The 237,594-nt window shown below is 35.8% G+C and overlaps 4 protein-coding genes, 1 long non-coding RNA gene and 1 pseudogene across 9 annotated transcripts; 3 read left to right on the top strand and 3 right to left on the bottom strand.

Moving 5' to 3' along the window:
- Positions 1-2,723: 2,723 nt before the first annotated feature.
- LOC123529655 (G2 and S phase-expressed protein 1-like) lies at positions 2,724-31,418 on the top strand. Of its 3 annotated transcripts, XR_008366717.1 has the most exons (14): positions 2,724-2,923; positions 10,358-10,409; positions 11,435-11,500; positions 11,808-11,945; positions 12,484-12,547; positions 14,454-15,171; positions 16,483-16,678; positions 17,769-17,927; positions 18,296-18,383; positions 19,021-19,131; positions 20,632-20,722; positions 26,085-26,109; positions 28,096-28,143; positions 28,881-28,968. XR_008366717.1 is itself a non-coding variant. In XM_053521458.1 (13 exons), exons 2-13 carry the CDS (start codon positions 10,403-10,405, stop codon positions 29,013-29,015), a joined length of 1,821 nt encoding a protein of 606 aa, XP_053377433.1. In that variant the 5' UTR covers positions 2,727-2,923; positions 10,358-10,402; the 3' UTR covers positions 29,016-31,418. The 3 variants fall into 3 exon arrangements, 2 of the variants coding, with proteins under 2 accessions (XP_053377433.1, XP_053377434.1); XM_053521458.1 differs by lacking the exon at positions 26,085-26,109 and having other exon boundaries at positions 2,727-2,923; positions 28,881-31,418; XM_053521459.1 differs by lacking the exon at positions 26,085-26,109 and having other exon boundaries at positions 2,738-2,923; positions 16,492-16,678; positions 28,881-31,418.
- A 6,563-nt stretch (positions 31,419-37,981) lies between these two features.
- LOC123528996 (leucine dehydrogenase-like) lies at positions 37,982-73,745 on the bottom strand. 2 transcript variants are annotated; one of them, XM_045309140.2, is made up of 11 exons: positions 73,152-73,745; positions 71,579-71,685; positions 70,398-70,516; positions 69,937-70,062; positions 66,156-66,248; positions 64,691-64,797; positions 61,638-61,733; positions 58,821-58,859; positions 52,766-52,909; positions 51,781-51,870; positions 37,982-43,814 (listed from the first exon to the last, which is right to left on the bottom strand). In XM_045309140.2, the coding sequence occupies exons 1-11, from the start codon at positions 73,641-73,643 to the stop codon at positions 43,593-43,595; spliced, it is 1,635 nt and encodes a 544-aa protein (XP_045165075.2). In that variant the 5' UTR covers positions 73,644-73,745; the 3' UTR covers positions 37,982-43,592. The 2 variants fall into 2 exon arrangements, with proteins under 2 accessions (XP_045165075.2, XP_045165077.2); XM_045309142.2 differs by lacking the exon at positions 58,821-58,859 and having other exon boundaries at positions 73,152-73,744.
- A 202-nt stretch (positions 73,746-73,947) lies between these two features.
- LOC123528997 (protein maelstrom homolog) lies at positions 73,948-127,280 on the top strand. 2 transcript variants are annotated; one of them, XM_045309144.2, is made up of 16 exons: positions 73,948-73,984; positions 78,087-78,297; positions 79,153-79,269; positions 82,036-82,120; positions 83,749-83,895; positions 88,898-88,939; positions 89,695-89,828; positions 97,778-97,986; positions 103,232-103,294; positions 115,542-115,725; positions 119,924-119,981; positions 120,202-120,351; positions 121,298-121,383; positions 124,088-124,355; positions 125,473-125,568; positions 126,690-127,280. In XM_045309144.2, the coding sequence occupies exons 2-16, from the start codon at positions 78,166-78,168 to the stop codon at positions 126,728-126,730; spliced, it is 1,812 nt and encodes a 603-aa protein (XP_045165079.2). In that variant the 5' UTR covers positions 73,948-73,984; positions 78,087-78,165; the 3' UTR covers positions 126,731-127,280. The 2 variants fall into 2 exon arrangements, with proteins under 2 accessions (XP_045165079.2, XP_045165078.2); XM_045309143.2 differs by lacking the exon at positions 73,948-73,984 and adding an exon at positions 74,047-74,236.
- On the top strand, positions 97,263-97,439 carry LOC123530620 (U2 spliceosomal RNA; annotated as a pseudogene).
- A 12,034-nt stretch (positions 127,281-139,314) lies between the features above and the next one.
- LOC123528999 (uncharacterized) lies at positions 139,315-140,821 on the bottom strand. Its single transcript, XR_006682064.2, has 2 exons — positions 139,927-140,821; positions 139,315-139,531 (listed from the first exon to the last, which is right to left on the bottom strand). It is a non-coding gene; the product is annotated as an uncharacterized LOC123528999 (long non-coding RNA).
- Positions 140,822-142,843: 2,022 nt separating this feature from the next.
- Positions 142,844-230,678, bottom strand: LOC123528998 (calcium/calmodulin-dependent protein kinase type 1-like). The gene is made up of 9 exons (XM_045309146.2): positions 230,483-230,678; positions 187,956-188,090; positions 167,226-167,300; positions 160,719-160,857; positions 153,282-153,405; positions 151,048-151,123; positions 150,428-150,540; positions 145,723-145,801; positions 142,844-144,340 (listed from the first exon to the last, which is right to left on the bottom strand). The coding sequence occupies exons 1-9, from the start codon at positions 230,578-230,580 to the stop codon at positions 144,163-144,165; spliced, it is 1,017 nt and encodes a 338-aa protein (XP_045165081.1). The 5' UTR covers positions 230,581-230,678; the 3' UTR covers positions 142,844-144,162.
- Positions 230,679-237,594: the final 6,916 nt, after the last annotated feature.

The following is a 237,594-nucleotide window of genomic DNA, read 5'->3' as shown; positions in this document are numbered from 1 at the left end:
TTTTTCTTATCACTAAAAACCTGCATGTTTCCTTGGCTACTACCTATTTTTACTTAAACCAATATCAGTATTTATATATCCTTTGCACTAAATGCCTGACAATAAGTTGATTTTATATGAAAGCAATCTTCAAGCCTTTCATAACGCTAAAAGAATTTTTAAAATCGAGCAATTATTGAAAAAGTTATGGCAGTTTGAAATTTAAGAAAATGGCTGATCATGGAGGCAGCCATTTTAGTGTGTATATGGCGTCATTTACACACTGCTGAATTTTTTATTAAGCAAATACCCAGCCAGCATTCTATATCGGCCCGATATCAAACCGACGTCGTTGTCTATAAACCCGATATCAGCTTCAGTATCAGCTGCAAATAAGAATGATGTCAGCCAAATGCCGGCAGACGATATCGGGCCAACATCATAATGACATCGGTCCGACATTGGTAAACGATATTTGGCCAACATCAAAATGATATCAGCCCGATATTGGCAGATCATATCGTTGTCGCAAAATAGTGTGACACGCAGTGCTTCATCAAAGTTTTCTTCAAATATACATTTTACAAATTCTCAGAGTAATTTACTTGAGAACAGATGTGTTTCGCATCATGTGTATGACGGTTATTTGATTTTATTGCTATAAGATTTTTCACAACTATATAGTACATGTTTTATACAGTCACATAAGTTTTCTGTATATTCTTAACACTACAAAAATTGTTCAATTAGAATTTTAAACATATTTATAGTTTCATTTTTTGTAAATATAAATATTTCTACGGCGGCATTCTACAAAAAAATAAAAATGAATCTTAATTATAACCTCCCTTTATCACATATAAAATTTTGATGAATATGTCTACAAATTTTGTTTGGAACCTAGTTTGATTAATTCTGGCATACATCATATTTGCTTAATAAAGAAGAATCCAAAAGAATACAATTAGAGAATCCAAAATCGGCCCGATGTCAATCCGACTTATGAAATAGTTACACCAATTGATGTCGATCTACCGATTTCAATATTTTTGCGGCAGTTCAACGGTCCAATCTCGAAGATATATGATCATTTTGTGTCGATTCGGTGTAAAACCTAATTCGCTCACTCACAACAGCCCGACAACGGCCCTACATCGGCACATTTTGCCGACATTCCGACATTATACCTATATCGGGCCGATATAGTCATGCTGGCTGGGTAACCTTTTATCTTCATTAATTTCATATGTTTCTTGATTGTAAGCTGTAAAACATGGTAATTTCTTTTAGTATGGTAGGAAAAAGTAGTGAAATTTTTTTACAGAAATAAGTGAATATATCTAGAAATCTGATAAATCCGCCATTTTGTTTTTTGTGCATTGTGCGGGGTGTGGGGTGGGGGGAAGGGGGGTGCAGTTGGGATCCATCAAAGCTGGAAAGTCGCCATATGACCTATAATTGTGTCGGTGTGACATTAAACCCAACACAATACATAAATAAATAAACAATGTATTTGTGTATATTTACTTATTCGTATGATATATATCATAATAAACAGCCTCTCATAGCGCTGGTGCATCGCTACAAGGGGAATCGTATATTTTTGTTTGGTTTATTTGAAGTATAAAGAAGACCAAAACGTCCTGTCTGGGTTACTTATCTCAGTAGCCCGACCTATACTAACACTGTGATGTCCAGTTCACTTTATCTCTGCAATTAAGGTTCAGTGTTAGGCTGAGTTCCACTTATAATGCCTGGGTCGTGAGGGATATTTCACATTAAATTAAACCTCATGAACAGACTTAGTCAAACAGACTCTGCTATTATTTTACTTTATTCTTTATTAGATATAAGCACTTACCATAATTTTTTGAAATGTATGTGCAGCATTTTATCTAAATCGGCATTTTCCTTTCACATGCTACCAAAATGATGGCACAAGAATTTTATGTCTCGAAAAAGGACATTAAAAAAAAGTGAAAAGAATTAAAATCAGAGGGTTGTATTTAATTAATTGTACTTTTCTTATATAAAAGTTAACACCCATTTTCTTTTACTATATTAGAGATATAGTTTTTTATGAGAATATATAAGTCTCTGAAAATCTGATATGCTAAAAAATGTCGAGAAAACATTATCTTATTTTATGCTAACTAATGAAATACTGTATTCTATCAGTTAAATATTTTCATATCTCATCGCTCACACTGTGAAAATATGAAATCTATATTTTCACACTGTGAGAGATATGAGCTCCGCCCCCCTCATACATTGTGTATGAATTTTAAATTATTTGCTTAAAGCAGGATGAAAATTATAGTCGCGTTTTGTTCTTTATAGTATATTTCTCGATTCAAATTATTTTACTTAAAGAGAATTTCATACCGTTATGCAGCAAAATATAAAACAAAATGGAACTTTGTTGCATGCGTCTTTATAACGTCACATCACGTCTGACGTCATGTCTGTTTACGTGCGTCTGTTTCCCGCGGTGAGATTAAAACAGTTGCAAAATGCATTTCTCAACGTAATTGAGCATAAAATAAAAAGAAAATTTGTTTTTCGTGAATATGGAATATATCTCACCTCGAAGTGAGAAAATTTTCACATTTTCACTCGCGCTACGCGCTCGTGAAAATATTTGAAATTTTCTCACTTCTCAGTGAGATATATTCCATATTCACTCAAAACAAACAAATATCCTCTATATATCAGGAAAGTCGATTTTATATGAAATATACAACAGCCAGATTTAGCGGTGTTTAGCCTTTATTACCGTAGGTCAATAGCAGTTTTAAACCGTAGTTTATTTTTAACACTACACAAAAATTATGTGCGCTAGACCTAACCAATCAAATTCAAGTATTTTTCGACTTCAAACGGAGAGGGAAATACAAACATAATATTTCAAAATCATATACAGGGGACCCATATACAGATCCTGGTAAATCAAGAAAGTTTATAGATCTACATTCACTCAATTTGCTTATTTTCTCAGAAACCTTATTACAAAATTCAGTTGTCATTTGCTTCAAATGCAAATATCACCTGTTTTCGCGGTCGTACCGGTCGGCCTGAAAATCCAGTTTTTCACGGAAAGTGTCCAGAGTCCAAATAGTTTATTGTTGGGCGTAGTATTAGAGGTATAAGTTAACCTAACCCTAACCTTAAGTCAGTATATTTAGGGTCACCTTAAAAATCCAAAGAGTATTTTTTTCAGGTCTTTCAATAATTTGAAAATCTTTACTGCATTAATCAAAAACGGCTTTGGATTTTTATGCTAACAGGTTGTATCAGCCGCTTGAGCGCTGTGCTTATCTGTCACCATTATAAACCTTACCTGTTTCAATTGGCTTAGTTTCATTATTCATTAATCAAATTACACTTGTTTAGTATTTTTCACTATGCAGTGGCTACGATTACGGCACCGTAATCCTAGCCTCTGGTTCTAGGATTACAGAAGTTCCATATTCCTAGACAACCCTACGAGGATAGGCTAGGATAATTTATGGAAATAAGTTAGGACATGCATAAACGATGTTGTAAACCAAAGAGCTATAAAAATAAATAGATTGGCAACTTGAAAGGCATATAGAGCAAATCTCGCCAACCTCCCGTGACAAAAAAACGAGATCTCGTTACCGGAGGTGGCGCTTTCTCCAAGCGCCATTTTGTATGCGAAAGCAATTATTCATCGGTAGAATAATTATCACCGTATGACCACGCTTCTTTCGATGGCAAAAAAAACCCTGTACTTCGTGTCTTAAGACCATTTCTCATTAAACTAATTTTGTTTTAGAAGCTAACATGTATTTTAAATGTAGTTTTAAAGGTACAAATTGTAACTCCATGCTCGCCGATGTTTGTTTTTAGTAAGATAACGCCGAATCACGCTCTGACACGAGCTCACGCGAGATTACAGCCAGTTGCCATTCTGTGTATTTTATACTTCTTTGTGTAAACCTACTTATTTCACTGAACTAGTAATTTTTTCATGCTTACCGTATTACATGTATTAAGCAGGGTTGTCAATAAGAACCGGCCGCCGGCCGAAATGGACGGTTCAAATGGCATTTGGGCCGGTTCAAATTCGCAAAAAAAAAAAAAATCGGGCCTAAAAACATTAACCCGTCGATTATAGTTTTTTTCTCTCACGATTCTGTCACGAAAATATAATTGGTATAAAGAACTCTCCATTCAGTCTAAAAATCGATATTACTCACGGTCGTTTCCGTTCATAATACACAGCGTGTCATCACGGGCGATGGTTTCATACACTGCCACGTGCCTGTCGATCTTTGACTTGAGTTAAAACACGCAATAAACCAATGACAGCTGTGGATGTAGAACGCGTGACGTTTTTTATCGGCAAAACTATTTAAGCTCCGCCTTTATAAATGATGATATACGTACGTCATAATTGACGAAATCAAAGCTAACGTCAAAGAGAAGAAAATCATGTTTCACGGACTGAATTATTATATTTTAACAGGCCTCGACCTTAACTTTTTTCAGCAGTTGCCAGCAGGTCCACCAACTGCTAAAATCTAGTAGACCTGCTCAGACTTTAGTGGACCTCCAATTCCATCACATAAATTGAGATGTTGTAGACGTCGTATCTTCATATGACTCAAAGAAACAGGACTTATTTCTAAAATAATTAAAAATGGAAGACAGTAGCAATCTGTTATCCCGAAAAATAATTATTTTGAAAAGTGTCCCAAAATATGGACACAATAATCATCATCCTCCCGACCCGTGTTGAAAGTGAAAAAAAAATCAACACTTATCGGTAATTATTCTGATGATAAACTAAGTAATTGGCCGTTTTCATCATCAGTTAACACCCCCTCAAAGAGCTTAAAGAAGTGTGTCGGTTATTGTGGCATCTGCAGTGGAGATCAAAGCGGTATAGTTTCCCCGAGATTGTCATGGCATTACGTCATGTTTTCGCGCCATGTGACACATCACTTTCTCGATTCCTTTAATTGTTGAGAAGAAATCAGTAAAATAGTTTTTTCTTTAATTTTTTAAAAGCGACTGTGCAATATCCCGAATAAACCGACATGTAAATGTGTCAGACCGTGAACGATGATAGTGGATGTCCTACCTCTGTGACCTATTTGCCCTCAAGAAATTTACATTATTGTTTGAGAAGAATATCTAACAACAACAAAGTGTTGTGTCAAAAAAAATATGTACAAAGAATCATTTAAAACTTATTAAAAACCGCAACGACATCATACTGCTTCATTTTAAAAGCACATTTCTATTTACGTTCATGAGGTCACGTAACTTATTCTGCCGCGCTAACAGAAATCTGTTTGCCAAAAATCGTTTTACTCCATGTACTTAAATTGCTGCCGCTTTTTCATTATTTAAGATTTTTTAATTGTGTTTTTTGTACTTTCTGGTCAAAAGTCTGAATTTTATTACCATAGTATGTACCGTTTATTTACTTTAAGAAGGAAATAAATGATCAAGATCGCGCTGTTTGAAATTTTACAAAACATAATATGAAAATTTGATCGTTTTTAAAGAATTTTGCCTACATTCCTGTAGATATCTCATTAAAATTGTTATAGAATTCAAACTGTATTAGTTCTCAAGCGGTGTTGAAAATTTGAAGCGATTATATTAAAAAATGAATGCACTACGCGCGTTTTTTGTGTCAAAAGTAACCGCGATGTAAATTAGATATTACGATAGGGCGCACGTGCTTGTGGAATGGAAAATTACCAGCATGACGTTTTGATATTTTTACGATTCGCGGGTAAATTCCAGTCAATCCAGGTAATTTTGCCGGATGTAATTTCTCAATTTGGTAAAGTTACCACGTAAAAACCACTCGCCCGATCGGTTGAGTAGTCCATTCGTGCTATCCTGACTTTAACTCGCCAATGCTTAAAACTGTAGAATGCCGTACTTAAGGCAAAATCAACTTTCGTTTTGTGAATTCGCCGATATGGGTACGATTTCCCCCCTATTTTTCACTTTTAAGGGTTTTATTTTATTTGCAGACCGTGACTGAAAATTGGTTGACCGTCGGTCTACCAAACTTTTGATAGTTAGTGGACCTGTCGATATTTTGGTTGCGTCGGTCCAACGGTCCACCGCTAAGGTCGAGGCCCGAAATTTAATATTAGTGATATACGTGAAAATATATTCATCAGTTATCGTAGTGTCAAAGTTATATTTTGTAGCAAAAATTTCGGAAGAAAGAGTGATGGGACATCCGCGATAATTTCCAAGAATTTTGAAATCATGAGTGTCGATGGTCCCGATTTAAAAGAAAAGACAACAAAAAACAAAACAAAGAAATTATCCACAAGCTCCTTTACATTTAATAATCCAAAATCGCTCATAACTAATCTGTAAACAACAATTTTCGGATATTTTCACACCTATTTACCCCTGTCGAGTGCTGTTTATTGCATTGTATAACAAAGCCAGGTGTTGATTATAATGTGTGACAACTGAGACAGATATTTAATTTCTATAAAAAAATTATTAATCACAATCAAATTTAGATCAGAAAATATATATTGGCTTTTACCTTTTTTCTATAAATTTTTGAAATCGAAAGTACAGTAGTTGTCGCGGTATCAGCCGGCCGATTTTTGATAAATATTTCTCTTAAATCATTTTAATAAGAGGAAATGTCATGGTAAATTTTTATATCAGATACTGTCAAATGCTGTTAAACTGTCTTTGCACCATCATAATTTGTCAAACACATCCTTTAAACTGGAGATTTGGTCCCGGACATATAATTTTGGATATCTGGATTTTGATCAATAAAAAATCGAGGCTAGGGGTTTTGGATAAGGACAGGTGGGATGAGAATCAAACAGTTAATTTTCTATGCCTAAACTTGTATTACTTCTAACTCTGTACATTTTGTTTTGATGGTTCTAACAGTGACATTTTTTGTCACGCCAAATTGTAAAAATTCATCTGGGGAATCTTCTTCCCCACAAAAGAAATATGAGTAGGCCTACAGGTTTAATTCTCAGCAGAGTTTTGAATTTAGATATACAGTAGTTCAATAACTATTTGATTTTGCAAAGAAGTACAACAAAGAGTTGGAGTGTGGTGACAAGTTAGATATTAGCATTTCAGGACTTGAAAATGCATTAATGAACGTGTAAACTCATTTTTATTATTATCTCCAAATTTACCAGGTGAGCTCATAAAAATGTGAAAATAAGGGTATATTGTATTTAAAAATGCAGTGGAAAAGATGTTCTTAAATGCTTCCAAAATGCCCCAAAATGCAGGAAATGAAGCGCTGAATTTCAAAATTTTTCGGGGGGGGGGGCATGCCCCCGGACCCCCCTAGCTGGCCGCCTACATTTCTATTTCAGCCTGTTCAACAAAAACTTATTGACAACCCTGATTAAGTGTTATCGATCCGCCATTTGAGGTTAGTATAATCTTAAATGATTTATTAATAGCGACGCGTGGAAATATGATAGAAATATGAGGGTTAAAGTTAGATTTTAAAAAATAGTCTATTCTTTAAATTCTATATGTTTAGTTTGCTTGTCACTCGAGTTTTCTGTGAAGAAATAGGCGAAATCAACACCCGTATACATACGTTTTTCTTTCCAAAACCATACTAAATATAATATTTTATACTCTAAATTTTATGATTTGATTTTGCCTGTCACTTTATAGATATTCACGCATATAGAATCGGGCGAAATCAACACCCTTATGTACAACAGGTATGAAAAATCGCTATTTGCAAGTAAAATAAGCATGTTTACAACATCATTCAGGGGTTCCATTTGACCCGGGACCCCGGGTCCGGACCCGGGAGTTTTTGAAAAGACGCCCAAAGGACCCGGCAGAATACTTGCCTGTGCGTCCTTCGGGACCCGGGGGCATTTTCCTTTGATAATCCTTTCCTTCGGTAAAACTATTTTCACGATAGACACGTGTATTCAAAATAAACACTCGCGGTCATGCTCTCCTGCCTTTCTGCCTTTGATCTCTGCTAAATCCCGCCCTTTCTCCTGTTGACATGCCTCGCTGATTTTTTTATCAGCAAGTTACGTCACGGCGAGTGCACATAGGTAACAAGAATCAATGAAGTGTTGAAATTAATTGATAAAGCGAATCCTGTGTACTGTCAAAAAAGGCGCCAATTATTAAATTATCGTAAGCAGCTGATTACCGAGCATGTGAAAAGTGCCCTGCAAGATTTTTTCATGCTAACTTTAAATTAGACCATTGTTTAGTGATCATATCGTAATTTCAACAGGAAACTTCACTAATTTTGATGAATTTCGAAAGCAAAAATAAGTTTAGAATGTCCGTTCATGGGTCTAATTACACCCGATGTCATATGCATATTTCCAAAATTCCTTAAAAAAAAACTGACTTTCAATGCAGTTTTTAATGATAAGTAGCATCATTAATTGGGGAACTATCGCTGATTTAGCTTAGTTTGCCAAGTAAACTGAGCAAAAGTACTTGCCGATGACATTTTGTAAGTGTATCAGTATCCGGATAGTACATTTTGGATACATTTTTAGCTCATCTGATTTTTTGAAAAAAAATGATGAGTTATTGTCATCACTTGAGCGGTTGTCGGCGTCGGCGTCGGCGTCGGTGTCGGCGTCGGCGTCTGCGTCGGCGTTGCCTGGTTAAGTTTTATGTTTAGGTCAGCTTTTCTCCTAAACTATCAAAGCTATTGCTTTGAAACTTGGAAGACTTGTTCACCATCATAAGCTGACCCTGTATAGCAAGAAACATAACTCCATCTTGCTTTTTGCAAGATTTATGGCCCCTTTTGTACTTAGAAAATATCAGATTTCTTGGTTAAGTTTTATGTTTAGGTCAACTTTTCTCCTAAACTATCAAAGCTATTGCTTTGATACTTGGAATACTTGTTCACCATCATAAGCAGACCCTGTACATCAAGAAACATAACTCCATCTTGCTTTTTGCAAGAATTATTGCCCCTTTTGGACTTAGAAAATCAGTTTTCTTGGTTAAGTTTTATGTTTAGGTCAGCTTTTATCCTAAACTATCAAAGCTATTGCTTTAAAACTTGCAACACTTGTTCACCATCATAAGCTGACCCTGTACAGCAAGAAACATAACTCCATCCTGCTTTTTGCAAGATTTATGGCCCCTTTTGGACTTAGAAAATATCAGATTTCTTGGTTAAGTTTTATGTTTAGGTCAACTTTTTCTCTTTAACTATCAAAGCTATTGCTTTGAAACTTGCAACACTTGTTCACCATCATAAGCTGACCCTGTACAGCAAGCAACATAACTCCATCCTGCTTTTTGCAATAATTATTGCCCCATTTGGACTTAGAAAATCATTTTCTTGGTTGAGTATTATGTTTAAGGCAACTTTTCTCATAAACTATCAAAGCTATTGCTTTAAAACTTGCAACAGTTTTTCACAATCATAAGTGGACACTGTACATCAAGAAACATAACTCTATCCTGCTTTTTGCAAGAATGATGGCCCTTTTAGACTTAGAAAATCATGGGTAGGACAATATTTCTATTATACAAAAAAAATCAGATGAGCGTCAGCACCCGCAAGGCGGTGCTCTTGTTATAGAGTGTTATAGCACTGTTCTGTTATTAAAAATGAAATGAAATATTGAAGAAAAACCTAATCAAAATAACATGAATTTTGATAAATATTAGTTTACAATATGAGACTATATGACCTGAAACTGACATTTTATTATGCTGTAACATGATCTTGGGTTTATTGTTTTCTTAGGTAAAGATCTACGTATTACTGAATAAAAAATATAGTCAATTATATGGACGTGTTGGTACAGGACTCCTGTATTTTGGAAAAGGACCCTTCAAAATTTGGGCCCAAGAGTCCTGGGACTCTTGGGTTTTCGGGTCTAGTGGAACCCCTGTCATTTATGCATGTTCTAACTTATACTTGATGCCTCTTACATACTTCCGTAATCCTAGCCTATCCTCATAGGATTGTCTAGGAATACGGAACTTCCGTAATCCTAGAATCGGAGGCTAGGATTATGGTACCGTAATCGTAGCCACTGCCTTTTCACTATGTCTTATACATGAGTGCGATCTATACTCATACGATGATGGTAAATATTATTCCCCTTCCATTTTCCCCTATTTTTGACACATTCTCTTTCCAAACAATTTTTGTTTATTTTGTACATGTCTAACTAATACTTAAAGTAAATCCATATAATGATGTAAATCATACCATTTTCTTTGTTCATGAAAAGAACTGTTTTATTGTATTGGGATTAAAATTCTCAATCTTAGTCATTATGACATGATTTTCTCTTCCCAACAAGCCACTGGTTTTCCAAAACTGAAAATGCTCTCCAAATTTTTCTTTTTCTGTTTTCAGTGTTTGCTAACATTAGTCCATTATTTGTTATCTAAATGAAGGAAGATGTCAGGTAAGTTTGTTTATTAGCATTGTCAGAATATGCTTTCAGTGACTAATAAATATTTCAGGGAGTTACCTGTATATATTGTTAGCAATTATAGAAGTTGCAATGATTTTAGCTTTGCTTGACCAGTTATAAATTATACAAAAACAAAAGCTGAAATAGTATTTCAGGACACTAGACAACTTTTGGGGACAGGTACCCATACCCTCAGGAAGGGGAATTTTTCGATGTTTTAAGACAGAAGTTTTTAGCCATATAAATGATATATATGCTACTACTTGTAACACTTTTTAATACTGTTTTCAATCATTTCTAACTAATATACTATATTCCAGCAGTAACCTTCCTTAGAGGCACTATAATGTAACTTGAAAGAGAGTTCATATCTAGTTGTGTCAAACAACCTATTATCGGGGGAATTTTCTTCTGAGAAAGGGGGAAAAAACATTATTTTATGAGGGGAATGGGGCCCATATTCGGCCCCAAAAATGGCCAAAAGAGTGCCCTGTATTTAATCTTATTGTTATAGAAGGATTTGCAGTGAACTTACTGGTAAGATGTTTTACATGAGATACAATATATGAGATACAGATATATGCATAGAAGGGAAAATATCATACCAGAAGGAAATTGGTGCATTGTAAAGAAGGATTTGAAGTGACTACTGTTACATTATCCATTTAGTACCCCTAACGTTTTGTGTAGCTGTGATCACCATATTATCAGGTGCTCTTTCATTATCATTAAGATTACTTTGAATCCTACTATATGGTTCAAACTGGTTTAAAATATTGCATACTTTAAAGTTGGACATGCAACAGGTAGCTCAAGTTAGTCATTTTTCTAGTACTTGCAGTATTTGGTATTTGCAGTGTTCATAAAAGTACATGACATAAAAATTAAAATTTTGCTACAGTACTTATAAAAAAAAAGAAACTTGTCTTTTCTTTTCTTCAATGTGTTTTTTTGAGTTTTTTTTTTATTGTTATTAAGAAAATAGTGGCAGTGTAAACTGTTTTGTATTTTTTCAGGCTGCCAGGAGGGTATACTTGTTGATTTAAGTGAACCAGCTGAAGATTTTCCAGTGACAGTAACTGGTGAGAACATCGTGCAAAATTATCAACTGGATGAATGTTTTTTGTGACTATGCATTGGTGATTTTGTTCAGCTAGATGGCTTTCGTTTCATTTAACATAAGTTTTTTGTGTGTGTTTTTTTCAAGGGTAAAACAGAGTTTTGAAAGGCTGTTCCAAAGTATTCATACACCCTCTTCAGCATTAATATGATTTTATATTATTAAGTGATATTAAGTTTACTTTCTTATTTCTTAAAGTACTGAAATTAAAAACAAACACATGTTCTTCAGACTTGTTCAGATGTATTGATATATATATCTTATTACAGATTCTATAGAGTATTTGCGAGATGACCCATTTGATAGACTTGATGATGTTCCAAAGTTCAGCAGCCCATTGAAAAGTTCGGAGAATTTACTAGATATTTCGACCAAATCAAACACACCGAATCAACCATCACCTCTCAGTATGTTATATTTAAAAAAAATCTGTTTGTTTGGTGCAGTAACACCTCCCTCTAGGTTGTTTCTACTTCACTGGTTGGGTTAATTGCTAGAGCCATAAATATATCTACGGAGAAAGTTGAATATTTCCATGAACCTGGTTGTTTCATCATCTTGATTTGTACAGTTAGTTCTATTCAGTGCAGCAACAATTGATATGCAAATAAACACCTTGGAGAGATCAAGGAGGTAGGATTGGGGGGTGGGGGGAGTGGATAATTAGAAATAATATCAAGAAACTTGATTAGGGAGAGAACATGAACTTGCCTTAACAATAAGAACATCAAGAACATTATGATAATTTAAGTTACGATTAATTTCATAAGAACTGGTTTAAATAAAATAAAGCCAGGTAAAAGATGACCCAAGTCTATAACATTCTTGCACGCCTGTGTAGGAGACAATATTTGAATAAGATATTACACTTGTCGTTCATTTGGTGAGATAGTTTTCAATCTCTCACTGCTAAAACATAATTATTCTCAACATTTTTCATTACAGGGCTTATCGATGCTGAAACCTTTGATTTTGATCTTCCGCTGACCCCGGGAACAAGTTCAGACAAGTATTATATATTTCAAACATGTTTCAAAAACTTCTTACATAAATGTCTCTACTGAATAACTGGCCTCGTCGTATATTTTATAGAAACTAATCTGAAAATATTAGATTTCTGTTATTCTTTTAAAAAATTATTCTGTAGGAAATGGAATAAATATATGAGCCGTGCCATGAGAAAACCAACATAGTGGCTTTGCGACCAGCATGGATCCAGACCAGCCTGCGCATCCGCGCAGTCTGGTCAGGATCCATGCTGTTTGCTAACAGTTTCTCTAATTGCTATAGGCTTTGAAAGCAAACAGCATGGATCCTGACTAGACTGCGCAGAAGCGCAGGCTGGTCTGGATCCATGCTGGTCGCAAAGCCACTATGTTGGTTTTCTCATGGCGCGGTTCATATATCATAACAAGATTTAAGACTGTTTTTCAGCTCGACTTTTCGAAGAAAAAGTAGAGCCATTGCACTAGCCGAAGCGTCAGCGTTGCCATTGGTTAAAATTTTTGATAAAGTCAAATATCTCTGTTACTATCAAAGCTATTGACTTGAAACTTAAAATAGCAATTTACTGTCAAAGTCTGCACCAGAAGAAACAATCATCATAACTCTGATTTGAAAGTTGATATCAATGTGTTTATTTATTTGCATATATTCCAATAATAATCCTAGGACATAATTGACTGTCACAACCTTTAATAGAAATTAAATCCTCGTACTGTCTTTGAAGCCAAGTATGTTTAGAAACTTGAAAACTATTTCTATAATGGGCAAAAATAAAATTTATAAGTAAAGTTTTCGAATCTGAACCATTTTATGTTTTCACTTCTTCAAAGCTATCCGTACCTTAATAAAAGTAACTTTGTCACAACTGAAAAAGTGTTTCGGGTGAACTATTGGGAGTAATATATATCCAACTTCCGTCCATCAACTAGTGAACAGTACAATCCTGCACCAGTCTTCATTTTACTTGGTCAAAATACTAGAAAAACGTCCTGAAAACAAGATGCGAAATATTCATCCCGCTTTTGACGGATCTCCTGAAAATGTAGTTCACCACATGAAATTTAACTAAAATTTTGTTTACACTCCATCTCACAGTTTTTATATAAAATTTGTCCACATGTATGTCTATGAAGTTAGAATCAAGTACAAACTTGCTTGTGTGGATTGAGAACTGTCACAAAGTTAAATCTTAAACCTTTTGAACACTGGAACAGTCGCCATATTATTCATGAAATTTAGTTAGAATTGTTGTTAACGAAATCTCTTGTTTACAAAGTTATGCCTATTTTTATGCCCCCAGCATCTACTGATGCGGGAGGCATATAGCGATTATCCTGTCCGACCGTCCATTCGTCCGTCCGTACAAGGTTAACCGAATGGGACCGTTTCATCTAGCATCAATACCCCTTACTATAATGACTTGATACTAATGCAGATGTAACCTGTGACCATTCCTTATCTTCAGACATCACCTGACCTCAGTTTGACCTTGACCTCATTTTGGACTTAGGTTGCTTTATATGGGCCATCTCTTGGTTAACCAAATGGGACCGTTTCGTCTAGCATCAATACCCCTTACAAGAATGAATTGATACTAATACAGATGTAAACTGTGACCATTCCTCATCTTCAAACATTACCTGACCTCAGTTTGACCTTAACCTTGTTTTGGACTTAGGTGCAAAATCTATCGACAAGGATGCCACTGGGGGCATCAAGCGTTTATTCAATGCAGCTTCTTAATTTACTTACATTCATTCAGTTGACAAGGCTGTTGAATGATCGAGCGTTGCTATCTTCTGACAGCTCTTGTTCATTCTGATTGTTGAACAGAGTAAGTTGGAGTATGACAGGCTTCAGCTGACAGGCTTGAAGATGTTTTGATAATTTGCTGTTTCCTTACATTATAGAAGTATACCAGAAGATGAAGAAGAGGAAGTTTTTTTCGGGCCGATGGGCTATAGGGAACGTTGTGTGTCAACTGTTGTTAATTCTGTTACTAAGGAAAGTAAGCCTCTAAGCCCATTAAATCCACGTCAGATTGCAGAAATATGTAAAGAAGCAAATGCAGTCGCATGTAGAATTTCTTCCGCAGCAAGTGGGAAGAAAGGTAAAAAAATGCCAAAAGAGAACTTGTTTTGTGTGAAGCAGTTGCGCCTAGATCAAACATTGTTTAATAAAGAGGCTGTAGGGTCACTTTTGAATTCTGTTAGAAAAATAAAAACAGACGATGCTGATGAGGACAAAGAAAACTGTGATAACCATCAAAACATGGATGTTGATAGTAACAATGAAAGTATACAAACTCTTGAGGCATTTTTAAGAAATGATGTTGCTGAATTAAAGTCTGGTTCAAAAAGCAGTAGTTCTGAAAGTGAATTGTGCGAATCACCAATGAAGAGACATAATCGTTCCGGGACTTATACGTTAGATAAAACACCACATGATCTTCTTCCTGCTGATAAAAGGAAGTCGTTACCAGTTGTGGGGAATGCTGGTGGGAAATCTTTGTCTGTTAAACCTGATGAAGTTCAAGGTGACACAGGGAGGAGAAGTATGTCGAAGTTGCAGCAACCTGCTAGCAAACTGGTGAAATCTTCAGTATCCGGCATAAAGGGCCCAAAACCAGTAAGATTAAATTTGGAAATTTATGTAAAACTGTTAATTTTAAAAGGCAAAGCTGTACAATAGGAACAAGTTTTAGCTTGACTTTCTTTAGACAAGGAGAGTTATTGCACTCGCCCTGGAGTTGGCGTCTGCATTGGCTAAAGTTTTCTATGAAGTCCAATAGTTTCTTCATTACTAAGATATTCAATTGAAACTTGCTCATAGTGACAGTGTTCATTAGTTTGACAAATTGTGTAACTCTAAATGCAATATTTCCAGAATTATGTCCCTTTTTATCTTACTAATTTTTGTTAAAATTTTTATAAAGTCCAATATCTTCTGAAACTGGGCTACAAGGTTAAATCATAGGGAAACTGTTAACACTTCATATGCCACATTTTCTTTTTGATCTATACTGGTCAGTGGGTTTGTCTGTATGAAATAAATGTGAAGTTTGAAACTGGACCATCTCATTTCTAGATATTAAATCATTGAACATTCATCACAATTCCACAGGCATTTTCTGCCAGATCTTCATGAAACTTTGAATGTTTATCTTTAACTGTCAAGTTTGACATTGAGTCAGATGATTTTTAGCTCATCTGATTTTTTGAAAAAAAAATGATGAGTTATTGTCATCACTTGAGCGGTTGTCGGCGTCGGCGTTGCCTGGTTAAGTTTTATGTTTAGGTCAGCTTTTCTCCTAAACTATCAAAGCTATTGCTTTGAAACTTGGAATACTTGTTCACCATCATAAGCTGACCCTGTATAGCAAGAAACATAACTCCATTTTGCTTTTTGCAAGATTTATGGCCCCTTTTGTACTTAGAAAATATCAGATTTCTTGGTTAAGTTTTATGTTTAGTCAACTTTTCTCCTAAACTATCAAAGCTATTGCTTTGAAACTTGGAATACTTGTTTACCATCATAAGCAGACCCTGTACATCAAGAAACATAACTCCATCTTGCTTTTTGCAAGATTGATTGCCCCTTTTGGAAAATCATTTTCTTGGTTGACTATTATGTTTAAGTCAACTTTTCTCATAAACTATCAAAGCTATTGCTTTAAAACTTGCAACAGTTTTTCACCATCATAAGTGGACACTGTACATCAAGAAACATAACTCTACCCTGCTTTTTGCAAGAATGATGGCCCTTTTTAGACTTAGAAAATCATGGGTAGGACAATATTTCTATTACACAAAAAAAATCAGATGAGCGTCAGCACCCGCAAGGCGGTGCTCTTGTTTAAAAAAAAGCTGATGAGACATTTATTTCTAAAGTATTACATCTAACTTTTGTATTAAAAGAGCATAATATTATCAAAAACAGTATTTTCAGGTTTCGAAACCAGAGAGTAAAGAAACTGGAAGTTCGACATCTAAAATTCAGATGAAGTCCAGACTTTCGGCTCCTAAAGCTGGCAGTCTGTTGCCATCTAAACTCAAACCTGTAGGAACTAATTCATCTAGCACTGCAACAACCAGCATTCCAACCAAACCTGCCTTGCAGAAATCAGGATTACCTGGTAACTGGCATACTTCATCATAATTTCTTACCTTTTCTCTATCTTTTAAAGGAAAGGACTTTGGCCATAAAAAATGAAGCCATTAGGAGATGGTTGCTATTGTTTTATGCTTTCTTTGTTCTGTCAGAGTGCACAACTTTAGGTTGAGACTTTCATCTATATGATGTTTACAGATAGAGAAGACCTTTGAATTGTAAGTGTAAATTGTCTGATATCAAAATGGAGGACACACATCTTTATGGCATGTGTGTTGTTTTAAAATGTTATCATTGTACCCCCCGACAACAAAGTTGTAAGGGGGGGTATACTGGTTTCAGGTTGTCTGTCTGTCTGTCTGTCCGTCTGTCCGTAGACACAGTCTTGTGCGCACCATCTCTCCTCATCCCCTTGACACAATTTAATGAAACTTCACACAAGTGATCAGTAACAACAGTAGTTGTGCATGGGGCATGTTAGGTTCTTTCAGAAAAAAAAAAATTGCAGAGTTACGGGACTTTGTTTTTTGTTACTATACTATATACATAGACACAATCTTGTGCGCACCATCTCTCCTCATCCCCTTGACACAATTTAATGAAACTTCACACAAGTGATCAGTAACAACAGTAGTTGTGCATGGGGCATGTTAGGTTCTTTCAACAACAAAAATTGCAGAGTTATGGGACTTTGTTTCTTGTTAACATACTATGTACATACAGTCTGCATATGCAATCTTGTGCGCGCCTAACTTTCCGATCCCTTGCACAAAATTTAATGAAACTTCACACAAGTGATCAGTACCAACCCTAGTTTGTGCATGGTGCATGTTACGTTCTTTTAGATAAATATTCTGCCTAGTTATGGGACTTTGTTTTTTGTTACTATACTGTATACATACAGTCTATATACATACAGTCCACATAATTATGCACATACAGTCCACATAATTATGCAATCTTGTGTGTGTCAAATTGCAATGTACTGTGTCAGTGCATGTGGGGGGGGGGGTGTACATTCATCACCTTTAGTGATAACTCTAGTTTGCCTTGTTGTTTTGTTCAAAATATTCAATACGTAGCAAATATTCTATAATTTTTCTTAAAATTGATAGGACCCAAAGGCCGAGGGGCCCCAGTGAGTAAATTGCAACTGATGAGGCCAAGTGCACTGCAGAGACCAGGTTGCATGCAGGCTAAAAACCCAGACAGCTTAAAGAAAAATGGACCAATAAAAGCTTTTGTTCCTGCACAAAAACAGGAAGTTGAAAAACGTAATTATTTATATATGATATTCCAGTCCACTAATGGTTTTAAAGCCGTCAACAATGTACCATCAAAGCTTGTGTAGTAAATGATTAATGATTAGTAAATGTAAAAATAATAAAATTAATAAGAATAGAAACATAAAAGTAATTCAGAATTCATCTGTTCATTTTTCTGATTCTGCATGAACCTGAAGTTTAAATATATATAAGATTCAAGAACATTTGCCTGTATTACCCAATTAAACTCAGTTTTCAGGTGTACTATTTCCAGAGCATGCTTGTTTTATGTAACATATTTCTTGTTTTATCAGATCATTTTATGTAGCCAATTTACTTTGATTAACTCTTACGCTTGTTTTTCATGTGTGTTGCAGCTTCGACAGTTATCACACCCTCCAAAATGGAGAAAAAAGTTCAGCCAAAAAACTTGTCATCAAGTTTCTCCACACCCAGTAGAACTGGGTAAGTAGTTTTATTTCAAGTAGGCATTGTGGTCTTTAATGCATAGTTCTGAAAAGATTTGGTTTTGTAATAACTCTCTCTGTGACATTGAATATATGCAAGGATTTTGATACAAAAATCATGCTTTCATGTTTTAGAGTCACACTGCAACATTTTCATATGCCTGAAGGGACGTAGTATGTTATGACGCCGATGTCTGTCTGTCCGTTAGCAATTTTGTGTCCGCTCTGTAACTCGTGAACCCCTTGAAGGATTTCAAAGAAACTTGACACAAAAGTTCACCACAATCGAGACAACATGCAGTGTGCATGTTTTGGATGGCTTGCTTCAAGGCCAAGGTCACAGGATGCAAAGGTCATATGATTTTTTTTCGTGTCTGTTCTATAACACTTGAACTGCTTGTAGGATACTAAAGAAACTTGGCACAAATGTTCACCACATTGAGACAACATGCAGAGCGCATGTTTCAGATGGTTTGCTCCAAGGTCAAGGTCACACTTAGGGGTCAAAAGTCGACGTATATTGCTACACATTGCCATGCTCTTGTTTTATATAGGGGATTTCACATTTACTAAACTTGTATAAATAATTAGCTTGTAAATGTCTCAGTCAGTTCTCTATTTTGAATATTTGGCAGGAGTTCCAGCAGTATGGACTCCCCAATGTCCTCAGTGAAGAAGCGAAGGTCATTCCTGCCCACACCTACCAAGTCACGTCTAGGATCCAATGGGTCTAATGCTTCACCTTGGTTAGTAGTCAGACAGTTTGCTACATTGTTGTTGCTGAAAATGCTGTTATTTGACATTATCATGAACCGTTGGACATTAGGAATATCTCTGTTACTATCAAAGCTATTGACTTGAAACTTGAAATAGTTATTTACTATCAAAGTCTACACCAGACCAGGAGAAACAATCCCCATAACTCTGATTTGAATTTTGAAAGAGTTATGCCGCTTTTTAACTTAAAATTGTTTGGTTAAAATTTTGTAAAGTTTTTACTGGCACAGCTCTAATTGAGAGTCAAGCACTGAGAAAAGTCGAGCGCGCTGTCATCAGACAGCTCTTATATAGAGAAAAAGTCAGTACTGGTATAGAAACCAGCATCATTGGTTTCGTAAACTGACTGCTGTTCCATAAATGAAATTTCATACTAAATAGCATTAAGTCAAGTCAAATAAACATCTGCTGTTCCTGTCTCTGAGATAAAACACTTACAGAAAAGAAATAAAGCTCATACTCTCAGATACAAAGTATTTGGTGGTTACCAGTATTTTGGAGTTGTGCATATATATAGGTCCGTCCATATCTCTAACTGCTTGGAAGATTTTCATAAAACTAGCATCAGATATTAACCTCGTCAAGCTGACGTGCACAGCACACAAAGCAGGTAACTAGGTCAGAGGTCAAGGTCAGTCCTAAAGCTTTAGTTTTTTGTCAGCTCACGATTGTTTAAACTGCTTGGAAGATTTTCATGAAAGTAACATTAATTGTTAACCACACCAAGACGACCTACAGAGCACACAAACAAGGTCACTAAGTTAAGGGACAAGATCACACTTGGTGGTTAAAGTTCAAATATTTTAACTTCATTTCCACTTCATATTTTATAGATTACTGGGAAGAATTTCATAGAACTAGCATTATCTCATTAAGACAATGTGCAGAGCTACAATGTCCATGGTCAAGGTCACACATTGAGGTCAGAAGTCGGATTAAATTCTGTTTGCTTAATATTTTTGTAACTTTTCTTTGGTATTTCTCTGAGAATTAAAAGTTCAAGTAGGTTTCTTTCTTTTTTGCCTGTGAATGCATCATCTTATTTTTTTTTTGTAAGCTCATGCATTTTTCTTAGTACATGTATACATCTAATAACCTGTAAACAGTTAATCTCTTCAAGAGGACATGCAAAGTGCACAACACTGTTCTTAAGTCCAAGGTCAAGGCCACAGAGGTCAAAGGTCAAGTAGCTTAAATTTTTGTCTGCTCCATTTCTTTTTAACCACTGGAAGGGATTTTCATAAAACTAGCATCATTTGTCAACCTCATCAAAGTGTACAACCCAGGTCACAAGGTCCAAGGTCAAGGTCACACTTGGAAGGTCAATGGTCATGATCACAACGTTTTACTCTCCCTGTATGAAAGCGGCTTCTGGCGGTAATTGCCTAGTAGTAGCTATAGTTTGAAGTCTGAGAGAGTCTCATTTTCTGTACAATAAAAATAATAGTAAAATGCTCCAATACTTTCAGTCCATCAAGAACTAGCAGTACATCATCACAGAAATCACTAGACTCACCACTAGTCAGGGGACCATCATCAGCAACACGTAGTGCTACAAAGGTTAGTGTAAGACGTCTGCTTATTTTCTTACCTGTTAAAACTAGACTATCTATACAAAGGGGCTGGTGTTTTAACAGTTAAAACTGTTTTAGGAAAAATGGCTGAATTATTTGTCATTTTGTGTATATTTGCCTTTTTTCTGAAACATGCATTTGAAACCAGCTCCTTTGTATTTGTACATGAAAATTCTTTAATTTGAAAATCATTAAAAATGTATAATAACAGAAGTCTTTAGTAAGTTTTCAAAAATATAAAAGGAAAGTAGAGGTCACTTGTTTGGACATTTCACTTGTCATGGCTGTCGCGTGCTAACACACCAGCCCAACCTTTTGAAGAATAAAGCAGGCTATTGTATTTGTCCTGGTATTGACATATCTGTTGCATTCTGGTTCTTCCAACAACTCTTGCTTTTTTGTTAGCTCACCTGTCACAAAGTGTCAAGGTAAGCTTTTGTGATCGCACGGGGTCCGTCGTCCATGCATGAGTCCGCCCGTAAACTTTTGCTTGTGACCACTCTAGAGGTCACATTTTTTAGCTCACCTGTCACATAGTGACAAGGTGAGCTTTTGTGATCACCCTTCGTCCGTCGTCCGTCGTGTGTCCGTGCGTCTCGTGCGTCCGTGCGTCCGTCAACAATTTCTTGTCTGCACGATAGTGGTTTCATTTATGATTTTATTTTAACCAAACTTGCACACAACTTGTATCACCATAAGATCACGGTTCCTTTCTTGAACTGGCCAGATCCCATTATGGGTTCCAGAGTTATGGCCCCTGAAAGGGCCAAAATTAGCTATTTTGACCTTGTCTGCACAATAGCAGCTTTATTTATGATTTGATTTTTACCAAACTGGCACACAACTTGTATCACCATAAGATCTTAGTTCCTTTCTTGAACTGGCCAGATTCCATTATGGGTTCCAGAGTTATGGCCCCTGAAAGGGCCAAAATTAGCTATTTTGACCTTGTCTGCACAATAGCAGCTTCATTTATGATTTTATTTTAACCAAACTTGCACACAACTTGTATCACCATATGATCTTGGTTCCTTTCTTGAACTGGCCAGATTCCATTATGGGTTCCAGAGTGATGGCCCCTGAAAGGGCCAGAATTAGCTATTTTGACCTTGTCTGCACAATAGCAGCTTCATTTATAATTTGAATTTAATCAAACTTGCACAAAACTTGTGTCACCATAAGATCTCGGTTCCTTTCTTGAACCGGCCAGATCCCATAATGGGTTCCAGAGTTATGGCCCCTGAAAGGGCCAAAATTAGCTATTTTGACCTTGTCTGCACAATAGCAGCTTCATTTATGATTTGATTTTAACCAAACTTGCACACAACTTGTATCACCACAAGATCTTGCTTCCTTTCTTCAACTGGCCAGATTCCTTCATAGGTTCCAGAGTTATGGCCCCTTGAAGGTCCAAAATCGGCTATTTTGGCTTTTGCAGCCATATAGAGACTTCATTTATGGTTTTATTTGATACAAACTTCCAAAATACCTTCAACAACAAGAAATCTTGGATTCCATGACAAATCAGATCCAATCATAGGTTCCAGAGTTATTTTATATCTGATTACCTCCCCTGATTGTAATCAAAATGGATTTATATCAGTAAGTACTTACAGGACTTATTTGAAATTTCATTATTGTTATTAGTTGGACTGAGACAATGAGGGTAGATAACTATGGACTGATTTTATGTCAAATTACCTCCCTTTATTTCAAATTAAAATTGTTATATCTCCATAACTAATGAAGATACTGATCTGAAATTTCATTTATGTCAACAGATTTATTTGGCAGATCCTTCTTTTGTCCACTTACAATATTTTATTTTTTTATAGCTTATTTTTAGTAACTTTTTTTATTATTGGCCGTAGGGAAAACACGAGACCAGTTTTCTGTGGTACAACATGGATGGTACCTCCAATTTTTAGGTTTATTTTAACATATCTATACCTTGTAAGATTTTTTTTTCTTTTTGGTTAAATTTCTTCCCTTTGTTGTTCCTGTCCTTTGGACTTAGATATTTTTTCTGAGGACCTTCTTGTCCTCAAGTGCAATGATAACAGGTGAGCGATATAGGGCCATCATGGCCCTCTTGTTATCAGTTTGACATTTAAAACATGTAGCTCATATTACTCAGGTGAGCGATCCAGGGTCATCATGACCCTCTTGTCATGGGATCTTTATGAAAGTTGGTCAGAATGTTCATCTTGATATCTAGGTCAAGTTCGAAACTGGGTCATATGCGGTCCAAAACTAGGTCAGTAGGTCTAAAAATAGAAAATCCTTGTGACCTCCCTAGAGGCCATACTTTTCAATGGATCTTCATGAAAATTGGTCAGAATGTTCACCTTGATGATATCTAGGTCAAGTGCGAAAGTGGGGCACGTGTGGTCAAAAACTAGGTCAGTAGGTCTAAAAATAGAAAAACCTTGTGAACCCTCTAGAGTCCATACTTTTCAATGGATCTTCATGAAAATTGGTCAGAATGTTCACTTTGATGATATCTAGTTCATAGGTCTAAAAACTAGGTCAGTAGGTCAAATGATAGAAAAACCTTGTGAACTCTCTATAGGCGATATTTTTCATGGGATCTGTATGAAAGTTGGTCTGAATATTCATCTTGATGATATCTAGGTCAAGTTCGAAACTGGGTCAACTGCGGTCAAAATTTAGGTCAGTAGGTCTACGTCGTCCGTGTGTCCATGGTAAACTTTTGCTTGTGACCACTCTAGTTTAAGATCCAGCCATGAAATTTGGATGACATGTCGGTTTTGCACACCAATCTTTAAACTGTCTTTCAGTGACCATAAATGTGACCTACTGATCTACTTTCTAATATTTTAGCATCAATTTGCCATTTGAAACATGTGGTTCAGTATACTCAGGTGAGCGATTCAGGGTCATCATGACCCTCTTGTTTGGTTTTTTTTCCGCAGGCAGACTGTAATCTAAATATAATCCATGAAAAACATTTCTTGACTAATTTAAATTGTTCCTGTTTTCCAAAGTTTAGATTAATACATCACTACCCTGAGTGCCATTGAAAAGCTTAAATTGTATTGCAGTACACTTGTCTTGTAAAAAAACCACTTGATACTTCAAAATAATGAGTGTTTGCAGACTTGAAAGTTTAAAAGAGCAATGATAACTTACTTCAAATTGGTATTAGACTGTAATAGTCAGAATAGATACATGCTTGTTTAAATTTGACAGTCAAAACCACCAATTCCAACGAAAGGCAGACGTTCGTTATCAGCATCAAACTCTATTAGAAAATAATTGAGATTTGTGAGTTACGTATATAGTAAATAAATATAATATAATATATCCCTGTAGCATATACATACAATATTATTACTGTATTCTGTGGTTATATATAAAATGGTGGTAGGGAAACTTTTTAACAACAAAACTAACAATGTTGAATGGGCATTGCAGTGTCTAGGTTTAAACAGTGTCAATGACAAAATTTTGATATGCAGTTTAGTCATTTCTGTGTTTTCATTTTGACTTGCCCATGACATACATTACGGTTATCAAATATAGACCCAGGAGTTGCTTTAAGACTAGGCTTTGCCGTCAGATTATTTTTTGTTCTGTCTGTGGTTATTGAAAAATAGTACCCACTTAATTTATACTTTTTCACTAATTATGTTTTTAGCTCGACTATTCGAAGAATAGTCGAGTTATTCTACTCACCCTGGCGTCGGCGTCGGCGTCACACCTTGGTTAAGTTTTTGCATGCAAGTACATACAGCCATCAATTAAAGGCATGTAGCTTTGAAACTTATTTTTTCTTTTTCTAGGTCAATTACCAACCTCTCTGGGTCAAGTCCCATAACTCTGACATGTATTTTGAGCAAATTATGCCCCCTTTTGGACTTAGAAAATTTTGGTTAAAGTTTTACATGCAAGTTACTATCTCCAAAACTAATGCAGATATTGATTTGAAACTTCACATGTGTCTTCAGCGTTATAAAACTAGTTGATAGCACCAAGTCCCATAACTCTGACTTTCATTTTGGCCAAATTATGCCCCCTTTTGGACTTAGAAAATTCTGGTTAAAGTTTTGCGTGCAAGTACATACAGCTATTTCTAAAAGGCATATAGATTTGAAACTTGTTTTTTCTTTTCTAGATCAATTACCAACCTCACTGGGTCAAGACCCATAACTCTGACTCGTATTTTGAGCAAATTATGCCCCCTTTTAGACTTAGAAAATTTTGGTTAAAGTTTTACATGCAAGTTATTATCTCCAAAACTAATGCAGATATTGATTTGAAACTTCACATGTGTCTTCGGGGTTATAAAACTATTTGATAGCAGCAAGTCTCGTAACTCTGACCTTCATTTTGGCCAAATTATGCCCTCTTTTGGACTTAGAAAATTCTGGTTAAAGTTTTGCGTGCAAGTGCATACAGCTATTTCTAAAAGGCATATAGATTTGAAACTTATTTTTTCTTTTTCTAGATCAATTACTAACCTCAATGGGTCAAGTTCCATAACTCTGACATGTTTTTTGAGCAAATCATATGCCCCCTTTTAGACTTAGAAAAGTTTGGTTAAAGTTTTACATGCAAGTTACTATCTCCAAAACTATTGCAGATGTTGATTTGAAACTTCACATGTGTCTTCAGGGTTATAAAACTAGTTGATAGCAGCAAGTCCCATAACTCTGACCTTCATTTTGGCCAAATTATGCCCCCTTTTGGACTTAGCAAATTCTGGTTAAAGTTTTGCGTGTAAGTACATACAGCTATTACTAAAAGGCATATAGATTTGAAACTTATTTTTTCTTTTTCTAGATCAATTACTAACCTCACTGGATCAAGTTCCATAACTCTGACTGGTATTTTGGGCAAATCATATGCCCCCTTTTGGACTTTGAAAATTCTGGTTGAAGTTTTACATGCGAGTTTCTATCTCCAAAACTAATGCAGATATTGAATTGAAACTTCACATGTGCCTTAGGGGTTATAAAACTAGTTGATAGCAGCAAGTCCCATAACTGATATGCATTTTGGTCAAATTATTCCCCCTTTTGAACTTAAAACTCTTTTGATATTTAACCTTTTTAGGTAATATTTTCCTGCCTCTGGGACAATATTTCGAATAGTTGAGCTTGGCTGTCTTACGGACAGCTCTTGTTGTCATTTGTTATGTTAATTTGTTGTCAGTATACAGGCAATTATTGCTATAATTAAAAAAGAAATTTTTAGGTTTCTTTAAAAATTATTGAGATAAATGCATAATTTTTTGGGGGCAACCCTCCGCAGGGTAGAAAAACATCTCAACTGTAGCCATCTTAAACACATAAATATTTAACTTCTCTGTTTGCATGCTTTAGGTAATAACAAGGAGATTTTAATCAGGTATATCATTCTCAACACTTCCTTTTGCTTATATTTACTCAAGAAGGAGAGTGAGTTCATAGGAACCAGCTTTATGTTCATGAAAATATATATCCACTGTAGCTAGCATGACAAGAGTCGGTACTAATGAATGAACACAGAAAATTGTATTTTATAGAATATCTTTGAAAAGACAGGATAAATAGAACAAAACTGATTGAGCAAATATTTTATTGGTACTGCTCTTAACAGCCAGTTTGGTTGTAGCTTCATTTACTAACTGCTTCATAGACTGTTACAATGTGAAAAACATATTGGATTGGAAACATTCCTTTTAAGTTTTTAATCCAGATAGTTAATATTTGACATGCTTTTATAGATGTCATCATAGTATTTTGAACTCAATGACTTTCCTGTAAATGGTATATTTTATGTTTGAATGAATTTCATTGACATGTACAAAATACTTTTTGATTTTTTGCTATTTTACAGCTATTGGACTTGCATATAGGCTGGAATATTTTAAGAAAGAATTTTGTTTAATTTTTTTAAAAAAAAAATGCTAAGGGCTGGTGAAGTTTTATTATTGAGTTGGTTTCAGTATTGTTGTAGTGGTGTGACATGATATTCTTATTCCCAGCTTAACATGTTTGAACTCCCTTTAGAGTATATAGTTGTCTATTTACTTGGCAGCTTCTTTCCTTTGTATACATTCTTATATCTTGCTTTAACTTGAAAGGGATAGGGATTACAAGAGCTTATTACCTTCGCCCTAATAAGTGTGTTTTTTAAATGCAGCTTCATTGATATATTATATTAAACTTAAAGAATAATTTCTTCCATAGCTTCAGAAGCTGAGACAAGCAATTTGATTATATTACGGTCAGTTTAGGAGCAGCATAAATTTGTTGAAAAAAAAAAAGCATCCTTAACCCTTAGCTTGCTGCAGGCGAATTTAACAGCCTTTGCAAACAGCTTGGAACCAGATCAGACGCCGATTAAATCGGCGTCTGATCAGGTTCCAAGCTGTTTGCTACTCTGACAATATTTCTTCCAATTTTGGAGCAAATTGAATGAACTTTACAATTTTAGCAGACGACATTTCCAGCAGACGACAATTTATCTAGCATGCTAAAGGTTAATTATGTTTGTAATTTAATCTTCTAATACTTATATATAGATAATTAGATATAATGAGCATTCTATGAATTATGATGAACATGGTGTATACAAAACCAGTGTTTTAGATTGTTTGGTATAATGGCTTACTGGGTTTAGTAGTTTTGTTACTCGAGGATTTTGATATTTGTGAAGGTCTGAAAGGTCTTATTGTCTCTAGATTTTATTCAGCAAATGTATTGTTTTTGTACATGGCATCTTAAAGCAAGGTTATTAAGGTCAGAGAGTTGAGTTTCTGTTAGGAGGAGTATATAAATGTTTTACATAAAATGCAAGCAAATATCTCTGTGTGTGCATTTCCTTTTTTTGTTCATTCAGCAAATGGGCAGAAGTGTTTTTTACTGAATATTTCCCTCTATCTGTCAACTTGTAATTGTTGACTGGCATTTTAAAAGTTATATTTTAAAGAAACAAGTTTGTTTGTTAATATTGGATAAGGTCATATCAGGAAAGACAGAAAATTGATAAAATTAGTCCTGCTGAAATACGATATTTTATGTTAAATTAAAGTATGATTTTAACTGGTATTGAATTAGTTTCTTTGTAAGTTTGTTCTGTTACACTCTTTAAATATTGATCATTTGAACACTACTTATTAACCTTTAGCATGCTAGATAAATTGTCGTCTGCTGGAAATGTCGTCTGCTAAAATTGTAAAGTTCATTCAATTTGCCCCGAAATTGGAAGAAATATTGTCAGAGTAGCAAACAGCTTGGAACCTGATCAGACGCCGATTTAATCGGCGTCTGATCTGGTTCCAAGCTGTTTGCAAAGGCTGTTAAATTCGCCTGCAGCAGGCTAAGGGTTAAAGCAAGATTTGTTTTACAGGTAGCAAGTTTTGACCTGTTGGATGATTCTTCACCCAGTGCTATGAGGGTAAGTATTTTAAAAAATAACATTTAGAGTGGACACTGTCATCCAGTTGTAAAAACCAAAGTAAGAAACCAGGGGTCGATTAATTCGGGCCACTGCACCTCCTACTAAAATTTCTAAATCACTTCTGGAGGGATTTGCCTATATTGGTTGCTAGTGATGATGGTAAAAAAAACCTTCTACTCCATCAGATCAGATTTTCTTGCCTACCTAGCGGGGAAAGTATACATTTATCCGAGCACGCGCCGGGGATAGATATTCCTGTCTTTCCCTAGGGAAAAACCTTGTCAAAGATAGCATGCACTAAGGTGACGTCACATAGTACTGGTACCATTGTGACGTCATAAACTTTATAAATAATGTCGGGAAATACCCAAACCTATTTGTCTCCACGATCTATTTTGAACATGATAGGCAAGAAAAATGATCTAACATGTCTGCCTGTGTAAGACAGCTGTTTTCCCTACCCTCGGGACAGCATGGATAAAAAACCTCGCTAACGCTCGGTTTTCCATTCCACACTGTCCCTCGGGTAGGGAAAACCCCATCTTACACATGCAGGCATGTAAGGTTCTTATAGTGGGCAGTATTGTCAAAATCATTCATAAACAGTTATATCCAATACATGATAAATGGCATTGAAAATCTTTACCTGAATGGTTTGGGTAAGCACTGTATTTTGTTTATTCTTATTTATGAGCTAATCTGAGTTATTAATAATTTGTCACATTACTTTTCAGCCGAAGAGACAGCTGGTTACGAACACTCCAAACATGCCAAAGAAGAAGTTATCACAGTGGTCACCAGTACAGAAGAAGAAACCACATGATTTGATAGACCAGGCGATCATGTGTACAAAGAAAGTTCGAAGATAAAGATCAGCCAATATCTTACTGTTTCTTAAAAATTTAAATGTATAGGTCTCACAACACAAAAAGTAAAAAAGGCTTCTTCAGTTTTGGCAGTTGACATATGTTTGAATCTGTCCTGAAATGATGTATCATCATAAATGGAGTCTTACCTTTGTAAATAAGCTCTGTGATAGGCTTGTGACAGCACTTAAATTGTATAGTTAATATAGTCATTATAGTTGTTTCTTTTATATAGAGATAAAATGTACATCAAGTATGAAAGAAAATACACTGGCAATATATTAACTCTTACCCTGCTAAATTTCTAAAATGAACTGATCTATCCTTCAAATTGGGCACTACAATTTATTATTCAAAGGGGGGTTCACTGAAAATTTACTGACTGAATAGCGAACAGTGCAGACCATGATTATCTTGGTCTGGACTGGTCGCAAAGGCAGAATAACTCGCCGCCAGCAGGCTAAAGGTAAAATATTTCTCTATATTGTATGCAGTATGCCAGTTTGTATTATAACTGATACAAATTTTATGTTATTTATTAGATTATATTATTTTATCTATATGGAATATCTCCTTTTGTTCCTTTGATTAATACCGGAGTCGAAGAGATATGGATCAAACATGGTGTTTCTGTATCAAAATTGTTTTACAAAGTAAGTGCTTCTAATGAATTTGAAAAAGAAAAAAGCTGACTATATATCTGGAGACATGAGACTGTTTAGTGCTATAGGCTATCTTTAAAATCCACATGTTTGTGTTTTAATTTGTATCATTTTTAGCTCGACTATTCGAAGAATAAGTAGAGCTATCCTACTCACCACGGCGTCGGCGTCACACCTTGGGTTAAGTTTTTCGTACCAGTCCACATTTTGACAAAGTCTTTTGAGATAAAGCTTTGAAACTTTCAACACTTGTTTACCATCATCATGGCCAGTTATAGGCAAGAGCACATAACTCAGTCAAGGATTTTGGCTGAATTATGGCCCCTTTTGACTTAGAAATCATGGTTAAGTTTTTCGTGCCAGTTCATATTTTGACAAAGTCTTTTGAGATAAAGCTTTGAAACTTTCAATATTTGTTTACCATCACCATGTCCAGTTATAGGCAAGAGCACATAACTCCATCAAGGATTTTGGCTGAATTATGGCCCTTTTTGACTTAAAAATCTGGGTTAATATTTCGTACCAGTTCATATTTTGACAGTCTTTTGAGATAAAGCTTTGAAACTTTCAACACCTGTTTACCATCACCATGTCCAGTTATAGGCAAGAGTACATAACTCCATCAAGGATTTTGGCTGAATTATGGCCCCTTTTGACTTAGAAATCATGGTTAAGTTTTTCGTACCAGTTCATATTTTGACAAAGTCTTTTGAGGTAAAGCTTTGAAACTTTCAATACTTGTTTACCATCACCATGTCCAGTTATAGGCAAGAGTACATAACTCCATCAAGGATTTTGGCTGAATTATGGCCCTTTTTGACTTAGAAATCTGGGTTAATATTTCGTACCAGTTCATATTTTGACAAAGTCTTTTGAGATAAAGCTTTGAAACTTTCAACACCTGTTTACCATCACCATGTCCAGTTATAGGCAAGAGGACATAACTCCATCAAGGATTTTGGCTGAATTATGGCCCATTTTGACTTAGAAATCTTTGTTAAGTTTTTCGTACCAGTTCATATTTTTTGTAAAATGTTTGACATATGGCTTTGAAACTTTTATCACTTGTTTAGTATAATAGTCTCTATCTGTAGGAAAGAGAACATAACTCTGTCATCTATTTTGGCTGAATTATGGTCCTTTTTGGATTTTGAAATTGGTTCTGTTTTCATACATGTCCATGTTTTGTCAAAACTATTTGACATATGGCTTTTAAACTTTGAACACTTGTATATCATAATGATTTCCATCTGTAGGCAAGAGTACATAACTATTTTGACTGAATTATGGCCCTTTTTGGACTTTGAAATTGGCTCATATATTGCCATTTAGTGCAAGACTTATCGAAATCAAAGTAATACAGGAACATTGTTTGTCTAATCTATTTATTCCTCTTGTCTGAATATCCGTGGAAATATTTTGACCCCATTCTTCAATCAATTCTTCGAATAGTCGAGCGCGCTGTCATCAGACAGCTCTTGTTTGTTAAATTTCTGTTCATAAGAATCTGTTACACCTTGTACATGCAAATAAAAATATCTGACTTGAGGGTAACTGTTTAGGTTACTGCCAGAGTACCCAGGAGCCAGATATTCCCATAAAATCCATTTCTTCTCTTTAAGTAGAATACAGTACACAAGAAAAATAATCTGTCACTTGCTGTAAGTGTTGATGGGAATATCTGGCTCCTTAATATAATTGAGCCGTGCCATGAGAAAACCAACATAGTGGGTGTGCGACCAGCATGGATCCAGACCAGCCTGCGCGTCCGCGCAGTCTGGTCAGGATCCATGCTGTTCACTTTTAAAGCCTATTGGGATTGGAGAAACTGTTAGCGAACAGCATGGATCCTGACCAGACTGCATGGATGCGCAGGCTGGTCTGGATCCATGCTGGTCGCAAAGCCACTGTGTTGGTTTTCCCATGGCACGGCTCATATGTTTGTGTAAGGAAATGAGTAGTACATTTAATGACTGGAGTACTACTCATTTCCTTACACAAACATATTAAGTTTACCAATTCATTCATAAATGAAATTTGTTATAATATGATATCTTCCATTGTCCCAAGAGTTACACGAAGTTTTTATTTTGCTTAATTCTTCCAAACTACCAGACCATTTTATCATGAAACTTGGATTGTTTGGAGAAAGAATATTAAATAATAACATGTACCTTGTTGTGCAAGTACTTTGAGTCATTATTACTTTGTTCAATACATCATTTTGGGTTTGGTCCTTGTTTTGGACTTTTAAGATATATTGTCAAACTGAATACAGAAATCGCTTTATTTCTTTGTTAGTCATCTGAGTTTGAATGGTTTGGACATTTATTCATGTATTTTATGTATCCTTAACATATATCCATTGAACTTCTGTACATTTTGATTCATAGAAGCATGATTTATTTTGATCATACAAAAATGTAATTAAAAATATGTGATGTGAAGAATAATTAAAATAGTAATATATGTATAGATTTGTATTCTGTAAGCAATTTTTTAGGTCTGTGCAAAATCTGTTTATCCTACATTTCCTGCCTCCATGCAAATGAATAGCAAAATCTGCCTGTTATGTAGTTTTAAACTTTTAGCTCACTATGAGCACAAAGTGCATATGGTGAGCTTTCAGGATTGTTGAATAAAGAAATAATGTATAGAAAAACCATGTTTTAACATTATTAATACACAGAAAGAGGTTATACATCCGCGAAATAATTCCATGAGGGTGTGGCCCGAGTGAATTATTCTGGCGATGTATACCGATTTTGAGTGTATTAATTTAGGTAAAACACGATATTTTGCTATACATTATTTCGATTCTAATATTCCCCTAATCCAAAACAGTAGATGAAATGTAGTAGCACTCTTTCTTGGTCGCAACAAAAACATTGACATCATCGCACGTTTACGTGACATCATTTTAGCGTAAGCGTGTTTTAACAGAAACAAGCATATTAGAATGTCTGTTGTTTGGTCAGCCACAATTTCTGTAACAAATATCTCCTAAACCACAAGAATCTTCCTTGTATGGTTTACTAAGTCATTCAAATTTAGGTAATCATTGCAAAATTCTGGATACCTTGACAATTAAATGGAAAAAAAAACTTGAAAAATCTCTGAAGCTGTTGGTCTGATTTCACATTGTTCTGAAGGTGACCAGCTACTAAATTACTTTCAAGTTTATTGGTTTGTTAGAAATACATGGCTGCCAGGGGGCAGCGTTAATTTCCTGTATGTGGCTATATGGTAATCTTTAAATGTATTCATCAGAAACTGCTACCTGATAACAGCCTTTTTCCTTGCAAAGCCCTCTACCAACTTCATAAAAAAAATTGAACTGTTTAAAGGTATGGCCACCTGCTAGTTTCAGCTCGTCTGATTTTTGAAAAAAGTCTATTAGGTATTGTCGTCAGTGTTGTGTTTTGAAGATTATATTTAGGTCCACTCTTTCTCAAAACTATATAAGCTGTAGCCTTGAAACCTTGCACACTAGTTTTTCTGTCCGTTTTGTACTTTGAATTTCTTGGTTAAAATATTTGTTTAGATCCACATTACTTGAATACTTTATGAGCAGTAGCTTTGAAACTTTGTAAATTTTTTATTATTTGATGAATAAGTAGGCCAAGAACCATAACTTTGATATGTATTTCTTCTTCATGCATGGTGGGATTTTGATGTAACTTGGCATGAATGTTCACCATTATGAGACGGAGTGTCATGTGCAAGAACCAGGTCCAAGGTCAAGGTCACACATGACAGCTGGCTGGCCCGACATTCTGCCTGTGGGCATACTTGTTATTTTCTTGCATATTGTCAGTCACTTAAAATGAGTGTTAACACCCACAGGTGGTGCTCTTGTATGAATAGCAATATGGAAAACTTTGAAAATCTGCCCTGATTTTAGAATAATTTACACAAATGATCCTTAATTGACCCACTGCCAAAATGTTCAAGCCAGCTTTGAATCTCAGGTAAGGGATCTAGGGCTATATATATACCAGTGATTGGTACTATGTGATAGAGATCATGTGTGTATATGTACTGGCTGTAAAGTGCCTGTTTCCGCCAGAAACACAAAGAAACAGAAACACAAAATAGCAATGCATTTAACAATGTCAGCTTGTCACAATGAATTTGAGAAACAAGAATGCTTCAAATTTATGACTTTTTATGCTGAATTTGACTTTGAAGAAGTTTAAATTAATTTTGTGTAAAAAAGCCTAAAGTCTGTTTGTCTGCATGTTCTGTAACTATACACATGATGTATTGACTATATCCTCCATATGGTAACCACTTGCATACTGATTAGTCATTGATTTTATGTAAAACATCTTTTTTTGGGGTGAAATTTTTGGTCATTTTAAGTTCATTTATGGAGATGAAACTTGTTTTACTGGATTCCATTTAAAATTTAGGACTTTCAAGGCATCCTCTGAAATAAGAATTTAATGTACTCAATTGGTTTCATGCAAGCAGGTATTCATTTCTTGTTGATGAATTTAATTGGAACAAAAATCAGAAGGTAGGATAAATAAAGTATTGGGTCACAGTCTTTTAAATGTTTAGATTTATTAGACTTATCTACATAAAAAGTACAAGGCTCAACAGCTGCACCTTAATAATAATTTGAAAGTTTTCAATAAATTCTGGCCCCATGTGGTTCTGGGACGATCTGTGTATGAAAAGAATAGGAACCACTGCCTTACCCTTGCATGATCGAAAGAGGCGACTAATAGGGTCTTAACACTTGGTTTTGCTGTAACTGTGTGATTCCAGCAGGTATACAGATTTTGATTCCATACCTGATGTTTTTATTTCGATGTTAATGAGATGTGAAACCATAATTTGTAGTCCTGTTTGGTGCCATATAACTTGTACTGTGTTGGTGTGCCGTAAAACCCAAATAAATAAATCAGTAAATTCTGTAATTTATTTACAGTGCATATACTTGTAATATGAGTGAATTGTGTAAATGTACATGATATAGTAATTATGTTGCCCACCACACAGTGATGTGGGAGACATACTGATTTACTCCTCTGTGTGTGTGTCTGTCTGTCTGTCTGTCACAAATCTTGTCTGCACTCTAAGTTGAACATTTCTCATCCGATCTTCACCAAACTTGAACAAAATGTATTTCACCATAAGTCCTCGGCCAAGTTTGATAACTTGCCAACTTTAAATATGGTACGGACATAGTCAGGCTCTTTGGACATAATTACCGACACTACCGCTACAGTGTTGTAGACCGGTTACTCCAACATGTGAATACCAATAGGCCGCAAACAGTATACAAAGACAGACTTACTATTCAGATGATTAGGCAGTTATGGGAGACATGTGCTTTTCTCAAAAGCACCTCTAGTTAATAGATATTGTGGTGTGTTTTGTGATATGTTTCCTGTACACAAATGTAACCAGATTGTATTTCCTTTACATATAACTTTATAACACCTAGAGTTGAGAATTAAACACAACTTTGTAAAAAAAGTCATAGGTCAGCAGGTATTGTTTTAATAATAAGTTATGTTAACAATACTTAATTCTGTACTGATATTAGCTTGTCTATAAGTAGAGCCATTGCACTCACCCATTGGTTGGTATCTGCACCAGTGTCGGTGTCCCAATTTAGTTAAGCTTGCATCTCGGTAGCTTTTGGTGGGAATGGATTGAAACATCATTAACTGGCCTAATATGCACTGCACATGTTTCATTATTCATAACTATTTTGCTTCTTTTTCAATGTTATATCTGTTTTTGGACTTGGCAAGTTTTTAGCTCGACTATTCATAGAATAGTAGAGCTATTGGACTCACCCATGCGTCGGTGTCCGTGTCCCGATTTGGTTAAGTTTTTGTATGTAAGCTGGTATTTCAGTAACCACTTGTGGGAATGGAATAAAAATTCACACACTTATTCACTGTGATAAACTGACTTACATTGCACAGGTTCCATAACTCTGTTTTGCTTTTTTATGCCCCCTTTTTCGACGTTTGTATTCATTCAATTGACAAGGCTGTTGAATAGTCAAGCATTGCTGTCCTCCGACAGCTCTTGTTTTGTTAAGTTTTTGTTTGTAACGGTATCTCAGTAAATACTGCTGGGAATGAATTGAAACTTCACACACTTGCTGACATGAAGTTCTGGGATCCCATAACTATTTTGCTGTTTCACAATGTAGTGCTTATTTTCCGACTTAGCTATTTTCGGTGTGATTTGTTATCTTACTAGACATTGAAAGAGGTGATGTTTTCTGATTCAAAATGGATACATTGTGTATATTTCTTTGTCTATTTTCATTATTTTATTTGTTTTAAGGCTGTTGAATAGTCGAGTGATGCTGTCCTTCATCCCTTGTTAGCTCACCTGTCACAAAGTGACAAGGTGAGCTTTTGTGATCGCGTGGCGTCGGTCGTCCGTCCGTGCGTTCGTGCGTGCGTAAACTTTTGCTTGTGACCACTCTAGAGGTCACATTTTTCATGGGATCTTTATGAAAGTTGGTCAGAATGTTCACCTTGATGATATCTAGGTCAAGTTCGAAACTGGGTCACGTGCGGTCAAAAACTAGGTCAGTAGGTCTAAAAATAGAAAAACCTTGTGACCTCTCTAGAGGCCATATTTCTCAATGGATCTTCATGAAAATTAGTCAGAATGTTCACCTTGATGATATCTAAGTCAAGTTCGAAACTGGGTCACGTGGGGTCAAAAACTAGGTCAGTAGGTCTAACAATAGAAAAACCTTGTGACCTCTCTAAAGGCCATATTTCTCAATGGATCTTCATGAAAATGGGTCAGAATGTTGTTCTTGAGGATATCTAGGTCAAGTTCGAAACTGGGTCACGTGTGGTCAAAAACTAGGTCAGTAGGTCGAAAAACAGAAAAACCTTGTGACCTCTCTAGAGGCCATATTTTTCATGAGATCTTCATGAAAATTGGTGAGAATGTTCACCTTGATGATATCTAGGTCAGATTCAGAAGTGGGTCACGTGCCTTCAAAAACTAGGTCATTAGGTCAAATAATAGAAAAACCTTGTGACCTCTCTAGAGGTCATATTTTTCAATGGATCTTCATGAAAATTGGTCAGAATTTTTTATCTTGATGATATCTAGGTAACATGTGCTCAAAAACTAGGTCACTATGTCAAATAATAGAAATAACGACTTCGTACTCAGTTCAACACTGGGTCATGTGGGGATAGGTGAGCGATTCAGGACCATCATGGTCCTCTTGTTTTAAATATGGTACGGACATAGTCAGTGACTGGTCTGACTTGCCACCCATATGAAAAATTTGAACATGCGAACATTCTTGTAACCTCACACCAATTATGAAATGTGACCACCATACAAATATCAGATATGTACGTATATATATTTTGATAGTTTTCATTATTATCCTCTGCTGAAGGCAGAGGAATATTGTTTTGGCATTGTATGTCTGTCTGTCCTTCCGAAATTCCCACATAATAGAGGAATCCATTTATGGAAAAATTTAACGCAAGTATAGATCACTATAGGGTAGTGCTGCATTTATATCTTTTGTCAGGACCTCTTCAGTCTGCAGTTATTGCCCTCTAATCGTCTAAAAATTCATTAATTGTCACATAACAAAGCAGTCAATTGATGGATCTTCATGAAATTTAATACAGATGTAGATCACTAAAGGGTGGCAGTGCATTCACATCTTTCATCAGGATCTCTTCAGTAACTACAGAGTAATTTGCCTCTTGTTTTAAAATTCATAGCCATAAAACAAATATGGATCTTCATGAAACTTAATACAAGACTAGTATTGATCTATAGGACAATAGGTTTAGTTTTTTAAACGTAATATGTTACGACACCGGTGTTCGTCTGTCTGTTAGCAATTTCTTGTCTGCACTGTAACTCTTGAACCCCTTTAAGGATTTCGAAGAAACTTTACGCAAATGTTCACCGCATTGAGACAACATGCAGAGCACATGTTTTGGATGGCTTGCTTCAAGGTCAAGGTCACACTTAGGGGTCAAAGGTTATACCATAGGGTGTATATTGGTCCACATTGAAGTGCTCTTTCTTTTTTTTAGCTTGATTTGGTGAAAAATAGGAACCAACAATCCATTACATGGTCCTTTTGTACATACTGGAAATTGAATATCATTCAAAATATAAACCCTTCATTCAAAAAACAACCTGTTCGGCAAATGATATAAATTCACTGAATTTAATTGTTTGTACTGTTATGCAGATATTTTGTTCTGGTACCAGATATCTATAACAAGTGTGTTAACACTGGTGTGCTGTACAATAAAATTATAACAAGGAATACTGTGTTAATTCTTTTATTGTATAATTATTTTAGCAATAAACAAACACCATGGTGCGCAAACAAGAACTAGGTGGTAAATTGGAATGGTATGCTTTTCAACAACAAAGAAAAATAGTTATTTTTGCTGAAACATTTACATTACTCATTGGTAGACACTGCATTCTGTATTTTACACAAATATAAATTCATTTCTACAGAAAAATTGTGTTAAACACATCAAAATCATGTAATATCTATTATATTAAAACTGCCCCATTTTCGAAAAACTGCTATAATTTCTATGACTTTAATTAACACGGGAAAGAAGGTTCAAGATGGAAGGTGAAGGTGTTGAATAGAAACTAGTGGTTTGTTGAATGTCAGCTGTCCTAGTTCAAATCACACATACTTAAGTCTTTTTTTAACTCTATCATACTAGTAAATGGTGTTCCCGAATTCCATACCAGTTATAACTTGCTCTCTGCCAGTATTAATTGACAACATGATTTAGAGGTGCTAGTTTCCATACCAGTTATAACTTGCTCTCTGCCAGTATTAAATTGACAACATGATTTAGAGGTGCTAGTTTCCATACCAGTTGTAACTTGCTCTCTGCCAGTATTAAATTGACAACATGATTTAGAGGTGCTAGTTTCCATACCAGTTGTAACTTGCTCTCTGCCAGTATTAAATTGACAACATGATTTAGAGGTGCTAGTTTCCATACCAGTTGTAACTTGCTCTCTGCCAGTATTAAATTGACAACATGATTTAGAGGTGCTAGTTTCCATACCAGTTGTAACTTGCTCTCTGCCAGTATTAAATTGACAACTTGATTTAGAGGTCCTAGTTTCCATACCAGTTATAACTTGCTCTCTGCCAGTATTAAATTTAAATTGACAACATGATTTAGAGCTGCTAGTTTCCATACCAATTACAACTTCTGTCAAATAATAAATTGACAACATGACTCCGTGGTTGAGCTTGCATAATTTAATCCTTTTTACAGGCACAGAGAAGATTGGCTGATACGGAGATTATAAATCCTAATAAATGATCTGAGCTAAAAAAAACATGAAAACTGAGTAATATATACACTGATACACTGGTTAATGATAACGTGAGCATTACTGTATAACAACAAAAACACAAAATAATGCATTTAACAATATAAACAAATGCGCATAAAACTGTACAAAACTTAATAAAATATATTTAAAACTTGCATAATCAGCTGCCTATATCTTAATCTACAAAATTAATGTTTAAACTTATAAGACAATGAACAAAATTTTTGTTCCAACCACAACAATCTAGTTTTTAATGAAACAAGAGGGCAATAATGTCCCATTGAACCATGGTTTACCTGAAGTGTCATTGTAACTGTTAACTTCTATCTGTAATATTCTTCAACTGAGGAAGAGGCGTTGCTATATGCTGTACCCTAACTAAGTTAGAGAACAAGTCTCAGGTCCCGCCTACATAGAAAATACTGTAGGGAAATGTTGAACTCTTTCTGAAACCGTTCTTTACTTCAGTTAGAGTATACTTGTCACATGATAGTACCAATGCTTAAAATGGAATGTTGACTTGTCGATAAAAATTAGTAACCGAATGCGTTGTTCATACTGGCGGACCATGATACGAAACAGAAAGCGTAGGGGCCATTCGAATAATGAGGTTATTTCTTGTGAACCCCTACTCTTTCTATTACGTATCACTTGTCGTTGTCTGAATACTTGTACAAGGTCGTTACTTAAGATTGTGATAGTGTTGAATATAGCAATTTTCACAACGCTGGTGTTATTGAAGCAACTGCTCAAATTAACTTGTATGAGGTATTTCGATCAAGAATGTTATGTGTAAATTTCAAGAAGATTGCACCAAAAACATAGCTACTGATATGTTTAGGAAATTTGGACAGATTCATTGGGTCATTGAAGCAATCTTGTGGCTATAAACTTTCTGTGTAAGTTTCATAAAAACTGCTCAAGAAATAAGGTTATTGACAGGTGGACAAAGTGTGTGCAAAAATACATTCAAACAAACTACTTCTACCACACAAAAATAAAATTACAATTTAAAAAGTAATTGGAAACTTGTATTATATGAAAATATTGAAGCACATTACTAAGATGACCATAACCCCACATGGGCAGTGCATTATACATGCCACTTGTAACAATATCCATCTTTAAGTGTATGACACATATTTTAATGCTGTAACATCTATCAGTTGGTGGCTGAGCCATCGTGTCACAAGATCTCTGGTTATCTTCAGTGTAATGCTATATAAAGACGAATGCATGAGCATGTACAAATGATTTAGGTAAATGTAGTTGAGCCGCGCCATGGGAAAACCGACATAGTGCATTTGCGACCAGCATGGATCCAGACCAGCCTGCTCATCCGCGAAGTCTGGTCAGGATCCATGCTGTTCGCTAACAGTTTCTCTAATTGCAATAGGCTTTGAAAGTGATCAGCATGGATCCTGACCAGACTGCTAGTCTGGATCCATGCTGGTCACAAATGCACTTCGTTGGTTTTCTCATGGTGCGGCTCAGTTAAAGTATCTTCACACAAATGCTAATGAAGCATACTATTTAGCAGTTGATATGAAATGTAAGAGTTGATATGAAATGTAAGAGTGCAGTCTTATGAATCAGTACTTTAAAAAACGACAGCATTTTGTAATTAAAAATTACACACTCTATTTTGGGTAAATATATATTTCCCAATGAACATATAAACTGGCAGAAAAAAGCTACTTATAATTGAGCACATTATAGCATTCAGAACTTTTCATTACAATCTTACAGGATAGCAAAGTTACATAAATGTAATATTTTCAAGTACCGGTAGTTACTAGAAATAATTACCTATTACTATATATAAGAAATAATTACCTATTACTATATATAAAAAGTATTTTTCCATTTCTGATGGTTTCAGCAAATATCAATACTACGCAATGAGGGAACACAGTTTTAACTGTTGCTATTAATGATGAACTGTTTCATACAAAGAAAATTATGTATTTAAGTGTGACTACTAATGCATTTGGGTGCAACTTGTGTAGTTGATAGAGTTGGCTGGGTGTGAGCCATTAATGACATGCTTTTTAATATGTAAAAGTATGCAAAACAGATTGTTATGCAAGTAATTTATTCTGATATTACAAGATGCATGTGGAGGGTTATCTAGTAAATGAGTAGCATGAAAACAGCTGTCCATTAGTTATTTCAAGGGTGTATGAAAAACAGTAAAAAACAAAGAAATCTATCGGTGGTACACCTGCATTGAACTAGCAGAATGAAGATGTCCTATATAAACTTTACTACCTAGTTAAACAGTCAATTACTACAGAAATACTAATGTAATTATATAAATACTTGTAAATTTCAATTTGTTATTAGAAATGTTAACATTTTTGTACTTAATATAACCTTGCAATGTCACATGGGTTTATCTTTGAATATTCAAAATTCACAAAAGTAAATTTCAAACAGGGCAGAAATCCAGGCAGTCATTGACAGTAGTTAAAAAAGTTGTGAGAATTTTCTCTATAATTGATGTTGGTTTAGATTAAACTACTTCAGATCTCTTCAGAAATAATTCATATAAAGCAAAATGCAAGTAAAATCTCTTGTTCAAGAATGAACAGTCCGGCTGTCCAATTCAAAGAAATACAACAAACACATATTTCTTTTCTTTCTCGGTGTGAAAACACGTGACTTCACATTTACACATTACAAACATAGTTACGTAAGTTTAAACATATGAACACTTTCAAGTCTACTTAAAATAGTGCACACCTGAAGTACATATGTATTACAGATTTGTATAAATTGTGCTTTAATTCTAAACATACGGGTTGAAAATTGACCAGCTATGGAGAAAAATGAGACTCGATATCCATTATTATTTTACCTACTATGTCAACACTTTTCACTTCACAAATAAACTTCAGTAAGAGCCTGTTTTTCTCCGACTTTATTACATACCTTTTCTACCAGGGTTATGAGTAGTAACTACAATGTGAACACTATAGGGGCTGGCTAATTTTCAACAAAAGTCACTAATGCTAATTATTTTCACTTGCAGACAAATCATAATTATTTAATATAAAATGTATTATATAAGGATGTGGTAACAAGTAATAGCAGAGCTATTGGCGCTGCTTTGCGGCGCCGACAGCGTCGCATTACAGTTAAACGTATGAAAAATAAAATGAATAGAGAGATCTAACTGTGTATACTATCGAGTTGAAAATTCGTGGTACTTTTTGGAATCGGTGTTGTTCGGATTTTTTCAAGTACGCTATGCACATAGTAATTAATCAGTAAAGACGTCAGTAGACGCTTACTGTTTACGGTTGACAAAAGCGTCTCGCTTACTGCTTTGAATATTGAATAAAAATGCAAATGGGCGTTTGATAATAAGAAATTAATGCTAAATACATTTTCTACGAGGAAAAAAAGAAATAAAACAATATTTTCAGTTTGAAACGACTTTTGTCACGCTGCCATTACTGAACTTTATTATATATACTTATGTTTGTCTCCTGACGTCATAACTCCACAATGGTGTAGTGGTTAGCGAGTTCGCATTGTAATTCAGAGGTCGTGAGTTCGAACCTCACCTGGACCAGATTTTATTTTTAATTTTTATTTTTTATTTCATTTTTTTTTTTTTTGTATTATTATGAGTTTTGAAAACATTGTATAACTAAAGTCTATTGTAATTAAATTTGGAATTGGAACATTAACTTTTTACATTAAGTCCTCAATGCCCAATATTCACACGCAAAGACACAGAATTCCTTTGGCTATTGGCCTAATGAGATTCTGTTAGGTTTGAAATTTTCAAAGTTCAAGCTTTTCAATTTGAAGCAGTTATCATTTTGTGACTGGTTTCCAGTATGATAATAAGTTTTGTAAAATTGTTGATGCAGTGCGTTTTAATAAGAATAACAGAAATTATTCAAATACGTTTTTTTTTTCTTTATCTTGATGCAGATGTTAATCTATACCAAACTTTCTTTTGATTATATACAGAATATTTGTAGAGTTTTCACATGTCGAGAATTAATCTTGATTCAGTCTAAAACATGTATTCAGAAATCATGAATTATCATTAATAATTTTAATAGATCTAAAGAACATAAACTTCCTTAACGAATCCATAATTCCAGATAATTCCAGCACCACTCCTTTAATTTTTAACGGGCACTGGTGATTTTTCATGGGAGGTTTGCCTTTTAGGTAGCACCTACTTTCATATTAAACTAAAGTGCTGAGAAGAACTATTATTTAAAAGTTAAATACATTGTATAATAATCTCAATAAAAATCTTCATCATTGTAACTTCAGTTTAATCACAATACACACTAACATAAGTGAAAACTACTGCCCGGGTCAAATAGAACTGTAAACTGGGTCTGTATTTCAGGTAAGTCTGTAGCCTGGGTCTGTATTTCAAGCAGGTGCTGCAAACTGGTTCTATACTTAGGCAAGTACTGTAGCCTGGGTCTGTATTTTTACGCAGGTTCTGTTTTAAACTGAGATTAATTTCCTATATAGTGATCTGCTGAAAATTGTTATTCTCACAGACAATTTATTGAGCAGTTCACTAAACCAACTGGTCCCCTTCAAATCCCCATCTTTCATTCCAGAAATCTTTACCCTCGTGCCAGCGGGAATTCACCAACCCACGAATAATATTTTGCGTCCTACGAGGATAAAGAGGGTGAACTTCTCGGCTAAGTTCCTCGCCAAGAATGTATGCCGCTTTCTCTGGATGAATTTTCAGCTTCGCTGCCATTTTGAGTATTCTTAAGGTAGTCTGATAAATCTGAAAAAAAAATAACAGTGCCAAGTAAATAGTAAATCTCAGACATGAAATGCAATGTGAAACAGTACTGCAGTGTATTAGTTTATAATTTATACATAATTTATTATCCCCCGCGGATGAAATCAGGAGTGGGGTATTGAAATGGTGTTGTACGTGCGTCTGTCTGCAGCCATTTCTCAGTAACTAGCAGGTAGAATTTCATAAAACTTGAAATAAACATGGACCAACATACTGTGATGATGCCCGTCAAGTTTTTTTTGGATTGGTCAATTTCCCTTAGAGTTATTGCCCTTGATTTAATGAAAAATCCACGTCTGCAGCCATTTCTCAGTAACAAGCTGGTAGAATTTCATGAAACTTAAAATAAATATGAACCAACATACTTCGATGATGCCTGTCATTTTTTTTAATTGGTCAATTTTCCTTACAGTTATAATTGCTCTTTGTTTAAAAATTCACAGATTTGTACATAACAAACCAACCAATTCATAGAATTTCATTAAACTTCTTTCATTCTTTTCCATGAACATTTATTATAAACATGTGAAATTGTGTACCCACACCTGGTCACCACCTTGCCTTGGTCACCCCCCCCCCCCCCCCAAAAAAATTTTTTTTTCATTCCTTTTTTAGCTCACCTGTCACATAGTGACAAGGTGAGCTTTTGTGATCACGCAGCGTCCGTGCGTCCGTGCGTCCGTGCGTAAACTTTTGCTTGTGACCACTCTAGAGATCACATTTTTTGTGGGATCTTTATGAAAATTAGTTAGAATGTTCACCTTGATGATATCTAGGTAAAGTTCGAAACTGGGTCACGTGCGGTCAAAAACTAGGTCAGTAGGTCTAAAAAAAAAAAAACCTTGTGACCTCTCTAGAGGCAATGTATTTCACAAGATCTTCATGAAAATTGGTCAGAATGTTCACTTTGATGATATCTAGGTCAAGTTCGAAACTGGGTCACGTGCAGTCAAAAACTAGGTCAGTAGGTCTAAAAATAGAAAAACATTGTGACCTCTCTAGAGGCCATATATTTCAAGAGATCTTCATGAAAATTAATCAGAATGTTCACCTTGATGATATCTAGGTCAAGTTCAAAACTGGGTCCCGTGCCTTCAAAAACTAGGTCAGTAGGTCAAATAATAGAAAAACCTTGTGACCTCTCTAAAGGCCATATTTTTCATGGGATCTGTATGAAAGTTGGTCTGAATGTTCATCTTGATGATATCTAGGTCAAGTTCGAAAGTGAGTCACATGCCATCAAAAACTAAGTCAGTAGGTCAAATAATAGATAAACCTTGTGACCTCTCTAAAGGTCATATTTTTCATGGGAACTGTATGAAAATTGGTCTGAATGTTCATCTTGATGATATCTAGGTCAAGTTCGAAACAGGGTCATGTGCAGTCAAAAACTAGGTCAGTAGGTCTAAAAATAGATAAACCTTGTGACCTCTCTAGAGGCCATACTTGTGAATGGATCTCCATAAAAATTGGTCAGAATGTTCATCTTGATGATATCTAGGTCAAGTTCAAAAGTGGGTCACGTGCCATCAAAAAGTAGGTCAGTAGGTCAAATAATGAAAAAACGTTGTGACCTCTCTAGAGGCCATACCCTTGAATGGATCTTCATGAAAATTGGCCAGAATGTTCACCTTGATGATATCTAGGTCAAGTTTGAAACTGGGTCTCGTGCCTTAAAAAACTAGGTCAGTAGGTCAAATAAAAAAAAAACCTTGCGACCTCCCTAGAGGCCATATTTTTCATGGGATCTGTATGAAAGTTGGTTTGAATGTTCATCTTGATGATATCTAGGTCAAGTTTGAAACGGTCATCTGCGGTCAAAAACTAGGTCAGTAGGTCTAAAATTATTAAAATATTTTGACCTCTCTAAAGGCCATATTTTTCAATGGATCTTCATGAAAATTGATCTGAATGTTCACCTTGATGATATCTAGGTCAGTTTCGAAACTGGGTCACATGCGGTCAAAAACTAGGCCAGTAGGTATAACAAGAGGACCATGATGGTCCTGAATCGCTCACCTCTTCCCACATGACCCAGTTTTGAGTATGACGTCGTTTTTTCTATTATTTGACATAGTGACCTAGTTTTTGAGCTCATGTGACCCAGTTTTGAACTTGACCTAGATATTATCAAGATAAAAATTCTGACCAATTTTCATGAAGATCCATTGAAAAATATGGTCTCTAGAGAGGTCACAAGGTTTTTCTATTTTTTGACCTATTGACCTAGTTTTCGAAGGTACGTGACCCTGTTTTAAACTTTACATAGATATCATCAAGGTGAACATTCTCACTAATTTTCATGAAGATCTCATGAAAAATATGGCCTCTAGAGAGGTCACAAGGTTTTTCTATTTTTATACCTACTGGCCTAGTTTTTGACCGCATGTGACCCAGTTTCGAAACTGACCTAGATATCATCAGGTGAATATTCAGATCAATTTTCATGAAGATCCATTGAAAAATATGGCCTCTAGAGAGGTGAAAAGATTTTAATAATTTTAGATCTACTGACCTAGTTTATGATAGCAGCTGACCCAGTTTCAAACTTGACCTAGATATCAACAAGATGAACATTCAGACCAACTTTCATACAGATCCCATGAAAAGTATGGCCTCAAGAGAGGTCACAAGGTTTTTTTATTATTTGACCTACTGACCTAGTTTTTTAAGGCACATGACCCAGTTTCAAACTTGACCTAGATATCATCAAGGTGAACATTCTGACCAATTTTTATGGAGATCCATTCACAAGTATGGCCTCTAGAGAGGTCACAAGGTTTTTCTATTTTTAGACCTACTGACCTAGTTTTTGACCGCACATGACCCTGTTTCGAACTTGACCTAGATATCATCAAGATGAACATTCAGACCAATTTTCATACAGATCCCATGAAAAATATGGCCTTTAGAGAGGTCACAAGGTTTTTCTATTATTTGACCTACTGACCTAGTTTTTGATGGCACGTGACCCACTTTCAAACTTGACCTAGATATCATCAAGATGAACATTCTGACCAACTTTCATACAGATCCCATGAAAAATATGGCCTCTAGAGAGGTCACAAGGTTTTTCTATTATTTGACCTACTGACCTAGTTTTTGATGGCACGTGACCCACTTTCAAACTTGACCTAGATATCATCAAGATGAACATTCTGACCAATTTTCATGAAGATCTCATGAAATATATGGCCTCTAGAGAGGTCACAAGGTTTTTCTATTTTTAGCCCTACTGACCTAGTTTTTGATGGAACGTGACCCAGTTTCGAACTTGACCTAGATATCATCAAGATGAACATTCAGACCAACTTTCATACAGATCCCATGAAAAATATGGCCTTTAGAGAGGTCACAAGGTTTTTCTATTATTTGACCTACTGACCTAGTTTTTGATGGCACGTGACCCAGTTTCGAACTTGACCTAGATATTATCAAGGTGAACATTCTGACCAATTTTCATGAAGATCTTGTGAAATATATGGCCTCTAGAGAGGTCACAAGGTTTTTCTATTTTTAGACCTACTGACCTAGTTTTTGATGGAACGTGACCCAGTTTCGAACTTGACCTAGATATCATCAAGGTGAACATTCTGACCAATTTTCATAAAGATCTTGTGAAATATATGGCCTCTAGAGAGGTCACAAGGTTTTTCTATTTTTAGACCTACTGACCTAGTTTTTGACCGCACGTGACCCAGTTTCGAACTTGACCTAGATATCATCAAGATGAACATTCTGACCAACTTTCATAAAGATCCCATGAAAAATGTGACCTCTAGAGTGGTCACAAGCAAAAGTTTACGGACGGACGCACAGACGGACGGACGACGGACACCGCACGATCACAAAAGCTCACCTTGTCACTTTGTGACAGGTGAGCTAAAAACAGAAAAACCTTGTGACCTCTCTAGAGGCCATATTTTTCAGGAGATCTTCATGAAAATTAGTGAGACTGTTTACCTTGATAATATCTAGGTAAAGTTTAAAACAGGGTCACGTACCTTCGAAAACTAGGTCAATATGTCAAATAATAGAAAAACCTTGTTACCTCTCTAGGGGCCATATTTTTCAATGGATCTTCATGAAAATTGGTCAGAATTTTTATCTTGATAATATCTAGGTCAAGTTCAAAACTGGATCACATGAGCTCAAAAACTATGTCACTATGTCAAATAATAGAAAAAACAACGTCATACTCAAAACTGGGTCATGTGGGAAGAGGTGAGGGATTCAGGACCTCTTGTTTAGTTTTGTTTTCAAATCTTCCATGAATATTTATCAACATGCAAAGTTGTACTGTTCCCCTACTTCTCCACCCAGTCATGCCCACCACCCCGATCATGCATCCCCCCACCACATTTTTTTTTTTAATTTTCAATCAAAACGTAAAGTTTTGTAACCTCACCCGGCCACCCCCACTGCCCCCCACAAAAAAAAAAACATTCATTTTCTGTTAAATTGATTTTGACTAATGAAATTATTTGCTTCTTAATAACATCCTTAACTTTTTGCCGCATATATTTTTAGCTCATCAGCCACAAAGTGACAAGGTCAGCTTTTGTGATCGGGCGGCGTCCGTAAACTTTTGCTTGAAAAACATTGTGACCTCTCTAGAGGCCATATTTTTCAATGGATCTTCATGAAAATTGGTCAGAATGTTCATCTTGATGATATCTAGATCAAGATTGAAACTGGGTCACATGCGGTCAAAAAATAGGTCATTAGGTCAAATAACAGAAAAACCTTTTGACGTCAACTGTGGTTAAAAACTACGTCAGTAGGTCTAAAAATAGAAAAACATTTTGACCTCTCTAGAGGCCATATTTGTCAATGGATCTTCATGAAAATTGGCCAGAATGTTCACCTTGATGATATCTAGGTCAAGTTTGAAACTGGGTCATATGCTGTCAGAAACTAGGTCAGTAGGTCTAAAAATAGAAAAACCTTGTGACCTCTCTAGAGGCCATACTTTTCAAGAGATTTTCATGAAAATTGGTGAGAATGTTCACCTTGATGATATCTAGGTCAAGTTTGAAACTGGGTCATGTGTGGTTAAAAACTAGGTCAGTAGGTCTAAAAACAGAAAAACCTTGTGACCTCTCTAGAGGCCATATTTTTCATGGGATCTTCATGAAAATTGGTGAGAATGTTCATCTTGATGATATCTAGGTCAAGTTCAAACCTGGGTCAAGTGCCTTAAAAAACTAGGTCATTAGGTCAAATAACAGAAAAACCTTGTGACCTCTCTAGAGGCCATATTTTCAATGGATCTTCATGAAAATTGGTCAGAATTTTTATCTTGATGATATTTAGGTCAAGTTCAAAACTGGGTCAAATGAGCTCAAAAACTAGGTCACTATGTCAAATAATAGAAACAAGAGGACCATGATGGTCCTGAATCGCTCACCTGTCCCAACATGACCCAGTTTTGAACTGAGTATGACGTCATTTTTTTTCTATTATTTGACATAGTGACCTAGTTTTTGAGCTCATGTGACCCAGTTTTGAACCTGACCTAGAAATCATCAAGATGAACATTCAGACCAACTTTCATACAGATCCCATGAAAAATATGGCCTCTAGAGAGGTCACAAGGCTTATTCATTATTTGACCTACTGACCTAGTTATTGATGGCACGTGACCCAGTTTCAAACTTGACCTAGATATCATCAAGATGAACATTCTGACCAATTTTCATGAAGATCCATTCAAAAGTATGGCCTCTAGAGAGTTCACAAGCTTTTTCTATTTTTAGACCTAATGACCTAGTTTTTGATCGCAGCTGACCCAGTTTCAAAATTATTCTAAATATCATCAAGATGAACATTCAGACTAAATTTCATACAGATCCCATGAAAAATATGGCCTCTAGAGAGGTCACAAGGTTTTTCTATTATTTGACCTACTGACCTAGTTTTTGATGGCACATGACCCAGTTTCAAACTTGAACTAGATATCATCAACGTGAACATTCTGACCAATTTTCATGAAGACCTTGTGAAAAATATGGCCTCTAGAGAGGTCACAAGGTTTTTATATTTTTAGACCTACTGACATAGTTTTTAACCACAGTTGACCCAGTTTCGAACTTGGCCTAGATATCATCAAGATGAACATTCAGACCAACCTTCATATAGTTCCAATGAAAAATATGGCTTCTAGAGAGGTCACAAGGTTTTTTTATTATTTGACCTACTGACCTAGTTATTGATGGCATGTGACCCAGTTTCAAACTTGACCTAGATATCATCAAGGTGAATATTCTGACCAATTTTCATGAAGATCCATTCAAAAGTATGACCTCTAGAGAGGTCACAAGGTTTTTCTATTTTTAGACCTAATGACCTAGTTTTTGATCTCAGCTGACCCAGTTTCGAACTTGACCTAGATATCATCAAGATGAACATTCAGACCAACTTTCATACAGATCCCATGAAAAATATGGCCTCTAGAGAGGTCACAAGGTTTTTCTATTATTTGACCTACTGACCTAGTTTTTGAAGGCACGTGACCCAGTTTCGAACTTAACCTAGATATCATCAAGATGAACATTCTTACCAATTTTGATGAAGATCTTTTAAAAAATATGGCCTCTAGAGATGTCACAAGGTTTTTCTATTTTTAGACCTACTGACCTAGTTTTTGACCGCACGTGACCCAGTTTCGAACTTGACCTAGATATCACCAAGATGAACATTCTGACCAACTTTCATAAAGATCCCATGAAAAATGTGACAGCTAGAGAGGTCACAAGCAAAAGTTTACGCATGGACGCACGGACGGAGGACAGACGACGGACGCTGCGCGATCACAAAAGCTCACACTGTCACTGTGACATGTGAGCTAAAAACAACGTCATACTCAAAACTGGGTCATGTGGGGACAGGTGAGCGATTCAGGACCATGATGGTCCTCTTGTTTTGGCCATTCTTCACCACAAACCCTTTCAGCGTGGGATACCAATTCATAGAATTTGCTTGTTTTAGGTTGATTGTGAAGAAAGTTCTACAATTAATATTAATCACTTTCAACACCTCATTCTGATAGAATCCATCGCCACGACGGTATGAGAGAAGAGGCAAGTTTCGCTTTTAATGCTGAGCGTCAAGCAAGGGAGCTACTGGTACCATTTTTTACGTCTTTGGTATGACACGGGGATCAAACCAATGACCTCCTGCACTCGAAGCAGACGTTCTACCACTAGGCTATTGAGGTGGTTACTGCAGTGTATTACAATGTATATACAGACGCTACCAACAAGCAGAGTTTACTGCCAGTGTATTACAATGTATTTAATGAATGTTGATATTCCATGGAAAGATGTTACGTACAAAGTAAGGAAGTAAGTAAGTAACGTCTTTATTTAACGAGGCTAACGCATTCGGTTTCCTGATCTTCCATGCGGGCCTCAACATATACACAACATAGATACAGTCAACATAATACACAATATATATTATACAGTGAAACAGTACAAAACTTGATAATAATGAATAATATTCAGATGTTCATAAAATCAACATGAAAAATACATGACTATCGTGTAAAAAGACAAAAATGAAATACTTGAAGTAATGATTTTTATCAATTCATCATGAACAGTTTAGATATATTATATAATGCAAAAATTTAGAGAATTGCCACTGGACATAAGATGTTAAACAGGGTTTACTGTCAGTGTAGTACTAGGTATTTGATATATATGGATTATAAAGTTTTTGTGTATAAACGTTCGCAGAAGCCAGAGGCAGAGAACAAGTGTGAACAGCCATGCAATAATAAATATTCTGCCCTGTTACAGCATGTTAAAACACAATTTTTCTCCTGTTAATACATGGTCAAATCCAGTAAAAAAAGTAGTTTTTAAGCAAGAATGAATGCAGATATTCTATGAAAAGATGTTATATACAAGCAGAGTCTATCATTATATAACCAAGTACTTACTGAATGCTGCCATTCTGTGGAAAGATGTTTTGCAAGGTCTGGGTCATCACTCATTCTTCCGTATGGTTCCAACAACTTACTTACAATACCCTAAGAAAAACATACAGTTATAACTAGAGCTAACACTAAATGTGAGCTATATACGTTAAAAGACTTGTTTGCAAAGTTTACAATAGTCCTGAATAATAATGAATGTATACTTTAAAAGACACCTCACTGTACCTTATATGTGCAATGTGATAGATATACTTACAAAGTAAACCTGGAATTTCATTCAGTGGATTGAGAAATGTCTTAAATTATAAACTATTAAACAAGAGTTGTTCGTTAATAATGTATGACCCAAAAGATGGCCTGTCCAAATTTCAGTCTGAGATCAGTACAATCTTGACCAGTCCCCTAACCCAACTTAAAAAGGACCATCTTCTAACTACTGGCAATCATTCTATAAAGTTTGCGGACTGTTGGCCAAAGAATTCTTTAGTTACTGAGCAAAAACTGTTTTCAATCGTTAGGGCACAGTGACCTTGACCTTTGACCCACTGACCCAAAAAACTTTAAGAGTCTTACACTGACCAAAGACAACCATTCTATGAAGTCCGAGGGCAGAGGTGCCAAAAGGTTCTCAAGTTACCATTTATCATTTTCAGTCTCGAGGTCACTGTGACCTTGACCTTGTGACCTCTAAACAATAACAGGTAACTACTGACCACAGGAAATCATCTCTTTAACTTTTGACGACTGTCACATATTACTGTATTATATTGTAAGTGTTTATATATGTAACATACTAACATTCTTGGTTAAAAATAAGCTTTTAACAATATACTAATAGTTTTTTAGTTAATCTATAGTTTTTGTGGTAAATCTAGTCCTTACAGAAAATCAACAGGTTCTTGTATTTTATCTATTACCTTTTTATAGCAGATTCATAGGTTCTTCTGATAAAACATTTAATAAATTGAAATATTCTTAAAGTCCATACCATTCTATTTGGCACAACATCAGTTACATAGGTAATTTTTCTCTCCATCAGTGCAATATGGTCCTCTTCTGTATGCACTGGTAAATTACTAGCCCCACAGATAATCTTTGTATTCAACATTGGTATGGTAGTGTCATTTAATACCTGGTAAAATAGGGAGAATAACTGAGCCACACCATGAGAAAACCAACATAGTGCGTTTGTGACCAGCATGAATCCAGACCAGCCTGCGCATCTGCGCAGTCTGGTCAGGATCCATGCTGTATTTCAAAGCCCATTGGAATTAGAGAAACTGTTAGCGAACAGCATAGATCCTGACCAGACTGCATGGATACGCAGGCCGGTCTAGATCCATACTGGTTGCAAACACACTATGTTGGATTCCTCATGGTGTGGCTCATTTCATTGTAATTAACAATTACGCACACCATATAATGCAAGTTTTTCTTTGTTTGTTTTGGTTTTCAGCATAAATTTTTCAACAATATTTCAATATGTTACAACAGATAACCTAACCAGTGTTCCTGGTTTCTGTACCAGGACTAACCTGTTCTCACTAAGGAAATGCCAACTGTCTCCAATGATTATAGGCAGAGGACAAAATTACTTCAGACACCATGTCTTTTAATATCAAATTGTCATAGAGAACATACATCTTGCTTGGTAAATAAAACTCTGAACCCCGTAACCTGCAGATGTTCACTTACTCTAACAAGCTTAGAGTGCGGGCATAATGAAAGTCCTTCTGGAACAGGAGTGACTTTTGTATCGTATACTACACCTTCAACTGCAATTACTAACAGTCTAACAGAGGAGTTGCCCTTGCAGACTACTGATGACGATTATAAGTAAACGTAAATTCATACATAACATATATCTCAGTTTTTCCTTTTTTATGTAATGATAGTAGCTTGTAAAAAATTGCCTAACAGCATCTATCATGAACTTATAATTTGAGCTACACCATGAGAAAACCAAGGTAGTGCGTTTGCGACCAGCATGAATCCAGACCAGCCTGCGCATCCCCGCAGTCTGGTCAGGATCTATGCTGTTTGTTTTCAAAGCCTATTACAATTGAAGAAACAGTGAGCGAACAGCATGGATCCTAACCAGACTGCATGGATGCGCACTGGATCCATGCTGGGCGCAAACGCACTATGCTGGTTTTCTCACGGCGCGGCTCATTTATAGAGATGTTGATCAAATCAAACATCTCAACATGCTGTTTCGTCAAAACAAGACATCATTACTGTTGGTAGTTAAGAACTGATTACTAATTCCAAATGATAACATGATTCCAGTGTAAACTAGAGGACACTTCCATTTCATAACTGATAAAATAACAATTCATATTGCTAACCATACTTGACAAGTAAATATCAGCTTTTGTTTCATTTTAATTGTCCAAAATGTATACAGTAAAATAGCTCAGTGAGGTAAAATGCAGGATATCAGTAAAACATTTTTTACCAGTTCGAATTCTCATGAGAATTTTTTCCTTTCTTTTTCCCTAATCTCTTTTTTTATTTTTCCCCCGCATGTGTCTTTTTATAGCTCACCTGTCACATAGTGACAAGGTGAGCTTTTGTGATCACGCAGCGTCTGTCGTCTGTCCGTCCGTGCGTCAGTCCGTCCGTCCGTCCGTAAACTTTTGCTTGTGACCACTCTAGAGGTCACATTTTTTGTGGGATCTTTATGAAAGTTGGTCAGAATGTTCATCTTGATGATATCTAGGTCAAGTTCGAAAGTGGGTCACGTGCCATCAAAAACTAAGTCAGTAGGTCTAAAAATAGAAAAAACCTTGTGACCTCTCTAGAGGCCATATATTTCACAAAATCTTCATGAAAATTGGTCAGAATGTTCATCTTGATGATATCTAGGTCAAGTTCCAAACTGGGTTACATGCCATCAAAAACTAGGTCAATAGGTCTAAAAATAGAAAAACCTTGTGACCTCTCTAGAGGCCATATATTACGCAAGATCTTCATGAAAATTGGTCAGAACGTTCACCTTGATGATATCTAGATCAAGTTCGAAACTGGGTCACGTGCCTTCAAAAACTAGGTCAGTAGATCTAAAAATAGAAAAACCTTGTGACCTCTCTAGAGGCCATATATTTCATGAGATCTTCATGAAAATTGGTCAGAATGTTCACCTTGTTGATATTAAGGTCAAGTTTGAAAGTGGGTCACGTGCCATCAAAAACTAGGTCAGTAGGTCAAATAATAGAAAAACCTTGTGACCTCTCTAGAGGCCATATTTTTCATGGGACCTGTATGAAAATTGGTCAGAATGTTCATCTTGATGATATCTAGGTCAAGTTCGAAAGTGGGTCACGTGCCATCAAAAACTAGGTCAGTAGGTCAAATAATAGAAAAACTTTGTGACCTCTCTAAAGGCCATATTTTTCAAGGGATCTGTATGAAAGTTGGTCTGACTGTTCATCTTGATGATATCTAGGTCAAGTTCGAAACTGGGTCATGTGCGGTCAAAAACTAGGTCAGTAGGTCTAAAAATAGAAAAACCTTGTGACCTCTCTAGAGGCCATACTTATGAATGGATCTCCATAAAAATTGGTCAGAATGTTCATCTTGATGATATGTAGGTCAGGTTCGAAAGTGGGTCACGTGCCTTCAAAAAGTAGGTCAGTAGGTCAAATAATGAAAAAACGTTGTGACCTCTCTAGAGGCCATATTTTTCATGGGATCTGTATGAAAGTTGGTCTGAATGTTAAACTTGATGATGTATAGGTCAAGTTTGAAACTGGGTCAACTGCGATCAAAAACTAGGTCAGTAGGTCTTGAAACAGAAAAACCTTGTGACCTCTCTAGAGGCCATACCCTTGAATGGATCTTCATGAAAATTGGTCAGAGTGTTCACCTTGATGATATCTAGGTCAAGTTTGAAATTGGGTCACGTGCCTTAAAAAACTAGGTCAGTAGGTCAAATAATAAAAAAACCTTGTGACCTCTCTAGAGGCCATACTTTTCATGGGATCTGTATGAAAGTTGATCTGAATGTTCATCTTGATGATATCTTGGTCAAGTTTGAAACTGGGTCAACTGCAGTCAAAAACTAGGTCAGTAGGTCTAAAACTATTAAAATCTTTTGACCTCTCTAGAGGCCATATTTTTCAATGGATCTTCATGAAAATTGATCTGAATGTTCACCTTGATGATATCTAGGTCAGTTTCAAAACTGGGTCACGTGCGATCAAAAACTAGGCCAGTAGATATAAAAATAGAAAAACCTTGTGACCTCTCTAAAGGCCATATTTTTCAGGAGATCTTCATGAAAATTTGTGAGAATGTTCACCTTGATGATATCTAGATAAAGTTCAAAACAGGGTCACGTATCTTCGAAAACTAGGTCAATAGGTCCAATAATAGAAAAACCTTGTGACCTCTCTAGAGACCATATTTTTCAATGGATCTTCATGAAAATTGGTCAGAATTTTTATCTTGATAATATCTAGGTCAAGTTCAAAACTGGGTCACATGAGCTCAAAAACTAGGTCACTATGTCAAATAATAGAAAAAACGACGTCATACTCAAAACTGGGTCATGTGGGAAGAGGTGAGCGATTCAGGACCATCGTGGTCCTCTTGTTTCTTTGAATTTTTTGTGTTTGTCTATATATCTTTATTAATATCATATTATGTTCATTATTTGATGCTTTCAAATAATATCATCTTTGATATGATACTAAAACTTCCTCAACTTCAGATATATGAACTTTTGAAACAAAAAAGAAAAGAATATCTGAGCCGTGCCATGAGAAAACCAACATAGTGGGTTTGCGACCAGCATGGATCCAGTCCAGCCTGCGCATCCACGCAGTCTGGTCAGGATCCATGCTGTTCGCTGATGGTTTCTCTCATTGCAATAGGCTTTGAAAGCGAACAGCATGGATCCTGACCAGACTGTGTGGATGCACATCTGGATCCATGCTGGTCGCAAACCCACTATGTTGGTTTTCTCATGGCACAGCTCAATTCTGAGTATCGAAAAGATCTGCTGAAAATAAATAGCATCCTTTACTGAGCTAATTTGTAATTGGTATGAAAACTATTATTATTTAGATTTTGAGAAGTTACAAAAATGTTAAATTCCCTATGCTTCATTTAAATCTGTTTATAGTCATATTTGTAAACATCATGTTATCATCGGGGCATAGTGCAATAGGTTAGGTTACAATTAACAGTTTCAATGAGCCATAAACACACACAATGAATATTTTATTTACACAGTAAAACACAAATCACTCAAGGTTCTCAAGCGGATGAGAAAATGGGTTTCTAGCGCTTCAAATACATGTATCTAGAAAATTATGAGGAAAAAGGCTGGGGATAAAAAATCATTTCAGCAAGCCTAGGTGCCTGATCCATTGATGCTGAAGCATTCGATATTCTACTGTAATACTGAAAATGTAGTATAAAAAATTATCCGGATTGTCTTATATTGCTGCATATATCTGAAGTGTTTATATAAGTAACAAACTGACTTTCTTGGTCTATCAAATGCTTTTTAAATATAAGACTGAAATAATTCTGACTGCCATATCAAAAATTTGCCAGATTTGTGAAAAAAAAAAAAAAATGAAATCATAATAAAATCTACAATTAGCAAGCGCTGTTAAGGATGCAGGAAATGAAAAAATGATGCTAAGTTTAGACTGAACCTTTCTAGCAGCAATATACACCAGTGCTAGCGATACTATGCCAACGCCTAATGGAAAAGCCAACACTGCTTCCTTGTGTTTTGCACTTTTAAACCGAATGAAAAATAAATGTGGTGGTGTACGTTTCAGCATGCTAGGACAGTAATTAACAGTGTTATGGTGACTTATGCATTGCCTGCACATTTAAAGCCAACCTCTGACGATTGCTTCAGGCAGTTGACTCTTTGGCTCTGTGGTTAGAGCATTGGACTAGCACCCAAGCGATCCAGGTTCGAATCCCACCACAGTCAGACAGAAGGGATTTTTCATCATAAAATGCTATGCTCTATAATTTCTGTTATGTCCAAAAAGTTGTAAGATGGGATTCGTCCGGGATACGGACAATATCTCGTGGTGAAAATGGCACTTTTTATGCCAAAATGGTTTACACATCATTATAAATGATGACTTCTTTGAAGAGGGGAAGTGTTACGGTCGCTTACACATAGCCTGTACCTTTAAAGCCAATCTCTGACAACTGCGTCTGGGAGTCTACTCTTTGGTTCAGTAGTTTAATAGCGCACTGAAGTAGCACCTAAGTGACCCAGGTTTGAATCCCACCACAGGCAGTTGGGATTTTTATATGTCATAAAATGCTATGCTCTTGTGCTTTGTTATGGCTAAAAGTCATAAGAACAGGAATCCAAATATATGATTACATAATATGCAACATAGAACATTCTGCTTTCATACTGTATGTGGAGTGCAAAAACTCTTTTTATGAAATTGACTTATGCATGATAAAATGCTGCAGTGCAGTTCAATCTTACTGTCAGGTGCATAATTGTAGGTGGTAATGAAAGACTTGCAGGTGAAGAAAGCACTGTCCATAAGACAGCCTGCTTGACTATCTGAATGCTAAGTTGAACAAGGGCCATATAAGCCACCCCATGAGAAAACCAACATAATGCATTTGTGACCAGCATGGATCCAGCATCTGCGCAGTCTGGTCAAGATCCACGCTGTTCGCTTTCAAAGCCTATTGCAATTAGAGAATCCATTAGTGAACAGCATGGATTCTGACTAGACTGCGCAGATGCGCAGGCTGGTCTGGATCCATGCTGGTCGCAAAAGCACTATGTTGATTTTCTCATGGCGTGGTTCATATTAAACTTTTACGGAAAACCATAATGATACACTACACTTTGATGTTGTGCATCACTGAAACCTTATGAAGTCATTTTTATTTACGGAGATTACTGTACTTTACTGTAATTCTGCACAGTGGGTCAGGACTTATATTAGACGAAATGTATTTAATGAGGCAGTGAGTTGTGAAGTGTTTAAACACAGGCACATGTCAAGCATTCATACACCGCATATAACAAAGTTAACCTCTTTAAGACTGCTCCCATCAGGCCCCCATGCAAATGCCTTAAATATAAATTTTACAATAATCTTATTACAGAGTAACTGATTTTCATGAAATAAGGATGTTAAAACAAGAGCTGTCTGATGACAGCGCGCTTGACTATTCGAAGAATTGACTGAAGAATGACGTCAAAATATTTCCACGGATATTCAGACAAAAGAAATAAATAGATTAGACAAACAATGTTCCTGTATTACTTTGATTTCGATAAGTCTTGCACTAAATGGCAGTATATGAGCCAATTTCAAAGTCCAAAAAGGGCCATAATTCAGTCAAAATAGTTATGTACTCTTGCCTACAGATGGAAATCATAATGATAAACAAGTGTTCAAAGTTTAAAAGCCATATGTCAAATAGTTCTGACAAAACATGGACTTGTATGAAAACAGAACCAATTTCAAAATCCAAAAAGGACCATAACTCAGCCAAAATAGGTGACAGAGTTATGTTCTCTTTCCTACAGATAGAGACTATTATACTAAACAAGTGATAAAAGTTTCAAAGCCATATGTCAAACACTTTACAAAAAATATGAACTGGTACAAAAAACTTAACCAAGATTTCTAAGTCAAAAGGGGCCATAATTCAGCCAAAATCCTTGATGGAGTTATGTACTCTTGCCTATAACTGGACATGGTGATGGTAAACAGGTGTTGAAAGTTTCAAAGCTTTATCTCAAAAGACTTTGTCAAAATATGAACTGGTACGAAATATTAACCCAGATTTCTAAGTCAAAAAGGGCCATAATTCAGCCTAAATCCTTGATGGAGTTATGTGCTCTTGCCTATAACTGGACATGGTGATGGTAAACAAGTATTGAAAGTTTCAAAGCTTTATCTCAAAAGACTTTGCCAAAATATGAACTGGTACGAAAAACTTAACCATGATTTCTAAGTCAAAAGGGGCCATAATTCAGCCAAAATCCTAGATGGAGTTATGTACTCTTGCCTATAACTGGACATGGTGATGGTAAACAGGTGTTGAAAGTTTCAAAGCTTTATCTCAAAAGACTGTCAAAATATGAACTGGTACGAAATATTAACCCAGATTTCTAAGTCAAAAAGGGCCATAATTCAGCCAAAATCCTTGATGGAGTTATGTGCTCTTGCCTATAACTGGAAATGGTGATGGTAAACAAATATTGAAAGTTTCAAAGCTTTATCTCAAAAGACTTTGTCAAAATATGAACTGGTACGAAAAACTTAACCATGATTTCTAAGTCAAAAGGGGCCAAAATTCAGCCAAAATCCTTGATTGAGTTATGTGCTCTTGCCTATAACTGGCCATGATGATGGTAAACAAATGTTGAAAGTTTCAAAGCTTTATCTCAAAAGACTTTGTCAAAATGTGGACTGGTACGAAAAACTTAACCCAAGGTGTGACGCCGACGCCAACGCCGACACCGACGCCGACGCCGTGGTGAGTAGGATAGCTCTACTTATTCTTCGAATAGTCGAGCTAATGACTTCAAAAACAATATACTCAAAGATGTACTTGAAGAAAACCATGTTATAATAATATCTACAGTGTACTAACAGAAGTGACAAAATTAGTCTGGTATTTACAACGTACCACAGTCAATTTAAAGTAAATAAGACACTTCCATTTGTAAGGTGAAGCTATTCTACATTCTAAACAGAAGCTGAATATTTTGAACAGGTAAAATGCAGCATATAAAAATGGGTTATTACAATAGCTCATGATCATATTCATGCAATGACAAAATTTTTAAACTTTAGTATTTCTGAGTAGATGCTGTTTTTTATACTTTATTGTGTCTTAGAAATCACTGTAAACTGAAAAGCTCCTTCGTCAAATTCCACACTTCTAGGTAATTCTGTCTGAATCAGGGAATATTGACAAAAGTACATTATTTTACTAAAGGGAGACCCATACAATTTATTAATGCCAAATAACTTTTTACAAAACACAAATGATATAGAATGCTTTGACTTTACCTAAATTGGCTCTTCAAACTTGAGCTTGATTAATAACAGTCAACATTAATGAGAAAACCAACATAGTGCATTTGTGACCAGCATGAATTCAGACCAGCCTGCGCATCTGCGCAGTCTGGTCAGGATCCATACTGTTCGCTAACGGGTTCTCTAATTGCAACAGGGTTTGAAAGCGAACAGTATGGACCCTGACCAGACTGCGCGCATGCGCATGCTGGTCTGGATCTATGCTGGTCTAACTTTATGTTGGTTTCTCATGGTGCGACTCATTTTAAACTTTGTATGGTAAATCAACTGGCAACTTTGAAAGATTTAGCCACTTTCCATTTGGCTTTTCAGCTCAGGAGTTTTCATTTAATTAAAAACACAAGACTTTAGTATCATTTTACCTTCCTTTCATGCTTTCACTGAAAACATCTCTCCAAAGCTGTATGCCTGTACATGAATGGAAAATGCAGACCAGACATTTGTGTAACTGATACTTTCTGCATATCATTGTTCATAAATTTGAATTTCATTAACCCTTATCATGCTGGACACGACTGATTCTGCCTTTGCGACCAGTGTAGATCTTGGTCAGCCTGCACATATGTGCAGTCTGATCAAGATCTACACTGTTCGCTATTCAGTCAGTATCTTTTTGGTAAGCACCCGTTTTAACAATTAATGGTACTGTCCAAATTGAAAGATGGTCAAGTTCATTTTAGAAATTTAGCAGGGTAAGGGTAAAATCCTCAATATGAAAGGAGGTACTGAACAAAGAACAATCTAGGAATGTATGGTCCCTTTATTATTACATGTAAGGATGCAACTAGCACATACCTTTCCTCGAGCACACGGTGAGAAGATATCACATTTTGTACGGAATATACTTGTATCTTCAAATGATACCTTGGATAAAGTCAGTCTCCCCTCAGCCTAAAATGTTAACACAACTTCACATCAATACCATGGAACAGTGCTTGTTGTGTTTATATCAAATTATTTCAGCTCTATCGTAATGTAAGTTTTCAACTCGTCTGAACCATTCTTGACACCTATTCCTGGAATAACAAGCACTGATGGCCAAACTGCCTCATAGTTATTTCTATTTGTTATTTTGTTTTTAGCTCATCTGATTTTTAGAAAAACAAGAGCTGTCGGATGACAGCGCGCTTGATTATTCGAAGAATGGGGTCAAAATATTACCACAGATTTTCAAACAAAAGAAAAAAAATAGATAAGACAAACCATGTTCCTGTATTTATGGATTTCGATAAGTCATGCACTTATTGGCAATGTGTGACCATGATGGTTATGAAGTGTTCAAAGTTTCAAAGTCAAACAGTTTAAACAAAATATGGAATGGTATGAAAACTTTAACTGATTTCCAAGTCCAAAAAGGGCCATAATTCAGCCAAAACAGTTGTTAGAATTTTGTACTCTTGCCTACAGATGGAAATCATGATGATAAACAAGTGTTTGAAGTTTAAAAGCCATATGTCAAATAATTTTGACAAAACGTGGACTTGTACGAAAACAGAACCAATTTCCAAGTCCAAAAAGGGCCATAATTCAGCCAAAATAGATGACAGAGTTATGTACTCTTGCCTACAGATAGAGACTATAATACTGAACAAGTGATAAAAGTTTCAAAGCCATATGTCAAACATTTTACACAAAATATGAACTGGTACGAAAAACTTAACCAAGATTTCTAAGTCAAAAGGGGCCATAATTCAGCCAAAATCCTTGATGGAGTTATGTACTCTTGCCTATAACTGGACATGGAGATGGAAAACAAGTGTTGAAAGTTTCAAAGCTTTATCTCAAAAGACTTTGTCAAAATGTGGGATGGTACGAAAAACTAAACCAAGATTTCTAAGTCAACAGGGGCCATAATTCAGCTAAAATCCTTGATGGAGTTATGTACTCTTGCCTATAACTGGACATAGTGATGGATAACAATTGTTGAAAGTTTCAAATCTTTATCTCAAAATACTTTGTCAAAATATGAACTGGTACGAAAAACTTAACCAAGATTTCTAAGTCGAAAGGGGCCATAGTTCAGCCAAAATCCTTGATGGAGTTATGTACTCTTGCCTATAACTGGATATAGTGATGATAAACAAGTGCTGAAAGTTTCAAAGCTTTATCTCAAAAGACTTTGTCAAAATATGAACTGGTACAAAAAACTTAACCATGATTTCTAAGTCAAAAGGGGCCATAATTCAGCTAAAATCCTTGATGGAGTTATGTGTTCTTGCCTATAACTGGACATGGTGATGGTAAACAAGTGCTGAAAGTTTCAAAGCTTTATCTCAAAAGACTTTGTCAAAATGTTGACTGGTACGAAAAACTTAACCAAGGTGCGAGTAGGATAGCTCTACTTATTCTTCGAATAGTCAAGCTAAAAATGATAAGTTATTGTCATCACTTGATCAGCATTGGCATCGGCGTTGCCTGGTTAAATTTTATGTTCAGGTCAGCTTTTCGCCTAAACTATCAAAGCTATTTCTTTAAAACTTGCAACACTTGTTCATTATCATTAGTTGACTCTGTAAAACAAGAAACATAACTCCATTCTGCTTTTTGCAAGAATTATGGCCCCTGGGGGTTGTGTGTGTGTGTGGACTTGGAAAATATTAGATTTCTTGGTTAAGTTTTGCGTTTAGGTCAACTTTTCTCCTTAACGGTCAAAGCTATTGCTGTAAAACTTGGAGCAGTTATTCAACATTAAGAGCTGACTCCGCACAGCAAGTACCATAACTCTACATTGCTTTTTGCAAGAATTATGGCCCCTTTTGGACTTAGAAAATCAGATTTCTTGGTTAAGTTTTGTGTTTAGGTCAGCTTTTCTACTAAACTATCAAAGCTATTGCTTTAAAACTTGCAACACTTGTTCATCATCAAAAGCTGACTCTGTACAACAAGAAACATAACTCTATCCTGCTATTTGCAAGAATCATGGCCCCTTTTGGACTTAGAAAATATCATAAAAACACACGGGTAGGACAATTTTTCTATTATACAGAGACAAAAAAATCAGACGAGCGTCTGGACCCACAAGGCGGTGATCTTGTTCCTTTTATATTTCCTAAATACTGCTTTTCTCACACTTTGATCACATATTTTACACTCAATTTATTTTTCCATGAATGAGGTTCTTCCCCACTAGACTTAATGCAGTTTCCTGAAATTCTCAAGCCCTTGTTTGACCCTATCTTAAGCCAAAATTAAGCATTTTTCAAGAACTAAGATCCATGAGTTATTTTACTATTTTACCTAGACAATTAAAAGAATGAGAAAGAGTCTGTTATTTTTCCAAATTAAATGTTATTATAATCTCTATATGACTATATGTATATAGTTGTGAAAACGTGACTAATCATCCAGTAATGAGTTACTCCATCAAACTGTACCTATTTTACTTTGCCAATGGTAAAATTGAGCTTTACAAGTTTTACAACAAGTGCAATATGACATTTTATACCAATTTTTAGCTGTTATCCTAATATGGTATACATAGGTTATGTTAGCAATATCATGAAAACCCTGTGCATGTACATGAAACTCATCAAATTTAAAAATTGTCAAAAAAATATGCATGCAATTAAAATGTGAAAAATATTGTAACGATCATGATTAAAAGAGTTTTAGTATTTAGTCCACTATTTTTAGAACAAGGTCAAGTACAGGGAGGCGTTCCGTGTGTTGCATTTTTAATATTTTGGTCAGTTTTGGGGCTTACATTCAATCTGACATAACCTTGAAAACAGACTCAATACCTATTCAGATATCTGTATAGAATATAAACCAAAGAAATAATAATTTCCACAAAATCAATTTGTTGGTTTTTAGTAAAAAAAAAAATCCTTGCAATTGCAGTCTTTTACCTTGTGAGCAAAGAAATCTTTAACATCAGCTATTGTTAAGCTGTTACATTCTGTGACGTAGATATGTTTAACATTCTTCTTCAACAACTTGTCTATGATCACCTGACCTGCAAATAAAGATATTGCAGTTTTGAATATTCACTAATCAGACAAAAACTTAAAATTTGAACCGCCATTTATTTGTGTTTCCTTTTTTTTTTTTTTTTTGCAACACTTCAGTATCTATTAAATGATCAAAGGTAAGAAATCTTCCAGTAAATTAACCTCTCAATATTCCTCCTTTGTTTCAGTCAGTGTTCTGGTTCAAAGTGTGTGAACTGAACACTGGAAATTGCAAATTTATTGACACTGAGGCTGTAGTTTCAATTATAGACAGGTGTGATTATAAGGGGCAAACCATTTGAACTTCTGGAGGTTGTGTGTGTGTGTAGGTTGTGTGTGTGTGTGCGTGTGCGTGTGTGCGTGCGTGCGTGTTGGGGGCGGGGTGTTACTTGGAACCAATTTTTTTTTTTCAAAACTTGAAAGCCAAAATATTTTTTTCAGAGTAAACCAAAGATAATTTTTTTTTCTCAAAATATCTTTTTGTTATACTTATGTTATTCAAAACTAACAAGTGCAATAAAGACAATTACATTCTGTATTGAGTAATTTGCCTATGTGCACATGAAATAGCTAAATGCCAGTCTCTTTTTTTAAATTTTTAGTTTACAAGTAATTTGACTCAAATTACAGTTCCTTATTTTGAGCACAGTAATATACTGGATGTTGATCCGGACAAATTAGGGGCGTTTGGGGGGCATGCTCCCACAGAAAAAATCTGAACTGCAGAACATGCTTTCTCCTGGTGCATGCATCACTGCCCCTAAAGTGATCAACTACTAAAATTTCATGAAGCTCCATCAATAGGTTACTTAGATACAGTCAAAACTCCTATTTTTTACCAAATCAAGGGGAAAGACTCTGCTATTATGGGGATAATACTGTATGTTAGCAAAGATTTTGTGCTAATTAATCATTATGTGAGGTTTGGTGATTCTAAATAAAATACTTCTTGAATTATAAGCATTTTCAGTTTTTTATCAAATCAAGGGGAAAGACTCTGCTTTGACTGGGTCAAGGGGGATAATACATGTGAACAAAGGTCATGAGCTAATCAATAATCATGTGAGGTTTAGTGATAATACGGTAGCTAAAATACTTTTTTAATTATAGGCATTTTCATTTCTTTTTCAAACAAATCAAGGGGGGAAACTCTGCTTTGACTGGGTCATGGGAGATAATACTAAATGTGAGCAAAGGTTATGTGCTAATTAATAATTATGTGAGGTTTGGTGATTCTGGCTTTAATATTTTTTTTTTAATTATTACTATTTTCAAGTTCAGACAGATACACTGACTCACAGACAAACAGCTGGATGGACAATGCAATACAATAACCCTCAGCCTTCGGGTAAAAAACATTTACCAACATTTCCTGCACCCTGTATTGCCACAGTTTTCCCTTCTAAAGACCCCATCTCCAAGAACTCTAAAGCTGCTTCCATTGCTGTCACAATACCTGAAATGGAGTCACAAATATCTCTTGAAGACAACATAGCTAGGGTTGTTTTATGGTAAGTCTGGACAACAGCTGGAAAAAGGGGTGTAGGGGTCAGAATCAGGACCTCTAAGATTTCACTCTTATGTGAATATTTTATTGTTTCATTTATTTATGTACGGTATATGTACCAAAGTGGTGAATTACATCTCATTTCACAGGAAACGTAATGTCTACATATGGCATTCTTGTATTTCTCATACCCCTTTAGAGGGTCACAAAAAGGATACTGCTGTCAAATTATTTTGAAATTGGGAAACAATAATATATCAGGATAACTAGTTTCGCCCCGTAGCACACACGTTTTTTAACAAACAGAATAATCTTAAGCAATTTGGTTTTTAAAAAGGTCACCAAAGAAACACTGCTGTCAAATTATTTTAAAATCCGGCCAGCAGTTTCATTAGAGATTTTCAAAGTTTTCTGAACAGCCATATAGGGAAAATTAGTCCTGCCCCATGGCAGCCGTGTTTTTTAACAAAAGAGAATTATTTGAAGAATTTGGTAGAGGGTCACTTGAGGTACATTGCTGTGCAAATCTGTTTTGTAATCAGGCCAACAGTTTCAGGCAGGAAGATTTTCCAAGTTTTCCATATGGCCATATAGGGAAAACTAGCACCATCGTAAAAAAAATTTCATGAAACAAAATGAATTTAAGAAATTTAATCAAAAAAGGGTCAACAAAGGACCATTTTTATGAAATTATTTTCAAACTGAGACAACAGTTTTTGATTAGAAGCTTCTAAAAATTTTCCATATAGCCATATAGGGACAACTAGCCTCACCACCTGTTGCCCATGTTTTTAAAAGAAAAAGAATTATTTGAAGGAATTTGGAAGATGGTCACTTAAGGTACATGGCTGTGAAGTTATTTTGAAATAAAGCCTGCAGTTTCAAAGAGCTGCATTTTCAAAACAGAAAATCATGACCCTGAGTGTATGACCAAAGATGTTGTTTTTGAGGTTTTAGGTTTAAAGTTCAAGATCATATGAAGGTCAAGGTCCCTTATATATAGATCAGTTTGTAGGTCTTGCCACAAGGCTTGCTGAGTGTGAGTATAAACTAAATTGGGTCATTTATGTGGGCTGTAGGACCAAAAATGTTGTTTATTATAGTTTTATGATTGAAGGTCAAGGTCATTTATACAAATGTCATTTTTAAGAACTTTCCACAAGGATTATTGACTCTGTGTGTATGAACAAAATTGGGTTATTAATGTGGGCTGTAGTGTAGGCAATCTGGTTTGTAAGGATGGACAATTGGACAGTTTTTAAATCGCTATATGCCCGGGGTATAAAAAGATGATTTTCAAAGTTTTCCATAAAGCCATATCGGGAAAGCTGCGGTAGCCCCTCCCCCTGGCAATTATTTCTTTTAATGAAACAGAATGATCTGCTGGAATTTTGTAGAGAGTCACCAAACAAACTTTTCAAAATCTGGCCAGTAGTTTCTGAGAAGATCTAAAAATATTTTCTTTTGGTTGCCATGGACGACAGACATATAACAATCCTTAAAGCTAATCATGAGCACTTTGCTCCCAGGTGAGCTAAAAGAAGGAGACAGTGCGCTCGACTATTTTGATGCTGGGTAGTGAAATTGGGCACAAATTGGGCATAAAATTACTGAGTTACTGACTTTGTGTCATATCATGAGGATGATGATCTGGAACAAGAGCTGTCTCCATAGGATGACACATGCCCCCGATGGCACTTTGAATGAATAGTTATGGCCGATGTTAGAGTTTAGGACTTTTGACCTACGGACCTGGGTCTTGCGGGCGACACATCGTCTTACTGTGGTACACATTCATGCCCAATAATTTTAAAATCCATGCATGAATGACAAAGATATGGACCGGACACGCCCATCAATGCACTATCATGAAATATGACCTTTAACGTCTAAGTGTGACCTTGACCTTTGAGCTATGGACCTGGGTCTTGCGTGCGACACGTTGTCTTACTGTGGTACACATTCATGCCAAGTTATTTAAAAAACCATCCATGGATGACAAAGATATGGACCGGACACGAATGCACATCATGAAAAATGACCTTTAACGTCTAAGTGTGACCTTGACCTTTGAGCTACAGACCTAGGTCTTGCGCGCGACACGTCGTCTTACTGTGGTACACATTCATGCCAAGTTATTTGAAAATCCATCCATCGATGACAAAGATATGGACCGGACACGAAAATTGCGGACAGACCGACAGACGGTTCAAAAACTATATGCCGCCCTTCGGGGGCATAAAAACTGATTTAAGTTTAATCAAATTCATCAAGTAATGACAAAGATAAAGTGAAAGTGCACCACAATTTACCTGAAATTCTAAGTAAAAAGGGGACATAATTCATGAAACATTGGTGCAAGAGTTATGGCCCTTGTATCATATGATGTGGGTGATGATGTTGTACAACTATTCAAAGTTTGAATCAAATCCATTTGGTAATAACAGAGATAAAGTGAAAGTGCATCAAAACTTTTGCCTGAAATTTTAAGCAAAAAGGTGGATAATTAAAAAAATATCAGTGTAAGAGTTATTGTCCTTGTGTCATATGATGTGGATGATGATGTGGTGCAACTTTTTAAAGTTTGAATCAAATGTGTTCAGTAATAACAGAGAGAGTGAAAGTGCATAGAAACTTTGACCTGAAATTTTAAGTAAAAAGGTGTATATTACTCATAAAATACCGATGTCACAGTTATCACCCTTGTGTCAAATGATGTAGGTGATGATGATGAACAATTATTTTAAGTATAAATCAAATCCCTTCTGAATTAACAGAGATACAGTGAAAATGCATCAAAATTAACATAAAATTCTAAGTAAAAAGGCGCATAGTTCATGAACAATTGGTGCCAAAGTTATGGGTCTTGTGTCATATGATGTGGGTGATGATGTGGAACAACCATTTTAAGTTTGAATCAAATCCATTTAGTAATAAGTGGGATAAAGTGAAAGTGCACCAAAACTTTAACCTGATATTCTAAGTAAAAAAGGGGGATAATTCATGTAATATTGGTGCCAGAGTTATGACCGATGTGCCATATGATGTGGGTGATGATGAGGAATAACTATTTTAAGTTTGAAGCAAATCCATGAAGTAATAACAAAGATAAAGAGAAAGTTCATCAAAACTTTAACCAAGGTGCAGACGTGGAAGGACACTGACGCCGACGCCGGGTCGAGTATGATAGCTCTCTGTACTTTGTATAGTCGAGCCAAAAACACAGCTGAATTCTGCAAAATACACTGTAACAGTCTGTAATTATTTATCAATTCCACTAGAGTTTGTCCCACATTTCGTCCACCAACCAGTTATCTTTACTTGTACCATTTTTTCCATGCATGTTTTGACTGGCAGACGTTTATGTACGACATCATCACCATGGAGTTGAGTAAATCTTAATGATCCATCAAATGTTAATGGCAAGAAGAGTTAAGTGGAATATCTTGACAAAACTTGACAGAGGTCCATGCCAGGATGCTGCAGACCAAGTTTTGTGTTATTCTGACCAGCAGTTTCAGAGAACAATATTTTTAAGTAAAAATGTCAATGCAGTATGCCAGACAATCAAGCTGTACTAACAGCTCACCCTGATCAAAGTTCGGATGTGCTAAAACCACAGGGGAGAATAACTCACCTAATGCAGTGTATACTGATGAATTTACTGACCCTCCATAATCTGGTGCAATATTCGATACATATCTAGTCTCTGTGAACATTGTGGCCATATCAGGTACTGAGCTGCCAACCCCAACACCAGCAACTAAAATCAAGGTAGCATTTTATTTTAATTTACACTGAATTTTAATTAAGATGCACTATGTTCATCTTTCATCAAAAATATTTTATCATTGGATATTAATTATCCTCATAAAATATATCTAACTTGACTAAATATATATAAACTATCTGTGTATATAAAGCTTAAATCACCAATATATGTCATTATTTTTTATAATTTAACGATAACAACTTGTCTGCAAAACTTATACCAAATTTTTCCAACACCAAATATACTGGATATTGGCAAATGACGTTGTCTATTCCCATGAAGTACAATGTACTTATTTCACTTTTTCAAGACAAAGAATTATTTACCCATGCATCCATTAAGTGAAGTGAGAAAATCTGCAAAGTCCAAGAAAACCTTTCTTCTAAACTCTGGGTCGAACTGTCTGCTTACTGGAGCCAACACGAATCCTTTACCTCCACCTGCCCTGAAACACACGCAATATCTATAACAGTAAAATAACACAACTTTTTGAGTTCAAGTTCTTAACAGTTTCATGTAATAATAAAGTTCACAGAATAGTTTCCCCCTTACTTTCATGCATTTCTAACTTTCATTAAACAGATACAGTATCAGTATTGTGACATTTACTTCTAAAAATTATAATTTGTTTTGTTTAAAAGAACCTGTGCATTAGTTTTTTAACAGCACACAATTTATTTGGCAGTTCTATACTGACTGGGGTTACAGTTTTTCTTATGGTACCACTAAAGTGTATGAATGCTACCAATGCTTTTTTATAGAGGACAACAATATTATAATTTACTTTATTGCCATGTATTTAAATTTTATTTAAAACATTAACATGATCATGTATTAAAATTGTCAATAGACACATTATTTTCATACTGACCTCATACTGACCTGGTCATAGATCCTCAGGCCAGTACAACAGACCTTAATTGTATCTGTTATAGAGGCATCATGTAAACACAAGTTTATGAAAACTATATTTTAACACTAACAGCATTATGTTTATAATGTTGCAACAAAACATCTGTATGTATGCTAACATTCTATGTATTTTCTTTTTCATGCAAGTGAGATTATTCTAAATTATGTGTAATTAATTTTAAAAGTTATCATGAAATGAAATAATCAGTTAACATGTGTTATTACTATGAACTAGTAACAGATCCTTGGTTACAAAGCTGGTACGTTGAATTTTTCCTTAAGGACGTATGCTAGAATTTGGTGCGAAAATTTTCCCAATAACAGAATTTCTTCAAACTTTGGATATTGAAGGACAATCATCTAAGAACAAAAAAATGCAATAAAAATAGGTCACCGATCGAAAAAGATTACCGCCTTGAACGCATTCCCAAAAATGACGTTTCCAAGGGCAGATAACTCTTTTTCGAAGCCCATCTCATATACAGGGAATTCTAGCGTACGCCTTTAATGTGTTCTTTAGGTTGGTATGAAAGACCCTGGATCTTTTTCTGGGCTATTGTGCAAATATGATACTTATTAACATAAAAATAATTACCACATTCCGGCAAGAGCAGACTTAATACCAAGTCCTTTAGAATATCTGTTCCCATCAAGAATCAACTCTGCCATTGAAGTGATGGGTCTATAATCAACACCTCCTACCTAAAAGAAATTGAGTTGTCTAATTACAGCATGCTTAATTGAGCCGCGCTGGCGCGCCATGAGAAAACCAATATAGTACATTTGCGACCAGCGTGGATCCAGACTAGCCTGCACATCCGCGCAGTCTGGTCAGGATCCATGATGTTCACTTTCAAAGCCTATTGCAATTAGAGAAACCGTTAGCAAACAGCATGGATCCTGACCAGACTGCGCGGATGCATGCTGGTCGCAAACGCACTATCTTTGTTTTCTCATAGTGCGGCTCAATTATTGAAACCCTTCCACATAATACTAGCTTACATAAAACAAGAAGGCCATAATGGCCCCAGTTCAAACGCCTGAATATGATAGCTAGCTCAAACAATTTTAGTAGAGGGTCATTTACGGAAAGTTTCTTTTAGAATCAGTTTGAAACTGGGCCTACAGTTTGGGACTGGAGAGAGGAAATGGTAACTACCTCTTCTGGTGGCTATCACACTGACCATAGCTTTATTAGATAAGGTGGTTCAAATGTTGTTTAGGCAGAGAATTTTATGCAGAATGAGTGGACCAACATTGACCAAATGACACATTTCTGGTCTTGTATGATTTTAAGGAATTTCTACCCATTATATACCAAATCAAATAAAAATAATGGGTGCATCTGGAGCACAAACGAGTTAGAACATGTGTCCCTTTAGTAGAGATCTGTGCAGTTTATTCACACACTTCTGTACAGTCTGACCAGTGGAAGGAGATTTTGGAGAATATTGCACCATAATATGCGGTGCTACTGAGATGTAATTATAACTATACTTAAGGGTATCTATACAGAGCTGCAATTTAAAAATATTCAGATGTGTCGAAAATCTAAATTAATATATGAAAATAGAAGACATGTCATTATAGCAATACCTAAATTCATTTCAATTGGAAATAGCAATGTTATTTTTGGATTTTGACAAGTGCATGAATTGTAATGTCACTATTTGTATAATAATTGTAAATTCACTGCACATTAATAGTTAAGACGGCATTATGGTGACATCAGCTGAGGATGAAAAATATCACTGACAATCATTTCTAAGTGGACCATTTATTCATGATTCGTTGACACTGTGCTTTACCAAATGCACTAGTCGAACCAAATGCACCAACATACCTGCATGCAATTAATTAACTTTCACAGAACTAACAATACATTATGTGACATATGCCAGTAATGGACAGCATTTCAATAGTTTTAGTAGAAAGACAGTGACAGATCATGGTCATTGTGTATGATAATTTTGTATCCGGTATTTAACAGAAAAATATTTAACATATACAAAAGGTAATAGTTCCAAGATTCAACACAATAAAACTTTAAATATTTAACAAATGTCTGACCTTTTGTAATAATCTAAGCTCCCTAAATTTATGTATCTTTGGAAGCAATTGGTGCCACTTTCAGCCAATTTATTCTATAGTAAAATTTTGACACATACCCCTTGACCCCTGTCTGTCCTCCAAATGAACACTGCCATCAAGCAATTAGCTCTGGTTCCAGTGTAGAAAAATATAGCCTCATGATCAAAGTCAAGAGACCTTAACTCAGATTCTGGAATCAGTTCTTTTAATTCTGTGTGCGAGTATTTTAATTCCCCATCCTCATTTACAATATAGCAGCGTGCTATTTTGGCATCCAATAATTTTTTATGAAATTCACTTGGCAACATATTTTGCAGTTTACAAGAAGAGGCTACTGACACATCTGAACTGAGAAATCTGACTTTACTAAGTGTTGCATTCAACCTGTGTCTAGAAGCGTTTTGAAGCATTTGGGAATTAAGTGCCTTGAAGGTGGAATGTTTTGCTCTGGTATCATGACATTCATGTTTACAAACAAATTGCGATTGATTATCTATCGAAGAAATAAATGACAGTCGTCTAGTAGAGCTGATAAAAAATGGTTTAATAGACTTAAATACAAAGCGCATTGTTCTGATCGAAGATTCTGATGCAGTCAGGTAAAGATGATGATAAATAAAATCAGTCTGTAATTTTGTTTGTTGACATTTTTCTTTCAGTTGTAAAATACGAATTCATTTTAAACAATTTTTTTTAAATATTTTTTAAAATAAATTTGACAAAACAGAAGTATGCTGAAAGTCAAAAATTAATCATTATAAAAAATAATCAAATAATGTTTTTTTTTTTCATAAATATGACAAAAGTTTTTTGTGTATAAGGTAATAATTGAATAATCACAAAAAGTGCTAAATAACTTTTCGTCTGAAAAATAATTAATATTAGACTCTACCCAATTCCCGCAAAAAAAGTAATAACCATTTTCTCCTCATTACCAGATCCTGTTATGACCATTTATTTACAAAATGTTATAATACTTTTTAAAGGATGCCTATCATTTTATATGAAACTTATTTTCAGTCTCAGAATTAGATTATGTCATGTTGTTGAAATTATCTAAATTCGGATAGTATTTTTTGGATGTGATTTATACTGGATTTACTGAAAAACTTAAGGCAATTGCCGTAAACATGGAACAGCAATGTACCGAAAAGAGAAAATTGTACATACGTTTAAACTTGAACTAAAATAGAACTTTCATAATGGATTTTTTAAAGAAAGATTCTTGATGCAGATGAGTGTTTCCAAGTTGAAAGTGAAAGTTGAACAGGAAGATCACCAATATTGAACGATATTGTCTTAAATGAGATATTATCACTTGTTTGAAATACGAAATTTATTATGAAAAAATGTACCAGTCTAGTCTCTTTAAGGAGGTAGGTTACCTTCATATTCGTATGTGCGCATGTCCAACCGGAAGCTAACGTGACGATTTACGACGACGTTTACGACAAATTAAATGTGTTTGTATATTCATTCTTCTGAAAACAAATCATGAACCTGCCTCCGATCTGATACTTTATGGTTTAATAATGCAGAAATAATGAATCAATTGCCGCAGAAACGCTTCAAAACAATGCTGCCTTAAAATGACGTCATTGACGTCATGACGTTACTTGTCAGTTACCGCGCAAAATTAATAGATTTTATCTTGAAAGTACGTACTTCTGTGCATTTTCTTTATTTTAACTATCTTCAAATAACAAATATTTGCTGAAATATTTGTTATGAATCTTTTGCTCTGAATAATCATCAATATTTTGCTTCTTTTATGTAGTTAAATTGAAACGTTATGCGGATTATAAGAAAATGGATGATGGTAACCAATGTTATTTGGAATATAGTTGGATGAAAGGTTACTTGTAACGGCCATTTTCAAATAAAAAATCTAGCAGTTTGATTTGTAATACCTATTTTTCAGGTTCCGTTGATAATTTGTTACTTATATACTAAAACTAAGATCTAAAATTGTTCAAATTTCAGTAGAAAAATGTGGTTCCTTGAATTTAATTGATGTTACCATGGAAACGAAGCTCGTGACCTATGTATCAAAATGTAAAATTCAAAAGCGTTGACACTGGTCTATTTAAGAAACACAGCTTCGGCTTTTTATTTTCATTTCAACAATATCCATGAGAATAATAGCAGCATGCTGAACGATTTTTCCATGAAAAATGCCAGACGAGGGGTACTGCCATATGTATTCTAAGCTGTGAAATTTGGTTGAATCAATGCAAATAACAAGAAAATATAACTTACGTTAGAAATAATATGTTTTAAAGCTACATTAACTAGAATGATAATCTTATTCAATATTTTTTATAAGAAATTTCGACAAAAAGCAAGATATAAGCTATTTTAAACATCTCTGTTGCCATGGTTACTGTAAACTTTAAGAAAAATAGGGTACCATGTAAAGTGCTTGGTATTTTGCTTATAATATTTCCCAAATATTCCATGTTGGTCATTAACAGAATGCCACTTAAGCCGTCGAAAACCCCTATTTTTATACATAGTTGTTTTAAAATGAGAGAAAATGCGTTACCATGGAAACACAAGCCCCGCGACATATACATTTAAAGCTTATATTAGAAGGCTAACGTGCATATTAGTAAACTTATCAATTATGCAGACTTCTACGGATATCAATGAAACTAAAATACACTGAAAAGTGTTAAATATCCGTATTTTCCTTCTTCTTTCAATATGAAATACCTTTAGATGGTCATGTTCTTCAAACCTGGATAAAAAATGAATTTGAAGGGACAGAGACAAACGAAATTGAGATTGTAGCAGGTAAAACTTCATATTACACGAAATACAAACAAATGCTGTGGTTAAACTAACTTGAATTTACCCTTGTAACAAGGTAACCTACCTCCTTAAGTGACAATAAGTAGCCTTACTTGTTTGGCAGTACTTTAATAGCTAGTGAACAGGTGAACCAACACTAGTGCAACAGATCTGAGGTCTAGTGCACCGTCATTTTTGTTATATATAAATAGAGCCTTTATGTGAATTTGCGAAGTATAAGTTATTGTCACCAGTAATATGTATGAACATTATTAAAAGAATGAAGTAAGATAAACCTACATGTATAGATCGTACAGATAAGTTTCTGTTCTGTTTGTTTTTGTTGTGTTTAAGCAAAGAGCTATAAAAATAAATAGATCGGCAACTTGAAATGCGCGCTATGTAGAGTAAATCTCGCCAACATACAGTGATAACTGAATGAGATCTCTATTACCGGAAGTGGCACTTTCTCCATGCGCCATTTGTATGCGAAAGCAGTTATTCTTTGGTAAATTATTTATCGCTGTATGACCACGCTTCTTTTGATGGCAAGAAACGTGTACTTTGTTTCTTAAGACTATTTCACATTAACCTAATGTTGTTAGCTCACCTGTCACAAAGTGACATATGAATAGTGATACTTTATTTAAGTAATTTTCGTGTGAATGAGATGACCCCCTGTTTACATCGTTGGCATGGCGGGAGAAATTTGTTTGATAAAACTTTTTTTCAATACACATAAAATGTAGCAAATTTTGTCAAAATGTATAATAAAATACTGTAAATTCAGTGAAAAAATATCAGTTTTGAAAAAATAATCACTTCCTGGGTTTGTTTACATGACTGACCAATCAGAACGCACAGACGTTACCTTATTCCCAGGTATACACTTACCTCATTCCCAGTAAGTTCCCTGTACTTTTTAGCTCATCTGATTTTTTGAAAAAAAATGATGAGTTATTGTCATCACTTGAGCGGTTGTCGGCGTCTGCGTCGGCGTTGCCTGGTTAAGTTTTATGTTTAGGTCAGCTTTTCTCCTAAACTATCAAAGCTATTGCTTTGAAACTTGGAATACTTGTTCACCATCATAAGCTGACCCTGTATAGCAAGAAACATAACTCCGTCTTGCTTTTTGCAAGATTTATGGCCCCTTTTGTACTTAGAAAATATCAGATTTCTTGGTTAAGTTTTATGTTTAGGTCAACTTTTCTCCTAAACTATCAAAGCTTTTGCTTTGAAACTTGGAATACTTGTTCACCATCATAAGCAGACCCTGTACATCAAGAAACATAACTCCATCTTGCTTTTTGCAAGAATTATTGCCCCTTTTGGACTTAGAAAATCAGTTTTCTTGGTTAAGTTTTATGTTTAGGTCAGCTTTTATCCTAAACTATCAAAGCTATTCCTTTAAAACTTGCAACACTTGTTCACCATCATAAGCTGACCCTGTACAGCAAGAAACATAACTCCATCCTGCTTTTTGCAAGATTTATGGCCCCTTTTGGACTTAGAAAATATCAGATTTCTTGGTTAAGTTTTATGTTTAGGTCAACTTTTTCTCTTAAACTATCAAAGCTATTGCTTTAAAACTTGCAACTCTTGTTCACCATCATAAGCTGACCCTGTACTGCAAGCAACATAACTGCATCCTGCTTTTTGCAATAATTATTGCCCCTTTTGGACTTAGAAAAATCATTTTCTTGGTTGAATATTATGTTTAAGTCAACTTTTCTCATAAACTATCAAAGCTATTGCTTTAAAACTTGCAACAGTTTTTCACCATCATAAGTGGACACTGTACATCAAGAAACATAACTCTATCCTGCTTTTTGCAAGAGTGATGGCCCTTTTTAGACTTAGAAAATCATGGGTAGGACAATATTTCTATTATACAAAAAAAATCAGATGAGCGTCAGCATCTGCAAGGCGGTGCTCTTGTTTGAATTGGTGGTCTCTGACCTGATGGGGCAAGTAATTTGAAGTCATTGACCTTAACCACTAGGCCATGGAGGCTCCTTACGTCCGGGACAAGAGTTCCATGTTTGAGTGCTTTACATATTCTAATACCCAACAACCAGGAAAGCTTCTGGAATTGAGTATCTTCTGTATCTTGCACTGTCCTACTACTTAAATTACTACAAGTGTTTTGGAGGAGTTGCCCATGACTTAAAAATGTAAAATAAATATTTATTTTAGAAATGATATTTGCTGTTCTTTAGTTGTAGGTAGTCAATGAAAAAGTGGATAAACTTTCCTGACTCTACAGATAGTTGACAAGTGGATAGACATTAAGAAAAAATGCCAAAGAAGCCACAAAGAAATGGTTTTTACTTCTTTATGAAGGAATTAGAGCCATCTCTCAGAAGGGAGGGACGCGTCTTTCCAAATGGTATAGCTGATGTCGTCCCAATTGCTCATCCAAGATGGAAGGTAATACATAATTAGGTCCTTTTTGTCATAGATAAATGCTTTAATTATGTAATATGTATGAACTATTTCACTTTGATTTAAAAGCATTTCTGTATCTGCTGGTCTGGTCAGGATCCATGCTGTTTGCTTTCAAAACCTATTGCAATTAGAGAAACCGTTAGCGAACAGCATGGATCCTGACCAGACTGCACGGATGCACTGGCTGGTCTGGATCCATGCTGGTCGCAAACGCACTACGTTGATTCTCTTGTGGTGCAGCTCAAAAGTTAGATCTTCTTTTCTTATGGTTGCTTGAGGTTGTCGCAAGGCAGTATTTACATCGAAGAGCATCGTCCCTAGAAAGCTTCTTAATGAAGTTGATTTGCAGAGCGCCAGCCCAAGTCACTAGGTACATGAAATTAGCATCAGCTGTTAACTTTATCCAGATGATATGCATAGTGCACAAACCAGGTCACTAGGTTCAATGTCAAGGTCACACTTAAAAGTCAACAGTCAAATAATACTAATTTATGGCCACTCCATATATTTGTAACTTACAAGAACTTAAAGGATTTTCATACAACTAGATCAATTGGTTTAATCTCATGAAGATGACATGCAGTGCATAAATCAGGTTGCTAGGCTCAAAGTCTGGGTCACACTTGAAGGTCAAATCCTTTTCATCAAAGTAGCGTCAGGGGACATTACCCTTTTAGTGATTGGTGTATTTGCAATATAATTGGCGTTATTTTAACATAAAAACAATAGAAATGATCTATTAAAACAAGGTTTTCTGCAGTAAGATTGTGAGCAAAGAACTTTTCCAGTCACAGCCTATCTTGTATTTGTATAAGTGTTCTTCAATGTGGATTTCAGCAACTCCCAGAGAAAGACAAGCAGCGTTTTGAGAATATGGCAAAACAGGAGAAAGCCAGATTACGTGGACGTGCTGGAGATGAGTATAGAGTTGACAATGTTGGCAATGTTCTTGCAGTAAGTCACATCACAGTTTCAGTATTTTGCCCTCATTACCACTGCCCACTGTCTAACATATGAAGAGGAGTCTCGCAGACCATTGCTTTATTTGATAGAATTGTCCAGACTTGTTTAAGGTGCACCAGATAGGCTGTGTATTTGGGTATTTTATGCACAAGAAATACTAGAATATGTAGAGATGGTACCTAAGGCTACGTATTCAATGACAACAACAACAAATCCAGTGCAGAACTGAAGCTTATTTCATGCTAGCAATATTTTAACATAGCACCGTACAGTAAATACGGGAACTTTTGACAGCGAAACCATCTTAGTTATTTCGATGGATTAGCTAAAGAAAGGTGATTGTCATTTCTTTTTAACTAACACAACCGTTTTATTTATACTAAAGAATATCTGCATTATATTAACAGAAGTTTCTGTAACGGCAGATTCCGCAAGGTAAATGCGATTCCGCACGCCCGGTCAATATGCAAATTAGGTACATTTGTAAACACAAGGTGCGTGTCATAAAAAGTGATATAACTTCTTTCGGCACAGTTTTTGGTATGGTTTTGGTGTGACCATCAGATAGAATATACATTTTTATATTGCTCTGTTTTCAACTCATACATTTCGAAACTTTGATTATTCTTGGCAAAGAATTTTGTAAAATGTTGAGGGATTCAGTGATGTAAAATTCTTATACTATTTATATTTTTTCTCAGGAATAATGTTTTCTTTCCTATGATCATACAGTACCTGTAAATTATCGACAGTAATGAATAAAAATAATTGTCTTTGAATTATTTCGTTCGAAAATGAAAGATAATGCTCAACTTTTTTGTTTGAATGAATATTATAGATCTTGAAGTAAATTGTATTTTTGGGAACACATCCGAATCTATGCATATCCCAGTAGTGGGAAATATTTTTTCTACCTGAACGCTGAGTGATTCGAAAGGTCGCTATAATTTTCTTGTTTCTAGATAGAAAGCACTGATGTGACCATTCATTTTCTTAGTTATACCAAAGAAGTATAAAATACATTATTTTATAGCTCTTTGGTTATATCATTTCACATACAGTGGTTATTGTTTCATTACAAAATTCTGTAAAAAGTCGTTTTTAAAAATTCAAGCCGATGCTGTAACTATTTTGTATGATTGCAGGATGAAAATGTTTTTATTAACACCGAGTCATATCATCCGATTCGGTGAATAATATCTCACTCGAATAAAACTGAAAGTAAACTGTCTAAACTAAAATTAGAAGCTACATACATTGTATATTCAAATCAATTCATCGATGGGTCAGTTAGATTTAACATAATGGGCCAACATAATGATACATTAAATGTCGTTCTTTTTACCAGATGACAAAAAATGTGTACAATATTCCAATTAATCGCACGGTTACAGCAATTCCTTTATAAAACATTGTTTTTTGCTCTCGAACATGCTGACAATTTAAACAAAGTGTCAAATACGTAACAGCAGCGCTAATTGGCTGAACACAATCGACTGTAGTATATCAGATATTTTGATTCACTTTCACACTTTTCGGGAAAATCTCGCAAGTACCTAAGAAGGCGGAGCTTAAATTATTCTATCAGCTTGTGTTTCATGTATTCCACACTCATTTTGGCACCGTGCAAATTGTCAACAGTCTGGATAGCGTTGATTAGCGCAACTTGGCGCAGACATGCAATTTGGCTCAATCTTCATTTGAAATTCGTGATACTGTTTGCATGTCGTACTGATATGACCACATTTTAAAATAAATTCGTACTGATATGGCCACATTTTAAAATAAATTCATATCCGACCCCTAACAAATTCATAATTACGAAAATACGGCCTTTATCTGGAGCTCTGTCAAAGTAGAACTCAGGTGCACAAATTCACATGATGAATAATATTCCTACCTCTAGGTGAAATATTTTGAAGATATATGCAATGCAAACTTTTAAGCACTTTGTGTTGTTTTTTTTGTTTGTTTTTTTGCTAAGTCAAGGACCATAACTCTGGTCAGGCTGAGTGAAATCACAAACAGAACACCAGGTGCACAACTTCACATGCTGTGAAATATTCTCCAATGCTTTATGACTCTCAGTCAAATACTTTTTGAGATACATGCAATACAAACTTGTATGCCCTTTATGCCTTTTATTTACTAAATTAAGGGCCATAACTCTGGTCTGACTAAGTAAACTCTCAAACAAAACTGAAGGGAAAAAAATCCCTGCACTAGGGTTTGTTCATTTCAAATATCAATGTGGCTTTAAGTCCTTCATCCTCTGCTTTAGTATTATACAACAGGTTGCAGCAATACCTGTACTTATATTTATAGGTTATTAGCTTTGTATTGGGAAATATGCACGAGTTCTTCAGCGGAAATATTGCGCGACTTAGGAGCGCAATATTCTTCCGTTGAAGAACGAATGCATATTTCCTGATGCAAAGATAATAACCTTTTTATTACATACGCATCTACACGTATAAATATTATGTAAATATCATAAATATGTTCAATTGCCTGAATAGGATTGACAATACTGAACTAAATAGAAAAAAATAGTGCATCAACACACATTGAATTACGTCACGCACCCGATATGAAATTCAGGCGTCGGTGTATGGAAAAATATTGACGTTTCCGGTACCAGTGTAACTTAACGGGGAATAGAAACGAGTATGTAATAAACTGACAGTATGGTATAAACAACAAAAGTACACTATGCCATAGTATATGCCATAATAACACTAATTTCTGTGTTTACAGCATCGCAAGGACAGGTACACTGAACTTGACAAAAGAAGAATGGCAGAGAAAAAAGACATTGTGAAAAACTGGCCTCTTGGAAAAGGTATGTTTTCATGATTTTCAATAATCATGTTGCTCACAAATTTTTGGAGAACAAACTATTTTTGGTCAGGTCATCCTTCTATTCAATTATTTATTACAGTAACATGTCTGCTGCATATCTTTCTACCCCCTGGTATGGTTTTCAAGTAACTGTGCAAATATACTTTCAATTATGTGACAACAATTTTCATCTATGTTAGTTCCAAGATATATTGGAAAGAATAAAGATTAAAGAGGCAAAATACAAGTTGGTATAGTTAAAAAATACCTGTTTGAAAATAACTGTTATGCAATATTAGTATGATACATGATCATAAGATTTTTATGCTCCCCTTCGAAGGAGGGGTAATATAATATTATTTTGCAGATGTCTGTTGGTCGGTATGTAGACCAATCTGTTTCCGGATGATAACTCAAGAACGCTTGGGCCTAGGATCATGAAAATTGGTAGGGATGTTGATCCTCACCAGCAGATGACCCCTATAGATTTTGAGATCAGAATGTCAAAGGTCAAGGTCACAGTGACTCAGAACAGTTAAACGGTTACCGGATGATAACTCAAGAATGCTTGGGCCTAGGATGGTGAAAGTTGATAGGGGAGGTTGGTCATGACCAGCAGAAGACCCCTATTGATTTTGAGATCAGTAGGTCAAAGGTCAAGGTCACAGTGACCAGAAACAGTAAACAGTTTCTGGACAATAACTCAAGAACACTTGGGCCTAGGATCATGAAAATTGGTAGGGATGTTGAGCATCACCAGCAGATGACCCCTATAGATTTTGAGATAAATATGTCAAAGGTCAAGGTCATAGTGACCTTGAACAGTTAAACGGTTTCTTGATGACAACTCAAGAATGCTTGGGCCTAGGATGGTGAAAGTTGATAGGGAGGTAGGTCATGACCAGCAGATGACCCCTATAGATTTTGAGGTCATTATGTCAAAGTTCAAGGTCACGTTGGCCAGGAACAGTTAAACGGTTTCCAGACGATTACTTAAGAACGCTTGGGCCAAGGATCATGAAAGTTGATAGAGAGGTTAATCATGACCAGCAGATGACTCCTATTGATTTTGAGGTCAGTAGGTCAAAGGTCAAGGTTACAGTAGCCCGGAACAGTTAAACAGTTTCCAGACGATTGCTTGAGAATGCTTGGGCCTAGGATCAAGAAACTTGATAGGGAGATTGGTCATGACCAGTAGATGACCCCTGTAGATTTTGAGATCAGTAGGCCAAAGGTCAAGGTCACATTGACCCGGAACAGTTAAACCCTTTCCGGATGATAACTTGAGAACGCTTGGGCATAGGATCACGAATCTTGATAGGGAGGTTGATCATGACCAGCAGATGACACCTGTTGATTTTGAGGTCAATAGGTCAAAGATCAAGGTCACATTGAACCAGAACAGTAGAACTTTTGTTTACAGTGAGCAAATAATTTCTGTTTCTTGTGAAATTACTGAATGCATCAAGGGGGGCATTTCATGTTCTACAAGCTCTTGTTTCACCTCATTGAGGAACTACTGTGTATAGGTCTGTATTTACATGCAATTAGTGCCAGTTTAATTAGCTTTTTCAGACAGCAAATCTGTAGCTAAATGCTTCTTGGTATCAATGTGTTTGTTTATTACAGCATTGAAGAGTGAGGTATTTTACTTCATCAACTTCCAGGTCCTGTGTAAGACAGAGGAGGGGGATTATCTACCAGCAGAGATAGCTGTTATAGAATACAGTATAGAGAAAGGCATTATGAGAGATTTACACAGATTTATTGAACCAGGTAATACCTATCTAAACCATCTGCATGGAACTCAATAAATCATTTGTAGTGCTGAGTCCCATGCAATTGGTTTTGCATATGTAAAGATGGAAGGCAAAACAACCTGCTTCAGGTAAGGTCCCTGTTGCTTTATGGTGACAATCCTTTCAGATGTTGGTAGCTATTCATCTCACTTGCAGTAGGTCATTAAATTTTGTTCTACCCTGGTGTTTAGCCATGCCAGATATAATGTCTGCAAAGGCACATCAGGTCTTGCTGAACCGGTATTGATTGAAGTTTGCCATAGGACCTAAAATTATGTCATAGTGCCTTCAGACCTAAACAACAAATTGAAGTAGGTTTTAGCTCACCTGAGCACATTGCCTGTCAACATTTGCCTTGTGAACATTCTTGGTCATGTGGGGGTCAAAAACTAGGTCACCTGGTCAGATCAAAGGAAAAGCTTGTAAACACTCTTGAGGCCACAGTTGTGACCCAGTCTTTATGAAACTTGGTCAGAATGTTTGTCTTAATTATCTCTAGGTCAAGTTGGAAACTGGGTCATGTGGGGTCAAAAACTAGGTTAGTAGGCCAGATCAAAGGAAAATCTTGTTAACACTCTATCCACAGTTTAAGTTTGAAACTCATGGGAATTGGTCAGAATGCTTGTCTTGACTTCTAGGTCAAGTTTGAATCTGGGTCATGTGGGGTCAAAAACTAGGTCATCCGGTCAGATCAAAGGAAATTTGTAAACACTTTAGATGCCACATTTATGACCCTATCTTCATGAAACTTGGCCAAAATGTTTATCTTGAAGATCTTTAGCCCAATTTCGAATCTGGGTCATCTCGGGTCAAAAACTAGGTCACCTGTTAAAATCAAAGTGCATTTTTAGCTCACCTGTCACTAAGTGACAAGGTGAGCTTTTGTGATCGCGCGGTGTCCGTCGTCCGTCCGTGCGTCCGTCCGTAAACTTTTGCTTGTGACCACTCTAGAGGTCACATTTTTCATGGGATCTTTATGAAAGTTGGTCAGAATGTTCATCTTGATGATATCTAGAACAAGTTCGAAACTGGGTCACGTGCCTTCAAAAACTAGGTCAGTAGGTCTAAAAATAGAAAAACCTTGTGACCTCTCTAGAGGCCATATATTTCACAAGATCTTCATGAAAATTGGTCAGAATGTTCACCTTGATGATATCTAGGTCGAGTTCGAAACTGGGTCACGTGCCTTCAAAAACTAGGTCAGTAGGTCTAAAAATAGAAAAATCTTGTGACCTCTCTAGAGGCCATATATTTCACAAGATCTTTATGAAAATTGGTCAGAACGTTCATTTTGATGATATCTAGGTCAAGTTCGAAACTGGGTCACGTGCCTTCAAAAACTAGGTCAGTAGGTCAAATAATAGAAAATCTTGTGACCTCTTTAAAGGCCACATTTTTCATGGGATCTGTATGAAAGTTGGTCTGAATGTTCATCTTGATGATATCTAGGTCAAGTTTGAAACTGGGTTACGTGCGGTCAAAAACTAGGTCAGGAGGTCTAAAAATAGAAAAACCTTATGACCTCTCTAGAGGCCATATATTTCATGAGATCTTCATGAAAATTGGTCATAATGTTCACCTTGATGATATCTAGGTCAAGTTTGAAAGTGGGTCACGTGCCATCAAAAACTAGGTCAGTAGGTCAAATAATAGAAAAACCTTGTGACCTCTCTAGAGGCCATATTTTTCATGGGATCTGTATGAAAGTTGGTCTGAATGTTCATCTTGATGATAGCTAGGTCAAGTTCGAAACAGGGTCATGCGCGGTCAAAAACTAGGTCAGTAGGTCTAAAAATAGAAAAACCTTGTGACCTCTCTAGAGGCCATACTTGTGAATGGATCTCCATAAAAATTGGTCAGAATGTTCACCTTGATGATATCTAGGTCAAATTTGAAACTGGGTCACGTGCCTTAAAAAACTAGGTCAGTAGATCAAATAATAAAAAAACCTTGTGACCTCTCTAGAGGCCATACTTTTCATGGGATCTGTATGAAAATTGGTCTGAATGTTCATCTTGATGTTATCTAGGTCAAGTTCGAAACAGGGTCATGTGCGGTCAAAAACTAGGTCAGTAGGTCTAAAAATAGAAAAACCTTGTGACCTCTCTAGAGGCCATACTTGTGAATGGATCTCCATAAAAATTGGTGAGAATGTTCACCTTGATAATATCTAGGTCAAGTTTGAAACTTGGTCACGTGCCTTAAAAAACTAGGCCAGTAGGTATAAAAATAGAAAAACCTTGTGACCTCTCTAGAGGCCATATTTTTCATGAGATCTTCATGAAAATTAGTGAGAATGTTCACATTGATGATATCTAGGTAAAATTCAAAACAGGGTCACCTACCTTCGAAAACTAGGTCAATAGGTCAGATAATAGAAAAACCTTGTGACCTCTCTAGAGACCATATTTTTCAATGGATCTTCTTGAAAATTGGTCAGAATTTTTATCTTGATAATATCTAGGTCAAGTTCAAAACTGGGTCATATGAGCTCAAAAACTAGGTCACTATGTCAAATAATAGAAAAAACGACATCATACTCAAAACTGGGTCATGTGGGAAGAGGTGAGCGATTCAGGACCATCATGGTCTTCTTGTTCATTTGATGTGCATGAAACTTTGTCAGAATGTTTGTCTGCATGAAATCTCGATGAACTTTTATCTTGGTCATGTGGGGTCAAAAACTAGGTCACCAGGTCAAAGGGGCCACATTTTTATGCCCCCGGCATCTACTGATGCGGGAGGCATATAGTGGTTGTCCTGTCCGTCCATCCGTACGAGGATAACCAAATGGGACCGTTTCGTCTAGCATCAATACCCCTTACTAGAATGACTTGAGACTAATGCAGATGTAACCTGTGACCATTCCTCATCTTCAAACATCACCTGCCCTCAGTTTGACCAGGGTTTTCCCGGACGCAGGTTTTCTGCGTCCCTGACGCGCTTTTACTGCTTTGAACTCGCATTTTTTAGTGCCTCTGCGTCCCACTGGACCCGCAAAATCGGTCACGAAACTCCTTTACACTGAAGCCTCCTTTGCGCAGATACCCATATAAAATGCGCAGTTTTTAACCACCGGGACCTTCCCCGAATCATTGGTGCTCATTATACACAGGTGTAGACGATTTTCCAACTTCAAAACAAGTTTTGTTATCGATGTTCGCCATTTTGGTAAAGGGAAACTACTTCTCTACGCTAACTGTCACTGCTAAAATCTAAGATTGCCGTTACGTTCCGTAAAAGATCGAATGGTTTATTTTTTTATTAAACAAAATTAATTTCATATAAATTTAAAGTATTTTGATGAAAAAATATTAATAAATCACAGAAATTATGATACTAATTAAGGATCGAGTATTATCTTTAACCGAGATAAAACTGTGAACAACATAATTGACACGAGGTGACACGTTAATTGCCGGTAATTACTGGCTATTTGATCATAACAAAAACACTATCACACCTTTTGTAATCAGTCTGAATTGAGAAGCTCATACCATTTTGAAAGATACCATTCCGAAATATTGAATCAGCTGCTATCTAAATTAAAAAGATACAATTAAGTTCATTCGGTTTTAGGGTAAATTTTTATAGTAATAATGTCCATTTTCAAGATCAATACCGGTAATTTGTGGACCCCCAAAAATTATTAGGGACCCTTAAATTAGCAGCCATGGGAGTCCATGGACTCCCAAATAAAAAACCTGAGGGAAAACCCTGGTTTGACCTTGATCTCATTTTGGACTTAGGTTGATTTATATGGGCCATCTCTTGGTTAACCAAATCGGACCGCTTCACACATCACCTGACCTCAGTTTGACCTTGACTTTGACCTCGTTTTGGACTTGGGTTGCTTTATATGGGCCATCTCTTGGTTAACCAAATGGGACCCTTTCGTCTAGCATCAATACCCCTCACTAGAAGGACTTGATACTAATGCAGATGTAACCTGTGACCATTCCTCATCTTCAGACATCACCTGACCTCAGTTTGTCCTTGACCTCGTTTTGGACTTAGGTTGCTTTGTATGGGCCATCTCTTGGTTAACCAAATGGGACCATTTCGTCTAGCATTAATACCGCTTACAAGAATGAATTGATACTAATACAGATGTAACCTGTGACCATTCCTCATCTTCAAACATCACCTGACCTCAGTTTGACCTTGACCTCGTTTTGGAAAATCTTATCGACAAGGATGCCACCAGGGGCATCAAGCGTTTATTGAACGCAGCTCCTAGTTTATTTTATCTTCATAAAACTTGGTCAGAATGTTTGTTACCATAAAGTCTTGGATGATTTAGAATCTGGGTCATGTGGGGTTAACTAGGTCAACTAGGTCAGTAGGTCAAATCAAAGAATAAGCTTATTTACACTCTAGGGGCCACATCATTATTCTATCTTCATAAAACTTGATCAGAATATTTGTTCTCATAAAGTCTTGGATGATTTAGAATCTGGGTCACGTGGGGTCAGAAACTAGGTCACTACATCAAATCAAAGGAAAAGCTTGTATACACTCTAGAGGCCACTTTTTTGCTCCAATCTTCCTGAAACTTTGTCAGAATGATTATTTTTATGAAATCTTGGACAAATGTGAATCTGGGTCTTGTTGGGTTCAAAAACTAGGTCAGTAGGCCAAATAAAAAAATGCTTGTTTACACTTAAGAGGCCACCTTTTTGGTCCAATCTTAATGAAAACTGGTCAGAATATTTGTCTCCATGAAATCACTAGGTCAAACATGTTTATAATATTATGGTGTGTTACTCAGGTGAGCGACCTAGGGCCATTTTGGCCCTCTTGTTTTGTTGAATTCGTGGTGAATTTTTAGTTGTCGTAATATCTACATTAGAATTTTGATGACTGTTGACGAAAAAGATGTGCTGTTTTTAACCATAATGTGATTACTATATTGTCAAAAATTCTTAAGATTTTCAAAATAAGTAATGAGATTAACATACACATATTTATTTTTACAGGAAAAATACCTACAGGCTACAGATTTACATGTATTCAGAACAGTAAGTGTTGATATCTTCGTCTCAAAATACATACACATTTTTACAGGTTACATACATACAAATTGTTACAAATTACATACACAGGGTTTGGAAATAACCAACAGCAGCACAAGTCCACTTGTTTAAGTCTGTCAGCTTACATTGTGGTTGATAATTAAAGTGCATCAAACATTTAGATTAAATGCTAGACTAGTAGACTCTGCTACAAGAAGTCCTGTAGACCTTCATATGAAAGAATGAATGTAAAATCTACAGCACAACTGGTAATTGCATTCAGTCAGACAGCAGGAGATTGCATTCAGAAAGTTCATTAATGAGCCACACCATGAGAAAACCTACATAGTGCATTTGCGACCAGCATGGATCCAGACCAGCCTGAGCATCCACAAAGTCTGGTCAAGGTCCATACTGATCGCATACAGTTTCTCTAATTGCAGTAGGCTTTGAAAGCGAACATGGATCCTGACTGGACTGCACATCTGACACCTCACTGCAATGCTGATTCATTTCTGTTGAAGTAATAACTAGCTCTGTCAATACTAGTTTCATGAAGCTGTAATAACTAGTTCAAGTAGTCTCATTTCTGCAAATTGTTTTAATATTACTACATTCACCTGGGTCTTTGGTTGTTGGCACCATATACGTTAGACAACTCATTGCTTGTATATGAAGTTATGTATGAAAGCTTTTTAAGTGGTCAACACATTTTTCTAAGAGACAAAACTTTCAAGAAGTTTGTATTTTCATATATTCAGGTGAAGACACACATAAAATCCCAGTGGAGAATTTTGAGTTGGCAGATAACAACTATAGAGGGTTATGGATTCAGCTGGAAAATTTCATTAATTTTAATGGAACTAAATCAGAAAACCCTCCGCTATATTGTTTGGTAAGTCTTCAACACTTCAGTTTGTCTCCATGGCCCAGTTGTTTGAAACAGCTGTTAAACTAACATCAAGTGATACGTCCCGGATTGTCCGGGATTGTCCCCGAAATTACATACTCGTCATGGTGTCCCGGTCTTGAAATGTCCCGGAAAAATAAAAATATAGGAACAAATAAAAATAATCCCTTAAAAAACTTGTTTTTTGTCTATAAGTTGTTGAATTTTACACAATAAACTGTCCCCGGTGTCACATTGTTTATTCCTAATCAGTTTCATGCCCTCGAGCGGGACATGCGTTGATTAAGCCTGCTTTGATCACGCGACGATCTATTGATGACACTGATTAAGTTACAGTCAGTTATCATGATGACCCTGATTAAGAACTGACAGGATTATGCAATCAATAACTGTTTTATGATACTTAAATTAGGAACTTGTCGTAAATCTCTTTGTTTTTAGCACGTTGGCGGTAAAGCTACAGAACAGAACAGAGCTACATGTACTAGCCTTTATGAAAGAGATTATTGAAAATGGTCAATTAAACGATAATTGTTTTAAAAGGTTGTAATCATTTAAGATCTAGATCGATTGTCAGACATATTCTAAATTAAAATGTTGAATGCCTTTGCGACCGACCCATGAAAATTGACCCGACTCCAAATATTTTATATTGTCGATTTTATCTACAAGATTTATTTTATTCCTTAAGGATTCAGTTCAATTATTAGATAAATATTTAAGCTTTAGAATGATACCAAATTAGCTAGAAATCACGATGACCTAGTTGATTCTTCGTATATAGTAAGTCTCCTAATTCTGTTCACCTCGGGAACACAATAAATTCACGAGCCAAACTATAGATGTGTATTACCAGTACATGTATTTACCTCCCTTGGAAAGTTAGACGGCATTTGCAGCAAATTAATACAAGCGAGTGAACAATGTTTATCTCAGGAAACAACATGTAATATTATGATATTTCTGCATGAAACACACGAATACCAATGTCACGGTGTATGTCCCGGACAAAAGGTAAAAATCCCGGAAATTTTAACTCGGAATCCCGGAAACGTTCTGAAAAATTACGGCATGTATGATCAAGATTCAAGATACAAGTCTTGGTGGGACTCATTTGCATGATATTTTGCTTTTACTGAAGACTTCTAAGTGTTCAAATCCTTAACTCATGCATTTGTTTTCTAAACTGTCGAAATATAACCCTAAAAGTTAAATGACCGTTGGCTTAATTGCCTGTTAAATTTTCAAACATCTAGGTCCTGGACTTTTGCCATACCATGTTGTAACAATACCACTGGGACCTACATCCTCCTGAAGGAAGAAACAGTATGCTATTATAATCATTTATAACATACATAGATTTAATTTTCAGTATTGTTTTCGGTCAAAGTACCGTAAGAAATGTTTTTGTTCAGGAAAACCTGTAAGTATTGGTGGATGGTCCAATTTCAATCTTCAATTTCACATCATCTTCACAGAAAGTACTGTCAAAATGATTTTGAACTTGGTCTGTAGCATTCTAGCATTGAACCTCTCTCAAGTTTGTTCAAATGGTTCCCCTTGAACCCGATTAGGAGTCACCAGGGCTAAAAATGCTAAACGAAACGACTTGTTCTCAAACAACTTGATAGATCTTCACCACTTTTGGTCTGTAGGATCATTTTATGGACATTCTCCAATTTGTTCACATTATTCCGCGCAATCCCTTTTAGGGGCTCCCAGCACTAAAAATAGAATTGTCTTTTCAAAAGAAAGACCTTTAAACAATTTCTTCTCACAAACCACTTGATGACTAAACTTGGTCTGAGATCAGTGTTCACATATACGACGTAAAAAAATTGGTTAGTAATCAAATTTTTCAAGGTCATTGTGTACATGGGATGCAAAGTAAAACTGGAATTGAAAGTTACGAGTTTAAAGTTTACTAATCCTAATCATTGTGACGGAATCCCAATTTCGTTTTCAGCAGCATTATTTTAAAAAAATAGCACAAAATGATGTAGCCAATTTTTATTCAGTGAGGTATTAAGACTGGTTTAGCGTATTGATCAAAATTGCTACTTATCGTAAATTATATGGAAACACTGTGGTTACTGCAGATATTATTGAAAACAGCTGACGCACACATTGCAAACCAAAAGTGAGATGGAGTCTGTGGCTAAAAAGAAAAAAACACAATCACCATTTTCAAGAGGGTTGGCTAAAGGATCCTGAGTTTAAAGAATGGCTTATCAAAGAAGATGTTATTTATTGTAAAACATGGACAATTGTCAATATAATAATGTAGACACAAAACCTGGAACTCAATCACATTTGGCTGGGACTCAAGATTTTTGGGAGTACTGAGGCCCAGGCACTCAGTGAAATTTTCAGAAAACGCAAACATTGTCTGAAGTTTGTGCAAATGACTCAGCTTAACTGCCTCTTTCTTGCAGGAGTCATATCAGTCATAATTTAGGATGGGTGTTTTCCATACTTAATAAAGTCATTAAGGTATTGGACCCCTAATAGTAATGTTTAAAAAATGGTATTTGCTATGTATATTCTTAAAGCTGACTGTGTTTTGCATTGTGTTGCGAATTTTAAACAACTTTTACCGTGCCGTTTTTTATGAATTTTGTATAATTTATGGTATTTCCTCAAGCTGAAGTAGAGACAAATTGCAAAGTGATAGGCCACTGTCCAGAACGTTTGCAGAGAATTCATTACACCATTAATTTAATAAAAGAAACACCAAACTATCGGTAAACAATAATAAAACACAAAATAAAACTGTCAATATCATTTTTAGCTCATCTGATTTTTTGAAAAAAAAAAGATGAGTTGTTGTCATCACTTGAGCGGTTGTCGGCGTCGGCGTTGCCTGGTTAAGTTTTATGTTTAGGTCAGCTTTTCTCCTAAACTATCAAAACTATTGCTTTGAAACTTGGAATACTTGTTCACCAGCATAAGCTGACCCTGTATAGCAAGAAACATAACTCCATCTTGCTTTTTGCAAGATTTATGGCCCCTTTTGTACTTAGAAAATGTCAGATTTCTTGGTTAAGTTTTATGTTTAGGTCAACTTTTCTCCTAAACTATCAAAGCTATTGCTTTGAAACTTGGAATACTTGTTCACCATCATAAGCAGACCCTGTACATCAAGAAACATAACTCCATCTTGCTTTTTGCAAGATTTATTGCCCCTTTTGGACTTAGAAAATCAGTTTTCTTGGTTAAGTTTTATGTTTAGGTCAGCTTTTATCCTAAACTATCAAAGCTATTGCTTTAAAACTTGCAACACTTGTTCACCATCATAAGTTGACCCTGTACAGCAAGAAACATAACTCCATCCTGCTTTTTGCAAGATTTATGGCCCCTTTTGGAGTTAGAAAATATCAGATTTCTTGGTTAAGTTTTATGTTTAGGTCAACTTTTTCTCTTAAACTATCAAAGCTATTGCTTTGAAACTTGCAACACTTGTTGACCATCATAAGCTGACCCTGTACATCAAGCAACATAACTCCATCCTGCTTTTTGAAATGATTATTGCCCCTTTTGGACTTAGAAAATCATTTTCTTGGTTGAGTATTATGTTTAAGTAAACTTTTCTCATAAACTATCAAAGCTATTGCTTTAAAACTTGCAACAGTTTTTCACCATCATAAGTGGACACTGAACATCAAGAAACATAACTCTATCCTGCTTTTTGCAAGAATGATGGCCCTTTTTAGACTTAGAAAATCATGGGTAAGACAATATTTCTATTATACAAAAAAAATCAGATGAGCGTCAGCACCCGCAAGGCTGTGCTCTTGTTTCTAGGATGCCTCAAGTAAATGGATTTAATGCGACAGAATTCTAACTTCAAAATTGAAAAATTGTGGTCGAGTACTGTGGGACTGTTTTACATTTTGCTCATTTCATTCAAAAATAATCTTGGGGCAGAAGTAAAACCTACCTACATTTCTTCCACAATATGTAATCTAAAGAGTAAAGGAAAAATAGAGAACTTTTACTGCATGTAATTTAATATTTTTTAAGATGTCTAACTCTGCCCCATTTCTATTTCAGAGGTAAATTCATTTTGAACAACAAGAAATTGCTTATCAAATGAAAATTTCCACTTTTGTACAATAAATCAATAATAAGTCTTGAAAAAAATAAAAAGTTACCAGGAAAAAAAAAAAGAAAATAAGGAAAAAAAATTTGGTCCCAGTGGGACTTGAACCTACGCCCCCTTAAAAATTTCAGTCAAAGTAGGTTTTTTGTAGGAATTGAATACTCATCAAAAAGGAGGTACTCTATTACGGGTCTAAAACCTTAAATGCTGCAGTGTTTTAAAGGTCATGGTCAGATGAGCGGGAATGTGCAGCATTTGGAAACATTTCTTATTATAAAGAACTTGGAGAAAAAAGATGCAAAAATCAGAATACAAACAAAAAGATCTATACCATTTTTCATACAGTGATGTGGTTATTCTTCCTTATATGGGCTTTATGATATATGGTAAGTCAGTGAGTATTGACTAAGAGAACTATACCTGCCCGCTTAGCTCAGTAGGTAGAGCATTGGTCTATGGATCGCGGGGTCATGAGTACGATCCTTGGGCAGGGCGTTTGTTCTCTGTGACTATTTGATAAGCGGCATTATGTCTGAAATCATAAGTCCTCCACCTCTGATGATTCATGTGGGGAAGTTGGAAGTTACTTGCGGAGAACAGGTTTGTATTGGTACAGAATCCAGAAACACTGGTTAACAAGATCACATGCTTGGTCCTCAAAGGTTAAAGGTCATTTTTATGCCCCCGAAGGGAGGCATATTAGTTTTCAACTGTCCGTCTGTTTGTTAGTTCGTCACAACGTTAACTTTTTGCATGAAGGCTCTTTACTCACGAACCACTGCACCCAGGACCTTCAAACTTCACAATCATGCTGATAGTACTTATGGAGTACACGACCCCTACTGACTTTAGGGTCAAAGGTCAAGGTCACCAGGTCAAAGGTCAAGGTGCTGCGGGGGCATTTGTCACCATTAGTGACAGCTCTTGTTCTTATCTGTTCTACAACATATTTATGCATCTTTGGATATTCATATGTTCCAACATTCACCATAACAGGCTGAAATGTCACATTCAAGACTTGCCTTAAATGTTTATGTCACACTTAGAAGTAAAGAATAATCACATTTAGAAGCATGTGTGACTGGACGGATATTCATATTACTTGGCACAAAGATCCGCCATTACTAGATGATGTGTTGACTTTTAGATCTTGACCCCTAGCTCAGTCCTTATTCTGCTTAAGTTTTCTTATTTGGTCTATCACTTTTGTATTTTTGTACACATAGATGGATATTCAAATAACTTAGCACAAACATTCACCATAATAAAAGTATGTCAAATGCAAGATCTTGACCTCTAAATGTCAAAAGCCAAAAATACATTTTAGAAGTCAAAGATTTTGTGGCTGTTTTCTTATCTTAACTTTAATATACATAAGAAGATATTCAAATAATATATACAAACTTTCTTCGCAGCAAGACAATGTAATATTTAATTAGTTAAAGTATGGCCATATTTTTTTACCAGTCCATAACTTTAGTACATGTATACATGTTCAGTTGATAAAGAGCAGTTTAAAGGTCACATTAAGTAGGAATGTGTACCCATTCTCGATATAAATCGAATACAGGTATTATAGGTTCGATTGATATATATTGTATCGAAGGTTGTGGTATTGGTCAAAATATCGAATAATTTTAAAGAATAAAAAAATATGTTTTTGTAACCTATTCCAGCTGATATTTTAGTGTATTTATACAAGCAGGAATTGATTGTTGGTAACCCTTTACAGTAATTGCGTTTTTAAGGCTGTTCTGAAGGCAAGCTCATGTATATTTAGACTGCTATATATTCAGATTGTATTTGTTGTATGTAAATTAAGCACCGATTTAAGGAAACCTGTTTTTCAATTTTTAATTTCTTTTTATTGATGCACAGGGAAATTCATCCGCGAGTTTTCAAGGAAATCAGAATGTCATGGTGGTAATTTTCCATTCCGAGAGCATGGGGGAACTAATTAACTTGTGGAAAATTACAATTTCCTATTTATTACTATTGGTTATTCGTTACATTTACTACAGTTTCATTAATTTAATTAATACTGGTCTTAATTTGTATATGTTGTCTTTTTGAGAGTGGTGTCATAACCCTTTGATTCAAAAGAGAGGCTAGCTAACATGTCATCTGCACAGTTTATGATTTAAAAAAATCCAGTAATCATCGTATTTCTTTACTTAACGAGATAATAGATCTACATGTTATTTTTTAAAAGCATATGAAAGAAGTTAAACAGACTTCTAAATATAAAAATATCATATGGTGTATCGAATATTGATCCTTTTATATTGAGACGAGGCCGTGTGTCAAAAAATAACAGTTTCCACATTGTTCCCTTTCGGCATTAACATACTAGTTCTTGATTTGTCTAGAAGTTTTATACACATGCATGGACATAAGAATAACATAAAAATCTTTCACTGTAACAATAGCACATAATATATAATCATTTAAAGGTGAAATAAACATAATTATACAGTAATATTTCTTTTCCATTACTATATTCTACAGTTAACTGCTCTAATAAGTAAAAATAATATAAGAATAAAACTGTCAAAACAATTATTAATGGTTTGCTAGTCAATAGTATTGCATAGCTTACTGTTCTGTTACTTGATCATTTATCAGTCAAATGTACTAGGTTTGTACCTAGAGATATTTGTTAAACTTGTTTTGTAGATAAAATTATGTTAACTGTAGATTAGACTGGCATCAGTCGTTAAGAGTCATTAAATGTAAAGCACTTGGCCATAAAATCAATCCTCTCTGATACCACTTTCTGAAAAAATTTACAATATATCTTGCCTCTGTCTCTAACGACTGTTGAGATGAACCTAGAGAGAAAATGTTTTTCTGAGAAATTATCAGTGTAAGTATGAAGAAATTAATAGTATTACAGATCATTAATTTTGATCTCAACATACTTTGTAAGTCTAACTGTAGATGGAAGTAAGTGATAAATATATCCAGTCGAGTGTAAAGTTGCCGTGTTTTATCTGTCTTATCTCCCTTGTAAGTGTTAGCTAGTATGAACTCCCTTGAGGGCGGTCTATTTTTAGATGCACCAATAATGTTTCAAAACCATTTTGTTGTACAATTACATGTATTGATGTTTAGAGTAATTGTTACTCTGTTAAACTATTGAAGTTAAATATATTTTGTATTTATCATTTAGTTTAAGGAAGTCTTCTTAGATAGAAATACTTCTTCCTTTAATTAATATATATAAGTTATTTTCTTCATAATCATTATGATATTTTGATAATCATTGTAACGTCATGTAGCTTTCATATAAAATGGGCAGAAAACCTGTTGCAGTTATCGCTTCTCGGCTTATTGGCTAAGATCAAAGTGAGTATCTTTCTTACACTAAATCTGATACTCCCCCATTGGGACTTCGATATAAACTGATTTTGGACACAGTGAGATGTCAGGGTTGCTCCGCCTTGCCACGGTTGGCCCGGTATTGCAGTACCTCCGGGATCGGCCCACTTCCCCCTCAGGGGAAGAAAAAAAAACTATATATATAAAATGGCATAAATTAGGGATTTTTAAAGCTGTGTGCTGTGACATGTACTTAGATTTAAGTAAAGGAGATGTTGAATGAAATGCCTTTGTCTGTAATAGGTAAAGTAGAAATTGTACTGTTTCAGCAAGAAAAGCTTATATTTGATATAAAGAATATATTTGTGTCTTTCCACATTGAATTATTAAACTCTGTTAAATATTTTGCATGCTGTCAAGTAGTAAAAATACAGTAAAACACCAGGTATCAGGAGGTACTGCAAATTCTTGTAAAAAGTTCCGTATGTTGACATATAATTTTATGTTTCAGGGTGCAGGTCACAAGTATGAAGCTGTAGAGTACTGCCTGGATTGGATCCATGCTAAAGCATGTCTCGGGGAACCAAATCGTATCCATAAAGTGTATGAGATTGAAAGTTTATTCCATGAGATGCAAGCCCATGTAGGTAACCAGGTGTCTAAGACATGCTGTATAGACAGTCTCACATCATCCGAGTGGGACTATGAACCAAAAACGAAGTAAGATTTTTTTCCAAAACATTGATGAAAGAGAAGTTAAAAGTTCCTTTCTTTAATCCAGAAGTGCATGCAGTTTTAGTACAAGTTAGCCATCCATGATCAGACTGGGTAATTATATCTCTCATCACACAGTGATTTACTCCAGTCTGTGTGTCTGTCTATCTCTCTGTGTGTCTGTCACAAATCTTGTCCGCAAGTCGAACATTTCTCATTCGATCTTCACCAAACTTATTATAAAATGTGTTTGCCAATAAGTCCTCTGCCAAGTTCGATAACTAGCCAAATTGGCCCAGGTACTCTTGAATTGTGGCCCTTGAAACTTGTTAGCTCACCTGTCACATAGTGCAAGGTGAGCTTTTGTGATCACCCTTCATCCGTCGTCAGTCCGTGCATCCGTCCGTCTGTCCATCAACAATTTCTTACCTGCATGATAGTGGTTTCATTAATGATTTTATTTTAACCAAACTTGAACACAACTTGTATCACCACAAGATCGGTTCCTTTCTTGAACTGGCCAGATCCCATTGTGGGTTCCAGAGTTATGGGCCCTGAAAGGGCCAAAATTAGCTATTTTGACCTTGTCTGCACAATAGTAGCTTCATTTATGATTTGAATTTAATCAAACTTGCACAAAACTTGTGTCACCATAAGATCTCTGTTCCTTTCTTGAACCAGCCAGATCTCTTAATGGGTTCCAGAGTTACGGCCCCTGAAAGGGCCAAAATTAGCTATTTTGACCTTGTCTGCACAATAGCAGTTTCATTTATGATTTGATTTTAACCAAACTTGCACACAACTTGTATCACCACAAGATCTTGGTTCATTTCTTGAACTGGCCAGATTCCTTTATGGGTTCCAGAGTTATGGGCCCTGATAGGGCCAGAATTAGCTATTTTGATCTTGTCTGCACAATAGCGGCTTCGTTTATGATTTGATTATTACTGAACTTGTATCACCATAAGATCTCGATTCCTTTTTATATGCCCGAAGGGACGTATTATGATAGCCTCAGTGTCCGTCTGTCTGTTGGTTTATAATTTCCCTTCTGCTCTGTAACTCTTGAACCCCTTGAAGGATTTCAAAGAAACCTGACACAAATGTTCACCTCATCGAAACAACATGCAGAGTGCATGTTTCGGATGCCTCACTTCAAGGTCAAGGTCATACTTAGGGGTCAAAGGTCATATGACTTTGTTTTGTGTATATTGCTCTTCATTTGCGTTGCATTGCAGTGCTCTAGTTTCTATTTGGCAGATGCTTCTTTTGTTCACTTACAATAATTTTTTTTTAATTACTTCCCTTTTATGTTACTATAAATAGCTTATTTAGTAACTTTTTAGCTCACCTGAGCAATGCTCAGGTGAGTTTTTCTGATCGCTCGATGTCCGGCGTCCGTCGTCCGTCGTCTGTCGTCTGTCGTCTGTCGTCTGTCGTCTGTCAACATTTAGCTTGTGTATGCGATAGAGGCTGTATTTTTCAATTAATCTTCATGAATATTGGTCAGAATGATAACCTTGATGAAATCTAGGCCGAGTTCGAAAATGGGTCATCTCGGGTCAAAAACTAGGTCACTAGGTCAAATCAAAGAAAAACCTTGTGTATGCGATAGAGGCTGTATTTTTCATTTAATCTTCATGAATATTGGTCAGAATGATAACTTTGATGAAATCTAGGCCGAGTTCGAAAATGGGTCATCTCAGGTCAAAAACTAGGTCACTAGGTCAAATCAAAGAAAAACCTTGTGTATGCGATAGAGGCGGTATTTTTCAATTAATCTTCATGATTATTGGTCAGAATGATAACCTTGATGAAATCTAAGCCGAGTTCGAAAATGGGTCATCTCGGGTCAAAAACTAGGTCACTAGGTCAAATCAAAGAAAAACCTTTGTGTATGCGATAGAGGCTGTATTTTTCAATTCTTCTTCATGAATATTGGTCAGAATGATAACCTTGATGAAATCTAGGCCAAGTTCGAAAATGGGTCATCTCGGATCAAAAACTAGGTCACTAGGTCAAATCAAAGAAAAACCTTGTGTATGCGATAGAGGCTGTATTTTTCAATTGATCTTCATGAATTTTGTTCAGAATGATTGCCTTGATGAAATCTAGGCCGAGTTCGAAAATGGGTCATCTCGGGTCAAAAACTAGGTCACTAGGTCAAATCAAAGAAAAACCTTGTGTATGCGATAGAGGCGGTATTTTTCAATTGATCTTCATGAATTTTGGTCAGAATGATTACCTTGATGAAATCTAGGCCGAGTGCGAAAATGGGTCATCTGGGGTCAAAAACTAGGTCACTAGGTCATATCACGGTAAAACCTTGTGTATGCGATAGAGGCTGTATTTTTCAATTGATCTTCATGAATTTTGGTCAGAGTGATTACCTTGATGAAATTTAGACCAATTTCGAAAATAGGTCATCTGGGTCAAAAACTAGGTTACTAGGTCAAATCAAAAAAATCTTGTGTATGCAGTAGAGGCTGTATTTTTCAACTGATCTTCATGAAATTTAGCCAGAATGATTGCCTTGATAAAATCTAGGACGTGTTCGAAAATGGGTCATCTCGGGTCAAAAACTAGGTCACTAGGTCAAATCGAAGAAAAACATTGTGTATGCAATAGAGGATGTATTTTTCAATTGATCTGTATGAAATTTGGTCAGAATGATTGTCTTGATGAAATCTAGGTCGATTTTGAATATGGGTTATCTGAGGTCAAAAACTAGGTCACTAGGTCAAATTAAAGAAAAATCTTGTGTATGCGATAGAGACTGTTTTTTTTCAATTGATTTTTATGAAATTTGGTCAGGTTGATTGCCTTAATGAAATCTAGGTCGAATTTGAATATGGGTCATCTGAGGTCAAAAACTAGGTCACTTGGTCAAATCAAAGAAAAAACTTCTGTATGTGATAGAGGCTGTATTTTTCAGTTGATCTTCATGAATTTTGGTCAGAATGATTGTCTTGATAAAATCTAGGTCGAGTTTGAACATGGGTCATCTAGGGTCAAAAACTAGGTCATGTCTAAGAAAATGCTTGTTTTATCGCAAGAGACCAATTTTTTGGTCCAATCTTAATGAAAATTGGTCAGAATATTTGTTTCCTTGAAATCACTAGGTCAAACATGTTTTACACTGTTATGGAGTGTTTCTTAGGTGAGCGACCTAGGGCCATCTTGGCCCTCTTGTTTATTATTGGCTGTAGGGAAAAACCAAGACTACTTTTCTGTGGTACAACATGGATGGTACCTCCAATTTTTATGTGTATTTTGACATATCTGTACCTTGTAAGAATTTTTTTTGTTTTTGATTGAAGCAATGGTACACAGGTGAGCGATATAGGGCCATCATGGCCCTCTTGTTTTTTTTATAATCAAAGCACTGAAAGTCTGATAAGGCAGTTGAGGTCTTGGCACATGGTTGACTCATATACTACTATTCAGATGATTAGGCAGTTGTGGGAGACATGTGCTTTTCTCAAAAGCAGCTCTAGTTAAAATCCTGATGTTTAAAAGGTCAAGATTTTACTATAGCAAGCATCTTGAATAGGAATTCTCAGAGTGGTGTTGTAACCCTTTGATTCAAAAGAGAGCTCATGTGAAGAAGGGCAGACCTGCATGTTCTGTATTTGTACATACTTTTATATAAAGTGCCCAATTTATTAGCTCATCTGATTTTTTTTATGCCCCCAGCATCTACTGATGCGGGAGGCATATAGTGATTGTCCTGTCCCTTCGTTCGTCCGTCCATCTGTCCGTACAAGGTTAACCAAATGGGACCGTTACATCTAGCATCAATACCCCTTACTAGAATGACTTGATATTAATGCAGATGTAACCTGTGACCATTCCTCATCTTAAGACATCACCTGACCTCAGTTTAACCTTGACCTCATTTGAACTTAGGTTGCAAGAATTATGGCCCCTTTTGGATTAAGAAAATATCAGATTTCTTGGTTAAGTTTAGCGTTTATGTAAACTTCTCTCATTAATGGTCAAAGCTATTGCTTTAAAACTTGGAGCAGTTACTCCCCATTAAAAGCTGACTCTTCATTGCTTTTTGCAAGAATTATGGCCCCATTTGGACTTAGAAAATCATGGGTAGGACAATATAGAGACAAAAAAATCTATTATTCTATTATACAGAGACAAAAAAATCAGATGAGCGTCTGCTCCCGCTAGGCGGTGCTCTTGTTACAATGTCTCAGAACTTTCAAGTGCCTGTTACTGGATTCAAACCCAAAACTTCTAGATTGACAGTCAAGCATTTTACTACTGCACCACCAGGACACTTTTCGTCATAATATGAACTTCAGACAGGTTGACGAGGATATAAATTAACACTCACCCAATCGCCCGGTGTGACCAGATTTAACGCTGGTCGAGTCAATTTTCCAAGATAGTCGCCCAGCCGGCGAATGGCTTTGGATTTTCCTAATGTCAATATTCTTGGTTTTCCGAGACTGTCTTATTAATATGCACGACGTCACTTAAATTGACCAATTAAAATTACCGATATATACTACGACCAGTCGGCATACTAACAATGGCTGCGCCCATAGAAATACAACACTAGAAAGTAGAGGTTTATTGAAGACTGTTAAAGAGCTTAGAACGGCCGGTCGTGGCGACAAACAGAAATATCAGGATTATGAAAAGTCCTAAAGGCCAAAGAGGACTTTTAATGAAAAATGAGCTGTTAACAGACCATGGCTGCTTAGAAGACTGACTGCAATATGGTTTGTACTTTTTGTACAAATAATATTTTCGTGACAGGTTGCATGTCCTGTAACTCAACAATGTAACAAAATACTGGAATGTCCATAAGCGTGCAGCCTCTATCAAAAATGCCCATAAACAACCAAAACCCTGTAGTTCTGCAAAAATTAATCAAACTTTAAATTAAATGCGTCCTTGTTTGAGAGGCTGTATCCTATGTTTAGAACATCTCATGCACTGGTGGAAACTTTCTCTTCCAGTGTGAGTTTGATGAGTGTCCTGTATTTAAGAAATTGATGTATTTTGGAAGGAAGCAAATTAAAAGACTTATTATTAAGTACATGTATGTAGGTCTAAATCACTGTCAGTATATTTTTCCGCTAATAATAGCTGGGCCCCTAGAATTTGCCTGTAAGGAGCACAGATGGCTAATAGGGTCTGAGTGTTAATTTATATCCATTGTTGACAATAAATATTTATAATGGAAATGAATGTTTCTGAAGATTTTGTTATTTTTGTTATATTTTAGATGTGCATACCATGAGGAACTTGAGGTGAAAGACTGTGCTCTAGGAATAGTACATAGATATGCGTAAGTTAACCTGATAGTATAACTTGTTGGTTGAAGTTACTTAAGAAATAATGAGTTCCCAATCGTGGTTTATCATAGAATAAACCATGTTTTGAATTCTTATGCATAAGAATATATCACAAAGGCTGTACGCCTGGGTGATATGTTGTTTCGCATAAGAATGAAAAACCGGGGTTATTCTACAATAAATCACACTTTGGAACTTGTTATTTCAATTCTAACACGACATACTAGTATCAACAGTGTTAGAAAAAATTTTAACTACTTTTTACGACCGTGCTACGCACCTGGATCGGATGACATCATTGCATGCGCGTGGGTTATTGCAGAATAACTCGAGATAGATTTTGCTATATATGTAAGTAGGTTATTTGCTGGCTGTGTTAGAATTTACAATATCCACAGGGGTTACCTTATAGTACATAGATATACGTTAGTTAATCTGATGGTAAAACTTGTGGGTTGAAGTTATGTTACATAGATATGCCTAAGTTAACCTGATGGTAAAACTTGTGGGTTGAAGTTACGTTACATAGATATGCCTAAGTTAATCTGATGGTAAAAGTTGTAGGTTGAAGTTACATTACATAGATATAGGGCACAGATGAATTGGCAGTGCGTATTTTTGCAGGGCCTCCGCTGCCGATCGCCAATGTCGCCATTTGCGATAATTTTAAGAATTTGGCGCTAAATTTTGCGAACTGGCGAAAATAAGTGGCGCATAGTTTTTTTCCTCGGCATTTGTTTTTTCCATAGTGATATAAGCGGCCCAAGAATTTGTTCCCGATACACGTGTTTACCTAGACGCTGGTAGTGAATAAAATCGATAACCAGTCTAGGCGGTGTATTTGACAATTCGACTATTGAAGTTGGTTGACACTTTGAGAAGATAATTGCGTAATAATGTGTGAATTGAAGATTAATCAGTAATCAAAACATCTGCCAGCTTGTATGTTTGACCTCTGCCGAGAATTCACCAAAATTAACGCCGATTACGGTGTACTTTATGTGTTGCGATTTTTTACAAAAAAAAGATTGTCATGTTTGTGGCATGCAGTTGTATGACTGACGAATTTTAAATAAGTTCGAAAGATACATTTAATTTGTTACTTTTTGCAAGATAATTTTTGATTCCTTAGTTTTCATAAAAGATTTTAACGATGGATCCGAAAATTAAAACACATCGGCCTCAATTTGCATCCTGGACCTGGTTAATTTCTTTGAAATTGAAATGTTCAGAAACTGGAAGATATCACTTGCTACCGTGGCTTCTTAAAAATCATTAGAAGAGTGTTCAACTCGACCTTTTAGAATAGAAAAAAATCCGAATTTTCCTTTCCGAAAATAAATGAGTCCTGAAATATTGGTAATTCTGACATGGATAGATATGATTCTTAAATTAGAGAATGATTTGTGTCATTTTTTATCCAACTACAAATTGAATTTACTTCTACAATAAACTAATACACCTTCAAAAGTTGTTATTATTCCTATTGAATTATTTACAATATTTTATTTCTCTATGCACACTATGACAGCCAACTAAAAGAAATAAAAGTGGCTCAGAACTTTGGCTCAAAAATGGCTCTAAAGTGGCTCCAACTTTTTCAAATTGGCGAAAAGGTTGGCGACAAGTATGAAAAACCCAGAGGAGGCCCTGTTTTGTGTGCATTCACTTCCTAGTTACTGATGGCTGTTAATGCAGATAATTTTAGAAAACACAGTTAATTTATTGCATCATCAATATAATAAACAGTGTGACTGGTATGAGGCAGATAGGAGTGGAGATCCCCCCATCCCTCTCAAATCCTGCCACAACTACCCCACATGCATGCTTAAAAAAATCTTGTAATGCTTGATATTATCTCTTAGTATCCTATCCCCCCACCCCCTCCTCACAGTACCCTTGTCCATTCACTATGCTCCGGCACCCCGATGAAATTGATTTTCTAATTTGAATTGTCTGATTTCAAATAAATTTCGCAGTGACACTAGTTAAGTAGCTAAAATAAACTTGATGGGCCAAAAAGATGAGGTTGATTTTACTATACACACACAGAGAAAACATCTAACATCGCAGAAATTGATTATTAAAATTCAAAATAATTATGTAGTAGGGAAATGATCATCTGGTTAATACAAACATAGCTAAAACTGAATTGATCAGTTAAAACATGGCCTGTTGTAGGACCACTGTGGTATAGAACGGCAACTGTTATTGTTGAGAGTGTATTGTCTTGGGGGAACTGTCTCTCTAATTTTTAGTGGAAGGGGTTTTTATATAGAATGGCAATTATTATTGTTGAGAGTGTATTGTCTTGGGGGAACTGTCTTTCTAATTTTTAGTGGAAAGGGGTTTTTATTATCCCCCGCCGATGAAATCGGGAGGGGGGTATTGAAATGGCGTTGTCCGTCTGCAGCCATTTCTCAGTAACTAGCAGGTAGAATTTCATGAATCTTGAAATAAACATGAACCAACATACTGCGATGATGCCTGTCAAGTTTTTTTTTTGGATTGGTCAATTTCCCTTAGAGTTATTGCCCGTTATTTACTGAAAAATGTCCATCTGTAGCCATTTCTCAGTAACTAGCTGGTAAAATTTCATGAAATTTAAAATAAAGATGAACCAACATACTGCGATGATGCCCGTCAAGTTTTATATTGGATTTGTCAATTTCCCTTAGAGTTATTGCTCTTGATTTAATGAAAAGTGCCCAAAAATGTCCGTCTGCAGCCATTTCTCCGTAACTATCGGAAAGAATTTCATAAAACTTGAAATAAACATGAACCATCATACTGCGATGATGCTCGTCAATTTTTTAGCTCACCTGTCACATAGTGACAAGGTGAGCTTTTGTGATCACACAGCGTCCGTTGTCTGTGCGTCTGTCCGTCCGTAAACTTTTGCTTGTGACCACTCTAGAGGTCACATTTTTTGTGGGATATTTATGAAGTTGGTCAGAATGTTCAACTTGATGATATCTAGGTCAAGTTTGAAACTGAGTCACGTGCCATAAAAAACTATGTCAGTAGGTCTAAAAATAGAAAAACCTTGTGACCTCTCTAGAGGCCTTATATTTCACAAGATCTTCATGAAAATTGGTCAGAATGTTCACCTTGATGATATCTAGGTCAAGTTTGAAACTTGGTTACGTGCCATCAAAAACTAGGTCAGTAGGTCTAAAAACAGAAAAACCTTGTGACCTCTCTAGAGGCCATATATTTCACAAGATCTTCATGAAAATTGGTCAGAATGTTCACCTTGATGATATCTAGGTTAAGTTTGAAACTTGGTTACGTGCCATCAAAAACTAGGTCAGTAGGTCTTAAAATAGAAAAACCTTGTGACCTCTCTAGAGGCCATATATTTCACAAGATCTTCATGAAAATTGGTCTGAATGTTCATCTTGATGATATATAGGTCAAGTTCGAAACTGGGTCACGTGCCTTCAAAAACTAGGTCAGTAGGTCAAATAATAGAAAAACCTTGTGACCTCTCTAAAGGCCATATTTTTCATGGGATCTGTATGAAAGTTGGTCTGAATGTTCATCCTGATGATATATAGGTCAAGTTCGAAACTGGGTCACGTGCGGTCAAAAACTAGGTCAGTAGGTCTAAAAATAGAAAAACCTTGTGACCTCTCTAGAGGCCATATATTTCATGAGATCTTCATGAAAATTGGTCAGAATGTTCACCTTAATGATATCTAGGTCAAGTTTGAAAGTGGGTCACGTGCCTTCAAAAACTAGGTCAGTAGGTCAAATAATAGAAAAACCTTGTGACCTCCCTAGAGGCCATATTTTTCATGGGATCTGTATGAAAGTTGGTCTGAATGTTCATCTTGATAATATCTAGGCCAAGTTCGAAATTGGGTCACGTGCCCTCAAAAACTAGGTCAGTAGGTCAAATAATAGAAAAACTTTGTGACCTCTCATAAGGCAACATAAGGCCTCTCTCTCAGGAAAGCACTACGTCACAACTTTGAATGTTCTTGCATTTTCATTAAAATTACTTCAGAACTTTGGAAATAATACAGCCTGGGCGTAGCCATTTTTAAATGTTTCGTAAATTGCATAACAAGCATGCTGATTGGGCGAGTATATATCGGAAATTTTAATTGGACGTATACGTCGTGCATGAGATATGAAGTTTAAAAATAGAATTTTAGGAATTCCTAATGTTGATTTGACTCGTTCGTCGTGACGAGTATTCGAAGAACGAGACTTTTTTTTTTCTTTTTGGAATATGCGATGCATTTTTTCTTCTGCAAGCTTTCATGTCATAGCGGAGGAAATAAAAAAAATACTTTTTTCAAATTTTTTTCTTTTTCTGAAAACTCGTTTTTTTGAGCGGCGGTTCCATAAACCGAAAAAGGCCTTGGTAAACTTTTAGAGAGTTAGCTCTCTCAGACAAACCCTCAGAGAGCATGCAAAGATGATTTGTTAGCATGCTCTGATGAACTGTAAAAGATGAATTGTTAGACAGCAAAATTTAATGAGAACTGTTACTGAAAAAATGTGAAATGTTGGTGAGTAAAGAAACTAATGAACTGTTGGCAAGCTAAGATGAACTGTTAGTGACCAACGATGACCTGTTAAAGAAATTCTATTACATGTGTTTAGTGAATTATTGAGATATTGGAGTGAAAACATATTGTTTCGCAGTTGAAAATATCAGAGTGGTACAGATCTACTTTAAAATGCTTTAAATTTGTTGAAAACCCCTGAAAATGTATTAATTAGAAATAATAATAAAAAAGTTTGTTTTGCAAGTCATGACTTGCATCTTAATATATATCGTCTGTATGTGCTAAAAATAGCTAGGTGAAATAAAAATAATCTTAGCATAGACATTTTGGAAAACCTACTGTTTACTAAATTTAGAATTGTTTTGTTCATTGAGTTTGTTTTTAATTGATATTATATGATTGGTTGCATTTCTATGTATTTTAAATAATACAACTTTTGCTGCCTCAGTTTTAAGTCATTTAAAAAAATTACATATATTAACATGTACATTTGATTATAAATCTGTTTCTTAAACTGCAGGCAAAAACAGTTATTACGTTTTAGATGTATTACAATGGTATGCAAGTATGTAACTGACAAATATGTCATTATGATTTAGGTATTATATATAAGACAAGTCAGTTGATATTATAGTTGAGTGGACCGGAGAAAGGTTGGTTATCTCGAATGCTTATACCCTCCCAACTTCACAATTAGTCCATTCTTTTATTTTTTTCGAAGGGAGGCATATAGTTTTTGAACCGTCAGTCAGTCTGTTGGTCTGTCCGCAATTTTCGTGTCCGGTCCATATCTTTGTCATCCATGGATGGATTTTCAAATAACTTGGCATGAATGTGTACCACAGTAAGACAACGTGTCGCGCGCAAGACCCAGGTCCGTAGCTCAAAGGTCAAGGTCACAGACGTTAAAGGTCATTTTTCATGATAGTGCATTGATGGGCGTGTCCATGGATGGATTTTCAAATAACTTGGCATGAATGTGTACCACAGTAAGACGACGTGTCTTGTGCAAGACCCAGGTCCATAGCTCAAAGATCAAGGTCACACTTAGACGTTAAAGGTCATTTTTCATCATAGTGCATTGATGGGCGTGTCCGGTCCATATCTTCGTCATTCATGCATGGATTTTAAAATTATTGGGCATGAATGTGTACCACAGTAAGACGACATGTCGCGCGCAAGACCCATGTCCGTAGGTCAAAGGTCCTAAACTCTAACATCGGCCATAACTATTCATTCAAAGTGCCATCGGGAGCATGTGTCATCCTATGGAGACAGCTCTTGTTCTTGTTTGAACTAAATATTTTCTGTCCTAATAGAGAATTCTTAGTAATAAAATACATGAGATGCTGTTCTGTTTTAAGAAAGGATTTTTCTGCAAGTGCAATTAAATGGTTTTATTAGCTCGACTATTCGAAGAATAGGGGAGCTATCCTACACGCCCCGGCATCGGCGTTTGCGTGAGTGTGAGCATGAGCGTCACACAAATGTTAAAGTTTGCGTACCACCCCAAATATTTTCAAAGTCCATTGAGATATTGCTTTGATATTTTGCATACTTGTTTACCATCATGACCCCAGTTTGTAAAAAGGAGGAGGCAACTCTATCAAGCATTTTGACTGAATTATGGCCCCTTTTCGACTTTGAATAAATGTTAAAGTTTGTGTACCACCCCAAGTATTTTCATAGTCCATTGAGATATTGCTTTGATATTTTGCGTACTTGTTAACCATCATGACCCCAGTCTGTAAAAAATAGGAGGCAACTCTATCAAGCATTTTGACTGAATTTTGGCCCCTTTTCGACTTAGAATAAATGTTAAAGTTTGCGTACCACCCCAAATATTTTCAAAGTCCATTGAGATATTGCTTTGATATTTTGCATACTTGTTAACCATCATGACCCCAGTTTCTAAAAAGGAGGAGGCAACTCTATCAAGCATTTTGACTGAATTAGTGCCCCTTTTCGACTTAGAATAAATGTTAAAGTTTGCGTACCACCCCAAATATTTTCATAGTCCATTGAGATATTGCTTTGATATTTTGCATTCTTGTTTACCATCATGACCACAGTCTGTAAAAAGGAGGAGGCAACTCTATCAAGCATTTTGACTGAATTATGGCCCCTTTTCGACTTGGAATAAATGTTAAAGTTTGCGTACCACCCCAAGTATTTTCCAAGTTTATTGAGATATTGCTTTGATATTTTGCATACTTGTTTACCATCATGACCCCAGTCTATAAAAAGGAGGAGGCAACTCTGTTAATCATTTTGACTGAATTAGTGCCCCTTTTTGACTTAGAATATGCTTATTGTAATGTTATTGTTTTACTCATAGCTTATATTATACTATCAAGCACTGAGAATAGTCGAGCGCGCTGTCCACTGACAGCTCTTGTTTGATTTCTAATTGATACAAAAAAAATATTTCTGCAGTGTTTGATCAGGTTGTGCTTAAGGTCTGTTTGGCAATATTTGTGAATAGTTTTCCTGGAATATCTCTGAATCCAATACAGATGTTATCTTGAAACTTTAAACAGGCTTTGAGGATTATGGGACAAGTTCACATACCAAGTTCCATAATTCTGACTTTTGACATGATTATTTCACATTTTGCACTTGGAAAATTTCCCAAAATATTTTTTAGGTCCAAGGGTGCATTGGATTGAAACTTCACACACACAGATCTTTTACACTGTATTGCAAGTTTATGCCCTTAATTCTACCTTTTATTTGACAAAATTGATCCCCTGTTTGACATAGAAAATGTGGCAAAATTGTTGAATATCTCTGAAAAAGTAGATGCAGAAAAAGGTTTATTCTTTTTTGGAGAGATTAGTGCCAAGTTTGGGGAAAAAATGAATTGAGGGCCCAGATAGTTTTTTTTTAGATTTGACAAATAATAATTCACATAAGGGTATCAATCTTACATTGAACTGTGCTGATAATTCATATGGCATAATTCTGCTTTTTTTTATATAACTATATTTCAGTAGATTTTAAAAAAGAAAAGAAAATTATAATGGGGTCATCTTTTGCTTAGTTCAGAACTTTTGTTAACAAGGAAGTAAAGGATTTAAAGGAGAGAGTTTCAAATAAGCTTTCAGCTTCCTACTCAATCCTGTATGCTTTTTTGATATATATGTATACATGTTGTAAATGAATTGTGATTAATAAAATATTGTTTAAACCAAGGAAGTAAAGAGATATAATTATTGTATACTGGAAAACCCCACAATGTACTATATTAAGAATATACTATTTATTATATTCAGGTGATATTGTTATGTATTATAATTATTGCAGATTTTGCTGCTTTGAAGTAAAGTCAAATAAAAGTCTTTCTGAAATTGATGCTTACGTTTTTATGGTAAATTTATCATCAAAACAAAAGACAAGTATAACATTTGTATTTGAAAGAATGAATATAATATGCAAGTATGTAAGGTTCCAGTTTAACATTTTGTTTTATGTATAATATATAAGACAAGTCAGTTGATAATATAATTGAGTGGACCGGAGAAAGGTTGGTTATCGAATTTGCATACACCCTCCCAACTTCACAATTAGTCCACTCTTTTATTTTTTCTTGTTTGAATTAAACATTTTCTATGGGATGGACAGTTTTAAGAAGTAAAATACATTAGGTAGGAAGGAAGGAGATATTATTATCGTTAGTTGAAAAACTCCACAAGTACTGAAGTTGACTTTTATTTTTCTTTCTTTTTATTAGCTCATCTGATTTTTTGAAAAAAAATGATGAGTTATTGTCATCACTTGAGCGGTTGTCGGCGTCGGCGTCGGCGTCGGCGTCTGCGTCGGCGTTGCCTGGTTAAGTTTTATGTTTAGGTCAGCTTTTCTCCTAAACTATCAAAGCTATTGCTTTGAAACTTGGAATACTTGTTCACCATCATAAGCTGACCCTGTATAGCAAGAAACATAACTCCATCTTGCTTTTTGCAAGATTTATGGCCCCTTTTGTACTTAGAAAATATCAGATTTCTTGGTTAAGTTTTATGTTTAGGTCAACTTTTCTCCTAAACTATCAAAGCTATTGCTTTGAAACTTGGAATACTTGTTCACCATCATAAGCAGACCCTGTACATCAAGAAACATGACTCCATCCTGCTTTTTGCAAGATTTATTGCCCCTTTTGGACTTAGAAACTCAGTTGTCTTGGTTAAGTTTTATGTTTAGGTCAGCTTTTATCCTAAACTATCAAAGCTATTGCTTTAAAACTTGCAACACTTGTTCACCATCATAAGTTGACCCTGTACAGCAAGAAACATAACTCCATCCTGCTTTTTGCAAGATTTATGGCCCCTTTTGGACTTAGAAAATATCAGATTTCTTGGTTAAGTTTTATGTTTAGGTCAACTTTTTCTCTTAAACTATCAAAGCTATTGCTTTGAAACTTGCAACACTTGTTGACCATCATAAGCTGACCCTGTACAGCAAGCAACATAACTCCATCCGGCTTTTTGCAATAATTATTGCTCCTTTTGGTCTTAGAAAATCATTTTCTTGGTTGAGTATTATGTTTAAGTCAACTTTTCTCATAAACTATCAAAGCTATTGCTTTAAAACTTGCAACAGTTTTTCACCATCATAAGTGGACACTGAACATCAAGAAACATAACTCTATCCTGCTTTTTGCAAGAATGATGGCCCTTTTTAGACTTAGAAAATCATGGGTAGGACAATATTTCTATTACACAAAAAGAATCAGATGAGCGTCAGCACCCGCAAGGCGGTGCTCTTGTTAAAAAGTTGGGCTGGCGATCCTGTAAAACAGAAAATACAAAAATGCTTGCCTAGGCATTGGTTGTAAACCTCATAAAGATGACATGCAGAGTGCACAACTCAAGTCACTAGGGTCAAGGTCAGGGTCACATTTAAAGATAAAAAATTCAAATTTGTTTTTGCTTCTTATCTTCTTAAACACTGGTAAGATTTTCATGGAATAAGCATCAATAATTGTTAATCTCATCAAGAGGACATACAGAGTGCACAGCCCAGGTCATTCAGTTCAAGGTCAAGGTTACACTTGAAGGTCAAAGGTCATGATCCCAAGATTTTACTTTCCCTATGTAAAAGCAGTGTTAATAATAGCTATACATGTAGTTTTAACTTCTGCAACATTTTGATCAGTTTATGCTAAAGGTCAGTTTGGCATTATTTGACTCAGACATTTAAAGGATGAGTTTGATACTCCCAACTCACTATTGTCATCAAGGTCAAAGTTCGTAATCTCCAGAGGGCAAACAGGAATGTCATAACTGAGTACTCCTACAGGTAATATGAGCATACAAGTTCAGTGAGATGCACTTTAATAGGCATATTTCTATGAAAAAATTAATTGGTAAATTTTGCACAAAATACTTTCTTGCTGTAACATTGCTTGCCCAGATGAAATGTAGGAGAGCAGAGGTGAACTTTTAGAGAGTTAGCTCTCTCAGAATATAATGAACCCTCAGAGAGCATGCAAAGATGATTTGTTAGCATACTCTGATGAACTGTAAAGGAGTAAAGATGAATTGTTAGACAGCAAAATTTAATGTGAACTGTTACTGAAAAAATGTGAAATGTTGGTGAGTAAAGAAACTGATGTTAACTGTTAGCAAGCCAGGATGAACTGTTGGTGACCAATGATGACATGTTACAGAAATTTTATTACATGTGTTTAGTGAATTATTGAAATATTGGAGTAAAAAACATATTGATTTGCAATTGAAAATATCAGAGTGGTACAGATCTACTTTAAAATGCTTTAAATTTGTTGAAAACCCCTGAAAATATATGAATTAGAAATAATAATAAAAAAATTTGTCTCGCATCTTAATATATATCCTCCGCATATGCTAAAAATAGGTGAAATAAAAATAATCTTGGAAAACCTACAGTTTTCTAAATTTAGAATTTATTTATTTTTTGAGTTTGTTTTTAATTGATATTATGTGGTTGTTTGCATTTCTATGTATTTTAAATAATACAACTTTTGCTGCCTCAGTTTTAAGTCATTTAAAATAATTACATATATTAACATGTACATTTGATTATAAATCTGTTTCTTAAACTGCAGACAAAAACAGTTATTACGTTTTAGATGTATTACAATGGTATGCAAGTATGTAACTGACAAATATGTCATTATGATTTAGGTATTATATATAAGACAAGTCAGTTGATATAGTAATTGAGTGGACCGGAGAAAGGTTGGTTATCTCGAATGCTTATACCATCCCAACTTCACAATTAGTCCACTCTTTTGTTTTTAGCTCACATGTCACAAAGTGACAAGGTGAGCTTTTGTGATCGTGCAGCGTCCGTCGTCCGTCCGTGCGTTAACTTTTGCTTGTGACCACTCTAGAGGTCATATTTTTCATGGGATCTTTATGAAAGTTGGTCAGAATGTTCATCTTGATGATATCTAGGTCAAGTTAGAAACTGGGTCACGTGCAGTCCAAAACTAGGTCAGTAGGTCTAAAAATGAAAAAACCTTATGACCTCTAGAGGCCATACTTTTCAATGGATCTTCATGAAAGTTAGTCAGAATGTTCATCTTTATGATATCTAGGTCAAGTTAGAAACTGGGTCACATGCCGTGAAGAACTAGGTCAGTAGGTCAAATAAAAAAACAACCTTTTGACCTCTCTAGAGGCCATATTTTTCATGGGATCTGTATGAAAATTGGTCTGAATGTTCATCTTGATGATATCTAGGTCAAGTTCGAAACTGGGTCAACTGCGGTCAAAAACTAGGTCAGTAGGTCTAGAAATAGAAAAACCTTTTGACCTCTCTAGAGGCCATATTTGTCAATGGATCTTCATGAAAATTGGTCTGAATGTTCACCTTGATGATATCTAGATAAAGTTCAAAACTGGGTCACATATGGTCAGTAGGTATAAAAATAGAAAAACCTTGTGACCTCTCTAGAGGCCATATTTTTCATGAGATCTTCATGAAAATTGGTGAGAATGTTCACCTTGATGATATCTAGGTCAAGTTCAAAACTGGGTCACGTGCCTTCAAAAACTAGGTCATTAGGTCAAATAATAGAAAAACCTTGTGACCTCTCTAGAGGCCATATTTTTGAATGGATCTTCATAAAAATTGGTCAGAATTTTCTTGATGATATCTAGGTCAAGTTCAAAACTGGGTCACATGAGCTCAAAAACTAGGTCACTATGTCAAATAATAGAAAAAACGACGTCATACTCAGTTCAAAACTGGTTCATGTGGGGACAGGTGAGCTATTCAGGACCATCATGGTCCTCTTGTTTTTTTTTTTGATTCACTTTCCCTTAGAGTTATTGTCCTTTAATTGTTAAAAAATCCACAGATTTGTACATTACAAACCAACCAATTGGTAGAATTTCATTAAACTTCTTTCATTCTTTTCCATGAACATTTATTATAAACATGTGAAGTTATGTACCCACACCTGGCCACCACCTTGCCTTGGTCACTGGATATGGACTGGAGTATTCAGAGTTTAAATTGTTCGAAAACATGGCAAACATATATGTCTATTTTTATTCCTTCAAACATGCATAAATGTCTGTAAAACAAAATGCTATATATGGTGCAAAAATTAAATATTTTATGGTGTTAAAGTTTGGGCTAGTGAAATTGGTGTCGGGCTTGGAAAATTTCCTATCTGGTAGCCCGAACGGGCAAGTGGATTCAAATCTGAATTTCGTACACTGAATTACAGATACGCTATTTCTGATGCTCTGTGCCAGTTTTTTGATGTGCAAATTACAAAGAACCATTTACCAGCAAGGGATGATACTGGTGCTATTACAGTACTCTCCCCTTCCAGTATGCCCGTCTGCAATAAACAAGATTCACGTCTACCACAGAAGTCAGACATGATGTTGAAAACAAAGGAGCTAAAGGTATATTGTATTTGTTATGTGTTATTAAATGCCATTTTATTTTTGCTGCATGCTGAAGGTACATCAGAATATTTATAAACAGACATTCTGATAAAAGCTAAATATTTGACATGGTGACATGCTTTTTGTCGAGCCGCTTGCAGAAGTAAAGACATAGTTGTCCAAATGGCTGTTCGGTGTATGTGCATGCATCGCTCCACCCAGATTTGTTTGTCCGGGCCATAACTTTGACATGCATGGAGCAATCTTGTTTATATTTGGCATGAATGTTAACCTCAGTGAGATGGAGTGTCTTGCGCAAACACCAAGTTCCTGTCTCAAAGGTCAAGGTCACAGTTAGAGGTCAAAGGTCATGTCAGATCTTGTCCAGCTTATAACTTTGACATGCAATGAGGATTCTTGTTTATATTTGACATAAACGTTTAACTCAATGTCGTGTGCAAATCCCAGGTTCCTATCTCAAAGGTCAAGGTCACAGTTAGGGATCAAAGGTCAATTTAGAGCTTGTCCAGGCCAGGCCATAACTTTGATAAGTTTGAAGCAGTCTTTTTTATCTTAAAGGTTAAGGTCACACTTGGGGTCAGAGGTCATTTTACAACTTGTCCGGGCTGTAACTTTGCCATGCATAAAGCAATTTTTTTTTTTTTTTGCATAAATGTTTGCCTTAGTGAGACAGAGTGTCTCATGCAACACCAAGCCCCTACCTCAAAGGTCAAGGTCATACTTAGAGGCCTTGGTGCTGTTAGTCCTTTTGACACCTGGCAGACTTGACATGTTGCTCATGGGCATCTAGTTAATGTACCAGATATGATGGCATACTTGATAAAGCTATGCAAGAGATTATAAGAAAGGTTTACTGGACAACAGATTTATATTTGAGATACATTACACTTTTTATACACCCGAAGGGACGTATTATGTTATACCCCCAGTGTCCATCCGTCCTTTGGCAATTTCGTGTCTGCTCTGTAACTCTTGAACCCCTTGAAGGATTTCAAAGAAACTTGACACAAATGTTCACCACACCAAGACAACCTGCAGAGCGCATGTTTTGGATGTCTCGCTTCAAGGTCAAGGTCACACTTGGCGGGGGGAGGGGGGGGTCAAAGGTCATATCAGTTTGTTTCGTGTTCTCTCTGTAACTCTTGAACAGCTTGAAGGATTTCAAAGAAACTTGGCACAAATGTTCACCACACTGAGACGACGTGCAGAGCGCAGGTTTCGGATGACTCGCCTCAAGGTCAAAATCACACTTAGGGGTCAAAGGTCATATATGACTTTGCTTTGTGTATATTGCTCTGCATTGCAGTGCTCTTGTTTTTATTTGGCAGATCCTGTTTGTGTTCACTTACAATAAAATAAATTTGAATCACTTCCCTTTTATGTTACTATAAATAGCTTATTATGAAACTTTTTTATTATTGGCCGTAGGGAAAAACCGAGACCACTTTTCTGTGGTACAACATGGATGGTTCCCCTAGGTGTATTTGACATACTTGTACCTGTTAAGGATTTTTTTGTGGACTTAGAATTTTTTTGGAATTTCTTCCCTTTGTTGTTCCTGTCCTTTGGGCTTCAACAGACTAGTTCTATAAATTCTGCTCCCATCCTCTGATGTAACCCTTCGGGCGTATATTGCCCCGCTTGGCAGAGCTCTTGTTCCAAAATGCTACAGGCCATGATTTAGCATTATGTACAACCATCCAAAAATGCTCCTGAGGTTTCTGCCTGGCCTAAACTGTTAGTAGGCACCTATAAATTGTATTTAGTTTAGCATCTGTCCATAGAATACTAGTAACCATTGTACAGTATAAATGTCTTTAACCTTTAGTCTGCTGGTGGCAAGTAATTCTGCCTTTGCGACCAGTGCAGACCAAGATCAGCCTGCATATCTGTGCAGGCTGATCATGGTCTGCACTGTTCGCTATTCAGTCAGTAAAGCCCTTTTCAGTGAACACCCCTTCAAATAATAAATGGTATTGCCCAAATTGAATGATGGACCACTCCATTTTAGAAATTTAGCAGGCTAAGGGTTAAAATACTGGTAATATTTGTAATGTATAGCGGTATCTAAATACTTGTGGCATTTTTTTTTAGCTCACCTGAGCACAAAGTGCTCAAAGGTGAGCTTTAGTGATCGCCGTGTCCGTCGTCCGTCCATCCATTTGTCGTCAACAGTTTGACTGTTAACACTCTAGAGGTCACAATTTTGGCCCAATCTTAATGAAACTTGGTCAGAATGTTACCCTATACAAAATCTTGGACGATATCGATATTGGGTCATCTGGGGTCAAAAACTAGGTCACCAGGTCAAATCAAAGGAAAAGGTTGTTAACACTCTAGAGGTCACATTTTTGGCCCATTCTTAACGAAACTTGGTCAGAATGTTACCCTCAATAAAATCTTGGACCATTTGGATATTGGGTCATCTGGGGTCAAAAACTAGGTCACCAGGTCAAATCAAAGGAAAAGCTTGTTAACACTCTAGAGGTCATAATTTTGGCCCAATCTTGATCAGAGTGTTATCCTCAGTAAAATTTTGGACAAGTTTGATATTGGGTCATCTGGGTTAAAAACTAGGTCAACAGGTCAAATCAGAGGAAAAGCTTGTTAACAATGTAGAGGCCGCATTTATGACTGTATCTTCATGAAACTTGGTCAGAATGTTAATATTGATGATCTTAAGGTCCAGTTTGAATCTGGGTCATGTAGGATCAAAAACTAGGTCACCAGGTCAAATCAAAGGAAAAGCTAGTTTACAGTGTATAGGCCACATTTATGACCATATCTTAATGAAGCTTGGTCAAAATGTTAATCTTGATGATCTATAGCTCAAGTTCAAATCTGGGTTAGATGGGGTCAAAAACTAGGTCACCAGGTCAAATCAAAGGAAAAGCTTGTTAACACTCTAGAGGCCATATTTATGACTTTATCTTCATAAAACTTGGTCAGAATGTTAAACTTGATTATCTATAGGACTGGTTCGAATCTGGGTCATGTGGGGTCAAAAACTAGGTCACCAGCTAGTTAACACTTTAGAGGCCATATTTATGACCATATCTTAATGAAACTTTGTCAGAATGTTAAGCTTGATGATCTTTAGGTTAAGGTTAAATCTGGGTTAGGTGGGGTCAAAAACTAGGTCACTAGGTCATATTAAAGGAAAAGCTTGTTAACACTCTAGAGGCCATATTTATGACTGTATCTTCATGAAACTTAGCCAGAATTTTAAACTTGATGATTTTTAGGTCAAGTTTGAATCTGGGTCATGTCGGGTCAAAAACTAGGTCACAGGGTCAAATCAAAGGAATAGCTAGTTAACAGTTTAGAGGCCACATTTATGACCATATCTTAATAAAACTTGGTCAGAATGTTTATCTTTATGATCTCAAGGTCAGTAGGTCAGGTGAGCGATACAGGGCCTTCATGGCCCTCTTGTTTTAGTGTAGCTGTCACAAAAATGCAGGAGACATCTATGCTGTTACTGGACTGCTGGCTAGAAAATGATGGTAAAGTCTGTACAGCAAAGGCTTTCACTTCATATACCCCTTAGCTCTATCTATAATGAATCTGTAAGGTATATCTATTGCTAACAGCTAAAATGTTTGCATAGTTGCAGCTAAACATTACTAATATCTTGTTTTGCATGTACTATCTAAAATTCAGATAGGGAAAAGCAGTGAAGAATGACTCCAGAAATTCTTGTAAGGTGTTGTTGTTTATTGAGGTGAAGGGGTCAAGGTCACGGACCTAGGATCACTTGTTTCTCACTTGCTGTTGGTACATAACCTCATTCTGGTCTTCTGGTCATAGAATTAATTCAAATGAGGAAGGCATTCAGCTGGCTTACAGAAAGTTGTTTGGTTTTATTCCTGTGCCAGCTCTTGCCTGAAATGATGACATGAAGAAACCTGGTCTCTTCTAAAATGTTGGAAGCTGATTTAAGTTACTGTAAAATCATTTAATTTTGTGGGCACGAAATTTCGTGTTGTTAATCAAAACGGCAATTTTGTGGGGATATGATTTCGTGGATTTCAACTTTTGTACATAAAATAAATTGGAATTTTACTTGTTCATTGGGATTAAATTTTGTGGATTGATTCAACCACGAAATCCACTAAAATTAGTCCCCCACGAATATTAATGATTTTACAGTATGTCTCTGATTTAAAATCCATGAAGACCATTTGTATTTCAGCCGAGACAGCCTCCTCTAGAGGAAGACTACAGGGAATTACGTCGGCCTAACCCTCCTGGTAAGATACCACAAAATCAGATAATGGTCATTCAAAAAACAAGTTATTTAACAGTACAACCAAACTTTACTATAAGGAGCACTGCATTTTTTTGTTTGTCAAAATTACTGACTGATACAATAACATTTTAAGTTAATCCTGCCTAAATGCCAAGATTTATATCTAAAGCATGTTGGTAGATTATGAGAAAGAAAGGGTTAATGTTAATTCTTAATTTCAGTGCCAGGTTATACAAATACACTTCCAGCTGCTCCTGCATGGGGAGGAGCTGGAGTAGGAGGAGCTATAGCACCAGTGGGTGGAGTTTATGTAAATCAGGCTGACTATCCTCCAATGGCAGCAGGGAGAGGACTAACAGTGGGTATGCAAGGTAATAAATGAAACCTTAATGCATCAAGGTGTTTTGGTGGATTTTGACTTTCTGTCATAAAATACTAAAATTTTGTATTTTTATGCCCCCTGGCATCTACAGATGCGGGAGGCATATAGTGATTGTCCTGTCCCTGTTCGTTCGTTTGTCCGTCTGTACGAGGTTAACCAAATGGGACTGTTTCGTCTAGCATCAATACCCCTTACTAGAATGACTTTGTACTAATGCAGATGTAACCTGTGACCATTCCTCTTCACCTGACCTCAGTTTGACCTTGACCTCGTTTTGGACTTAGGTTGCTTTGTATCGACAAGGATGCCACCGGGGGCATCAAGCGTTTATTGAACGCAGCTCCTTGTCTTTCTTGTAAAGTAAATATGTGTATGCCACAACATGTAGGCATTATAATGCTTTTTGGTAATTGAGACTTTGCCATTTCTGCATGAAAGTAAAAGGATAGATTCTTCAAGTATTAATTATTGTAACTATTGGACCATGTGAAACAGTAATCTCTTCTGATTACAACAATGTTCTTTAACTAACTGTTCATAATTAAGGGCTGCGATAAAATTGCAAATTTTGTGCAAATTTCAAAATTTGCCACTTCTGAGATTACATTTATTAGCAGTGTTGGCAGTGGATGTGCCAATTAATGTTAGATTTTACATATATCATCATCCATATGTTGAAGGCTGTCATTACCTTCATAATGTTCATAAAAGATAATAGGTAAGGGTAGATTTCTCGGAAGCACAGAGCACCACAAGCCTCAGAGCCACGCATTTGCAAAGTAGGCCCACAACAAAAAGAAGCCTTTACCGAAAAATATTATAGATTATATATTAATTTATATATTATTATTATATATATATATATTACAGTATTCTGCAAATGCTGTAGGAATGGTTAACACAGGAATTGAAAGTTCTATGCTATTACAATTTAGGTTTGAGTTTGAATCAGACAAAGCATGCAGGACGGGCAGGTGCTCCACGACCATCAGATGCCCCGCCTCCGCCTCAGGCTTGGCAGGTAAATACTGAGTATTAAATAAAACTTTGTGAATGTGGCTGTCTTAAATATTTACCTCAGTTCTAATGGAATTTGAAACTGAGTTATTCAGGGTTGAAAACTAGGTCTCTAGGATGAATCATCAAAAAATCTTGATAACACTCCAGATGCCTGAGTTAGTAGGTGATCTGCATGAAAAATCTGTGCAGAATGTTGATGTTGATAAGGTATAGATCTTGTTTTGAACTGTGCCATCAAAGATTAAAGTCTATGGACACTAGGTCAGATCATAGAAAATGATTATTATGTCTCCCCCAGGAGACATATTGTTTTTGCCCTGTCCGTCCGTCCGTCCGTACGTCACACTTCATTTCCGAGCAATAACTGGAGAACCATTTGACATAGAACCTTCAAATTTCATAGGGTTGTAGGGCTGCTAGAGTAGACGACCCCTATTGTTTTTGGGGTCACTCTGTCAAAGGTCAAGGTCACAGGGGCCTGAACATTGGAAACCATTTCCGATCAATAACTAGAGAACCACTTGACCCAGAATGTTGAAACTTCATAGGATGATTCGTCATGAAGAGTAGATGACCCGTATTGATTTTGGGGTCACTCCGTCAAAGGTCAAGGTCACAGGGGCCTGAATATTGAAAACCATTTCCGATCAATAGCTAGAGAACCACTTGACCCAGAATGTTGAAACTTCATAGGATGATTGGTCATGAAGTGTAGATGACCCCTATTGATTTTGGAGTCACTCCGTCAAAGGTCAAGGTCACAGGGGCCTGAACATTGAAAACCATTTCCGATCAATAGCTAGAGAACCACTTGACCCAGAATGTTGAAACTTCATAGGATGATTGTACATGCAAAGTAGATGACCCCTATCGATTTTGGGGTCTCTCCATTAAAGGTGAAGGTCACAGGGGCCTGAACAATGAAAATTATTTCCGGTCAGTAACTTGAGAACCACTTGACCCAGAATGTTGAAACTTAATAGGATGATTGGTCATGCAGAGTAGATGACCCCTAACGATTTTGGGTTCACTCTTTGAAAGGTCAAGGTCACAGGGGCCCGAACATTGAAAACCATTTCCGGTCAGTAACTTGAGAACCACTTGACCCAGAATGATGAAACTTCATAGAATGATTGGTCATGCAGAGTTGATGACCCCTAACGATTTTAGGGTCACTCTGTTAAAGGTCAAGGCCACAGGGGCCTGAACATGGAAAACCATTTCCAATCAATAACTTGAGAACCTCTCGACCCAGAATGTTGAAACTTCATAGGATGATTGTTCATGCAGAGTAAATGACCCCTGTTGTTTTTGGGATCACTCCGTTAAAGGTCAGGGTCACAGGGGCCTGAACATTGATAACTAGTTCCGATGAATAACTTGAGAACCACTTGACCCAGAATGTTGAAACTTCATAGGATGATTGAACATGCAGAGTAGATGACCCCTATTGATTTTGGGGTCAGTCTATTAAAGGTCAAGGTCACAGTGGCCTGTTCATGTAAAATCATTTTTTGGAAATAACTTGAGAACCACTTGACCTACAATGTTGAAACTTAATAGGATGATTGGACATGCAGAGTAGATGACCCCTATTTATTTTGAGGTCACTTGATCAAGGTCACAGGAGCCTGAACAGTGACTTGAGAACCACTAGGCCAAGAGTGTTGAAATTTAGCGGGATGACTGGACATGCCAAGTAGATGATCCTATTTGCAGCCAACCATCAGTGTCTCTTTGACTTTTCTAGTTTACATTCAGTTTTCTACCTGATCTTCATGAGATTTGTCAGTGTTTGTGTAAATGAAATTCTAGGTCAGAATGTTTGTTCTTAAGAAATCTAGGTCGAACTTGGATATTGGTCACCTGCAGTAAAAATCTAGATCAGGTAAGCAAGACAGGGTGTCTTTATGACCCTTGTATTCAGGTAGAAAAGCAACAAATTTGCTGGGTGAAGCTGTATTTCAAAATTGGTTTCAAAATTACCAATTTAAGGTAATCACATAGAATACACCCTCAACAATATGCCTCGTAAGAAGAAAGGAACTGTAACAGTTAATGATAACTTCCATGGAATAAACATGACTGCAAAGGTGTTCTGAATTTATCGTGGTGGAATCTTTCACTGAAAGTCTGCATTAACCTGTGCAGGTACAGTACGAAATAAGCTCTTCACCACTGTCGGTAAGAAAGCCCTCACGGGGTGTAGCATTCTTTGATGTGAGAAAGCCATCAAGTCAGTATTTCTGCCTAGGTGCCGCTCTATGCATTATTTTGATCTTCCTTCACCATCAAAAGCTGAAAAGCCAACATGAGCTAAAAAATTTGTTGGTGTGATGTAAAAACCAAACAAATAAAAAGTTTGATGATGTTGATTCCATACCTCATGTTTTTATTTTGATGTAAATGAGATGTGGAACCAAAATTTGTAGTCGTGTTTGGTGCCATATAACCTATACTGTGTTGGTGCGCCGTAAAACCCAAATAAACAAATAAATAAATTTCTTATGTCCATTTGCCAGCTATTCTACCATTTTCTGCTCAGTAACATAAGAACACTTTGTTCCTTAAAGTCTGATCTATTACCGTATGTGCTGGTGAAGAGAAACTCCATGTTCAAAATGTATTTGTTGTACAAAATTTACATTTTCTAGAATATAAGAGATGTTGCCACTTGTGAGGATTTAACCTTCTCTTTGTTTTAGCAACCACAAGTGCCTTCATTCCAACAACCAATGGGTATAGGTCGTGGTATGGTAGCCAGAAATGTTCCTGTACGTGCCCCTTTAGTACCTTCACCTAACAACGGTCTGGCAGAGGAGGAGGATGGGAACCTAGCACCTTTGAGGCTCCCAGGCCAGACAGTCTCAGCTCCACCCCAACAACAGTATCAGCAGTCACAGCAACATTTCTCACAGTTTGCTGATGCAGAACCAAAACCTACCATAAATGGTGGTACTAGTTATCTGCCAGGTATTAAACAAGATGACAGTGGGCCATGCCATGAGAAAACCAACATAGTGGGTTTGGGACCAGCATGGATCCAGACCAGCCTGCGCATCCACGCAGTCTGGTCAGGATCCATGCTTTTGGCTAACGGTTTCTCTCATTGCAATAGGTTTTGAAAGCGAACAGCATGGATCCTGACCAGACTGCATGGATGCGCAGGCTGGTCTGGATCCATGCTGGTTGCAAACACACTATGTTGGTTTTCTCATGGCACCGCTCACAGTTACTTTCTTTCCACATCACCTCCCCTCTCCTCAGTTGCTGAAGGCAAGTACTAAATCTACCATGGAGGAACTGATTACTAGCTATTGCATAAAAAATAACATTTCTTGCCCATTTGTACAGACTGAGGGTACTTAATCTATTTTTCAAACCAATGTGGCTTTTTACTGCAGCACATACATCTATGTTAACTGGCTTTAATTCAGGACAGAATAATAATTTTTCTTAGGTCAGTAACAGAGCTGAGTGACAATTCTAGTTGATAATTAGACCTTTGACATGTGGAAAATTGACTCCCCTCCCTCCATTCAGCATACTATACAATCATTCAGCATAGGAAAAAAATATAATATTATAAATTGACGTAGTTGTATCTTGGCACTGGTTCCAAAACCAATACAAGATCAGTTCTTTGGAATGACAGCACATATTTTGTCAGAATTCTTCAAGGAGACCATCTTGAATAATTTCTATTTTGAAATTTTTCTTACTGTAAAAACTGAAAGTAATTCTTCCAAACTGGTAGGGATAATTATTGAAGGCTTATTTTATAATGCTATTGTGTACTGTTGTTAGTTATCGAAGGCTTATTTTATAATGCTATTGTGTACTGTTGATAGTTATCGAAGGCTTATTTTATAATGCTATTGTGTACTGTTGATAGTTATCGAAGGCTTATTTTATAATGCTATTGTGTACTGTTGATAGTTATCGAAGGCTTATTTTATAATGTTATTATATACTGTTCATAGTTATCGAAGGCTTATTTTATAATGTTATTATGTACTGTTGATAAGTTATTGAAAGGTTATTTTATAATATTACTGTGTACTATATTCCCTGTATATCTTTGTTTCAGTTGGTAGAGGTAAAGGTGGATTGTTGGAGGGATTTTTGAAAAATGGTAGAAAACCAGGAGCACCTGTAGGAAGGGGTTATGCTCCCCCTGATTGGGGTAAGTAAAATGTTCAAAGAAATTAAAAATTATGCAAGGAAACCATACTCGTTTTCTTAGACAGATATTTACCGAACTGCTGATAAAGTGTTGATCCTCCCCCTCACCCCCTCCAAAAAAAAGAAAAAAAAAAAAAATCGGTGCAGAAAATGTAGAGTTACAAGGACTGTTCGCCATTCAGTCAGTATCTTTTTGGTATGCACCCCTTTTGACAGTTAATGGTACTGTCCAAATTGAAAGATGGGCAAGTTCATTATAGAAATTTAGCAGAGTAAGGGTTAAGCAAAAACATGTTGGAAGCATCATTGAAACAGAGTATACAGCTATCATTGAAGAAGATTATTGGTATAGATAGCTGACAACTGAGGTGCATAGAGGTTGTAGAGGGGAAAAATAAAGTTGGGGTAATGAAGAGAAAGAAAACGAACCACCAAGCAAATACTGTGAAATCATTAATATTCATGGGGGGCTAATTTTCATGGATATTGTTGTCGAGTCAATCCACGAAATTTAATCCCAGCGAACAAGTAAAATTCCCATTCATTTTTTGTTCAAAAGTTGAAATCCACGAATTCATATCCCCACGGAATTGCCGTTTTAACCAAACCACGAAATTCCATGCCCACAAAATTAAATGTGATTTTACAGTAACTGAAATAGTATTAAAGAAATGTTAAACTTGAATATATTCAGTTTTAGTACCTTGATTTATGAATAAGATGAAGTTTAACCCTGACACTCGCCCCTGTCTCGCCCATCCAACTCATCAGGGAGAGTGTAGATCTACAGATCCCGGGGTTTCAAGTTGGATCCCCTTGCAAGATGTGTGTTCTGCATGACTACTGATAAAATCTGAAAGCATTTGCCCTCCACTTCAGTCATGTGGGGAAATTGGCAGTTACTTGCAGAGAACAGGTTAGTACTGGTAAAGAATCCAAGAAAATAGCTTATATTAATTGCCTGCCATTACATAACTGAAATACTGTTGAAAAATGGTGCTTAAACCAAAGCAAACAAACACTGCTCTCTCAAAGCAAACAAACACCACTCTCTCAAAGCAAACAAACACCGCTCTCTCACCTCCATTTAAGAAATTTCTTTAATTGGTTTGTATATTTCAGTGGATGATGGAAGTCTAGGACCAGTCAGAAGACAAAGATAGGAGATACCCGAACTACCTGAAGGACAATCAGTGATTCGATATCAGACTGCTATTCAGTTTTTAACCGTCAAGGCATGACAGTGACTCTAGTCAGTTCTACACTCCTATTGATCTGATATTACTTTTGAAATAGAAATTTTATTACATCTCGTTATTTTCTGAATTTCTAAAGTTCTAAGATTTTGTTTTTATTTGAAAGACTTTCTATTTAAGTTTCAGTACTTGATACTAGAACGAAATGCCTAATAAGCATTTTGGGGATTAAATTGACTTCTATTGAAAAGGAAAGACTAACAAGGACAGATGTCTGACTGTAAAACTTGTGATATAGTGAAAATGACAGGACTTTCATAACTGAAATAAAAGAGATATATCATTTTCACTTGGATATGACTGAATTTATACAAGTATTCATTTTATATTTGGTTGAAAATTAGATTTAAAATTGATATGGGTGTGCCAACTCTGATAAAAACCAAATGAAAGTAAAATTCAGTTTCAGTACACCAACCCTCATTGCTGCCTCCAAAAATAAAAGTGTTACTGTGCAGAGGTATTTGTTTGGACACAGATGAAAAATGGAAGAATCTTTGAAGAAAAGTCATGTGAAACTAATGGGAAAATACTTAAGTCTACAGACAATAATCTTTGGAATAACTTTGCATAGATGATGGAACAATGATAGGATTTATTTGGGACTGTCAGAAAAATAGCAGAAGCACTCATTTGTATTGATGTAGACTTTTTTAAATTGCTGTGTACTGAACTCTGCTGGTTTTTAGCTCGACTATACGAAGTAGTGAGAGCTATCCAACTCGACACAGCGTCCGCGTCCGCACTTTGGTTAAAGTTTTGATGCACTTTCTCATTATCTTTGTTATTACTTGATGGATTTGCTTCAAACTTAAAATAGTTGTTCCTTATTATCACCAACATAATATGGCACAAGAGTCTTACTCTTGCCTCAATATTTTATGAATTATCCCCCTTTTTTACTTAGAATTTCAGGTTAAAGTTTTGGTGCACTTTCACTTTATCTCAGTTATTACTTAATGTATTTGATTCAAACTTAAAATTATTGTTCACATCATCACCCACTTCATATGACACAAGGTGCATAACTCTGGGTGCACCAAGTTTTATGGCATTATCCCCCTTTTTACTTAGGAATTTCAGGTTAAAGTTTTGGGTGCACTTTACTTATCTAAGTTTATTCTTAATGGATTTGATTCAGACTTAAATTGTTGCTCCACATATCACTCACTCATATGACAAAAGGTGCATAACTCTGGCACCAATTTTTCGATGAAGTATGCCCACTTGTTATTAGAATTTATGTTATTTTTGATGCATTATCATTGTATCTGTGTTATTTCACAGTGATTTGATTTTCAAACTTAAAATAATTGTTCATCATAACTACCTGCAACAATTGACACAAGGGGCATAACGGTGCGCCTGTTTTTTTTGATCACCCCTTATTGTACTTAAACTCAGGTTAAAGTGTTGATGCACTTTCACTTTATCTCTGTTATTACTTGATGGATTTGCTTCAAACTTAAAATAGATGTTCCTCATCATCACCCACATCATATGGCACAAGGGTCATAACTCTGGCACCAATATTTCATGAATATCCCCCTTCCTTTTACTAAGAATTCAGGTTTAAAGTTTTGATCACTTTCACTAAATTCTGACTTATTTACTAAATGGATTGATTCAAACTTAAAGTAGTTGTTCTACCTTACCACCCACATCATATGAACACAAGGTGCATAACTCTGGACCAATTTTCATGAATAATGCCCCTTTTTACTACGAATTCTTATGTATGATTTTGCTGATTTAACTGTATCTCACGTTATTAGGAAATGGATTTAATTCAGACTTGGAAGTAGTTGTTCCCATCACCACCACATAATAATGACACAAGGTGCATAACGCTTGCACAAATACGAATTAAGCCCCCTTTTTGCTTTGTATATTTATACTTACATGGTGTTTTGATACACTTTATCTTGATAACCTCTGTTCTTAACTTTAATATTTTTGACACAAAACTCAGCTATTGTGCAATATTCTTCATCCACCATGGAGTCATTAAAACACTCCAGTGACAGCTCCAGTTTCCTCAGATGTGCCCAGTTTCACTATCCAGCATCGAAATAGTCGAGCAAGCTGTCTCCTGTGACAGCTCTTGTTAATCAGGTCACAGAGATGCATATTTTGCTACAGGTTGGCTTATTTGAACCAGGATGATATGACTGACGTCACATTTTTTGGAGATTTTCCTATGTAAAATCAAGTGACCTCTGGGGCGGGGTCAGTTTTGACCCCGGGGGGGGGGGGGGGGCATGATTTAACAAATTTGTAGATAGAGGTCCACTAGGCAATGCTAAATGTGAAATATCGAAGCTTCAGGCTTCTGGTTTATTTTAAGAAAAATTTTGAAGATTTTCCTATTGTAAAAGCAAGCGACCCCTAGGGCACGGGTCAATTTTGACCCGGGGGGTATGATCTTGACAACTTAGTAGAGGTATACTAGGCAATGCTACCTGTATATAAATTTTCTAAGCTCTAGGGGCTTTGGTTTTAGAAGAAAAATTTTTTTTAAGATTTTCTATGTAAATAAAGTGACCCCTGGGGTGGGCGTTTCAATTTTGACACGGGGCACTATTTGGGAACAAATTTTGTAGAGGTCCACTAGGAATCCTAATGTGAAATATCTAAGCTCTAAGGCCTTCTGGTTTATTTCAGAAAATTTTTGAAGATCTTTCCTATGTAAAATCAGTGACCCTGGGGCGGGATTTGAAACAACTTTAGTAGAGGTCCACTAGCAATGTACATCGTGAAATATCTAAGCTCTAGGCCTTCTGTTTTTTGTGAAAAAGATTTTTAAAGATTTTTCCTATGTAAAATCAAGTGACCCCTGGGGCGGGGTCATGATTTAAACAAATTTGGTAGAGGTCTTCTAGGCAATGCTTCACACCAAATATCTAAGCTCTAGGGCTTCTGGTTTTTGAGAAGATTTTTTAAGTTTTTCCTTTCGGTTGCCATGGCAACCAGAGTTCGCACAGTATTCACATATTCTTTGTACAATTTTGAAAGGGGGGCCACCAAGGATCATTCCTGTTGATGTTTGGTGTTGTAATTCTGCCCAGTGGTTTTCAAGAAGAAGATTTTTTTTAAAATGTTGGAACGGACATCAAGCGGTCACCAATGCTCACCTTGTCACTTCGTGACAGGTGAGCGAAAAATCATTAGCACCCAAGAAAGGTGGTACTCTCACTCACTGAAGAGCAAAAGAAACTGACTACAATGTGCCTAGAAACTCCTGAAAAATACAACTTAATTATTGGGTTATTTCTAAGTTGCCAGCAGGTGATAAAACCTTGGTTCACATGTTTGAGCAAGGTTGTTTTGTTTGGTTTAACGTCACACTGACACAGTTATAGGTTATATGGCGACTTTCCTCTTGTGATGGAGGAAGACCCCAGGCGCCCTCCATGCATTATTTCCTCACAAGAGGGCACCTAAGTAGAACCACAGACTTCCTGTAAGCCAGATGGATGGCTCTCGTGCGAAGAAATCAGTGCTCTGAATGAGGCTCGAACCCAAATTGGTGAGGGGCAACTCATACGAAGTTAGCAACCTTAACCATTGAGCGACAGAAACAGACTGATAACAAGCAATGGATACAAAAAAAAAAAAAAAATCAAGCACACCCATGTATTGCAAAGATAATTGTTAGTATGAAGAAAATATATCAAAAGATAGATAATGTATTCTGTGCAGTGCATACTGCATTGTTGGTATCAGTACATCAGCCAAGTTTAATAGAACTGAAATACAAATAACAAAGTTATGGTATAGACAAGATATCCAGTCAGACTTCCCATGGATATTACCTACCTAAGGTTGTTTTTCATCATTTGAACTCTAGGTAACAAATGACTATGTAGTCGTGAAATAAAAACAATAAATTTCTTTTGTTATGGGCCATACTTCTTACTTGAGTGACTTTAAATGTGCTCTTAATTCAAAACGTTATGGGCCTGAAACAGATAAACTGAAAAAATGTGCGAACCCAAGACTGCAGGTTAGGTTGGGGTCCTTATATGAGGTCGCGGGATTTAGTGACTTTAAAAAGTAAGGAAAGCCGGACAACTAAGTTAGTTTTATTAAAGCATCCTCAGCTTTCATATAGTCTGAAAAGAATTTTTAAATCGGGACCACTATTGGAAAAGAGATGGCAGTTTGAAATTAAAGAAAATGTCTGATCAAGGAGGTAGCCATTTTAGTGTTTATGATGTCATTAAGGCCACACTGTGAATTCTTTACTTAGCAAATAACCTTTTAAATAGATTGATTTTCATGTTTCTTGGGTGTTAAGGTGTAAAAGATAATAATTTCTTTCATTACAGCTGGAAAAAGTAGAGAAATTATTTTACAGAAATAAGTAAATACAGTTTAAATGTGTATCTAAAAATTTAAGATCTGCCATTTGTTTTTTTTTTGCCCCTCCAACAAATGGCACCAGTTTGACCAAAAAAAGGTTAAATGCTCCATAACTTATTTTTTATCGATTTTGAAAATTCTTTCACTTCTTTTAATGTTATAAGAATCCAACCAGTGATAAAATTAAATGTCAGAACGACCGTTGCCTTGACTTAATCTTGTCCATAAGGCTTTTACAGCTATTTTAGGCCAATATAATTTAAAAAGTACAAAAGTGTTATCACAAGACCCTGACTACTTGCTCCAAAGTCAAGGTCACACTTTAATGTCAAAGGTAAATGACATTTGATGTGCAAGAAAAAGACAACTACAATAATGTTAAAATAATTTTATCTTTGTGTTGAGTTGAAATTTGAAAAAAGAGAAAAGTACATAAGTCTACACATGGACAAAATGCTAACAATATGTAAGTAAAATATATAACAAGAAGACTTATGAAACAAGACTACCATACAAAACGGTCAATAAACAATGGAATTTCTAAACAAAAATGCAAAATTGCACACAATTAAATTTCAGTGTTCAGCTTTAATTGTAAAACTTGTATATCAAAATTTTGTTCTCTCAGAAAATACTGACCCACCATCAAAAATAATGGACCTCGCCTAATTCATGTCTAATTAGAAAATAAATGTCCTCCACACCTGGACAAAACATGTCTTTTGATTCTTATAGACTAGATAAAATTCCTTTCGTATTTTCTTCAAAATTTCTTCTTCTTTTTTTTTTTTTTTAACTAAAAGAAATGTAAACTATGTAAACTAAATGTGTTTGTCCCATAGGTGTTTTGTTCAGAGTGCGGATTTTACTGTGTTTAACCCAAACTAACATTATAATACTATTTAAATCTCTTTTTATATTAGGCAGCATATCTTTAATCTTTTTTAAAGTAAAATGCAATTTATCAGTCGTAAAGTATTTATATAAATATGGGATGTAACACGAAAAAATAAATATATATAAAGTATCGACTGCTGAAAGTTTCATGAAAATGGACAGAATATTTGACAAAGGTTTCCAACATTAATGTTCCAGTCAATCCACTCGTTGTTTATAGCTTCAACAATAACTAGGGTTCTGTTGCTTTTTGAATTGACTACAAAAACTGGTTTTCTAGGTATTCTAGTAGGATACAGGTATATCATGGGTAAAGCAAAATTGAGCCACGCCATGAGAAAATAAACATAGTGCGTTTGCGACCAGCATGGATCCAGACCAGTCTGCGCATCTGCGCTGTCTGGTCAGGATCCATGCTGTTTGCTTTCAAAAGATATTGCAATTAGAGGAAACTTTAGCTAACAGCCTGGATCCTGGCCAGGCTGGTCAGGATCATGTGATCGCAAAAGCTCTCGATGTTGGTTTTCTCATGGTGCGGCTCAAATGACCTTTTGAAAGTTAAAACAACAGCTTCCACTACAGACATAATTAAGGTATCACATCTTGATACTAAACAATAAAAAATTGCCATGTTTTATTGATGAACTAACAGATTCTTCACAAAACCAATAGTAAAAAATATATTGTCCATTTTCTCAAATGTTTCAAGGGACAATCAACCACTGAGATCAACATAGCAACTTGAAGAAATTATGTTTATCCCCTTGATTGGCTTTAACTCTCAACAGTACATTGCAAACATTCATAATAAATGAAAACTACAATGACATCAGACAAAATCTGAAGAGCTGTACCTGGATCTGTGTTACTCTAACTTCTTCGGTCATAACATTATCAAGACTATTAGAATCATGACCAAGTATACATAATACAGCTCCTTTTGTCTAATGAATCTTTTAAACAAGAGCCGTTTGTAAAACAAATATACATCACATGCGGGCCTGTCCGAAGGAACAAGTATGATATTTTGTATGCTGTGACTTTAACCATTGATCAAATGACATTAAAAAAAAATTAAGTCATCCATTTTATGAAGACTGACGGCCAGTGTTCCTTTGTTATTCAGTGGAAACAGTTTTCACTATCAATGTCATTGTGACCTTGACTTACTGACCCCTACAACAATACAGTTCATCTATTGACAACAGGCAATCATATGAAATTTGACCATTGTCATACCAGTCATACTTCAGTTATTGATAAGAAACCAAATGTGCCACCACGCCATGAGAAAACCAACACAGTGCATTTGCGACCAGCATGGATCCAGACCAGCCTGCACATCTGTGCAGGCTGGTCAGGATCAATACTGTTTACTAACAGTTTCTCTAATTGCAATAGACTTTGAAACCGAACAGCATGAATCCTGGCCAGACTGTGCGGATGTGCAGGCTGGTCTGGATCCATGCTGGTCAAAAACGCACTATGTTGGTTTTCTCATGGTGCGACTCAAATGCTGTACTAACAGACCAATAGACAGATAGACAGTGAGCAGATATACCAACTGAGGGGAATGATAAAGGTGTGAAAAATATTACATACATGTATCCTACACACCAGCCCTTATCAAGTCATTCTTGCTCACTGAATAAAACCTCAATCTTCAACCTTTGGCTTATTAATGTACAATTATAACATGACCATAAAATTTCATTTTTTTTCCCTATGCATTTGTGTCAAGTTTCAATGGAATATTCTCACAATTGTTTAAAAGTAATATCTTGGAAATGAAATGTTTGAAACAAGTAACAGACAGTTCTATTACTTTACGCTCCCTTATACTACCGGCTGTTTCTGGAAGGCCAAATATATCAAATGATGCAAAACTTTATATAACAGAGTAATGATATATCTAGCCTGGGGCACTAAGTGAAGCTAAAAAAAATGATCAAGTGGTCCTCTTTAAGACAATGCACTGTGTGAGGGTACAACCATACAACACACCACATTGTCAGTTGTAATTGCGAAAAAGCTACAAATTGTTGTAAGGTCATTTATATTTCTTTTAATAAGATAATCCAATATACATCATCCATGTACAAAAAGTGCACTATATTCCGTATAAAATATGAACGTTTATGAATCCAAAGCCATAAATATATCTTGCATTGAGGTATTAGATATGTATGAATATTATCTATCAAATTAACCCTTACCATGCTGGACTCGATTGATTCTGCCTTTGTGACCAGTGCAGACCAAGATCAGCCTGCACATACGTGCAGTCTGATCATGGTCTGCACTGTTCGCTATTCAGTCAGTAAATTTTCAGTAAACTCCCCTTCAAATGATGAATGGTACTGCCCAAATTGGAAGATGAACCAGTCCATTATAGAAATTTAGCATGGTAAGGGCTAATCAGTGTGTGTGTAACTCAGCTTGTAACATTTATATTACTGGGCTATCCTTTAATATCTGTTCCATCTCCTGAATGATGTGTAAAGCAAATTGTAGTGATACAACCTCAAACTGATATTCATTCCTCCAACTAAATATTGCATTTTTTAGATTAGTTTTTTTTTTTTCAATTGAAGATTACAGCACAGTCTATTTTTCAATAGAAGGTTACAGTACAGTCTATTTTTCAATTGAAGTTTACAGTACAGTCTATTTTTCAATAGAAGGTTACAGCACAGTGTATTTTTCAATATAAGGTTACAGTACAGTCTATTTTTCAATTGAAGTTTACATTACAGTCTATTTTTCAACTGAAGTTTTCAGTAAGTCTTTTTTTTTTCAAAAGAAGTTACAGCACAGTCTATTTTTCAAATTGAAATTTAGTAACCTTGTTTTAAGTCACTGTAGAAACAAACATAAGGTCTATGATGATCTTTTGATAGAGCCATTTTGGAGGAAGTGCCACTCTTGGAATTATTCAGGAATGAGCTGGTACCTGGGTAGAATCACAGGTAAGTAAAGAAGCTGAATAGCTTCCAACTAAGCAAGCACTTTCATCACCGCAAGAGAGGTTTTGAACCCACAGCAAAAAGAAAAACCCAAAGCAAAAAGAAATGGAAGTTGGCTACTGCAACCCTTTGGCTGCTCCGCAATGAAGGCCCCAAAGAAGTTCATCAATTAACCCTGATAGGCAGATAATTAATCCTTAATTATGTACAGTATGGAAAACACCCCAAAACACAAATATAATCACAGTGTGAAGAGGTGCACTGACTGCAGCATACAATCTATTAATATTCTTTAGATTAATGTTAACCTAATTAAGCACATGTTTACATAATTAAATAGAGTATAAAACCAACTGCAGTACCTACAGGTGAAAAAAAACACCCAGACATTATAAAGTTCCTGAAACTGCTCACCCCATGTGTCTAGACAGTTCATCAAAAACTAATGTTCTAACTGATCTAAAATCTCATACAAAGGCTGCTTATTCTCTGTGTTTAAGTAGAACTGACATTGTAATAAAACATCTTAAAGCCTTATCTTACACATGTTTTATATACACATTTAATTTATTAACTAGCTTAAATTTCAAAAGAAAATAGTAGAAATAAATATATAACTATGAAGAAAATATTCATCAAAACAAAACAAGGTAAACCAACATTTACAATAAATATAATACAAAATATATACGTAACAAAATTAATGTAAGTGCTAGTAACCAAACAATATCAATTGAAAATGCTGATGAAATTTACGACAGAAAAAAATATCAATAAAATACACATCACAGCATCACAACTTCAAGATAAAATTAACTTATTGTGAAATCATGAATATTCACTGGGAATTAATTTTACTTGAATCTGTGGTGGCATTAACCCAAACAACAACATCTCGACAAACAAAAAAAAAACCTCTCTTTTTTTTTTCTTGAGAAGTGGAAATCCACTTATTCACATCACAACAAAAAGACATTTCAGGCAATACCACAAAATTTTATACTATTAAAAATTAATGATTTCACAGTAGTTGTTGAAGACAATTTATATATTACATATGAGTCCTTAAAGGAAATTATCTGTCTGATACATCTGTACATACATTAGGAAATCTTTTTTGAAAACAACCTGTAAAGCATAATTACATAAAAAAAATTCACACATTATAAGGTCATGTACAGGAGAGAAGGTATTCAGTATAGTCATATCTAAATTTATTTAGTATATATCATCTTTAAATTCATTTACTCACACAAATAATATGAGCTATGTATTTCATTGCAATATTATCTTCAAGCTTGATTTAATATTTCGAAAAACGGGAGTTGTATGCACTAAAAGAAAATATAAGCACATTTCTATGTGTATTCACCTGCCAGAATGACCACCAAACAAGGCATCATTAGGGGGCAATATCGCAGTTTTATAAATATTTCCGAATTTAAATTTTACTATCATTTCAAAGTATATATCCCGAAAATTTAAGATGACTATCTTTTTAAAAATGTCGTGTAATAATTACACTTTCATTTCAAAAAGTTATTTAAAAATGTTTAAATGAAGTATGAATTATGGTTTCTAATACATACTGTATTACAGATTATGTCTATATGACTACTACTTAATGTAATTTACTAAAACAATTTTGGTCCCAGTCCATAGTTTGCATTTGTAATGAAAACAAGCATATTCGATGAATCAGTATTCCCCGCCGGATGGGTTTGTGGTGAGAAATGGCAAAGAAATATATCCGGCAAAAAGTTAAAGATGTTACTAAGAAGCAAATAATTCCATTACGTTTGAACTTTAAAGTACAGAAAATTTGAATGTGGATGGTGGACGTAGGGAGGGGGTGGGGTGGATGTTTTACAAATGCACATGTTGATAAATATTCAGGTAAGGTTTGAATTGTTATATTTTTTTTGGGGGGGGGGGGGGGGGGGTGACCATGTGAGGGTACAAAATTTCACATGTTGATAATAATATTGCAGAAAATATAAAATTAAATAAATATTGTTTTTGATGGGAGGGGTGGGAGGGGAGGGACTGGGTGGCACAGCAAGGCGAGGGGAGGGTAAAACTTTGCTGTTGATAATTATTCATGGAAGGTTTGGTTTAAAACAAGTAAAAAAAAAAAATTGGTTGGGGCGGGGGAGGGGGTGGGTGTGTGACCAGGGGACATGAGGATTGATCGGTTGTGGGACACATACTTACATGCTGATAATAAATGTCATGGAAAAATGAAAGAAGTTTAAGAAATTAATACCAATTTGTTAGTTTGTTACCGGTATGTACAAATATGTGGATTTTTTATACAATTCAAGGGCAATAACTCTTAAGTTAACGCTTAAGAGATCCTGACGAAATCGTGTGTGCACTACAACATTATGGTGATCTAAATTCAATTTAATTTCTAGTTCTAGTCAAATATGCTAAGTTACGAAGCAGAAACTGACATATATATTTATAGAAAAATACCCTTTATAGTAACAGTAGAAACTACTAAGATGCAATAACTCTGATGTTACTTGCGGCATCCGAATGAAACTGGACAAGCCTCATTTACTTATAGTGGGTGTAAACAATGTATATGACGTTTGTTTAAATTTATTCCAAACCAATTTCCTAGCTATGGCTCCAGAGGCTGACGAACAGACAGAAAGACGGACAATGCCAAAACTGTATCCCTCCACCTTTGGCGGGGGATAACAATATACATGAATTTCTTATCACAGATATCTTTTCTCATGCACACATCTATCTAATGTCATGGTGACAATGTTTTATGTGTTTAATAGTCACTGTATTTGTATAAAATGCTTGTAACACGAAGTGGCTTATATTGATAGAACTTGGAACTTTACTGAATTTCTGAAAATGACTTGCAATAATAGACATGTTCATATATGTGAATAAATGTCATGATATCTCATAAAACAAAACTGATATTTAGAACTCTCTTTAACTAAATTCCCTACAATAAAAAAAAAGGGTAATATTTTATATGACTTTATGGTAGAAGGCAGGTGCAGTTACAACAGTAGAGATGTTTCATTAAAACCTAAATCTTACGTCATATAGAAAAATTCTTCAAAGTGGGATTCTCCTATAAGCTGCCATTATAAAAACTTGTCAAGAAATGGTATTTTGACTTCACAAGTCAGAGTGGCAAAAGATTAAGAATTATCATCTACAAGTATGATTTGACTGAAAAGTTTTGATATCTCGTAGTTTAATTAACTTTACATTTATAGAACTGATCCAAAGATACGTAACTGCCTCAGCACTTGTTTTACTATTTATACAAAGTGAACTTGGCAAGTCGGTTCAGATAACCTCAAGATGCAATCTCATAAAATTGTTCATTTTATAACTGCACATGTTAATTTCAAACTCTTTTAGTTTCTGTGTATCTGTGCTTGCCCGATAGACTTTAACTTATTCAGTAATATTACCATTATTAATTTTTTTTTTATGTATCAATTAAAAACATTCTTACACTAACATAAATTATTAAGAGAACACACATTAAAAGAAACTGAATAGAAAAGTAGTAATTACAGAAATGTTTTATCAAACTATCTATTCACAACATCAACTTTGGTAGTTTGTATCCCAAAAAAAACAAGGAGCTGCGTTCAATACACGCTTGATGCCCCGGAGGCATCCTTACAAAAAGAAACCTAAGTCCCCAAACGAGGACAAGTTCTAGGTCAAGGTCAAACTGTAGGTCAGTGATGTCTGAAGATTGAGGAATGGTCACAGGTTACATCTGATGTAATATCAAGTCATTCTAGTTAGGGGTATTATGTAGACGAAACGGGGTCCTTTGTTAACCTGTACAGATGAATGAACGAACAAAACGTCATGGACAGGACAATCACTATATGCCTCCCGCATCAGTAGATGCCGAGTGCATAAAAATGCTAAAAAGCAACGCTACTGTCAGAACCACCTTTTCAGTAACAAGGAACTTTTTTGAATTTCAAATTATCTTTAATAGTGTTTGGATTTATCATCAAAAAAAACAATTTTGTAGGGTATTCTATTGTCAATTTCAGTCATTTTTAACAAATACTGAGAAAAGAGGTAAAAATGATCTTGACAATTTCACTGGCTTACACCACACATTCACTTCTCGGAACAGAACTCTAGCCCTAGCCCACTGTAAAAATGTATAAAAATTGCACAAATATATATCCATCTTCTTGCAAGATATGTGAAGTCATTTTTACTTACCGGTATAAATTTCTTTACGAAATGCTATGAAATATGTTTTATTAAAAATAAGCCTCTCAACAAATTAATCATGCTTATATTATATCACATTTCCATATTTCCTACTTTGTTCAAAGTGACAAGCTGTTCCACAAAAAAATATTCAGACTGGCACACTATGTATATGCCCGAAGCCTGAATTACACATGTATATTCTTTTCACTGTTCCAATAATTGTTTCATACAAAAATTTGAGCTGTGCCTGACCAGCCATGGTGGCAGACGCACTATGTTGGTTTTCTCACGGCGTGGCCCAACTTAACTTAATGTCTAATCATTTTTATTAAGTATACTAAAACAAATAATTCATGACACTTTAATCCATATGCCAAATACGGTTTGGTCAGTTTGAACAAAAATCTCACGCGTTTGTTCCCTTTATTTGGCTTTAAAACACTTTCAGTAATAACAAGTACATGACCTATGAAATCACATTTAGAAACATTGTTTTATACCAGTTTTCTTTTTTAAATGCAGTAGGTTCTATTTACTAAATTCAGTGTATTATCAGTGTATTAAGGCATTTGTTCCTAATGATTGATTAACAGGTGTGTTTAACTTTAAAAACATTTGTCTGTGTTGTTATATGAGCCGCACCATGAGAAAACAAACATAGAGAGTTTGCGCCCAGCATGGATCTAGACCAGCCTGTACATCCCCGCAGTCTGGTCAGGATCCATGCTGCTTGCCTTCAAAGCCTATTGCAATTACAGAAACTGTTAGCGAACAGCACGGATCCTGACCAGACTGCGTGGATGCGCAGGCTGGTCTGGATCCATGCTGGTTGCAAACCCACTATGTTGGTTTTCTCATGGCGTGGCTCATATGTATTTGATTCAACTGTATAATATTATGTCAGTGATATCATATTGTCTCTCTTCATATAGTTGCTATGTACTTCTGTATATATTTGTGTATGTTGTTTAAATCACAAAATATTTTTTATACATTGACAAGACATTACTTACAAATTTTACAATGAAAAATATTAAAATAATTTTCTATTTTCAATAAAAAAAAATCTTTACAATTACCGGTACGATTTGGCTACGAGAATAAAGAAATAAGCAAAGAATAAACAGGTTGTGGTCTATGAAACTAGACTACCACCTTCTAAAGAAGTACTTTGGCTATATGTCACTCTATACGCTACATGCATATTTGTTTAACATCACAATCAACTAAATCCATCATTTTTACAGATATGTTTCTTTCCCAGTTTATTAACCTTTAGCCTGCTGGCGGCAAGTGGTTTTGCCTTTGCGACCAGTGCAGACCAAGATCAGCAGGCTGATCATGGTTTTGCACTGTTTGCTATTCAGTCAGTAAATTTTCAGTGAACACCTGTTCGATTAATAAATGGTATTGCCCAAATTGAATGATGGCATAGTCCATTTCAGAAATTTAGCAGGCTAAGGGTTAACAAGAGATCACAGAGTGATTTTGGCGCCCACCAATGTGCCATTTTTGAGTGTTCCAAATTTCAAGACTTACTGACCCAGCTCCCAAAGGGCAAATTTCATTCCCCTACACAACACTGGCATGTTGGGCCAAATTCGAAAGCTGTAGCTTTAAAATGGAAAGTAGGGCACTAATCAATCCTAAGGTCAAGTTTTTTTTCGGTACACAAAACTATGCAAGTGGTCCAATTGAAGGCTGTAGCTTGAGATGTGAAAGTAGGGCACTAAGTCAAAATCAAGGTCAAATTTTTTACTTTAGAAACAAATAATCATGTAGTCCAAAATTGAAGCCTGTACCTTCAAAATTATGAAGTAGGTCACTAGGTCAAGGGCAAGGGCAAAGTTTTTTCGGGACACAATCCTATTCATGTGGTCTAAATTGAAGCCTTGTAGCTACAGAATTGGAATTGGTCACTAGGTCAATCTTAAGGTCAAAGTTCATTTCGGTACACAAAACTACGCAAGTGGGCCAAAATTTTAAGGCTGAGCTTGAGAAATGTGAAAGTAGGTCACTAGGTCAATGTAAAGGTCAAAGTTTGTTTCGGTACACAAAACCATGCATTGGTCTAAATTTGAAGCCTGTAGCTACGAAATGTGAAAGCAGGTCACTAGGTCAATCTTAAGGTCAAGTTAATTTCAGTACATAAAACTATGCAAGTGGTCCAAATTTGAAGGGTGTAGCTTGAGAAATGTGAAAGTAGGTCACTAAATCAAAATCAAGGGCAAATTTTTTTTTTGGAATACAGAACTCATGGGTCCAAATTTGAAGCCTGACCTTTAAAAATGTGAAAGTAGGGCACTAGGTCAATGTAAAGGTTAAAGTTTGTTTCGGGACATAAAAAGTTGCATGTGGTCCAAATTTTAAGGCTGTAGCTTGAGAAATGTGAAAGTAGGTCACTGGTCAAAATCAAGGTCAAAATTTCATTTCGGAACGCGAAATTATGCATGGGGGGTTTCCCAAAATTTTAAGCCTTAACCTTCAAAAATGTAAAAGAGTCCCCTAGGTCCAATGTCAAGGTCAAAGTTTATTTCAGTGCACAAAACTATGCATGTGGTCTAAATTTGAAGCCTGTAGCTACAGAAATGTGAAAGTAGGTCATTTGGTCAATCTTAAGGTCAAAGTTAATTTCGGTACATAAAACTATGCAATGGTCCAAATCTGAAGGCTGTACTACAGAAATGTGAAAGTAGGTCCTAGTCAAAATCAAGGTCAACTCATGTCAAGGGTTTATCTTTCCACTCAAAACCATACTGTGGTCCAAATTTGAATGTTGTAGGTTATTGACAAAAGTTTTTAAAAGCTTTTCCCTATATAAGTCTATATGAACCATGTGACCCAGGGCGGGGCCATATTTGAAACCCCAGGGGGGTAATTTTAACAAACTTGGTAGAGAACCACCAGGCGATGCTACATTACAATATCAAAGCCCTAGGCTTTTGTGGTTTGGACAAGAAGATTTTTAAAGTTTTTTTCCCTATATAAGGCTATGTAAACCATGTGACCCCCCGGGGGGGGCCATATTTGACCCTAGGGGGATAATTTGAACAATCTTAGTAGAAACCCTAATGATGTCACATACAAAATATCAAAACCCTAGGCCTTGTGTTTTTGGGCAAAGGTTTTTCCCAAAATTTTTCCCTTATAAGTCTATATAAACCCTGTGACCCCCGGGTGGGGCCAATTAGACCCCAGGGAAATAATTTCAATCATCCTGGGAAGACCCACTAGATGATCTTCATACCAAATATCAAAACCCTAGGGTCTGTGGTTTTGGCAAAATATTTTCAAAAATTTTTTTCCCCATTAAAAATCTATGTAAATTATAGAAATAAACAAAGGGCAATAACTTACTAAAAATTTGTTAAACCAGTCTGATTTTCAGGGGGACACAACTAGGGTACCAATACATCATTCTGACAAAGTTTGGTCAAAATCCCCCTGGTAGTTTCTGAGGAGATGCGATAACGAGAAATTGTTAACGGAAGGACGGACGGACGGACGGATGGAAGGACGCCGTCACAAAATGGTATTAAATTAAGCATACCATTCAGATTAAGGTGGGCTAATAAAGCTCATATACCCTGTAACAAAGTATCTAATATATGCAGCACAACATTACTTATTATTAGCAAACAAAAGCACAAAATATCCAAGCTTTACTAACATTTTAACATAAGCAGTAAATTCTGAGATTTTTGTCAAAGTGATAACAAAACAAACACCCTTACAGGCAATATAAATGGCCAAATATATGTATTTGATATAATTTGTCATTTCCGTACAAAGATTATTTTGCACGTACCTGACATTAAAACATGTTGAACATTCATGTTTATTTACAAAATATTTTCATACTGTTTTACATAGGAGTAAGCTGGTTTCCTAAACATCTGATCTCAAAGAATAAATTTTCCCTTAATCTTGAAACCTGTGATTAAAAGTATGCATACGTATTTTTTTATTTGAAAAACAAATCTTTTGTCTCTATACTTCATAACAGACCACGAAACACCCCAAAAACCCTAAACCAGCTACAACCTGTCATATCTGTAATATTAAGGCAACAAATCACAAACTGTTTCATACATATTTATCAAAAACTAAATTAAAATTTAACTTGCACATGTAATAAACCACTCATTTTCAGCAAGTTAACCCATCTTCTCAAACTATAGTTCAAATCTATGGCAGAAAACTGTTAGCTTTGGCCCTTGATGTAAAATTTGATGCTGGACTGTGAAAACATTTATGGAAGAGAAGAGCTTTCTTTAAACTTCATAGGCACATGAACTTTCAATGTTAGAAAAATGATTTGATTCATCATCAAGATATGATTTCTATGATATCTGCTTTTCCTAAACACTTACTTCAAGATTCCCTTACTCTATATTATGCTTTATATTATAATGATTATGCACTCTCAAAGTTTGGCAATACAGTTTCAAAATTTATGTAAAAGGTATCTCTTTAGCTAAATAAACTCTATAGAAAATTAAATGATCTACAGTTTTAAACAAATTTTGATTACACATGAAGTAACTTTCAAACGTAAACAATTACAACTTCACTAATTACTTTGTATTAAATATGAAATAGGCATTAAAAATGCATGAATTTCCCTTTTACAAACTTTGCATACTGAGAAATGCATCAAATAATGCATACTTAGGTCTGACCAATATAAAACTGCTGTTAAAACAGCTTTACTTGCAAAATCCAGACTGTGAAACTCTATAAACCAGTCCAACCAAACAGACTTGTTCTATGCTTTGCACAGAAAAACAGTCCTGGAACCAGACTAAACTTGGCTGACTGCTTCTCTAAATGTTTTGATCTTTCATAGGCAACTGGAATAAAGTTCTTAACACAGTCTTATTCATGTATCTTCTTGTTATTTTGATCCTCCTTGTGCATTGCAAGTTTCCGCATCTGTCTGATAACAGCTGTGGCATTGAAAGCTCTCTTCCATTTACTTTTTATAAAATTCTTCTGCATCTGTGCACTGACTGAGGCATGGATATCCTTATCCAGGGCAGTATTACCAGATATCCTGTCAATCAAAAAATACAATTATGAATAATTATGTGTAATTATAGCGAGCGAAGCGCAATTGCGAGCGCGTAGCTCGCCTTACGGCAATGTGTAGGCGAATATAACAAAGGTGTGCCGAATGGGGCAAAGAGATGTAGCTGAAAAATTTTCCTCTCGTCTGGGCGCCGCCATTTTGGGTGCCGCCATTTTGTTCTACTTCCGTCAATGTCGGGAAAATTGTTTTGTTTTTTTTAATTTTATATTTGAGTTACAATCTCTATGCTCATTAGGTGTCTTTATTTTTAAAAAAGTAATGTTATGGAAATAATTTCAATTTTGCTTTTATTTTACAAAGTGCGTGTCCCTAGAGGACAGGTGCTCACAGGAAATGCTTTGTTGGCAGTGAATACAGAACTTCATTTGATTGCTGAATATTATCCATCACTCAAAAATAATGCAAGAAAGATTTCCAGTTGGTAGAAAAAAATACGATTTTCTTTTAAAAGATCAAGCATTGGCCAGAAAATGGGATGAAATATCATAAATAAGCATAAAGCCATAAGAACGCCACAAACAGGTAATGACGTCACCGTGACACCGGCTTTCCATAAATTTTGCAACGTATGATATTCGCTGTTACAGGTATAATGACACTAAATTTTTGTTTCTTTTCAAGTGGATAGGTTCTCAGAATTGTTTTAAGCAGTGAATAGTTTCTTTGCCGTTTAAGCTACGCTCGCTCAGAGGCTTTGCCTTTTTAATATTACAAACTGCATCTGCAATGAAAGTTTCATAGAAGCCTGAACAACTGGCTGCTTTCTATGACAAATCAGCAAGACTATCTAATGCTCTCTCGAGTGCAGTCTTGATTCAATAATGCAAGTAGTGGCACGGGAGAGACTTACAACAGCTCAACACCATTTTCACTACACTATCGATACTGTAATGATGAAAATGGAAGTTTGTGGTCAAGATGAGTAACCTGTTATAACAAAACAATGACCTTATACTCACTGATAATATCTCGATTGCTTATTGTGTTAAAACATTTCCTCAGGGAATAATATCTATATATATATGGAAATCTAGCTGACTACTTATTTTCCATCTACTTTTCCATATTTCCATATATTACACATAGATATGTGAAATAGTTACGCAATATTATAGTATAAGACACTGCTTTGTGACACAGAAAATGTTAAAGGTTTTTACATACCAAGGAAAGGCAATAAAAGCTTTTACATACCAAGGAAAGGCAATAAAGGCTTTTACATACCAAGGAAAGGCAATAAAGGCTTTTTACATACCAAGGAAAGGCAATAAAGGCTTTTTACATACCAAAGAAAGGCAATAAAGGCTTTTACACACCAAGGAAAGGCAATAAAGGCTTTTACATACCAAGGAAAGGCAATAGCTTCTTTGCAGCTTAGTCTTTTCTTTGGATCCTTACACATCAACTTACGAATAAACTCTTTGGCTGTAAAAAAATACAAACAATTACATAAAACCAATAATATTAAAGACCAATTAACTCAAGAGCAGACATCTCCTAAAGACACTAAATACAGAGTAACTTTTTCGATGTGATCTGTTTCTTTGTTTTATATAGGTGGTTTAACTGTTTTTTCTATGCAGCAGCAGTCAGTTAAGTGAACCAGTTTTAAAGGATTCTATAACAGTCTTGACTGGTTCCACGCAAGCAATTGACAGTTCTCTATCACCAACAGGAAGTGAAGAATAACAAGAAGACAACAGGGGGTGAAGAATAACAAGAAGCCCAAATGGGTGTAGCCATTCACATCAAGCAGACATTGACCTTTTGACCTTGTTTTTGATAAAGTCTGGTGAAAATCCATTAAGCAGTTCATTAAAAGTAAAATACAGCTTTTTCATTTTTTTTTTGCTGTGACCCATATATGCATAACTACCGTATTACAGCAAAGTCCAACCAAGGGCAGATTATGTTTGGTCAATGAAATTCAAGAAAACAAGTTGTTTAAAGATTCTATATTTAGCTCCAATAGTCCTAATAAACTGAAGCACCTGAACGAAAAATAGAGGTCCATGAAAGGATGCAATAGAACAAGTTTGGTAAGACTATTATCATTAGAAGAAATTGTTTAAAGGTTTTACTATTTTTAGCTCTGGTGGCCCCTTAATGGGGTCAAGCTGAACCGTTTGAACAAACCTCGGAGAGGTCTATGCAAGGATGCAATAAAACAAGTTTGCTGATGATCCATTTAGCAGTTCATGTATACATGCCATCCCCCTAATGGGCGGATCAAATTCCGACATTTCACAGACCCCTCCCTTCGCCCGATCCTTCTAAAATTTTGAAAAAATAAATTACTGTGTGTGTGTGCATGTGGGCACATTGTGTGCATGTGTGTGTGAGTTTCTTTATCCTCACCACTGGTTAGTAATATGGTGAGCATTTACTCAAGGACCATACAAGAACACTAATGATAAACTTTTGCACAAATCCATAAACTGGTTCATGAGACGAAGTAGTTTGAAGGGTGTTCTTTTTCTAGTTGTGTCAGCCCTTAAAAGGGGCCAAGCAGAAGCGAGTGAACAAAGAGAGAACGGTCCCTGCCAGGATGCTACAGACCAACTCTGGGGTAATTTTGAAAGGAAATTTCAGACATGTTTAGGCAAAAAAATTGACACAAGACAATGGATGCAGGACGTGAGACAACGGACCATCCATCTGTACTAATAGCTTAACCCAGGTATGATTTAAAGCAGAAACAAGAGCTGTCTCCATAGGATGACACATGCCCCCGATGGCACTTTGAATGAATAGTTATGGCTGATGTTAGAGTTTAGGACCTTTGACCTACGGAGTTGGGTCTTGTGCGCGACACATCGTCTTACTGTGTCACACATTCATGCGTAGTTATTTTAAAATCCATGCATGAATGACAATGATATGGACCGGACACGCCCATCAATGCACTATCATGAAAAATGCCATTTAATGTCTAAGTGTGACCTTGACCTTTGAGCTACGGACCTGGGTCTTGCGCGCAACACGACGTCTTACTGTGGTACACATTCATGCCAAGTTATTTGAAAATCCATCCATCGATGACAAAGATAAGGACCGGAAACGCCCATCAAAGCACTATCCTTTAACGTCTCAGTGTGACCTTGACCTTTGAGCTACGGACCTGGGTCTTGCGCGCGACACGTCGTCTTACTGTGGTACACATTCATGCCAAGTTATTTGAAAATCCATCCATCGATGACAAAGATATGGACCGGACACGCTCATCAATGCACTATCCTTTAACGTCTAAGTGTGACCTTGACCTTTGAGCTACGGACCTGGGTCTTGCGCGCAACAAGTCGTCTTACTGTGGTACACATTCATGCCAAGTTATTTGAAAATCCATCCATCGATGACAAAGATAAGGACCGGAAACGCCCATCAATGCACTATCCTTTAATGTCTAAGTGTGACCTTGACCTTTGAGCTACGGGCCTGGGTCTTGCGCGCGACACGTCGTCTTACTGTGGTACACATTCAAGCCAAGTTATTTGAAAATCCATCCATCGATGACAAAGATATGGACCGGACACGAAAATTGCGGACAGACTGACAGACCGACAGACAGACTGACAGACCGACAGACGGTTCAAAAACTATATGCCTCCCTTTGGGGGCATAAAAACATTTATTATTTCAACCATACTTGATACAATCATCTGAGAAGAAGTGTTTACATAATTTCAACCAATGTAACACACAAATAATAATAATTATTCAAAACAAAAGATATTAAGTTTCTTGTATCTACAGCTAAATTTGAGACATGACAATATGTTAAATGCCGTCATCACAAAGGCTAAAGCCTTGTGAACAGAACTAATGAAGAGTTACTTTACCTGAACTGGATATATCAAACTAACTGGACTAATGAGGGGTATCTATACCTGACTGGGATATATCAAACTAACTGGTCTAATGAATGGCATCTGTATCTGATTGGGATATATCAAACTAACTGGACTAATGATGGGTATCTATACCTGACTGGGATATATCAAACTAACTGGACTAATGATGGGTATCTGTATCTGATTTTGGTATATGAAACTAACCGGTCTAATAATGTGCATCTGTATCTGATTTGGATATATGAAACTAACTGGTCTAATGATGTATCTGTACCTGATTGGGGTATATCAAAGTAACTGGACTAATGATGGGTATCTGTATCTGATTTTGATATATCGAACTAACTGGTCTAATAATGTGTATCTGTATCTAATTGGGATATATCAAACTAACTGGTCTAATAATGTGTATCTAACTAACTGCACTGTTGAGAGGTATCTATACCTATTGGAATATATCAAACTAACTGCACTGTTGAAAGGTATCTATACCTGATCGGGATATATCAAACTAACTGCACTGTTGAAAGGTATCTATACCTGACTGGGATATATTAAACTAACTGGACCATTGAAAGGTATCTATACCTGAGCAGGATATATCAAACTAACTGCACTGTTGAAAGGTATCTATACCTGACTGGGATATATCAAACTAACTGCACTGTTGAAAGGTATCTATACCTGATCGGGATATATCAAACTACTGCACTATTGAAAGGTATCTATACCTGACTGGGATATATCAAACTAACTGCACTGTTGAAAGGTATCTATACCTGACAGGGATATATCAAACTAACTGGACCATTGAAAGGTATCTATACCTGATCGGGATATATCAAACTAACTGCACGGTTGAAAGTTATCTATACCTGACTGGGATATATCAAACCAACTGGACCATTGAAAGGTATCTTTACCTGACTGGGATATATCAACCAACTGGACCATTGAAAGGTATCTATACCTGACTGGGATATATCAAACCAACTGGACCATTGAAAGGTATCTATACCTGACTGGGATATATCAAAGTAACTGGTCTAACTAGAGCTATCACTAAAGGTGATGAATGTACCTCCCGCATGCACTGACACAGTACATTGCAATTTGACGCACACAAGATTGCATAATTACGTGGACTGTATGTATATAGACTGTATGTATACAGTAAAGTAACAAAAAACAAAGTCCCATAACTACGCAGAATATTTATCTAAAAGAATGTAACATGCACCATGCACAACTAGGGTTGGTACTGATCACTTGTGTGAAGTTTCATTAAATTGTGTGTAAGGGTTTGGTAGATTAGGCATGCACAAGATTGCATATGCAGACTGTATGTACATAGTATGTTAACAAGAAACAAAGTCCCATAACTCTGCAATTTTTGTCGCTGAAAGAACCTAACATGCCCCATGCACAACTACTGTTGATACTGATCACTTGTGTGAAGTTTCATTAAATTGTGTCAAGGGGATGAGGAGAGATGGTGCGCACAAGATTGTGTCTATGTATATAGTACAGTAACAAAAAAACAAAGTCCCATAACTCTGCAAATTTTTTTTCTGAAAGAACCTAACATGCCCCATGCACAACTACTGTTGTTACTGATCACTTGTGTGAAGTTTCATTAAATTGTGTCAAGGGGATCAGGAGAGATGGTGCGCACAAGATTGTGTCTATGTATATACTATAATAACAAAAAAACAAAGTCCCATAACTCTGCAAATTTTTTTTCTAAAAGAACCTAACATGCCCCATGCACAACAACTGTTGGTACTGATCACTTGTGTGAAGTTTCATTAAATTGTGTCAAGGGGATCAGGAGAGATGGTGCGCACAAGAATGTGTCTATGTATATAGTATAGTAACAAAAAAACAAAGTCCCATAACTCTGCAATTTTTTTTTCGAAAAGAACCTAACATGCCCCATGCACAACTACTGTTGGTACTGATCACTTGTGTGAAGTTTCATTAAATTCTGTCAAGGGGATAACGAGAGATGGAGTGCACAAGATTGCGTCTACAGACAGACGGACAGACGGACAGACAGACAGACGGACAGACAGACAGACAGACAACCTGAAACCAGTATACCCCCCCTTACAACTTTGTTGTGGGGGGGTATAATGAAGGGTATCTGTACCTAACTGGAATATATCAAACTAACTGGACCATTGAAAGGTATCTATACCTGATTGAGATATATCATCCCAGTATGGAGAATCAAACTCGAACTCTGCCTTGAGAATCTGCTGGAACAGTGCTGCATCATTTTCATCATAGAAAGGTGGATAACCACATAACCTACCAAATAATGGAAACATCAACAGTGTCATCACAGAAAAATTAAAAGAAAAACTAAAAGTCAAGTATTTGCGCGAATGCAAAGATTATGTGATGACATTTCAGAACTGATGTTGAAGATCCTAAGTGCTCCTGATGGTATTATTTCAGGGAACATTAATGTTTTCTCATAATTAAAGAATAAAATGATGTTTGAATTCATTGTGGTGAGCAGCAACTGATTCAATATATATTTGAAAAGGGGAAACAATCCAACTGTTCCTATAATATCTGACTCTAACCTTCAAATTATGTATCCAAAAAAAAAAAAAAAAAAAAAAAAATCCACTTTTCACTCTCAGTGTCTTATTCAAGCTTTTGGCATAAATTAATAACAGTAGTTCATAGTGAAACTTGAGTGCAAGCAATTAAGGCCAAGGTATAATATCCTTATCTATGCTGTGTCATCAACTTCTTTAATCTCAAATAATGTGAATAAAAATTACAAAACAAAAACATTGTTCTTACAAAATATAAGCTATAACACCTATAGACCAACAATCCACTTCTTTTCCATAAGGCTGTTGAGCTAGAACTTCAGGTGCTGCAATAAATATAGAAACAAAATTATCAAACAATCAATGCCTTCCTGTTGTTAATCTCCTGTGAGTTCAGATGCAAAGGAATTGAACCCCCTCAGTGTTAGTCCAAGTGGTTAAATATCCAAGCATTTGAACAATGGACTGTGGTTAAAATCATATGACAAATCACACGAATGCATACTTTGCAAGATAATAACAAGAGCTCCACCTAACTGGACATAAAATAAAATGATTTTACAGACCATGTTTGATGAAGATCCAGCAAGCAGTTCATGAAAAGAGGTGTTTAAAGGTTTTTTTCTATGTTTACCTCTGATGGCTCATAAAATGGGCCAAGTGCCCTGATTTGAACGAAATTGAGAAAGAGAACCTAACAATGGTTCTACAGACCAAGTTTGGCCCACCCGCTTAGCTCAGTAGGGACAGCGTTGGTCTACGGATCGTGGTGTTATGAGTTCAATCCCCGGGCTGGGCGTATGTTCTCCGTGAAGATTTTATTAAAGACATTGTGTCTGAAATAATTCATCCTCTACCTCTGATTCATGTGTGGAAGTTGGCAGTTACTTGTGGAGAACAAGTTTCTACAGGTACAGAATCCAGGAACACTGGTTAGGTTAACTGCCAGCTGTAACATGACTGAAATACTGTTGAAAAATGATGTTAAACCAAAAACAAACAAGAAACGCGGCAATGCCACGAAACCAGGTTTTCAACACTTCTCATAAGAATAAACAAGAGTGCCAGAATGTCACAATATACGCCCGTCACAGCAAATTTCTTTACTCTAGCACCTGTATTTGCAGATGTAATTTTAATTTTGTGGTTGTTTAGTAATCATTGTAATTATTTTGTTTTTCTAAGTCCACAAAAAAACTCCTTACCAGGTAGAGATACCTTAAAATACACCTAAAATTAGAAAGTAACAACTATGTTGTACCACAGAAAAGTGGTCTTGGTTTTTCCCTACGGTCAATTATAAAAAAGTTACAATGTAAGTTATTTATAGTAACAACTAAGGGAAGTTAATCTTTAAAAATTGGATGTAACATGCATGTTGTACTACAGAAAAGTGGTCTCGATTTTTCCCTACGTCTAGTAATGAAAAAGTCACAATATAAGCTATTTATAGTAACAACAAAGGGAAGTAATTCTAAAGAAGGGAACTGCGCAAGACACTTCGTCTCATGATGGTGTATAATTGTGCCAAGTTACATCAAAATCCCTCTATGCATTTAGAAGATATGCTCCGGACAAAGTTTTCATCCTTGTATCCTTTGACCTCTAAGTGTAACCTTGATCTTAGATCTAGGGACCTGGTTCTTGCGCATGACACTCCGTCTCATGATGGTGAACAATTGTGCCAACTTTCATCAAAATCCCTCCATGCATGTAGAAGATATGCTAACCCTAACCCTAACCTAACCCTATTTTTAGTAACAATGACCTTAACCTTGATCCCAGAAACCCCAAAATCAATCCCAAGCTACAACTTTATATAAGTTTTCATTACACCAAGTTTAATCATGATAGCTCATTCCTAAGTTAAGTTATTGACCAGAAACCCTTTTTCTATTTTAAGTAACAGTGACCTTGACCTTGACCTTGATCCCAGAAACCCCAAAATCAATCCCAGCCTTTGTCTTGATATAAGCTACATACATATCAAGTTATATTCAAATATCTTTACCTAAACAAAAGTTATTGACCGGAAACACCAGTTTGACACCGCCGCCCATCCGCCCGCCCGCCTGACCAACGACATGCCCCAATCTAATAACTCAGGTTTTCGTTGAAAATCTGGTTAACAAAAAACAGAACAGACCAAGTTTCATGAATATCCACTGACCAGTTCACGAGGACAAGCTGTGTAAAGGTTTTTCTATTTTGTACTCTAGCAGTCCCTAAAAATGGGCTTAGTTCACCCATTTAAACAAATCTGGGAAAGAACCTTACAATGATTCCTCTAATCCGAACTTTTTTTTCTAGTCTGAGCATGTTCGGATTAGAGAGGTTCCACTGTATTGTGAATTGAGAAGCCTAGCATAAAACTTAAACATACGTGTTAAGTAAATGTCATCTGTGATGCCAAGGCAAGAACAATAGCCTGCTTTTCTTCACATAGTCAAGCAAGAAATGAAATATCTTGTAACCTATACTTACCAACATAGCCAGGTGTTCCACATGCTGTTGCCATAGTACCTGAATCTTCAATCTTTGACAATCCAAAGTCGCTGATCATAATCTTTGAAGACTCATCATTACTATAATACAGCAAATTCTCTGGCTGTGAAAAAAGAAAGAAGTATCATGTGTTTGAATATGACCAAACATAAATCTCCACCTACTGTTGCTTGGGCAATTATGTTGAGATTTTTATTAACCTTTGCTTTTGTGCACCTGTGACTGATGTACTGCTCTCTGTATGAATATTTCAGTGAAAGTTTATACCACAAACAAGTATAAGTACATCCATTCTACTTTTGTTCATAAGGCCTCACCAAATTAACAAGAGGACCATGATGGTCCTGAATCGCTCACCTCTTCCCACATGATCCAGTTTTGAGTATGACATCGTTTTTTCTATTATTTGACATAGTGACCTGTTTTTGAGCTCATGTGACCCAGTTTTGAACTTGACCTAGATATTATCAAGATAAAAATTCTGACCAATTTCCATGAAGATCCATTGAAAAATATGGTCTTTAGAGAGGTCACAAGGTTTTTCTATTATTTGACCTATTGACCTAGTTTTTTAAGGCACATGACCCAGTTTCAAACTTGACCTAGATATCATCAAGGTGAACATTCTGACCAATTTTCATGAAGATCCATTCAAGGGTATGGCCTCTAGAGAGGTCACAAGGTTTTTCTATTTCAAGACCTACTGACCTAGTTTTTGATCGCAGTTGACCCAGTTTCAAACTTGACCTACATATCATCAAGATGAACATTCAGACCAACTTCCATGAAGATCTATTGAAAAATATGGCCTTTAGAGAGGTCACAAGGTTTTTCTATTATTTGACCTACTGACCTAGTTTTTGAAGGCACGTGACCCACTTTCAAACCTGACCTAGATATCATCAAGATGAACATTCAGACCAACTTTCATACAGATTCCATGGAAAATATGGCTTCTAGAGAGGTCACAAGGTTTTTCTATTATTTGACCTACTGACCTAGTTTTTGATGGCACGTGACCCACTTTCGAACCTGACTTAGATATCATCAAGGTGAACATTCTGACAAATTTTCATGAAGATTTCATGAAATATATGGCCTCTAGAGAGGTCACAAGGTTTTTCTATTTTTAGACATACTGACCTAGTTTTTGACCGCATGTGACCCATTTTCGAACTTGACCTAGATATCATCAAGATGAACATTCAGACCAACTTTCATACAGATCCCATGAAAAATATGGCCTTTAGAGAGGTCACAAGGTTTTTCTATTATTTGACCTACTGACCTAGTTTTTGACGGCACGTGACCCAGTTTCGAACTTGACCTAGATATCATCAAGGTGAACGTTCTGACCAATTTTCATGAAGATCTTGTGAAATATATGGCCTCTAGAAAGGTCACAAGGTTTTTCTATTTTTAGACCTACTGACCTAGTTTTTGACCGCACGTGACCCAATTTTGAACTTGACCTAGATATCATCAAGATGAACATTCAGACCAACTTTCATGAAGATCCATTGAAAATTATGGCCTCTAGAGAGGTCACAAGGTTTTTCTATTTTTAGACCTACTGACCTAGTTTTTGATGGCACATGACCCAGTTTCGAACTTGACCTAGATATCATCAAGGTGAACGTTCTGACCAACTTTCATAAAGATCCCATGAAAAATGTGACCTCTAGAGTGGTCACAAGCAAAAGTTTACGGACGCACGCACGGACGCACGGACAGACGGACGGATGACGGACGACGGACACTGCGCGATCACAAAAGCTCACCTTGTCACTTTGTGACAGGTGAGCTAAAAAGTTGTTCATCGGATTTGCCGCTCGTATATTTTCAGAACCACAAAAAAATATTATTTTTTGTTTTTGGCTTGCGCTCGCCCCATTGAAAAAAATCAATCTAAAAAATTTTTGGTGCGCTACTTTTTACGGACGTGAAAGTGTATAAATGCTTATAATTCCAGTCCTAAATTGTTCTCAAATGGATTTTAATCAAAATAAATACATACTACGCACACATCGTCTAAAATAAATCATAACACTTATATTTAGTTGCATTAAAGTTGTTTCCCCTTTATGCAGTTACGCCATTTTCTTCAAATGTTTACCAAATTAAAATCGATTTATTTCATTGAAAACTGGATGAAGAAAAACATACTAATTTATTTGATAACATCAATCTACATTATTTTGGTAAGGTTAAATACTTATTGATGCATGTCACTTATCTGTTTTCTGCTTTTCCTGTCCAAATGATCAGCATTTGCATACGAAAGTTGGTGGGGTAAGGAATTTACATTATGAGTTGTTTTCTGAACAGTTTCGATTTTCAAATTTTCCAATCATTTAGTAGACTAATGTTAATGCACGTTAATCTCCATTTCAGACTTAAACTGAGACTGTTTCAACAAATTTTATATGTTATGAAAGTTTAAAGTTAGAAAAAGAGCTGTACATAAGACATCATGCTCGACTTTTCTGAATCAGAGCTTTGCCAGTAAAAGGGGCATAATAGTCAGAAGCTTTGAAAGTACAGAGCTACTGGTCATTATATAAAACTTAATTAAAAATAGGCAGTGGCTACGATTACGGTACCGTAATCCTAGCCTCCGGTTCTAGGATTACAGGAGTTCCGTATTCCTAGAAAACCCTATGAGAATAGGCTAGGATTACGGAAAGTATTTAAGAGGCATCAAATTTCTGTTGGGACATGCATAAATGACATTGTAAACTTACTCATTTCACTTAATTTCACTAAATATTTCGTGCTATCAATCGGCCGTTTTGGATTAGTATAATCTTGATGGTGGTGGGCGGAAATAGAATTATCTATGTTTCGTATATACCTGCATTTTTTTTTTCATCAAGTCACCACAAATGATCTTTAATAACATAAAATATGGTTATAAATCATAAAATTCAAAGTATAGAATTTTTTTAAATCTAACTTTGACACTCATATTTCTAATATATTTCCGCGCGCCGCCATTAAGATTATACTAACCCAAAACGGCAGATAGAAAACACGAAATAATAAGGCAGGCATGAAAAATTAAGTGAATTAAGTTAGTTTACAACATCATTTATGCGTGTCCTAACATATACTTTATGCCTCTTAAAATACTTCCGTAATCCTAGCCTATCCTCATAGGGTTGTCTAGGAATACGGAACTTCCGTAATCCTAGAACCGGAGGCTAGGATTACGGTATGTTAAAAAGGGGCATAACTCTGTCTAGATTCAGACTTAAGAGTATTGTTTCTCCAGGTGTAGACTTCGACACTAAGTTTCAAATCAGAAGCTTTAATAGATCTAGTAACACTCACATAGATATTTGATATATCAAAAACTTTGTAAAGTCAGCTAAGAATGCTACATTTTCATAGCAGTAAATATTCAAGTCACATAATATTATGTATGCGATAAGTATGGTGTAAGGTTATGCATTGTTGTTTATTACATATTTTCTAACAGCATTTTCAAAAGCAAGCATTATTTGATTACAGTGTACTGTATGACAATGTTATTACCTTTTTTCACGAGTTTGCTTTGTTGTGCGTCTGCAGGTCAGATTTTCTCAATCCCTGGGGACTTACTTTTTAATCTAAAAGGGCTATACATTCTATTTTAAGGTTTTTATTAGTCAGTCGAGAGCCAAATGAAGACAAATATATTTCTTTGCTCTTCGCTTGCTCCTGATTTTCTCAAAAACCTAAAAAAATATTTAAATTATTTTTTCGCTCGCCACCTCATTTTTTTCAGAAAAAAATCCGATGAATAACTTATCAATTTGGTGTGGCCTAACCTCATTTAGAAACTACGGCAGAACAAATACACATACTTTAACTTCATTTAAACATGAACTTCTGGTGCCTTGTTTTCACAAATGTATCACATGACAACTAGCACTTAATGAATACAAAGATTTTACTATGCTGGAAAACATCCAAAACTAAAAGGAAAGGGTAGGTTGCCTGGAAGCACAGAGCATTCAAAACACAGCCATAGAGCCAAGCATTGCAAAGCAAGCCTGCAAACTGTAACTAAAATGAGCATGTCTGATTCCTTGCTTATAAAACCCTTGTTCATCCCGAATTTGAGTAGGCATCAACTGTCTGGTCAACCCACACTAAAAAGAATATAAACAAGCTTGAGATGGTGCATTGCTGCGCAATACGATGGGTAAAGAAAATTACCACTCCACTTATTCCAGTGTTTCAAAAATGCAATAAAGTTTAGGTATGAGGTCCCTTGAAAACTTAAAATGATGCTAGGCTTATCATGTCTTATTAAATTTTCAAAAACCTGGTTGCTACACAACTTCCCCTTTATCTCCAACCTCCTGTTAGGATTACACACCTTACGCAGCCAGGTTCATGTTGGCATAGATTACTTCAAATTCTCTTTTTTTCCAAATGCCATTACTCATAGTCAGTAATGACCGTATGTTTCATAACATAGAACTACATATTTAGCGTAATGTATTCATAACAACAGGCAGTATGAACTGTGTTTCATAGAACTGTAATCTAAATGTCAAATGGAAATGTTCCCATTAGAGCCTGAATGCATGAATTCCATTTCTGAGCTCTAAATATCCTTTTCATGTGTTCAATTTCCAAAAAGAAAGGATGTTAATGTTTCATTAATGACCATTCCTTCACTTATTCTGGCATAAAAATATGCAACTGCTGACTTACTGACCCATTTCTTGAAATGCTGGCTATGAAACAGCAAACAAACATTTTTAATGACTTAAATCTAACTGAATTAAAAAAAAAAAACAGTAGATATAGCTAGAAGAAAATACAGACCAGATAGGCTAAATATGGGTGTATCCTTAATACATATTTATTATGGTTTTACAGCTCAACGAAGATTCTAGCAAACAATAAGACCACAGTGGGAGTATCAATTACCCTGGTATTTGGCAGAAAATGAGAGAAAGTTCCCCAGTTTCTTGCAAATGTTGACTAAATTCTTCAGTAGCAATATAATTTAAATTAGTGTCTCCAGACACTGTTTTATTTTATTACAGTAAAATAATACGTGATAATAATCTGTGATTTCTAGATTGAACTAGAGCTATCACCATCAGTGATTATATAAATATCATATGAAAGCGTGTGTGACATTGATACTGTCAACCCGAGGGCAGAATGTCACCCGAGGTGAAAGCAGAGGGGTGACATTCTAAATTCCCTTCAGTGGACTGAAATGTTTAAATGTGAAAACTTTAGAACAAAAAGGGATACAATTAAGATTGACCTTATCAGCCTTAAAGGCATGTGCATCTCACTGCCCTTCATTGCTATACATCATTCCTAACAAGATACATTAAATTCTCTTCAGCAAAGTCAGAGATTTTGTCTAAAGTATTCAAAAATGTTATAAAAAATAAGATATAAATGTAGATAAGCTTGAATTATTCAAAATGTACAGTTATGATTCCTATGCTCTACACTTCCTCTCATTTATAACTGTTTCAAGTTACATTTAGTTCCCTTGAATGGACTTAAAGTAACTGTCCTACAAGTTTTAAGACGAGAATAAAAGGGTAGATAATTTTGTTAAAAAATAGGAAATAGATTTATGGAGACGTGTTATGCCAACTTGCTGTATGATCCCAAAGGCTTATATGAAGATCCATTGCAGTAAATTTGCAAAACACTTATTGGTTTCAAAGATATTCAAGGAAAACAACAATTTACTATAATTTGTAAGTGCATATGGGGAATATTTTTTTTGAAAATTAAAGGTAAAATTACAGTACTGAATGTGTAGAATGCATTAAAAATCCAAAATATTTGTGTTAAAGTTTAGTACATCGCATGTATAGGTTTCAAAAATATTGAAGGAAACCTCATTTTTAGACAATTTTCAATTGCAAAAAGGGGAATTTCAAATAATTTGTCAAAAAAAGTCTAGAGTTATTAGACCTGCTATGTGATCCTTACAACCTGTTTTTTAAAGGGACTGGCCTCCAGATCGTTCGACAACAATTTTTTTTTTATAGATATCTGGAAATAAATGCTGTATTTCTTAAGAAGGCTTTAAAACTTAATTACTGACAAACTATATGTTACAGAAACACATGAGAATTTGCTGTTTTTACTACTTTTTACGATGAAAATCGAAAAGCGTTTGTAACGCTTTTACTCCAGGTAAACTGTCTTGATTATAAATATCTATATTTTGAAGTCTTAATTCACTACTTCCGCTATAGCGCTATTGGTTACAACGACGGGAAAATGTCTTTATTGCCGCGGTGGTCCGGGGTTCGATTCCCGAGGCGGCCATCTTACTTTCTTGATTTGGAATTTTAAAATATTTAAGAAACAAAAACTCATCTTTTAATGTTCATAATATGACCAAACTTCAATTTGAAAGAAAGATTATTTTTTAGCCAAATCTGGAGGTCAGTGCCTTTAAGATCTAGTGCTTTTTGGTTTCAGAGAATGCTGAAAAACAGGACGAATGCAGGACGAATTTTTGCGTATTTCACGCTACGAACAATGCGCGAATTTAAGACCGCGCTATTATTTAACTATTTAGTATATAGTTATCTGAATTTATTTCCTGTCCGAAGTATATGTCTGTTATCAGACCCCTTGTGTTCTCAAAACGTCAGTTTATCGGCAGTTAATTAAAGGTTGTCTTGATAGGAACTTATTTTTTTACCAATTATGAAATCTGATCAAAATATTTATATTAATTGGTTAATTGGTCATTTGGTTACTTAGGCTGGTTTTATATCATTGTCATCGTCTTGACAAAGCTGCACTGTCATTTTGTTTATTTAACAAGGTCATAAAACGGGCTTCCTTATTTGGCAAGCGGTACATGATAGTGACACTGGCGATGCTCGCTATTTCTGAAAAAAAAAAAAATCTTTAAAAATTTGTATCCCGAAATTAAAGCCCGCGCAAAACTGTCTTTTTTGTCGTTTGCGCGAAATTTCATGCCAGCAAATTTAAATGATTTCACAGTAATATAAGTATGTGTTTGAGAGATATAGGACAAACAGGAAAGGACAAAGTAATTCCAAAACAAAACCCCATAACGGATAGTTGGTGTGATATAACTAAGAAACAATTTATTGGGTAGCTGGAATAACAATGAATTAACTTCCCTCAATAAGTTGGACCTGTGAAAACTTCAGATACTGTATGAAAATGTGAAATCATTAATAATTGTGGGGGATTACTTGTTGTAGATTTTGTGGTTGCAACAGTCCAGGTAATTAAATTCCAATGAAAAAAAAAACAAAATTTCTATTCATTTTATCATCAAAACTTTAAATCATTTTTAATTCATTTTCCACTGAAATAACCCATTTGGCCAAAACCACAAAATAATAAAACTTCACAATATTCCTCCGACAAACTATGATTTTTGTCAGATCTTACCTTTAGATCTCGATGTACAATGCCTTTATCATGCATATAATCAACTGCCTCCAAAACCTGTTTTATAAGAAGACTAGCGTCACGTTCTGTGTAGCTTCCTTTCTCTACAATACGATCAAATAACTCGCCACCAGTGACACTGAAAACACACATTTAAACATTTCACACTGTGTGGTACCAGCTTTACTACTACACAATTTGCAAGTCGCCTTATTTCGTTTAGCATCAGGGAAAGTAAAATTTACACGAGTTGTACAAAATTAAATTTAAAAGTACCTGAATTCACCATTAGGAGTTACATAAAGCACACAGCTCAATTATTATGCTAACATTATATTTAAGAGGTGTCTGAATTTCAGGACTAAATACACAATGTCATTACACATGGTATGCTGAAATTTTATAGGTAGTTGAAGTGCATCAAGATTGCCTACCTATTCATTATGCATGTCATCAAGTCCTAGAATGTAAGCTAAGTTCAGGGATTATGATATATGTTACACATATTCCAAGTCAAGAATATCAAAATGTAAGCTGAATATCAGGATTGTATACATACTGCATAACTAGCGCTGTCACAGGAGTGACGAATTATACCCTCACAATACGGCCTTGTCGCAGAAGTAAGCCAATGTCAAAGTCGAGCCTCAAAATCATTAGGGGTCATCTGCTGGTCATGATCAACCTCCCTATTAAGTTTCGTGATCCTAGGCCCAAACGCTCTCAAGTTATCATCCTGAAACCATTTAACTGTTCCGGGTCATTGTGACCTTGACCTTTGACCTACTGACCTCAAAGTCAAACTTGGCCTGTATCTGCTGGTCATGACCAACCTCCCTATTAACTTTCATGATCCTAGGCCCAAGCCGAAACCGTTTAACTGTTCTGAGTCATTGTGACCTTGACCCTTGACCTACTGACCTCAAAGTCAAACTTGGCCTGTATTTTATGATGTTACACCTGTGTACCAAAATTTATGATCCTAGGCCCAAGCATTTTTTTCTCAAGTTATCATCCGGAAACCATTTAACTGTTCCTGGTCATTGTGACCTTGACCTTTGACCTACTGACCTCAAAGTCAAAACTTGACTTGCATTTTATGATGTTACACCTGTGTAGATCCTTGGCCAATGCAATCTCAAGTTATCATCCGGAAACCGTTTAACTGTTCCGGGCCATTGTGACCTTGACCTTTGACCTACTGACCTCAAAGTCAAACTTTACCTGTATTTTATGATGTTACACATGTGTACCAAACATTATTTAAATCTGTCGAGCCTTTCACGAGTTATTGTACGGGAACCATGAAAACCAACGGACCGACCGACCGACAAGCTCACTCCTATATACCCCTCACCAAACTTCGCTTTGTGGGGGTATAATTATATTCCATGTAAGATATTACACATCAGAAACACTTTCATGGACAGATTACCAAAATGTAAAAGGTAGAACTTCAAAATTGGCTACACATTACACTGCAAAAAGTCCCATGAACAGAATATCAAAATGTAAAATGGGACAGGTAGTTTTATCCATCTAAGAGTTAGTACTTATCCATGATTACTGAATGTCGTTCGTTGGGTTTAACATCATAATGACACAATCATGTTCATATGGTAATTTTCCAGCTTCTCATGGGGAGGAAGTCCCCAGGGGTCCCTTCCTGCATTATTTCAGGCTGAAGCGGGGCACCTGGGCAGAACTCTGAAGCATTGGCTTTCTTTAAGCCTGCTTGATGACTTCCTCACATGCAAGGATTCTACACCCCAAGCAAGGCTTTTATTTGAACATACAGTAGTAAGGGGCAAGTGATTGGAAGGCAGCCACTTGATTACCACTCAGCCACAGCAGTCACTTTACTGGATACACACAGTCAACAACAACAACAACACACAGTGATTGGAGACACATTACACACTGCAAACAGTTTTATGACCAGATTATCAAATGTAAGAGGTTAATGAATTCTATGAGTGGATACCCATCAATGCACGATTATCAGAATGTAAAATGTAAGTGGTAGATGAAATCCATGACTGGATATGCATTAAACATTGCAAGTAGGTCTTTGACTGGATTATCAAAATGTAAGAGGTAACTACATTTTGTGATTTGATTCACATTGTAAATACTTCTAATTATCAAAATGTAAAAAGTAAGAGGTAGCTGAATTCTATTGCAATCAGTCCTATAACCAGATTATCAAAATAGCTTAGTTCCAATTCTTCATAAAATTTGAAAAATCTAGACAAACCGGACAAAAGTACCAAATTTTGCACACAGGTAGTTTGGACCAACACAAGACTTTTGGCTGTAAGGGCCAAGGTCACAGCACTTTGGAATTCTATTTTTAGAACATTCAAAATGGCCGCCATTAAAACAAATAGCTATTTTAGTAAAAGTTATTTTTTTATCTTATTCTTGATACATTTTTATGCGTAAACTGATTCATACCTACCCTTAGAGTCAAGTGATACATTTACAGGAAGTGATGTCAATTTTCACGTCCGTCTGTTTGTAAATCCGTCTGTCTGTATGTCAAAAATGCTGTTTATAAACAGTATACTTGTGATTATAACTATAAGATGGGCCCCGTAATGTGCAGTTTGACTTTAATTATGTATTGGTGCAGCTGAAAAATAAACCTGTCTGTCTGTCTATTTTTTGGTGAAGCATGTTATTATTTGTTCCGTCCGTCTGTCCGCTCGTCCGTCGCAAAATTAATATTTTTCAGAACAGCTGTTTTGGCTAAATCTGAGGGGTTTTTAAAGATTTTTTGACAGTATTTATTCTATAAATTGTTAAATGCCTAATGACTTTTGGAATATCCAAGTGACTCTTCCTGAAATACCCGGTTAAAAATGAAAAAAATGTATGAAAATGATTTGTTTTAACTGCTTATAGGGCCATAATGGCTTTGTTTATTATGTGACTGCCGCATGTGCTGTTATAAACATAAAATATATTAATAACTTGTTAATTCTTATTTTTGATACTTTATTAATAACATATTTTTCAAAGATATTTAAAGTATGATTCACAAAGTATAAAGTATTACTGAGTCCGTTCTTTTTTATAACCTCCCTTTTATGCAAAAGGTTAAATACATGTGCAGTACTGAAAGAAGTGCTTTTCCAACCATGTAATTATCATGTATATTCTCTTTTTTGAGAGTTGCTGTATCAGGTTTTCACATTATGGAATTTTAACACGGTTCAACTAAACAGACGTGACAAAATATCCTACTGAAAAGTACTTTAGACATATTGAACAACTGTTAAAGATGGTTGTGGGGAACATTTTCTTAATGTCTATTCAAATCATGTTTACATGTACCTATTTCTTAATGTCTTATATAGAGAGCACCAATTACTACATGTACCTATATTATCTAAAACAACTGTGTATATGGCAAAGTTTTTAATGGTGAGATTGCCATTCTTATCTTTTATCTATGTGTCAACGGGGCTGTTGCATTCTAGGGGTTATTTCAAGGTTAGAGAATTAGGTGTAAGGTAATTTCATAACATTACTAACTGCAAATTGCTTTATTAATCAATATAATGGTGATAATTATATAACAGCTTATGTGTTTTACATGTTGAGAAAGAATGCTATGCTTATAATTGACTTATGCATAGATCAATCATTAATTTAAGTATGTTTGAAATAAATTAACTAATTACCCGAACAATGCCATATTAAGCCAGTGTGATGAAAACATATTAAATTAATATTGAAGATAAAGGGAAACTAGTTTATTCTATTTCTTTTATTGCTGGTGTAAATACTGTAAACTGTTTTCAATCGATTAAGACATGCTGTCGTCGTTTAAGAAGGAATTGATGTCATTGATCTAAGTGGAAAATTTCAAACTATTTAAAAGGTAATGCATGTATGCTGCAATCAATGCTTTGACTGTTTCATTATGTCTTACAATTTTGTTGCATAGTATTTCCGTTTATATATTCATAAGGAGTCTGTCATAAAGGTGCATATACTTCTGATGATATGTGTAGTGAAATAGCATAATTACTTGGGAGCTTTTAGTGATAAGTGTCAGCATTGTATGTCTATCTATATCTCCTATTGGCTTTTAATCATCATACAGAAGAGAATGTCTATATAAAAGAAGAGACCTTTTAAAATAGAAATAAATCATTGTGTTCAATAAATGCATGTGCACACATCTATTCCTCTCTTGTCTATATGAATAACTATAGCTTTTTAATTTATACTAATTTATTTTTAAGCTCAATTGTGATGAAAACTAGAAGCTTATCTGAACCACACTCGAATCCTGGAAAACTGAGCACTGGTGTCATTTGAGAAGGCTTAGTTATGATCTGTGTTGAGCTGCCAATACCTAAACCTCTAGACAACCGCTTCCCTTACCTATAGTTTCTTAACGAGTATATAGATATGACCATATTGATACTTAGCTATATCAAAGTAAAACTATTTGAATATAGAGATTTTATATAAATATATGTAATATGTGTTCTATTATGGGAATTACAAAGCTAATCACAAAGCTTATTTAGTCACCGTATGATCTAGAGTTGTGCTAATGCGATGCTAAAACTACCAAAAACAAAAGAACAAAGCTTATTATTTGATACATGTATATGATGCAAAAGAACCATAAATGAACATGAACCATGTCTCCCAATATAGCTTTATTTCAATAGAAGGATGAATGGAATTGCCATATGCATGTTATCTGAGGCACTAGCGGACATGAAATGCTGCCTTTATGTCATTTGGTCTACATGTACAACAGTAATATTAAACTGATGTTACGTTCCACATGTGGTTTCATTGTTACTACAAATACAGAGCGGACACGATTTTGCTATAGACAGACGGACGAACGAAACAAAATGGAACATTTCGTCTACAAAACTTTAGTCGGGTACACATAGTTATCACCTTTAGATCAATCGAGATCAAGTAGCACATTACATGGCTTATTATGTATGCACGTAAAACCGTATGGGTTTAAAAAAGAAGACATTTTAACGTACGTACGGACGAACGTACAGACAGACGGATATGTAGAATGACCTAACTTTATGCAGATGTATCACTTTACCATAAGAGTAAGTATGAATCAGTTTACACATAAATATGTATCAAGAATAAGATAATAATTATATTTTTCTAAAAAAGCTATTTGTTTTAATGGCGGCAATTTTAAATGTTCTAAAAATAGAATTCCAAAGAGCTGTGACCTTGGCCCTTACATTCAGAAGTCTTATATTGTTTCAAGCTACTGTTGTGACCTTGCCCCTTACAGCCAAAAGTCTTATATTGTCCCAAGCTACCGTGGTCTCGTTATGACTAAAATACAGAGCAGACACGATTTTGCGATAGACAGACAGACAGATAGACAGACGGACGAACGAAACAAAAATTGAACATATCTTCTACAAAAATAAGTCTCTACACATATTTATCACCTCTAGACCAATCGAGATCAAGCAGCACATTACAGGGATTATGATGTATGTACGTAAAAGCGTATGGTTTTAAAAAAGAAGACATTTTTAACGTACGTACGGACGAATGTACAGACAGACTGTTATGTAGCATGACCTAACTGTATGCAAATACATCACTTGACCCTAAGAGTAAGTATGAATCAGTTTACACATAAATATGTATCAAGAATAAAATAAAAACTAACTTTTACTAAAATAGCTATTTGTTTTAATGGCGGCCATTTTGAATGTTCTAAAAATAGAATCCCAAAGAGCTGTGACCTTGGCCCTTACAGCCAAAAGTCTTATATTGTCCCAAGCTACCGTTCTACAAAATTTGGTACTTTTGTCCAGCCTGTCTAGATCTTTCGAAATTGGCACTCTACTAAAATGTAAGGGGTAGTTGAATTCCTTGACTGCATACACATTACATATTGCAAACATTTCCATGGCTATATTATCGAAATATAAGAGGTAGATGAAATTTCATGAATTAATTCACTGTTTCCTATTCACCCAATTATTTTAGAAAATTGTCAAATTTGACTGCCTGAAAGCAAAATGCTCCAGTAATCCAGGATTTCAAGGGATCCAAACAGAAAATGTATGGAGTAAGTTACGAGAGATACTGCAATGAAACTTGGTATGTAGGTAACCTGCACAGGGACAGACTTTTGGATTGTGTATGAGGTCACAGTAGGGTCAAGTTCAAGGTCATTTTAACTTAAAATAGAACTAGATGTGTGAGCCTAAGACTCTTATGCCAACAATCACGTCTCTTTATGCATATTTTTGACTATGTCAAGGGCATTAAATCTGATCTGGCCATGTGAAATCCAAGTTAAAACACCAGGGGCACAACTGCACATGCTGAATAAAAATCCTTCCAATCCATTATATAATGCTAGGTGAAATACTTATGACACAAATTTGGACGGACGAAGGCAAATCTAAGTGAATTATAAGAAAACGAGATACCTAATTTCACAGACTAAATACATATTAAACATTATATACTTACAGTTCCATGACTAGGTAAACATATTTCTTGTCCTCAAATACATCTGTTAATCTCACAATGTTTGGGTGATTTAATCTGCAATACAAAAATAACAAACTATCAATTATCATAATGTATATACACATGAACAGTCAAATGAAATGTAAAATAGATACCCAATCATCTGCACTAACTGATACTCAATCACCCTGACTGTACTGTAAAACAGATAGTTAACTTTAAAATACACAATAAATCCCCATGACTGTACTGTAAAACAGACAATCAATCACCATGACTGTACTGTAAACAAACATACACTCAGTCACCATGTACTATAAAACAAGGATTAAATCACCATGCACTGTAAAACAAACACTGTAAAACAAACACTGAACCATCATGTCCTGAAAAACAAACATTGAATCACCATGTACTGTAAAACAAACACTGAATCATCATGTACTGTTAATCAAACACAGAATCATCATGTACTGTTAATCAAACACTGAATCATCATGTACTGTAAATCAAACACAGAATCAACATGTACTGTAAAACAAACACTGAATCATCATGTACTGTAAAACAAACACACAATCAGCATGTACTGTAAATCAGACACAGAATCAACATGTACTGTAAAACAAACACTGAATCATCATATACTGTTAATCAAACACTGAATCATCATGTACTGTAAATCAAACACAGAATCAACATGTACTGTAAATCAAACACTGAATCATCATGTACTGTAAATCAAACACTGAATCATCATGTATTGTAAAACAAACACTGAATCATCATGTACTGTAAAACAAACACTGAATCATCATGTACTGTTAATCAAACACTGAACCATCATGTACTGTAAAACAAACACTCAATCATCATGCACTGTAAAACAAACACTGAACCATCATGTCCTGAAAAACAAACATTGAATCACCATGACATTGTACTGTAAAACAAACACTATAATTGTTACTATTAACCCTTATCATGCTGGACACGACCTTATCATGCTGGACACGATTGATTCTGCCTTTGCGACCAGTGAAGATCATGATCTGCACTGTTTGCCATTCAGTCAGTACCTTTTTGGTAAGTACCCCTTTTAACGGTTAATGGTACTGTCCAAATTGAAAGATGAACATGTTCATTATAGAAATTTAGCAGGGTTTAGAATATCAAAAATATGACATGGCCTTATGTCATCAATCATGTGATTACACTATTACACTAACATGAAACCTTGTCTGCTACTTTTTTTTTTTTTTTTTGGTTTTAATGTCGCACCGACACATGACAGGTCATATGGCGACTTTCCAGCTTTAATGGTGAGGAAGACCCCAGGTGCCCCTCTGTTCATTATGTCATCACAAGCGGGCACCTGGGTAGAACCACCGACCTTCCGTAAGCCGGCTGGATGGCTTCCTCACATGAAGAATTCAACGCCCTGAGTGAGGCTCGAACCCACTTCGATGAGGGGCAAGTGATTTGAAGTCAGCGACCTTAACCACTTGGCCAGGAGGCCCCCTGCTACTTTGTAACCCTGAATAAAACAGTATGGTCATAATTTAGGTTAACAAGTCTGGAGTTCTAGTACATCTTTATACAATGCCATGTTAATGATCTATGGTAATGAGACAGATAATTGGCAAAGTGTTCTTCACTTGAAATTAAAACTAATTTTCCTTCAATCTTTGATTTTTTTTCTGGGTGATAAACACTGCCCCTTTCTACCATTTTAAAAAAGGCTACTGTTTGATTTTTTTCTCCAATTAAGTAACAGGTTCTTATTTCAAATTTCAACAACTAAATTAGGTTGTACTTTGATAGGAAGGAAATTTTTGAATTTCATGTGACTGAGACATAACATTGAATTTTGAGGTTTTATCCGAAATAGCATTTTTGTAGGCCTGGGGATTTCAAACAACTTTAAAATATTGACAAATTCTCCACAAGTATCTTGAATAGATTATCTTCACTTTTTCCTGTCCAGTTATACCAAATTATTTGAAGTATGAACAATTAAATGTTTAGTTTTAATTTTAGCACAGTATCAAACTACATCCAAACTAAGTCTTCCTTAGGAAAAACCTAGTACCATTGTTGCATTAAACTTGGTTCATCAATCCTATATCACAGGTTTTACACTGCCGTATTCCACGAAAACCAGAGCTAAATGGATTAAATGAAAGCAAAATGTTCAAAGTAATTACTGGTTTATAAAATATTTAATTGAACTGCTTCATAAATATCTTTCCACCTAAATACAATACAGTCTGCTTTTAGTAAATGAGCCGTGCCATGAGAAAACCAACATAGTGGCTTTGCGACCAGCATGGATCCAGACCAGCCTGCGCATCCGTGCAGTCTGGTCATGATCCATGCTGTTTGCTAATAGTATCTCTAATTCCAATAGGCTTTAAAAGTGAACAGCATGGATCCTGACCAGACTGCGCGGATGCGCAGGCTGGTCTGGATCCATGCTGGTCGCAAAGCCACTATGTTGGTTTTCTCATGGCACGACTCAAATTACTTCTAGTGAAAGACCACAATGTCTCCACTGACAAACACTGCCTTTCTTCAAAGTTATATATGCATAAAAACTAAGTACTACATGAAAAGCTTAAACAAAAACAAGAGCTATTTGTAAAATATATATTTCCCCCCATGATGGCTTATCGGCAGCAACTGGGTATGTAATTTTGTATGCTGCATTCTTGACCTTTGACCAAATGAGCTAATAAAGAACAGAGGTTCTCTAATGATTACAGGCAACCATTCTATGAACATTGACAGTCATGGGTCCATTAGCTTTCTCCAGTAATTTATCAGAAATCACTTTGAACTTCAAGGTTACTATCACTTTAATGCTCCAGGTATGACCAAAAAACAAGAAGAGTCATCTCCTGACCACAGGCAATCAATCATTGACATTTGAAAGCCCAAAAGTTCCTAAAATGATCTCAAACTGTTATAAATTTCAAGGACACTCTGACCTTGACCTTCAATCTATTAACCCCAAAACAGTTGACCACACGCAATAATTCAATAAAGTTAAAATATGGTTAAAGAAAGAAGACAGCTCAAGTTAAAAAGTATTAGGTGCAATTCTTCTTTAATTGTGAAGCAGAAATTATTTTCATTCTTGAGGCCAATGTGACCTTGAACTTTGATATATTGACCCAAAAATCAACAGGGATCATTTGCTGACCACAATCATCCAATAAAGTTGAAAAGCTGGACGACTGTAGGCCAAAGCTGACTTCAGTTAATGAGCGTAAGTTTCAGTCTCCTTGACCTTTGACTGACTAGAAACAATATGGTCTACCGACTGACCAACAGACAGTATGAGCAAAGCAATATATCTCTTCGGACATAATAATTAAACCATAAAATGACAGTAATGTGTACATGCAAGCTTGGTACTTATCCTTTCTACCAAGTTTGGCTGAAATTCAACAAGCAATGTGGGAGAGAGTACAAAGAGTCCAAACTCCACATGCAAACACCTATGTAAACAAAGCCATAGCCTCCGAGGGGGTCATAATTAACTGCTTGGCTTGGTACTGATCATTTTGTACAAAGTTAAGTTGAAAGGCCTTTGGAGAAATAAGGATTATAACATAATATCATTAACAGGGAAAGGCTTAAAAAGACCTCCTTTTAAAAAAATCTGAATAAACAGAGTATTAAATTGTGAGGGAAAAAGTAATCAGGCTTTGCACTTTTGACATTTCAGAAAATACAGGCAATTTCTGAAACAAACAGATTTAAAAATGCTACTACTCTTTAATCATGTCACAACAATGATTCCCCAGGTGATACTTTCACTGAATTTAAATGTCAAAGCTACCTTCATATCAAGGTGTGGAGGAACAACAAAGTGTGGTGTGTTGAGTTCATCATCATTATGGAGTTTTGGGAGTGTCACTACTATGGAGCTTGGGAGGTGTATCATCATTATGGAGTTTTGGGAGTGTCACTGCTATGGAGCTTGGGAGATGTATCATCATTATGGAGTTTGTGCAGTGTTTCATCACAATAAAAGGTCGGGAAGTGTATCATCATTATGGAGTTTTGGGAGTGTCACTACTATGGAGCTTGGGAGGTGTATCATCATTATGGAGTTTGGGCAGTGTTTCATCACAATAAAAGGTCGGGAAGTGTATCATCATTATGGAGTTTTGGGAGTGTCACTACTATGGAGCTTGGGAGATGTATCATCATTATGGAGTTTGTGCAGTGTTTCATCACAATAAAAGGTCGGGAAGTGTATCATCATTATGGAGTTTTGGGAGTGTCACTACTATGGAGCTTGGGAGGTGTATCATCATTATGGAGTTTGGGCAGTGTTTCATCACAATAAAAGGTCGGGAAGTGTATCGTCATTATGGAGCTTTGGAGTGTACCATCACTATGAAGCTTGAGAAGTGTATGATCATTATAAAGTTTGGGGAGTCACAGTACCATCACATGGGCGTAGGAGTGAGTTTAACTTTGGGCGGGAGGGGGGGGGGGGGGGGGTGGCAAGGTATTTTCGATGCATTATTTATGACAAAGCCTCAAAGCCTTGTACAGGGGCCAAGTGGGCCATAGGCCCCCTCAACAATAATGTTTTTATAGCAATCATTGAGTTATTCTGATGATACACATACGCCTAGGCACTGAACTGTCTTAATCAGTCATATTATGTATTGTTCTAATTAAGTGTGTCATTTTCTTTACATTCTGTTGAAGCCCTGGACATACAATCAATTAGCGCTGCATTTGTCTAACTGTGATATAAAGTTGTGGAAATATCATTTCACTTGAATGGACAATGAAAAAAAAACAAAAAAACATAACGTTTACATGCGTAAAAAGGCTTAATAGTTACATAGATTTTGCAGACACTCAAACTGGAACTGTAGTGATTGCTCTCAATGATATATTATTTTTATAAAATGTAATCAAACAATCTTTGGGGTGGCGCGTACAGATTTCAGTACTCACACTACGGAAAGAGACAAGTCAGAATACAAGGGAATCAGGTTGAAAAGGATTATATGATGCTAAGTAAATGTTATATTGGACTGCAAGTTATATCTCTTTTCCAAAATATTGGGGGGGCCAAACTATAGTTGGGCCCCCCCTCTCCTAGCTTTGCATCACTATGAAGTTTGGGAAATGTAACATCATTATGGAGTTTTGGAGTGTATCATCACTATGAAGTTCGGGAAATGTAACATCATTACAAAGTTTGGGGAGTGTACCGTCACTATGAAGTTGGGGAAATGTAACATCATTATCAGGGCTCCGGAAATTTTGAGAACTCAATCGGTCCAAAACAAAAATCCTGACATCGGCGCTACCCCACCCACCACATTACCAATATATCCTAGAGTCATTAGTTTTGACGCCCTTAAGCAGTCTGACATGTATTTCATTAGTAATATAGATAAATTAAACAAGTAAATAGTGTTGTTATAAACTATGGCATGTCTCCCTTTATCTTATTCCTGTTTTGTCAATTTTGTGGGCAAAAAGATGTCAATATTTGTATTACTGCTGACCGACCATCGAGATATCCATATTTTTAAGGCTCGTGAGAAATGACGCCTTTTGATTGGCTGGCTCTCTTAACCAAAACTTCACTTTTCTGGAGCCTATATGGCCAAAATCATATTTGGCTGGTATAATTCTATGTGAATGCAGTTGAGACCTGAAACTTAAAATGACAATAAACAAATTAATATTAATCTTTATAAGTGATGTTTTTGCTATTTCTTTGTAAAATGTGATCTTTTTTATTCACTTTACATATTGTTGATAGCAGTCATTCATTATCAAAACAGTGAGGACACAAAAATATATAACCCTTTCTAACAGCTCTAACTTTGGTACTTTCAGTGAAAACCTATTAGAAACATGACCTTCTTTATTTACAACAAGATTTGACAATGAGCAGCAAAACCATATTCAATTAAATTAATTTAATGTTTTCAAATGATACAAGGTGTATAGCCTACAGGAGAGTGAAAAATCTAAAATTTATTCAAAATTTCAGTCAAAGAACTGTCTTGTGACTTTGAAAAAATAGCTGAGGGAAAGAGATAAACAAGATCTGAATTCCTGACCAGTTGCTCTTGTAAGAATTAGGCTTTTAAAGGATTGGATATTTTTGCATTATTAAAACAAGAGATCACAGAGTGATCTTGGCGCCCACCAATGTGCCATTTTTGAGTGTTCCAAATTTCAAGACTTATTGCCTAGCTCAAGGTCAAATTTCATTTCAGTACACAACACTGTGCATGTGGTCCGAATTCAAAAGCTGTAGCTTGAGAAATGTGAAAGTAGGTCACTAGGTCAATGTCAAGGTCAAAGTTTGTTTCGGTACACAATCTTATGCATGTAGTCTAAATTTGAAGCCTGTAGCTACAGAAATGTGAAAGTAGGTCACTAGGTCAATCTTAAGGTCAAGTTCATTTCAGTACACAAAACTATGCAAGTGGTCCAAATTTGAAGGCTGTAGCTTGAGAAATGTAATAGTAGGTCACTAGGTCAAAATCAAGGTCAAATTTTATTTCAGAATACAAAACTATACATGTGGTCCAAATTTGAAGCCTGTACCTTCAAAAATGTGAAAGTAGGTCACTAGGTCAATGTAAAGGTCAAAGTTCATTTCGGTACACAAAACTATGCATGTGGTCCAAATTTGAAGGCTATAGCTTGAGAAATGTAGAAGTAGGTCACTAGGTCAAAATCAAGGTCAAATTTTATTTCGGAATACAAAACTATGCATGTGGTCCAAATTTGAAGCCTGTACCTTAAAAATGTGAAAGTAGATCACTAGGTCAATGTAAAGGTCAAAGTTCATTTCAGTACACAAAAATATGCAAGTGGTCCAAATTTGAAGGCTGTAGCTTGAGAAATGTAAAAGTAGGTCACTAAGTCAAAATCAAGGTCAAATTTTATTTCGGAATACAAAACTATGCATGTGGTCCAAATTTGAAGCCTGTACCTTCAAAAATGTGAAAGTAGGTCACTAGGTCAATGTGAAGGTCAAAGTTTTTTTGGTACACAAAACTATGCATGTGGTCCAAATTTGAAGGCTGTAGCTTGAGAAATGTGAAAGTAGGTCACTAGGTCAAAATCAATATCAAATTTCATTTTGAAACACGGAACTATGCATATGGTCCAAATCTGACGCCGGTACCTTCAAATATGTGAAAGTAGGTCACTAGGTCAAAATCAAGGTCAAAGTTTTTTCCAGTGCACAAAACTATGCAGGTGGTCCAAATTTGAAGGCTGTAGCTACAGAAATGTGAAAGTAGGTCACTAGGTCAAAATCAAGGTCAACTCATGTCAAGGTTCATCTTGCCACTCAAAAATATACATGTGGTCCAAATTTGAAGGCTGTAGCTACAGAAATGTGAAAGTAGGTCACTAGGTCAAAATCAAGGTCAACTCATGTCAAGGTTCATCTTGCCACTCAAAAATACATATGTGGTCCAAATTTGAATGTTGTAGTTATTGACAAGAACATTTTAAAAGCTTTTCCCTATATAAGTCTATAATGAACCATGTGACCCCCGGGGCGGGGCCATTTTTGACCCTAGGGGGATAATTTGAACAAACTTGGTAGAGAACCACTAGATGATGCTACATTACCAGTATCAAAGCCTTAGGCTTTGTGGTTTGGACAAGAAGATTTTCAAAGTTTTTTCCTATATAAGTCTATGTAAACCATATGACCCCCAGGGCGGGGTCATATTTGACCCTAGGGGTATAATTTGAACAATCTTAGCTGAAGACCACTAGATGATGTCACATATAAAATATCAAAGCCCTAGGCCCTGTGGTTTTGGACAAGAGGTTATTCAAAGTTTTTCCCTATATAAGTCTATATAAACCATGTGACCCCCAGGGCGGGGCCATATTTGACCCTAGAGAAATAATTTGAATCATCTTGGTAGAGGACCACTAGATGATGCTTCAAACCAAATATCAAAGCCCTAGGCTCTGTGGTTTTGGACAAGAAGGTTTTCAAAGTTTTTCCCTATATAAATCTATGTAAAATATAGAAATAAACAAAGGGCCATAACTCACTCATAAATTGTTGAACCAGTCTGATTTTCAGGGGGACACAACTAGGGTACCAATACATCATTCTGACAAAGTTTGGTCAAAATCCCCTTAGTAGTTTCTGAGGAGATGCGATAACGAGAAATTGTTAACGGACGGACGGACGGACGGAATGACGGACGGACGGACCACGGACGCAGAGTGATTTTAATAGCCCACCATCTGATGATGGTGGGCTAAAGACACAAAAATACACCAAAGTATGAAAAAATAATATAATCTTACTGTAAATCTGTTGAATGCATTAATGTTTTATTTGAGCAAGGTAAAATAATGCCTGCTTTGCAAACGTGTGAAATTTGGCATCATAAAAGGTCACTTATACCTATTTGACAGCAAAATAAATAAGGGCGTCAAAACTCATGAGCGTCAAAACAGATGATCGAATGATACCATATTTGTAAAACGTGATAATAAGCATGTCATGCATTAAAACTGAGTTACCGGTCAACTCGAGTTACCATACAATGAAAACAGTTATTCAGTGTTATGTGTGATCGTTACTTTGTTCAAATTTCGATGTTTTTCCGAGAAAATACTTGCAAGGATAAAATTACCGAGGCATACACCGTGTACCTAACTAGTCTATTAGCCAACGCACGTGACTTCGGTACCATATACACGGCAGATAATTTGTGATGTTTCCTCATTCTTTGACGGAATTTTATAAAAATACAATGCGTCAAATTGAATTACACGACACATATTCTCTGCTATACATCCTCAATATTTTAAGAATACTCTGCCGCGGACCGAATGTGTACGTTATGTGAATGCTGAGATCGAATTTCCCGCATGTGTAGTACCATTTTGTCACGCGGGTTAGCCACGGATGCGTTGTACTTCAATAAGCAACTACATTTTATTAAGTTATATGTTCTCTTCTGATGTAAACAAAATTTCGTTTTGAAACGTTTTTTAAAAGACCGATTTGATAAACAGTGCCACTCCGGTTTTCTTTATCATTCGTGTTTGTCAGTCCATTTTTTTTCTTCTTCTTTTTTTGGTACAGTCGGGTTCCAAAGACGATTTTCTGCACTTGTTTCAAGTGGAGCCCCAACAAATGTATCATGTAATTTTTACAAACAAGTAATTATAAAAATTATTTATATCGGTTTCCCGTGTGATGTCTCATTAAATGCAGTGACCAGTTGTTTTTTACCCGTGATCAAACATAGCCTTTTGAAATAAACCATTCATCGGATTCTAAATAAAAGAAGTGGATCCCCGTCGAAAGGATTTCGATCCAGTCAGAAACATTTGGAAACCAGTCAAAAATGTTTAATACATTGCAGTCGGCAGTCTGCAAACATTAAAGGATGTGCCGCGCGAGCACTGATTGCGTCACGTGCTTATTGCGGACCGATTATCAAGGTGACAATCAGTGTTGACACGTTTATTGATTATTTGAGGGTGCGACAAACAATTTCCTGCTTGGCTGGTGATCGTGTATTGAGATTTCAGATCGAAATTTATACTTTTCTCCATTTTTACGGGACCGATTTTTTTCGTTTTTTCACTTCACGAATCGGTCTGAAAAGTCAAAAATCGGTCCAAAATCGACAAACCGGCAAATTTCCGAAGCCCTGATCATTATGGAGTTTTGGAGTGTACCATCACTATGAAGCACAGGAAATATATCATCATTACGGAGTTTGGGGAGTGTACCATCATTATGAAGCTCAGGAAATATATCATCATTATGGAGTTTGGGGAATGTACCATCACTATGAAGCTCAGGAAATGTATCATCATTATGGAGTTTGGGGAGTGTACCATCACTATGAAGCTCAGGAAATATATCATCATTATGGAGTTTGGGGAATGTACCATCACTATGAAGCTCAGGAAATATATCATCATTATGGAGTTTGGGGAGTGTACCATCACTATGAAGCTCAGGAAATGTATCATCATTATGGAGTTTGGGGAGTGTACCATCACTATGAAGCTCAGGAAATATATCATCATTATGGAGTTTGGGGAATGTACCATCACTATGAAGCTCAGGAAATGTATCATCATTATGGAGTTTGGGGAGTGTACCATCACTATGAAGTTTGAAACTGTATCATCATTATGCAGCTTTGGAGTGTATCAGCACTATGAAGCTTTGGGAAGTGTATCATCATTATGGAGCTTAAGGAGTGTATCACTATTATGGCACTTCGTCATCCCATGACTCCAGGAAGCTGGCTGACCATACTGCTTTAATAATAAATAATATACATTTCTGCATAGTTTCCCTTTAGAGGCAGGTTCTGTCACATTCTGTCTAGCTTGTTTGAAAGTGGATGTGATTCTAAATATCCATTTTTGAGGGCTTTTTGTAATATGAGGGTTGAGAGTTAGAGGTTCAAATTATCATCCCTTCCACAATATCATGCTAGATCAATGTTCTTTGTTACCATCAACAAATGCAGACACTTCACAAATATTCAATCCTTAATATGTTTGCTCAGGAACATTCCTTGTCCAATATTTCTTTTATCACCCTCAGATGGTTCATCTTGTACAGAATGACTCAGCAAGTTTTTCTTGCCAAGCATTCAATAATAGTTTCCATGACAATTAAATGCCTGAGGCATCTTTAATCTTGCTGCCCACAAACAATCACAGTTATACTACAGGAAATGAAGTTTGGTAAATGTCATCTGTCAGATAGTGCTGCTTTCATTCTATTAACTTATTCCTGGCAGTAACAATTTCATCTGTGAATCAAATATACTACTGGTTTCAAATGATATACAAAATGCATGGAAATAAAAAGCAAGAAATGTGACAATGACATAGAAAAGTTTTTTTTCTGTAAATAATTGGACATAGATCTTGCACCCTGACCTTGACCTTGTGATTCTCCAGCACCAAATACATTGTCTTATTTCATTATCAAACCAATGGACAACACATGTCTATTTTTTATCACAATATAATTTATTCAGGGAAATGAACTAGATTAAGCATCCAGCTGTGACCTTGACCATACAACTTGCAAATGGTCCTTTCAGGCAACATGGTCCTTTCAGGCAATACAGTCTCAAGCTATGCTTGTCAATTGTTACAAGTTATTGCAGAATTCTACAATGCACAACAAAGATCTGGACAGGATAAGTACAACTGTCATCACCATAATTCATCAAAGAAATTAGAAGAATTTCAGTCTGGCACCATGACCTTGACCTTTGAGCTGTCAACTGACACATCACTTTGTTATGGTTGTTATTTGTGCAAAGTTATTTGAAATCTCACAATGCAATGCTTAGCAGCTAACAGATACTGACCGGATCGCGGGGTCGTGAGTTCGATCCTCGGGCGGGGCGTATGTTCTCCGTGACTATTTGATAAACGACATTGTGTCTGAAATCATTAGTCCTCCACCTCTGGTTCATGTGGGGAAGTTGGCAGTTACTTGCGGAGAACAGGTTTGTACTGGTACAGAATCCAGGAACACTGGTTAGGTTAACTGCCCGCCGTTACATGACTGAAATACTGTTGAAAAACAGCCTTAAACCCAAAACAAACAAACAAACAGATACTGAAAGAGCCAGTCATCCAAAAACGTTTTTTATCTGCCTGTCCTAGTATAAAATAAAAAGAATTAAATCTTCTGCTAAAGATTACTATAACCTTGAACTATGACCCGATAAATAAATAAAATTGAAAGGGGTTATATAAACAGACTTAATTCACAACAAGCTTTTATCATTACAAGTTTTATGTTCATGTAGTCTTCACAAGAAGACACCATTATTCCAGTCAATTAACACTGTTACCTACAGGCTGCAGCACTTTCAGAATACTAGATCACAGGAGTCTGAAATTCAATCAATAAGACCATAAAAGTCTATCTTTACAAAAAATACTCCCTATATATATAAAATAAACACCAGGAATGAAACGTCAAAAACCCAGTGTCCCCGGAAAATACGCACGGAACACAGGGTGATCGCAATTTAGCAAGCGTAGTTAAGAAATAACACTAAAATACACCTACCACACTCGACAACATTCAAATCTGATACACTTTACAAGAGTACTCAGACATTTTCTGAGGTTTTCTGAGATTTTCAGCTGTCGCCGAAGCCATTCGCTGACGTCACAACAACAACAACAACAATTACAGCACCGAGATAAAGACAAAATACTTATTTTATCCTGTAAAATTTGTACATCGAGTAAATAAGTATTAGAATATTTATATGTTTACATCAGCCTATAATATCCACTAGATTCCTTTTGCAATAAAAAGATAATTTACAAAATTTGATTTGGAAAACCGTAAAGGGAGGTTACTCTTGGGATAAGCCATTTTACGATGCAGCGGAATATCTAAATTTCAGTAGTAAAATTTGATACTTGGTGTACAATGACTTTTTATATGAATAGAGCAATATGAAAATGTCTGTTATGTAATTTGAAGGTAAGACAGTACGGGAATTGCTACTTTCTAATTTTATCCCGGCGCTGTAATTGTTGTTATTGTTGTGACGTCAGCGAATGGCTTCCGCGACAGCTGAAAATCTCAGAAAACCTCAGAAAATGTCTGATTACTCTTGTAAAGTGTATTAGATTTGAATGCTGAGTGTGGTAGGTGTATTTTAGTATTATTTTTTAACTACGCTCGCTAAATTGCGATCCCCCTGTGTTCCGTGCATATTTTCAGTGGACCCTGGGTTTTTGACATTTCATTCCTGGTGTTTATTTTATATATATAGGGGGTATTTTTTGTAAAGATAGACTTCTATGGTCTTATTGATAGAATTTCAGACTCCTGTGACTAGATACATTTTAGCGCATGGTCTTGTAGCATCATTCAATATATCATTTGACCTGCTATATTTCTAAAATGGACTGGTCCATCATTCAATTTGGGCAATACCACTTATTAATCGAAGGGGTGTTCAAAGAAAATTTACTGACTGAATAGCGAACAGTGCAGACCGAGATCAGCCTGCACGGATGTGTAGGCTGATCTTGGTCTGCACTGGACGCAAAGGCAAAATCGCTTGCCGCCAGCAGGCTTAAGGTTAAGCATGCAATATAAAACTAATGTGATTGAAAACACTGCTTCAATCTTCTTTTATTGTAATGTAAATATCAAACATATTCATCAAAAGCAGCTTGATGGGGCAGTAATACAAATACAAAATGTTCTTCTATTATTTCAAATGCTATTCAAACAGCATCATGAATATAAAATAGGATTCTTCAATTGCCAGCTTCCTGTAACATAAGTTCCTACAGTAATTACAGGATACCCCACGGTTCTGGTCTAATACCTTGTTTGTTCTTAAGCCTTAACATATCAAGTGAAGTCTGGCTCTCCCTCCATTTGTTCTACAAAATGAAATCAAAGTCAATTTCTAGCCTACAACAACACATTTTAAATTACAACATTGATTTTAAATTAACACCAGGTTAGTAAAGGCTGCAAGAACCTCCTAACAGCTGTAATCTGCTACCAACATGATTGTGGTGACAAACTTGTAAAACTTATATATACTTTTCATACTGAAAATTTATGTATATTTCCAAGAAACTCTTTCTTTTTTCTTATGAAAAACATATAAATCTTGTGTCACATATTTTCAAGGTAAAATCTTATAAATAAAGATAGTAATTGTATCCAGTATATTTCTTATTACAATCTCATTACAGAAACATTTGAAAACAAGAGGGTCATGATGACCCTATATCACTCACCTGTTAAACTTGAAATCATCAAGATAAACATTCTGACCTAGTTTCATGAAGATAGGGTCATAAATGTGGCCTCTACAGTGATTTGAGCAGGTGACCTAGTTTTTGACCCCACATGACCCAATTTCAAACTTGGCATAGGAATCATCAAGATAAACATTCTGATTAAGTTTCATGAATATACAGTCATAAATGTGGCCTCTAGTGTTAACAAGCTTTTATCTTAATTTCAGTGGTGATCTAGTTTTTGACCTCACATGACCGAGTTTTAAACTTGGCCTAGGAATCACTAAGATAAACATTCTTACCAAGTTTTATGAAGATATGGTCATAAATATGGCATAGGAATCACCGAGTATTTTATTCTGACCGAGTTTCATGAAGACAGGATCAGAAATACTTGCCTCTAAGGGTGTCAACAAGCTTTTCCTTTGATTTGACCTTGTGACCTAGTTTTTGACCCAACATGACCCAGTTTCAAGCTTAGCCTAGAGATCATCAAGATAAACATTCTTTGCAAGTTTGTATCAAATCAAAGCATAAATGAAACCTCTATATGGCTGAAAGGGCCAATATAGAAAATTTTGCCCCTTTCAGGAGCTGTAACTCATGAAGGAATTTAGCCGGTTTTCGAAACGAATCAAGATAACATTGTGACTTAACTTGTGTGTAAGTGTGGCTAAAATTGAATGTAAAATGTCACTTCTATCGTGTTCACAAAGTAAAAGCAACAGGTTTTGAGTCTTTCAGTGGTCAATCAGGGACCGTAACTACGGAACCTATGATTAGCTCTGCGGGATTCATCATGGAATCTAAGATCTATTGTTGTTAAAGATATTTTCCAAGTCTGTATCAAATCAAACCATAAATAAGTCTCTGCATGGCTGCAAAAGCCAAAATAGCAATTTTTGGCCCTTTAAGGGGCCATAACTCTGGAACCCATTATGGGATCTGGCCAGTTTTCAATAGGAAACCAGATATTATACCAATACAAGTTGTGTGCAAGTTTGATTAAAGTTGATTGCAAAATGTGGTCTCTACTGTGTTCACAAGCCAAAAATAGCAAATTTTGGCTCTTTAAAGGGCCATAACTCTAGAACCAATGATGGGATCTAGACAGTTTTCGAAAGGAACAAAGATATTATGACAATTCAAGTTGTGTGCAAGTTTGACTAAAGTTTAAAGGAACTGAGATATTATGACAGTACAAGTTTTGTGCTTTAAGTTTGATAAAAGTTGATTGCAAAATGTGGTCTAAATCATGTTCACAAGCCAAAAATAGCAATTTTTTGCCCTTTAAGGGGCCATAACTCTGGAACCCATGATGGGATCTGGCCAGTTTTCAGGCGGACCAATACAAGTTGTATGCAAGTTTAATTAAAATTGATTGCAAGATGTGGTCTCTATCGTGTTCACAAGAAATTGCGGACGGACGGACAACGGACGATCACAAAATGTCACCCTATGTGACAGGTGAGCTAAAAACATGTAAATCTGTAAGGAAATGTGATTTTTCCCGGCATCAGTCCACTATTGCTGCGGCACCCGTCATTTTAACAAAGTTGTGAAAACGACTTAATAAAATAGCGAGGTGAGATACTAAAAAATTGAGTTTCAATGGAATTCATTTCGAAAACACAGGTATATAATGTTTTCTCAAAACTATCTCAAACTTCTCAACACCTTCTCAAACTTCACAACACCTTTTTGATCTCATCACCTTCTCAAACATCTCCTCATTATCGACTTGTGTATTGCGACACCTTGTAAGTACGGTTGGTTTGATGTACTCGCAAAATGTGTGAAAACACCAACATAGGAAAAAATTTACACAGCTTTAGCTAAAAACTTAATGATGAGTTATAGAAATGCTTTGTAAAATATATTTTAATGAAAAACAGCATTTCCACCTTTTGCGGGAGCTCCTTATTTTACATTTTATTCAAAATTCACTGGCTCCAGATACTGGCTTTTACCTATATATGCCTAAGTCATAAATATTTACTCCCCTTGAATTATCTTCAATGCAAAGGTATGTGGTGTAAACAAACATCGATTTTCTTAATTTTTCGTGCCTGGGAAAAAAAGTGGTCTTGTCCTATACCCATGTACAGGTCGCATTGGTCTTTCCTGTCCAGAATCTCAGTTAAAAAGGTATGACCTATACTCGTACGATGATGGTAAATAAATGATACCAATTATATAGCAGAAAAACCTTTATATATCTCCTCAGGTCCAAGAACTTTTCAAAACCTTTAATGTATTTTCCTTAAAGAAACATTTTATTTGTACAACTTGTGTGTCTTTTCCTTAATTTCCAGTATATTTTTGTTCATGAACACTTTAGAATCTTGGCTGTATTCTCTTATAAAGAAGCCCAGTTAACATTAAATTCTTATTCTTACTTTGACTTTTTAGGGTTTTTTTTTATATTCTACATGTAGCTTACTACTTTCTACATGTACAACAATGAATTATGTAAAATAACAACATTTAAGCATAGCTCACTTACAAAGATAATTACTGAAAGTGTTCTATTATTAATGAGAAAGTCTAAAAATGGAATGCTGCCTTACGAATTCGGGAAGAAACAAAATGCCTCTCTCTCTCTATCTAAATTGATGGCAGTTCTATTTTCGTGTCCCCCAGGAAAATGTCACCAATTGCAATAAAATATTCCAAGGTAATATAATATCAGTAATGAAAGACTCTATTGATAGATTATTTTCATGACGCTACTCATTTCTTTCAGCTGGTGCACCTGTGGGTTTAAACATAGTAAATAAAATATAAGCTACAGATAATTATTGATATTCTCAATTTTCATATTGAATATGTTTATTTATTAACAGACCGACCACTGAATAACTACAAGCACAGTACACAACACAATGTGAGTCTATCTCAAAATTAAAAAAAAAAAAAAAAATTCCCAGGATTCTGGGCTAACATCAGAGGTGCGTATTATACATGAGTATTTACAGTATCTGATGATACTCATTCAACTTATCATAAAAGTATATAGGTGAAGGTGGGTCTTTTGTGTAACTAGAATGTGTCTGTAGGACACAGGGTGTGCCCCGCACTGGTACATTTGTCACAAATAAGGGGCAATAATTCAAATGTTTGCAGTCTTAATGGGGTATAGCCTCAACAAACATTTTATGAAAAGGATTCATTATTGTAGGCCCTATACTTTTTCAGCTATGAGCATCACAAACAAAAAATCCACTATTTTGGCTATTTCAAGGGCCATAACTCTGTAATAAGAGCTAAGATTCTCAAGAAGAATGCCAAGTGTGCAAGGTCACATCACGATAAAGACTCCAGCAAGGTTTCCTGAATTTACATCTAATACTTTTTGAGCTAGACACATAATTAGGTGAAAAAGTGCATTTTTTTACTATTTCAGAGGCCATAACTTTAAAAATAGAGGGTGGAGCCAGCCAAAATATTAAAGGTGTGCAAGTTTATATCATGATAAAGACTTATGCAAGTTTTCAACCATTTATATTAAATACTTTTTGAGCTAGGTGCGTCACAAGGTGAAAATGTACATTTTTGACTATTTCAGGGGCCATAACTCTAAAAATAGGGGGCGGACCCAAATGAAATATAGGAGGTGCTCAAGTTCATATCATGATTAAGATTCATGCAAGGTTTCATGAATCTATATCAAATACTTTTTGAGCTAGGCATGTCACAAGGTGAAAATGTGCTTTTTTGACTATTTCAAGGGCCATAACTCTGAAAATAGGGGAGGGGGGGTAGGGAACCCAAATAATAAAGGGTGCCAAGTTATATCATGATAAAGACTCATGCAAGTTTTCATGAATTATATAAATACTTTTTGAGCTAGTGCGTCACAAGGTGAAAATGTACATTTTTACTATTTCAGGGCCATAACTCTGAAAATAGGGGCGGACCAAATGTAAATATAGGAGGTGCGCAAGTTCATATCATGATTAAGACTCATGCAAGGTTTCATGAATCTATATCAAATACTTTCTGAGCTAGTCGTGTCACAAGGTGAAAATGTCCATTTTTGACTATTTCAGGGGCCATAACTCTGAAAATAGGGGGCAGAGCCAGATAAAAAATGGGAGGTGCGCAAGTTCATATCATGATAAAGACTCATGCAAGGTTTCATCAATTTATATCAAATACTTTTCGAGCTAGGCGCGTCACAAACTTTGGACGGACGGACGGACGCACGCACGGACAAGACCAAATCTATTTGCCTCCACCAGTCATGGGGGGGCGTGGCACAAAAATACATGTTTCCAATATCTTGGAGGTTAACATTAATTTTGCATGCGACACACCTTCTCATTATGTCTTTAAATGCCAAATATGCTATAGCCATTTTGTGCTCAGGTAAGCTAACAATCATCAATTTTTCTCCCCAAGCCAAAATAAGGAATTACATTCATGATCACACTAATATTACCAGAAAGATATAAAATACTCACAACTTTTAGTGACTCTCAACAGTCCTAATTAGTCTTCTCTGTCTGCTTTAAAGACAATTGCTAAAGCTTTACTGTCGTAAATTCAATCGTAGAAAGGCTCTTAATTCTTGTACTGTAAAATCCTTCAATTTCGTGGGCTTGAAGTTTCGTGATTTTGGTCTAAACGGCAATTTCGTGGGGATACGAATTTGTGGATTTCAACTTTTGAACATAAAATGAACGGAAATTTTACTTGTCTGTTGGGATTAAATTTAGTGGATTGACTCAACCATGAAATCCACGAAAATTAGTCCCCCACGAATATTTATGATTTCGCAGTACACATTTTCCTGAGTTACTTATTACATAGAGGATAATTGTTGGTTTCGGTGTAATATCACGTTATAATTTCACCGAGTGGGCACCAAAAGTGATATTTTCACGAGTGGCGCAGCCACGAGTGAAAATAACAACTTTTGGTGTTCACGAGTGAAATTACCGTGATATTGCATCGATACCAACAATTTTTCTGTTTATTTTATGTCTAAAACTCTACTTTTGTTGTGTTTATTTCAATAAAATGTCGCAAGTTGCGGAAAACTTTATCAGGAAGCATCGCAAAGATGACGTCATTTTAACGACGTCATCGTCATATTGTTTCCGGCTTTCAGTACGCTCGGTAAACTTTTTGACGTTAATCCGGGTATCAGATTTGATAATTTTCATTGAGTGGCCAGTGAGTTTATCAGGATATAATTCACCGTTATATTTCGATAAACCACCGAAAAACATAAAATAAAACATGTTACTAACTTCTTTAAGAACAGCTATGTGATGACAGCATGCCCAACATGCCATTCCACCTAATATTACCTAATATTAGCTTCAGAAAGGGGCATAACGTTCTAAACTGTAAGCTGATGATAAGAAAACTGTCTCGGAATGGTCATTTCGTAATGCTGAATACTTTCCCTGTGGTGCTGAAGTCATGTGTTCAGCTTTGAAAGCATTTGACCAAGTAATGAAAGCGTTTGACCAAGTAATATTACATGCAAAGTTTACATGACATGGACAATGACACCGACTAAAATTTCAAATGGCCAAGGTAACAATTAACTGCTGACATTCTGTTTACTGTGAAATCATTAATTTTCGTGGGGGCCAAATTTCGTGGATTTCGTTGTTGAGTCAATCCACGTAATTTAATCCCAACGAACAAATAAAATTCCCATTCATTTTATGTTCAAAAGTTGAAATCCACGAATTCATTTCCCAACGAAATTGCCGCTTTGACCAAAACCACGAAATTTCATGCCCATGAAATTAAATGATTTTACAGTATCATTTGTGAGAATTAAAAATTAATTTTTTTTTATAATTAATTTATTCATGTCACAGATATTGTGCAACATTAATATGTTCAGCTTAATTGTTTTGTGTTGCGCTAGTTCCAATTCATTCATCCTGAAATCCATAGTCACCGAAGAATAATTTAACAATTCAAGAGTAATCAATTTATTTAATTTCTAGCAGGTTTCTAATACTGTAGAAATGACAAACTTTAGCTTCGTTGACATTTCAGTTACACCTTTGACATTTTAAGAAGACTATAAAAGTGACAATTATTAAACAATTCCATTCAGTATTGCAGACAAATAAATGTTATTGTGTTAGGGTCATTACGTACTAATATATAACTATAAACTTGCGTAAACATATTAACTTGAATTTCATTGCATACTATTTAATACCTCTTTTTCATTTCGTTTCTTGATTGATTCAGAAGCAAATATATAGATACCTTATATGGAAAATAGGTCTACGACTGAGTGAAAATCTAGAAACTGTATCAAAATTGATCTGAAGTAGCTGAATTTTAAATGAAACATAGAACAATTTCTTTTATTGGTATATAGCATAACATTTTACTTCCTTACTATGATCCTTTAAAAGTGAAGGTATTTAAATTAGAAATGTAAATCTGCAGAAATTGTAATATTAGAACTGAAGTCAGGTACCCTTATATTGCCGCAATTTCCAGAAAGCGGTTCGCAGAATAAACACCCTACTTTCGTTTACAAGCAAACAACTCGAAAACATGCAAAAAATAAGCATGTAAAGTGTTGTATTTTATGTATAATACATTCCATGAGTGAAATAATGCCCACTTGGCCCCAGCTTTATGCGCATATGCTCGAAAAATGGAAAAATTAGGGTCTATTAATTAGAGACCACGGAAGCACATTTTTGACCAAATTACTGCTATGTAACCGTATTAACACAAGTGAACTGTGAAATGGTTGATTTCACGGCTGAGGTTAGAATCAACCAATCAGATACTGCAGTTTTTGAGACTGTTTGTAAGTTTTATAACCTTAAAGACTGATTCTCTATAATTTTGAGTAATACCCTTCCTCAAGATCTTCCAGAGCAGTTAACATGTTACTTCTAATTTACTTACCTTCTTAAAACTTCTATTTCATTGTTGAGGGATTCTTCTTTTCCAACAATTCCTAAACGATCAATACATTTCACAGCCACAAATTTACCGGGATCGGTTTTGTCCTCTGCCAAAAATACCTCTGAAAATGCCCCTCTGAAAAAAAAAAGTATTATATTAGATACCTTTTATAATATTTTCTCAACTCCTAAACAAGACTAACATAATGGCCCTAGACCACTCACCTGGGTTTCATAACTCAAACTGACTGTACATTTTTTTTCCATTGTGGACCTAGGACCTATCTTTGATCTCACATAACCTGGCTTCAAAATAGACATATTTTATACAACAAACAGTCTGACTAGATTTCATGTAAGTCTTGAGGCATTTGTCTGTTATCTGACCTAAATGCTATCTGACCTGGTTTAAAACTTAGGACTATATTATTCATAGACAATTTAAGCATCCAGACTAGGAGTGTTTTACCTGACAACCCAACTTTAATTCTGCCCTTTATTTGAAGATGGTAAACATTCTGACATGGCTTCATGAAGATCAGGTACAAAATGTGGCCTCGAAACTGTGAGGAAAGTTTTTCTGTGATTTGACTCAGTTTCCAGACAGACCTAACTATTAAAGACCCACCACGACCTACTGACCTACTTTTTCACCAACAAAAACTTCATGAAAATCAGTTTTCAGGTGGACAATTTAGGCCCTTCCTGAATAAATGTGTTTTCACAACTTTTATCTTCAAACTTATTCAGTCAATCTCTTTTCAGCATAGTTTTAAGAATATAGATGAATAACTGTCTTATACTGTAGAAACAAAATTTGATTGAAATTTAACTAAATACACTGATTTATGTACATATTGCTACATTAATTCAATAAAATGTTAAGACATTAAACACATTGTCTTGGCCTAATATATATCACCGTCAATTTGAAACTAAATTCTTGCAATATATGGTAGGAGTTAATGATAGATGCCAATCAAAGAAAAGTACTTCAGGGCTTATCTTTAAGCTGCTTTGTGCTGAAGCTGCTCACCAAACAAGGAGCAATTGTTTTGAACTGTTTCAAATCTGTTTAATAGTTTGCTAACACTATCATACTTTAAATCTTTTTCATTATGTTGGTCTTTTCCAAATATCTTTAAACAATTCTGCTATGCACAGACATGCACCAGTCCATAATACCTGCAGCCCAGGATGTGTATACAGATAGATAGATATTTCTGTAATGTTACCCCTCAGTGACTTAGGACATACTTTACAACTATATTTTAGAAGTCACTTAAAACTATAGACCGTAATTTCATGATTGCAATGATCTCATGATTTTAATATCCGTAAAAAATAACATCCGTGTAACATGTCTATATGACTCAAGCAATCAAAATACTTCCTACCTATAGGTGGAAAATAGAAAAGTTTTGCTACAAATAATTTAGGAAAATGTAAACATATTAAAGTTTTATTATTTATATATGTGCTGTCTATTAATAATTGAACAGACATCTATCATTCACACAATGACCTAGCTAACAGTAAATTAACATTTAACTCATTCTTCCCACGTGACGCATTAATGCGTCGACCAATTGTTATCTGAATACCGCATGCCGCATCTAGGCGGTGTTGTTATCTACATCTGGAAACCGCACGCCGCGTACATGCGTCTTCACAGTAATAGCTCTGAATTCCGCATGACGCATTCAGTCGTCCTATTTCAATGGTCTTAAATAAAATCTTTTAGTTTTTTCTAACAAGTTAGACCAATCAAATTTTTTGTTACGTAACATTTTTTAACATAAATAAAACCGGATGTTGTGAAAAAATAAATGCTTTCGTTGAAGAAAGCTGTAAAAGCGAGTGTCGTTCGAGTTATAATTTGTGATTTCTCGATGCCTGAAAATTACGGATGATTCTTTATATGATCGAATCATAAAAAAATGAATAAATAAAACAAAAAATAATAGATACCAATATTCATTGAGAAATGACAGTTGAAATAATGCAACCCAAAAGTATATACTTTTTCACTCGTCGCTATGCGGCAAATAACGCCATCTGCGGGATCAAACAATTTTATGGCTAAATGAGTTTAAAAAAAAATTATTCTCATTATCATTCTTACGTTTTATTACAAAACAATTATCATTAAACATTGTGCCAGAATTTCATTTAGATCTGTCAAAGTTTAACAGAGATAAATATAAAAACATAGCTATGGAGCTATAAAGGGCGTTGAGTATATTCTTTATAAGTACGGTTCTAAATATTTGAGTGCGGAAAAAAAATTGAATTATAAATGATTGGGTATTGTTATGAAAAATTCACTTCAGTAAAGACAGATATACATAATTACCGCACAAAACTAATGTGTAAGTATCATACAGAAATGCAAAACAAAAATTTCATAGAATTATTTTACGCTTTCATACCGTGTGAACATTGTCACATCTTTGCGTCGTGACAATGCACACAACACTGCCTGAACAAAACTGGTAGAATTGTGGATAATATCATTGAAAAGAAAAGATCTAAAATATTTTCTTTTACATGTAAGATTAAACTATCTTCAACTCATGCACACCAGATCTCTAATTTTTCCCTATGCGATATAACAATGCTCATATGTGTATGAAAAAGTAAAAATATCTTCATTGGTATCTATTTATTTATTTGTTTATTCATCCATTTATTTTGTTGTTAAACTTCGAAACTGTCTCTTGATCTATAGAATAAAGTGTTAATAATAACTCAGTCATTTCGACAGTTTGTTTCTGATACTTTAGAAACTCCACAAAATTGTTTCAAAATTCAAATTTTCATAAAGTACATGTACATGTTTTCTGAAAATTAGCCCAAAATAATCTCATTTTCAGCTCAATAGTTTCTGTCTACAAAAGCTAAAATATTCATTTTATTACATATTCATACTAAACACATACGCTATTTTTTATGAGAAATAACTTTATTTTGATGCGTTTTGATTGCCTGGATGCGTATAAATGAGTAAATTCAGTGTTAGAAAATGACAATAATATGTATTTAAAATTATTTTTAAGAATTGTTCATATTTGTTGTTAAATATGTGCATGATAAAATTTAGCATTTTATAAATGTTGTTTAGCCAAAACAAGATCTGATGAGAGAATACGGTCATTTGTTTTGTGTCTTTAATTCAACAGTCTGTTGAAATGACTGTACTACGAAGCTGCATGAAATTAACTTTGTTGCGTAGCTACTTCAATTTACATACAAAGAGTGCAAATTCCATACCTATTAGCACATATTTAATGTCATATGTCACTAATTAACAACAATATCGCAAGCAAAAAACTACAAAATCAATGTTATCTCTCAAAACATCTCTCGGTATTCAGGGTAGATTGGCTTATCAGCCTCCTAGGTGGCTGAAAGATAAATATCAGCAGAGTAGAAGTGCAGATAATGCTTTAGGGCAAAATGAGTTAAAGGTCCAATACTAAGGAAAGTGAACATTTTAATTTCTTTTAAAAAGCACAGAAACTATTTCATTTTATTGGAAAATGAAAGTTGGTATGAAGAAATTTGAAATAAATCGCAGTAAATGTACAATTATTTTTCTATGAAGTATGAAGAAAGTTAAAAAGACCTGGGGGGTCATTCTGTCGATTCATTGAAATTTCAACATAATACACATACATTTCTTTGAGTTCCAAAGACCTTCTGTAAATTTTGACCTGCCAATCTTCATTATTTAGTGTCTTGTAGAAGTCTATGCACTGGCTATGAAAAAAATTGCCAACTCACTTTCCCTTAGTAATGGACCTTTAAGTGATGGCAAACATGCAATATACCAAACTATACTCCATCAATAATAAAGCAAAACCAGATGCCCAAGGGCAACACATCGAGCCCGCCCTTTGACCCATAACAGTACTTTCATTTGTTTGTAGCTGTAAATTAAATGTAAAAGTAAATACCAGGAAATATCATTTCTGTAGACAGTAAATTGTTCTGCGTTAGTAAACTGTAAAAACTCATTTAAAATAGACAGAATGTACTCCAGTTTATTACCATGATATTCATAAAATCAGAACTTAAATTATACTAATTAATGATCATTTGATATTTTAGAGATAAGTGTTATGTGTTACTGAGCAACCCCATTTAAAACACTTAGTATAAATATCACAATGCACGTGCAAGTGAAGATGACTAGTTAAAGTTGTTTCATCGGACTGAAATGTTGCTCACATTTCATTTTCCAATGCACATAAAACTGGGATCAAGCTAAGTGCTCTAAGGTTTGGTGAAATTCAGCCTAATTGTGTACAGCAAGTAATGTAAACACTGTAAAACATGACAATTAATCAAGGGCCATAACTCTGCTGAAAATCTCTGAACCGAAACATGCCGATGCTATGTATTTCTAGGCTTAGAACTGATAATTCATGAAGTTTGGTGGAAATCTGCCCAAAGGTGTAATTAGAGAAAGTGCCAAAATATCAGGAAAGTTGACAAATAAAGGGCCATAGCTCCCCTTAAAATCACTGGACTGGAACATGCCGATAACATGCAATAGAACACACAATCTGACTAAAGTACTTGATCTTCTAAACGAAGATCTGAGAACGACCCATTCACATTCGTCTTCTGTATATTTTGGATTTCCAGTATTGCTATTTTTATTTTATCCAATCAGACGACTTGTTCGAATGTCAAAGAGTAAGAAAAATGTGCAGTCATTCCAGGGCTCGAACCCGGGACCCCTCACTTACAAAGCAAGTGGCCTACCGACTGAGCTAACCGGCTATCTGATACATTATGACATAAAAATTGTAAATATCAAAAGTCAAGGCTACAGGTAGATTTGCAAGATGTTGTAAGTTAGGCTCTGATTGGCTAGCGAAAGGATCGTCAGAACGAGGCAATGAATAGGTCATTCTCAGATCCTATGCGTAGCGTAATAGGATATGTACTTTAGTCAAATTGTAGAACACACTACGCACTGATAATACATATATATATATCACACTGGAGTAACAAAAATATTCTGACACATGTTTTCTAAAAAATGTAGGAAGAAACTTATTGCTCCAGTTTGACACAGCTGATCAAGCTTTTGATACATCTCGAAATACCCATGAGGGCTTGCCATTGATTTTATGACAAAATAACTTAGATTATTTTTCTACAGTAAGTCTGAAATGTCCCTCTGTGGTACAAAAATAAATACTTACCACCAAAACTTAATATACTGAAATATAATTATTTTCCTCACATTCCAGACCTGTTGTGTTCAAAATTAATGTTTTTTTCTCAAACTGACTGAAAAATGAATACAATGCCTCCGAGATAGGACAATGAGCGACTCCTCCACACACTGTTTGTCAGAGTGTTTTTTTTATGGACCATATATACGTTGGATGCCAAGTAGGACTTGCACGAGACTTTCATGTCTCATAGATGCATTTTTCCAGAGACAGCAATTGTTTTTTTGTCCACAATGTTTTTCATCTTACTAAAGTCTGACAAATAGTAAGGAACTAGAGTTGCTTTTGAGAAAAGCGCATGTCTCCCACAACTGCCTAATCATCTTAATCATCAGACTTTATATACTGTTTACTCACTACAAATATACCTTTGAAGAGTAAAAAGGCCGATTTTGGGTAATTCAAGGGCCATAATTCTGGAGTGCCTTAGGCGATTTGGCTAGCTGATGAACCTGGCCAAGGAGTTATGGTCAAAAACATTTGGTTCAAGTTTGGTGAAGATTTGATGAGAAATGTTGGACTTAGAGTGCGGATGAGAGTAAAAAGGCCGATTTTCGGTAATTCAATGGCCATAATTCCGAAGTGCCTGGACCGATTTGGCTCATTATCGAACTTGCCCTACTTAAGCGCATGCACTTTCATCAAGACAAAAGGAATCCTATACTACTCAGACTGCATGCACATTCCTGGAGCCAAAAGGACTCCAGACCTATACTACTCATGAGTAGTATAGAGGTCCTTTTGGCTCCAGGAATGCGCCTAAAATGTGAGCGTTTTTCGGTAATTCAAGGGCCATAATTCCGAAGTGCCTGGGCTGATTTTGGCTAGTTATCGAACTTGGCCGAGGACTTATTGGCATACAAATTTTGTCCAAGTTTGGTGAAGATCGAATGAGAAATGTTCGACTTAGAGTGCGGACAAGCTTTGTGACAGACAGACTGACACACACACAGACAGGAGTAAATCAATATGTCTCCCACACCACTGTGTGGTGGGAGACATAATTATAAGCAAAAGTGTTAGTACTTTCCTGTGTGAACAATACCAAAGAGTCATGTGAGCTGCCAATACTGATCATGATTATAATCAAGTGCCCTAAGAGTTTTTTTTTCATTTCTCTTGCATTAATTGTACTTGCAGTTAACAACTACAAAAACATGAGTTGGCTAGACACATATATCAATGAGCATCACCATACAAACGCAATATTCCCAAGTGCTACATTTTACCTTAAGGTATTAGAGCACTAATAGTAATGTTTACAAAATGGCCTTTGCTTGGTATATTCTGAAAGGTAACCGTGTTTTGCACAATTTCAATTTTTAAACAACTTTTACTGTGCCGTTTTTTTATAAATTTTGTATAACTTATGGTATCTCCTCAAGCTCAAGTACAGACAAATTTCAAAGTGATAGCCACTATCCAAAATGTTTGCAGAGAACTCATTTTACCATTAATTTTAATAAAAGAAACATCAAACTATTGGTAAACAATTATAAAACACAAAATAAATATGTCAATATCATTATTTCTATGGTGCCTCAAGTAAACGGACTTAATGAGACAGAATTCATACTTCAACATTGAAAAAATAAGGTCGAATGCTGTGTTTTTGTTTTGAATTTTGCTTACTCCATTTAAAAATAACCTTAGGGCAGACGTAAAACCTACCTAAATTTCTTCCACAATATATATTCTAAGAGTGAAAGCAAAATAGAGACTTTCACTGTGTAACTCTATATTTTAAAGATGTGTAACTCTACCCTTCTGTTTAAGTAGTAAATTCACTTTGAACACCAAGAAATCGCTTATAAGATTCACATTTTTCCATTTTTGTACAAGAAAATAATAATAAGTCTTGAAAGAAGGAAAAACTTACTAGAAAAAAAGGAAAATAAGGGGAAAAAAATTTGGTCCCAGTGGGGCTTGAACCTACGCCCCCCTAAGAATTGCTGTCAAAGTAGGTTTATGGTAGGAATTGAATACTCTTCAAAAAGGAGGTTCTCTATTAGTGATCTAATACCTTAAATGACCCAGCTCTATAAAACATCACCTCTTCTGCAATTATGTATTTCATTCATTATTGTACCAACTGTATAAACCAGACCAGTCTATTTTATAAGTTCAACAACACAGTTGACCCATTTAAAGTTGTACATGGCAATAATTGGTACAGCTAGTTTAACTGGGTCAACAGTGTTGTTGTACTTATAAAATAGACTTGCCCGGTTTATAGGTTGGTCAGAGCTACAGATATGTATTGTATTTTGCCATCGAAATATCTTTATAAAATACTTCTTCCCCTTCCATTTGGATCCGCCCATGTTTACAAACACGTTTCTTTATTTTATGGACTGTAAATGAAGAGTGCTTAAATGTTCAATATAATAATAGTTTGCCTTTTCAAAAGTGTAACTTTAACACAGATCACATTAAAATATCAACACAGGTGAAAAATGATGCCTTTAAAGAGCAGACCATGGTTTAACAGAACACATTTTATTCAGTCGAGGGAACATAACTGTGAACCTACCAGTGGTGTAGCTTCCCTGATTCAAACCAAGTTGCCTCAGCATTTTCAAAACTCTTCTCTAAACCTCTGTAGAGGTTCTGCCTCTGCATATATTTTCCTGTCACTGCCTACTATTTTGATCTGAACAAAGAGCCAGGGTTGTAGCCACACTAAGGCAAACAGAGGCACATGCATCCAGCAGAATTTATGGCAGATCTTTTCTTTTTTTTTTTTTTCTGCAAAAAGTGGCTACTTAAGTACGAGTTCTGTACTAGAACTAACAACGTGTCATTTCTTGCTTATTATAATTTCCATAACAATATATCAGAGTATACTCATAGTTTCCTCGAGAAATGGTCGATCTTGGTGAAAGAAATAACTAAATCAAGGGGAAAATCTCTGCTTTTTTACTAGGTCATGGGGGATAATACTACATGTGAGCAAAGGTCATGTGCTACTTAAAAATCATGTTGAGATTTGGTGATTCTGGCTTAAGTACCTTTTTAACTATGGATAGCTCAGTGGTTTGCACACTGGCCTTCCAATCCTGAGGTCGGGGGTTCAATCCCCGGCAGCTACTTGGGAATTTTCAGAAATGCTTTTCAGTGTTTCCCACCCAACTAGAGGTGTACTGGTCAGGAACCCAGGCAATCCTTGCGTGTACCAGTGCTATACACAGGGCACGTTAAAGAACCAGGCTGTCTATTCGAAACGAGCTAGGCCAAGTTAGCCGGACAAACCTGTATCTGATTTCTGATCTCTCTGTCATGGGGGCTTTGTCTCGCTCTGTCCCTCTGGTCAGATCGCTCTGTGTCTGTACTAGTAGAGGATGAATTATGCGCCCTGTGTGACTGCATTTAACTATGTAAAGCGCCTTTGAATGTGAAATTGATCATGAAAAGGGCGCTATATAAAATCTGGTATAATAATAATAATAATAACTATAAGCATTTTCAATTTTGGATGGACGGACAAACAGCTGGAAAGATAATGCCAAAACAATATCCCTCCTCCTTCGGCAAGGGATAACATTAGGCAGTCTGAAAGACAGCTATATCCCCCACCATTGCTATGGATAGTGGAAGGGTTTATGGTATTGGGTGGAACCATTTAACAATCGAGTTGTGACCTTGACCTTAACCTTAAGCTGGCAGGGGTGAATTTTGAATTCTGCACATTGTCTTGATAAGGGAAATATTACAGCCAAGTCATATTAAAATCCTTCAAGGGGTTTTGGAGATACAGAGCAGATATAAAATGGAAGGCTCAAACCTTTGACCTTGAGTTTTGACCTTGACCTTGAGCCAATATGGCTGACTCATGAGTTCTGCATATCATCTTGATGAGGTGACTAATTGACCCAAGTTTCATGAAAATCCTTGAAGGGGTTTACGAGATACAGAGCGGACACAAATTGGAAGGCTCAAACATTTGACCCAGAGTTGTGACCTTGACCTTAAGCCGACATGTCTGACTCGTGAGTTCTGCATATCATCTTGATGAAGTGATCATTTAACCAAAGTTTCTTGAACTTCCTTCGAGGGGTTTATGAGATACAGATTGGACACAAAATGGAAGGCTCAAACATTTGGCCAAAAGTTGTGACCTTGACCTTGAGCCGACATGGCTTACTCGTATGTTCTGCACATCATCTTGATAAGGTGATCATTTAAGGTGATCATTTAACCCAAGTTTCGTGATTATCCTTCAATGGGTGTAGGAGATAGAGAGCGGACACAAACCTTTGACCTTGAGTTGTGGCCTTGACCTTGAGCCAACATTGAAAATCCTTCAAGGGGTTTACGAGATACAGAGCGGACACAAAATGGAAGGCTTAAACTTTTGACCATGAGTTGTGACCTTGAGCCGACATGGCTGACTTGTGGGTTCTGCACATGGACACAAAATGTTACGGACGGATGGAGACCATTCTTAATAACTCCCCAAAACTCAAGGCGGGGGATTAAAAATACTCTTGATCTGTGAATTTTCTTCCACTTGTATAAACAGGTTTAAATCTGTAATACAGTAACCTGATTCTTCTAGTTACATGTCTTCATAATGACACTTCTGCCAAGTTTGAGAGCTCAGACTTTTGTCCTTCAAATCAATGTATAATTACCACCAGCTAGCAAGAACACAGTTCTTCTAAAACTAGTTATCAAATCAAAAAAAGTTTCCATTTTGATCCAGCATTTCCAGCAAATTCATAAATCACCATTCATGATTATGCGGCATGAAGTTGGCATGTGAATTTTATAAATTTTTTTTTTCATTTTTTCTTCACATAACCAAAGTTATTCCTGTCAATAATTCATGGTAAAAAGAATCATGAAAAAGCTGAATGTTGGTTGTATCATTTTTTTTTTTTAATTTATGCTTAAAAATTTAATTGTGATCACCTATGTTATGCATGACTTTTTTTGGTATTTAAAGGAAGAGTATTACCCTCAAGACTAATTCTCTTACTTATAAATGCAAAATTTCAACAATATACTATCTTGAAACTCTGCCCCCATTTATTAGTTACTCTGAGTGCGATAAGCGCTTGAGTGACTAAAAAGCCGTAGCTTTACCGTTCCGGTACCATTTTAATTACAGTCAGTTGGCGGATCACTGGTGTCACCGTGTGTGCATCATTTTTGGACACTTTTGAGTTTGTTTTTTTTTAATCTTACTTTTTTTTTCACTTTCCCAAATTTTACGGTCGGCGGGTCGGTAAAACCAAAGATGAACAAGAGCTGTCTCCATAGGATGACACATGCCCCCGATGGCACTTTGAATGAATAGTTATGGCCAATGTTAGAGTTTAGGACCTTTGACCTACGGACCTGGGTCTTGCGCGCGACACGTCGTCTTACTGTGGTACACATCCATGCCCAATATTTTTAAAATCCAAGCATGAATGACAAAGATATGGACCGGACACGCCCATCAATGCACTATGTTGAAATATGACCTTTAACGTCTAAGTGTGACCTTGACCTTTGAGCTACGGACCTGGGTCTTGCGCACGACACGTCGTCTTACTGTGGTACACATTTATGACAAGTTATTTGAAAATCCATCCATGGATGACAAAGATATGGACCGGACACGAATGCACTATCATGAAAAATGACCTTTAACGTCTAAGTGTGACCTTGACCTTTGAGCTACGGACCTGGGTCTTGCACGCGACACGTCGTCTTACTGTGGTACACATTCATGCCAAGTTATTTGAAAATCCATCCATGGATGACAAAGATATGGACCGGACACGCCCAACTATCATGAAAAATGACCTTTAACGTCTAAGTGTGACCTTGACCTTTGAGCTACGGACCTGGGTCTTTCGCGCGACACGTCGTCTTACTGTGGTACACATTCATGCCAAGTTATTTGAAATTCCATCCATCGATGACAAAGATATGGACCGGACACGAAAATTGCGGACAGACTGACAGACCGACAGACTGACAGACGGTTCAAAAACTATATGCCTCCCTTCGGGGGCATAAAAAATACTGGCCTAAGGAAGAGTATTACCCTCAAGACAAATTGTCTTACTTATAAATGCAAAATTTCAGTACTATACTATCTTGAAATTCAGACTTACATCATTCAAATATATGGATGTATATGTGCAGGTCCTAGCCAGTATCAGCTACAAATGATAAGCCAATAAGCAGGTACTAGCTGGTGACTGCTCAGTTAACACATAGAAAATTGTAATTAATTCAACCATGACATAAAGTCTGAAAGGTTTTTAACTTGGTTTGAACCATTCGGCAACGGGTTATAGCCATATCCTACATGAATATGTAGTCAAAAGAACTTACTACTTTTTAAGACCCGGTTACAAACACGTATCAGTAGTGAGGGACAAAACAATAAGGCCAATTAACTTCTCCCAGTCGAAATTGACGGTTTATTACCATGGTAATTCACGGTTTACCATGGCAGTTCATGGTCATGGGACAATGGTTTACCATGGTTGACCATGACTGTGGTAATTGGCACCACAGTCATACAACATGGTATCAGACCATCGTCAAAAAACCATGGTTGACCAAGGTTGTGGACCACAGACAACCATGGTCGACTGTGGTGATTATTGACTATCAAAAACTGTATAAAACTCAAAAACTCCCAAAGCTGAAAAAGTTGCAGTCCCAACTACTGACTAGACTGACAGACTTAAACGTTTCGTCAAAACACAGGCCTCTATTGTACTGTCAAATTAAGTGTAGGCCGACAGATATTTTGTTAACACAATTCTTCACACAAATATTGTTAAGGTGTGGTAAAAAGGTAAAGATAAAATAGGTCACATGTAGTCAAAAATTAATGTAGGAAAAAATCACCCCTGGACAACACACCCTCCCCCCAAACCCCACATCACTGCTGTTTCTGATCTTCCTGGACAAAATCCCCCAGTGAAGTTATCAAGTTGGACAAAATCCCCCTTGTGAAAATATCAAGTTGCCCAAAAATCGCTCCTGATAATTTTTTCTTTACCTTTTTATTTCAAAATGGAAACGTATATAAACATACAGTGAAAAGAAAATATATCAAAGGCCTGAATGGCCTGAGTCGGCTAATGATTGATGTACTGACAGTATAGTTTACCAGTTTCAGTTTGTTTTTACTTTTTTCCTTAAAATTTCATAACACAGCTCAATATTTACCCAAAATATTATATCCGGATACGATTACACTTTTCTCCAGTTTGAACAATATATTTTACAAATTGTGATGATACGAAGACATTTAGCAGCAATTGGCAGTATCTGACATTGAAGTTTATGGTTAAATTACCTCTTATTTAAATCTTTTCATAAAAAAGTTGTTTCGTTTCGTGAAAGCAGCCAAACATAGACGATCTACTTTCGATTTCAAAAACTACAAGAAAATACAATTTAATGTTTCGCGATTTGTTTTATTTCTCGAAAAATAAGAATTAAACTCATTTTTAATATCAGTAGTAACTAAACAAACCAGTAAGAGCTTCTTCTTCCGATAATTTATCCGTTTACTGACTGCAAAATTCAACCCACGCAAAGTTTATAGAAATCATACGATGCGTGTTTACTTTCAATGTGGGAGAATTAAGGCTGATCGGCTATGTTACCTAACGCATCCAGACGATTCAGATTTTGTTTTTAAAAAAGCATTGTGTGCGTTTCTGTAATTTTATATACGTTTTTATACGCTTAGAAATTATAAGACACGCGTATTTGCATTATTTCTATACGTAATTTACGCTAATACGCATCTTATCTGGAGTCCTGTGGAACTATTTTTTGTCTTTCGCTGGATGTTATCCAAGCTTTGTAAGCCTGCGCAATTCTTAAAATGCACATTTATGCTTAATGAGTTACATTCGAGAACTGCACAATTACAAGTCATAAATATGACAGATTACATCGTATATTGGTCATAGCAAAGGGAATTGACACAACTTAACTTCATTCATGCAGTGAACTGTTTGAAGTTTGAGAAATCTAATGGAACTACATCCCTTCACTGTGTTATTTGGTCCATTTAGAGAATCGTTGGATAGCAAGGACTCGTCAAAAGGCTTTCAGCCTTTAGCCGACTCAATAAACAATTACTACTTTTATTTTAATACTCATTAAGAGCACAACGTGTCTAATATACAAGAATGTACACTATGTCTATGATCAACATATTAATAAATGCTTCCTCAAATAACATCAGCGATTTTGCAGAAAAATAATCACGTTACTAAGACTGGCATCGACAGCGTCTTAAAATTACTTGGACATTCATAATTAAGCCTAATTATCACTTTTTAAAAAAAGATTCTAACAAGTTCTTTAAAATTGATAATTAGTACGTGAGAAAACAAATGGAGTTACTTCGAACACTATGTAATCCGTTGTTAGCAATCAGAAATTGTCACCTATGCAATCACACCGACAATCACATGTATTCGAGTTGATCTGTCTCGCGGTGAAGTGGAAATGGGCAACGCTGATTTGCTATACGCGGCTATGGGTGACAAGCGAGTAACTCCGCCCACATATTTTGCTCTCGAGTCAAACCTTGTGTATTCGCAATTTATGTTATCAATTTTCAGTGCGTCTCACTGCAGAAACGTGCGTCTGGGGATTCCCAAGCTGCAATAAACACGCGTATACCGGGACCAATTATGCGTTCAGGGATGCCGATTTCGGCGTTTCCGAGAACCCTGAACTAGGAAGACCTTTGTAGCCAAAATGCACTCAGGCCATCTTTGGTGCATTGTAAAACTTGGTAAGTGTGAAAATTACTAACATGACCATGGTAGTCCATGGTCAACTTGGGTTGAGAAAAAAAAAGTTGACCATGGTCAAACTGATGATCATATTTTCTGACCATGGTCAACCATGGCCAATTTTATCTCACCATGGTTGACCATGTTTTCACTATGGTATCTGATAGGTGACCACATTAAAACATGGTCAACCATAAAAAAACATGGTGTCCATGGTCAACCATGGTCATCATTTCGTCTGGGCTTCATTTGGTAATTATTTGGCATAACAAATAACTGCACAAACAACTTCTGACTGGTTTTGGGAATGATCTTTTTTAAGCATTAAAATTATTCACATGTCACCTTTATGCAATAACACACATCAAAAGCTCCAGTTTTGCTTTTTTTCCCCCAAAGTTTTCCGTCAGCCTTATTTTTAACTTGACAACAGTGATGCTTGTTAATATCAGGCAATAATTGCTTTTTTGAGACAAACTGATTGCCTGATAATATTACACTGGTCTTTGGATTACCGGCAGTGGGCATGACAGCGCAACAACAATTGTCAACAGAACAAAGTCATTAAAAAACTTCATTTTGCAATGATAAAACATTCAGATACCTTTTGTCCAAATCCTGGTTCAAAGAATGCACATTTACTGCTTTTAATGATTTAACCCAAACAAACTTCAATAAAATAAATTGAAAGCTTTCAGAAAAATGCAATAAAAGAAAACATCACAAATGTTCGCTGTCATGGATGGAACAAAGTCAACAATAGGAATGACAGAAGAATAAGTGACTATAAAAAATTGGTATTTAGATCAGTTTAAGCATCTTAAATGCTAGAGTATTTTTTTATCAAAATGAAGCCTAGAGCTTGTTTTTAAAGTTACTAATGTTGCATATTTCTCAAAAAGAAAATCTGTATTCACTATTGCTACAACCAATCCTCAACACTGATACAGTATCTTACCCAAGTGACCTTGACCTTAGAGTCACCAGACCCTGTGCTTCTTCCTCGTCCCTTCCTTTCACTGTATATGAGCCGTGCTATGAGAAAACCCACATCGTGCGTTTGCGACCAGCACGGATCCAGACCAGACTGCATGGATATCCAGACCAGCCTGCACATCCATGCACTACTGTCTGGTCTGGATCCATGCTGGTCGCAAATGCACTATGTTGGATTTCTCATGGCGCGGCTCATATTGTTTCATGACTAGATGAAGTGTTTTTAAGATAACTGCAACATAAACTTTTAAGCACATATGGGTATTTTTAACCCAGTCAATTATCAAAACCCTCGTCTGGCTGAGTGAAATCCCAAACAGAACACCAGGTGCACAACGTCACATGCTATATAACAAAATTCTCTAATGTTCTATGACACTAGGCAAAGTGCTTCTTGAGATACATGTGACACAAACTTTTATACCCTTACTGCATATTTTTGACTAAGTCAATGGCAATATTCCTACAAGGTGTCATGACTTTATAAGATATATATGCAACACAAACATTTAAGCACTTAATGTGGATTTTTCACTAATTCAAGGACCATAACTCTGGTCTGGCTGTGTGAAATCCCAAACAGAACACCTGAGGTGCACAGCTTCACATGCTATATTATTAACAATCCTGTAATGTTTTACCACCCTTAAGTCAAATACTTTTTGAGAGGCAGAAATTTTTATGCCCTTTCATGCATTTTTTTTTACCAAGCAGAGGGCAGTAACTCTGATCTGGCTGAGTGTAGTCTCAAACAAAACCCAAGGTGCACAATTTCACATGCTGAATAATATTCCTATAATGTTTCATAATTCTAGGTCAAATAATTTTTTAGATATATGTCGCTCTTTTTATGCATATTTTAAACTTAAGTCAAGAGCCATAACTCTGGTGCAGCTGTGTGAAATCCCAATTAAAACACTAGATGCACAACTTCAAATGCTGAAATGACAATCCTGTGAAGTTTGATGACTCTGGTGAAATACTTTTAGATATATATATATACAATACAAATTCGGACAGATGGGCAAAAGGATGGATGGACAATGGCAACTCTAAGTGCCCTCAAAAACTTTTGGGGGCACAAAAGTCTAGATATGGAGACCTACGCATGCACTACCATAGTGATGTGTATCGTAACTCCACCCTTTGGACAGCTGAGCTAAAATGTACCTATACAGTTGAACCTGCCTGAGCTGTCACCTCTATTAACAAGTCACTTGCCTTAAGCAGCCAGTCAGCTTACTTCCCAAGTTGACTTTCTGTTCTAATTTCAACCTCTGACTTCCGCTGCAATCAACTCTTGGGGTGTCATAAAATATTTGGAAGTCGGGGTACTTCTGTTTTGATTAACACTTCCCGTTATGTAAGGCTATAAATTCCAAGCCATCATATACACAAATTGTTGTTTAGGGGAAATCCGCATATATCAACGCATGACCTTCATGACCTAACACATTTAAAAATACTTAGATGTTAAATGGTTGTTATTTTTAGAACGAGGAATGTCCCGCGAACCGGCCAGTTGCAAGTAGTTTTCGCAGTAATTTCTTTTGCAAATTACTCGATAAATTTAAATAGTAACCACATGATCTTTTACGCAAATACTGATGACGAAATCCCATATTTTGCGTTAGTAAACATCCGGAATTCTTTTCTTTAGGAAAATAATGAAAATAAAGCGATTGATTATGAGATACGGGGATAGATGTTTTTGTTCAAATGGCCGATACTCGATAATATACGTTTTTATCGGGTAATCGATAGACACGGGTCAATACGTTTCTGTTTGGTAATCGATAGATACGGTGATAAACGTATTGATGTGGGAAAGGGTTAAGCAGCCACCTGCCTTTAGCAGCCAGATTATGCTGCTCCCTTATTGGCTGGCTGCTTGACTCAGGTTTGACTGTATACGGAAACAGGCTGATTCGGACCGTGGCGGATTCGAACCATGGCTGATTCGGACCAAATATTTTGGCTGATTCGGACCACATACTTTGAATAAAAGTAGATAATGACCATATATTTTGACTGATTCAGACCACAAACTTTGATTTAATACTGTGAAATCATTATTATTTGTGGCAGATTAATTTTCGTGGATTCTGGGTTGAGCTCAACCACGAATTTAAGTCCCAACGAACAAATTATGCCCATGATAATTTTTAATTGTACGCAAAGTGGCCAAAAAAGACACCATAGCCGTTCGATCTGATCAGTAGTTGTATGCATGCGGCAGTACTATCCTGCAGCTTTCGTGTAGTTTATGGAGACTCTATCAACGATAAACATAAGTATGCGTGGAAACAAAACCGACTATTTCATTTAGAAATGTACCCCTGGTTTGTTTATGACATGTTTGTCAAAGTGAAAGTAGATATTAAATATAGAAGTTTGACGTAGCGCCACGTGCCAACTACACTATAATACGGCTGTTATATAATTTTTTTTTGGGCCCGCTATGCAATGTTTATACACTAGCCTTTATTTTTGCTGACATGTAGTAAAAAACTACAACTTTGGAACTATTAAATATTACAAATTAATTGTAAGATTTGTATCCGATGCATTAATATCTAATTCACATTACACGTTTCTCGGCAGGAAATAACACATGCACAAGTTCAACAGCTTGTAATTTTACATGCAGACGCGCATTCATTTTGCCAAAAAAAAAAAAAGTCGGTCCAGTTTATAATAGTTTATGTAAGAATTATTATGGTTATACTAGCACTACATTATTTAAATCTATGTTTTGATTTGCAGTACAATAAGTATTTCTTGTTTAAAACACGATCAGATGATCAACTTTATATTTATTTCGATTATGAATGCTAATTGTGCAAGGTGCTACGGTTTTGACATTTTTTAATTGGCGCCGACTTTTCTCATTGAATATTTCACAGTTTTAAAAAGTTTTGCAAATTGGGGGTAGTATAATTATAGATAACGCAGTCGTTAATTGGCACATGATCACTCGCTAATCTCCCGCGGCGTAGATTGCAAATTCGGTAACCATGGTAGCGCTGTTTGACATGTGTAGGTTTCATATGTAAGGGCAGAAGTACTAGTAGATCTATTCCTGTGGATTTTTTTTTTTTTCAAAAATTGAAAATCCACGAATTTACGTCCCCACGAAACAGCCGTTTTGGTCAAAACCACGAAATTTCGTGCCGACGAAATTAAATGATTTCACAGTAGTCAATAATGACCATATGTTTTGGATGATTCGGCAATGTTCAGAAAATGATGTTGATTATAACTTACATAGAGGTTTAACTTGAAGTAAGAACATAAAATATACACCATACAAGCAGGGTAAGAAGTTTTGACATACTAAAATGCATCATTTATGCATTTAAAGACGGACTTTAATTATTCTTTGCATCAGAAATTAAACTTAATACTCATAAATGTTATTTTTACTCATGACATTAGTGTCAGGAAAACTTAAACAATTTGGACCGAATAAGCCAAGTAAATCTGGTCCGAATCAGCCATGGTCCGAGTCAGCCTGTATTCACTGTATACCAAATAACACAGATTTTAAGAAGGCAATTTAAACCTCTAGGTGCCATACAAAAGTTTGATACACCAAATAGGTTAAAAACGCATTATCAAACTTGATACTTTATATAACTATTTTTCAATAATCCTTGACTATCAAATAACATAATGCTATTTCTTATCAGATAATCATGACATACTAATGTACAGTTATATTCTATTCATACAAGTTAAACATAAAACCATCATAAAACATTTTAAAAGCACAACACAAATAAAAGTAATCTATTGGCAAATTACAAAAGAAACCTCCTGCAAACAAATCGGAATTAGGCAAAAAGAATACATGATCATAGGAAATCAATTTCACATTGACAGAAGCTACCAATTCTTAATATGAGAGTCCATGAATATCGGAAGTGTCTATTTGACGAAGATGATTTCCATTTCACTACAGGAGTATCACTTCAAAAGTATTAGACATTAGTAGTTAATGAGAAAACAAGAGCTGTGTAAAACACTTATGCCCCCACTACCCGCCATAATGACTTTTCCCTTTTCAGTCCTGAGAGCATTATGTCCTTGACCTTTGACCTACAGATTCCTAATAACATACAGACAATATAGTATACTAACACAGGAAATCATCTTATCAAGTTTGTGGATTACAGGCCAAAATGTCCTTTTTACGTCATTCAGTGGAAATTCTTTTCAGTCTCAAAGTCAATGTGACTTTGAACTTTGACTTACTGACCCCAAAAATATTAAGGATAATCTGCTGACCACAGGAAGTTGCCATAATGAAGTTTAAAAGGCGAAAGCAAAAGGGTTCTCAAGTTTACTGGACAGACACCATTGTCAGTCCTGAGGTCAATGTGACCTGAAGGTTTGACCTACTGACCCCCAAAACATTAGGAGATGTATCTTAAGAGTAAAATTAGACCAAAGGCAATCATCCAATGAAGTTTGACTACATGGCCTATATAGTAGGCCAAAGATTTTATTATTTATTCAGCTGAAAATACTGAAAAATCTATTTTCAAGGGCAGATAATTCAAGATCAAGCACCGGTACCTATGATTTTTAATAAATATTTCCGTTTTAAACTTGATTCTCAGTCAGTACACAAAGTTTAAAGCAATTCTGTCCATAGGAAAGTTTTTGCCCATATACTTATAGGAAACTGTCAGATGCAGTCAGATGTGTCTTTAAGTCAAAGTATATTTAAGAAATAGTAAGTTCCCAAGTGTGGTTTATTGTAGAATAACCCGTGTTTTGAGTTCTTATTCATAAGAATATATCATGAAGGCTGTAGGCCTGAGTCACATATTGTTTCGCATAAGAACGAAAAACTCGGGTTATTCGACGATAAATCACACTTGGGAACTTGTTATTTCGATTCTAACACGACATACTAGTATCAACAGTGTTAAAAAAAAAAGGTAACTACTTTTTATGACCGTGCTACGCACCTGGATCGGATAACATCATTGCACGCGCGTGGGTTATTGCAGAATAACCCGAGATAGATTTTGCTCTACATGTATGTAGGTTATTTGCTGGTCGTGTTAGAATTATAATTAAGGATATATTATTTTGTAGTGACATTTTCTTGCATGACTAAGGCTTTTCTCTATACTATATATTATTATAGTTTACTGACTAAAATAGAGGTGGGTTTTATTCCCAGATAAAATGTTCCTAAAATGTACATATTAATCACTTCATATCAAATTTCTATTGCAATAACTAGGAAATAAAACAGTTTTTAAATTCAAAAACAAGAGGGCCAAGATGGCCCTAGGTCGTTCACCTGAGTAACATACAATAACAGTGTAAACATGTTTTACCTAGTGATTTCATGGAGACAAATATTCTAACCAATTTTCATCAGATTGGACCAAAAATGTGGCCTCTTGAGTGTACACAAGCATTTTCTTTGATTTGACCTAGTGACCTAATTTTTTAACCCACATGACCCGGATTCGAACTTGTCCAAGATTTCATGAAAACAAACATTCTGACAAAGTTTTGGGAAGATTGGAGCAAAAAAAATGGCCTCTAGAGTATAAGCTTTTCCTTTGATTTGACCTAGTGACCTAGTTTTTGACCCCAGATTTGAAACCATCCAAGACTATGATAACAAACATTATGACCAAGTTTTATGAAGATAGAATCAAAAATGTGCCCCCTAGAGAGTAAACAAGGTTATTCTGAGCTGAAAGGGCCAATATAGAAAAATTTTCCCCTTTTAGGGGCAGTAACTCTAGAACCCATGAAGGAATCTAGCCGGTTTTCGAAAGGAACTGAGATATTATTGTGACTTAAGTTGTAAGTGTAATTAAAATCCAATGTAAAATGTCACTTCTATCGTGTTCACAAGGTAAAATTAACAAATATTGACTCTTTCAGGGGTCAAACAGGGGCAGTAACTCCAGAACCTATGATTCGATCTGCCGGATTCATCACGGAATCCAAGATCTATTGTTGTTAATGATATTTTGCAAGTTTGTATCAAATCAAACCATAAATGAAGTCTCTATATGGCTGCAAAAGCCAAAACAGCAAATTTTGGCACTTTAAGGGGCCATAACTCTAGAACCCATGACTGGATCTGGCCAGTTTTCGAAAGGAACCCAGATATTATGCCAATACAAGTTGTGTGCAAGTCTAATTAAAGTCAATTGCAAAATATGGTCTTTATCGTGTTCACAAGCCAAAAATAGGCCCTTTAAGGGGCCATAACTCTGAAACCCATGATGGAATCTGGCCAGTTTTCGAAAGGAATCGAGTTATTATGCCAATACAAGTTGTGTGCAAGTTTTATTAAAATCAATTGCAAAATGTGGTCTCTATCATGTTCACAAGCCAAAAATAGCAAATTTTGGTCCTTTAAGGGGCCATAACTCTGGAACCCATGATGGGATCTGGCCAGTTTTTGAAAGGAACTGAAATATTATGCCAATACAATTTGTGTGCAAGTTTTATTAAAATTGATTACAAAATGTGGCCTCTATCGTGTTCACAAGAAATTGTGGACGGACGGACAATAGACGACGGATGAAGGGCGACCACAAAAGCTCATGCTGTCACTACGTGACAAGTGAGCTGAAAATGCAGCCTCTATTGCATACACAAGGTTTATCTTCAGGGGTGTAAAATTCCACTCGCCCGCTCGCATTGGCGAGTTAAAGTATGGATAGGACGAGTGGATCTCGCTGTATACTCGACCGATCGGGCGAGTGGTTTTTACGTCGTAGCTTTAATGAAATTTAGAAATTACATCTTGAAAAACCTCAACAAACTTTGAGATAGTTCAGTTGCTACTTTGACTGGAATTTACCCGCGAATCGTAAAGATATCAAAACGTCATGCCAGTAATTTTCCATTCCGAGAGCACGTGCGACCTATCGTAGTATCAAATTCACATCTCCATTACTTTTGTTTATCGACATGTACACAAAAAACGTGCGTAGCGCATTCTTTTTTTAACATTATCGCTTCAGTTTTTCAACATCGCTTGAGAAGTAATACAATTTGAAATCTACTAAGATCTCAATAAAATATCGACGGAAATATAAGCAAATTTGTATGAAAACGGTCAAATTTTCATATAATCATTTGTTAAATTTCAAACAGCGCGATCTTAATTACTGACTTCTTTTTAAGAGAAAATACGTGATACATACTATGGGCATAAAATTCGGACTTTTGACCAGAAAGAACAAAAAACAGAATTAAAAAATCTTAAATAATGAAAAAGCGGCAGTAATTTAAATACATTGAGTAAAACGATTTTTTTTTTTTTTTTTTTTGGTAAAAAGGTCTCGTGGACGTAAATAGAAATATGGTTTTAAAATAAAATGAAATGATGTTGTTGCGGTTTTTAATAGTTTTAAATGAATCTTTGTACATGTATTTTTTTTATATAAAATATTCCTTGAGGGCAAATAGTCACATGGCGCGAAAACTGTAATATGATGTAATGCCATGACAATCTCGTGCGACAATACCGCTTTGATCTCCACTTCAGATGTCATGATACCGACACGCTTCTTTCAGCTCTTTGAGAGGATGTTAATTGATGATGAAAACAGGCCAATTACTTAGTTTATCAACAGAATAATTACCGATGATCGTCAACTTTTTTTTTCTCGTTTCAAGACGGGTAGGTGGAATATGATTATTGTGTCCATATTTTTAGGACACTTTTCAAAATATTTTTTTTTCAGGAAATAAGTCTTGAGAAAATGAAAATAACTGATGTTTAATACTTTCCTGACACTTTGGGAAACTACGGCAGGGGTTAGACTGTGTTTATTTTTACTATCGATGCAGTTATTATGGAAAGCAACTTGGTGGTGGAGATGACAAATTAGTGAAAGAACAAGAGCTGTCTCCGTAGGATGACACATGCCCCCGATGGCACTTTGAATGAATAGTTATGGCCGATGTTAGAGTTTAGGACCTTTGACCTACGGAGCTGGGTCTTGCGTGCAACACATCGTCTTACTGTGTCACACATTCATGCATAGTTATTTTAAAATCCATGCATGAATGACAAAGATATGGACCGGACATGCCCATCAATGCACTATCATGAAAAATGATCTTTAACGTCTAAGTGTGACCTTGACCTTTGAGCTACGGACCTGGGTCTTGCGTGTGACACGTTGTCTTATTGTGGTACACATTCATGCCAAGTTATTTGAAAATCCTTCCATCGATGACAAAGATATGGACAGGACACGCCCATCAATGCACTATCCTTTAACGTCTAAGTGTGACCTTGACCTTTGAGCTACGGACCTGGGTCTTGCGCACTGCACGTCGTCTTACTGTGGTACATATTCATGCCAAGTTATTTGAAAATCCATCCATCGATGACAAAGATATGGACCGGACACGCCCATCAATGCAATATCCTTTAACGTCTAAGTGTGACCTTGACCTTTGAGCTACGGACCTGGGTCTTGCGCACTGCACGTCGTCTTACTGTGGTACACATTCATGCCAAGTTATTTGAAAATCCATCCATCGATGACAAAGATATGGACCGGACACGCCCATCAATGCACTATCCTTTAACGTCTAAGTGTGACCTTGACCTTTGAGCTACGGACCTGGGTCTTGCGCACTGCACGTCGTCTTACTGTGGTACACATTCATGCCAAGTTATTTGAAAATCCATCCATCGATGACAAAGATATGGACCGGACACGAAAATTGCGGACAGACCGACAGACCGACAGACGGTTCAAAAACTATATGCCTCCCTTCAAGGGCATAAAAATGAATGTCTGGTGTGAAAAGGAAATTTAAGAGTAACAAAAACGGATAATCAAAAAGGAAACGTAGTGTATGAGCTATGTGTTTAGTTTGAAATTTGCTTGTACATAATTCTCCTTTCATAAAACGTGACAGTATTAAACATGTCAATTATTAGGGCGAGTGACTGTCCACTAAGGGCGAGTAGATTTTACTAGCTACTAGTCCTGCAGGGCGAGTGGTGTGAAAAAGAATTTTACACCCCTATTATCTTTGATTTGACCAGGTGACCTAGTTTTTGGCCCAAGATGACCCATATTCAAACTTGACCTAGATTTCATCAAAACAAACATTCTGACCAATTCTCATTAGTTTCAAACTTTTAAAAAATGTGGTCTCTAGCGTGTTAACAAGATTTTCCTCTGATCTGGCCTAATGACCCCACATGACCCAGATGCGTACTTGGCCTATGGATCATCAAGATAAACATTTTGACTAAGTTTCATGAAGATAGGGTCATAAATGTGGCCTCTAGAGTATTAACAAGCTTTTCCTTCGATCTGACCCGGTGACCTAGCTTTTTATCCCACATGAACCAAATTCAAAACTGACCTAGAGGTCATCAAGACAAACATTCTGACCAATTCCCATGAGTTTCAAACTTAAAATGTGGTCTCTAGAGTGTTAACAAGATTTTCCTTTGAACTGGCCTAGTGACCTAGTTTTTGATCCCACATGACCCAGTTTCGAACATGGCCTCAAGATCATCAAGATAAACATTCTGACCAAGTTTCATGAAGACAGGGTCATAAAATGTGGCCTCTAGAGAATTAACAAGCATTTCCTCTGATTTGACCAGGGGACCTAGTTTTTGAACCTACATGACCCAGATTCAAACTTGACCTAGAGGTCATCAAGACAAACATTCTGACCAATTCTCATGAGTTTCAAACTTAAAATATGGTCTCTATAATAGAGTGTTAACAAGGTTTTCCTTTGATCTGGCCTAGTGACCTAGTTTTGGACCCAGTTTCGAACTTGGCCTAAAGTACATCAAGATAAACATTCTGACCAAGTTTCATGAAGATAGGATCATAAATGTGGCCTCTAGAGTGTTAACAAGGCAAATGACGACAGATGACGCACCACGACGGACAATGACCGGTCCCATTAGCTGACCTTGAGCGCTTTGTGCTCTGGTGAGCTAAAAATGATGAAAATGGACTAAATATGGAGGAGAGCAGCTTTATTCCCACATAGAAAAATGATTGTAGAGATACTATCCCAGAGAAATTAACTAGCCAACATCTTGTTGGCAAATCGTATAGTCTGAAATGAAGACAGATATATCAATATAAATACCAGGGATCAACATTCTCTTATTTCTAGGATAAAGTTCGGAAAAATTAATGCAAGACTTTTTTGTAATGACCTCATTACATTATTAACCACCCGAGAATAGCAGACAGAAAATAATGCCTTGATACCTGAAGATACCTAATTGGAAAGAAAATTGCATGAAGATGTTTTGGTCACTAAGATGCTGTAACTGTTGAGGGAATCTGTTCTCCGAAATTTTCTCTACAGAAATCAATCAAAAACATCCAACACAGACAATTACCCAGCAGAAACAGCCTAACAACACTAAAAAGTGAGAAAACAGTCCCAAGAAACCATTTATCAGTGCAAGCCTCCAGCTGATTTCACAGTTGCCAGAGAGGATTACAGAGAGGATAATCAGGTCATTTCTTAGGCCTAAAAAAAATTCTTTGTTTCCGGTAACATGCTAAAAAAAATTTAGGGTAGATAGGTTGGAAAAACTTTTTTTTTGGATTTTTTTTTTTTATTAAGGGAGACTTTTCGGAAATTATTTTTGTGTCAAAAAATTAATACAAATAGGGGGGTTATGCCTCTAGAGCATCAGTAAGTTGATTTATAACATCACTGTCCATGTTTAAAGCATAGAAAGTGCAGTTTTGCAACTTTTGTCAAAAATTTGAAAAAAATGTTCTCCAAGGCCATAAAAACATTTAGGGTCGGGCCAAAAATTTAAGGTAGGTCGGGATAGATGGAATGACACTTGTATGTTTGATGTGAGTTAACACCATCTTTAATACAGTTTGTGAGTCAATTCACCAAGCAAGTGTTCCATGGTTTCATAACAGCACTAAGACCAGTTAACCTAACCAGTTTCCCCAGATTCAATAACAGTACAAATACAATTTTGGTTTATGTAACTGAGATCAGTTAGCAGAATTAGTGTTCCTGAATTTCACAACAATCTTCAGTTTGTTCATCCATTAAAGGACAGCTCATGGAACTGGCATCAGTACACAAGTAAAAACAATAATATGTTTCATAAAATAATGTAAGAATAAAAGAAAATTTGATACAACTAGAAAATGCTTTTGTAAAAAAGCGCATGTCTCCCCCAATGCAAAGTCCTATAGGCAAGAAGTCAATAGGGGTCAGGAGCAAAAGTCAAAGAGACACTGATGGTTGGCTGCAGTAGGGATCATCTACTTGGCATGTCCAATCATCCCGCTAAATTTCAACACTCTTGGCCTAGTAGTTCTCAAGTCACTGTTCAGGCTTCTGTGACCTTGACCTTTGATCAAGTGACCTCAAAATAAATAGGGGTCATCTACTCTGCAAGTCCAATCATCCTATTAAGTTTCAACATTGTAGGTCAAGTGGTTCTCAAGTTATTTCCAAAAAATGATTTTACATGAACAGGCCACTGTGGCCTTGACCTTTAATAGACTGACCCCAAAATCAATAGGGGTCATCTACTCTGCATGTTCAATCATCCTATGAAGTTTCAACATTCTGGGTCAAGTGGTTCTCAAGTTATTGATCGGAACTGGTTATCAATGTTCAGGCCCCTGTGACCTTGACCTTTAACCGAGTGACCCCAAAGACAATAGGGGTCATTTACTGTGCATGAACAATCATCATATGAAGTTTCAACATTCTGGGTCGAGAGGTTCTCAAGTTATTGATTGGAAATGGTTTTGCATGTTCAGGCCCCTGTGGCCTTGACCTTTAACAGAGTGACCCTAAAATCATTAGGGGTCATCTACTCTGTATGACCAATCATCCTATGAAATTTCATCATTCTGGGTCAAGTGGTTCTCAAGTTACTGACCGGAAATGGTTTTCAATGTTCAGGCCCCTGTGACCTTGACCTTTGACAGAGTGACCCCAAAATCGTTAGGGGTCATCTACTCTGCATGACTAATCATCCTATTAAGTTTCAACATTCTGGGTCAAGTGGTTCTCAAGTTACTGACCGGAAATGGTTTTCAATGTTCAGGCCTCTGTGACACGGCTACTAAACGCTAGCTCCACCACCAAATTGTGGTGATAAGGAAAAGAGCTGTCGACATTTCCGTGGTGCAGCTATCGCCCGTTTCTGCTTGTAAACACGGGAGTAAAATTTGTATTTTATCTTATATTTTTGTTGATAGAACTTTTTTCGAAAATCGGAGAATGTAGTTCCGTGTAACAACACTTTTACTACAGGTTGGCTGTGATTTCATTAAAATAATATGCAAATTGTGGTGTCAGGAGCTTTTCTTCCGAATTTGACAGTGGCACATTTTCATATCAGTCAGTATTCAAACACCATTATGATGAATAGACACACTGTAAGAACATACCTGCGCATGTAAATGGTGTAGAAATGATAAATAACTATATACGCACACATCATGAATAATAGAATCTCAGGTTAGAAGAAATATACCGGGATTTTTAAAAGTGGTGGCGCTATAACTCTAGTGATGGCGCTATACAGTTGTGGTGGCGCTGTTACGGCATTCAACAATACGAACTGCTGACGCATCCGGAACAAAACAAACACCAACATTCTCTTAACTGATAATTTTCCTGCAGGGAATTATGTTATTAAAGAAAGAAAAACACGATCATAGTTTTTTTACCATTGTGAAACATTCTCTATCTAAGAAAAACAAAAGAACAAAATACTCACAGACCCTTGGGACTCTTGTTGTCTAAGTAAATATTTTCCTTTGTTTAAAATGTTAATGTATGTAGAATTATTTCTAACCTTTAAATATTCTGCTTAAATACAAACGTAAGTGTACTTTAAATTCTGGTCAAAAAAAATAGTAGCAATACTTTTATTTCAAACAAAGATTTGTGTCCAGGAAATAATTTGAAGATAGTGCAGAATTTATTTGTTATATTAAGATTCTGAAAGTTACTTCCCTTTTTTTTTTATATGTCGTTTGCATGTCGTTGTAAACAAAAGACCTTACTTTCACAGTTCTTTCTGAAAGGTGAGTACAGTGCATTTTCAATTCCAATCAATTAAATATGATTAATCAATAGAGCTAAAATGTACAATCCATATACATGTAGATTATTTTGCGATCATGTAGAGGTTACTACATGTATTTTGTGTGTGGGATAGGTTGATAACATCGATTATTGTAGAAATTTCCGTGGCTTGCAGACAAGACATTTTCATATATTAAAATTGAACATATCAGCCACTAATCATATACAACAGCGCCACCACTACTGTATAGCGTCGCCACTTGAGTGATAGCGCCACCACTTTAAAAAATAGTCGTGTTTTAACTTTTTACTGTGTTTTTCGTAATTCTTTGGTGTATGGGAATACGTGTAATTCATTTCTACACCATTTGCATGCGCTGTTATGTTCTTACAGTGTGTCTAATCATCGGAATGGTGTTCGAATACTGACCGATATGAAAATATGCCACTGTCAAATTTGGGAGAAAAGCTCCTGGCCCCACAATTTGCATAATACTTAATGAAATCACAGCCAACCTGTTGTAAAAGTGTTGTTACACGGAACTACATTCTCCGATTTTCGAAAAATAATATATCAATGAAAATATAAGATAAAGTATAAATTTTACTCACGTGTTTACAAGTAGAAACGGGCGATAGCTGCACCACGGAAATGTCGATAGCTCCTTTCCTTATCACCATAATTTGGTGGTGGCGCTAGCGTTTAGTAGCCGTGTGTGACCTTGACGTTTAATGGAGTGACCCCAAAATCGATAGGGGTCATCTACTTTGCATGTACAATCATCCTATGAAGTTTCAACATTCTGGGTCAAGTGGTTCTCTAGTTATTGATCGGAAATGGTTTTCCATGTTCAGGCCCCTGTGACCTTGACCTTTGACAGAGTGACCCCAAAATCAATAGGGGTCATCTACTCTTCAAGACCAATCATCCTATAAGTTTCAACATTCTGGGTCAAGTGGTTCTCAAGTTACTGACCAGAAATGGTTTTCAATGTTCAGGCCCCTGTGATCTTGACCTTTAATGGAGTGACCCCAAAATCGATAGGGGTCATCTACTCTGCATGTACAATCATCCTATGAAGTTTCAACATTCTGGGTCAAGTGGTTCTTTAGTTATTGATCGGAAATGGTTTGCAATGTTCAGGCCCCTGTGACCTTGACCTTTGACAGAGTGACCCCAAAATCAAAAGGGGTCATCTACTCTTCATGACCAATCATCCTATGAAGTTTCAACATTCTGGGTCAAGTGGTTCTCAAGTTACTGACCGGAAATGGTTTTCAATGTTCGGGCCCCTGTGACCTTGACCTTTAATGGAGTGACCCCAAAATCAATAGGGGTCATCTACTTTGCATGTACAATCATCCTATGAAGTTTCAACATTCTGGATCAAGTGGTTCTCTAGTTATTGATCGGAAATGGTTTTCCATGTTCAGGCCCCTGTGACCTTGACCTTTGACAGAGTGACCCCAAAATCAAAAGGGGTCATCTACTCTTCATGACCAATCATCCTATGAAGTTTCAACATTCTGGGTCAAGTGGTTCTCAAGTTACTGACCGGAAATGGTTTTCAATGTTCAGGCCCCTGTGACCTTGACCTTTAATGGAGTGACCCCAAAATCGATAGGGGTCATCTACTTTGCATGTACAATCATCCTATGAAGTTTCAACATTCTGGGTCAAGTGGTTCTTTAGTTATTGATCGGAAATGGTTTTCAATGTTCAGGCCCCTGTGACCTTGACCTTCGACGGAGTGACCCCAAAAACAATAGGGGTCGTCTACTCCAGCAGCCCTTTAAACCTATGAAGTCTGAAGGTTCTAGGTCAAATGGTTCTCCAGTTATTGCTCGGAAATGAAGTGTGACGTACGGACGGACGGAAGGACGGACGGACGGACAGGGCAAAAACAATATGTCTCCTGGGTGCGACATAATTACATACATTGAATTGACAGAAAATGGTCTGAACTGAATTTGAACACATGGTAATGGGAGAAGTCAGACCCACTGTGCCATTGTATAACTGTATCATTATTTTAACTAATGTAGGCATTTTCAGGATACAAATATCGCATAAGCTAACGAAAATGCCCGAAAGTACTTGCAAAGATTAGTAAGTGCTAGGTGAATACTTAGGGGAAATAACTTCCTCAATCATATCATGAAATTACACAATAAATATAATATTTTCTGATACATTTACCACCATAAATTATACTTCACAAAAGCAGTAAAACTGAACAATGTTGTGTTTGGGTGATGTCAGTGGTAAAACTGCACATTAATGTGTGGGGTAAGGTCAGTGATAAACTACACAATGTTATGCTTGGACGAGGTCAGTGTTATGTTTGGGTGAGGTCAGTGGTAAACTGCACAATGTTATGCTTGGACGCGGTCAGTGTTATGTTTGGGTAAGGTCAGTGGCAAAACTGCACAGTGTTATGTTTTGGTAAGGTTAGTGGCAAAACTGCACAGTGTTATGTTTGGGTAAGGTCAGTGGAAAACTGCACAATGTTATGCTTGGACGAGGTCAGTGTTATGTTTGGGTAAGGTTAGTGGCAAAACTGCACAGTGTTATGTTTGGGTGAGGTCAGTGGTAAACTGCACAATGTTATGCTTGAACGAGGTCAGTGTTATGTTTGAGTAAGGTTAGTGGCAAAACTGCATAGTGTTGTGTTTTGGTAAGGTTAGTGGCAAAACTGCACAGTGTTATGTTTGGGTAAGGTTAGTGGCAAAACTGCACAGTGTTATGTTTGGGTAAGGTCAGGGGTAAACTGCACAATGTTATGCTTGGATGAGGTCAGTGTTATGTTTGGGTAAGATCAGTGGCAAAACTGCAGTGTTATGTTTTGGTAAGGTTAGTGGCAAAACTGCATAGTGTTATGATTGGGTAAGGTTTGAGGCAAAACTGCATAGTGTTATGTTTGGGTAAGGTTAGTGGCAAACTGCATAGTGTTATGTTTGGGTAAGGTTAGTGGCAAAACTGCACAGTGTTATGTTTGGGTAAGGTCAGTGGTAAACTGCACAATGTTATGCTTAGACGAGGTCAGTGTTATGTTTGGGTAAGATCAGTGGCAAAACTGCACAGTGTTATGTTTTGGTAAGGTTAGTGGCAAAACTGCACAGTGTTATGTTTGGGTAAGGTCAGTGGTAAACTGCACAATGTTATGCTTGGACGAGGTCAGTGTTATGTTTGAGTAAGGTTAGTGGCAAAACTGCACAGTGTTATGTTTGAGTAAGGTTTGTGGTAAAACTGCATAGTGTTATGTTTGAGTAAGGTTTGTGGTAAAACTGCATAGTGTTATGATTGGGTAAGGTTAGGGGCAAAACTGCACAGTGTTATGTTTGGGTAAGGTCAGTGGTAAACTGCACAATGTTATGCTTGGACAAGGTCAGTGTTATGTTTGGGTAAGATCAGTGGCAAAACTGCAGTGTTATGTTTTGGTAAGGTTAGTGGCAAAACTGCATAGTGTTATGTTTGGGTAAGGTCAGTGGTAAACTGCACAATGTTATGCTTGGACGAGGTCAGTGTTATGTTTGGGTAAGATCAGTGGCAAAACTGCAGTGTTATGTTTTGGTAAGGTTAGTGGCAAAACTGCATAGCGTTATGTTTTGGTAAGGTTAGTGGCAAAACTGCATAGTGTTATGATTGGGTAAGGTTAGAGGCAAAACTGCATAGTGATATGTTTGGGTAAGGTTAGTGGCAAAACTGCATAGTGTTATGTTTGGGTAAGGTTAGTGGCAAAACTGCACAGTGTTATGTTTGGGTAATGTCAGTGGCAAACTGCACTATGTTATGCTTGGACGAGGTCAGTGTTATGTTTGGGTAAGATCAGTGGCAAAACTGCAGTGTTATGTTTTGGTAAGGTTAGTGGCAAAACTGCATAGTGTTATGTTTGGGTAAGGTTAGTGGCAAAACTGCACAGTGTTATGTTTGGGTAAGGTCAGTGGTAAACTGTACAATGTTATGCTTGGACGAGGTCAGTGTTATGTTTGAGTAAGGTTAGTGGCAAAACTGCACAGTGTTATGTTTGAGTAAGGTTTGTGGTAAAACTGCATTGTGTTATGTTTGAGTAAGGTTTGTGGTAAAACTGCATAGTGTTATGATTGGTTAAGGTTAGAGGCAAAACTGCACAGTGTTATGTTTGGGTAAGGTTAGTTGCAAAACTGCACAGTGTTATGTTTGGGTGAGGTTAGTGGTAAAACTTCACATTATTTTAAAATCTACCTGAACCAGACTAGATTTTTGACAATCTAGCTATACCATATTTTAACTGTTCTAATACTGGAAGTTTGAAACCTTTTCTGAAAAGTGTACTAAATGCCCTTAACCAAAACTTGGTCTATTACACATGATTTGGTTCTTTGTACATAGTAAAGTTGATTTCAATTCAAACTGCAGACCAGATGCACGCTTTCCTTGCTCTCTTGCAGCTTTACTTTTAATGTCTTTTGTTTTCTCTTAAAAACTTCTGACGAAAGTCTGGTAATCATAAAGCCTTCTTTTTTTATTATACTGTATTATAAATGATACTTATTCATAATATTTCTGCCATCTTACAAGGACTTTCCAGAATTCTCAAATTATAGACAAAAAGTATTCTGCCTTTGTTTTAACTGAATCTACTTCAAGTCGAGAACTGTTTCTAATTGGAGAAAAACATTTGCTTCAAGCAATAAATCTTTTTAAATAAAATAACTATGGAATCTAATACATCTAGTTTCCTAACATTGTTAGCTGTTAGCTTTACTCTTGTTTCACCAACAGAGAAAAAAAATCTTACAGAAAAAATGCATGGAAAGAGCCAGCACAGACACTCCATCTTCTGATTATCCCTCTGCATGACAGAAAATTCACAAATTTACATCAATACATGTGGCTGTTAACAATTTAACTGAGAGAAATTATAACAGAACACATTAAACCTTTCAGCGAAAATGAAGAAAAATGTGAAAGCATGTTCTGAAACTTCATTATAGTTCAAATATTCATTCTATCCAATGACAAGCTAAGTGATGTTCAAAAAAAAAAAACTGACCATCTTATCTTTTTACTACATCATAATGCAAGAAATGGATTCACTAAATCAAGAAGTGGTATAAGATAGGAAATTCACACTCACAGCTCCACCTACTATGGCTCATGAACAGTAAAGGAGGTGGAGCAACTGCCAAAATAAACGGATGGCTCCTTTGAGAAGATGAAGAAAGCTTAAGAGTTTATGTGAGTTTAGCTAAAGAAGATATATGAAAAAAAGAACTGATATTTCTTTCCTTTTTAATGGAAAGTCAAACTTTACCTTCAGCAAACATGATCTAAACACTGCCAACACAACCAGTTTTAAAAGTCTGCTACTAATCCCATTTTAAATCTTACATTAATTACCATCTATAATGTTTAGGAGTATATCATCTAAACACAGAAATATTTGACAAATGAACAACATCTTTACCAACAGTTTACCTGACCATTACATGTTCTGCCATACTGTCCCGTACGATGGACTTAAAATATTCTCAAAAAGTTGTCTCCCTTTAAAAATGAATGCCATTTGTAAAGAAATAAAAGCAGACAACTGCTGACAACTATGTTTCACCTAGTTACGTGAGATTTCAGCACTGTGTCATTATTAAAAATGCATCAAAATGAAGATATGTAACAGTTCTTTGAAAATGGAAAGTATTTAAAGGCATTGAACTGTCCGAAATATGGCCCCTTTATGTAGTCCTTTTCCAGAATTCAGTGTATAAATCAGTAAACTGAAAATTGTTTAATAGAATAATGAACATGTTTTATATGCTGTTCAACTTTCTTTCTTTCTATGATTTGGTGTTGTTTGAATTTTTTTCTCAAAATGTAAGGCTAAACATTAAATCCAGCGTTTCCTTATTTGAATCATGTTTACAAGTACTTATTGCTACGTAAATATTATTAAGATAATGTTGACTCATTTATTTCATCACTGAAGAACTGGAGCAGCTTTCACTTAGTACTGACCGGCTGCAACTCCGAAGACATCGTCATGTATACATTTGTTTTATTGCAAGTGTTATTATCTCCCCTTCAGGATAATATCTACATTTATTCTTTTGACATGTTTGATTTCAACAAAATCTTACTCCTAACTTTTCAATATTTCTGTTTAATATTTGACAATCATTAAGCTACTAAAGTAATTTAAACTTGGCCTATGCTACTATGTAAAATTAAGAAGCAAGACGAACTTTTAATAAAGACTGATTCTGAGTTTAATTTAACAATATCTGAGTACAAAATGATTAGCAAATCAAACAATATCCTTAATCAGTGTACTTATATCCAGATGTTGATGAAATATTTGTAAACCCTTGTTAACAAATGCCCTTTAAAATAAAAAAAAGCGAAGACAAAAGAAAAGTTTTGTAAATTTCTAACCTTAACCTCTTGATATTTTAATTTACTTTTGACCACAAAGAACAGAATTATGTCCTGTCATAGAGAATGAATACATATTTATGTATGGTCATGTAGGTGGGCTGGTGGTCTAGTAGTAACATGCTTGACTGTCAATCCTGAGGCCCCGCCTAACTAGAAGCCTGTACTGGTTCTTCCCAGGAAAGACGGCTTTGCGTGTATCGGTGCTATACACCCGGCACGTTAAAGAACCAGACTGTCTATTCGGAAAGAGCTAGGTTAAGTTAGCCGGACACATCTGTATCTGAAAAGTTCTAACTGTCTGTTCTGGGGGCTTTATCTCACTCTGTCCCTCTGGTCAGATCACTCTGTGTCTGTACTAGTAGAGGATGATTTCGTGCCCTGTGTGGCTGCAGTTGCTGTAAAGCGCCTTTGAACATGTTTATCTTGAAAAGGGCGCTATATAAATCTGGTATATAAATAAATTTCCCAAAGTAAAAAAAAAATATTAAAATTTAAATTCTCGGTTGAATGAAGCACTGATCATTGATCAAATTTCAAGTGTTCTGTTTCATTCAGCATGTTCAATGGTATATACATCATAATCAGTTACATTTGAAAATGCTGAAATGCAGTTATTTCTGAACCTAAAGATATTCGCCAGAAACATACAGTCTAACCTGTACTAACGGTCACCTCCGATCAGCGGTCACCTCCGTTCAGCGGCCATTTTATGACGCCCCCGACGGATTTTCCTCTATTTTATCACTTTATTCAGCGGCCACCTGCCGTCCGCGGCCAGCGGCCACCGAAATTGCCTCCCGACCGCCGTATTTGACCCCTTTCAGCGGCCATTTTTTTTCCAAAACCAATTATTTTTAGGCAATAATCGCCGAAGATACCCGATTTTGAGAAGCACGTGGTTGCTAAGTTTCGCGGGACTTCACCACAGGAACGACAAAATGACATGAGCTTCTCAATTAAAACTGATAACCAAAGGTGTAATCCCCTTTTGTTATGATCAAATGGCCAGTAATTATCGGTAATTAGCGTGTCACACTGTCACCTCGTGTCAATTTTGTTGTTCACAGTTTGACCTCGGTTAAAGATAATACTCGATAACTAATGAGTAGCATAATATTTGTGAATTTTTTATACTTCTGTCATCAAAATACTATTAAATTTATAAGAAATTAATTGTGTTTGAAAAAAAATATAAACCACTCTATCTTTTACGGAACGTAACGGCAATCTTAGATTTAGCGTAGACAATAAGCGCCGAGAGTAGCTTCCCTTACCAAAATGGCGAAAATTGTAAACAAACTTGTTTTGAAGTTGGAAAATTGTCTGTAACAATTTTTGTAGTAAAGAAAACACGCCGCTGTTTTAGATTGCTAAGAAGACCATTCGTATTGCGAAGGCAAATGCACGTCATTGTATCCTGGTAAAATAATAATGGAAAACCCAAAAAGAAACGGGCTTAAAGGCTATAGACTGGTCAGAAGTCTGAAAAATACATATACTGGCTGCACCTCCGGTCAGCGGTCACCTGGCTTTAGCGGCCAAATTGTCTGCTTCCCTTGGCTGGCTGCTTAAGACAGGTTAGACTGTACAGTCGACATTGTATTAAGAGACCACCCAAGGGACTGCTAAGAAGTGGTCTTTTAATGGAATGGTCTCTTAATGAATTTCAGTCAGATGAAAAGGAAAGTTATTTTTAACTGTTAATGTAACTGTATTTATTATGAACATACATGTATGGTTTCAAAATCTGTTCTAACCTTGTGAACACTTTTCCAAGTCCACAAACCGTGCAATTTACGGCTAGATTGTTTGGCAGTTCGACTGATACAAAGGTTAATTGCATTCAGTCACGTGCAAAACGTACTCGCTAATTACACAGGTGAAGAAATGCCCGGTAGAATTTTGGTACCCGGTCGCTTAATAGATACTTTTGTCGAATATTTTACCTATCGGGACTACATTAATGTGGTCGCTAGTCGTTTAATAAAAAAGTCGTTTAATGGAATGAATTTATATACTGAAAACGTTCGGGAGAGATTTTGACTGGTCGTTTAATACAAAAATCACTTAATAGAGGTGGTCACAAGTACGATGTCGACTGTACTCCTAAGATGCTGATACCCCACTGAAAACACCAAATCGGTGCATCATAAAGCTACTGGTACATCATGCACTAACAGGGTTATATACTAGGTGGGATAATTATAACACAATTAGACTGAATGACTCAGGGTTACCGCTGCAATTCGACAAATACGCCAATGGCGAAAAAAATAAAAAAGTGGCGGAAAAATATTTTGCCGTAAATGTATTTTTTTAAATGTGTATTTCTTTGTCTAAAGTACTCTCTACCTAGCCTAAAAATCAATATTACCCGCGACCGTTTCCATTCATAATACACAATACACAGCATGTCACCAACCGAGGGATTAGCGTGTGATGTGTTTTATCGGCAAAATTATTTAGCTCCGCCTCTACATGTCATCGTTGACTGAAGTAACGTCGATCGGGGTATTATCGGACAGAATTCATAAAATTTAAGTTTCACACTACTTACCGTAAACAAGTCTCAGAAATCCTCTCTCACTCTACTTTCCATTTGTCAACAAGAGGACCATGATGGTCCTGAATCGCTCACCTCTTCCCACATGATCCAGTTTTTAGTATGACGTCGTTTTTTCTATTATTTGACATAGTGACCTAGTTTTTGAGCTCATGTGACCCAGTTTTGAACTTGACCTAGATATTATAAAGATAAAAATTCTGACCAATTTTCATAAAGATCCATTGAAAAATATGGTCTCTAGAGAGGTCACAAGGTTTTTCTATTATTTGACCTACTGACCTAGTTTTTTAAGGCACGTGACCCAGTTTGGAACTTTCTGACCAATTTCATGAAGATCCATTCAAGGGTATGGCCTCTGGAGAGGTCACAAGGTTTTTCTATTTCAAGACCTACTGACCTAGTTTTTGATCGCAGTTGACCCAGTTTCAAACTTGACCTAGATATCATCAAGATAAACATTCAGACCAACTTTCATACAGATCCCATGAAAAATATGGCCTCTAGAGAGGTCACAACGTTTTTTCATTATTTGACCTACTGACCTACTTTTTGATGGCACGTGACCCACTTTCGAACCCGACTTAGATACCATCAAGGTGAACATTCTGACCAATTTTTATGGAGATCCATTCACAAGTATGGCCTCTAGAGAGGTCACAAGGTTTTTCTATTTTTAGACCTACTGACCTAGTTTTTGACCGTACATGACCCTGTTTCGAATTTGACCTAGATATCATCAAGATGAACATTCAGACCAACTTTCATGAAGATCCATTGAAAAATATGGCCTTTAGAGAGGTCACAAGGTTTTTCTATTATTTGACCTACTGACCTAGTTTTTGATGGCACGTGACCCACTTTTGAACTTGACCTAGATATCATCAAGGTGAATATTCTGACAAATTTTCATGAAGATTTCATGAAATATATGGCCTGTAGAGAGGTCACAAGGTTTTTCTATTTTTAGACCTACTGACCTAGTTTTTGACCGCACGTGACCCAGTTTCGAACTTGACCTAGATATCATCAAGATGAACATTCAGACCAACTTTCACACAGATCCCATGAAAAATATGGCCTTTAGAGAGGTCACAAGGTTTTTCTATTATTTGACCTACTGGCCTAGTTTTTGAAGGTACGTGACCCAGTTTCAAACTTGACCTAGATATCATCAAGGTGAACATTCTGACCAATTTTCATGAAGATCTTGTGAAATATATGGCCTCTAGAAAGGTCATAAGGTTTTTCTATTTTTAGACCTACTGACCTAGTTTTTGATGGCACGTGACCCAGTTTCGAACTTGACCTAGATATCATCAAGATGAACATTCAGACCAAATTTCATACAGATCCCATGAAAAATATGGCCTTTAGAGAGGTCACAAGGTTTTTCTATTACTTGACCTAATGACCTAGTTTTTGATGGCACGTGACCCAGTTTCGAACTTGACCTAGATATCATCAAGGTGAACGTTCTGACCAACTTTCATGAAGATCTTGTAAAACATATGGCCTCTAGAGAGGTCACAAGGTTTTTCTATTTTTAGACCTACTGACCTAGTTTTTGAACGCACGTGACCCAGTTTCGAACTTGACCTAGATATCATCAAGATGAACATTCTGACCAATTTTCATGAAGATCCATTGAAAATTATGGCCTCTAGAGAGGTCACAAGGTTTTTCTATTTTTAGACCTACTGACCTAGTTTTTGATGGCACGTGACCCAGTTTCGAACTTGACCTAGATATCATCAAGATGAACATTCTGACCAACTTTCATAAAGATCCCATGAAAAATGTGACCTCTAGAGTGGTCACAAGCAAAAGTTTACGGACGGACGCACGGACGACGGACACTGCGCGATCACAAAAGCTCACCTTGTCACTTTGTGACAGGTGAGCTAAAAATAGATCAGTCTGTATTAGGTCATATGACTTGTTACATATAAAATCAATTTGAGGTGTTCAAAGGGGGTATTATCGGTCATGCCGGGGTATTACCGGACACATATTTATGACACTAGTTGTACACCATCAGTTTGATTTTGACATATTCAGTAGGAAATATTTTGTGGAGTAATGCATTTCTAGGCAATATTCAATTCTATATGCATGAAATATAGATCTACTCTACACTCTTTTCAATTTTAGCTAATCACTATTACTAGTACTATTACAAATTTCAAATAATTTTTAAATCATGATCCTAGATTGATTTTGGCAAATTCCAATGAAAAACTGCAATAAACGAGCAGAAATCAATGGTAAAAATCAACTCTGGTCATAGAAAATACGTCATAAATTTTCATTTTATAAAAAATGCTATTTTTTTTTGTTTGCCACACATTTTTGCGACCCCAATTTCCTATTAATTTTAGTCATTCAGAGAAGACCTACCTATGCAAATGTTTTTATATTTTTGCTGAAAAATACCCTACTACATTTTTGTATTTTGGCAAAGGAATGATAATAATATTTTCTCAAAATTTAGACCAAGAAACACACCAGAGGCCACCTGTATTTTATTTTATAATTTTTCGGGGGGAAAACACCCTGACCCCCCACTCATAAAGAGAGAACTAACCCCTACTTTACCTCAAAATTTTGGACCTAAAAATGCACCAGAGGCCACCATTTCATGCCTGTATTTCAAAATTTCCCAGGGGAAAGCCCCCTGACCCCCCACCCCTCATCAAAAGGGTACTCACCTGTCCATTAGCACAAAATTATGGACGTAAAAATGCACCAGAGGCCTGTATTTAAAAAATTTCCAAGGGGAGAACCCCCTAACCCCCCATCCCCCAATAAGTGTTCTACAATCAAATAATAAAAAAAAAAAACTGTAAAAATGACAAATTGATGCAACATGCAGTGTGTTGGAGAATACACCCACTGGACGCCCCCTCCCCCTATGTGTCGTTAACTTCTATATTTTGTGGCGGAAAAAAAATAGTCATCATTGTATTATGGACTGGAATTGACTACCAGAAGATAATAAGTGAATAGATCTATAAACTTTTTTAAAAATAAGATAGACAAACTGTGGACAAATGAACCCTACAAATTAGATAAAATTTATTAACATCGGGAAGTAAATCGCAAGTATATATCTTCAATCACAAACAAGTTACTGAAGCCAGTACTAGCTGGCTTTCAACAACCCTGGAGATGTGGTAAATGGTAGTCCAGGATAGTTTAAATCCCTTGTACATACATATACCCATTGAGGTAATATAGAGATGGAGTGCGGACTAGATAATCGGTGATAATTATTTATTATACCACATGTTGTTCCTTGCTGAGCTCCTTTCAGAATCCTACGAGATATATCACCACAGTCACTTAATTATCACTATTTCACATGTAATTAACATAAACCTTTGAACACACTGTGCGGCACCGCGGTTTTATTGTAAATCAGCACATGCATCAAAATTTCAACAAAACGGAAGTTGTGGGTGACATATGCGCACGGGTCATATTTTGAAACTAATTAATACAAACAATGCGCACTGCGGGGGATTCATCGGTAGAATAAATGTACTACTACTTAAAACATGCATTACTTTGATATTGTAACTCTTCAGACATCTGTGACTCAGTTAAGTAAGCGCTTACAGTTCTCTATGTAGTCATTTTAAACTAAATAATAAATTCTTTTAAATTTCCTTAAATTTCCTAAAAAATGTAGACATGTTAAATTAAAGTCAAGGTATCAAATTTTCATTTACTGAATATTAAAAATTGAGCAATTTTGAGCATTTTGTTTCAGAATGCATATTTTACATTATTGGTCTTAATTACAAGTTTATAGATAAGTCGTTCATATAACTACAATGTATATTAAATTTTATTTATTTAAGTAGTTATTCAGTTACCAAACCCCTTCTTCGGGTATTTATCTATCTATCTATTTATTTGATTATTTAATTTATTTCGCAGATTTGAAGCTGGTGTGAAATCTCACTGTTAAATTGGAACATTTTTTCTACAATTTGTCGCACAATCTGGAGAATAGTGCCTGTAGAGATGCACGTTTTTTTGTTTGTTTGTTTGTTTGTTTTTTTCCTGTTTTTTTTTTTAAAATATGTGCCTTGTATTTCACTCATTCGCCTACTGTACAAGCATACTGACAAGACAAGATGTATTATAATATCCATATACGCTCTGTCCTGCTAAAATCGGATTTGTAGGTCAATAATATTACGTTATAACCTATTTATGATAAAGTGAAATTTCGTATTCATATCTTTCTTGGCTTTACATTCTGGACATATCCAGGGACCCTCCGGTATAGTTTCAGCTTTCAAATTGGCACATGAATAGTGCCACCATTCAAATTCGCATTTTACATGTTTGCAATTAATCATTTCTCTGTCATTTGGCTGTTCACATGGACAATATGGCCAGTCATTTTCAGAATCATTCCACATCCCTGTTACTCAAATTAATTCATTGGAAAAGAAAATCCCTTCAAAATCATATTTTTCGTAATCATTATTTGCCATAAGCATAATAAAGTCTTTCCAACAAGAACAATTTCGATGTAATTATAATTGCATGACCATGGATAACATGTAAAATGCGTGTATTTCGTCAACGTTAATTGCCAAGGTGTCAGCATTTACAAGGTAGTTACTAAACGGAAAATATCGGAACATCCCGATCCCAGTGTTACTAAGGACTATTCTGGCTGTTTATCAGGTCTCACTCGATAAACTCCGTAAGGAGCAACATGATAAGTGATTAACACCTAACTGCTACTGATTGACATGTACTTATCAGAGGATAACAAAGCTGCAGTGCCGCACTGTGTGCCTTTGAAGTGCTTTCGTCCGCACTCCATCTCTATATTACCTCCATGATATACCCTATATTATTACATACTCGTTTCTATTCCCCGTTAAGTTACACTGGTACCGAAAACGTCAATATTTTTCTATACACTGACGCCTGAATTTCATATCGGGTGCGTGACGTAATTCAGTGTGTGTTGTTGCACTATTTTTTCTATTTAGTTCAGTATTGTCAATCCTATTCAGGCTATTGAACATATTTATGATATTTACATAATATTTATATGTGTAGATGCGTATGTAATAAAAAGGTTATAATATTGGCAGTGGGAAATATGCACTCATTCTTTAGCGGAAGAATATTGCGCTCCTAAAGTCGCGCGATATTTCCGCTAATACAAAGCTAATAACTTATAAATATGCTATGTAAAATTGGACTTTCTACAAAAAATATAATATGTATCGTTTGTTGTAACAATAAAACTAATCACCTACCAAAGCTTTCAGAAAAAATATAGCAAACTCAAATTAATATCACCGGTATCCTAGAACACAGTTATACATTTATCAGCATCTTTTAAATACAATACACAGCTGTCAATTAATGTTTGAACATTGATATGTTCTCATGTATATAATTCCTACTTACGTTCCAAGCCTATCTTTTAAATCATATTTCTTCCTTATATCATTGTCCTTTCCTTTTTCTTTCTTATCTCCATCACTCTTTCTTCCAAACAGTGGCATTTTCGATAAAATTTAAATTTAATTTCCATCAAAAGACACTGGGATACACGTTCATGTATTGTATCTTCACTACTTCCGTCAACCAAGATCGATAATTATGACGTCATTAATTTGCGCGCACCTGTTTGCATTTATTAAATGGCAGAAGAATATACCCACGCAATAGCGTCAGATAATGATAAACTGGTACAACAAAACAAAATATTTTGTATATCCATGTTTTGGTGAACATACTATAATAAAATACATAAAGAAATATGAGTCCCTTTCAAATGATGTACCATCTACAGTACTGTCAGTAGAGATAGTATATATCGATCTGAAAGGGGCTCACATGAAAGGGGCTAATATATCACTACATTTTTTCTCTCTCATTTTGGATTGATTTAGGATGTTTTCATCAAAGGTCCGATACTCGTGCCTGTGGCAGGACTTCTGTCTATAATTCAGCTGTATGCACGGGTTACTTATCCTTGCAAAATTACTATAGTTGTTATATTGGGCTTTCATTGCCACTGCACTGATATGAACAAATAATTAATTCTTAGTGGCATAAACAGTATGTAGTACAATGAAGAGAGAAATTATGTACAAGTGGTGAAAGAATAAATGTTATTTGTAATCCGCGCACTAAAACCCTAAAAACTCGTTTGTGAGAAAAATACGGGAAAGCGTTGGATTACATTTAAGGAAATAATATTGTTATTATGTCACATATGTAATAACAGATATAGACTAATGTAAACATAATAACACTTGATATAAAAATGCGAACATTGCAAGGCTGTTACACTTTAATATTGATAAGACAGGAAGGGAGATAAAAATGAATAAGAAAGAAAAAACGAAAACAAATAAGAAGAAAAATATTTTTTTTTGACAAAATTGTCATATGAATTATACATAACTAATTAGATAAGAAGAGAATAAAAATGAAAGCAGTGCCACAAGTAAAGTAAGTTTAAAAAAACAACAACAACAAAAAAAAACATCAAGAGAAGATTTGTAATGAATAATGAATCTATATCTTTATAAATGTATGTAAGAATGTTTTTCGTGAAATTTACAATGTCTGAGAACTCACGAGTGCGAAGAATGAACAGTTTACACCTATGAATGATATTGTGGATGGTGGTGGTCAGAGAAATGGAATGCACAAATCAGGAAATAAGGAAACGAACGACCATATTAAACAGCACCCTTCTCCTGAGGCTATCTTACCCCTATTGCCAGTACCAGTGCTAAACGCCTTACATGGTACGCCCAGACGGGCTGCATATAGAGGTTCAACCCCCCTGGTTAATGGTGCCATCACTATTTTTTTTTTTGAAACAATACTACACACTGCCCCACGAGGTTACAATACCCATGGAGCCTGTACAAGTAAGTATGGAAATATGTAAATTAAGTTTGAATTAATTGAAATAAAAGCGAGATTGTTTACATAGTTTCACTTAAAAGATACAGTTTAAGGTGTTTTTTAAATTGACTTAGAGTTTCGCGATTTCTGATTTCGTAGGGGAGTCCGTTCCACATCCTGGGCCCACCAACCGAGAATGACCTATCATATAATGCTGTTTTAGATCTAGGAACTTTGAGATGTTCATTTGTGACCGATCTTAAAGGTGGATAATCAGATTTTGGCTAAGTAACGGATTTGTTTTAAACTTTAACATCTGATCATTTACACTCATTTATGTTCAGTTAGCGCTTAATACAAGTTAGGTTTTCACTGGAGATATTTTTAATAATTGGTTTTCCTGTTGCAGTTGCCCAACCAAGATCGAGTTATTTTATCATAAGTATAAATGTGATAAACATACTTTACCTAAGAAAATGTATAACTAACCGATATATTGTATAATATTCGTAAAATAATTGCATTAACAATTACATATATAGACTGAATTCATTAGAAATGCAAGTTTGAAAAATTATTATTACCTCCCTTCGCCTATCTTGGTTGCGCAACCAAGATAGAATGGAAAGAAAATGAAATTCAGAAGCTACCTGCATTTTAAAACCCAACTTTTGATTCAGATTGTTAAATATTTAGTATATCTATCCAATGCGAATGTAAAACTCGGAATTATATGGAAATAAAAAGAAATACCAAGCATTTTAAATATTTTCATATTAAAGGGGAGTAATTACAAATTTTTATGAAAATCAATAAAGTATACATTTCTAACAAGGATCTAACTCTAGGTAATGGGTATTTTTGTTTCTTAAATAAATCTCTAACAGAATATACAAAAAGTAGAAAATGTCACTAAATTTTGCTTAAATGTGATTGACCACCTTTAAGGTTCTGTTGTTAGAATAGGAAACATTTGTGATCAATTTATTAATGTATTGCGGTGTCATATTATTAAGTGATTTATAAGTTAAAAGACATGTGTGATAGGTCACTCGTTTAGTGATTGACAGCCACCCCAAGTCCCTGAACATGTCCGCCGAGGGTGTCATAATGTCAGCTTTAAGGATTATCCTAGCAGCACATTTTTGAAGTTTGGACAGTCTGTCTATGTTGTAGGCAGAAGTACCACCCCAAACGACACAACCATAATCAGATAGAGGAAGAATGTATGAATTATAATATACAGTTAAAGATTCTCTTGGAACATATTTAGAGATTAATTTGAGTAATGTTATTTTACGTGAAACATTGATCCACAGTTGATCTATCTGTTTATTCCAAGTTAAGTTGTTATCAATATAGATTCCTAACAATTTTTTGAGTTTCTACATTAGGTAATATTTTATCACCATATGAAATATCTATTTGTGGTGTTATTGTGGTTTTTTGTACAGTACCTAAACTCATGACTGAAAATTTTTCTACATTAACCACCATATTGTTTTCACTGCACCATTTATTGAATTCATGAGCATTATTTTGTAAGTTTGTTGCGACTACCGTATGGTCTTTATTATGTGTGTGCATCGCTGTGTCATCAGCAAACATATCTGTTTCACAACTATTCATAAAAAGTGGTAAGTCATTTATAAAAAGTAAGAAAAGTACAGGTCCTAATACAGAGCCTTGAGGAACCTCTGATTGAACTAAATTTTTATTTGACATTTCGTTATTAGCAACGACATATTGAAACCGTTCTTCTAAATAAGATTTGAAAAAAAGCAATGAATTATGACTTATATGATAATAATTCAATTTTTCAATTAAAATTTCATGATCAACTAGATCGAACGCCTTTCTTAAATCAAACAATATAGCACCAATTATCTCTCCGTTATTTATGTTTGTGAGCCAATTATCTATGAGTTTAACTAGCACAGTTTGACAGGAATGGTTTTGTCTGAGGCCTGACTGCGATGTCTGTATCAGGTTATATTTGTTGAGATAAGCAAATAAGTGTTTAGTGACATGTCTTTCAAATATCTTTGAAATAGTAGACAGTACAGAAATAGGTCTGTAATTATTTGGATCAGATGTATTACCAGCCTTATGAACAGGACATACTTTAGTTGTCTTGGGGCATTTCGGGAATTCATTGTTGATTATTGCTACATTGACAAGAATAAATAAGGAAACACAAAATATATGAAACAAAACTCTGGATTAAACAGAAACATAGGAATTTACGCATCTACATTGACAAAATGAAACATTGCTGTATCTAAGACAGCGTTTATTTTGGAATCAAACCGTAGATTAAAATATATTAATTTATATTATAGTCTATTCAATTTTTGTACATAGGTTCATTAACACACTACATTTGATGTAGGTCAAGGTTCGTGAAAAGGTATGTCATTGGTGGAAATATACTTAAAGAGTGAAAAATATACCTGTTAAAATGTTGACTTAACAGCTGCAAAGCTGTAACATGAGACTATTAAAGTTAGTATTTTAATTCAAGTACAGTAGCATTGCGCCAACCAGAAAGAAAACAAGCAAATTCGATGAATTGGTATCCCCCGCCGAAAGGGTCTGTGGTGAGGAATGGCAAAAAAAATGTATCCGGCAAAAAGTTAAGGATGTTAATAAGAAGCAAATAATTTCATTAGTTAAAATCAATTTAACAGAAAACAAATGTTTATGAGTACATAATAAATGTATGATACTTTGATCCTGACTAAAGAATTTATTTTGAATGGGATATGCTTACTGTAATAAGCTTAGCTTTTAAAATTAAATGCAGTTAATTGAAATGCGAGGTGGGGGATGGTACAACTTGCATGTTGATAAGTATTCAAGGAAGGTTTGAAAAAAATCTAAAATAAGGCATGAAAAAAAAGTTTTTTATTTAGAGGAGGGAGAGGGGTTCGGAGGGGGAGGTGGTGTGACTAAGGCAAGTTGGTGACCAGGTGTGGGTGAACAACTTCAGATGTTAATAATAAATGTTCAGGGAAAAGAAATGAAAGAAATTTAATGAAATTCTGCCAAACGGTAAGTTTGTTCTGTACAAATATGTGGATTTTTAGACAATTAAAGGGCAATAACTCTAAAGTTACAAAAGAAATCCCTACGGAACTGTGTGTGCACAACCACATTATAGTGCTCTAAATTCTGTTTAAGTTTCATAGTTCTAGGTCAAATATATCAAAAGTTATGATGCAGAAATTGCCATATTTATAGTACCCTATATCCCTATATAGTTAACACTAGAAACTTCTAAGGACCATAACTCTGGTGTTACTTGGGCAATCTGACTGAAACTTGATGGGCCGCAAAAACTCATAGTGGTGAACATGTGTATGAAGTAATATATAAATATTCCAAACCATTTCCTAGATATGGCTCCGGACGGACGGACGGATGGACGGACGGAAAGACGGCGGAAGGACCGACGGACAACGCCAAAACTATATCCCTCCGACTTTCGTCGGGGGATAACAAAATAAAATGAAAATATTGTCTGTGCAATCACAGTTGGTAACTGCGTATTAAATAGATTATACGTACGATTTTCTGTTTTCAGAGGCACTATAATGAAGGTAGTTAGACTTCTGATTATTGTTACCTTTTCAAATGTTAACAATTCGATTCTTTTGTACTTGTTTGGTCTTCTGTTAAAATATACATCAGATACTTCTTATAAAACACCATCTATAAAAATGGTATTCATCTTCTAGTCTGTAACAGATAAGACATATTCTATCTACAAATGTAGTATTATTCTACCTTTCCGTTTCTACTTTAAACATGTTGGACAAAAATCTGGAATTCTTAATATCTCATTGATTTAGATACGTTTGAAAGTTAAAAGTTAAAATATCTATAAAATAATGTCTTGCTTCATTCTCCGGGTCTGTTTGTCCACTTTTGTAACTGTATCCTTTTAATCATAGTTTAAAAATTAAAAAAAAATATTTACATTGTCAACATTCTGTGCAAGCAATACGTCATAAAAGCCCTTATTAGAAAGCGTATCCCCACTTTGCCTTATTTGGTTAAACATCAAGATCTGTTGTAGATATGTTCTTCCAGATAATAGATTTGAATTTTCAGCCTCTTTAATTAAAAAGTCGCTAACAAATATACCTTTCGCGGTGTTGTATGGGCCCTACTTTTCCCGACATCTTCATCTGGCCCTTGCTCTTTCTTCGAAAATGCCCTTCTACCTCTACTTATTTTTATTTAACTCAGTTCACGAAGCAATGTTTTCTTTATAGTTCTACTTTATAGATATTTTTGGATGTGCATGTATTGCATACTTACCTTGAGCGCAAAAATCGGGACATATGTGAGGTAACATATGGTTTATTTCCTACAAATACAATAAATAAATCTAAGCAAAAATGAAATAGAATAAAGGTGAATATACAGATATATTATGGTACACAATTATTTAGCAAGTAATTGAATGATGTTTATACATACGAAAACACACACAAAAACTATCATAGACATACAACGTTAAAATATTTCACGTACTGGACTAGACAATGCAATGCAATGCAACTTTTATTTAAAGACGGTTTATATAGAAACAGAAAACATTAGTTATGCTTGTTCATTTTGTTGTTGTAACGGAACAAAAGCATTTTTCTTTCGAAAGCGATATAGTAAATATATTACGGATAATTTTCTTTTCATCTACATCTACACTGTTATAGGAAGTAAGAAGTAGAACCGTCCAATGGTGTATGGTACTTAGTAAAAGATACCCCACAGACATAGCTGAAGTCCCTTGTCTGGAACTACTTAATAGCTGGGACGGAGTCCCCTTAGAAGGTCAGGTTGGACAGCCCACTCTTAAACGATTCCAACGAGTAGGCCTCAGCAACTGTTGCTGTCAGAGAGTTCCATAGCAGGATACTCCTAGAAAAGAAGCGGAACTTGTAGCAGTAAGTTGATGCTCGATATGGTAGATATCTGTAGCTGCGTGCGCGTAGGGATCCTGGCAAGACCTTTGTCGGCAGCAGGTAGTCCTCATGGTCTATGGCTACAAGATGGTATACTGTCTTGTAGAGCATAGTGACTTGGTGATTAAGACGACGTGATTCCAGAGTTTCCCACTTTACATGCTTTAGCTCTTCCAGCATATCAGACACCATGCTGGTGTTATGATACCGGTTTGTTGTAAAGTGGGTTGTTCTCCGTCGTATCATATCTATTTTCTTGGTCATTAATTTCTGGTGTGGTTTCTAAACAGTTGAGCAGTATTCAAGGTTAGAACGTACCAGACTGATGTAGGCTTGTTGTGTCTTTGTGTTCCGACTGGTCTTATGCAGGTTAATTACGTCGTAGGAAGCCAAGCATGTTTGTAGCCTTTTTGGATACCCTGTCAACATTATCTTTCCATGAAAAATCAGGCTGTATATCCACTCCGAGATATTTTTATGTCCGCTTCAGTACCAGTTTTATACTAGTATATCATTTAGCCTGTAAGGATGATCTTGACCTTGTCACTCTTTTTCTGGGGATGAAAGTCAATATGTCCCATGTCGACTTCCATTTGGCCAGTGTGCCCAGATCTTCTTGTAGAAGTTGTTGGTCATGTTCAGTCGTGATCTATCGGTATAGGACAGTCATCTGCAAAGAGG

This window comes from Mercenaria mercenaria, chromosome 13 (genome assembly GCF_021730395.1).
Source record: "Mercenaria mercenaria strain notata chromosome 13, MADL_Memer_1, whole genome shotgun sequence".
NCBI classification, from domain to species: Eukaryota; Metazoa; Mollusca; class Bivalvia; order Venerida; family Veneridae; genus Mercenaria; species Mercenaria mercenaria.
The sequence above is the reverse complement of the archived record's forward strand: the minus strand, read 5'-3'. Positions and strand labels throughout refer to the sequence as shown.

What these genes read in the sequence shown, in the direction of transcription:
- LOC123529655 (XM_053521458.1), top strand. An exon ending in GCATAAAGGGCCCAAAACCA is followed by an intron (nt 15,172 to 16,482) that starts GTAAGATTAAAT and finishes TATCAAAAACAG; the next exon opens with TATTTTCAGGTTTCGAAACC. An exon ending in TCCACACCCAGTAGAACTGG is followed by an intron (nt 18,384 to 19,020) that starts GTAAGTAGTTTT and finishes AATATTTGGCAG; the next exon opens with GAGTTCCAGCAGTATGGACT.
- LOC123528996 (XM_045309140.2), bottom strand. Translation starts at nt 73,643, where the DNA reads ATGCGCTTTGTATTTAAGTCTATTAAACCATTTTTTATCAGCTCTACT. An exon ending in GGACAGACAGGGGTCAAGGG is followed by an intron (nt 71,686 to 73,151) that starts GTATGTGTCAAA and finishes AATTTCTTTTAG; the next exon opens with GTAGGAGGTGTTGATTATAG. An exon ending in CACCGTGTGCTCGAGGAAAG is followed by an intron (nt 58,860 to 61,637) that starts GTATGTGCTAGT and finishes TTTATATTTAAG; the next exon opens with GCATTTGCATGGGGGCCTGA.
- LOC123528998 (XM_045309146.2), bottom strand. Translation starts at nt 230,580, where the DNA reads ATGCCACTGTTTGGAAGAAAGAGTGATGGAGATAAGAAAGAAAAAGGA. An exon ending in GAAATAGAAGTTTTAAGAAG is followed by an intron (nt 167,301 to 187,955) that starts GTAAGTAAATTA and finishes TTTGTATTGCAG; the next exon opens with ATTAAATCACCCAAACATTG. An exon ending in TTGTACATCGAGATCTAAAG is followed by an intron (nt 153,406 to 160,718) that starts GTAAGATCTGAC and finishes CTTTTTTCACAG; the next exon opens with CCAGAGAATTTGCTGTATTA.
- LOC123528997 (XM_045309144.2), top strand. Translation starts at nt 78,166, where the DNA reads ATGCCAAAGAAGCCACAAAGAAATGGTTTTTACTTCTTTATGAAGGAA. An exon ending in ACCCTCCGCTATATTGTTTG is followed by an intron (nt 89,829 to 97,777) that starts GTAAGTCTTCAA and finishes TTTATGTTTCAG; the next exon opens with GGTGCAGGTCACAAGTATGA. An exon ending in TGAAAACAAAGGAGCTAAAG is followed by an intron (nt 115,726 to 119,923) that starts GTATATTGTATT and finishes TTTGTATTTCAG; the next exon opens with CCGAGACAGCCTCCTCTAGA.